The 288358-nt window shown below is 46.2% G+C and overlaps 2 protein-coding genes and 1 long non-coding RNA gene across 7 annotated transcripts; 1 reads left to right on the top strand and 2 right to left on the bottom strand.

Moving 5' to 3' along the window:
* Positions 1-85553: 85553 nt before the first annotated feature.
* On the bottom strand, positions 85554-166642 carry MAPKAPK3 (MAPK activated protein kinase 3). 4 transcript variants are annotated; one of them, XM_059715383.1, is made up of 12 exons: positions 166286-166366; positions 164970-165324; positions 102971-103110; positions 102139-102203; positions 99394-99473; positions 98200-98322; positions 97955-98081; positions 97055-97130; positions 96671-96795; positions 93532-93617; positions 89267-89347; positions 85554-87358 (listed from the first exon to the last, which is right to left on the bottom strand). In XM_059715383.1, the coding sequence occupies exons 2-12, from the start codon at positions 165192-165194 to the stop codon at positions 87200-87202; spliced, it is 1287 nt and encodes a 428-aa protein (XP_059571366.1). In that variant the 5' UTR covers positions 165195-165324; positions 166286-166366; the 3' UTR covers positions 85554-87199. The 4 variants fall into 4 exon arrangements, with proteins under 4 accessions (XP_059571366.1, XP_059571367.1, XP_059571368.1 ...); XM_059715384.1 differs by lacking the exon at positions 166286-166366 and adding an exon at positions 166010-166241; XM_059715385.1 differs by lacking the exon at positions 166286-166366 and adding an exon at positions 106996-107132 and having other exon boundaries at positions 164970-165068.
* On the top strand, positions 166333-215838 carry CISH (cytokine inducible SH2 containing protein). Of its 2 annotated transcripts, XM_059715386.1 has the most exons (4): positions 166333-166395; positions 169175-169372; positions 214135-214361; positions 214946-215838. In XM_059715386.1, exons 3-4 carry the CDS (start codon positions 214214-214216, stop codon positions 215446-215448), a joined length of 651 nt encoding a protein of 216 aa, XP_059571369.1. In that variant the 5' UTR covers positions 166333-166395; positions 169175-169372; positions 214135-214213; the 3' UTR covers positions 215449-215838. The 2 variants fall into 2 exon arrangements, with proteins under 2 accessions (XP_059571369.1, XP_014455607.1); XM_014600121.3 differs by lacking the exons at positions 166333-166395; positions 169175-169372 and adding an exon at positions 207806-208747.
* LOC132244457 (uncharacterized) lies at positions 187258-191850 on the bottom strand. Its single transcript, XR_009455870.1, has 3 exons — positions 191581-191850; positions 190759-190921; positions 187258-189434 (listed from the first exon to the last, which is right to left on the bottom strand). It is a non-coding gene; the product is annotated as an uncharacterized LOC132244457 (long non-coding RNA).
* Positions 215839-288358: the final 72520 nt, after the last annotated feature.

Below are 288358 nucleotides of genomic sequence, written 5' to 3'. Positions count from 1 at the left end.
ACTGATTTATTGAGCATAATTTACATAAATAACCAAATGTCACAGCATTTACAAGATAACCGTTACCAAGAAGCAGTACTCTTTAACTTTTTAAACTTCAGGCAATGAGCAACGAGTTTTATTGCAACAACTTTTATAACAGCAAGCAATAACCACAGGCCTTGCTTATGCTTAAAACAACAAACAAGCGATAATCAATAATCAGCAATAATAAGCAACTTTCACAGCACATAAGCAATACTGTTTTTCTACATTTCTGAGCTGGACTGCTCTTCTCTTACTCTCTCATGAATGCCTCCTGCTGCATTGCCCTTGATGAAACACAGCCACACAAGTGCCTATCTTGCTATCTCCTGCAACCACACTGCATAGGCACTGGTGGTGCAAATGATCCTATCTGTCTGGCCATCCTTAACAGGCTTCCTTCATGGTCTGAATTTTTTTGATGACAGTGGGGTAACATGTGAAGCTGAAAATCAAGGAAGGAATGTGGGGAATTATTCTGTGCTCAGTGAATCAGACGAGCAGATAAGAAGCAGTCAGGAAAAACCACTGAGAAGGCCTTGCTTGCCTGTCCAAGTTGGACTGCAGGCCTTGAACGGCTGCAAATAACCGACCAGTAGAGCCTCCCTGGTGCACGTTGCTCTGCACCTCCCTACACTGCCTAACTCGCCAAGTCTTTAAAAGAGTGTCCAATGCCAATACAACCCCCCCCGCATCAGTTTAGATGACAGTTGAATTAAATGCCAATGCCCCTTCATGTTACAGCCCAGCTAATCTCAGGTGTCAGTTCAGATGACAGTTGACTTCAATCTCCCCCCCGCCTTTACCTCACAGCCTAACCTAATTGCAGGCATCAGTGATGATGCCGCGGATTAACATACTGATTGTGGAAAATGATGTCTCCAGTCTCTCCTCTTTGGTGGACTCTTCAAGGGCCAGTACTAGTGAACTGCTGCTGTCTTCCTTGTTTGAAGCATCAGGACTTGCAGCTGGACCTGTGGTTGGTGAGCGCTCAGGAGTGGAGGATGGCCTGGATACCTCTACTCATCTCATTACTTGGCATTCGAATACCTTCAATAGCGGTTGGAGGTACTGACAATGCAGCATGTTATGCATGGGGGTGCCCTTCCACTGAGCTCTTGTGACTTCATGTTGGAATGCATCTCTCATATTATTGGCCTTTACCCTGCACTGTACCACTGTCTTGTTGTGCCCTCGCTCAACAAGACAGGTAGCAAGTTCACACTCAGGCTGTTGCCGATGTCAAACTGATTTAACATCTCAGGGTCCCCCAGCATTTGCACCAGGCTCTTAGTTTCTGCGTAGGACCAAGTGGTCCTAGTCTTATGCACCCAGGCTGGCTGTCTTCTCTCCCTAGTCTGCTTTCTTCTTTCCTCAGTGTAAGACATCTTGGATCAATAAGGAGTACCTGTACCCTGGCCCCTGTGCCCTCAATTTATAGGTCTCTTGTTGGGCAAGTCAAGAAAACTTCACCCCACCTCCAACCCTCATTTGCACAACAGACATGCTGGCAACTTTGTTTCTTTTGGTCATACCTGCTCCAGACAGGATTTTGCAATTGCTGGTGCCTAAAATCTGTGTGCAGTGTAGCTAACCAATGAGCCATGTACTGATTGGTATGCCAAGGAGGGTCATCCACAGGGTCCCTTTCAGGCCACGGCACAACAGAGGGATACCCACCAGTCACCCATATGTCCAGGCACTGGTCCTTGCTTACAGTCTCCATACCTGGTGAGGCAGTGAATGAATGAATGACTGAATGAATGCTGACAGACCTTATGAGAAAAGACTAAGGTATCTGAGACTGTTCAGCCTGGGAAAGAGAAGACTGAGGGGTGACTTGTTGGTTGTCTATAAGTACATAAGGGGTGAATATCTGGAGCTGGGAGAAAAACTGTTCACTATAGCATGCCCCAGGGGAGGACAAAGAACAATCCCCATAAACTGTTAGAGGATGGTTTCAGGTTGGATATAAGGAAGAGCTTCTTTACAGTAAGGGTGACCAGAATCTGGAATAGACTTCCCAAGGAGGTGATGCAGTCCCCAACCTTGGAGGTATTCAAGAGGAGACAGGACAGACACCTTCCTGGGATCACTGGATCTCAGTAGTACTCCTGCCCTGAGTAGTGGGGTTTGAGTCTATGATCTTTTGAGGTCTCTTCCAGCACTTAATTTCTATGAATATTTGATACATAACCCACTATTCATGAACTATGTCCACTGAACACTGAAGCAGGCTTGGTTTTACATTGTCTGCCACGGATGACAGCAGACCACCATGGATGTCAGCAGCTAGCATGCACGCCAGGTCTGTGCTGTCTCTTTCAGGTCCAGGCACATCATGATTAGCAAGGGAACCCCAGGTCCTGGCCCCCTTATGCCCATCCATTAACCCAACACTGGCATGAAATGAATAACTGCTTCTCTGCTTTGAGTGTTTTCATTTGCTGTTTAAACTATCATGCAGTTCATCGATTCCACAGCTGTACACATCGGAACTACTATGCCCTGTATTAACACCCCTCTCCTGCTTGGACTTTGACCGGGTCATACATAAGCCAGACTCAAGGCTTCTGCCTGTGTCAATGCCAGGGAAGATATGAGTAGTTTAAGGATTATTCTTAGGGTAGGATGGCATGGCAGCACTGCCCTGGCCCCTTGTTCCTACCAGGACAGCACAGCACATCACAGCATAGGCACAGGCATGATAAGGTTCACAACTTTATCAACCCCTTTCCTTTCTCCAGTACTGGGTTGGAGCATACTCCTCACATGCTGAAGAAGGTTTTGATTGCTGTGGCAATGTCATCCTTGGTATTGGGGGTCAGGGTCATGTAGTGCTGTTACAGGTATCTGTCCAGCCATTGGTGGAGATTGTGTGGCAGGCCTGGCTTGCACCCCATGCCATTGTAGGTAAGGGTCCCAAACCAGGAGCACATGTGTGCATGGGACATCAGCAGGATTAGCAACAGCAGGGTGTAGTAGCTTGGACAACTTTCAGCCTGCACAAATAGCTCATTGTGAACAGCCCAGGGCACACACAGCAGTGGCATGCTCTGTGCCCATTGGCATGGCAAGGAGTGGCTGTCTCTGGGTCACCTCCCCAGACAGCCCCCTAGAGGAGAAGGCAGCTTCATAGTAAGACCCTCACAACATTTATCCTGCAGTCCTGCATGACACAAACCCAGGCACCAATGGCTGTACAGCAGCAGAGCAGAGCTGTTCTCCTGCATGGGAAGACAGGGGGGTTGGGGAAGAGGGTTTGGAGTGGCAGCATCAGTTACCTGCAGCCATCATCAGGTAGAACACTGGCCATAGTGGACCAAGCTGGCAGGGGGGCCCGGTGGATCAGCCACTGGCCTACTGGCTGCCGGGTCTAACCATCTGACCAGTTGACTTAGCATTATCACTGCACATCACCTTGCATGGCCAAGCCACAACCTGAGGAAAGGCTGCAGGTGGCATTTAGTGCTGAGCATCTCATCTGTGAAATGATGCAAAGTTTCACAACAGGCTTCTGCCTTTTGGCTCTTCTGAGCCAACATCTTTCTGAGCGGGAGGGGGGAAGGGAGATTCCAGCTCAGGGTAGAGAACACCTCAAGGTCACATGCTTAATACATCAATTATGTTTAAATATGATAATCAATGTTTCTATGTACCTAACTTCAGGTTCCAAGTGTGTGCTGGCCAAAGGGAGCCACTTGCACAACCTTGATTGGCAGGCACTTTATTTTTCAATGAGGGGTATTATCCTGCTGCTTTACATGTCTGAGTGGGCTATTATCATATACAGGCAGTCTACAGACTTACAACACAATTGGTTCCTGAAAACCGTGTCTTAAATCAAAACATCATACCTTGGAACCAATTTTCCCATAGGAACAATGTTATAAATGGGTGATTGGTTCCTTTAAGATGCTCCATACAGCTGCATCCAGCTGGTAAGTCTGTTGTGGTGGAAGGGGAAGGGGGAGGCAGATCAACACCCCCACAGTAATGGAGAGATTGGGCGGAGTCTGGGACAGAGACTGAGGCAAGTGCTGCCCAGCCAGGGCCGAAGGGCAGAGGATGAAGGCGCGGCTCATTTGGGGGATGCAGGGAGGAGGAGTGGCTCCTGGTGCTGCATGCCACTGGTCTGAGAGCTGCTTGCATGGTGGCTCCCACCACTCATCCAGGATTGCATGGGGGGGGCATGTGCCCCCGGATGTGTGTGGGGCAGGTGGGGCCAGGGCTGCACTGTGCTGTGGGGTGCTCATCTGAGGGGTGATTTGGAGGCAGCACAGTGGCTCCATTGTGCGCCTGCCCTGCCCTGGCTGGGTGAGCGGCAGCAGGGCATAGCCTCTACTCCCAGCACTGCCATACCTGCCCAAGTGCAGCACGGTGCAGCCCCGGCCCCACCTGCCACACGCAGATCTGAGGACAGATGCCCGCCCCCCCACTGTGCCCTCCCGGACGAGTGGCAGGAGCAGCAGCAGGAGCCACTGGACAAGCCGCTAGATGAGCAGCTCCCAGACTAGCGGCATGCAACGGCAGGAGTTACCTTCCCCCCGCACCCTCCAAATGAGCCATACATTTGTCCCGTGACCCCTGACCCAGCTGGGTAGTGCTTGCTCCAGCCCCTGCCCCAATCCCTCCTTCGCTGAGGAGTGTTGATCTTCCCCCCCCAAGCCCGTTCCCTCTTCTCTCTGCTTCCACCACAACAGACTTACCAGCTGGATGCAGCTGTACTGAGCATCATAAAGTTGAGACCTGCATCAGAACCTCAAAACATGGTTTCGATTCATAAAGGTCGTAAGTGCCATTCATCATAACTTGAAAAGTCATAAGTCAGGGACTGCCTGTACTTAGGCCAGGCGCCCTGGCTTTTTTTTCCTGCTGCAGAAACAAGAGCCGTTGACAGAGGCACCCTTAGAGGGATTTGTTAAAAATTTTAAACAACAAAACCTCTTAAAAAGAAATGCCAATGGTGGGAGCACAGCAGAGGTTGGCACCCTGTCCATGCACATGTATGGCAGGTGTGGGTCTGGCAGGGCCACATTTGCTGTTAAGAGAAAATGAAGGCACCTCCAGATGCCTACATTAATGCACCCAAGCATTTATTATGTCACCTTGGCCATGGACATGCGGAGGTGTGTAGAGCGGCTGCAGGTCCCATGCTTGGACCTGCTATTGCCTGTGCCCTGCCATTTGCCTTCGGATGTCACTACCAGCATTGCTTTTGTAGTAGGGGGCAGGCAGCCCATGCGAGCAGCTGGTGTCAAACCTGGCCCAGTCCCCTCACCACTGGACTTCATCCCACCAGTCATCCACATTGGTCACTCACGATTGTGTGGCCTCCACCAAATCCTCCATCATGCTGTCTCTGGAGCATCACTGCCTGTGGCGGAATTCTTGCATTCACTCTGCTGCAGTGTGAGCTGGGATCCAAGGTTCAGAAGCATGTCCCTGGCTTCCATCTGTTTGCTAGCTGGTAACAGGAATATGAAAACAAAGTGTTCATGGTCAAATATCTCATCCCCAACTGGTAAAACAAAGGTTAACCACTGCCTAAGCTACTTGCAGAAACCCCCCAGCACATCCAATCCAATGGCAGTGAAACATTGCCTGCCATAGTGGCACAAATGGATATAATGCCCATTCCCTGATACTTACAAGTCCCTGGGCACAAGTCTTCTTACACCTCCAGAACAAAAACTGATCTTTGGGTCTCAGCAACTTCTGATGTGTCAAATGGATGTGGGGGGAAAGCACAGGTCCATCCAATGTGTTGTCCTCCTCATCTGTGCTCACCAGTGAAGCTATCACGACTGGGTGCAGGGTCAGGATCACGTCTTCTTGTTCATCCCCACACACCAGCAGCTGCAAGAAGTCATCCCATGCCTCAGACATGTTTCCTGTTGGAGTCTCAGGACAATCTGTGGTCTCATGATTAGGTATGCTCCCCAAAACACCAGTTCCAAATGACCGGAGACCTGCGTTGTCTGCATCGTTGCTGAGAATGATGGGCAGCTGGTCATAGAATGGAGCAATTGTGCTTGCTGTCCCAGAACAAGAGTTCTCATCCTTGGCCCAGTGAAAAGCACATTTCAGGGCCTTGATCTTGCTGGGGCATTCTGTCCAGTCCCAGTTGTGCTCTCATGCCTTAATTTCTTTGGCAATTGCCATATGCACTGGCTTATTCCATCTACTTTCCAGCTGCTCAATGATCTTTTCCTCTGACCAAATGTCAATCAAGTCTTTAAATTCTTCCTGGGTCCAGTTGGGGCCACCATTTACAGATGTATCAGGCTCCTGATCCATTGCCTTCATACTGGACCTGTTTTTCGGAGACATCAAGAACTTTTTCTTGGGCAAAAAGGAGTCAAGAGACAGCTAGTTAGTGTTAACAGGGTCGCAAAATGCTTTCTGGCAATGTTTTGGAGATGTTATATAACATGTATTTAAAGAACCTTTTTGAAAATTTCATGTACTCATACCTACCAAGGTGTGAACTGTATCTGAGTACTGACAGTCAGGGGAATCAGATCAAGTGACCATTCCAAACAGAACAACGGTGATATGCATGGCCTGGTTGAAATCATCCACCATTGTCTGGAAGATAGATCATAATGGCTCACTGCTGATCACACCCAAGCATCTGTGGTTGGCAGCATTTCTTTCATTCACAAATTCCCCTACCCTCACTGTCACCTATCAAGCGCTCAACTGCTCTGGGGTTCCATCTCATCTGAAGGGAAGGAAAATTCAGGGTTTATTCATTGAGTCTTTGGCTTCAAGAACCTCACTTGTCACCGATGATTGAATAATTTCAGGTTTTATGAGGGAAGGGTGCCCAAAACTCGAAGTACCAAGGTATGGAGAGTGGTCACATTACAGGAGCCTGCTATGTGACATGGGTGTTAATGATGTCCTATTCCAAAACCGGGTGTGAGTTAATTACAGACCATAGTGAGTGCTAGAGGACTTGATGGTTCTGGTGCCTCAATACTTGGCATAGGTGTTAATGTGCTAGTGGGAGCTATTGAAACATAGTGCTGACACCCACACAGTCATGTTTCAAACCTAGCTTATTCCTTATGAGGAAATACTTCTTGGGTGTACCTATTCATTGATCTTGTAACTGCCAATATCTTCACCCCAGAGTATATGGTGGGTTCCTGGGGTCATCAAAAGCCCCACAAGTTCTTAGTGAAGTTGTGGAACATGACTTGCCCCCCACCTCCCACATTATAGGCCAAAAGCTCTGCTGTGCCAACACCCAGAACACGGCCTCCTAAATTGGGTAATCATTGAAATGCAAATAGTGGATCAGTTATAATGCTAATAGATTGTATTCAGCAACCCTCTCTATTCAGATGAACACCCAAGTAAGCCTTGGTGTGGTGTGTGCTATACAGCCACACTTGCTGTGTGCTGCCAAACAACATGGCTTCATGGAATCCAGATGAAACGAGTGAGGAGGACCAATGGAGTGGGATGTCCTGCTGATGGTCTTTGATGCAACTAATACTATAGAAACACAGCTACTATCACAATGTATGGTATGCTGAACCTTCTACTAAGCTGCAGTGACATGGCAGCATATAATCATGGCTTGAGATTGAAGGCAATAGCCTGTACAGTTGGATTGGGAAAATGAAGAGGAAGCCGCAGAACTGGTGGCTGACAGGGCTTTGTGGATCAACCTAAGGTGCAGCAACCTCAGGATCTGGGCCCACGTGAGCACCTCTGACTGGTGGGAGCGAATCATACTGTGAACTTGGAATAATCAACAGTAGCTGGAGATGTTCCAAATGAGCAGGGAGAAATTTAATCACATAGTCTTAATTCTGAGGCTGCAAATAGTGAGGCAGGAGACTGTCATGCGTCAGCCCATCGTGCCAGATGAGATGGTGGCCATGACCATCATGAAACTGGCCACCCCCACCAGCCTACATAGAATCATAGAAAGTTAGGGTTAGAAGGGACCTCAGGAGGGTCCAGGCTGCGTGGCTGTGCCAGACTCCTCCCAAGGGAAGCGAGCCCCTGGATCTGTGTGTGGGATGACAGCAGGCTGCCGCTGCCAGCAAGTGATACTAGTTTTGTTCTGAACAGTTTGAGGTGCAGTTTCATACAAACCACTGCACCTACCTCCCTGAAACTTGGCAGGCTTCATACCCTCAGAAGGAGCTACCATCCCTGCAATCGCCATCCAAATCAGACAAGAAATGATAAAGTTATAGGCATTTTTGTGATTCCCCATTATAGCCTATGGGCGAAACGTTGAAACACGTTGAAACAGCATCAAAACAGTGAAACGGTTTTGACGAAATGAAATGGGACAGTGCTTTGAAACAGCAAAACAAACCACTGTCCCTTTGAAATGGTGAAACAGAAGTCAAAACAAAATGGTGCTGTTTTGCACCGCCCTACTTGCCAGGCTCTGTGTTTGTATTTGATATACAGAGGTTTTGCTGCAGAGGATGAATGAAGAAGACAGTTTTGCAGAAAGATAATGAAAACATCTGCCTGACAAAAAGCACTTGATCACAAACCTCTACTTCTATCATACTTCCTCTGCTTCCGCTTAAAAGTACTTCCAAAGACTCATCCAGATGCTAAACACTGCTGTATGCCTTTTACAGAGTCACTCCTGACCGCCGTTCCAGCTGCCAACACTGCTCACATTCCCATAATGAGTGGCCACATTCTGATTGAATTTAGCAATGTCCTTACTAGTTTTGGGTGAGATTACACGTTAGAGTTAGCAAGTGCTAAGCCTAGCAGGTGCTAGTGATTACAGGTACATTAAGGATTAATACCCTCTCTACCATGCATTGCTCAGACCTGCTGCTATAGGACTGGCAAGCAGGGGCATAGCTAGGAGTTGGCAAGTCTTACCTCTGCCTGCCCCATTCACCAGCTCTCCAGCTGCAGTATGGGCTGGGGGAAGGAAAAGCATAGGGGGCCTTTTGTGCTGCTTGGATTGCCCCCAATCACCCTTTCTGCTCTCCACTGGCTTCTTCATCCCTTAATCACCCCCTATCACCCCAATTGGCTCAACAGCAGTGGCAATGGGGGTTGGCTCCTCCTCCCTGCCTGCTCCCAGGCTACCCACATGCCCAGATTCAGCCCCTGCCAGACCCCACAGCTGCCTGAAGTTATTTGCCCTCCCCACTCCTCCCTTCAGCTGTGGGGCCAGGTGAGGCAGCACAAGCTTCAGGGAACCTGGGAGCAGGAAGGCAGGTGGAACCGCCACTGGTGGCAGTCTGGGGCAGTGGAGAGGGGGAAAGGAGGGCAGGATGGCTAGGCAGAGGTGGTGTGAGAATGGGAGAAGGGGGCAGGAGTGGAGGAGAAAAGGGAGAGGGCAAAGGGACCAGGTGATCAGGGCGCTGCCAACTTCCACAAGGGGGCAGGGGCAGCTCCCTGTGCCTAAGATCAAGGTTGTCCCTGCTGGGCCCTGCAACTGCCCAGCAGCTCCCCACGGAGAAGCAAGGGGACAGGGCAGCAGTGTGGGAGCTGCCTAACAGTTTCTTGCATGTCTGGAGCAGCCCTGTGCTGCCCCCACCGGGCCCTGCAGCTTCCAGCAGCTCCTCGCTTCCTCTTCCCTCACTCCCTCCCGCTTGCTCCACTACCCCTGTGAAGAGCTGTTGGGCAGACACAGGGCCCAGTGAGGGCTGGACAGGGGCACGCATGTGTGGTGCAGGCTGCAGGGAGTCAAGGAACAGGCAGGGAAGGGAAACTCTCCCTGCTGCTGCTGCTATTCATGGGCTGATTGGAGGAGTAGGATAGTGATTTGAAGGTGGGAGGCTGATAGGGGACTGGGAGGGTGATTTTAGGAGTGGGGAGGTGATTGGAGCAGCAAGGCAGTGAACTCGGCAGGGTGGCAGGGGAGCAATCCAGGGGTGGAGGGGGTGATCTGAGGGGCTGGGGGAGTAACTCAGGGTGGGCATCAGCCCAACAGCTTCCCACCCATCCACTCCATTCCTTCTTCTGCCCTACCCCCTTCTCTGCCTTCTACTCCTGGCCCCCACACTTCCCTATGGCCTCCTTCACCTCTTTCCCCTCCTTACTCCTGGCCCGCACACTTCCCTATGGTCTCCTCACCTCTTTCCCCTCCTGTCCAGGGCTTCACAGCTATTCCCAGCTGTCCAAGAGTCCTGGATGTTAGCTAATCCTCCTGGGAGCAGTGCCTCCTGGGATATTGGAGGTTTGCAAATTGGTGGTTTTATTTCAAGTAAGGATCCATATGTTATCTTAACTCAAGCTAGGTAGCACAGTTCAAAAATAGCCTCCACCCAAAGTGCCATAACGTTAAGATGCCTAGAGGACAGCTAGCACTTTTTAACAAGACTTAATGTGCAATCGTTTATGTTTTAAGTGATCTTAGCATGGTCTAACTGGAATATATAACTCACCCTTTGTGTGCTTACATGTGTGCACAAGTGGTATGATGCAAGGCTGGGTTAACCCTTTAGTGGGTCCTAGGCAACCAAACTCATGGGCCACAGGCCTGTTGAGGCCCTGCCTCCTCACTCCTGCGCTGCTGCCTGCAGGGAGCAGGGCTAGGAGCCGTGGCTAGGGTATGGCCACCATGGCAGCGAGGCCTGCAGAGGGGAGGGGAAGGGAAGCAGACAGGGCCATTTGCATTGCCACTGTAGAGGGAAAGACTGCCCCTGCTCCCCCCCCACACACACACAGCTCAGGGCCCTAGGAGTGTGCCTAGTTTGCCTGTTCATTAATCCAGCCCTGGTGTGATCTTAATCCTGCTGCAACTGTATTCACCTCGGTTTCATTTTTCACCAATCTGACCCATCCATTTAAAAGAGGACCTTAAACCAAAATAAGATTTACAATGGCAGAAACATCCCACTTCCCTGTAAAAGGAAGATCTCAGACTTAGACCAACACCAGAACAGAAGGAGAAGAGGCAGCCTTCTAGCTCAGATAAAATGGTGCCAGCAGAATGTCTTCAGATACAAACACAACTGAAGCAGAAGATGACAGCTTGGTAGCCAGAACTGTTAAAGAAATTACATAGGAACTTACCATAGTAACAAGAAAAGTGTTTGAAGGTTTCCAGTCCTCTCTGAATTCTCTGTAGAAGAGTTTCTGAATTATAAGTACAGTTCTGTGCATCAGAAAGGTCTAAACAAATTGTTACCATAAAAGATTAAAACAAGGAAGCATACCTCTGACACTGGAAAAGAAACTACAACAACATGAAGAATGAGCAGAACATAGGACAAGGGTTACAGAAAATATCTTAAAATCATAGGACTTCCCAAAGGCTTTCAACTGCCTAATTATATTTAGTTTTTCTTCTTATCATAGCTTTCAACTAGAAATTCAGAAACCCCCCCAACAATGTTAACTTAAAAATATATGGCCCATTTATTCCTAGGTTTATATTGGTCTGGACCCACAATTATAAAGGCAGGCAAGGTATTTTATATGATGATTTTTTTAATTGAAAAATTAATTGCTCACAACAGTAAGAAACATAACAAACAAAAAATCAAGATAGCAAAAACAAGAAAGCAGACACTTTTTAACCCAACAAGGAAGTTCTCAAACAACAGAGTCACAGATACAGCTCCATTTATACATGTGCTCCTGGAGGTGGGGGAGGGGAGGCACAGAGAGCTTCTCTAATTAAGCACCCATAGCATCATATGTATCAGTGCCCCCACACTGAAAAATGGCAGTGGGACCACTTTAACTAAAGCTCGTTGTTCCTATAGCCATTTTTCAGCGCAGGGATGATGATACATGTGATGCTGGAGTCTATTGGAGTGCAGTAATTACAATGCTCTGCACATTCAATTAATCAAGTCTGCTCCAATGCACTGCAATTACAGCCCTTCAGAACAGCCTTGATGCACGTGTATAGGCAACTCATATGTCTGTAGGTTTAAGAATGTTTATCAGTAAAGAACATAAGATCTTTAAAAAATTAAAGGTTTATGTATACTCTACAATAGTTTACAGAACTAGAATAGAGAAAGGCTCCTCAGATACATAGCTCAAGATATAAATGTTTATATCATTATATGGCCATTTAGCAGAATATATGTATTTTGCTGTTTACTTCTCAATTATTATAAATGGGAGAGAACTTAATTACTTGGGATCTAAGACTGCCAGATTCAAACTTATTGAGTTTTGAGCTTAGTTTCTAATTGTTGGGACAGGTTTAATTTTACTTGCAAAATTCTGATTTGGCAGCTTAAGAAAAGTGAAAATGCAAGACTATAACTTAGACATAACAGGCTAAGTACAGATATTCAGGGGGAGGGGGCTAGGGAATAGTTAGATTACATAAAAATGGGCACCTGATTTAACTTAGTTCACCCAGGTGTTGACCTTACACCTAGATCCCTAGTTAGCTCAATCTAAGAGCAAACTGTACAGAAGTTCAAGGAAAGTTAAATTAGTCTAAAAATGGCTGATTCATCTAAGTTAACCTTACTCTGAGGTAGTCTTAGATTGGGTTGCCCATTTTTAGACTGATTTAACTTTCCTTGAACTTCTGTACAGTTTCCAGAGCAGCCCCAAGGTTAAGAAAACTCAGCCGCTGGCCCGAGTCACAGGGCTGCACTTTTCCTACTTGACCCCCTGGCACTGGGCTATTTTTAACCCCCTGACTCCTTGCCACCCCAACAGACCAGCCATCCACCTTTCCCCCTGAACCTCACATTCTGCACCCCACAAGCCACTTCTGGTGCCAGTTTTAATTAGCATTCACTGATGCCAGGAGCCAAGAAAGTAAGTCCTGTTGGGTGGAGAGGTGGGAAAGATGAGATTGTATGTCTCCTGGGAGGCTAAAAAGATCTCCTGGTCCCACACAAGCCCCACCCCCCGATAAGCCTCTCTTGAAACTACCAAACTCTCCCAGACCCCAGCAACTCTCTGTGGACTAGGCCTGTGCAAATAGGGAAGTATTCAATTCAGATTTGGATTCAGCTGATTCGGAGGACAGTGATTTAATTCAGTGATTTGAATCGCTGTCCCCATTCAATTTGGCTAAATCAGAATCAGAGATTCGGTGCTGGTTCAGAGATTCGGATTGCCTGGGGAAAGGCAGGCACAGCCGGGCAGCTGCAGGTCCTCCCGTGGCTCCTCCAGCTGTGCCTGCCTCTTCCCCAGCAGAGAGAGCTGCAGGAGAAGCCCCCATGGCTGCCCTGCCTGGCCCTAGCCTCCCAGCACTTAAAAAAAAAAAAAAAAAGAACTCACTCATTGCCTGCAGCAGCGGCGGGTGCAGTGTGGCTCAGCAGGGCACTGCGTACTGTCTGGGAGCTGAGGCGGCTCCATCAGTCAGCCTGAGCCCAGCACTGCTCATCCCTAGTGGCCTCAGCATCCAGACAGCATGCAGCACCCATGCCATGATGCAGCTGCTGCGCAGGTGCCAGGTGGGAAGCCCTCAGAGGCCTTGATCCCTGCTCCTGCAGCTGGTGAGTGCCAGGCTTTTTTTTTTAAGTGCCAGGACTAGGTTGCAGGGGTGTAAGTTGTAGCCGTGTTGGTCTAAGGACATAGGCAGACAAAGTTCCTTGGGTGAATCTGATATCTTTTATTAGACCAACCCAAATAGTTGGAAAATAGTTATTAAGCAAGCTTTCTGGTTCAAAAACTCTTCGTCAGGCTAAGGAAGTTTCAGCAGTTGGTGTGTGCTCTTCCTGGATGGGATGAAAAGTAAAGAACCCAGAGGCTGGGCTGGTATGCATACAAGACAGGTAGTCAGTGAAAATGTAGATTGAGGAGTCAATGGGTAAGAGTCAGGCGGGGAAGGGGGGAAGAGAGAGAAGGGGGATGAAAGTGGAGAGATACCTGGGGAGTCAGATGTCAGGCAGGTTATAATGTGTCATAAATCCAATGTCTATATTTAGTCCATGATTTTTAGTATCCAGGAGGTTGATGAAGTGGAGTTCATAGGCTCGTCTCTGGGAAGCGTTTTGTAGGTTTCCTTTGAGGATCAGGACTGAGAGATTGGAGAGAGAGTGGTTTTCTTGTGAGAAATGTGACCCCACTGGTAACTGGGTATTTCTGTCTTTGACAGATTTCCGGTGTGCGTTCATTCTGGTGCGCAGTTGTTGTTTGGTCTCTCCTACATATTTTCCATCAGGGCATTTGGTGCATTGGATGAGGTATATTACATTTCTGGAGGTGCAGCTGTAAGATCCAGGAATGCTGATGGCTCTGTTGTGGGGCGTAGTAATAGCAGGGGTGGTGGAGATGTGTTGGCAGGTTTTGCATTTCTTGTCATGGCACAGTCTGGATCCTTTCAATGTGTTCTGGCATTGAGGAAGTTTGCTTCTGGTGATGAGGTTAGCGAGGTTCGGTGCTTGTTTGAAGGCTAGGATGAGTGGCTCTGAGAAGATCTTTTTAAGAATAGGGCCTCTTTCTAGTATGGGTTGCAATTGTTTGAGGATTTTCTGTACAGGTTCAAGGGAGGGGTGATATGTCATAACCAGCAGTGTGTGATTTGTGGGGGCTTGTCTTCTGTACTGCAGCAGTTCTTCACGTGGTATCTGGGTGGCTCTTTCAAACGTGTGATCTACCTCTCTGGAGGAGTGTCCTTGCTGGGTGAAAGCCTTTTTAAGATTGGTGAGGTGGCAATCCCGGGTGTTCTCTTCAGTGCAAATTCAGTGGTATCTGAGGGCTTGGCTGTATATCACAGCTTTTTTGGTGTGTTTAGGGTGATTGCCGGTTCTGTGCAGATACGTTCATTGGTCTGTGGGTTTCTTGTATAACGTGGTCTGTATTTTATCATTCTGGATACTGATCATCGTGTCTAAAAAGGAGATGCTGGTGCTGGAGTATTCTAGAGAAAGTTGGATGGAGGGATGGTGATTGCTGGGGCTGGCGTGGGATGGGGCCAGGCAGGGCAGCCATGGAGGCTTCTCCTGCAGCTCCCCCTGCCTAGGGAGAGGCAGGCACAGCTGGAGGAGCTTCAGGAGAACCTGCACCTGCCTGGCTGTGCCTGCCTCTCCCCAGCTGATCTGAATCTCCAAATCTTTTTGAAATTGATTTGGAGGCTTCAGATTTGATTTGGACCTTTTAAAGGGTCTTCCAATTTGATTTGGACTTGGAGATTCAGCTGTCAAATCGGGCCGAATCTCCTCTGAATCAAATCGGTGGCTGAAGCTTTGCATAGCCCTACTGCGAACGCAGCCTGCCCCCTGATCCTCCTGCAGATCCCACTTTCCCCCAATCCCTCCCATGGACTCTGCCTGCCCCCACAGCAGACCATCTGATTTCCCCTGAGCCTGCTTGTCACCCTGATCCTCCCAACCCCCCCTCCCACTAACCTCACCATCCTGATTTAGCCTAGGTGGCTATTTTTAGCATGATCTAACCTCTCCCTAAACTCCATGAATGTTTGTATTTAGCCATGCTTGTTTAGTGCAAAAGAATTGGGATTACATCTCCTTAAGATAACATTATATTTTATTATCATCAAAATACAGGGTTGTTTTTAACCTTTGGACTATCCAGAAGGTATAGAACCCAAACAAGCAAAAAATGAATTAACTAATCAAAATTAAAAAAAAAAAAAGAATAGAAAATTTTATCTAGCAAAAGCTACAGTTGAAAATAAATAAGAACAAAAACAGAACAACAGAAGAACTGAGCAGAACAGGCTCCTGCATTTCATTTTTATAGATTAAAAATTACCCATCATAAAGCTTCATGTGAAAGCTCATGGACTCTTTCACCAGCCCAGGAAGCAACCAATGTCACATCAAGCCTTTTTTAGATCCCAGCCTCAAAGAACAGTTGGGCATTCAAACAAACACAGAACAAAGTTATTCCTTCTGATCAAAGTAAGCTGCAAGAGACTAGAACATTTTTCCTTTACATTTTTCTCCAATTTTGTGTGAATCAGGTGATGGGCACACAGCCATCCTTAACTCTTCTCTGTCTGATCCACCCTATCATAGAATCATAGAAAATTAGAGTTGGAAGGGACCTCAGGAGGTCATCTAGTCCAACTCCCTGCTCAAAGCAGGAACCATGCCCAACTAGATCATCCCAGCCAAGGCTTTGTCTAGCCGAGTCTTAGAAACCTCCAAGGATAGAGATGTTACAGCCTCTCTGGGTAACCTGTTACAGTGTTTTACTACCCTTCTAGTGAGAAAATTGTTTCTAATATCTAACCTAAACTTCCCTTGCTGCAACTTGAGACCATTGCTTCTTGTTCCGTCATCTGCCACCACTGAGAACAATCTAGCTCCATCCTCTTTTGAACCTCCCTTCAGGTAGTTGAAGGCTGCTATTAAATCCCCTTGCAGTCTTCTCTCCTCTAGATTAAATAAGCCCAGATTCCTCAGGTTCTCCTCACAAGTCGCATCCAGCAGCCCCCTCACCATTTTTGTTGCCCTTTGCTGGCCTCTCTCCAATTTCTCCATGTCCTTTCTGTAGTGGGGGGCCCAAAACTGAACACAGTACTCCAGATGTGGCTTCATCAGTGCTGAATAGAGGAGAATAATCATTTCCCTTGACCTGCTGACAACACTATCCTACTGATACAGCCCAGTATGCCGTTAGCCTTCTCAGCAACAAGGCACACTGCTGACTCATATTCAGCTTATTGTCCACTGTAACCCCCAGGTCCTTTTCTGCAGAGTTGCTGCCCAGCCAGTTGGTCCCCACCCTGTACTGGTGTGTAGGATTGTTTTGTCCTAAGTGGAGAACTTCACATTTCTCCTTACTGAACCTCATGAGATTTCTTTTGGCCCAATCCTCCAATTTGTCTAGGTCACTCCAAATCCTAACCCTACCCTCCAGCATATCTACTTCTCCCCTCTGTTTAGTGTCTTTTGCAAACCTGCCGAGGGTGAACTCTATGCCATCTTCCAGCTCATTGATGAAGACATTGGATAAAGCCAGCCTCAGGACCAATCCCTCGGGCACTCTACTCAATACCAGCTGCCAACAAGACATCAAGTCATTGACTCCTACCCTCTGAACCTGATGCTCCAGCCAGTTTTCTATCCATCTTACAGTCCAGTCATCCAGCCCATACAACCTTAGCTTGCCTGTGAGAATGTTGTGGGAGACTGTATCAAAAGCCTTGTTAAAATCAAGGTAAACCACATCCACTGGTCTCCCCACATCCACAGAGCCATTCATCTCATCATAGAAGGCAATCAGGTTGGTTAGTCATGACTTGCCCTTGGTGAATCCATGCTGACTGTTCCTAATCACTTTCTCCTCCAAGTTTTTCAAAATGGATTCTTTGAGGACCTGCTTCATGATTTTTCCAGGGACTGAGGTGAGGCTGACTGGTCTGTAGTTCGCTGGATTCTCCTTTCCCCCTTTCTTAAGTATGGGCACACTGTTTGCCCTTTTCCAAGCATCTGGGACCTCTTCTGATTACCATGCGTTTTCAAAGATGATGGCTAGTGGCTCTGCAATCACATCAGCCAACTCTCTTAGCACTCTCAGGTGCATCCCATCTGGCCCCATGGACTTGTATACGTCCAGCTTTTCCAAACAGTCCTTAACGTGTTCTTTCACCACTGTTGGCTGCTCACTTCCTCCCCAAACTGTGTTACCCAGTGTAGTAGTCTGGGAGCTAACCTTGCATGTGAAGACTGAGGTGAAAAAGGCATTGAGCACTTCAGCATTATTTGCATCCTCTGTTACAAGGTTCCCTTCCCCATTCAGTAATGGACCTACACTTTCCCTGATTGTCCTCTTGCTACTGATATACTTGTAGAAACCCTTCTTGTTACCCTTTACATCCCTTGCTAGCTGCAACCCCCATTGTGCTTTGGGCTTCCTGACTTCATCCCTGCATACCCAAGCAATACTCTTATATTCTTCCCTAGTTTTTTGTTCAAGTTTCCGCTTCTTATAAGCTTCCTTTTTGTGATTTAGTTTATTGAAGAGTTCCCTGCTAAGACAAGCTGGTCTTCTGCCATACTTGCTGGTCTTCCTGTACAACAGGATGGTTTGTTCCTGCACCCTCAGTAAGGCTTCTTTAAAGTACATTCAGCTCTCCTGGATTCCTCTTTCCCTCAGGCTGGCTTCCCAGGGGATCCTGCCCATGAGTTCCCTAAGCAAATCAAAATCTGCTTTTCTGAAGTCCAGGGTCCTTACTTTGCTGCTCTCCTTCCTTCCCTTCCTCAGGATCCTGAACTTAATCATCTTGTGGTCACTGTTGCCCATGGTGCCATCTACTACTACATTTCCCACCATTTTTCCCTGTTTATGAGCAGTAGGCCAAGAAGAACATGGCCCCTAGATGGCCACTCCAGTACTTGCACCAGGAAGATGTGCCCAGCACTTTTCAAAAACTTCCTGGATTTCCAGTGCACTGCTTTATTGCCCTCCCAGCAGATGTCAGGGTGACTGAAGTCCCCCATGGGCCTATGAGCAGGACTTTTGCTAGCTGTTTGAAGAAAGCCTCATCCACCACTTCCTCCTGGCCTGGTGGTCTATACCAGACCCCCACCATGACATCACCCCTGTTGCTCTCCCCTCTGACCCTAACCCAGAGACTTTCAACTGGCCTATCTTCAGTTTCAAACTGGAGCTCTGAGCAATCATATGGTTCTTTTACATAAAGTGCAACTCCTCCTCCACTTCTCCGCTGCCTGCCTGTCCTTCCTGAACAGCTTATACCCATCCATGATAGTGCTCTAGCCATGCGAGCTTCCACCAAGTCTCTCTTATTTCAATCACATCATAATTCCATGATTATGCAAGGATTTCCGTTAGTTCCTGCTTGTTTCCCAGGCTCCTTGCATTCATGTACAGACACCTAAGGAAACTTGATTACCCTGATTTCTAATGAGAACACTTCCTCTGTTTCCCCCTCCTGCTTGCTCTTCCTCCAATTCACCCATTTCCCCACTTACCTCAGGGCTTTGGTTTCCATCCCCCAGTGAACCTAGTTTAAAGCCCTCCTCACTGGGTTAGCAAGCCTGGCTGTGAAGATGCTCTTCCCTCTCTTTGTCAGGTGGATCCCATCTCTTCCCAGCAATCCTTCTTCTTGGAAGAACATCCCATGGTCAAAAAAGGCAAGGCCCTGTGGTGACACCACCTGCACAGCCATGTATTCATCTGCAAGATGCACCCATTCCTGCCTGGGCCCTTTCCCTTGACCAGAAGGATCAAAGAGAACATGGCCTGAGCCCCAGTCCCCTTCACCCTTGCACCCAGAGCCCTGTAGTTACTTTTGATCCCTGGCAGTATCATTTGTGCCCACGTGGATGACCAGCATGGGGTAGTAGTCAGAAGGTTGGATGAGTCTTGGTAATCCATCCGTGACATCTTGCATCTGGGCTCTGGGAAAGCAGCAGGCCTCCCAAGACAACAGGTCAGGTTGGCAGATGGTTCCCTCCACAGAAGGGGGGAATTATGTATATATCATGCTTTTACAGTATATTTTAATATCAAGAATCTTATACACTAAGAGGATCAATGCATGTGCACCTCCAAAAAAATTATATATTTTTTTCATTCAAATGTGACTGAATTACTCATTTGTTGTGATGATCATACTAGCAACCTCAAATGCAAAAAATGGACATAGACCTTGGAAACATACACTATTATCCTCTGTCACCAGTAGAAATCCAGCTAGACCTCTACATGAAATAATTACCATTATTCTGATGTCTGAGACATTTTTCCCACGTAAAACTGCAGTTCTTACTCTAGTAGACATCAAATAAGCTGTGGTGTAGATCTAGGTCTTTTATCTCTGTTATATCCTGAGATGTGAAGTGTCCATAATAGGTGCTATATAGGGCGGTGCAAGTCTTCGGATCCCACTTCGGATCCGGACCCACTTTGGATGCTCCAGCGTCCGAAGCGGCACTTCTGGGTCATAGCAGGATACCAGCAATGGTGTCTGGAGTGGGTTGGGGGGCATCCAAAGTGCTTCGGACCTGCTTTGGATGCTTTGGAGCCGCTTCTGCCATTTTGAGGCAATTAGAAGAGGGAGGGGGAGTGAGGGAGGATGTGGGGGTGGGGGGGAAGACTGACGTCTGTAGGTAGCCAGTGAGAAGGATTTCTCCCTGGCTACCTTTCCAATGGCAGCGTCTGTGGAGTGGGACTAAAAAAAGTATAAAAGCCCCTGTTTCCAGCCCTTCTGTGCCTTTTGCAGCTCATTCCCTGTCAGCAGCTATGTGAGAGAGGAACGCTGTGACTGAGATCTGCCTGCTGCTTTTTCATGTTATAAAGGAGTGGTTAGGATTTAGCTTAGCTTAGCTTAGTTTAGCTTAGCTATTCCATTCAATTGTTAGTAGAATTACAATTCAATTTATTTCTTTGAATTATTTTTTTGGGAACTTGTTTTGGAAACTGCAAAAAGACAGTTGTGTTTTCCCAGCCAGTGTTATCTATCACTGTGCAGTGAGGCACAGATTGCTTGCTTGCACACACGCACACATGCATGCACACACACACGCACATACAGAGACCCAGAACATAGAAAAAAATCACAGCGGAAGAAGACAGACAGATATTTACAGAAGAGCAAGACACAGATAATATACTGAGACACAGGAACACAAATAATTTCATTCACACCACAAGATAGGCAATATTGTGAGAGCCAGAAAGAAGACACAAAAGAAAACACAAAAATGATTTCATCCACAGCACAAGACCAGATAGACAATATCATGAGAGCCAGAAAGAAGACACAAAAGAAGACAGACACAAAAATAATTTCACTCACAGCACAAGACCAGATAGACAATATCATGAGAGCCAGAAACAAGACACAAGAATAGACACAAAAATAATTTCACTCACAGCGCAAGATAGACACAGATATTCACAGGAGAACAAGACAGACAGATATACAAAAGGATTCACACACACACACACACACACACCTTTTGCAGCACAGGAAAGATCAATATGAAGCGTGCTGGAAAGGCAGATGCCAGGTCTTCTGGCAGGGGAGGGAGAGGGGGTAAGGAGAGAGCTAGAGCTGCAAGCCCCCCCTCCCCCCAAAACACAGATGCATTCTATTCCAGAGCAGCCATGACATCAGTGCTGCCAGTGGAAGCCAGGTGGTGGGAGCAGTGTCCGCACCTAATGTCCCTGCACCTGCACCACCTCGGCTCAGTCCTGAAGTGGGCACCACCAGTGGAATCACTGCCTCTTCCACCCCAATTTCAGCTCTCAGCATGAGCCTCACACTGCCAGAGGAGGAGCTGGAGCTGGAACCAGGGATGCTGAGCACGCTGGCTCAGGCAATTCTGGCGACTGAGGGGGAATCAGAGTTAGTGCTCCACACCCTTCACATTTCCCCTAGACCCAGGTCTCCTCCGGAAAGCAGCACCTCAGAGGAGGCCGAGGTTGTGGAGGCAAGTGGCCCAGCTGAGGCAGCTCCTTCTGCTGTTCAGCCTCAGCCTGCTGGCAAGGGGGAAAAGGCAGGATCCTCGCCCTCAACCCAGAAGCAGAGAGTAGTGTAGTGTGGGATCATTCTGAGGTGGCAGATGATCCCAGGTTTGCCATCTGCCAGGACTGCCAAAGGCACATGAGCTGTGGCAAGGACATGAGACACTTCTTCACCACAGCCATGCTGTTGCATCTGAGGAGGCATCAGCCCCTTGCCCTTCTTCCTGCTGCTAATCCTGGCACCAGCGTGAGTGTGCTGAAAGGGAAGTCCCTCACTCGCTCCAAAGCCCCCTTACCCCCAAAGCAGAGGCAGGCTACCCTGGACCAGTGGGGGAAAGGTGGACAGAAAGGGCGGGGTGCATTCCCAAGGCGTGCAAGATCATCCACAACATTGGGGAGATGCTTGCTCTGGATAGCCAGCCCTTCTCCCTAGTTGAGCGACCAGGGTTCAGGCAGTTCAAAGCACTTCTGGCCCCATTTTACAAAGTGCCCGCATGCACCACCTTTAGCAGGGTGGTGGTGCCCTCCCTGTATGAAGCATGCAGGGAGTACTTGAGGGAGGAGCTGCACAAGGCAGGGCTGCAGGTAGCCTTGCACTTCACCTCCGACATCTGGAGCAGCCGGGGTGGCAACCACGCCTACCTCTCCCTCACGGGGCACTGGTGTGGTCAGTTGGGCTGCTGGCGGGCTCTACTGCAAGCCGAGGTGTTGGATGAGTCCCATATGGCGAGGGAGATCATAAGGGCCATGAACCGCATGGTGCAGGGGTGGCTCATTGGGCAGGCTGAGCTCACCCATGGGTTCATGGTCACCGACAACAGGGCCAATATGGTGAAGGCTGTCCGTGATGCCGACTTTGGCATCTGCTGTGTGGCACACAGGCAGCACCTAATAGTGAGGGATGCCTTGGAGGAGGACAGGGCTGCCGGTAACAGTGCTGCCACAAGTACTGCTACAAGCCGGCTGATTTCAAAATGCAGGAAGGTGGTGGGCTACTTCCACTGCAGCATCAAGAGGGCAAGATGCTGCAGGAGAAACAGGCAGAGCTCAGCATCCCGCACCACAGAATCATGCAGGATGTGGAGACTCAGTGGAACTCCACATACCTGATGCTCGAGAGGCTGGTGGTGCAACAGCAGGCCATCCATGAGATGGCCTTGTTTGGGGAGATAGGGATCAGCGCCCCCCTGAACAGAGCTGAGTGGGGTACCATCTCCCAGATGTTGGTGGTCCTCAAGCCCTTCCTCGAGGCCACTGAGACCCTTAGCACTGGCGATGCCCTCCTCAGCCAGGTGATCCCCCTAATGAGGGAACTGCAGAACCAAATGGAGAAGCTCCAGGGGATCAGTGTTCCTGGCTGGGCCAAGCCGCTTTCACCAGATGTTCAGTAACTGGTGAGGCGGCTGAAGAAGGGCATCAGGAGACAGCTGGATCCCTTGCAGTCCAGTATGGTCCACATGATGGCAGGCATGGGTGACCTGAGGGTGAAGGGAAGAATATGCACTGGCAGCCCCAAAACCCTTGATCACTGGACACAGGTGCTGGTGAACAAAGTCAGGGAGGCTGAAGTGCAGAGGCGAGGGGATGTGGAAGAGGGGGATCCACTTTCCTATGCCAGCACTCCCAGCACTGGTGCTAGCACCAGCCAGTCTCTTCCATGCCAACCACTGCTAATGTGGGCCATGGGCATGGCTTCACTGCTGGGGTCCAAATGCACCAGACCCCAGCCTCGGGCAGGTAGCACTGAGGCTTCGGTGGCTACCTATCTTACTGAGGATGTGGAGCCACTGGAATGTGACCCATTGGCCTATTGGGTAAGCTGCAGCCAGATGTGGCAGGATCTGGCCACTTTTGCCCAGCAACACCTGTCCTGTCCACCGACTAGTGTTCCAAGCGAGAGGGTGTTCAGCATTGCTGGGGATGTTGTGACACCCCACCGCACCTGCTTGGATCCTACATTGTTGGAGCAGCTGGTGTTCCTAAAGGTGAACCTCCCACTTCTGGGGTTCCCCAGGCTCCCCCTGCAGATGGACTGAGTGCCACCCTCCTCACCCCGTCTGTACCAATTTCCTTTTAGGAGGTTTTGAAAAGCCAAGTAATGCCCCGCTCTCAGCTGGAGGGGGCACTAACTGCATCACCAGCCAGCAGGGGAAGAACATGTCCCTGCTGAACTCATTCCCCTGCCAGGACAAACTTGGAGGTATGGGATTGGGGCTATGGGGAAGGAGAAGGCCCCAGGTCTTGCGCATGACCACTAAAACTGCACCCTGCCAAGGTAGGGAGGCCTGGTGGGACTGCTGGCAGCGTGGCAGCCCCGTAAATGCCAGGACCAATGATCCCCTGGTGAAAGGCAGGGAGGAGGTGCCATAACTTCCAGCTAATTCACGCACGCACAAAGTCCTGGATGGGGAATGCCCAGACCTGTCACATCTTTGACAGGCCTGACGCTTGCTGGTTGCAGTGCAGTTGTGCGGCTCCTGGTGAGCTCAGCTTAGCTGCCCAGGATGCCAGCTTTAGGGCTGGAAACCCCTTTGTCAGGCTAAGGAAGCACCTGCAGTTGGTCCTGGATGGAACAAACAGTAAAGAAGCCAGAGGCTGGCCTGGCCCACAATGCAGGCAAGAAACCCGGTCAGTGAAAATGGAAATGGAGGTGTCAGGTGGGGAGGGACAGGCTGGGGTGGAGGGTGGGGGGGAAAGGGGATGTAGCAGCTCAGGTGAAAGTGCAGAGGTGCCTGGGGTGTCAGATGTCTGGCAGGTCGCAGCGTGCCAGAACTCCACTGTGTATATGGAGTTCATGAGTTTCTGTACCTACTACCTAGGAGACTGATGAAGTGCAGTTCATAGACCCAGCTCTGAAAAATGGTTTGCATTGTAATTTGTTCCCTCTCAGGATGAGGCCTGAGAGACTGGAGGCAGAATGTTTTTTTGGTGAGGAATGTCCCCCCACAGGTAGTTGGGTTTTGTTGTCTTTGATAGATTCTGGTGTGCAGTGTGTGGGGGTACTGGAGAGAGTTGGCAGGTTTTGTGTTTTCAACTGTAGGAAGCTGGCTTCAGTTCAGGTGATGAGGTTAGGTGCTTGTTTGAATGAACAAACCACTTAAAACCACTTAAAACACACACACACACACACACACACACACACACACACACACACACACACAGTGTCACCTCCCCACATCACTAGTTTTGCCTGTCAGCAGCTTGGGGTGCAGTTCCCCCCCAACCCCTTCACCGATCTTCTTGAAACAAGGCAGGCTTTTTGGCTTCTACAAGAGCTACCACCCCTGCAGTTTTGACCCCCCTGTGTTGTAACACATAGACGTGACAGGAGCTTTGCTTTCAAGCATTTGGGGTGCAGTTCCCCCCCACCCCCTGCACCGACCTTCTTGAAACTTGGCAGACTTTGTGGCCTCGGTAAGAGATACCAGCCCTGCAGTTTTCACCCCCCTGTGGTGTGATGCACAGCCGTGACATGAGTTTGGCTTTCAAGAATTTGGGGTACAGTTCCCCCCAAACCCCTGCACCGATTTTCTTGAAGCTTGGCAGGCTTCATTCCCTCAGAGGAGGCTACCATCCCTGCAAGTTTCATCCAAATCATACAAAACAACAACGAAGTTATAGATCTTCCATTGATTCCCCATTATACCCTATGGCCGGATCTCCGTGGTGGTGCCGAAGCTTTGGAGCCGCTTTGGCTGGATCGAGGTGGAGACCCAGTTCAGAGCTCCAGATTGGATCATGGCCATCTGAAGCGGCCGGATCCGAAGAACTAGCCAAATATCTAGTGATGTTGTCTGTCAGATGCCATCATAAATCTTTGTTTTCAGCTATTTATAATTTTGCCAATTTTTTTACCACGAGGACTGACATTTTCCATGACAACTGTCTGCCCTAGGCTGATTTTTTTAATTAAAAAAAATGTCCATCTGTTTCCAATAGGAGGCTCGAGAAATGCACATTGTTTTTTTCAAGTTAAAATATCCTGGCCATCTTTTCTTTGAGAAGTGCTTGAAGCCCCATGTTTTGGAGTAGGTGCTTAAAATACAATAGGGGAAGAATTTTGCAGCAAAAGCTTTGCATCTAAATTCCCCTGAAAGTTCATCAGCTTAGGGCAAGCTCCAGCCCAAGGGAGAGCAAGGCTTTTCCTAGAATTGCAGATTTGGGTCTGTAGCAGGAGCTGGTGGCAAACCCCTGCTATTGACAATAGAAGCCAGGTGCACTGGGTGAGAACTTGCCTGAGACAGCCCAGGAGAGTCATGTGGCTGCCAGTGCATCCAAAAAAAAAGAAAAAGCCACAGGGAGGGGATGGATGTCCAAGGGCACATGGTCACATGCTGGGGAGGATGGGGAGCTGCGCTCATTAGCCCAAGGGTTAGCAAGTTGACAAAAGGATGAGCTGGAAGATGGACTAGCATTTGGACCTCCCCCTGGAGAGGGGAAAGTACAGTGGAGCAAGGGAGCTGTATGACTCACAAGGAGTTCTGGAGGAGCATGACTGGAACTTGGCAAGGGGCAAGCAGGCTGCTGGGATGGCAAGGGCCAGAAATGAGAAACGGATGCATTCATGGATATTTGTTTCAAGGATCCAGAAGTGAACTAATTTGGGAATGTTTCAAATGAATTGATAGGCTTAAATAAGAAATAAGAAGGGAATTAATTTATGGATTTTTGAATGAATCTATTGGATTGATTAAGAAATAAGAAATATATTAATCCATTGACATTTTGAATGAATTTATAAGATTAGTTAAAGGAAAAGAAGTTAATTTTGTGACATTTTGAATGAATGTATATACCAGATTCAGAAGAAAGAAGTGAATTAATATGTTTATGAACGTTCAATAGGGCTGTGCGAGGCTTCGGACAGAGCTTTGGATCCGGAGAACCTTCAGACGCTTTAGGGTCTGAAGCAGCACATCCGGGTCGAAGCGCTGGCCTTGTTAGGCTTTCCAAAGCGGTTCGGAGCTTCTGAAACACTTCGGAGCCACCTTGGCGATCTGGCCATAGGGTATAATGGGGAAACAATAAAATATCCATACGTTTGTTGTTTTTTGCTCAATTTAGATGCAGATTTCAGGGGTGGTAGACTCCATAGAGAACATGAAGCCTGCCAAGTTTCAAGAAGCTGGGTGCAGGGGTTTGGGGGGAACTGCACCCCAAATTCTTGAAAGAAAAACATCTGTCACATCTATGTGTTACAGCACAGGGGAGTCAAAACTGCAGAGGTGGTAGCTCTAGCTGAGGTCACAAAGCCTGCCAAGTTTCAAGAAGATCAGTGCAGGGGTTTGGGGAGAACTGCCCCTCAAGCTGTGGACAGGCAGAACTCCTGACATGGGTGACACTGCGTATGTTAAGGCGCAGCTTGGTGACAACTGCAGGGATGGTGGCCCCTGCTGCAGCCACGATGCCTGCCAGCTGTCGAGAAGATCGGTGCAGGGGGGTTCTGGGGCCCTGCACCCCTAGCTGCTGACAGGGAAAACTCATGCCATGGGTGATTGTGGGACTGACTGTGTCTGCCTTGGGGCAGGGAGGGGAGACACTACTGCAGGCCTGGCTGCTGAGCTACTGTGTTACCAGTTACCAATCAGTCATGATTCCCTCAGGGAGCAGCTCAATACACAGGACCTAGCTAATGTAGCCAGTTAATTACCATCAATAAATACCTACAAAACCAGGCTAAGGAGAGGAAAGAATCAATACAGAGAATCAACTGCCCCAACACAGACAGTCAGTCCCACAAGCACCTACAAGCACCCATGGCACGAGTTTTGTCTGTCAGCAGCTAGGGGGTGCAGGGCTCCAGAACCCCCCTGCACCAATCTCCTGGACAGTTGTTAGGCATCATGGCCTCAGCAGAGGCCACCACCCCTGCAGCTGTCACCCCGCTGCACCTTAACACACACAGGGTCACCCATGTCATGAGTTTTGCTTGTCCACAGCTTGAGGTGCAGTTCCCCCAAACCCCTGCACCAATCTGCTTGAAACTTGGCAGGCTTTGTGGCCTCAGTAAGAGCTACCACTCCTGAAGTTTTGACCCCCTGTGGTGTAACATAGACAGGACAGGAGTTTTGCTTTCAAGAATTTGGGGTACAGTTTTCCCCAAACTCCTGCACTGATCTTCTTGAAACTTGGCAAGTTTCATGCTCTCAGCAGAGGCTACCATTTCTGCAAGTGTCATCCAAATTGGACAAAAACCAACAAAGTTATAGATATTTCATTGATTCCCCCATTATATCCTATGGCCGGATCTCCATGGTGGCTCCAAAGCTTCGGAGCTGCTTTGGCTGGATTGAGGCAGAAACCCAGTCCAGAGCTCTGGATCAGATCACTGCCATCTGAAGCAGCCGGATCTGAAGCCAGATCGGATCGCTGCTGACTCGCACAGGCCCAATGTTCAATCCAAGGACATGGTATGACTTAATGCCTAGATATTTGTTGCGTGGAATAAGAAACAAGAGGTGTGAAATGATGAATTGAGAATGTAAACTTGGGACCAGTGTGAGTTATCCACTGCAGACCCGAGAGGAAAGGGGCAGGATGTAGGGAAGGTGGAGCCCTGCAAAAGAACAGGTGGTTCAGCTAAACTGACCTTCAACCTGAGGGACCATCATACCTCCCAAAGAGAACCTGAACATCAAGACATGCCAGGAGAGTGAGAGGATGGGACAAAGGACAGGCAAGTTCCAACACAGAGGTAGTCTGAGAATTCTCACTTTCTCACAGTGTAAATGAGGGATGAGGACCAGATCTCAGAAAAGGGAGTCTCTCCTCTCTTCTTCATGTACAGTGCTCCTCCGCTGGCCCAGGCCATACAGGTAGGAGAAACTACTTGAATCAATTCCAGAAAAGAGAAGACCTGTACCTGCAGAAGGGACAGGGGATTACTTTTGAGATAAGAAGCTAAGAGTGGAAAAGGAAATTGGGACTGGTTGGATAGGGAGACTGTGACTGGGAATCAAAGGAGACATGGACTGGGATAAGAAGCTTGAGGACTGGAAACCAGAGCTAGATAGCTGAAGAGAACTGGGTGGAAATGAGGAGTCAGAGGTAATAAAGAGGAAGAACTGGGACAAGAACATGTTGGAGGGAACATGGTGGGAGATGTCAGGCTCTCAGAGAATGAGTAGATCAGTGGATTTCAACTGGGTTTCCCCAAGCCCCTTCCAAGGGTGCCATGGTGCAGGTGCCACTGCAGCCAGGTGGTACTACCAGGCACACTTGTGGAGGCAAATCAGGAAGCAGTTGCAGCTGGAGCCCCTGCTCTTCATGCAGCTCTTCCTAGTCTGACCTTACACTCTCATCTCAGAAACAGAGGCATGCTGGGCAGGGGAGATGTCCTGTGCCCCTCTGTTTCCATGAGAACATGCAGGGGCAGCCTGAGAAGAGCTGTGGCATGCACTACTGCTACAACCCTTTGCACTGCTCATCCAGAGGGGTCTGGCTGGGCTGGATCAAGCACTGCATGGCCTGGCTGGAGAAATTGAGTGCAGGGACACCCAGGGCAGGGAAGACCGCCCCCCTTACCCACACCTCCCCATGCCCCTCAGGGGCACAAAGGAGTTTTGCCCAGAGCACAAAACTCATTACTTACACCTTTGCTCTTGCCTTCTTTAGGTTTATTAGATAATCCTAATACAGGCAGGAGAGCATGGCAGTACCCTGGTTGAGAATTACTGAGGTAATCTGGGCAATACAATAGTGCTTCTCAACTGGAGATGTCACCAAATTCAGAAAAGTTTTGGAGGTGTGACCTGACTTGAAAAAGGTTGATAACAACTGAAGTAGAAGAATCTATACCCACTAGAATATGCTTTCCTAACATGGAATGGAACCCAAATGCCTGTATTTCACTATTCCTCAGCTGTAAGCATGTATGTGACAGGAGCATGTTTGAGGCCGGACCTCACGCTGGCCCGCCCACCTGTCTCTGGGCTAACCGCCCACCTCACTCACCTGCCATGCCTTGTTGTTTCTCAATTAGTTCTAATTAGGCGGGAGCCTGCCCACTCTCGCCCTGATGCCAGGGGCGTTATCTACAGCTCTGTTCCTCCCCTACACCACAGCTCTTGCCCATACCTCCTGTGTTGTTCCTGCTGCAGCTCAGCTAGGCAATGTTTCTGCCTGGGCTGGCAGCAGCAAACTGCAGCCTTTATATGTCTAGTGTTCAAAATGGTTGCCCTCATCAGGCACCTGGTAGCTGCCTGCCTCTGCCCTTAAAGTGACAGGCACCCAAAGGTGCCCTGCCACAAAGTATCTATGAAACTCAGTGTTCACATTTTCTATCTGCCTCTACTGCTGGCCCTTAATGTGTTCTCCCATGCACGTGCTTTACGATACTACTAGCCAATTACCCATCAAGAACGATAAGGGGGAGGGGGCTGGGATGGAGCATTGCTGGCCTCAGCTCTCCCACCCTCTGCCAGTCCTCGGCACGGTTTCAGAATCATGCTTGGAGCACGCTTGGAACACTCTGATTGCCTGTTTCTGTCAGCCAATCAGAGCACGAATAAAGCGTTACAGACAGGCAGACTTAAGCTTTTATAATATTAGAATCTTTAATTTCATGACCATGCACTATTTTTCCCATAGGATCTCATTAAGTACAGAGAGGTGGATTAGTTTTGGGGATGAATCAGGGTAGTTTAGTAAAGGAGATTTGTCTGTGAGACCTATTTCATTTGTTGCAGAAGTTGGGAGGTGTGAAGTGAAGAAGGAAAGGAATTGCAGGAAGACAAGGGAAGATCTAATGCTTAAAGCCAATGAATGCTGCTCTGGAGAACTGGATTCTATCCCTTCCTCTGCTACAATATTCCGGTGATATGGTGGGTAAACTGCTTCACCAAACTTTTTAGACAAGTTCACTAATTGTACGTGCTCTTTTTCTTACTTGAGACTCTGGGATATGATCTGAAGAAGTGTTGAGCAATGAGAGCCACAATTGACATTAATGGGAGCTGTGCTTGAACACAGAAATTGCCTTATAATGCTAAGTACTCTGACAAATCAGGTCCCACTTATCTCAAGTCAGACACCAAAATTAGTCTAAGTCTCTCTCTCTCTCTCTCTCTCTCTCTCTCTGTTCTTCATCTTTGAACTGGGATAACAATAGCCCCTCATTTCACAGAAGTTACATGAAAACAAATTCATTAATTTAGTGAAACATAGGCCAGATACATTAAAGGACTGAGGCACCTGAAATGCAAATTAGGTGGAATTTAGATGCCTAATTCCAAATAAGTGATCCACAACAGTCACACACAGCTACTTAAGCACCTGAGAAGCTTTAGAGGCTTAAGCTTTTGACAGGAGATTTATGTACGTGTCTAAAGTTCTACTGTGCAGGCCTGGGACTTCTTCCATGTTGGCTGAGCTGAGTTTCTTGGCACTCATCTCATGCCTAAGGCTGTTTGAGGTTCAAAGACAAGCCACCTTCTAAGCGGCTGGGGGCCACATGCTGCATGGAGTGCACCAATGGGGCCTGCACCACTGTGGCCACAGTCCCCCTGGATCACACGTTGCATGGATGACCTCCCTGCTGCTCTTGCCCCCACCTCCAACTCCCTGGCCACAGGTTCTCCTGCTGTGCTGCACTGTGCTGCAGGCTCCCCTGGACCGGTGGGCTGAGCTATGCTGTGCTGCTCCCACCCTACCTCCTGGGGCAGGGACAGGAAGTGGAAGCTGGAGGGAAAGAGGGAGGGGGAACCAAGAGGCCCTACAACTGCTCCAGCTGGAGAAATGAAGTGGAAGAACATCCAGGTGGGAGCCTGGGGGCTGAAAATTAACCCCTTGTGGGTTCAACTTCTATTTATTGCTCCATGCGGTATGTGGTTTCCTCCTGACTTTCCCTAACTTGGCAGCATTGAACTTTGAAGCCTTAATAGCATGTTCTAATGTGGTGTTTTGTGGAGCTGTCACAACCTTGGCCAAGCTCCCATCATTGGACCCTTACCAAGCTGCTATATGAGGACTCAAATGTGGATTTTAAACTTCTCTTTATCTGGGCAGCCTTCAGTCACCATTTCTAGTGGGTTCCAATTAATTGAAGAGATTGCTGTTAGCCAGGCTAGTCTCCTATTGCACTCCTGTTGCAACGGGATAGTTTGCTCTTGCATCCTCAAGAGGAGCTCTGTAAGGTATAGCCAGCTCTCCTGGACTCCTTTTCCTCTCAGAGTTGCCTCCAGAGGGATTCTGCCCATCAGTTCCATGAGTTTGGTAAAGTCTGCTTTACTGAAGTCCAGTGTCTCCTTATTCTGATGCTCTCATTTCTTCCCCTTAAGATCTTGAACTCTATCATTTCAAGGTCATCTGAATTGCCTTCCACCTTCACATTCTCAACTATTTTCCCCCTGTTTGTCGGCAGCAAGTTGAGAAAAGCTTCTCTCCTAGTTGGCATCTCTGCCATCCACATCAAGAAGGTATCCCCAACACATGCCAAAAATTTGCTGGACTGCTTGTGCACTGCTGTGTTTCCCAGGAGATGTCCTGATAAAGTCCCCCATAAGAACCAGGTCCTGTAGTTTGGAAGTTTCTGTCAATTGTTTAAAGAAGACCTCATCTACCTCTTCCTCCTGGTTTGGTGGCCTATAGCAGATGCCCCCCATGATATCCTCCCTGCTACTTTCCTCTCTGACCTTTACCCAGAGGCGTTCAAACATGCTTACCTTCTACTTCATATTGCACCTCAGAACACAAGTACATCTCCTTTATATATACACAGCAAAACCCTCCCTCTTTTTTCCCCCTGCTGGTCTTTCCAGAACAAAGAAGAATAATGGCTCATTGTTCTTCATTGCATAGATGTTAAAGAGCATCTCTCCTTTTTTTAATGGCATGGATGTTCTATTAATCAAGCTAATCTTCCTTAGAGCAATTTTGCTATCAGCTAGCTGCTCCTGGTCTCTCTCCTATTTTACAACCCTTAAAACTCTTTAGTTCTTTTCAAAATCATAGATCTATCCATGGAAACTGTTAGCATGTCCTCACAGGGTACCCCCTAGATCCCTTTGATTCTCATCTGCTACGACTTTGATCTTATAAAGAAATAGGGAGGGAAGAGATGTTGCCCTGGTTAGTACCCATGGAAGCACCATGCTTGGTCAAACTACAATTTAGGTGCTTTTATTACTTGGTCTCTTACAGGAAAGCCCGGAGAGGCAGCAGTTTGTCCGAGTCATCCCTGGGATCAACCCTGCACTCCCAAGAGGATCCCCACCAACTTAATTGTACCGGTAAGTGTTTGAGGAACGTCTTAACTTCCCACTGCTAATTATCTTATTAGCGGCTTATTACAGGCAGCGTCCGGTTTCTTCTGCCACACCCCATGCTGGCGTGTGGATCTGGGCGTTTATCCACCCTCTACCCCAACTCCCCTTTCTCTTTCAAGTTAGGGGTGCTGGGTCCCAGTTGCTTCAGGCTGGGTGGATGACCTTCACCCCCCCTTGGCTCCTTCTTTGCTTTGCCGCGTCCCGGCGCAAAGCCACGGCTTTTCCCTGCGCTGCGGCTCTGTTCCCCTCTGACTCACCGTTGCTGCCATGGACTCCAGGTATGTAGCGGGGATGAGTTACCAGTCCCGGGTTCTTCCATCTCTTTACCCATGTTGACCCTTATGCCTGGGATCCTCCCTCCGGATCCTTCTTAGCGGAGTGGTCCTTGGTGGTATCTCTTTCACTAGTGATGCCCAAAGGCACCCTTCCTCTGATCTCCTCCTCCTCATATCCCCCGGTGCCGAGTCCCATTGGCTCTTGGTGGGTGTGGGTCGTCTCCTCCTCCCACTGGGCAATAATCACTTACAGCTGCCAAAATCTCTCAAGTAACAGGGTTTCAGTTGGGACCCTGTTACAGAGACCAGTCATCAACAGAAGCCAGGGTTTAGTTAAGCAGGAAGTGGAGAGTGAGACAGCTGCAGATTAGACTCTGCCCCTGCTCTATGCAGCCATAACCCTGGAAAAATATATTTTTCTTTATTCTGTCTTGTGCATTATATTCCATGCCATGCTGTATGTGACAAATATGGTAAGACTCTAACCAAACATATATGACTCAGTCACAGATGCTGTATATACTTACAAGAGGAGAAACATCGCTATTAAACATGACCTTGATTATTTTGATTTTAAATTCCTAGAACCAAAATTTGAGTACAGATCTATAACATTCTAGAGCCAAATGTTTCATTTATTTTTAAAAGGGGTTCCTAGATGGCATATTAAATACTTGTTATTACTGTTGATACCTGTCAGAATGGTTACATATAAAACCTTGAAGTGAAGGAGGAATTTTATTGTTGTGGCTTCTGGCCTGCTGATGCACCACATTCTAAAAACAGTAATCAGTAAGTGGCTTAACTTGCAAAGGCACATTAACAAGAGCTGGAAGAAAAGCTGCTTGGGAGAAGACAATTCTGTCTTTTTGCTTGCTCCAGGACTTGTTCCAAAGTGCTGTAATTAAAAATGCATAACTGTTGCAGAATCTGCTACGCTGTTGCAGCTGCTGTTGCTTGAAAACAACATTTCTAGGCATTTCCTTCCTATGAAACATGCAGCACTCCAACTGATAGTTGTGCATATGCATTGAAAGAAGATTTGGTTTCTCTCATCACAGATAAGACCTTTATTTTAAAAAGTCCTGTTTTAGGAGATATAATAATTCCTTGAGATATTATAATACAAAACCCACCACAATTATCTAGTTCTCTGAATTAATTGTTCCTCTTGGCTTTAATTCTGTAATGGTATTGTCAATGTATTACTATATTTTAGATATTTAATCTGTCTCAGAATGAAGTGACTAAGTGTTAAACCTAAATCAGGGTGTTCTTGGGAAGAATGAGTAATTCTGGCCCGCAGCCACATGATCTTTCCTGTAATCTGATCAGCTCTTACAAGGAAAGCGAAGTCAGACCAGTCATTAATTGAATGGGATATAATCAAGGACTATCCAGATGCTGACAAGCAAGCAAGAAATGGAAAAAAGGTTTTGATCAGATAAGGAACCTGGGTCCAAATTTGAGTTGGGCTTGGGGCAACTCTAATAAGTAGAATTTATTCAGATAAAATATAAGAGCAGCTTGTTTTTTGGGTCAAAGATCAATAGATGTTTAGAATTTATTCTTTTTTCTTTATTCTCCAATTCTTTTTAGTAAAAAAAACACATTTTTTTTAAAGGAATTCTGAGAATAAAGAAGTAATTGCAGGAATAAAGTGTATGCATAGAGAGACTGTGCTAATTAGGTCTTTATATAACTTTAAATATGATTATATTTGCTGATTGTGGGTCTTGTAACCACTACCTCAGTCAAAAGAATGACTTCACAACCCTCCTGGCAAAGAACCTACTTAGATCCTATTATTTGTGCTTTAGGTATGACATCTAATCTTCAGTTAACCTTGATCAATTTGCAAAAACAAGAGCCATGTGATGAACCTTTCAGCCATGATTTAAGGTGTACAGATTGCTTACCATTAGGAGCAGATAATTTTGCCAATCTGGAGGACTTGGGTTTTTCCACCTAACCATGACTGTGGTCCCTGAGGCACAGCAACTGGAAAGTGACTCCTACAAAACTAAGAACCATGCTGAAGAAGAGTGATTCTTTTTCCACTGCCAAAAACAACACTTGAAGCTGTGGTAGTCCTTCCTTCTTTGGGCAGGCCAGCCAGAAGAAGAGGAGGTGAAAGACTTAGGACTAGCATGGCCATCTTGACCAGTCTATAATCTGACAAGCTTGACTGTGTACATTATATACTCTGACTAAGTCTTCACTGCTTGATGTAGGCCCCACTGTACTATGGATTAATACAGCCATGGATCAGTGCATTTACAAATCACACAAAGGCATGAACTGAAGTAGGCTCCAATGAATATGAAACCAGGTATACCATATATAGGTCACACAAAAAGAGCTGGAAAAGTAGCTTGCTAGTTTTAGAGATGCCTTCAAGGCCAACAGAGAATGAACTGATAACACTAGTACCCTTCCCCTTCCATGGAAGCTGGCCTGCCCCATCTGTCTCCTGCTCACAGAGTACAAGTCTCACAATGACCTACAGAAGCATCTGAGATGGATCTACCAGAATTGTCTCACCTTCTTCTGTGCCCTCTGCAAGATGTGTTTCATTGCGCTGAAACAGCTGAAGATGCATCAGAAGATGTGCCAAGATCAGGGAGCAGCGAGAAGGCCTACGTCAGTGAGGCCTGCCATCCTTGCTACAGTACGATGCAACACAGTCATAGTGAGGGGGTCTGCCAAGCCAGCAACACCACCAGCCTCCCCAGACCAGGCAACGAGGGGTCCCTCTGCAGTGAGGCTTTCCCCAGCAATGCTGCCATGCAGAACTCCACCCCAACCAGATGTGATCATGGTTTCTAGCAGCCCAGATTGTGGAGCCCCAGAGCCACCCAAAACCACTGACCAACCTCTCCGGGATGATCCCAAGCCACCAAAAGAGCCCACCCCTTCACAGATGTTGCCCAAACCCTGGCAGACCATCCAGATGGATGAGCTCACCAAGGCCACCACCTTCGAGACCTTTGAAGCCACAGGGGCCTGGTTCATTGAAGAGCTGTCAGCAGCTGCTCAACCCAAGCAACCCTCAGGAAGCAGTGTCCCAGCAGCCAGACTGGCCCAGCACCATTACCGCCCCAGAAGATGTCCCCAGCGCTATGACCTGGAGGCAGCTTCCAGTATCCAGAATCTTTACCAGGTTAACTGCCCCAAGGTGATGTGGAGATCCTGGAGGGACCCTCAGCATTCTGCCAGATCTCCCAGGAAACCCTGTTCAACTATTTTAACTGTATTCTTTAACCTCCAGCTGAAATCAGCTGCCTTGCACCCCACATCTGTCAGAGTCCTGAGCTCCATTGGACCCATGTGAACTTCATACTTTAGGTGGACTTCACATTGAAGGAGGCGGAAGCCAGCCTGAGCAGGACCAGGGACACTGTACCCAGCAAAGAACACATCAAGTACAGCAGGGGTGGGCAAAATATGGCCCACCAGGCCATTCTATCTGGTCTGCGGTACCCCTAAAAAATTTAGAAAATTAATATTTATCTGCCCCTGCCTGCCTGTCATGGGGCTCTTGATGGCTTGCCAAAACTCAGTAAGTGGCCCTCTGCCCAAAATAATTGCCCAGCCCTGAAGTACAGCTTACTGAAGAAAAAGGATACAGGCTGGCTCATCCTGATGCTGCTCGTCAGCTGGTGCAGGGAGTTCTACCACATGCCCAGACCCTGGAAAAAGGTGATGACAATGCTTAAACACAGGAAAGGTGAGCCACGTGACCCAGGCAACTGAAGGCCCTTTACCCTGTGCTTCACAGTATACAAACTCTATGCCAGCTGCTTGGTGACTCAAATCACCTGCTGGGTGGTGACCGGGCAGGCCATCAGGCTGAGCCAGAAGGGCTTCCTCTCCAATGAGGGCTGCTACAAACACAATTTCATGATTCAAATGACACCAGATGATGCTTGGATTGCCACAAGGCAGTGCATAGTGGTGTGGCTAAACATCTCTAATGTCATCAGCTCCATGCCCCATGACCACATCTTCAGCATCCTCTGGGAGCTTGGGATGCCAGTCAGCACCATCAACCTCATGCAGTAGCTTTATGACAGCTGCACCATCACCATCTGGTTTTGGGGTGTGAGATGCACAACATCTCTATCTAGTCTGGTGTGAGGTAAGGCTTCCCGCTTAGCCCCATCATCTTCAACCTCATGATGGTGCTGCTGCTCCGGACATCGGTGGGAGGCCTCCATCTCTGTGAGCAGAAGCGGAGCATCCTGGCCTATGCAGATGACCTGGTCCTTCTTGTCAGTGATGTCAAGCAGCTGCAGAGGATGCTGGACATCAGCTCCAAGGTGGCCCAGTGGATGAGGCTCTGTTTCAACACTGCCAAGTGTTTTAGATATATAGATTATTTTTTAGATATATAGGGAGTAAAAGGAAGGCCCAGGGAGGAATAGGACCCCTGCTAAATGGGCAGAAACAATTGGTGACGGACAGGGGGGACAAGGCTGAACTCCTCAACGAGTTCTTTGCCTCAGTGTTCCTAAGTGAAGGGCACGACAAGTCTCTCACTGGGATTGTAGAGAGGCAGCAGCAAGGCACCAGACTTCCATGCGTAGATCCTGAGTTGCTGCAGAGTCACTTGGAAGAACTGGATGCCTTTAAGTCGGCAGGCCCAGATGAGCTCCATCCGAGGGCGCTGAAGGCACTGGTCGAAATCATTGCAGAGCCACTGGCGGGAATATTCGAACGCTCGTGGCGCACGGGCCAAGTCCCGGAGGACTGGAAAAGGGCCAGTGTGGTCCCCGTTTTCAAGAAGGAGAGGAAGGAGAACCCGGGCAACTATAGGCCGGTCAGTCTCACCTCCATCCTTGGCAGTCTTTGAAAAAATTATCAAGGCTCACATATGCGAGAGCCCGGCAGGACAAACTATGCTGAGGGGAAACCAGCATGGGTTCGTGGCAGGCAGATCGTGCCTGACCAATCTAGTCTCTTTTTATGACCAGGTTATGAAACGCCTGGACACAGGAGGAGGGGTGGATGTCGTATACTTAAACTTCAGGAAGGCCTTTGATACGGTATCCCACCCCATACTGGTGAACAAGTTAAGAGACTGTGACTTGGATGACTACACAGTCCGGTGGGTGGCGAATTGGCTGGAGGGTCGCACCCAGAGAGTAGTGGTGGATGGGTCGGCTTCAACCTGGAAGGGTGTGGGCAGTGGGGTCCCGCAGGGCTCGGTCCTTGGACCAATACTCTTTAATGTCTTCATCAGTGACTTGGACGAGGGAGTGAAATGCACTCTGTCCAAGTTTGCAGATGACACAAAGCTATGGGGAGAAGTGGACACGCCAGAGGGAAGGGAACAGCTGCAAGCAGATTTGGACAGGTTGGACAAGTGGGCAGAAAACAACAGAATGCAATTCAACAAGGAGAAATGCAAAGTGCTGCACCTAGGGAGGAAAAATGTCCAGCACACCTACAGTCTAGGGAATGAGCTGCTGGGTGGCACGGAAGTGGAAAGGGATCTTGGAGTCCTAGTGGACTCCAAGATGAACATGAGTTGGCAGTGTGACGAAGCCATCAGAAAAGCCAATGGCACTTTATCGTGCATCAGCAGATGCATGACGAATAGGTCCAAGGAGGTGATACTTCCCCTCTATCGGGCGCTGGTCAGACCGCAGTTGGAGTACAGCGTGCAATTCTGGATGCCGCACTTCAAGAGGGATGCGGATAACCTGGAGAGAGTCCAGAGAAGGGCCACTCGTATGGTTAAGGGCTTGCAGACCAAGCCCTATGAGGAGAGACTAGAGAACCTGGACCTTTTCAGCCTCCGCAAGAGAAGGTTGAGAGGCGACCTTGTGGCTGCCTATAAGTTCATCACGGGGGCACGGAAGGGAATTGGTGAGGTTTCATTCACCAAGGCGCCCCCGGGGGTTACAAGAAATAATGGCCACAAGGTAGCAGAGAGCAGATTTAGACTGGACATTAGGAAGAACTTCTTCACAGTTAGAGTGGCCAAGGTCTGGAACAGGCTCCCAAGGGAGGTGGTGCTCTCCCCTACCTTGGGGGTCTTCAAGAGGAGGTTAGATAAGCATCTAGCTGGGGTCATCTAGACCCAGCACTCTTTCCTGCCTATGCAGGGGATCGGACTCGATGATCTATTGAGGTCCCTTCCGACCCTAACATCTATGAATCTATGAATCTATATAGAATAAACAAGTCATTTGACTGTACAAACTTCAGGTGATAAATTAATGAAACCCCCCCCCCAAAAACCCAAAGTCACTTTTTACATCTACAGTTTAGGAACATTTGAGTGGTGTATGGTATAGCCACTCAAGATGTTTTCGAAAGGAGATAAAGTGCCCAGAAGAATACAAGTGTTGCTATAAGGATAAACATACCTTTGAAAGGCATCATTTAATAGAAACTGTAAAAATGAAAAGGGTCTTTCTTACATCATTCAAAAGACATGTTGTTTCTTTCTAGAAGAATTTGAAGTGCTGTCCCATCTTACCTAAGTCTTCCTGATGACTAAAACAATGAGCTATTCACCATTATAATTGAAATTAGTAGGTCAAAAACAAAAGCAAAAAAACCCCACCCACCCCTCCCTGACGAGTTTTACTTAAATATCATGGTATGTATTAGGTCTGTGCAAAGCAGCTAGTATTTGCTTTGGATTCAGATTCAGCCACTTCGGGGGGCAGTGATTTGATTTGGTGATTCAAATCACTGTTCTGATTCAATTTGTCCGAATCTCTGAATCAGCCAGGCCGGGCCCATTCCTCACTCCAGTCCCAGCCCAGCAATGGCTGCCACACCCGCCCCAGCTCCCAGCACTTGGGAAAAAAAACCCCTGGCTCAGCAGGTGCTGCCAGGCAAGGGGCAATCCCTGCTCCTCCCACTGCCCCATGCTGCATGGGGGGGCTCTGCACAAGTCCCCCAACTCCCTCCCCTCACTCCCCCAGCCTCCTTACAGTACATAGAATCATAGAAGTAGGGTTGGAAGGGACCTTGTAGATCTTTAAGTCCGACCCCCTGCCTGGGCAGGAGAGAAACTGGGCTCAAATGACCCCAGCCAGCTAGGCATTGAGCCACTTCTTAAAGACCCCCAGGGTAGGAGCCAGCACCACTTCCCTTGGCAGTTGGTTCCAGATCCTAGCCGCCCTGACTGTGAAGTAGTTCCTACAGATGTCTAATCTAAACCTACTCTCCAAAAACTTGTGGCCATTATTCCTTGTTCTCCCGGGGAGCGCTAGGGGAAACAAGGTCTCCCCCAAACCCTTCTGGTCCCCCCCTAGTGAGTTTATAGATGGTCACAAGGTTCCCCCTCAGCCTTCTCTTGTGAAGGCTGAACAGGTTCAGGTCCCGTAGCCTCTCATTGTAGGGTCTGCCCTGCTGTCCCCGGATCGTGAGGGTGGCCCTCCTCTGGACCCTCTCAATGTTGTCCACATCCCTCTTGAAGTGGGGTGCCCAGAACTAGACACAGTACTCCAGCTGTGGCCTGACCAGTGTTGCGTAGAGGGGGAGGATTACCTCCTTGGCCCTACTTGAGATGCATCTATGGATGCACGATAGGGTCTGGTTAGCCCTGCCGACCGTGACCTCGCATTGTCAGCCCATGTTCATTTGGAGTCAATGATGACTCCAAGATCCCTTTCTGCCTCCGTGCTCTCAAGAAGGGAGTTTCCCATCTTATAAGTGTGCTGCCAGTTAGTACTGCCCAAATGCAGCACCCTGCACTTGTCCGTATTGAAACGCATCCTGTTTTTGTTAGCCCACCCCTGCAACCTATCCAGGTCTTTCTGCAGTCTTTCCCTCCCTACTAGCGTGCCCACCTCACCCCAAATTTTGGTATCATCAGCAAATATGAACAGGTTGCTTTTCACCCCTTCATCCAAATTGCTGATAAAGAAATTGAACAGTGTGGGCCCAAGGACCGAGCCCCTGGGGGACTCCGCTGCCCACTTCCCCCCAGGTCGAATATAACCCATCCACCACCACCCTCTGAGTACGACCCTTCAGCCAATTAGCAATCCATCTGACTCTGTAGGCATCGATGCCACAGTCGCCTAGTTTTTTAATGAGGATGGGGTGGTCGACAGTGTCAAAGGCCTTGCTGAAGTCCAGAAAGACTACATCCACGGCGACACCTGCATCCAATGCTTTTGTGACCTGATCGTAAAAGGCGGTTGCCCCCGCCCGGGACAGCTCTGGCTCTTTAAGAAAAAAAACAAAAACGAAAAAAACCCAGGACTCACCATTCCTGTTGGCGGGGGAGGGGGGAGGTGGTGGTGATCCCCACTGCCCCACACCACATGGGGGACTCTGCATGAGCCCCGAACCCCGAGGCCACACCAGGAGTGGTGAGTCCGGGTGCTTTTCTCCTTTTTCTTTTTCCCTAAAAGGCCGGAGCTGGCCTAGGCGGGGCACCCACGGAAAGGCTGGGGGAGTGAGGGGAGGGAGTGGGGGGTTCATGGCAGAGCCCCCTATGCAGCGTGGGGCAGCGGGGGGTAGCAGGGATCGTCCCCACGCCCGGCAGCAACTGGTGATCACCGGGGCTTTTTTTTAAAGTACCAGGAGCTGTGGTGGAGGGGCAACCATGGGGGGGCCTGGGGAGCAGGCAGGTGTCTGGGGGAGCGGGGAGCTCAGGGGGGCTGGCAGGTGTCCCCCCATGGTCCCCTCCCCCAGCCCCCTTTCCCCTGCCCCTAGTACTTACCAGTTCAGAGTGGCTGAAGCTCCCTGCTGCAGCTGCCGGGGACTACCCAAATTATCAAAGCTCTCCAAATCTTTTCTGAAGATTCGGAGAGCTTTGAATCAATTTAGGCCTTTAAATAGGTCCCCTGATTTGATTTAGATTTGGAGATTCGGCCGCCGTATCAGGCCGAATCTCCTCCGAATCAAATCACCAACCGAAGCTTCACACAGCCCTAGTATGAATGCTTGATCAAAGATCATTTTGGATGCTTCAACATAGATTATTATTATTAAAGCTGTGGCGTATATCAGGCATTTATATAGTATAAACTACAATCATAGTTTAGTTCTTGCAAAACTGCATCATTAATTGTTTTGCTGTAGCAGCCTGAAAGAAAACATATGGTTGGGAAGACTGAGACCAAAACCCTTCTCTGCATTCAGGTGCCTAAACTGTATCTCTGGTTCAAGAAGACTTGTTCACACTTGCCTTTTAAAATATGACTAATTGTGGTGGTGCCACTGACCCTCTTTACGCAGCACTCAAGGGGCACCTCCAGACAAGCATGCACATGGCTGTTGCAGCATCTCAAAGCAGTTTGAGATGCCACAAGAGGTATGCTGGGAACTCATATATGTTCCCTGCATTGCATATTTACAGCACAGACTCTAAATTTGTTACCAGGAAATCCCAGTATCAAAAAAAACCTGGTGAAAAAAAAAGTGGTGCAGGATATCTTCCTGGAGTGTGTCCTGAAGCAACCGGAAGCTTAATCCTCCAAGGAGACACTCTGGCACCTGGCCAGAGCATCTCTATGCGTGCCCCCTTCCCTTGCTGCCCCAGCATGCTGCCTCAGTGTACTGGGGCAAATAAGAGCAGGGCAAGGCTGCAGCAGTGACCTGGACCCAGGCTCCATCCCTGGTAAGTAGGGATGTGGGGGTGAGGAGGATTGTGTGTGGGGGGGACTGTGGGTATGGGGGTGGGGATGACTGTGTGGGTGGGGGGGACTGTGTGGGGGTGAGGGGGGCTGCTTAAGAGGGGTGGCTTTATAGGGAGGGGAAATATGTGTAAACAAGGCCCTTTTCAAATAAAGAATGTTCTTATTACAAAAGCAATTGGAAAGTTAATCTGTAAATGGGCTAAATACAAATAGGGTAGGTTCTTATTTAATTCATCCTTGTTTCTGGTGGCTGCTTCTGTGTGACTTCACTCAAACAAAATTTGAATGAAATACAAGGCAAGGTCATCCTTCAAAACAGATCAATGAAATTATAGCTGCTTTCTGAGCTAACTGCTCTGAGGCTTTTCTTTTCCAAGATTTCTTTTTACATAGTCTAGCTTCCCATTTGACAGGGACTCTCACTCCTTCTTCTGCTGGGTGAACCCTAACGAAATCAACCTGTTCTCAGTTCATGGGTGAATCAGCACACTTGCTATGCACTTGCACATCATTTTTAATGTTCCCTCTCCTTATGGTAGCACAGACAGAATGCTGAGCATTTGACAGTCTTTCTTTGAAGGACAGCCTCTCTTTTCTCTGAAAGAATATTAGGTTTAATCAAGTAGAATTTGGAATATGTATCTCTCACGAATGGCGAAGGTCGCCTGCATTAACTTTTTTCAAAGAAAGGAGAGAAAACTTTAATATTAGTGATGCACGTTGGGAGACATAACCCCATCACCATTAAGAGACGTGAAGACATAAATGATTCTATTGTACTTACAACTTTTTAAAAAGTTCTCTCTTTTCATCATACTTCACTATAGTGTATTAAGCAAAAAACCCCAGTATGAACTACTGAAATTCCTTTTTAACAGGAATCACCTTCTTAGGCAGTTAAACTAATTAATAAAGTCATCAAACACTAAGGAGTTCTATGCCTTGATGTAAATATTTAATTTGGAAAAGGGAGGCTGCCCAGAGGTTCCAGAGTGAGCCCTCACCCTCTAACAGGCTAAGTTTTAGCACACTAATTGTCTTAAGGGCTAATTTTGTGGCCTCCAACCTCCCCTGTAGCCATTCCCATGCCCATGCCTTGCAGATGTTACTGTCCAATCAATCTCCCTTGTAGGGTTCCGGCCTTCTTGGCCTTTGCCACTTTTCTCTCCATAGGCCTTCTAGTTTAGGCCCACTATATTGGACCTGGCATCTGGGTTCCAGATTTTGCCTCTGCCCTGTCCTGGGCATGTCTTGTCTGCTTTGGCCCTGGACTCACTGGCCAAGTTTCTGTCCTGCTCTGGGCACTGGGCTCGCTGGCCCTGTCTCTGCCCTGCTCACGGGCACTGAGCCTACTTTGGCTGTATCTCTGCCCTGCTCCCAGACACTGAGCCTACTTTGGCTCTGCCTTCACCCTGCTCACAGGCACTGCTGGGACCTCCACTACCCCTTTATAATACCAACCCAGACCACTGGTGTACACTGGTATAAACTACAACAAAACATAAGCCCACTGGTGATAACACAAACTAACTTGCATGGGGTTCAAACATAACCCCAAGCTGCTGGTTGTACCACCAGGCTTCCCCCTACCCTGTGCTGTATTCCTTGCCAGTGAACAGCATTCTACCTGCATTATTTCCAGGGTAGTCCAGCTATCAGCCAGGTGCTTCTCTGCAACTCTCCTGCCCTAGAACTCTTTCCTCAGCAGCCTCCAGGCCCGCCTGCTGGTGTAGGCTCAGACCTGCGCTTCTATGGTCTCTAAGCCCTGCTCCCTTCCAGCCAGGTGACTTCCCCAGACAGGCTGCAGGTGTGCCCTTTACCTTGATTTCATAAATTTTATACACATTAGGGATGGAAGGGATCTCCCAAGATCATCAGGTCCAGCCCCCTGCCAAAGGGGTAGGAAGTCAGCTGGGGTCAAATGATCCCAGCAAGATAGGCATCCTAGTGTTTCTTAAAAGTGTCCAGTGTAGGTGCTTGCACCACTTCTGGGGGGAGTCTATTCCAGGCTCTGGGGACTTGGACAGTAAAGAAGATTTTTCTTATGTCCAGCGTAAAATGGTCTTCCAAGAGTTTGTGACCATTGGACCTTGTCTTCCCTAGGGGTGCCCTGGTGAACAGATGCTCTCTCAGTTCCTGATGCACACCCCTTACGTACTTATAGGCAACCACCAAGTCACCCCTGATCCTTCTCTTCTTCAGGCTGAAGAGTCCCATGACTCAGCCTCTCCTCATAAGGCCTTTTTTCTTGTCCTCTAATCATGTGCATGGCTGTCCTCTGGACTCTTTCAAGCTTTTCCCTATTCTTTCCTAAATTGTGAATTGTGTATTCCAGCTGTGGCATCACCAAAGCCAAGTACAGTGGGAGGATGACTTCCTGGGTCTTGCTTGAGATGCATCAGTAGATGCAAGCCAGAGTTTTGTTTGCTTTTCCAGATGTGGCATCACATTGGTGGCTCATGTTTATCTTGTGGTCAATCATGACCCCCAAGTCTTTTTCAGTCATGATGCTAGCGAGAGTAGCACTGCTGAGCCTATAAGTATGATGTGGGTTTTTTCTCCCGAGGTAGAGCAGCTTGCATTTCTCTGTGTTGAATGCCATCAGACTTTTATTCACCTACCTTGCAAGCCTGTTGAGGTTGACCTGAATTGCCAGCCTATCCTCTAGTGTGACCACACTTCCCCATAATTGGGTGTCATCAGCAAATTTAGCCAGTCCACTTCTGACACCAGTATCCAAATAATTTATAAATATGTTAAAGAGTACTGGTCTGAGTACGGAGCCCTGAGAGGTGCCACTGGTCACCATGCACCATGTTGGTACCATCAATTATCACTCCCTGGGTCCAATCACGGAGCCAATTCTCCAGCCATCGGACAGTAGGTTTGTCGAAGCCACAGTTCCCCAATTTTTCATGAGGACACCAGGCCAAAGGCTTTTTTGAATTCCAAATATATGCTATCAACCTCTTCTCCTTTGTCCAGGTGATGTGTAACCTGGTCATAGAAGGAAATGAGGTTGGTCAGACAAGACCTACCCACAACGAAGCCATGTTGACTCTCTCTCACAACGTTGTCTTCCATTCTGAGAGACAGCCAACATGGCTGTTGTTAATGGTTTCTTTGATGATTTTTTCCAGGAACTTTGCAGGAACTGAGGTCAAACTGACTGGCCTGTAGTTCCCTGGATCTTGCTTCCTCCCTTTCTTGTACATTGGCACCACATTGGCCCTCTTCCAATCCTCAGGAACCTCTCCCAAGTGCCACAAGTTCTCAAATATCCTCACCATTGGCCATGCTATGGTATCAGCCAGTCCCTTTAGCATTCTTGGGTGCATTCTATCTGGGCCAGCTGATTTGTGGATGTCCAGCCTCTCAAGGTGTTCCCATATAAGATCTTAGCCAGTGATGGGTGTATGTTTACCCTTTCCCTGGTAATCCTGCACCTTGTCAGACAGGGTTATCCCCTTGGGCTGATGGATCATTGGGCCACTTACTGCCTAGGCAGCCGCACCTCCTTGCTGCCTTCCCTTACAGCTGACCCCTGTTTAGCTGCTTTGGCTCCAGTTGCTGCAGTTTCTCCCCTTAAAGTAACAGCAGCGCTAAGCTCCCTGTTAGACTGACAAGAGCTGAAAGAAACCTTTTGTAATAACTGAAAAAATAAATCCTAAGGCAAAAGTGGAACTCTCTATCCATTAACCTAATTTCTCATAGTGAAAAAGAGGTAACAGAGGCCAGCACTTACTTAAGTTCAATAGCTAATAGGATCATTAACTTTTACGTAAAAATGTTACCAGATGTAAGCAGAAGAATCTTTGTAGGAAAAAAATTTTCCATGCTGTGCACAGTGGGGTGACACTGTGCTTCAAGACCTGTCAGTTAGCACATGGCTGAACTGTAAGTTACCATGTCATCTAATCAGGCTCTTTAGTGCCTGGGATTCCTTCTGAGGACTCGTGACAGCTTGGATACAAAAACTGGCAATTTTGTGAACTTAGAGTCAAGCACAACAGCACACCACCAAGTACAGAAAAATGCCCTCTTTTAAGGGCAATGTCCTCATTACGTAAGGCTGCTGGAAAGAACCAGTAGTTTGATTAGAAACTGCAGTTGTGCAGTTACCGTGTTTTGTGATTTTCCAGTTCTAGCACATTTCCCATCAGTTTTAATTGAACAGTACCACTGCTATTAAACTACCTCTTTCCCACTGCACCAAATCAGCAGTTCCAGTACCTCTTTAGTATACGCAAGCACCTAGCAAAGCTCTTGCACAGAGTTGCTGTGTTTTCTGAATCAATAGAGCAGGAATACATAAAACTACTCAAATAGGAAAAGGAACCACAGGAACTAGTTCTGGGAAGGTGTAGAAGAAAAAAGAAAAGGAGAAACCAGGAAAGGAAAAAGGATGAATCTGTGGATCTGGTTGGTACTCTAGGCATCTGTCGCAGGGCACTGTGCCCCTGCTCCTACAGAGGAGAAACTGCCAGGGAGCGAGTGAGCGCGCCCTGGCCTGACATAACGAGCCCAGCTGAGGCTTGCTCAGGTAATGAGCGCAGCTGCGGGATGCCGGAGCAACCAAGCAGAGCCAGCTGCCTGTCGGGGGCAGGGCCTGGCCCTTATAAAGCTCAGGGCTGAGGCCAGGCTGGCAGTTCCCTGCCAGCAGTTGGAGAGGCAGGAGCTCTTTCGGCCGAGATATGGGAAGGAGCCTAAGTTACAAGTACAGCTCGTGATAGCCCTGGAGGCTTGAGCTATGATGAGGAGTTATGGCCAGGCGGCTTGCATTTGTGTTACAGCCTAGGGGCTTGTGGTTTTGCTTTGTGTTTGTGTTATTACACCCGGAGGCTTGGGTGAGGCTGTAGGGGTTGGAGGAGGCCTCAATTACTCGCACGCCAGTGCATGAGCAACTGGCGGCGAGGAGCGCGGCCAGTAGGTCGCGGGCACAACCTGTAGGTTGCAGACGGGGACCTAGACCCTGGATTGCGTGTGGGGGAACATAGACCCCAAAGGCGCAGCTCGCACGCCACTGCGCGAGCAGCTGGCGGCGAGGAGCGCGGCCAGTGGGTCGTGGGCGCAACCCGTAGGTTGTGGATGGGGACCGAGACCCCGGATTGCGTGAGGGGGGAATGTAGCCCCCGGCCCCAGCAAAGGGGCGGTATTACTGAGTAGCCCAGTGCGGGCACGGCGAGCCCCAGAGGAGCGGGGAGCGCCATACTGAGCAGCCTTAGAGAGCGGGGCCATACTGAGTAGCCCAGTGTGGGCGCGGCGAGCCACCAGAGAGGGGGAACGCCCTGGTACGTTATTGAGTAGCCCAGTGTGGGCACGGCGAGCCCCAGAAAGGGGGAACAGCATTGTGTTTTATTGAGTAGCCCAGTGCGGGCACGGCGAGCCCCAGAAAGGGGGAACGCCATTGTGTTTTATTGAGTAGCCCAGTGTGGGCGTGGTGAGCCCCAGAAAGGGGGAACGCCATTGTGCTTTGTTGAGTAGCCCAGTGTGGGCGCACGGGCATAGCGAGCCCGGCCGCAGGCTAGTGCGGTAATACCCCTCAGACCAAGGCAGGGCGCTGCGGTTGCCCCTGAGAAGACAGGGAGTAGCAGCGCGGGGAGCCAGAGTCAGGGAGGGTGTCCGTGCGGTTGGCCCATAGGACCGGAGGCCCGCTGGAGAGTCCCGGAGCGGAACCACACCGGCAGGGGAGGCCCAGAGTGGGCTAGACGGGAGTCCCAGCAAGAGGCTGGGCACGAGAGAGGGAGCCCAGAGTAGGCCACATGAGAGAGGAGGCCTGGGAAGCGGGCGTATAGACCAAACAACGTCCATTACATCTGCGAGGCTTGGGGCGTGGTATCAGGGGAGGTAGGAGCCACGCATAGCCCATAAGGCTAGGGCGCTTGGGTAGCGCCCATTATACGGGGAGACCCACGAGGGGTCCAGGAGCTGACAGGCCCGAGGAAACACAAGGCAGCCTCCCTATTATATATTCCATCAAGACGTGGCGGGCGAGAATGGAGGGTGCCCTCGGGCCGGAGTAGCGCGGTGAGAGGGCCTCAGGGAGATCACGGCCCTCCGCGAGGACCCCGCCGTGACAGCATCCCACAGTGCATTCCCTGCCTCCCTACCTCCATAAATAGACGTTCTGGTACGCAGCCAGAACTCTGCTGCTACATTTCCCCCCCACCCCACTTTTTCTTGGTACTTTTTATTAATGAACTCCCTTGTTAGAAAGCTATCTTTCTAAAAATCAGCTTTGTCCTTGCTCCCTACTACACTGTGACGCTTCACCATGCACCCACCAAGCTCCTGGTACCCCGAAGTATGGGTACAAGCACTCCACCCTACTTGCTCACAATGAAGCATGCTGGGCTGGGCATTCACTCACACCACTTGGTTTCAGAGACATGGCACTTCAGTACCTAAAAAGTGCCTGTTCTACCTTGAATGCTAGGACACTACATGTGGACACCTCTGACCTGTGACAGTTATGACCCATGAAAAGAGTAGCAACTGTTCCCAATTTGTGACATTTTGGAATGGTTCAATTGTTGCATGTATCTGCATACTGAGAGTTAGGAATTGAATTCTAATCCTGACTGAGACCGAAACTCTCTTGAGTAAATCACTTAAATTCTCTGATGTAGGTTTCCCATTTGGCATATAAACCTCCTTATAAGAACATTAAAAACAACTTCTTGTTTCTCGAAGTGCTTTGAAGAAACAAAGTACTTATTAGTAAAAATGAGACCAAGATACACGGCGAAAAAAGAGCAAGGGTAAAGGATGCATTGGAAAGAATAATTAATCCAGGGTAATGCAGGAAAAGATTCTCAGCTGACTGGAGCCACAGTGCAGCATAAGAGAAAACCAAAGTAAAAGCAATTAAAAATATGTCACAGCCAGATCCTTCTAGTCAAAACTGTCTAAAACAAGTGATTGGAAGGTCATGAAGTGAGTTGTTTAAATGTATATTGCTAAGAGATCCATAACTTGATTCTCATTACTTAAGGGAAAAAGTTATTCCCCTGATCTTAATTTAATTGTAAGAGCAGCACATTATCAAGAAGATATTATTATCGGGCTAAATCTTCATGTACTAATCTCCTGTGGCTCTGAATAATCATTTACCTGGGGGAGGAAAGAAAATTATAATCAACCTCCCTTTGATGGGTAAGATGTTGAATTTTGACCAAACAAAATAATATTTTACTTATAATGTAGTCTTTTTAATAACAAAAACAGGATGTATCTGTAATAGCATTAAACCCACTTTAAACCAAGTTTGTAGAATACGGTTGACAAAGGATCCCCTTTCAGGGTGTTGGGGATAGATTCAATAGTGGTATCCACCACAGTCGACTCACAGTTCAGGAGTGCCTCAAAGTACTCTTTCCACCTAGCTTGGATAGATTCATTGTCTTTGAGGAGCGTGAAGCCATTCTTTAATCACAGGAAAGTAAAGCCATGGGAGGTTGAGCTGTAGATGGCTTTTGTTGTTTGGAAAAAAACTCTGCATGATATCAGCATAGAGCCAGATATCCTTGGCTTTATCTTGCCACCACTGATTTTAGATTCCCTGGATCCTCCTTTGAGCTTCAGCTTTGAGGAACTGATACATCTCCTTCTTTTGTTGAGGTGAGATGTCATCATGCAAAGCGGAATAAGCCCTTCTCTTCTGGCTGAGGGCTGCTTGGATCTCTGTGTCATTCTCCCTGAAACAGTCTTGGTGTTGACAGGTGATATAGCCAATGGGTTCAGAACAGGCCATATGGACAGCAGTTTTAAAGCCATTCTAGGTTCCTCAATGTTGCCTTAATTTGTGGATAGAGCAGACAGCTGTTCATGGAACCACTGTTGGAGATCCTTACAGACCTTCAGGTCTTGAAAGATTTGGTGTTTCAGAGTTTCATATTGCTTTCGGCTGTTTTCAGTGTTTTGAAGCAAGCTATATGTTCAAAATGGATCTGACAAGATGGTGATCTGTCCAGCACTCATTGTTTCCTTGCATGGCTTGTGTGACGTGGACATCCATTCAATCATGGGCTCTGACAGTAACACAGTTGAAGAGGTAAGCACCAGTGCTTAGAGTGAGGGTATCTCCCGGTGGTCTTGTATTTGTCACTCTGTCTGAAGACAGTGTCCATAATGACAAGACCATGCTCCATGCATTTGCTCAGGAGGAGGATACTACTGGAGCTGGCTTTCCCTACTCCTTCCTTCCTAATGGGTCACTCCAGAGTTCCAGGTCATGTCCAACTCTGGCGCTGAAGTCACTAAGAAGAATGATGATGTCCTTCTTATGAGTATTAATTGGTACATGGTCAAGGTTGGAGTAGAATTGTTCCTTGACATCATCATCAGCATCAAGCATTAGGGCATAAACACTTACAATGGTGGTGTACTGGTAGTTGTTAAGACTGTTGTCTTAAGACTGAGGGTCATAAGACATTCATTAATGCCCACAGGGAGCTTCATAAGCTGACTGACAGGCTAATTCTTCATGGTGAAGCCAACATCATGTACAAATCTGTCCTGGGCCAGTTTTCCCTTCCAGAAGGTGTAGCCTCCATCCTCTTCCCTCAGCTGACCCTCATTCAGTCATCTCGTCTCACTCAGAGCTGCAATGCTGATGTTGTATCTCACTATTTCCCTGGAGATGATGGCAGTTCTCCTTTTCAGGTTGATGTTGTATCTTTCTAGTTCCTTGGAGACAGTGGCAGTTCTTCCTTTTGATTGCTCATTGTCTTAGTTATCCATCAAGGCGTGAACATTTCATGTTGCAAAAATCATTTTCTTCTTACGATGTGTTCGACCAGAGAGAGTGATCCTGCTTGATGCAGTTACCCAGCCAGGAGCAGATTTCATAGATTTCATAGACATTAGGGTTGGAAGGGACCTTGGAAGATCATCGAGTCCAGCCCCCCGCCCGAGGGGCAGGAAGTCAGCTGGGGTCATAGGATCCCAGCAAGATAAGCATCCAATTTTCTCTTGAAGGTGTTCATTGTAGGTGCTTGAACCATCTCCGATGGCAGGCTAGTTCAGACCTTGAGGGCTTGGACAGTAAACAAATTCTTCCTTATGTCCCGCCTGAAATGGTCTTGCAGTAGTTTATAACCATTCCACATCATCAACCCTTGGGGCACTCTGGTGAACAAACGTTCCCCCAGATACTGGTGGTCACCCCTGATAAACTTGTAGGTGGCCATCAGATCACCCCTGAGCCTGCGCTTTTCCAGGCTAAAGAGCCCCAGGGCTCTCAGCCTGTCATCGTAGGGTCTGCTTCCCTGACCTCTGATCATGTGTGTGGCTCTTCTCTGGACTCTCTCAAGCTTCTCCACATCCTTTTTGAATTGTGAGGCCCAAAACTGGATGAAGTACTCCAGCTGCGACCTCACCAAGGATGAATACAAGGGGAGAATGACGTCCTGGGATTTGCTTGAGAAGCATCTATGGATGCAAGCCAGCATTTTCCTCACTTTACTAGCTGCAGCATCACATTGCAGGGTCATGTTCATCTTGTGGTCAACCATGACCCCCAAGTCTCTTTCTTCCATAGTGCTAGCCAGTGTATCACTGCCGCACCTATAAGGATGCTGCAGGTTTTTCCTCCCAAGGTGGAGAACCTTGCATTTTTCAGTGTTAAACACCATCAGGTTCTCATCTGCCCACTTGCTGAGCCTCTCCAGGTCAGCCTGGATCACCCTCCTGTCCTCAGGTGTGGATGCTTTGCCCCAAAGTTTGGTGTCATCAGTGAACTTGGCCAGTCCGCTTCTGACACCAATGTCCACATCATTAATAAAGATGTTGAACAATATGGGTCCAAGGACAGAGCCTTGGGGGACCTCACTGGTCACAGGGCACCATGACGACTGACTTCCGTCAACTACCACCCTCTCGGTCTGACCACGGAGCCAATTTCCCAGCCAGTGGATTGTGGTGGACCCAAGGCCACAATTGTCCAGTTTCACCAAGAGGTGATCATGGGATACCAGATTGAAGGCTTTTTTGAAGTCAAGATATATGACATCAATCTCTTCTCCCTTGTCCAGGTGATAGGTCACCTGGTTGTAAAAGGAAATGAGATTGGTCAAGCAAGACCTACCTGCAACAAACCCATGCTGGCTATCCCTCAGGATGTTGGCATTGGCCAGTCCATTAAGGATGACCTCTTTAATAAACTTTTCTAAGATCTTCCCCGGGATAGAGGTCAGGCTGATGGGCCTGTAGTTTGCCAGATCTACTTTCCTCCCTTTCTTGAAGATAGGCACCACATTGTCTCTCTTTCAATCTTTGGGCACTTCACCAGAGCACCAGGAGCTCTCAAAGATCCGTGCCAGGGGCTGAGCTATGATGCTTGCCAGTTCCTTGAGTACCCTGGGGTGCATATTGCCAGGGCCAGCTGACTTGAAGGTATCCAGCCTCTCAAGGTGTTGCTTCATGAGGTCAGCATTGATGGAGGGCAGGGGATCTCCCTCACCTGGACCTTCCTGTCCCATAGTGGGCATGGGTGTCCCATGGGACCAACGCAAAGTACCCATTTATTAGGTTGGCTTTTTCCTGGGTGTCTGTTGTCAATTGCCCCATCTGGTTTAGCAGGGGTCCAATGTTGCCCTTGCTTTTCCTCTGGCTCCCCACATATCTGAAAAAGGACTTTTTATTTTCCTTGATACTCAAAGCTAGTTGGAGTTCAGTTGCAGCCTTGGTTTTCCTGGTTTGCTCCCTGCAGGACTGGACTAGTGCAGAATATTCCTCCTTGGAGGTGACTCCCATCCTCCATCCTTTGTAGGCCTTTCTTTTTAGCCTCAGGAGGTCTGCTAGATCCCTGGAGAGCCAGGGGGGAGCTGCTGTGCCCTCTTGCTGCCTTTCCTCTGAGATGGAATAGAATTAGCTTTTGCATTGAGGATCGCTCCCTTGAGGAGCAACCACTCTTCCTGAACTCCCCTCCCCCTGGGGTCATGGTTCCTTAGGGCCTCACTGACAAGCCTCCTGAGCTTGTCAAAGTTGGCTTTCCTGAAGTCAAGGACTTCAGTGTTACTGACTGAATTGCCAGCTTTACGGCAGATGGTGAAGGTGATCAGCTCATGGTCGCTGTCACCCAGCTTCCCATCGATCACTAGGTCACTGATTAGGTCATCCCCAGTTGCCAGTACCAGGTCGAGCAGTGCTTTACCTCTCGTTGGCCCGTAGACTTCTTGAGTCAGGTAGAGGTCATCCATGCATGATAGGAAGCTTTGCGACCGCTTGGATTTTACTGAGTCATCCTCCCACGAGATGTCTGGGTAGTTGAAATCACCCATGACAACCATGGTCCTGGAGCATTCAGCCTCAGCCAGTTCCCAGGTGAACTCCTGGTCAAGCTCTTGACTTTGGGTGGGAGGTCTGTAGTAGACTCCCACCACTGTGTCCCCTGTGCCATGTTCCCCACGGATTTTAATCCACAGGATCTCCAGTCGTCCACCCTGGTCACCAATATCAGCTTGCAGGGATGTGTAACTTTCCTTAACATAGAGAGCTACACCCCTGCCCTTTTTATCTACTCGATCTCTCCTGAGATAAGACAGCCTAGATTGAGGGCACATTTTCCCGCCCCTTCCCCATGTGGGGTAAGCAGAGGGGATCCTGAATAGGACTGATCAGTCATGTTAGCAGCTGCTGAATTGCACCCCCATCTCATCCCAGGTGCAAGACGACCATCAGGCTACTGCAGCCTGCATGCAGATTTGTGGCCAAAAACTGTTGGATTCACTAGTCCTGTCTCCATCGCCACTGGTCCACCGCTGCAGTGCTTATTGGAGATTGGTACAGGAGAGCATGCTGTTTCCTGTGGTAGAAGCCTTTGTGTGATTTTATTTAACATGAGGATGGTGGTGCATGAAGACAGCAACCACACAGTCTTTACAAGGTGGAGATCTGGGCCTAGGGGCAAGGAAGAACCCAAGGCGAAAGGAGACCACCATGTTGCTGCATCTTCTTCTGTCTTTACAGCTGTTGAAATCCTGACATCTTCCCCTGTCTGATCCACTGTTGAGGACTTGGAGTTGGACTGCGGTCTGTCTGTAACTTTCCTTCAGGTGTGTTCACCTTGAGTGACTGTCAGGTGTGTGAGACTCTGGGTGACATAGCTCTGAAGATCACTGGGACATGCAAGCGTCTCCACCACCACAAGGTCTTGGTCCACAGAGAAGTTCTTCTGTGCTAGAAGAAGTCTGGCATGCTATCAAGGAAACCAAGAACAACAAGGCTACTGGACCAGATGGAACACCTGTCAAAATCTACAAGGCTGGTGATGAAGAACTTGTATTGAGACTCCTTAAATTTATTCTTCAAATCTGGAACAATGAAGATATTCCTGGAGATCTGTGGAATGCCAACATAATGACCATCTTCAAGAAAGGAGATAAGTCTATATGTGAGAACTGTAAAGGTACTTCCCTCCCCTTGCCACAGCAGGGAAAATCCTTGCCTGCATCCTACTTCTTGCTGAGTTAGTCCTGCTGGAATATTAGTGTAGTTTTAGAACATCCTGTGGGGCAATCGTTGTCCACCAGATCCAAGAAAACTGTTGGGAATGACCACAGGACCTGTATATGGCCTTCACTGACCTTACTAAGGCCTTTGATTCCATTCATTTTGAAGCCTTGTGGAAAGTACTGGCTAGATTTGGATGTCCTGAAAAGTATATCAAGTCCCAAGGCTCCTCCACAACCAGATGTCTGCAACTGTTCTGTGTAGTGGATTGGAGACAGATCCATTTGTCATCTGAACTGGGATCAAGCAAGGATGCGTCATCATCCCAACTCCATTCTCCATTTCTCTAACGGTCATTCTGGCTCCCATTAAAGACCGCCTTTCTTCTGGAATTTACAATGAGTACTGAATGGAAGGAGAGCTCTTCAATCTGGGTAGTTTTCTCTCATGCACATTGAGGAAAATTTCTAGACCATGCTGGATCTTTTCAGAGAAGCCTACTAAACTTTGGACCTCTCTCTCAACATTGAGAAGACTAACATGCCCTATCAGATTGCTCCAGGCCATGAATGTGACACCCATTCCCAAATTATCATCAAGGGAAAGACACTGGAGGTAGTCAAGCACTTTTCCCTACCTCAGTAGCCAACCTCTTTGAGGGCGCATCCAGATTAGCCTGCACATGCTTCTTGCAGCATCTCAACCCCTTTGAGGCATGTGCAGGAATGAGAAAATGTTCCCCGTGCTGCGAGTTTGCAGTGCAGGGGCAAAATTAGACCCCTGGATATCCAGGGGTCAAAAAAACCTGCACAGAAAAAAAATGGGGCAGCAACCAGAGGCTGTGTCCTCCATAGAGATGCACTAGCTGCCAGAGCATCTCTATGGTTAGCCCTTGCCCTGGTGCTGAAGCATGCTGCCTGCCCATGAGGCAGAGCCCCCATGAGGGCAGGCAATGTGCCAGCACCAGGGAGCTGGACCCAGGCTCCACTGCCAGTAAGTAAGGGGTCAGGGAGCTGGAGGAGGGGGGAGGGGACCATGGGGGGGACCCCTGCTGGACCCACCCGCTACCCCAGCCCCACAATCCCATCCTTGTCTGGTCCCACCCCCCCTGCCCCAAGCCCCCCAATACCTTCCCTGCCTGGCCCCACCCCTGCCTGCCCCCTGAGCCCTCCTGATCCCTTCCCCACCTGGCCCCATCTCTCCTCATCCCTCCAATCACTTCCCTGCCTGCCCAATCCCCTGCCTGCCCCTGATCCCCTCCCCCCCAGCATCCTGACCCCCCACCTGACCCCCCACCCCAGCATCCTGGGGGGAAAAAAACCCACCCCCCAGCACTTATCGGCAGTTCCAGCTGCTGTTGGGGTCACTGGGGCCCCACCCACACAGAATGGGGCAGGGTGACAGCCCCAGTGGCCCCAGCCCAGGCCCTGCTGCCCCCTCCTGCCTTGTGCTGCTTGGCTGGGGGACTCTGCCAGGAGGCCCCAGAGCCCCAACAGACCCTGCTCCGAGGGTGAGTAGAAGCTTTTTTTTTTCTTTAAGTGCTGGAGCATGGGGAGGGGGCAGCCATCAGGGGATGGGGATGGGACCAGGTGGAGCAGCCATTGGGGGATCTGGGAGAGTGGGGGTGGGGCTAGGTGGGGCAGCCATTGTGGGGGTTGCAGGAACCAGCAGGGGATGGGGCCAGGCAGGGCAGCAATCCAGGGGGCTGGGGGAGCAAGCAGGGGTGAGGTGGGGCATGTGGGCCCTGCAGGGGGGCGTGGCCCCTGAGGGGTGAGTGGCCCCTTTTGGGGGTCTGTAGCCCATGGGAGGACCATGGCCCCTGTGGGGGACTGTAATCCCTGGGGGGACTGCCGTAGCCCCTGTGGGGGGTAGCAAAACATAGATTCATGTATTCATGAAACATGTATTTACAATTCACAGTGGGGCATGGTGTTCATGCTGTGACCACGCATTGGGGCCTCAAGCCCCATGCACCGCCTGGCTAGGCAGCATCCCAAGCCCCAGCTCCAGCCCCGTCCAACTCCCTCCCTCCCTCCCTCCCTCTCTATGGGCCTCAACACCCCCCCCCCAACCTACCGGAGCAGCTCTTAAGGCTGCCTGGTGGCCATGTGCTTATACATGCATGCATACATGCTTCAAGCCCTGCCAGCCTGCAGAGAGCTCTTTACAAAACTGCAGAAACCATGGGTTTCTCCGTTAAAATGAGAAATGTGTGTTTTCCTTGGGTAAAGGGGAAAATCCTTGTTTTTCCATGGGAAATGGAAACCTGGATCCCTGCTCATGATGATCTTTGGAAAGGTACCAAGATTCAGGTCTACAAAGCAGTTCTCATCCCCACTCTCCTCTACCAATGTGAAACATGGGTGACCTACCATTGTTATCTCAAGAGCCTGGAAACATATTCCAATGATGCCTCTGTAAAATCCTCCACGTCAAAAGGGACCATCACTGCACAAATGCCAACATCCTTGCTGAAGCCAACATTACCAGCATCAAGTTGTTGATTCTCAAACACCAGCTTTGCTGGACTGGACATTGTGTGCGGATGCCTGATGCTCGACTCACAAAACAAGTGCTCTACTCCCAGCTTAGTAATGGCCTGAGATCTTGTGGTGCCAGAGGAAATGCTACAAGGACACATTGAAGGCATACTTAAAAAAAATGGATGCTGACATCAAGAGTTGGGAGGAGTTGGCTGCTGACTGACTCCAATGGCACTGCAACCTCAACCAAGTGGCAGCCCATTTTGTGGTAAAGCATCTTGCCCTTGAAGCAGAAAAGAGAGTGTGGAGGAAGGAAAAGGAGAGGAGAGACTAACTTCTTTGGATGGATCTGTGGCTCAAAGATTGGACTCTTAAGTCACCTCAAGACCCATCAAAGAGCTTGGTAGAGATTATCCTTGAATCAAGAGATTGCTAATGCCTAAACCAAGTTTACAGTCAGAAACGTAACTAGGCAGTTCTGTGCCCTGAGCAGCAGTATTGGCTTGGGTGGCTGGGTCAGCAGCACAGTGGCAGCTATTTTTGTGCTCCTTGTTCCAACTGAGTTTCATCTGCTTGGAGATGAGATGACTGGAAATAGAAACAAGACACATCCTTATTCCACAATAAGACTATTGACACACAGAGTTATCCAGGAAAAACTATTATACTTCACAAAGTTAAGGGAAAGCCATAACTTTCCCTCTTAACCTCCATGCTACTGAACTCATACTTATGAGCTAGCCTGCGTAGACATGTTCATAGATTCATAGATGTTAGGGCCAGAAGGGACCTCAATAGATCATCGAGTCCGACCCCCTGCATAGGCAGGAAAGAGTGCTGGGTCTAGATGACCCCAGCTAGATGCTTATCTAACCTCCTCTTGAAGACCCCCAGGGTAGGGGAGAGCACCACCTCCCTTGGGAGCCCGTTCCAGACCTTGGCCACTCGAACTGTGAAGAAGTTCTTCCTAATGTCCAATCTAAATCTGCTCTCTGCTAGCTTGTGGCCACTGTTTCTTGTAACCCCCGGGGGCGCCTTGGTGAATAAATACTCACCAATTCCCTTCTGTGCCCCCGTGATGAACTTAACGTTCAAATGATCTGGAAGAATTCTCTCAGGTTTGTTTTCCCCATAGAAAAACCTACCTGGAGAGCTCTATATAGACATTCAAGCTGAGTAGTGGTGAGCCTGCAGTGCTGAGACTGGCTTGCTAGGGGGCCCTAGAGAACCACATGCTGCCATCTGTGCAGGGGGTATGAGTTCTTGTAGGTCAGTGGCAGGAGGGAGGGTTTGTGCTGGCTAAGTGACCGTGTTGGAGGGGTTTGCAGGGTCAGTGACAGTGGGGAGGGGGGTAGGTTTCAGGGTTTGTTATGGCAGCAGGGGGCTTGCAGGATTAATAACAGTAGTGGGGCTGTTTACAGGGTCAATGTGATGGTGGGGTTGGCTCATGCTGAAAAAGCTGGGAGCATAACATGCCCTCTAAGTGCTTCAGCACTGGGCTCTCCCAGCCCAAAGCATTTAGGGGACATGTTCTACTCCCTCATTAGTTGGGATTGACATACTGTGTCCCCAGACCCCTGGTAGGGGGGAAAGAAAGGGCAGGGAGCGAGTCTCCCTAGAATTCTGGAGGATGGTTCCATGGACAGATACTTTTACATATGTTCAGTGTCCTGGGATATATTCTCCTGGGAGCCATTTCACTCAGGTTGCTCCCAAGTTATTTTCTCCCAAAGTGGCCATATTTGCTCTGGGAGAAAAATTAATGAATGTCTGTACATGTGTAGATACTCCTAGGAGAGCAGCTACTCTCCTAGGAGAAACTAAACATCTGTACATAGACTTATACAAAGCTGCTGACTCAGGCCCCAGTCTTGCAAAAGTGCTTGAAGTACCTGGGTAGTCTTAATGAAGTCAATGTATAGTGCAGTCTCAGGTACATTATAATCTACCACACCAAATGTGTATTAAACCTTTCAACAGGTTGCATGAAGTAAATATAAGAATGATATTGAGAAGAGTATTATTTCCCAGTATTACAAAAGAGAATACTTTGAAATATGTGAAAAACATACCAATACACACTGATTGGTTCTCACTCAATCCAAACAATACACATCAGTGGGCGTATGTACATGTTCATTAATGTGCCGTAATTACAGCACATTAAGTTTAGTACCTGTAATAACAGGCACTAAATTTAATGTGCTTTAATCAGCACTACTAAGCATTAATGCTCTTTGTGATGCATCAGTGCAGATCAACACTCTTTGTGATGCTTAATTCATAGATTCATAGATTGTTAGGGGCTTGAAGGGACCTTGTAGATCATCTGATCCAGTACCCCTGCACTAGGCAGGAAAAGACAACTGGGGTCAAGTGACCTCAGCGAGGTGACTGTCCAGTTTCCTTTTAAAGATTTCCAGGGTAGATGACTACATCACCACTGGAAGGAGTTTATTTCACAGTCTGGACACCCTGATTGTGAAGGAGTTTTTCCTGAAATTAAAAATGAAGTGGCCTTCCAGGAGTTTGTATTCACTGTTCCTGGTCTTCCCCAGGGGTGCCCTGGTGAACAGCTATTCACCAAGTTTTTAATGTACACCCCTGATGTAAGCTGCTACCAAGTCCCTTCTTAGCCTTCTCTTCTATAGGCTGAAGAGGCCCAAGTTCCTCAGCCTCTCCTCATATGGCTTGTCTTGCAAGTCCCTGATCATACTGGTGGCTCTTTTCTGGACCCTCTCAAGTTTTTCCACGTCCTTGTTGAAGTGCAGCGCCCAAAACTGGACACAATACTCCAGCTGTGGTCTCACCAGTGTGGACTACAGTGGGAATATCACTTCCTTAGTTTTGCACAAGATGCAATGTTTAATGTTGTTTGCCCTGCTGGCCACACCATCGCACTGCCAGCTCATGTTCATGCAATGGTTGATCATTACCCCTAGGTCCCTTTCAGCTGTGATGCAAGTCAGATTGTCACCACTGAGTCTGTAGGTATGTTGGGGATTGTTTGCCCCCAGATAGAGCACCTTACACTTCTGAATGTTAAACTTCATCTGGTTCCAGTCCGCCCAACTCTCCAGCCTGTCCAGGTCCTCCTGTATCTGCAACCTATCTTCTGGCATGACCACACTCCCCCATAACTTGGTGTTGCCCGCAAACTTGGCCAGCGAGCTTTTCACCCCTACAGCCAAATCATTGATAAAGATGTTGAAGAGCACCGGCCCAAGCACGAACCCCTGAGGGACACCACTCAGCATTATTCCAATGCTCCCTGGAATAATCTGCTACACATTAGCACACTAGCATGTTTTTTGCCAGCGATGCTAATGCACCATAGAATTAGTCCAGTGGGCATAAAACATTGTGTGTAGACATGACTAGCAATAGTCACCCTACCTCTCAGTCTAACAGAAAGTTCTCCCAAGTGTGTCTGCAGAGATTCTCAGGATCTAAGGATTCAGCCTTCCACCTAGGTTAACTTAGATCTTGGAAAGTATTTTCTTTTTGGTTGCATTTCAGGAAGATTTGTACAATCCCTAGACACTTACAAGTACTCTACATGTTTCCGATATAAAATTCTTTTGCTGCTCCCACTGGTTGGAGAACACTTTCTATACTTAAAGCCAGGCTTCATCTGAACTATGGCAGCTATGCAACCTCATACAAAATGACTTTACAACTTGCATTCCTGGTTTCTAGAGCAGGCTGAAAGGTTACTGCACACTGTTCCCTGGAAGAGGCCAAAATGCTAGATCTTTTTACAAAGCCAGTACTGCCCATTTCATCAGTGACACACACACACAAAGTGACATGAAAAGCCTTACCCTTGATATTGATAGCCATCATTTACAAAGTTTTGGTCTTGGCCACAGTTCTTCTGAGACATTAGATTTTTTTTAAAGTCATATCTGAATGATTTATAAATAAGTTCTTCAGTCATTACAGAAAGTCAAGGAAGAAAAGAGTTAAGAGATGAACAGACAGATCAGCAGGTATCTTCTGGGACTGAATTTTTTTGTAGAGCTACTATCTGATTGTTCTATGGTTCCAAGCTACTACATATTCATAACTATTTTAAACCTTTCACATCATGAACTAATATACCAACAACAAGGGATTTACTACTTCCCTTGTCAACATATGCCTAAGAGATTTTTGGGGTTTTTTTTATTAGTATGTCCAATACAAAAACACCTAAACAACTGCATCACATCATTCAGTTGTGAGATGGGCATGATACTGGCCACTGATAGCAATACAGACAGACACAAAACACATTTTGGGTAGTGGCAAAAACTTGACATAAAGGTAATAGTCTAAAAGCTATAATTACTCTTTCCTCTTATAGAACTGGACTGCAAAACCCAGTAGAGAATCATAGAATCATAGAACCAAAGGACTGGAAGGGACCTGTAAGATCACCAAACCCAGTCCCCTGCCATGGGCAGGAGATTATTGGGCTCAAACAAGCTCAACAGTGTGTTTGTCCAGCCTCCTCTTGCACCTCCAAGAATGGTGACTACACTACCTCTGCTGGGAGTGTCTTCCAGATTCTAGATACCCTTACGGAAAAGAAGTTTTTGCTCATGTCCAACCTAATTTTTTCCTCAATTAGCTTGTGCCCATTAGTCCTTATCCTCCCTGGGGGTGCCTTTCTGAAGAGTTGCTCCCCTAGATCTTAGTGTTCATCCTTGACAAACTTGTAGGTGGCTGTCAAGTCATCTCTCAGTCTTCTCCTGCTCAGACAGAACAAAGCCAGTTCCCAGAGTCACTCCTCATAGGGCCTATCCTCCAGGCCCCTAATTATACGGGTGGCCCTTCTCTGTACCCTTTGAAGCTTATCCACATCCTTCCTGAAGTGTGGTGCCCAGAACTGGACACAGTATTCCAGCTGTGGCCTCACCAATGCTGAATACAGGGGGAGGAGCACCTCTCAGGATCTGTTGGCAATACATCGGCGGACGCACGCCAGAGTTTTGTTTGCCTTGCCGGTGACTTCATCGCACTGTTGGCTCATATTCATCTTCTGGTCAATTGTCACCCCCAGGTCTCTTTCAGATGCAGTGCCAGCCAGTGGACCACCACCCATCATATAGTTGAGGTTAAGGGTCTTCCTACCCAGATGAAGGCCCTGGCACTTGTCCCTATTGAACCTCATCTGATTGCATTCAGCCCGTAGGACCAGTCTGTCGAGGTCATCTCGGATTCTTGCCCTACCCTGTGATGTGCCCACATTTCCCCACAACTTGGTGTCATCCATAAACATAATCATTGTGCTTTCCACCCCCTCATCTAAGTAATTGATAAAGATGTTAAAGAGCACAGGCCTAAGCACTGATCCCTGGGGGACACCACTGGACATGGACCTGCAGGATGAGGCCATCCCATTGATTACAACTCTCTGGGATCAGCCTCTGAGCCAATTGCCAACCCAACTCACTGTAGACTGGTCTAAGCCAGTACCCTCCAGCTTAATTGAAAGAATCTCATGGGAAACAGTATCAAAGGCCTTGCTGAAGTCTAGGTAAATTATGTCAACCTCATGTCCCTTGTCCAGCTGAGTAGTTACATCTGATCATAAAAGGGTAACAGGTTTATTAGGCATGACCTACCCTTGACAAAGCCATGCTGTTTGTTTCTTAATACCCCAACAGTTACAAGCTTCTGGTTGTTGGACTCCTTGACAATTTTTTCAAAGATTTGTCCCAGGACTGAGGTTAGACTGACCGGTCTGTAGTTTGCAATGTCAGCCCTCTTCCCTTTCTTAAAAATGGGTACCACATTAGCCCTCTTCCAGTCATTTGGGACCACTGCTGAGTTCCACAACTCTTCAAACACCTTTGCCAGAGGTCCTCCTAGGAGCTCAGCAAGTTCTTTCAGGACTCTCGGATGCAGGTCATCAGGCCCAGCAGACTTGAACACGTCCAAATGTTCTAAGAGCACCCTCACCTGTTCGGAATTGATTTCATGTGGACAGTTGCCTTCCCCATATTCCCTGGGCCTCTGGACAGGTGAACAGCTCCCAACTGATATCAGGAATACCAATATGAAGTAATTATTTAGAAGCTCTGCCTTTTCACAGGGATCAACTCTGGGCTGCCCCCCTGAATTCAGTAGGGGCCCCACAGTGGAGCTTGATTTTTTTCTTCTTCCCTGTGTACTTATAGAAGGACTTTTTGTTGTCTTTTATTTTGTTTGCCAGCTTAATCTCCATGCCTGCCCTGGCTTTCTGCGTTTCATACCTGCAGATCCTGACCATATGATTGTACTCCTCTCTGGATGCTGAACTATTTTTCCATTGCTTATACACCTTTTTCTTTTTCAAAAATTCCTGATGTCCCTGTTGAGCCAAGCAGGTCTCTTGGACCCTTTCCTACTTTTTGACCATGTGGGGATGGCCTCTTTATGAGCAGTGAGAATTGCCCCTTTAAGGAAGCTCCACTGATCCTGAATTCCCAAATCATCCAGTTGCTGGTTGCAGAGGGCCTTTCTAACTGGACTCCTGAGTTTACCAAGGTCTGCCCTTCTGAAGTCTAGGATTTCTGTTCTACTGGCTGAATTCCCAGCCTTTTGGTGAATGGTGAACCTAATTAGGTTGTGGTTACTGTCGCCCAGAGTACCTCCAATCTTCAGGTTGCCTACCATTTCTTCCCCTTTAGTCAGCACTAAGTCCAGAGTAGCTTTACCCCTAGTCGGTCCTTCCACTGCCTGTGTTAAGAATAGATTGTCAATAGATGCCATGAAGTTGGTTGACCTGCTGGAGCTGCTGAATGGTGTTTCCAACAGATGTCAGGGTAGTTGAAGTCACTCATGACAATCAGGACTTCAGTGCTGGTTGCCTTAGGCAATTCTCTGAAGAATGCCTGATTGCTTTCCTCTTCTTGGTAGTGAGTCCTACAGTATACTCCTACCATCAGGTCCCCCTCTGCTGAGTCCCCTTGCATCTTGACCCAGAGGGTCCCAAGGGACCTGTCCCTGCAAACAAACATGACCTGCAGGGAGGGGCACTGTCTTTCACATAGAGGACCACACCTCCTTCCTTCTTCCCAAACCAATCCTTCCTGTAGAGCCTATAGCCCTCAATGTCCACTGCCCAGTCATATGCATGGTCCCACCAGGTCACCCCAATGAGGTCAAAATCCTCGTCTGCCAGTAGGAGTGCCAGTTCATCCTGTTTGTTGCCCATGCTTCTGGTGTTCCCATAAAGACACCTGAGTTCACCCCTAGTCGCCTCAGGTTTTCTGTCCAACTTTAAGTACCTCAGGGCATTGGTACTCATCTGGGTGTCCCCTACTTGAAAGTCCTCCCTTGGGTCATCTTGGCCAGAAGATTTGTGTATAGCAGTGGAATCTCCCCTCTCTCCCTCGGACATGCCTAGTTTAAAGCCCTCCTCAGCAATTCAGTGATTTCTGTAGAGAAGAGCTTCTTCCCTCTGCCCATGAGGTGAATACAGTCTCTAGCATATAGACTAGTGCTGTTGAACTGCATGCCAAGATCAAGGAATCCAAAACCAACAGGGCGACACCATCTCTGAAGACTTCGATGCACTCTGCCCTCCAATGACGATGGCCTCTAACTGATCAAGGAGAAGACCATTTGTGCTCCTTGGTCTTTGAGCTTTGCCCACATGGACTCATGATTCTCCTGGGGTTGTTTCTTGCCGTGTCATTGGTGCCCATGTGGACAAGGAGCAAGGGGTAGTGGTCCATAGGACAGACCAGTTTTGCAATCCTTGCTGTTACATCTCAGATCCTGGTTCCTGGAAGGCAGCAGACGTCTTGAGCGAAGGGGTCTGGATGACAAATAGCACCTTCTTAGATTCATAGATGTTAGGGTTGGAAGGGACCTCAACAGATCATCGAGTCCGACCCCCTGCATAAGCAGGAAAGAGTGCTGGGTCTAGATGACCCCAGCTAGATGCTTATCTAACCTCCTCTTGAAGACCCCCAGGGTAGGGGAGAGCACCACCTCCCTTGGGAGCCTGTTCCAGACCTTGGCCACTCGAACTGTGAAGAAGTTCTTCCTAATGTCCAATCTAAATCTGCTCTCTGCTACCTTGTGGCCATTATTTCTTGTAACCCCCGGGGGTGCCTCGGTGAATAAATACTCACCAATTCCCTTCTGTGCCCCCGTGATGAACTTATAGGCAGCCACAAGGTCACCTCTCAACCTTCTCTTGCGGAGGCTGAAAAGGTTCAGTTTCTCTAGTCTCTCCTCATAGGGCTTGGTCTGTAGGCCCTTAACCATACGAGTGGCCCTTCTCTGGACCCTCTCCAGGTTATCCGCATCCTTCTTGAAGTGTGGCGCCCAGAATTGCACGCAGTACTCCAACTGCGGTCTGACCAGCGCCCGATAGAGGGGAAGTATCACCTCCTTGGACCTATTCATCATGCATCTGCTGATGCACGATAAAGTGCCATTGGCTTTTTTGATGGCTTCGTCACACTGTCGACTCATGTTCATCATGGAGTCCACTAGGACTCCAAGATCCCTTTCCAATTCCGTGCCACCCAGCAGGTCATTCCCTAGGCTGTAGGTGTGCTGGACATTTTTCCTCCCTAGGTGCAGCACTTTGCATTTCTCCTTGTTGAACTGCATTCTGTTGTTTTCTACCCACTTGTCCAACCTGTCCAGATCTGCTTGCAGCTGTTCCCTGCCCTCCAGCTTGTCCACTTCTCCCCATAGCTTTGTGTCATCTGCAAACTTGGACAGAGTACATTTCACTCCCTCGTCCAAGACACTGATGAAAACATTAAAGAGTATCGGTCCAAGGACCGAAGCCTGCGGGACCCCACTGCCCACACCCTTCCAGGTCAAAACCGACCCATCCACCACGACTCTCTGGGTGCGACCCTCCAGCCAATTCGCCACCCACCGGACTGTGTAGTCATCCAAGTCACAGCCTTTTAACTTGTTCACCAGTATGGGGTGGGATACCGTATCGAAGGCCTTCCTGAAGTCTAAGTATACGACATCCACCCCTCCTCCTGTGTCCAGGCGTTTCGTAACATGGTCATAAAAAGAGACTAGATTGGTCAGGCACGATCTGCCTGCCACGAACCCATGCTGGTTTCCCCTCAGCATAATTTGTCCTGCCGGGCTCTCACAAATGTGAGCCTTGATAATTTTTTCAAAGACTTTGCCAAAGATGGAGGTGAGACTGACTGGCCTATAGTTGCCCGGGTCCTCCTTCCTCCCCTTTTTGAAAATGGGGACCACGTTGGCCCTTTTCCAGTCCTCCGGGACTTGGCCCGTGCTCCATGAGCTTTCAAATATTCCCGTCAGTGGCTCTGCAATGATGTCGGCCAGTGCCTTCAGCACCCTCGGATGGAGCTCATCCGGGCCTGCCGACTTAAAGGCATCCAGTTCTTCCAAGTGACTCTGCACCATCTCAGGGTCTACGTATGGAAGTCTGGCGCCTTGCTGCTGCCTCTCTACAACCCCAGTGAGAGACTTGTCGTGCCCCTCACTTAGGAACACTGAGGCAAAGAACTCGTTGAGGAGTTCAGCCTTGTCCCCCCTGTCCGTCACCAATTGTTTCTGCCCATTTAGCAGGGGTCCTATTCCTCCCTGGGCCTTCCTTTTACTCCCTATATATCTAAAAAACAATTTCTTGTTGTCTTTTACTTGGGTTGCCATCCTCAGCTCCATGGTAGCTTTGGCCTGTCTAACTGCCTCCCTACAAGCATGAGCAGAGGAGGTATATTTGTCTTTGGTGATCTCTCCCTGTTTCCACTTTTTATGTGCTCCCCTTTTGGCCCTTAGGCTGCCCTGGATTTCTCTGGTCAGCCAGGGAAGCCTCCTGGCCCCTTTCCCTCTTTTGCCTTGCTTGGGGATCATCTTGCTTTGTGCCCGAAGGATCGTTTCCTTATGGCACAGCCACCCTTCTTGGGCTCCCATCCCTTCAAAACTCCTACTCTGCAGTGCATCCTTGACTAATCGCCTGAGTTCATTGAGATCAGCTTTCCTAAAGTCTAGCACTTTCACCCTACTAGTTACCTTACCCACTCGACGTCTTCTGGTGAATTCTATTATTAGGTGATCACTGTCTCCCAGATGGCTACCGATCTGGAGGTCCCCTACCATGTCATCCCCCGTTGCCAATACCAGATCCAGTATGGCATTCCCCCTAATGGGACCGTGTACCTCCTGTGTCAGGTGGCGGTCCTGTACACAGGTTGGAAACCTGCATGAGCGGTGGGACTTTGCTGTCTGTGACTCCCAGCAGATGTCGGGGTAGTTTAGGTCCCCCATGACTACCGCCTCTTTAGCTTTTATGGTCTCTGAGAGCTGCCTCAGGAGCCCCGAATCTCTTTCTTCCCCTTGATGTGGGGGTCTGTAGCAGACCCCTACCACCAAATCCCTTTCTCCTTGCCCCCCGTGTAGCCTAACCCACAATCCTTCTACTTCCTCATCCTTGGATTCCATCTTGATGAGGGTTGATGTATATTGCTCACTGACATAGAGCGCAACCCCTCCCCCTTTCTTCCCCACCCTGTCCTTTCTGTACAATCTATAGCCCTCAATATGTACCGCCCAGTCATGGGATGAATCCCACCAGGTTTCCGTTAGCCCCACTAAGTCATAGGTATTTTGTGCAAGCAGGAGCGCTAGTTCATCCTGCTTGTTTCCCATGTTCCTAGCATTAGTATATAGGCACTTGAGCCCTGGGACTGGTGCCTTTGCTGCCCCCCCGCTCCGAATCCCAAGGGGCCCTTTGATACTTACCTTCTCATTTCTTACCTGTGCTGTAGTGCTGGCCTCCCCATGGCTTTCAGGTTCCCAATGCTCTCTTTCTTCAGGCTGGGCTGTCCTTGTGGGTGCCACATGGTTTGGTGGTCCACAGCTTCCCCCGCCCTCATCTTCCCCTCCCCCCGACGAGCCTAGTTTAAAGCCTGCCGGAGGAGATCAGCCAACCTAGAAGAAAACACACGCTTACCTTTGGGGGACAGGTGAAGCTCATCCCAGCTGAGCATGTCCCTCGTCGTGATGTGCGGGTCCTTGTCCAGGAAGCTGAAGCCTGCCTCGGACACCACTGCCGAAGCCGCCAGTTGGTCTCTCGGATGCAGTTCTCCTGCCGTCTTCCTCGTCCAGTCACTGGTAGGATGGAAGAGAATACCACCTGTGCACCGAACTCCTTCAGCACGCCACCCAGAGCACTGTAGTCTGCTATCAGGTGATCGGGGGTTCTCCTGGCTGCATCATTAGTACCCACATGGACTAGGACCATGGGGTAGTAATCGGTGGGCTTGATCCTGGCCTGGATTACCTCCATCACATCCCGAATCTTTGCTCCAGGGAGGCAGCATACCTCTCGTGCTGAGGGGTCCTGGCGACAGATGGGCCCTTCCATACCTCTCAGGATGGAGTCGCCTATGACGAGCACTCGTCGCCTCCTCCTCTGGGTCCTCTTGGATCTCTTGACCTGTTCGGAGTGTGAAGAATGTGGTGTTTCTTCCTGCCCAAGGGTTTCCTCTTCCCCTTCCATCTCCTGCAGGGTCGCCAGGGCCTCTTCTGCTCCCTGCAGCAAGGAGCCTCCCACAACAATCACTCTTTGTTGCTTCTTTGGTGGGGGCAGCTGTTCCTGTCCTGTTTTCGGTGCAGAGGATGCGGACACCTCATCTGTCGATGGTGCGAGGGCTGTATAGGTGTTGTGCAGGGCTATTGGTGAAGCAACTGATGCACATCATGGCTTTGGGTCTGATGTGACCAATTTCCATGAGCCATCAGTTGGGGCATCTTGCTCAAGCCTGCTCTTCTGCCTGGTCTCTGTGGCATCCTTCTCCAGGTATAGGGCCTGGCAGTAAGCATCGATATCCTTCTCGTGTTCCCTGTTGGTTTGCAGTCTGCTCACCTCCTCCAGGAGCTCTCTCACCCAGCCCTCCAGAGTCTTCATCAGTGAGCACATCCCACAAGTGGGAGTGCTTGAACCCCAGGTCCCAGCCTCCAGCAGATGTGCCATGCAGGCTCCACAGCCTGGAGACAAGGGTTTCATCTGTGTGAAGGCTGGGACTATAGGCTCTGTCTGGATAAAGACCTCTGAGGTACCAAGTGGGGATGGTCCATCCAGATCAGGGAGCCTAGGGGTGCGGCAAGTGCCCATCACCATGTTGCAGCGTGGGCCCCATTCACTCAGTTCGTTTGGTGCTTGTTTGAGTAAGAGACCAGGTGGGTGTAATTACCCCCACGTGGTCCTCACCAGCAGCTGTTGCTGCAGCCTGGTAGACAGGCTCAAGTAGTTGCCTGCAAGGGGATCCTCTGGCTTCCCGGCTTCCCGAGTTGCTGGGGGACTCCCTGGGTCTCTGAGTCTTGCCCTGGAGAGGGGAAAGGCTGGTCCCTTGTTCCCTTTACCTGAGATCCAGTGTTGGAGGCCTACCCCATGGTGTGGGGGGCTTCGACTGCCTGGGAGCGCAACAGGCATGGGGTGTGCTGTGTGTCTGTGCTGGGGGGCAACTCGGGACTGAGAATGCCCACTGGTGACCCCTCCCTGTACCTCCTTGTGCAAACTCCTGTGCTAACTCACGTGCTGGGCCCTGAACATGCCTGTTTTTGTGCTCTTTTTGCATGGCTCCCTGGGGGCTGGGCTGAGCTGTAGGGAGGGGCATGACCATCCTCATCTCTGCTCAGCTGCCCCCTCTAGATACTGCCCACCCACCATGAGCCTCACTTGCCTCCTAGCTCCATGCTAGGGGTGAGGTAAGGGTCTGCCAGGGGTCTTTGCTCTTAGGGGTGCAATGGGCTTGCACCCGTGCATCTCCCACCAATAGCTGGTCCCAACTGGAGGCAAGGGTTCCTTTATGAGAGACTCTTCATAAAGGATAAAGATAATTTAAAAGGTACTGGACTCACTTTTAAGATTTACAATTCCAATATGATGAAAGTGACCAAAATTTCTTTCTTTCTGATGGCAGTGACCCCTAATTGAATTAGGCTTAATTGTCTCAGTTCAGGACCCATTGGCTACTAATGTCCCTGGGACACACAGAACCTTATTGATAATGTTACCTAGCGGGCAAAATCTGGTTGTTTATGGATTCTAAACTACCCTCTTACTATTAGAATGGGTGTCTTTCCAAATCAGGCCTGAAAAGCTTTTTTGAAACAGGAGAGAAGAAAACTTGCATCTTTTTGTTGTTGAAAATGTGTCTACCCTGAAGCTAAGCCCCATGACTGTCAAATCTGCTCCCTTTACCAACAGCAAAATATGGTAAATATACAGAAATAGTTCTTGGAGTTTTTGCATTAATATAGATTGATAATATCTCAGTGGTGAAAGCACATCCAAGAGCATGACATGCAAAGGCCTTTTACTGGAGATGATGTCTTTGCAACTCTGGGAATAAATAGGTTTAAAAGAAAAATAAATTTTAGAACAATCAGCAATAATGTTTTAGCTTTATGATGCGACAGAGCTGAGTAAACATCTACCAGGAGAGGAATGCAAAGGAGGGAGGTTTTATTTCCCATATAGTATAGGGCTGGTCACTAGACAAGCAAGAATACAAAGCTCATCAGTCTTCATAGCACTTAAAACAGAAAGAACTCAACCAGGGACTCGCATACAAGGTAAATTTTGTGCTGATGAATTTATTTCGATCCTACTATGAGAAATAGTTTTTCCATGTTTTACTCACTCTTACATTTGGTCTGAACTTTGGAGGGGAGATGTGCTGCTACAAATATCCCATGCTAATCCTCTATTACTTGCTGTGATCCTGGAATGAAAAACATGGCTTAATTGAGCTCTTCAAACATGGAAGGGAGACAGTAGATTTTCTTTGGCTCTTCAGTGTAATGCATACAAATTCATTTCTTCAAACTCCTGTTATGATTCTGTAAACCCAATTTAGCACAAGGCAAAACGAGTAAGTTATTAAATTCCTGAGGACGATGCTGAATAATGGCCCAGCATTTGGGATAATTTGCTTCTTCCATGTCTAAAAAACACAAACTGCACATTCCCAGTTAACAGACAGCTAAAGAACTTAACACTTGATCTCTCTTGTAAAAGGCTGGCTTCTGCTTAGTGGAAAAGTAGTAATATGCTAATAAGCTGGATGCATTATACAACTGAAGATCATATTTTCCTTGTATGCAGGGATGAGGACACCTAGAGGACCATCGTAAACCCCTGCTAATGTATTTGTAACAATGATAAATAGTGCTATTATATATCAGTTACTAGACAGGGCCATTGACTTGGTTCAAAAATACACATTTTTCTCTAGTGGAGCCATTATAGAGTTTGTAGGTTGGCATCTTCAGGCAAAGGGAATGCACAATAGGTCCACTTCTCTGTGTATAACCCGTTTTAGAACTGTGATCACTATATCTTTGTGATGCTGCTCTTCTAATACCCATGGAATAGATTTAGATGCTGATTCAAATGGCTACTACCCATGAATTGGTTTCATTTGGTGGTTGCTGGCTGCTTCAGCCAGAGTTGTTATAACTAAGGCATTAGTTAGTGTTCTGCACATAGCTGGCTACGAGTTACAACTGCAGAAATAAGAATAGGTTTAGCTTTAGACCTAAGCACAGACACATGACCCCAGATGCATAAGTATACTGGGATCTGCATGGTTTGATTTGCATAGCTTAGCCATTCTCTCTCAAATCCTCACAAGTTCCTCTTCTATGTTTCCTTTCACCTTCTTCCACAGCACTCATCCAGCCTTATCATTCCCATTTTTTAGTAAGACCAATGACCTGACTTCTCTCCTCATCTTACTGCTCTCTCTTGGGGTGAAGTGACTTTCTCTGGCTGCTCTTCCCCTCCCAATCCTTCTGGCCTCAAGACAGCCAAAAATTGCAAAGTGAGGTAAGTATTCTCATCCCTGTGCATGCAGAAAGCACTCGTAAACTATGATAAAAGAACGACAGGTTCCCTAGCTGCTGTGCCTACATTTGCAAAGTGCCCTAAGCACTTAAGCTGCTAGGGAGTCCCAGAGAGATCTCTTTTCACGTTCCTCATGTTTAGAGGGTGCTTGATGATCCTATGTAAAACAGCAATAGATGGGGATATATTTCCATTGTTTATTTGCTGGAATTTTGACTTTGGCAGCTGACTTCCTGCTACTCAAAGACCCTTTGAAATTGATGATGGCATGGGCTTGGATCTAGATGTCATCATGGAGAGAAAAAATTAAGGCATCAGTCCCTAGACCCTCTGCTTCAATAGCAAAACTAGGCCACTCAGTTTCACTTCTGTATATAATCTAACTGCAGCCTATTTTATTCTGATTTCTCCTCAAGTAACTGAAATACTGTTACAGTATTTGATTTGAATTCCCTCCCCCAGCCAGTTTAATGTTTTCTATACATCTCTGCTTTTAATGGGCTCTGTTCATTTTTTTTTAATATGGCATATCATAATTATTTGCTCAAATTCTTCTGCTTTTGAAGGATTCTCTGCTAGTTTTAGAAACTGCCATTGCATCTATTCATTTGTACAGATAAATCTTACACCATTATATATTACAGCTGTGCGAAGCTTCGGGTGCTGATTCAATTCAGACGAGATTTGGCCCGATTTGGTGGCTGAATCTCCAAATCCAAATTGAATCAGGAGACCAATTCAAAGGTCGGAATCAATTTGAAGCTCTCTGAATTGATTCGGAAAAGATTTGGAGAGCTTAGGAGATTTGGGCAGTCCCTGCTTACTGCTGCAGGGGGCTGGACCTGGACTCTGTGTTGGTAAGTAGGGGGCGGGGGAGGGGGCTGGAGGAGGGGAAAGGGGACCATGGGGGGACCCCTGCCAGGCCCCATCCCTGCCTGTTCCCCCAGACCTCCCCAGACCCCCACCCGCTATCCCAGTCCCCTCCATGGCTACCCCGCCCAGCACAGCTCTTGGTGCTTTGAAAAAAAGCCCCCACTCACCAGCTGCTGCCCAGCGGTGCGGGGGGGGGCATCCCTGTTGCCCCCCTCTGCATGGGGGGCTCTGCCATGAGCCCCCCGACCACTCTCCCAGCCCCCGCCATGGCTGCCCCACCCACCCCAGCTCCTGCCTCTTTAAAAAAAAACCAAAAAAAACCCCCTGCACTCACCGGCCGCTGCAGCAGCCTTCGGGCTTCTGGCGGCTCGTGGCACAGTGCCCCCCACAGCACGGGGCAGTGGGGGGCAGCAGGGATCAACCTCCCCACCCCGGCCTGGCAGCATCTGGTGAGTTCAGAGCTTTTTTTTTTTTTTTAAAGAGCTGGAAGCTGGGACTGTGAAAGTGGGCTGGGGATGGGGGCTCATGACAGAGCCCCCCATGCAGCATGGGGTGGGGGGCAGCGGGGATCATGCCCCCACCTGGCAGCAGCTGGGGAGTGCTGGGATTTTTTTTTCCAAAGAGCTGGAAGCTGGGGTCAGGCAGGGCAGCCATTGACAGGGCTGGGAGAGCGGGTAGGGGATGGGGCTGATTTGGAGATGTGGCCGAATCTCCAAATCAGATTCGGCTGAATCAATTTGGGACAGTGATTCAAATCACTGAATTGAATCACTGTCCCCAGAATCAGCCAAATCTGAATCCGAAGCGAATACTAGTCGCTTCGCACAGGCCTATTATATATGCTGTTCTGTTTTTATTAAGCTCTTTATACAGTTAGGTGTTTAGGAATTACACTCTAGGCTTTTCCTTTCAGGATCACAGAGTTTCCTCACTGTTGTTCCTCATTTTTAAAAATCTTCAACTTACTTCACTCATTTTTATTACGTTACCTTCCTTTTCTGCTGTTTCTTCAGACCTACCTCACTTTGCACACCTGCTCTTCAGGTCTCTTTGAATGGTCTCTCCGTTTAGTTACCTCATGAATTGTCCTTCCTTTCTCCTCTTGACCTCTAATTAGCTCCCAGGTCCATCCTCCTTTCTTTTCATTCTCCAGTTGTCACCCCTCTTTGCCTTCTCCAATTTAAATCTTCTTAGGCACTGTGCATATAATTTGCTATTACAAAATTAAGAAACTGTAATTGTCAATACAAATAGTCTTCAAATAAAATAAGTATTAATAGATTTGGGATCTCTCTGACAAACCCTAATTTTCAGACTGGTCACAAATAAGGTTTTGTAGGAGTTAAATGAGCTGGTTTATTGATTGAGATTACATTGTGCAATGTACTTCTCCAATCTCTATGTATGGATAGTAATGTCTGCAGATGTGATTTACTGGCTGAAATTTGTATGTGATTGTGCTGCATGTATGTTTCCTTTTTGATAATACCTTTACAGTTTAACAAAATAAAATTTTTCACTCAGTATCATGCATTCTAATGCTGAGCAGGACATACTGGGCGCATCTATATGTTAATTAATGTGCTTTTACCACTTCACATTAAATTTGGTGTCTCTAAAGTGAGGTACTAAGTAAATGTGTATTAGGCTGCCCTAGTGTACAATAGCAAATGTGTATGCTTTTTTAATTATGCTTAATGTGCAGTAGCCTATTTTCACTGTGCATTAGCGTATTAGCACAATTTTTGACATGATGCTCAAATGCACAGTAAAATAGGCTACTGGGCGCATCTACACTAGACACTACATCACTGTAGTGATGAGCTACAGCAACGCAGCTCATCACTATGGTAACACAGCATTGGTGGGCACAAACTGACACCGATGCTACATTGCTGTAGTGATGAGCTACAGTGACATACCATTAAAAAATAACCTTGCGCTGCTGGGACTGTGCAGTATCAGTGGGTACTGCACAGTCATTCAGCACTTGCAAAAGCAAGTACTAAATGACTGCATAGTACCAAATGCAGTCAGGGGCATGTATAGACACGCCCACTGTGTCACAAATTATGTCCCATGGCTATTTCTGCTTTGATTATTTTCTCAATATTTAAGTCACCTAGTAAAGTATGCTATAATTAAGCTGCTATAATAATTTCCATGACAATCTTTTCTCTCTTGTCCTCCATTCTGTTTCCCATAGCTCACTGAAAAAATTCTGCTCAGCTGACATTTGTCAATGCTCCATCATCCAAAGATCTTTTTTATTGCGGAAAGTTTAAGGGAAACAATCTATTAATATACTTTTGAATTACACAGTTATGAAAAATCCACTTCAGTTGCAGAAGACACATTTTTATAGGTACTTTAAATAACACTGTTTCTTCATAATTAAACTGACATATCATTTATAGTATATAGATCCAAAAGTTTCCCTCTCACTTCTAAGGGGAAATCAAAAATAGCTGCCTGGTCTGCTTAATGGAGGCTCTGTATGTACACAGAAAGTAAGGATAGACCAAGGTTTCAGGTGTTTTCCTGGTATCCTTCAGACTTGGATTCAAGTACCTGTTTTATCACAAATTTTCTGTGTGATCTTCAGCAAGTCACTTGGTCCCAAATTTCAACTGCATTTGTATACCTAAATATCTTTAAAAATCAGGTCCAGGTCTTTCTATGCCTCAGATTCCCATTTGTAAAATATAACAGTAATATTACTTCAGAGGGGAGGTTATGACTAAGACTATATGAAAGACTACTGAAGTACTGTTACCAAAGTGACAAGGAAGAACTTGTAAGCAAGTAGAAAGATAGCATGACTGTCTATATCTCCCCAGCATACTCCACTAGCATTTCTCGTCCCCACTTCCCCCATTTTGGGGGCACAAAAGGGAAGTTCAGACATGACATTCCTCTAAAGCTTCTTTCTAATTAATTTGGCATAAAAAGACATTCATAGGAAACCACATATTCTTCACTTCTCCATATCCACCCATTTTTTCAAACATCCTCTTTTTCCCCCTCTCCCCCAATTAGGAGTCATTTGGGATCTAGTCCTCTCAGAAACAAATTATTTCATCCTGTAACCATTCTAAAAGGACCCATGTCATAAGTGTAGGCATGATAGAATGGGGGTGTTTTGGCAAAAGAACAGAGGCCTCAATACACATCCCACCTACAGGTTCCCCCTCCCCCCCCCAAGCATGTAATTGTATCTATGAGTCATTTCATTAATCCAAGAGAAGGCTAGAGAACAAGTGAATAAACACCTGTTTCACAACCTTCTGTCTGTGCTATTTACTTCTCTGCTAATGAATGAATGGCTAAAAACAGAATTATTCTAATTGGCAGCAGCTTCAAAGGTTCACTGTCTGCTCTTGGTCAATAACTGCTGCACGAATCCTGCCAAGGATTGCACTGCATTATCAGAGGATAATCTGTAACTTCTCCCTCCCAAAGGCAATGCACATCTGAAAAATATCCAAGGAAAAGACTATGAGGCAACAATTATATAAGTCAAGAATGGAGGGTAAATGCTGAGTCTCCCAGTGTAGTTGTACCTTTCAAACTTTCATTTAGAAACCTGCATAGGAAGAGTCTTCAGGCCAGATGTGAAGAAGATTTGGGCACCTCCAATGTAGGTGACAACAATAAATACCTCTATGCCTGGTCCTTAGACACCAGAATAATGTGCCTAAGGGTGATGTTAAAAACCCACACACTGAACAGGGAGCTGACTAGAGCTAGGCAACAGGACATACTAAGTACAGGGATGTGCCACAACTTCCCATCCCCTTTGGGGTCGAGTCAGGGTGGCAAAAGAGGAACCTCTGCTCATTCCGAGTCCAGAGTCCTCCCCGCGTGGTGGGAGCCTCAGTTACTCTGTGAAGGAGCTTGGCAGAGTTCACTCTTAAAAATGAGGGGGGAGGAGCTGCTTGTGCCTATCTTTTATAGGATAGCAGCCTACTAGTGCTTAAAGTTGTCCAGGAAGTGGAAGAGAGGGGTGCTGGGCTTTACTCAGCCTGCAGGGCTTCAAACTGTTATCTTCTACTTCCCAGGAGAATGCCCTAACCGTGAGGCTAAAGGCTAATTTGGGTTGTGGCATTCTCCCCACCTCTTAAAGCAGGGGTGGGCGATTAGTTTGGCCAGAGGGCAACTTACTGAGTTTCGGTAATGCATCGAGGGCTGCATGACAGGCAGCTCATGGCAGATTAATATTAATTTTCTAAATTTTTTAGGGGCCCTGTGGTCCAGATAGAATGGCCTGGCAGGCCGCATCCAGCCCCCGGGCTGCATTTTGCCCACCCCTGTCTTAAAGTCAGGTCTCTGGGCAGCAAAGAGTGCAAGAAGCATTGGGCCAGAAGGATAGCCAGCAAGAAAATCGTGCATTTGTAGCCTGATGGTTAGGGGAATCCTGGACTCTGGTCCCTGCTCCCAGGACTGTTTATGTATTTTCCATTAAATAATCACAGGGGGTGGGGGACAGAAACAGAAATATGATCTTTTGTTCTGAGGGACCCCATCTCATCAAAGACCCAAGATGAACACACAGGAGGGAAAATGAAATTTATAAACAGGCACACTCTTGCCCTCTAGCACGTAGGAGATAGTAGGACTGTGGAAATGGACACATACCATAGAATAAGTACTATGCTGTTAGTCTGCAACTTAGTTTTCCTCTTGATACTTTCTAATCAATTACTTTTGTGAAAGCAATAGGACTTCAGCAGCAACACTTGACGTAATTTTAAAGCAATGGGGCTGCAATAATGGCCTAGTTTACTTACCCTGCAAAACCTTTATTATTAAAGCTGAAGAGCTTAGGTAAACAGACAACCAAACAACCAAACAAAAACTGAGCATGATTCTGAGTCTGCATTCAGTGTTTTGAAACAACAACTAAACCTAAGTTTGAACTTCTAAGTTGAACACATTTGGGCTGCAGTCCTGGAAGATTTTTTTATGTGTGCTTTATGGCAAATGTTTAACTTAAAAGGCATTAGTCTATGAAATGAAGGTCTTGATGCCCAAACCTAGAACCCTAGGGGATCATTTTTAGAGAGTCATATTGTAGAGGTGAAAGGCACTGGTGGTCAATACAGACCTGTTTAAGAGTAAACCGTTTGTGAGGCAAGGTGTTTAGTCTAGCACACTGAAAGCATTCAGATACCAAAACAGGAAGAGGTGATTTAGCAACACATCTTTTTTAGCTTGTTTAATAAAATAGTATGTACAAACATCAGCTTTCCTTGTATTTTTCCATGTAGTGGGAGGGAGGAAACAGTTTTCTAAATTTGTGGGCAGAGTGTTCTGTGGCAAAATATGATATAGTTGGAGGAATCTGACAAAATATCCAGCTCTGGGATAGACAGTGCTTTAAATCCAATTATTTTTATCATAATAATAACAATTTAATGTCATTAAAGGCCAAAACAAAAGAATTATATATCACTGAGGAACTCCCGTCAGCTACATACTTAATTGTTTCATAATCTGAAAGGAAGGAGATCTCAAGTGCTATTGCCAGATGTCTTAGGACACAAAGAAATGTGTCTCCAGAGTCTGAAGATTGCTAACCAACTAGCTGTTCTTCGGCCCTTGACAAATGGCTCAGGAATTGATTGTGAGCAAGAAAGACAAATTAACTGAGAAAACATCTGATGTCTCTATCTAGATCCAAGGAAGAGTATGGGCCAGTAGACTATTATGCAATAAAGATGTAAGATCCAGCTAAATCACTGTAACTCAAGAATCCATCCCCTGCTTTCTGTTTCATTGGGCTTACATATTTTAAATTAGGGCGGGACTTAAATTCATCCTCAAAATTAGACTAAACTTTTGTAGGATTGCTGCTGTCCATTAGGAAAAAGAAAACCAAATGTGTCAACAAAAGAAATGCCAAATTGAGCAATATACTAACAATTTTTTTTACCCTAAGAAACCTTTTTTAACCACAAGAGCACAGGTGACTGATAGAAGTAAAAATGTTTTACTTAAAGTAGGAGTTAGAGGCCACCAGCCGGTCCTCCTTCATTGGTTAGACCTAGGAAGTATTTTACATGAGACTCAAAAACAGAGGACTCCAAGTAAATAATACAAGAGTATGGCAAAACTATATGGCAGAATAGACAACTAAACCTTTTGAAAAACAAACTTTATCTTGAGAAGCCCAAACACTGACTTATAGGGGCCAATCAAAAATAAAATGTCAATATTTCCCATGGCATGGAAATGAATCATTAGTCCAAATTAAAAAGGAAAGTGGAAATATTTTGATTCAGAAGCACTGGAACAGCATATCTGTTCAAATCATTTTGACCTGTTTGATCTGGTGTACTAAGTCTGTGAATAGCCATTCTGAATTAATGTCTACTGCCCCATACAGGACGGTATAAGGAGAGTGGGAGGAAGTGAGGCATACACAAATCAAACACATAGGGTGGGAGATGGAGGAGGGCAGCGGGGAATGGAAGACCAGTTTGAAAGAAGGTACTCACCATTTGGGAGCACTGGAAAGGTAAAAACAGAGATCCACCACACCATTCTGAAGACAGTCCCCATAGCTCCATGAGGTTGATGTCTGGGATGTCCTGAGGGATACCAGCAATGCTGGGGAATATACCAACAGTCCTTTCCGCAGCTGACAGCCCTGTAATATCTATCACTTTACCCACCCATCGTGTTGGTTCCCAAGCTCCAGCATCCTCAGGGGTAACCCCCCAACACCTCACATAAGACTTGCCCTGGGGGAATGGGACTAGGTATATGAGATCATAGAAAGAGACAAGTTCTCATAGTTGCTGCTCCCTTTAATAAAGATGCAAATTCTCAGTCACAGTCCCATCTAAACACTGTGGCACTAACCCGGAGCTACTGCTTACACTGTGGCATAGTTAAGCTGAAACAAGGTGCATTCAAACAATGAAATACAGCGCTGGGCAACATGCGACAAGACAATCACTGCACACAATACACTGAAAAGAAATATTGCCACAGTAAGCTGAAACAAAATGAGAAAGCTGCAAGAAACTAAAATGGTAAGAAAGTTGGAATGAAATGATAATCAGAACAAAATACTCCTTTGAAATGTTTCCATCAAAATGGAAGTTCCTTTAGAACGCTGATGAAACAAACATTTTCCAACAGAAAAGAAAGTTCATTAAAAATGTTTACCACCAGCTCTACTGAGATATATGTCACAACCACTACTCATCCTCTCACTGAATGGGATCCAACCACTTAAATCCATGGGTCTGAGATCCACATAAGTGGCTGAAACTTCCATAAAAGAAGCTGAATTGGTTGCATTCAGCTGTGTTTGAGAATCCCACTATTCTGTTTCCTACCTGATTTTTATAGGATAAGGAAGCTGCCACAGAGGAAACAGCTCTCATTTTCTCTAATACCCCAAAGCCTAATTTTTGGGAGTGAATGTGCAGTTTAGCACGATGCAAGGATGCTGTTGGTCCTGTTCCTAGGTATTTGGGGTTGTCTTCACTGCTTTGCATACAACATATTATCTTATTTTGTAAGCTTCCTGTCAGACAGTGACCCCTTGAAAATTTCAAGAAGTAAAAGAATGGATGGAACAACATCATCTGCATCAAAACGAAGATGCACATATACCACAAAATGTCTGAGTCTTGAGATGCTCTATACAAATCTTTAAACTACACAAATTTTCAAGCAGGCTAAAAATCCACAGTAAGTAGCATTCCTTCCAAAAAGGAAGTCCACTCCACCTGCACAAGTATATTTATTTAAAAAACAAATATGGAGATGGCCCAAATATTTTGAGACAAAGGGATGCTATCAGAAAACATGGACTATGCATGTGTTCAGTTATCAGCTGCTTTAAAACTGAGCCAATTATCATTAGGTAACTAAGGTATTGCCTCAGAAGACTCATTAATATGCACAGACCAGAGCATTAGAGTACTCCAGAAATAGGAGTATATTTTGTGTATCTGCCTTTAGGGAGACTTAATTACTTGTAAATTCAGGAATTGCTTGGGATTGGGACAGTGGCTAATATCCTAGCCAGAATTTTCCTGGTTCATTACTCAGGCAGCAACACTTCAGGAAAATTCTCCCCTCCTCACCCATCAGTGTTTCTCTGCTAACACATTCAATTCTAATTTTAGTCTTTTGATAAGTTTCTCTTCCAGATCTACCCACCCATTTTCACATTTAAATAATTTTCAGTTTTAAAGAGCTTAGCTTTAGCAGGTGTTTCAGTAACTAAGCAATAAGAAATGTCTCCTGAGAACAGTCTTCCAAGCTTCCCAAATGGGTTATCAGAGAAATCTCAGTACAATAATTATATGCCAAATAACCATCAAATTAATTGCAAAAACCTGAATAGCACTGATGAGACAGAACAGGTAAGGGCATCTATGACCCCTCCTAATGAACTGAGAGGGCATAGTAAGAAATGGTTTCAATGCTAGTAATATTTCCAATGAATATCAACCACCAGCATTCAGGAAAAATTAATTCTAGAATAATCTAAAGAGAAAACCAGAACTCTCACATTTTGCATTCTTCAGACCCCATTTGACCCATGGGGCTTGCAACCAGGGGCCATAACTGCATTCCATAAAGTAACAACCAAAGTAATACCTAGTCTACCTCATGGATGCATTATCAATATTGCAAGTCCCAGTTCCCAGGTACAGTTGAGCTCTGCTTGGCACCAGACTTTGGAGACGGAGTGGGGCAGGGCAGAGATTCCTGTACGCCATCTTTTGTGTCCCACTACTCCAAAAAATACTCACACTGCAAATTCCTCAGGGGAACACAACTTCTTATCAATGTAGTTAATAGCTAGTACTGACTGACCTTACAACGCATCATCACCAAATACTAGCCATGTTTTAGTACACACTCGTTAGCTAATAGAAACTTTAAGTGTACTTCTGTCTGGGAAGAATACAGGTTATGGGCGTCTCGTGCATTCTTGAGTTTTTTCCCTGTGTCCAGAACTCCCACTTAAGTGGTTCATTCCCCTGCAACGGGAATACAGATGATAGCCATACAGGGTAAAGAGGGAAAGCACAGACATTTCAGAGAAACTGGACCTAACAACGCTGGACTCTGGTATCTCGAAAGAAAGAGGTAATTTTTTTCAGGAAGTCAGCTCCACTTTCTTTTAAGTGCATGTTTATTCTTTTTCCTTCTATCTTTGTCCTGCTTTGTAGGCTCAGTCTGGAAGAACACCGGTGAAACAAGTGGAGTGCTGGAGGTGGGCTATTATCCAGGAAGGCAGAAAAGGCATAGTTATTATCACAAAAGGGAGCAATTTTGAACTAATTCTTGGAATAAACTGGGAACTCCAGGAGTTGGGTAAGGAAGAGGTAATGTAGTCATGTTTCTTCCACATTTATTAAGGTGAATAGATACATTCAGTATATGGCAGTGTCTAGAGAACTGTGACTGAAGCCATAGAAGATTAAGCTGCAGTAGTCAAAGTAACAGAAGATAAACGTATTAAAATGATTATTAAAAAAATTAAGAAAACACTAAGATTACTAAGAAGAGAAACAGACTGCAGATCTGAGTCAAACAAGAAGGCAGAAAAGGTGGTGCTCTTTTTTAACATAATTTTCTTGGTTCGAAGTAGGAATTCTTCCATCAATAAGTGCAGCGAATTTCTTGGGGCTAGCGTCATAGGTTAGACCGATGCATACATGAAACCCTTAAGGGTAAACCAGCCCCACTTAAACTTGTTCAAAAACACTAATCTAGGTACCAAATATACTTCCAATGCTGTTTGTTTCCTATTCCACTAAGCACTCCTCTTCCAAAAAGCATTAGTCAAAGCCTGGTCATTCACTGGACTGAAATCAGGACAGAAATCCAATCAAACCATGTATGCAACATGCTCGTTATCCCTGATTTCAAGGCAAGTCAGGAGCTGTTGTATAATTGGGCATCTAGACCCTAGGCAATGAAGAGTTAAGATGCAAATGCAGTCCCAAGACTTCATGCTGTGTTTTCTCAATTAGAAAACACAGAAGTGGGACAAGGGCTTAGAATTAAAATTAGTTTTCAAGTGTGGTATGTCAAAAAAGGTTCATCACATTGTACAGTTGATCAGAGATGAGGGGGTAGTTGAACATTCAGTACAGGAAGAAGAAAAGTGGTGGAGGGAATTACTGTGTGTGTGTGTGAGAAACCATATGAAAGAGGGAAATGGGTTGGAGGGACACAAAAGAAACAATCATTATTGAAAGTAATGGGGGAAGGGAGACATTGTGTATGCAGCTCTTATTTCACTTCTGCTGCAAAAAGTAGACTTTTAAAATGACATTTTCTTCATAGTCTGCTTTTCATTGACCATTTACTTCTGTCACCACGTTTGTTTAGATAATATGGAAATTAATCATTAGTTTTATAACAGTTTATCTTTAAAAAAAAAAGGGTCGTCAATTTGGACCCCAAGCAGTGTGTTCTAAAGGAGCTGTTATACTAAGTAGGAGGACTGTAAAGGGATAGGGGAAGGGTTGGCAATGCAAAATCTACAGTACCATATCTAATGGATCAGGAGTTCTTTGGTGGGTGTGAATGTTTTAAGGAGATGGACATTTTATATAATTGAGCTAACAACCAGAAGGGAAAAGTCTTCTATGGCATACTCATTATGGGAATTCAGTGAACACAGGATACACCTCATATTTTGTTTTGAAAACCTATTTATTTGATATTAAGGGAAAAAGCACTACTTTTTCATCAAAACTTAAAAAAAAAATGCAATAACTGGTAACAGAGAGAATTAAAACCTATGGGCTTTTCCCCCAGAATCAATGTCCATTTTAGCATCCATGCAAAAATCTTTAGAGGACACAGCTCTCTGGAAAAAAAAAATCTTGTTTGTTCGTATTAATTTCATTCTTGCTTCTAAGGTCGAGTCTTCATATACGCTATTCTTTTGGCTGCAACCGGTGCAATGAAACTGATGAACCAGCAGGTGGCTCCACATCCATAAAGAACTCCAAAGGAAAAAGCTTTTGCTTTTCAATAGGGCTTTGTCTGCCATGCATTGTGGGCCATGCCAAGAGAATGGGGAACATCATGATTGGACCTGGACTTTTCAGTGATGGTAGGACATCAACAAGACCCTGAAACCATGCTGAAGGCTGTGATGCATCTGAGACCTTAGCAGGGCTCAGAGACAAGGCTAAAAGGAGACTAGTCCTTGTCCATCTTATAACTGGAACAAGGTCTACCACTACAGGTTAGGCTGTACATCAGTTGAACTTTAAGGTTTGAAATACTGTGTGTCAATGACCTTGCACATATTTCTCTCTCTCTTTAAAGGAACTCAAGCATGAAATGGCCTACAAACATTTTCACATGGAGTTTTGGAGACCTTCTTTGGCCTCTCACAATTTTTCTCCTTCAGTGGACTCCTAGATGTTGCCACTATAGATCAGAGTGAGATGGACTAGTTGAAATGTTAACAAGGTGTCAAATCTTCTACGGTCCAGGGACCGGAATCTGAATACTGTTGGGCCCCATTCACTCCTGTGTCACTCCACTGTTACACTAGCATAACATTTTCAATTTCCATAGAATTACAGAACACATACTAGAGCCATGGAGTGATGAATCAGGCCGTTAAGTACTTTACAGTACGTCCAAGGAAGGCAACTAATGCTTAAACATGTATCTTACAGGGCTCCAGACTGCTTGAACTGAAAGATTAAGAGATAGAACAAGCTAATATTTTAAAAGTCTCATACTTTTAACCAGAGGCTAATGGGAGGCTAGTTGCAGAGTGTGAAGAATACTTGGATGGGGGTGGCTGTTGTTACTTCTGCATCATAGGTGGCAAATTACTGGACGTACAATTGCCCTGCCAGCTGGCAGACTGCAGACCAAATCCTTGCCTGAAGAGGTACGCAACTCGGGGGCTGAAATGTTGTAGTACTTACCCTCTGACAAAGGAAGAAGGATGGTCTTGTGCTTAAGGTGCTGGATTAGGACTCAAGTCTCAGTTTGGCACAGGCCCCTACTTGTGTCATCCTGAATCAATCATTTAAATATCTCTGTTTTGTTATTTCTGTTTGATAAATGGGGAGTAATATTTAACTCTCCCAGGAAGATAAATAATCATTTGAGGGATGCACTATGGCACACAGCAGCATTGGAGGAGATAAACCTAAAAATACCCAAGTAACATTTAGTATTTGTATTTGTACAAACGATAAGATGCCAGAATGATGCTCAGATAATGTAAATTGGACAGTCTTTGAGCATGAATGGGATATGAAACCTCTTCCCCCTTTCCTTCAACAAATCCACAAAGAAAATTCTACCTGGTTGTAAACAAAAAAGCCCTTCAACCTCTCAGTGAAAACAAGGCAGGACAGCAGAAAGAAATGGTGAAACATGATTTATTAAAACCATTTTGTAAAAGCCCAGGAATATTTCACAAAGAAAGGTAGATAGCTTGTAATTGTGTCTAATTTGTTGTGCGTGAGACCAGAGCCCATGTGTTGGGTCCAAAGCATCAAGCAGATCTTTGGTAAAGAGGCTGCAAGTTCAGTGTGGCTATCAGGTACAGAAACTGGATTAGAAGATTAGAACTCTCTTTGGCACATCTGTTACATTTACTGCATCATGTCAGTCTTCTGCTTGAGTCTTTTAGCCCTCCATCTCCCATGTGTTACACCATGAATATTTATTTGCACCGCTGGAAGCATTTCAATTCACCCAAAATCTTGTAATATTGTCAACAATGTTTTCTTCACCTAAGTTAGAATCCATAATACAAGAAAGAGGAAATATGGCAATCATAGAATAGGACAAATGAACAAACCACAGCAAGAACACCATTAAATAGGAGGAAAAAAGTCAAAAGACATACATCCATGTGGGTTATTGCTCAGGAATGCTGTCATGTTAACAGGTTTACATTTTGCACTGTCAGAATGGGTCAATGTATTTGTCAAAACACTGCATGTAAAATGGCAAAAATAATTTGGCAGAAATGAGCATTGTACATGGGACACAAGTCCCGAATGTAACAATCATCCTGGATATTGTCAGCCAATAGGATTCCCTGAAGAGAACACCACTCTTGCCATTGTTTTCTGGATTTAAGAAGGTTTTTGGTTTTTTTTCAAAGCAGAGTATTATATGCAACAGTTATAGGGTGTGTGCACAGGAAAGGAACAAACCCAAAAAGAACAGAGATATTTTTCTCAGGCTGCTACATAGTTTTAGGTAAGATATTGATGTAGACTAAGAGTCTACAGGGAAGGGATCTGCCAATGGTGCAGACATGACATCAAGGAGAGAGTTTAGAAAATGAACAATCTATTAAACTAGAAAGTGCGACAAAACCTGAGTTGCATAGAATACCAAATGCCTTCATGGATATGGTAGTTCAAGGAGAAGCCCATAGTCTATCCCTTAGCTACACAGGACATTTCCCGCCCCACCTCTAAATCATGGACAATGCTCCCCTGTTCAGAAGATTATAGGAATTAAATCTAGAAATAATCACTCTTCTTACCAATGCTAGGAAGAACTGCCATTCAGGTGCACCAGCAAAAACAAGACCTGAGACTACAGTTTGGATTAAAAAAAAATAAAAATGGTGCCATTTTTCTCCTTTCTCCCTGCTCATGCTTCAATTTCTGAAATCTTCTGGCAGCACATGTTTGATGTTTCTATTTGCAGAAGCTTGAAACCACAATAGAAGTCACTCTTGCAGGCTGTGGTAAAAGCCCTCATGCACTAGAACTCAAAGACTGCCTCCTTTTCCTCCCCCAAAACAAGTGAAGCTGCATCAAAATTCAAGAATTTTTGCAGAATTGTTCTCTGGAAAATATAACAGACAAAAATCCCCTTTAAAAGCAAAACCCAGAAAAAAGTTCTAGTATGATGTAATCTTTTCACTGTTGCATCTTTGAGCACCATCTTCCTTGTCAAGCCAGTAGAGCGAGCTGATCCTCCTCATTTTAATTTGTTCCTATAAATTTAGCTTTCCAACCTCAAATCCCTCATCTTCTCTTCTTTACTGGTTGTTGCATCCTGGGGCTGCGGAGGAGGTGCCTGCCTGTTTCAGTTTCTTGCGGCGTTTGTTGAGGAGGCGGTTGCTGGACACTTTCAAGTCTTTGATTTTCACTTGATCATAGTCCACTCTCATGGTAGCCAAAGCACTAGTCATCTCCTCCTGAAATCAAAGGCGAGAACGGTGAATCCCCTAGAGCAGCAGTTCCCAATCTGTGGTACATGTACCACCAGTGGTATACAGACAACCTGTCGTGGTATGCGTTAACAGATTTATTATAATTACAGGACAAAAATTTACTGGTGGTACTGAAGGTTGAACTGAAAAATGTGCTGGTGGTACTTAAGGTTGTATCATTTTAAATTGGTGGTGCGCAATCTCTCAGAGTTTGGAAACTGCTGCCCTAGAAGCATAAGCAAAACAGACAGTCCATACCACCTTCAAGAGACAATTTTACAAAACGGAAGACTTGGTTGTACTGCAGCCAGTAACAGCTTAGGCCAGGGGTGGGCAATTATTTGGGCTGAAAGGCCACTTAGGAAGTTTGGACAAACTGTTGCAGGCCAAGTCAGCAGCCCCCTTCTCAACAACTCACCAAAACTTCCCTAAGTGCTGCCCCCCCCCCCCCGCAGGCAGGGCGTGCTCAGCCAGGTGGATGGGAAGGGGCTGTGGGCAGGTGGGGAGTGGCACCCAGGAGTGAAATGGCCAGGCAGGCTTAGGGCTGGAGCTGGGATCAAGATTGCAGACCAGTGCCGGCATGCAGCCAGGGCTGGGGCACAGGCTGTGATCTGCTCCCCACACGATGGATCCTGACTGGCCCGAACCGGGAGGGGGACTGAGTATATGTCCATGACCTGAACCCCAGTCCTCTGCCCCTGCACAGGCATGCGTGGGCAGCCCCAGTACAGTGCAGCTGTGGAGCAGCGTGGCCCAGCCCCACTGGATTGTGACCAGCTTAGGCTGCTCTAAGCTGCTGGGAGCTGCTGTTCTGCAGTTGCGTTGTATTGGGTTGCCACTGCGCACCTGGTATTGGGGCACAGGAAGCAGGGGCCTGGTCATAAGTGTATGCTCTGCCCCCCTCGCAGGTCAGACTGGGCCAGTCATGATCTGTTGTGAAGGGAGTGGATTGCGGCTCTGTCCTGGGCCCCAACCCCGCACTATCACTGCTCTGTGATCCTGATCTCCTGGTCCAGTCTCCATGCAGACCCTTCCTGCCCACTCCATTAGGCGCCCCAAGCTGTGGGTGCCCAACAGACAGGCTGGGGTGCCTGGGCAGCAAGGCCACGTCCAACAGCAGCAGTAACACTGGCAGTGGAAGCTGGAAGGAGCCACCGGTGCTGGGGCTGCTGGGAAGCGGAGTCCACTACCTAATCCCAGGGAGCATCGGGACTGGCTGCACGCATCATGGCCAGGGCTGCCTCCCAAGTCTGGGCCAGGTGGGGCCGATTTACCTGCCATGGGCCAAATAAAATTTGTTGGTTGGCCGAATCCAGCCCACAGGCCATATTTTTCCAACCCTAGTTTAGGCCTTTCTGTTGCCTAGGCTGACACTAATGCTTGGTCTATAAAGTGGAATTATGCAGGAGCAACCACTTGAAAACAACTCCATGCACTGACAATCTTATCCAGAATAAAAATGTTTTACCCCAGTTTAGTTCAATCCCCCTTTAAAGTAGATTAAATTAAACTGGATGCACAACTCATTGGCATCATCTGACCTCATCAGTCTTTCCTGCCTTAGAGCAGGGAGGCTGGACCTGATGATCTCATGAGGTCTGTTCCAGCCCCTAACATCTATGAACCTATGAACAGGAATGTCAGGCTAGTAGGCAATAAATTAGAGCCTATCCAAGGAGTCTGAATGAAGTATGCAAAAACAAATGTAAGAGATATGAAACTGACAACTTGTAAATGAAAACTTATCCAATCCTTTTACTCTTGATAGATGAAGCAACATGACTTACTCTAAATAGGAGCAGAAGTGTCAAAGAAGAGAAAGGTATCTACATTACCCTCTCAAATCCCATTTGGTAAAGAAACCCTTATTATAACAATGGTTCATTCACTGACCTTCACTTCATCCCAGTGGTCTTTATCCTCTTGCAGAACTCGTGCAGTATGAAGAGGGGTTGGTGGTACCATCATTGATTGCTAAGAAAGCAGAAGAAAAGAAGCATTCGACAGAATTTCTCTTACCCCTTATCCTACCACCTCATCATTTGTTCTTATTAAGCACATTATGGTTTTGAGTGCTTTGTGTGTTTAACAACTATCATTCAGTAAGTGTCCTGCTTAATTTTTCTTCTAGCATCTGTGCTGGAGGTAGTCTCTTGCACATACATTACCTTAGATTACAATCTTATCATATCTTTAAGAAAAGAAAGGTATAGCAAAGTTGGTCTACTTGGGAAAACTATTGTTAAATAAGTTATGGTCGGAGTTTAGAGCACAATAGCTGTTCTGCACTACCTTTTCATGTGGACACTCCCAGAGTGCTTTTTGTGGTTTAGCTTGAACATCTTCCAAAATAAATTAAAAAACATACTCTGATTGCAGCATAAGACAATCTGTAGAGGGGAGCTACTGCAGAATATCTATTATGAGCTGTAAAGACTGTCCCTAGTACTCAAACAGGGAGAACTGCCAGGAAACTTAGGGCATTTTTACACGTGCCAGGTACTGTAATTAGTGAGTTGCAGTAATTAAAAGTGCCCATGTGTCATGTGAATCAGCATCACCATGCATCTCCATGCGGAAAAAATGTCGGTGGGGCACTTTGAAATAAAATATGTTCCAAGAGAGTCAATTTTCATGCTCCAGCAGGCTTGATTAATCGAATCTATGCCGACACACTGGATTTCCAGTGCATTGGAGCAGACTCCATGCACATGTGTAGGAGCCCTTACGTATGGGTAAACTGGTAATGGAAATGTCCATTCTGGACACAGGACTACAGTTGGATTAAATTATATTCCCAGCTCTGCCTATTACTTGGAGTGTGATGCTTGGCAAATCACTAGCATCCTTTGCATACTTCTACTTATCTAAAAGTATAACAGGAACCTGACGAAGAAAAAAGTTTTAAGACTAATTAACATCCAAAAAACCCCCAATTTGAGATCCTCGGGTGAAGCAGGCTACAAAGGGTAATGTGCAATATTATTCAGAGCAAGTACAGATTCTGTACCCTGGAATTGTTCAGAAAATCTATGTTGCTAGAAATGATATTTAAGCTAAGACATGAAACTTAGGTCCACAATTACTAGTCATTAAAAGTCTAATAGATCTTTTTGGTAAAGCAGGATCTTTGACTCAATTTTCTGGATAAATTCTACTGGAGTAATGATATTCTCTGCCTGACTGCCACCTAAACTGCAGCCTCAGTTGGATTTTGTATCCTTTGCTTCCTGTCCAAAACTGCTGTGTGGCACTATTGCATTCCCTTCCAAAGAGAGCTGCATTCCAAAAAAGAGTGAAGAGACCCTTTTGTTTGTAGGTGTTACTTTTTACTAATTATAATATGGTAGTGCCAGCTAAAAGCATTATTACTCATGGTGCTGTGACACATGGAAAAGGCAGAAACTACAGAGAGGGTATCTTCTGGACAAGGACTGCAGCTGATCAAGGCATGATTTGTCAAGGGTGGGAGAATGGAAAAATGGCACTTTTTGTAGCTCCCCTGAGCAGGTGTCAAGGATGTGTGCCCTTTCTTCTGTGAGCTACTACTTGCCTACTGCAGCTTGCCTGACAACTGACTGAGGTACTACATGTTCCTCTATCCAAGGACTACAATGACAGTGCCATCATTGATACTCTCAACTCAGAGGGACTCTAGGGGTATGTATTTCTGACTTGAAAGCCTGAGCAAGATGCTAGGGCATGTGTTCAGGGTTGGGACAAGCCATCTTCATCACAAATTTGTGAGCCCATGTGTGAGAGGTTCATTTCTTAGTGGTATACCTGTACTCTGAATGGCTACTTCATGTTATTTTCTATTTTAGCCTTCACAGAATCAAAAGAAAGTAGGGCTGGATCAGGGCCATCTAATCAAATCCCCTGCTCAGAGCAAGATTATCGCTATCTAAACCGTCCTAGACAAGTGTTTGTCTAACTTGCTCTTAAAGGACTTCCAAGGATGGAAATTCCACAGCTTCTCTCAGTAAACTTTCCAAAGCTTAACCACCCTTGTAGTTAGAAAATTCTTCATAATATTCTACCTAAATTTACCTTGTTGCAGCTAAGGCTCATTACTTCTTGTCCCATCCACTGCGGCAACAGATGGTTTACCACTACCTTCTTTATAACCACTTTTCAGGTATCTGAAGGCTGTTATCAAATCCCTCCCCCTCAGTCTTTTCATCATATTAAGTAATCCTAGTTTTTGGAAGGCATGTTTCCAAGAGCTATAATAATTTTTGTTGGTCCCTAATGAACTCTTTCATATTTGTCCATGTCTTCTTTTGAAATTAAGTGCCAAAACTGGACATAATACTTCAGGTGAAGCATTGCTAGTGCTGAATAGTGGAAATATCATTTCCCTTACCTTGCAAGCAACACTCATTAATGCAATCCAGTATATGCAGTTAACTTTATTTTATTTTTTGCAACAAAAGCAGACTGTTGACTCATATTCAAGTTGAGTCTGCTTTAATACTCAGGTCCCTTTCTTCAGTACTACAGCCTAAATAGTCATTTCCCAATTTGTATTTGTACATCTGATTGTTCTGTCTTAAGTATGGGACTTTGAACTTGTCTTAACTGAATTTCATTTGATTAATGTCTCCCCCTTGTAGAGAGGGAAAAATGTATTTTTAAGTGTTATCCCTGGAATTACTAACTCTTTTTCTTTCCTTCCTCATCCTTCTTAGAACAATTGGTTAACAACATACATGCCAATTAGCAAATGCTGGAGAGAGTGCTTGAGAGTGACATCCCAGCTTGGCTCTTTGGTGCAACAGGGGTCTTTGGAACATAGCAGCACAAGGACTTTGCTTCTAACCTCTTACTTTTTAATTGGTTATCTGCATATTTAAAGTTTAATGCACCACTAAAGGTGGTAACCCTTTTAGCTATTTATCAGGCATTTCTTCTGCGCAATTTAGTGCTTGCTTACACCAAGGACACCTCTTTTACTTTTTGTTAAGATTTAAACTTAAGCTGTGTATATTTATCACTGTTTTAAACTAATTTTAATTTATTTTGCATGAGGAATAATATTTGTATTTGAAGAAAAGCATTAAAGACAACTTTCTACGGTTCCAGAATTCTGAGTGCTACTGCTGTCATGATTCAGTGCGTCCTTAGGGAATACATTTAGCTTCTTTATACCTCAGTTTCCACAGCTGTAAACTGGGGGCACCTGTCTACTTCAAAGTTGTTCTAAGAAGCTACATTCCTTCATATCTGTAAGGGCTCTGAGCTCTTCAAATAAAATGCACTACAGAAAATGAGGATTATTAGTTATGCTGCTGTTCGTGTTTCTTCCTTCTAAGATGAAAATGGACAGGAAATCCCTGAGGAAGAGTATATTCTGTAGGGTATGCGCTCTTTTGGATTTGTCTTCAGGGGAGTAAGAAAGAAGATACGCTCCATGTTAGGCGTGAATGTGGAAAATTCAAGGTACTATTTCCAGTAACACCTACAGAGCAGAGATGATATCCTGAAGCTCTAGTCAGATAGCTAGTACCTTGGACCCCTAGTAGGAGCGTTTTCCTGCTTGAGATAGTAAATGAAAAAGGGATATTCTCAAAAAACTGAGAGAAAAAAAACCGCAAGTCACAAAGCAAGTCTCAAAATGGATCTATCAATAGCATCATATACAGCAGCCTCTGGTGTTCCTTCCACTGGACACTGCATAAATCCTTGTCTCTGCCTCCCTGGGCATTTTCAGATCTATGCAAGGGTGAGAATTTCCTCAAAGCATGCCTCTGTATTCAAATAATGCAGCTAAGCATGATGATGCCTGGCACTTCTAATAATAGCTCTCCATAAACCTTACAATGATGAAAAAGCATGGCTTCTTTTTTTGTGTGAGATGGGAGGAGGGTGTGTGCATGCTCTAGTCAGCAGCAATTTCTAGCTGAGAGTAGGTAGGGATATTCTTGGCTCTTGCTCACAAGAACAGCAAATTGTGTCTCACAGTTTGTCCTCCAGTATCACAATGAGGAACTCTTTGCAGTAGGTATCATTTTACAAAGTGAACACCAGCAGAACCTTTGCTAATTAGTAACTAAAAACAATCCCACAATGCTCTGCCTTGCTGCCTTAGGCAGAGCAGCAATGCATGTAAGAACCCACCCTTCTCTTTTGAAAAAAAAAAATCAAGTGGGACTCACATTAATCCACGGATGGTTTGTAAACTGAGAAATTGTCATCCTCTCAGTTGGGTCTGTTTTCAGCAAGAGACGGATCATCTGCTTGGCTGAAAAATAAGGACCGAGATGACATGCTGTAATCAACTATTGAGTTTCAATATTGCTTGAGAGCAAGAAACATGCCTTAAGAGAAGTTCAGTACTCAAAACACCTACTTGTGGCTGTTCTCACATTGAGAAGCTGTGTACATGCAATTGTGTGGGAAGGTATGGTGTATATACACAGGGTCCTATTTAAAGATGTAGAAACTAAGAAAAAAATAAGGGAAAGAAAGAAGTAGTATGAAAGGGAGGCAAAAAGGTTTGGGATTTTATCTATCAGTCTACACTGTGAAACTGGCCTGTGGCTGACAAAGGGTACCAGCAGCCAGCTGCTGAAAAAAGTGCATCTTCATTACTGTCCAATGCAATGTTTTCCATAGCACTCCATCACTCCAGTATCTAAATCCCTAACTATGTGACACATACCAGACAAAAGTGTTTTTAGCACTGTTGGAATCTCAGCCACATTTTTGGTAATGGGGATACAATCAGTTCTGTCCCATCCTTACTATTTTTTATTTTCATTTGTAGTATTGTAGCCCCTGGGAGTTCCCCCTCAAGGAGCAGGTCTCTATTCTGCTACATGTTGGAGAAACAGAACAAAAGGAAAGCCCCTGACCCAAGGATTTTATAATCCAAGAGGAAGACAAGATACAGAAAAAGGATACAGAAAATGGATACTGGGGAGTTAGAAAAGAACAGTGAGCATGTTGTTAGTAGTTGCTGTACCTCAATAGCTTAACTGTTGTCAAGATTTTTGCAGGCATCATGGCAAAGAAGTTTTAAGAAGACGTTGAAGGAGGATTAAGAGGTAACTCTGTGTACATTTAAAAGGAGGGTCTCCTAAGCATGAAGAAAAACATAAGAGGAAAACAGAGGAACTTTTCAAAAACCGTTCAAGGAGGCAAGAAAGGTTGGTATCCTGGGCTGACTGAAGATAGGATTCAAACTCTAGCTACTGAATGAGGCATGATAGAGGAGGAGAAGTAAAACAGGGACAGAACGCAAAGGTGAAGACAAACTGCTTTTCTTTGATATGATACAAGATGGATAAGCCAGTGGACACAGGTATGGAAACACGCTTAGAGCAATGGACTAGGAAAATTGTTTTCTACAGTGACATTTTGGATAGTTATTAGCAGGGAATTTGTTACAACCAAAGGAAAGAATGATGCAGTAATTGAGCTGCAACGTGATGACAGCCTGGATAGGAAGAGCTAATTGTGTGGGTGATTGGAAATGCCATATCTTAGGCATACTCTGCTGAAAGAAATTTAAAGGCTCAGATGCAAGAACTGAGAGAAGGTTCCAAGCCAAAGATGATGCCCAGGTTATGGGTTTGTGTGTTAGGCAAGCTAGGGATACTGAATGCACTGATTAAGAAAAGAGGTAGGAGAAAGGGCTGTGGTAGTGATGGAGGAGGGTAAGGGAAGATAAAGAGGTCTGTTTTATTCATGCTGAGATGGAAGCAATGGCCAGACATCTGCAAGAAGATGTTGAGAGAGACAGGCTGAGATTTTAGTTTGAACAAAATGATGCAGATCTTCAGTGGAGAGGTCTGCGAGCCTGTGAGTTGTTATAGAAATGGCAGCTGAATCTGCAGATGAAATTATCTAGAGATAAGACATAAAAAGGATTATATATAACAAAACGTAAAGACAGTAAACCAAAGACAGAGCCCTAGAGAACCCCCACGGAAAGATGAAGGAGTAAAAGGAGGATCTGCCAAAGGACACATTGCAGGAACAGAGGGAAGAGGAGAATCAAGAGAGAATGGAGCTATGGGAGAGAAGAATGGATAAGACTTCAAGAAGAGATAGCTAACTGTGTCAAAGACAGCTGATGGATCAAGGAGGATATAGTTAAACTGCATTCAACATTCTGTCACTGGGACTTTCTTACTGTAGATAAGCAGAATAGGTTCAAATTCATCTTCAGTCACATCCACAAAAATGGTAGGGAGACCACAGAGTGGGGCATGTGCCCTCCCTTGAGACTGGCCCCCAACTCAGCACTGCTCAGGATGGGGCAATTTTTTTGCTGTGCAGGCCGGCGGCGTGTTGTGGGGACGGGGGGCACTAAGCCACAGCACAGAAGTATAGGAGTGGATATGGGGCTTTTGGCCCGCTCCCAGGCCTTCCCACAAATTCTGCCCCCACAGACTCAGGAGGCACCAGTCACCCCTGGTCACATCCATATGAAAAACAAAAGTGCTATAAATAAATTCTCCCTCTCCACCTTTCCTTAGATTTTAATAACTGCTGTGCTGGGAGAGAATTTGAACAAGTCTCAAGGGAGAATGAACATTCACCCAAGAACACACACTACAAGGTCATATGCAGTGGTCATCTTTACAAGCTGACCCATGAAATTATATAAAGTATAGCAATACTGCATATTCCAGTGCAGTGATGATACCCTCCTATCACTCAGTAAGAGAAACTTTTAAAGGATGTTAAAACTCTGTAACTGCTTTCTACTAATAAAAGACCTATTAAAAAAAGAGCTACAATCAAGAAGTGACCAAACTTTCTTTGTGATATTTTGGCAAGTGAGACTAGATGAATAAGACATTGTCACATTCATGGGAAATAGGAAGCTGTTTCTTCTAGGCCACTGGTTTGAATTCATCCAGATCACCACTGAACAGTAGTGAATGCTGGTATTAGCTGATGGAAAATAAACTGCTGATTCAGCTTAATTCCCGCATAACAAAATCAATCAGATAAATTTGGCGGCCTGTTCAGAAGTTTCAACAAGGAGACCAACACCACCCATTCATGGGCAACACCTGCTCTGCAGAGTAAGGGCTTTTGTTTCTAGGGCTGTTAACTTAGCACTTTCATCAGCACTAACTGCATTTTGAATAAATGTTTCCTGTGATTAATTATCTTCCATGTGCTCAAGAAATGGGTCAGTTTGTGACTATCATGGTATTGTTTCAACAAAAGCTTGGTTAAAAAAAGCCACACAGAAAAAAAAATGAAAGACTCTTCAGAAACAACCTAATGAGGTCACTTCTCCTCAGTACCCATTGCACGTATGCTTCAGGTTCTTACCTTCTTCCGATACTTCAGACCACTCTGGATTGGGAAATCCATACTGCCCCATCCGAATTCTCTGCTTCATCCCTGGGGAAATGGCCTGTCCAGTGTTAGAGTAGAAGGGAGGAAACCCACACAAGCTACAAGAGAAATGTATTGAACAGCTTTTGTTAAGTGGGACATCCTCTCATTCTTCTGCCTCTAAAATCACATACAGCCTTTTATTCTTCTGATGAAGGAACATGTAAAGCTCCAGCAGCTAATCCATTATACAACGCAAATTTCATGAGAGTTCCCCATGCACTTGTGGAATCTGGGATAGAAATAGGGTAGGACATAAGAGAAGAATCTAACAGTTGGTCCCTTCTCTGTTCAACCACTCCTCTCTCTCATACTTACAGAATGTATGTGATGACACCAAGAGACCACATGTCACATGATTTGTCATATTTCTCAGGGCCAAGAACTTCTGGGGCTGCAGGAGAAAAACAGAAACCAATAAGTGCAATAGATTTCCCTTACTATCACCACACAGCAAGAAACTCAATTCTAAAGTCACAACAAATATTTAATACATAAAAAAATTAAGCAACTGCTCTCACTGGGTGACTCCTATAAACAAACTGCTCAGTCTTCTCTACATAGTCCTAATGCCTGGGAGTAAGGTTGACAGACTACAATCTCCACTGGCTCAGCAGAGATCCAGCTCTAGAAAGGCAAAAGATGTTGCAGCTGATGACTTTATGGTCCTCTCTACACATTACAGCAGGGGTGGGAGAAATACAGCCTGAGGGTGGAATCACCAGGTGATTTCATTTCATTAAATCATTTTGTTCTTGGATTACCAATTCCTCCATTTCCCTACCTTAAACAACAAACAAAAAAACAAACTTTAATTCTTAGGGGAACAATCTCTGTGATCTTCTCATCATCCTGTTATGCTAAGAAAAGCTTTGCAAGAAATTACCCTGAGGGTTATGAAGACAGGATTCAGATTATGGAGCTGAACCTATCAGCCACAGTGAAAATCGTTGTAACCATGTACAATTTACCTTTTCCCCATCCTCCTCACACTCATGCACTAGGAAGTCTGTGCAGCTAGAACAGCAGATAGAAGGACTGGAGTGTGTTGGAGTCAAGCTAGTTTTTGGGCTGGACCCCCAGTGATAACTCTAATTTCATCCCTGCCCTATTCAGGCAGAAGAAGAAAGGCAATCTATAGAAAATGGAGATTTTCCAAGGTCCTCAGGCCCACTCCCAGGATTATGTGTGTGGACAGGGGCAATTCAGAAGACTTACCAACATAATATGGAGTGTAACAGGGGGTCTGCAGTGTATTCTGTATGGTAGTTTCTTTGGCAAACCCAAAGTCTGTGAGCTTGAGTACTGCGTCTTTTTCTTTGGATGTGTAAAGCAGGTTTTCAGGCTGCAGCAACACCAAGAGAAAAGGATGAGGGAAACATTAGAGAAGGTTTTCCAGAATAAATACTATTGAACTGTAGCTCTAACTTATCCATGCTGCCACCCACTTCAACACTACCCACCATTGCCAAGTCTCTCCTGTTCGATCTGCCGGTAAATATTAGCTTGTACCAGAATTCAGTTCTGCATGGCAGTGTAAAAGGAGCTCTCCATCCTCCTCCTGACTGAATACTGAAAGCACAAAACTGTAGACATTTGAACAGTTGCATTTACAACCTGACCCTCTTAGAGCTGAGCCTGCAATACCTCCAAGTAATGCCACTACTGCAAATAGATATAGTAGGGGCTACATAGACTCCACACCATAAGTACATGACAGCCTAATGAAGAAATGGTTTAAGTGTCTCAAATGTTTATTTCAGATCAAGCTGTATGTTCACTACTGAATGGGGCTGAGACATTATCAGTGTTGCTGATGGAGGCTAAATGGTCATTGATGTCCTAAACAGCCTAAAAGATTTCTTGATCTAGTGCAATGATAACTGATCTTGCAGGCATATACTCCATGCAGGCCAGACATTTTTGCTTCTCTGGACTGGCCTGAGGTTCTCACCAGCATGTTAAGTCAGGGTCTCAAATTCAAACTTCCTTTCTAGAATGACTTTCTTTAGTTTTGTGCCACAAGTCACCAGGTACTAGCAATACCTAAGAATCAAATACACTCCAATCCTTCAAGATAATCCTGGTTTTAAATAGTGGTTCTATATAACACACTTACAAGGACACAATCAGCTTTAAAACTATTCAGAAAGAAGTACAATTTCATTTTGTTTATGGTACAACACCAAAGTCTTTGTGAAGGAAGGAGCAAATAAATCTTTCTCTCCCCTAGTTTATTCTATGCATTTCATAACATTTTGTAGAACTCACTTCACTTTCCCTGGCCAACAGAGAGAAAGCTGCTTATTTCTCTTTGGATTCTTTTATTTTTTTAAAGAAATATATTATTCTGAAACAACAAAAAGTGGCAGAGACTATAGAAACTTAATGTAATATGATTGCACATTGATACTGTACCTTTAATAAGTGTCTTATTATCTAGGGGGGTTTATTCATATGGAAACTGATAAACCATTAACTTTGGTACAGGTGGATATTTCTGACCTTAAACCAAGTTGGCATGAACCCTTCCCACACAGACAGTGAAACAGAATGCTCTGATCACCTTACTGTACTCATAATTTCTATAAAATTATCATTGCTTGTTTATTTTTAGTTTAATCTCTCTTCTCTGCCCAGGCACTTTCAGGCCTCACCTTGACATCTCTATGGGCAATGTTCATTGCATGTAGATACTGGATGGCTGTTCCGATGTCTTTCATTATTTCAGAGGCCTCTATAAATATAATTTTAGAGAAAGGTCACATTAACATTCCCACTGTAGCTCAGAGACATGCTTAGGAATGCTTCTGACTTATAAACAGCTTGTCTGTATACAAGGTTAGCGTCAAGGCTGGAAGGGCTAATTTTAGGTTTAACAGCTGTGTTTTGGTTTTGCAGGCAACCATACCCCACAATTCCCCAGCTGCTCAACCCTTCTTGTGAGCAGGCACAGTACCCAAACAGTTGAGACTCCTGCTGCTTACGTACTTCTAAATTAGTGCTTTGCTTTGCTCAACAGAACAGAGTAGCACAGGCAGAGCACGAGGATGGAGCAATGCGTAAGACTATGGGTAAGGAGAACCTCAATAAGCAACCTGGAGTAGTTTTGGATTGTCCAGCAGAGTTTAACAAGCAATGCAGTGCTAGTTCTGGAGGCGAGAGAAATGTTTCATGGTGGGTTATATCTTCATTTCTCATCTGCCTTAACAGCATTTCCTCACATATAAATCAACAACAATTAGCAATTTCACTCTTCAAAGCTATTCTACTGTCTTTTTTTTGGAATATTTGGAATTTTAGTTTCTGCACTTGATGCACACTCCAGAAGGAAATTTTAGTGGTCAGTGTATTGTCCCCTAGCACCAGCATTTCTGAAGGGGAACACTGTACAGTTCATCTAATTGCAACAATCAGAGGGCTTTTATATAGGAGTTCATTTCAGAGAAAAGGACTGGTGTCTTTTCCCTTTGATTTATCTGAAGGTTTACAGTAGTGGAAGTAGTGAGTGGTGATTTCACAGGTGCTGGTTTTGGCAGCAGCCTCCTTTTACTAAGGGTTTTTTTTACTGGAATGGCCTAAAGGAACGCATCTTTTGAGTGTTCCCATTTTAATAGGTCCACATAGTCTTAAAATCATAAACCTACAGAAATACCAGCAAGCCAGAAAAATTTGCATTCTCCAGAGACCAGAGTTAGTATGTTTAACTTGGTTCCTTTTCCTTGCACAGATGACAGAATCAGTGAAATGATGCACTTAGCTTTGGTGGGTGTGGGAGAACACAAAGCTCATCCTACTATTACCGGGAGAGCCTAGCTTTTATACACCAACTTGGTAATAAAGGAGAGCGGGCAAGAGCTTTTGTCTGGAGGAGATACATATGTGGCCCGATACAGATTTGGTTTACCTGAGGGCTAAAACTGCTCTGGCAGGCAGCAACATTAGAGGGAGGAAACGTACACCTTGTTGGAAAGTTGAGATTGAAAAAAAATCCACTGCGCAAGGCTTTACTCTCTCTAAGGCCCTAAGCACTAGTTCGAGAGCTTTCTTCTAGCCGGGGCCAGATTCTACTTTACTACTAGGCAGGCAAGTGGACTTAAGGGTCCAAGTGAAGTTCCATTCCACCCTGCCCCAGTCTCTGAAAACTGTTTATACAGAAGGTGGATGCATCCTCCTCCCCCTTGCTGCTTTTTTGTGATTCAATCTTAAAAAGGTAAGATTGCAGGATGCTACAAATAGAAATTTTAATGGATTTTCAGGGACTTGAACAGAGTGGAAGTCACACTTAGGCATCTAACTCTCCTTAGATGCCCACTAGTGGAATAGGATCTGGATTTTGGTTGATCTTGGACTGTCCCTCTACAGCAAGAGCATTACTACTAATACCAGAGTGCCTAAATGATTTTGAGAACTGGAAGTATCTGGGAGATTACACACTATGTATATGATGCATAAAATGACACAGCTACCAAGAGAGGGCTATCTATAACCAAAGCATGAGTCTTTCCCTCTGGAGTATTGTGTCTGATCCTGCAGTATGGACTGCATCCAGTTCAGGTGCCCCACATGAATTTTCATGCCTCTTAATTGAGTACGGAACTGTGATTTTGGAAACCTGGTCCCTATACCAGCCTCATAAATTATAATGATGTTTTGCAAATCTGGATAGAAATTCCACCAACCAACTGATTTTGTGAGGATGGCAATGAAAAACACTAATATTTCACTCTCCAATAAAAATAAGCTCTTTCCAGTTCTGACTGGGCAAGCAGAATTTTTCAGTCAAGTACATTTGTGGCATTGTACAAATAAACAACATTAATGATGCTAAATAGTGACAAGGATGTTCTATTCCAAGCTCTCTCTCTGACTCATTGTGGGATTTTACATGTGACAGTCTCTCTTGCTACCTTAGGTATGCCTGTCTATAGAATGTAGATATTAACACCTACCTTCCAACAGTGCATTAAGGTCTTTATGTAAGAGGGACTATATGAAATGCAGTATGTTTGTTATAATCGTTTACTCACAACATAGTTGAGTACAACTGACATTACTCAAGAGAGGTCTGGGAACTGAAGTCACAGGCAAATACCAGGGTAAAGATGTTTGGCAGAGGGCCAGAGACTAGAACATCAGAGATGGCTGCAGGATCTTGGTTAAGAAGTTTTCATATAGACTTACCATCTTATACCTGAATCTAGCCAATTCTGGTAGTTCCTCATTCTCATCCCATTTCCTTTAATGCTAATTGTTTCAAAGAGAGGCAAATAGAAATTTAAAACAGTAGGAAACACAAGAAAATTCCTTCTGCAACTAAGCACACATTTCCCATTTGTTTTGAGTGGGAAGGGAGAGGAAAAAAAACCTTGCAACTTTGACTTACACTCAGGGCATCCTACCTCTCTCTGTGAAAGCTTGGTCTCCTCGTTCCTGGATCCTATTGAACAGCTCCCCTCCCTCCATGCTGAAACAGAGAAGGCATATAGAACAAACTCAGATGAGCAGGAGAGACTAAATCAGCACCAGAATGGGTATCCTTGTATTTGAATGGGTCTGTGGCTGCCAAGGAACAAGTGAGTGAGGGAATGGCCCTCTCTGTGAACCTTATATGTGCTCCAGTTGGATAGAGGCAGACTAACATCTGTCTTTAAATTAAATAGAATACAGGGTCAAAAGGAGGAGTTTGGAGGCCTGTGGTTTAGGAGACAGCAAGGACCTTCCAAGAAAGCAGAATCACAGACACTAGAGACCTGTCCTATGTTACTATTGGGAGGGCAGCAGTGGCAAGTCAGCTGATGATGCAGGAAGACTGGTAGCAATCCTCGTGGTCCTACCCTGGTGTAAAAATCCTGTTTAAGGTTTGGAGTTGAAGTACACAGAAAAAAATTAATGCAAGGAACTCACGCTTTCCCTGGAGAGAAAACATCACATGTGTGGCACCTAGGAGATAGGGATGATGGGAAAAAATAGGGTAAAAAATGGTGGCTCTATCAGGACCCTGTCAGGACTACACTAGCCTCAGTGTGGGAGCCAGTATCATATTCCAACAGACAGACATTTGGGGAAAAAATGTCACCAATTGTACCCATATGTCTATAATGATACTTGTCTCTGACTGCAGAGGAAGCATAGTTTTATGGTTGCTCTCCTTGCTCTTCCTTCAAACAAGGCTGGCTACAGAAGTTGTAGGTTTTCCTACAAGTCTTACAGAGAGAGAACAAGGCTCTATACCATTCCATTATGATGAGGAGGCATCTTTTCCCATGATGTATGTTCTCATAAACGTCTAGAATGTGGACAATGTGCAGGCACCCTGAAGCTCGCCAGTGATACTCCACCTCCTGTCGGGCTTTTGGGCTGTCATACAGGAGCTGTAAGGAGATAGGAGAATGCAACACAATCAGTCTAAGCTGTTCTGGCTAAATTTTCTGTAATTAACTGCAACTACTTGTTAATTCCTAGGACAGAGATGAGAGCGGTGACCCTCCTTGGTTGCCTTCTGTGGCTCAACTCTCCTTAGCTACTGGCACATACAAAGAGGATACTGTTTTACTATTAGATAATTATGATTAGATCTAATACTATTAGATCTAATCAGCTTCCTGGAAATACAGAGTGGTGCACTGTTCGTTGGGTTTGGAGAGGGGTCATGGAAGGTGGGCGCAAGGACTCTTGGGCGAAGAGTCTTAAACTGTCTGCTCTGCTAGGGACTAACTGTTCTTCACTGCTGTGTAACACATATTGAGAAGCAGTAGTAACAGCTGTTGTGGGAAGAGATTTCTTAGTATAGCACATAGTGGAGCTGGTCAGGTGAGGAGATAATGTGATGCTGCTCACCTGTTGGAGTAAACAAGAACAGAGGGAGGGAGTCTCATTGTGCAGCTGGTACAGCAAGTGAAAGAAGTGAGAGATGGAACAGAGATAACTTGGTTCCCATCCCTCACCTTATACCTCTAATTAAGAATACACACCGTTTTGGGGATCTAAGAGTTAAGCATCAGCAGCTAACAACAGTGATCAAAAAGCACTGCTCTACAGTTTATCTATAACGGAGATAATGGATAGTGTGAATTATGAAGGAGGGTCCAGGTAACCCTGAAGGAGTTAACCTTCACCTCCCCACCCCCTGATTCCAGCTGTCACAGGTGTACTGCAGGGCCTTAATGCATAGTGAAATTTAAAAATAAAAAGGTACAGCGACTTTGAGTGTGCTCTCTAAATATTATTCAAACCTCAGACATTCCCCGGGTTGCTGTCTAGATGGTTATGCTTCATTCTCTACTGCATGCAGTGGCAGTTTATTTTAAGGCACTAACCCCTTTAGAATGTAGGTTAGAGATTAGCTTCCCAGACCGTCAGGAGCTCTGCACAACAAGAAATACATCTCCTAATAGCAACAGCAACAACAACAATTCCAAGATGTGCAGGCATTTTCTTATATTATCTTTCTACTCATTCATCCACAAATGCACACCTTGACTAAAAAAATGCATGGTGGGAGCCAAATCTAATGTCAGTTATTTGCAAGAAATAACTGTATGCACTGGATACTGGGAGTTCAAGGGCACTTTACTTGTTCCCTTCCTCCTTGCAAGCAACCTTTCTGTCCATTTTATCTATTTAGGAATCATGAACTCAGGGACAAGGACTGTCTGGATTGAGTATCTACAGAGCGTCTTGCAAAATGAAGATCTGATCTTGGTTGGGCTTCCTATGTTCCTAAGTATTAATTATAATTGAAAAACAATGCAATTCAATCTACATACAATGCTACCCAGTTCATGGAAAAAACGGTGGAAAAAATGACCAATCACAATGTCCACTCAGATTAACTATGATAATGTCAAATTAAACATTGTCAATAAACAAGAAAATACCAATTCATTCAAAGGGAAAAATCTAGAAGACTCTGATAAAACCCAGTATAACTGTCTGTATTAGAGCAGGGGTGTCAAGGATATGGCCTACAGGCTGCATATGGCCCACATAGCACATGAAAGGGGTGAAAATTTAAGGGTGGGTCTCACTGCCAAAACTGGGAGCACAGAGACCCCCAAGGATGCATTTCAGTAGGAGAAGGGCAAGCAACAGCTGCAAAAACTCCAGCACTGCTGCTGGTTCATTCGTCCCCCAGAGGTGGGTTCAAATGTGGCCTATCAGGCTACTCAGAATCCAGATCCAGTGTGGGGGCTCCCAGGCAAGTTTTGACACTTCTGGCTTAGAGTGTTGAACTGTGAAGAAACAAATGTTGTCCATGATGAGGGTGATGAAGGCAAGGAGGCTGAGGTGGATTTACAGAACCAGCAAAAAGGACCATTACAAAAAAACAAACAAAGTGGTGCAGCAAGAAGCAAAGGTGATCTCAATCGAAGAAAATGGAGCAAGAGCTGACTGGAGCAGCTTGGATATGTAACCAGAAAGTTTGAAGAGTGTGTTGGAAATGAAAATTCAGGCCATGAGATTGCAGGCAGGAGAAAGAAAGGAAGACCCAAGAAGATGGAGTGAGAATGACTAATGCAAGACCTGAGGACTTGCAGTGATTCAGAAGAGATGGCGATGTACAGAAACTTGTGGACAATGACGACTTGAAAAGTAGATTCCACGGAGTGGGAGAGAACCCCAGAAAAAAAAGTTTTCAAATAAATAGGCAACAACATCATTGCTACACTATTAGTCCACAGACAACAACATCTCACGCACTCAGTGGGCACATGTGTGCTTCCATGTGCAGAGTTGAACCATAAACTGTGCATGCAGCCAAAAGCTGCAGCTACTTGGCTGTGTGTCATATAAGCAAAACAAGTGAAATAGCTTTTCTTTTCACTTTTTTCTTCCTTAAAATGGGGATGTTGATAGTTAACTGCCTCAAAAAGACAGCATTGTGCCTAATCACTTAAGTACCTGACAGTGCTTTGAGACTGCTACATGAACAGTGCCATGTCCCTTTTTCTTCTGGCTATACCTGCTGTCTTGGGTGCAGGGAGATGGCTGGAAAACAAGTGGATATTGCATCTCTGCATTACTTAGGGATTCCTTTAGACCAGTGATTCTCAACAAGGGTGCTGTAGCACCCTGGTGTATCATGAAATTGGTGATATGGGGCGATGCACAATATTAATATTGTTAGGTGTGCAGACACCAACACACGATTCACACGATAAACCCAGAGATTTCAAGTAGGAATCCAAAGTGTCGAAAACATTCTGATTGAGTTCTCTGCAACAGAAGATTTGCTCTATTATTTTTTAGTGAAAAATAATGAAAATGAAGAGTTAGCATTTTTCAAGAGTTGCCTCAAATCTTACAAGGGATGCTTGCTGTTTAAAAAGGTTGATAACCACTAACCCAGACACAAGGGAACCTCCATTGACTAATCAGCTTTCAGGAAGGTTTGTGCAACTAGAGCGGGTAGAAAGCTGCCTCAGAGCAGCTAAGAGTGGGCTCAGTGTCTTCTAAGGATGCAACTTTTTAGTTAAATGGCTAGGGATCCTACTGAGCACAGCGGTCTCTAAGGCTCCCCAGCTTTGTTTTAAAGATTCAAAGCCTTCACACGATGCCAGATTCAGTAGCTCAAGAAGACACGAACTGCAACATTCTTTCTGAATTCAGTCTCCCTACACCAGTCCACAATGGACAAAACCATTTATTCTGTGACCTGAGCTCACCCTTTAAATCCATCTACCCACCACCCTCAATATAGCTTGGTTTCCATCACCAACAGTTTTCTGAAAGATGAGACTGATTCAATTTGGATAGAAAGCCCATGAGGAAGTCCAAATGCAGTGGGTTTACTTCTTTCAGTCATCAGTCCATTCAGCCTATTTTTTCTTAACTACCACTATGCTGTAGCTCACTGGGCCTGTCTATGTGCATTTTCCCCCCTGCCTTTCCCAGTCTGGGCTGTTGCCTAAAAGATCTAATTAAAATCTCATTGAACCACATGTGAAATAACAAAGCTGAAACAGCCTCAAGGCTGGCCCACTTTAACTACAACACTTTGTACAGTTTTATAGGATTTACTCTGCTTTATTGCATAGATATTACTAGATTAGCACCATTATATGGGCCATTTCTGACAACACTACCTCAAGTCAATCTCACCTTTTCTATGCCTCTACTCAAAGGTAACCGCATTACTAAGATTAGCTGTATAAGCCATTACGTATCTTTGTGTTCATATATAGTATGCAGAAGGCTTATTTTTTTATCTCTGTACTAAATAAGTAAGAAACTATTAAATAGAATCCAACCCTCACCTTCTCACAAAGCCTTTGCAAGGTATCTTGACACAAAATGATTGATATACCTTCTCCTTTCCCCACTTCTGGCCAGCAGCCCAGCCCAGTTGTATTCTCTAGTGCCAAACTTGACCATGTAAGTGACGATATGACAACTAGAGGGAGAAGGAGAGAAAGGGGGTACAAAATCAAGATTAGAAGCATGGAGATTTAATTCACATTTCAGGGGGCACTTGATTTACATTTGCTTTTATTGTTTCTGGTAGAAGTGCTATAATTTTTGCTGTTAAACCTAACATGAAAAAAGTCATAATTTTACCTTAGGAGAAGGCCTGAAAAAGCCACTCAATTGTGCCAGGATGGAAGTCTTTGGCAAGTGCAGGGGGCAGAGACAACTTGTTCAGCATCTAGCTCATGTTTTTAAACAATGAGTAAAATGAAGATGCTCATGGGTGCAAAGAAAATGTTCCATATTAGCACATGCTCTAAACAGGGATTGTGTTGTCTGAGTCTGCAGAGACACAGCTCTGAGCACTTCCCGCTGCCAAATAAGACCAGACTGAAATGCAGAAAGGGAGCGGTTTCACAGTTTCTGTTTGGAACTTTGCAGACATCAGTGAAACGGAAGTTTCATGCTGCCATTGGCTCAGAGAAGGAAAGATCACAACCCCCCCCCCCCCCAAAAAAAAACAAACAAAAAACCCAGAGGCTGGGGGAAGCATAACACTCAAATAGAAGTTAAATCTATTGCATGATCAGCCCCTGAAAGAGCTCTACAGTCATGCCATGACATGTGCATGGCTGTAGAGTGCTATTAAAGTGCTGGTCACGCAACAAATTAACCCTCATCAAATGAGGGATCAGATGAAGGCGCTCCACTTTGGTGTCTCTTAGGCAACTTATGTTCTCTAGGCTTAATCTGTCATGCGACTGGGGCTGTCTGCAGGAAGGGATGGAGGATGGGGGAGGGGGAGCAAACTGTGGCTAGGCTTTGCCCAGCCCAAGCTGGATAGGGTTGAGTGGATTGATGCCCCCCTGCCTCACAACCCCCCTGCCTAACCCCTCTCCTCCAGCTCAGACTGGTCAAATCACAGCTGGCAGCTTGCTCCCCCTCCTCCATCATCTTCCCTACTTTCCTGCAGACAGCCATGGAGCTGGGGGGGGGGAGGGGGGGGTTGGTGGTTAGGGGAGAGAGGCTGCAGACAGACTCCTCAGGCTCAATCAGCTGAAAAGTGGAGCTTGAGTCCCACCCTTACCCTCTCAACTCAGCAGGGTCTGTTGGGTTGGGGGGGGGGGGGGGACTCTAACTCATGGCACTTTATGTAAAGTGCCATGAGTTAGAGCAGGAGCCTGCACATCTCTCAATACTCATAGAGTAGTAATGGCCTTATGATCTGTCCTTTCCACATGTTTTTGCAGCAGCCAGGATGGCTCAGGGGAAGGAGAAGGAGAAATTCAGTGTGTGTGAAATGAACAAGGACAGTTCATTGGGTAGGCATTTTTGCACAGACTCCTCTTGTAGTTACTGGAGGTGGAGAAAAAACTAAACATTTCCCTGAGGCATTCTGTGTAAGTCCGCCTGGCCATCCCTCTGGCTAGCAAGCCCTTCTCTGAAAGCCTGCTCAAAGGAGGTTCTTTTGGTAAATTTCTGATTATAAAAAGGAGTCATAAAAGTTGTACAGTATCTATACCTGGTAATTGCTCTTGCATTGATCAAACATTGTGTAAAAAGGGTGGATGGCAGGAGCTTTAACAGGCCGATCTATCAGGAAATAGCTTTTAAAGATCTACGCTGAGATACAAGTGACTTTCTGGGTTCCTCTGAAATTGATATTTTCCTCTAAGTTACCACAGTGGAAACAGATGAAAAGAGTGTTTAGAACAACAAGCAATGACTTCCCCATGATTTTCTCATCCTTGAATGTTAAGAGTGACCATGACAAGGGTTTGACTATTTCATTTGATTCCTACATCCTGATCTGCTCCAGAAGGTCAGCCTTTTAAGAAAAACCTTTTTTCTAATGGTCTTATGTCTCCAAAGAGCTACAGAAGGTCTCTGAGACCTCTAACAGGCTCATAGCTGGTTATGTTAAGCACTCTGCCACAGTAGCTTCACTGGACCTTTCTAGATTCACTTATTCACTTCCATCCCCATCATCTAATTTCTCCTGTAACAGAAGCTGGCATCATCCTCAACTTCTATGTTTTTCATTGGAGCCAGGAGAGGGCTCTAGGACTAGCAGACAATGTGGAATAAGGCAAACTCTGTATCATGACTAGGCTTATGTGTTTTAACTACCATGATTCATTCCAGAGCAGCACCTCACTCAGTCTTTATTCAGAAGTAGCTGATGACCCCAAAATTCCTGCATAATTCTGTGTGACTAATACAGCTTCTGTTAATGTTTCACCCCCTCCTGCAACTGCACCTTTCTTTGCCCCTTCTCCCACCATCTACCACCATGCCCTTGTCATGTTGTCTTATAGCCATTCCCCTTTTTCCATTGTTACACTTGTAAACTCATGCATGGCTGTTCTAACATATAATGAATGTGAACAAACTGGCAAGGCCACTTGTGTGCTATGAAAGTGGAAAAATTATAAATCATGCAGTTTTTAAAATAAAAGATGGCTGCACATATATGTCAGTGAAGGCACATGGAATTCCACATTGTCAGCCACCGTGTTAAATTATATTTGTATGAATTCAAGAGACAAATGTCAAGGTCTGGGCAAAGACTGCAAATTCTGATGACTAAAAGGTGCAGCATGGAAAATAATGGAAACAAGGCCATTGATTAATACCATTCAATAAGAGAAACAGCACTGTCTTTCTCGGAATGCTATTAATTCCCCAAAGAGGATCCCATTTTGCATTTTGCTTTACTGCTCGCTCTTAACATTAACAGCTGTTTGACCTTGAAAACAGAAAACTCTATGGGGAAGCTCAGGTGTCAGTGAGATTCCATTTCACTCACTATGTCATATTTTAAATGGAAGGTGGGGGAAGGAACAGAATGATAGATGGATGAAGGGAAGACAGGGCATCTGCTTGTTTTTCCTACAGAGAACTTCAGTGGGTGCAGAAGTGTCTATACTTTCCCTTAAAAGGTGGGCAAAAGGAAAAATAAATCCAGCTCTTGAATACTTTTTTTCCAAAGAGGCTCTGTGCATCTGCCCAAGCGAAATAGAAAAAAAAGGGATCTTAATGTGGTTTCCAGCATTCCACTACAGGGTGAAAGCAGCCCTTTGGGCTACATTTCTGATGGAGCTGAACTAAGCAAGATGTTTACTTCTGGTTGGCATCAACTCTCCCAGTAAATGGAGCTCCAGCAGACACACACGTGAATCAGCTGTAGCAGCTAACCAGCAGGATATGTGTACAAGGGCTCTTCCCACTGAAAGTACTTTTTTTTCTTTTAAGAAATCTTTGAGTGAATGCAAACTATTTAAAAATTAACCTGTGGACTAGATGGAGGAGGGGGGAACTGCTGATGGATTAGAGAGACTTTTGCGTTTAGATTTCTACTTCAAATCCAGTGCAGGGTGTTTGTGATCAAAGGTATCTGGTAGTCTTATGTGAAATAAATCATTAGTCCCATTCCTAGTGGTGTTGTCCATCTATGTTTCTAAAGTTACCAACAGCAGTCAGCACTAATTGGTGCCCTTGTTTGAACTCCTCAGAATGGCTGGCCCCACAGGTAGTCAGTCCAGACCAGCAACAAAACACAACAGAGCAGCAAAGCTTGCACGGCTTCTTTCTGTGCTACACTTGTACACAAAGTTCAGTCTCAAGAGTGGCCTTACACCTTTCATCAGCACTAGACAGGAACAAAGCCATTAAAAAGCTAAACATTGTCTAGGAGGCTATAATGAGTTTTAAAAGACAAGTCTTATTTTGTACTTAACCTACTCAGCACTTCAGCACGAAATCAGGTTTTTTTCTTTGCCTAAGGTAGCCTGCATCCTCCCTCCTCTGCTTCATTCATTTGATTCTTGCTCAGCTAATCACTTGAAAGAACAAAAACTCAGGACTGTGATTTTTGGTGTCCTGCCAGTATGAGCTAGAGTGAAAGGGACAAAGAGGAACTTTTGCATATGACGTCAGAATAAGACTCTGAGCTTGCTTTCATGCTGATACTCAAAGCCTTAGACACAGTCTGCCACAAGAAAGTTTTAAAGCACACATTTAAAGAAAAGAAATTGAAAGTTGATAATGAGTAATGCAGGGAGACGAGAGACAAGCAGAGAAACACAATAATTTTTTAATACGCTTGTTTTCAGCCGAAGGTCAGATGTAGTCCAGTTAAAGAAGAGGTGGGCAAAATACAGCCCACAGGCTGGATTTGGCTTGCCAGATCATTCTATTCAGCCCACAGGGCCCCTAAAAAAATTTAGAAAATGAACATTTATTTGCCCGTGGCTGCCTGTCAAAGATGACAGGAACCAGGGGCAGTAGGACCTAGGGGAAGCCATGGCAGAACCAAGCAGCTGCAGAAGCAAGGCCTGCCCAGCCCAGCCCCGTCCAAACCCCCCCGCCACCAGAAGCCTCTCCCTAGCAGAGGGTTCTGGCCTGGGACCGTGGAGCTGTTCCTGCTTCCTTCCACTGGAGGGAAATTCATATAAGAAGGGCTGGGGGGAGAGACAGGGGAGGACCATGGGCAATCACCTCAGTCCTCAGGGTTGGGCTGAGCCAGCTGCTGCAGTCTCAGCACTGCAGCTGGGAACCATGTGGTGCTGGAACGGCTGGCTGGTGGGGCAAGGGGCAGTGAGCGGGCATGTGGGAGTGCAGTGACAGCTGGGCAGGAGTGCAGGGCCTGAGCTGGTGCCCTAGGGCCAGGGCCAGCGGGGGCCCAGAGTTGGGGGGCAGGAGTGTGGGCTGGCGGGGGCTCTGGAGCTGAGCCAGCTCCCCATCTCCCTGCTGGCATGGACTGGCCTGGCTCCAGAGCCCTGTGCAGCCCTGCACTTCCGCCCAGCTATCGCTGAGCTCCACCCACCCACTCACTCCCACTCGCCCCCTGCCTGCCATAGCCATTTGCCCCCCATTGCCACCACTCCCCTCTACCTCTCCACTGGTGGCTCCAGCACCACGTGGTTCCCAACTGCAGTACTGGGACTGCAGGATGCAGCAGAAGTCAGCCTGGCCCCTGCAATTCTCAGCTGGCTCCATACGGTGCTGGCTGGGCCAGTCCAGCTCCTTCTGTGTCCTGTGGTCTTGGCTGTGCAGCTAGGATGTGGTGCCAGAGCGATGAGCTGGGGAGGGGGACAGGGAAGCAGCAGAAGGGCAGAAGTGGCAGATGGAGGGGGAAGTGGCTGTGAGTGGGAGCATGGGACCGCACTGGTATCCTGGGCCAGGAGCGGCAGGAATGTGGAGCCCAGGCTTAGAGGAGCACTGGGGCAGGGGGGAGCTCTTCTTACCACGGAGGGCTGTGGGCAAATCCTCCTGCTCCACACATGCTATAACTCTTACCAGCCACCCTCCACCCACACACTCATAACCCCCCACAAACCCCGTACCCACCCATACACCATATCCACACACACACCCACATGCTCCCCCCACCCCACATACACCCTCCGCACCTATCCATCCCCCCATAAATCCCACCCCCACATATCCACACATCCACAAAACTATACCCACCTCCCCAATATACAAGAGTAAGACTTTGTTTTAAACTATTGTGCAATCAGCTGTATGTGCACTACACAAATGCATGTAAATCAGGACAAAAATATTTTTTGAAATGAAATTAATGCATGTTATAGTAAATGTTGGAATTTTAGAATATAATTTATTATTTTTCTGGTTCTGAGATGGCAAACCCTTGCTGAAAGGTGTACTTCTGTGGGGGCAAGGGGATGGACTTCCAGTAGCAAAGGTCAGGGGTTAGGAGGTGAGACTTCCGGTCCCAAGATGGCAACCAGGGGGCGGGACACCTGTCAAGTGGCAGGGCTACCCTTGCGGCCCTCGATGGCTTGCCAAAACTCAGTAAGCGGCCCTCTGCCCAAAATAATTGCCCGCCCCTGAGTTAAAGGATATATATCTTAGTAGACAGAAACCACCAAATTAAATCACCAGCTCTAAAGGCAATAGTGGCATACTGACAAGGGGGGAGGTAGGGGGCCATGGCATTTTGTGTGTGGCTATGGCATTTCCCACATTTTGTGAGTGGCCCACCCACCCACCTGGCTCGTTGTTGGCTTCTTTTGCCATTCCAGCCGCCGCCTCTCGCCCCATGGCCAGTGTGCCATGCTGCTAATTCTCCCACAGAAGTGCCATGGGGTGGAAGACAGGGCCCTGCACAGGTTGATTTGCCTTGGGACCCACACACTGCTCGGACTGTCTTGTGGGGGGGGTGTGCAAATGCAGGCATTGGCCCCTGGGTGCTGGAGACCCATGGGATGCCACTGGGAGGCAGGGAGGAAGACACCAAGAGGAACAGAAATTATGTCATTATTTTCCCATTTTTAGCACAACAGAAGGATCTCTTTACATTTAAACAAGAGATGATTTGCTAACTTTCTGGACATATTGCAAAGTCCTTCTATAACTGATCTCCCTGGTGGCTAATATTGAACACTGGATGTATTTTATACTATGTTTTACTGAAAAGGTTCCTAGAACATGATGTGGTTGCCCAGTAGTATGACTGTACAAACTGAAGTAAATAAATGGGACACACTACTATTAACTCTCTAATTACACATGCAACTAGCCATTCATTCTGCAAAGGTCAACTGTCTCTTCTTATATATCACCAAAGATGGGACAAGGGCAACTGAAATGGCAAAACAGCAGCACCATATACATTTTAGAAGTATCCTCTACACACATGAGGTTAGTGCAGAGCAGGTTCTCATAAAAATAATATTGAACTACACTGAACAAATCACTCATTTTGTTTACTAGTGCAAATTCCATAACTCATACTGACACAAACAAGTGGGCTAATATATGATATTTAGTATGAAAAGATCATTTTCTGTATTTGAAGTACAGCACCACAACTATTCAGGTTTACATTTTATGTCAAACATATATACTATTCAAAAGCCTTATCTACTTTCATTTTTTGTTAGTACTATGTATTACTTAGTGTTTAATACTTGCTTTGCAAAGTGGCTAAATAAATGTATCTGATAGCTTTCATAAGAATATAAATTACATTAATGTGAGGTGGAAGATAAGCTACCCACTAATGGTTTCTGTATTATATGAATGACTGTAAATGTATTTATTTTAAAAAAATCATAAATAACCACTGACATTTTGTTTCCTTTTTCCTAACTTTCAAGAACTCCTTACCCAAGCAGTTGTTATTGCCTATTCCTTTACCTCTCCTCCTACCCACCAGCAGACCGGATGCCGAATTCCTAGGCAATTAACAAATTTTCTCTTGCAGCTCTCCTGCTTTATGTTTGATCGTTGGCCATTGGGGAATTTTGGTCTTCTCCAGTTCTTTGGTGATGTGCATTAATTAGATTGTCTCAATCACTAAACAAATTTCCACATGACCAAAGCCAGGATTCAAACTTTATCAGCTAAGGGAAATGAATAGTGAACTAGACAGCTGTACCACCTAAATCCAGGACACTTGGCCTGACAGACCTCTGTTGTTCTGACTATAGCATATCCGAGTTAACCTCATGCGATAAGCTATCCAAGGATATTTACTGCAGGAGAGAAACAAAAGAGCCTGAATTCAGCAATCTGGGATTCTGAACAAAATGATCTCAAAGGTAACTCCATACCCACTCTTCTCCCCCATCACAGATTACTGATTTGGGAAAAGGAAGTTGAATATTACTGCTAAAGAAGTTACCCTTTTCACTGTTGATTTTTCACTTACTGTTCCACTCTGGAATCTGAAGTAAATTTTGTCATGGGGAGAAAAAAAACCACGCTACTGACAGCTTATAAAACCTGATAATAAAGATTTCAATGACAGGGGCTTAGCTATTCACTTCCTTATCATCCTTCCACAGGAATAGAGCAATACAGTAGGGCTGTGTGAAGCTTCGGGTGATGATTCAATTGGGAGGAGATTCAGCCCAATTCGGTGGCTGAATCTCTGAATCGAATCAGGGGACCAATTTAAAGGTCCGAATCGATTCAAAGCTTTCCGAATCTTTGGAAAAAATTCAGAGAGCTTTGATGATTTGGGCAGTCCCTGGTGGCTGCAACAGGGACCTGCAGCCAACTCCCAGCTGGTAAGTACTAGTGGCAGGGTAGGGAGGGCTGGGGGAGGGGACCATGGGGGGACCCATGCCAACCCCCCCCAACCCCTCCAGCCCTCCCTCCGCTCCCTGAGCGCCCCCACATGGTGGCCCCCGCCCACCCCAGCTCCTGGTACTTTAAAAAAAGCCCCAGTGGTCACTGGGTCCTACGAGGCGGGGGGTGCAATCCCCACTGCCCCCTACTGCATGGGGGGCTCTGCATGAGCTTGAGAAGGGGAGGAGACTTGCTCCTCCCCTCCTCCCGCTGCTACCACATTGGGCCAGGCCCACTGCTCTCCCCCACTGCCGCAGTGAGCCAGCTGCTACCCCCCCGCCACCTGAAGCCAGGGCCCACTCCTCCCCTCCCTCCACTGGGCCAATGTGGGGGAGGGAGGGTGGGGGAGCAGAGGGCCTGGGCCTCAGAGGGGGAGGAGGCCCGCTCCTCCCCTCCCCAAGCTGCTGCTACATTGGGCCATGTCAGGCCAGGCCTGCTGCTCCCCCCCGCACCGCCACATTGGGCCTGCTCCCCCCCGACCTCCCCCACATCAGGCCTGCGCCCACTCCTCCCCTACCCCCACCATTATTGCTATGGTGCACCCACTCCTCCCCCCCCACATCAGGCCTGCTCCTCCCCACCCCCACACTGGGTCAGCCCTGCAGGCAGTGATAACAGAAGGGGGGAGGGGCGGGTCAAGGCCAGTGCCAGTGGCCTCGTACTCCTCTCATGTTGTCCTGACCCTGCTCTCCCCCCCCCCCCCGCATTGCCATCATCACCTCCAGGGAGCAAGGGGCGTGGGCAATGCCAGCTCTGGTGGCCTTGCCCCTCACCCTCTGCTCCATCATCACCACCTGCAGGAAGCAGGGCAGGGGGAATGAGGCCAGTGCTCATGGCCTTGCCCCCCCCCCTTCATTCCACCCACTCCATTCCTGTCACCTCCAGGGAGCAGGGCAGGGGGGTGAAGCCAGCTGTGCTGGCCTCGTCCCCCTGCTCTGTCCCCTGTGTCCCCACCATCATGGCAGTGCATTGGCACCTGTCAGAACACTTCTTTGCACTCTGATTGGCTGTTTGTCAGCCAATCAGAGCAAGAATAAAACATTATGGACAGACAGGCAGACAGACAAAGGCTTTTATAATATTAGAATAGATACATACACACCTGTGCACACACATACACAATAAACACACAAGCAAAAAATCTATCTATCCGTCTATCTATCTATCATTTAAAAATAAGGAATTGCATACACATCTCCCTTGGGAAAGGATAAGAACAAACATGACAGATATAAGCCACATGGCTTAATGCACAGATATGTTGGGTCTGAGTGTTGTAAAGGAACCATATAGGATAGACTATGACAGTGATGCTGACAGACAGACAGTGACCATGATACAGCTCATTAAAAAAGGGTATTAAAAGGAGGTATAATCAAAAGAAAGCACTGAAAAGACAGATGAGAAATTTCCTTCTTTAGACTCTCCTCTAACAAAACCTGTCAGGATTAATATAGAGGTGATAATACTAAATAGGGGACGGTAGAAACAGAAATTAGCAACATGTCTAATCTTATTAACCACGAACATAAGTGGCTCAAGTAGAGTATTTGTTGCCCCTGGGAGTTCAATGGGTCTTGCAAGTGTGTCTACAATCAGGAAGATTAAGTTATTTGAGTTCTGTAGGGCAGAACCTGACATCATTCCTCAATACACTGAAGCTTTTTGGGGCATCTGTGGACACATGTTCTTGATACATTTTACTGTCCCTTGCTCTTTCCAGCCATTCTCAATGGTAGTACTCCTAGCCATCTCTTGTTTTTTTAATTATAACAATAATCTCTTCCACAGCCTGCTTACTGGCCTATTCAAAATTCTCTTGACAAAGTCACTGTCCTTTCCTATTACTCAAATCATGTCTCCCCACTTCAGCTCTTTTTTTTTGGGCAACACCTCCTCATCTTACAAACTAGATCAGGTTTTTGATACATGAGCCAAAAACTTTGCACAACACCACGGATTGTATCCATTCTCATTTATTGTTGCTTATGCTCTTCACTAGGGCTGTGCGAAGCTTCGGTCCCTGATTAGATTCAGCAGAGATTTGGTCTGATTTGGTGGCCGAATCTCCAAATCCAAATACTATCTGGAGACCCTTTAATCTCTCCGAATCGAATCGGAACCCTCTGAATCAATTTGGAGAGATTCAGAAAGATTTGCACATAGAAGCAGCTTAAAGATTTTTTCTACATACCTCTAGGTAGCAGGGGCTCATGATTGCTGTCCCCTTGAAGTGTCCATAATACTGGGGCAGCTGCAGTGTCCCACAGAAGCACAGGGGGCTTCCCAGTGCACTTGGCAGCAGATCTAGAAGTGGACCAGAAGCACTTCCAGTCCACTTCCAAGTCCACTGGGAAGTGCACAGGGGGGCCCCCCCATATCCCGTTGGCTCAGTGACTGGTGCCTCATTGCTGAACTGGGGAGCTGCGCGGGGGAGGTGGTGGTGGTGGGGGGACCCAGTGTACTCCTGGCAGACTTCCGGTTTGCTTCTGGGGTTGCCGCAGAGCATGTGGAGGGCCCCCAATGCTGCTTTGGGACACTCCATGTGCCCCAGCATTGCAGCTATCACAAGCCGCGCCTGCTACCTCAAGGTATGCAGAAAAAACTTTTATAGCTGTGTCTACGGCTGAATCGCTGATTTTCTGAATCAGCATCAAATCTTCAGTTTCAGATTCGGACGAATTGAATCAGGGACAGTGATCCAAATCAACAAGTCAAATCACTGTCCCCGATTCGGGCCGAATCCAAATCCGAATCAAATAGGGCCCACTTCGCACACCCCTACTCTTCACTCCTAGATTGGTGTGTTTTATTTGTCTATTTATTCCATTTATTTTGCTAACCTTTCCAACAAAGACTTAGGGCAGCTTATAGTAAGAAAGCATAACTGCAAAACAGGAGAGCAACAAGAGAACAAAAACAAATAAAAGGCAACAAGAATATCAAGATAAAACAGAGGTTCCCTAAACAACATGCCATTTTAGCTTTGTTTGGTAAATGCCTGCCTAAATAATAAGGTCTTACAGTGTTTCTGAAAGTGCCTAGGCTCAGGCTCTGACATTCTCAAGAGGGACAGAGCACTCCAGAGCTGAGGAGCAACTGCAAAGAACAACCTCCCAGATATTTTTGCCAAGTGGACTTGATGTACTGATGTGATTTGCACTAACCTTAGGCATCACAAAGCATAAGGGAGAAGGCAGTCCTTTAGTACATAGGGCTCAGACCATTTAGGACCTCATAGGTCAAAATCAGCTCCTTGAATTGTACCTAGACAGCTATTGAGAGGCAGTGTAAACTCTAGAGCAGAGGTTTGCAAACTGTGGTCCACGAGCTCCATTGAGGTGGTCCACAGAAAAGTGACCCAAGGCTAAAGTTGACAAACATTACACCCAACTTCCCAGGACTATGCTAAAAAAACCAGGCACATCCATCGCATTAGAGAGGTAAGACTACTGATATTAAAATATGAGTTGTGTGCTTTGATTTGTAGAACAAAAGAAAGTTTATTAAGTGGTCCGCCGAGACCCTCAGCAATTTTCAAGTGGTCCGTGATAAAAAAAGTTTGAGAACCACTGCTTTAGAGCACTGGAGTTGTGTGTTCGTGGCAACCCCTTTCCACCACACCTCTGCCCCTCCCCAGCAGATGCTGCTGCATTTTCTTAACCAATGCTCTTCTTTGTACTCTCTGACATATTATCCAGCATGCTAGGGACAGTTGTCATCTCCCTGCACACTAACTCACTTAGTAATTTCTAACCTACCAAACAAAAAAAGAATCATGAAAATATAAATAAGACTTGATTTTTTTCCCCTTTTTCTGCACAATGCAGCTTTCAAACTGTGGCCTTTGTGTCGCAATTATGTTCATGCATGGCGACAGATCTCTGAGTAGAAAGAAAACAGTTTATTGGATAGCTGAAGAAGCCATTACTCCTTCCTACAAGGACAATCCATTCCAGGAACAGCAAGTAACCTAGCATGACCCTACGACTTGGCACTGTTTTGATCATCTGCGATCTGAAGCTCCCATTCAATAGCAACTATAGATTATCAGCCACTTCCTTGAAACAGCTCCTCTTTCCTGCTAACACCACATCATTTTATCCTTGGTTACACTTGAACCAAGTGCTCTTCACCCATCTGCTTTTCCTTTGAGGCACTGGGAAATCGATGCCAGGAGATACACAGCGAAATGTTGTCCATGACTTGGTGGCACTGGAATCCATCGCATCTCACAAACTGACAGGAGGGGTGTTCAGTTGTTCAGTACTCCACATAATAGGAATTCAGTTAACATGGAGCAGCTGCCCCTTGTGAGTCTCTGGCTTTTATTCAATTGCAACACCCACATTTGGGATAGCGCTAACCCACTTACTCCTGCAAGATGTCACATGTGTTAATTCGGTCTCTTGTTTCACTCTCTTTCACAAAATATTTCAACAGTGGCACCTGTAAGGTTCCTCTAACACTTTGAACCCATACTGTCATCTGATGCACTGCAAATATTTGAAAAGTTTTGTGTGAGTGTGTTAGATTGTACTTATTTCAAATGGAGTTCACATGTATCTGTGTCACAGTTCTGCTCACCATAGGCACAAGACATTAGAGTAACAGGACAGGATGATCTGGATGTGTGTGTCTTGAGCAAAGCAGATATGACAAAAATAGGTGTAAAGAGTAGAATGGCACCAAATGCATGTGGCACATAGCAGTCATACAAAAATTGCCTGTTACTAACTGTAGAAATAATTTTGGTGAAAACAAATAATTCGCTCCAAACTCTTCCTGTACTTGCTTTTCCACATCATCTGGATCCAAGGAAGCTAATACACATGAAAGGAACAAAACAAAATCTTGAAAGGAACAAAATAATCTCAAAGCTAGAGTTAAAAAAAAGCGGGGAAAAAAAAGCATTTAGTTTCATATAGGTAATTGTACAGTAAATTCCAATACTTACAGCCATAAGTGTTTTTTGAAATAGGTGGTCACAAGAATATAATTTAAATGAGGATTTTCTTGTGAGGGGTAAGATTTTGCTATCAGGATAGGATACCAGCTGTCTCATGTCTACAGCATCCAGTATTCACAAGAGGTCTCCCATTCAAGGACTAACCAGGTCCAATCCTGCTTACTTTCTGAGATAAGAGAAGATCAAGTGTGTCCTGGGTGGTATGGCTGTAGACACAGGACCGCTTGTGGTGGGTAGCACGTCAATATTAACACGGATTTCACTGTATAGTCCTATCCCCATACCTCATTCTGGCTCAACGTTGACTTTCTAATTAGCTACTGGAAAAAAAAGTCATGCTTAAGCCTAGAAAGTATGGTATTTAGAAAGTCAATAAGAACCTATACTAACTTGTAGCATCAAGATAAGAAAGAAGAAACTGCAAAAATTGGAAATAAGCTCAGATTTCCAAGACAATTTGCAAATATTTACTTTAAAAGATGGTGTGCACCAAGCAGTATCAAAATAATATGTACAAGCATGTACAGTAAAAGCTTTGCTATCCAGCATGAGTGGGGTAAGGAGGGTGTCGGTTATCTAAAAATTCTGGTTATCAGAATTAATGTGGTGGCGGTGGCGCGGGGTGGTGGTGGCGGCCGTGTGCAAACCCCTCCCCCGACCCCATGGCCAGCCAGCTGGCCGGCCGGCACCTGTGCAGCCTGCAGAGGGGAGCCACTGCCCTGCCCCCCTGCCCTCCCCCGGGCCCTGCTCAAGAAATAGTTCATGCACATGCCAGATAAAAGAGTATTCCAGTTAGTAAAATGCTGGTTAACACTGCTTTTGCTGTAGCATGATTCCAAATAATTTCTACTCATGATATTTTCATTCATTGAGGCAGGCATCTGGCTTCTAACATAAGCTTAACATGGTATTTGGTGTCAAATATACTGCAATATAGTTCTAATAATAGATTAGTATTATCTTTAAGTAGCTTTAGGACTCTTCTCCCCCTTACCTAATTTTTTTAGGTTTAAAGCCTTCTAAGACTTTTGCAGCACTGCCTCTGAGGATAGCACAGCCTGGAAAACAACTCAGATAATTCAAACAACTCTTCAACTCAAATATATTATCTACAAAATATGTGGAACTAAGGATCAAAACAAGATTGAAGAATTCTGCTTCCCTTATAAACTCTGTTGCAACTGCCCTTGTCAGCAAAGTCAACTTACTACACACCTCTAAAGGGAACTCTTTCCTAACTCATCTGACAGTAAAGAGATTTCTCAAGCACCCTTCGCATGCCTATCCCCAGTTTGGAATCTAAATCCACATTCAAATCAGTTTAGATAATCCACTGAACCACTGCTGTAGTCCTCACTGTTCCATCTCACTTATTAAGCCTATACTCTTCATTGCAATAAAGTGGGGTTGGTGACTTTGTGCTTGAACATAATTGCCACACAAAGGGCAGGGTTTCAAAGCTACTGCATTCACTGTATTCCATAAAGTTAGGGTGGTTGTAAGCCACACAGCATTTGTTTCTAAGTGGTCTCAGATTCTAACCAACCTAAGCAAATATTGGCCATTATTCTTATCCCAAACCCCAGTCTCAATCGGGCTCACAAACTTTCTCCTGACACCATCCTTGTTATGAGTGCTCTTACACTATTGCTCAGACAAGCACTGCAAGTATCTTATCTGTTAGGGCTAAAAGGCTCTAGCTGTTGGCAGCTTTCAAAGAGCACTCCCCTGCAGGAACACTGTAATCCTGCACGAACATCTAGACATCCTGCCTCTGTGACCTAATTCTCACCACTGGCCATGGGGATCCCTTTCTGCCAGCGTACATCCTCTTGAGCAGGTGCAACAACGGGGTGGCAGACTTATAACAGTGCCCCCCCCCCCATTAAACACATTCAGTAAGTCTGTGCATTAGAATGCAGGCCATTACTTGCAGCTAATGAGTTCCACAGAGAATGAAACCATTTGAAATTGGTCCCTGAAGTACTGGCCTAGAAAACTTCCCCTTTCGAGAAAGACTGGAGGGATCCAGAAGCAGGGAAGCTGGTTCCTTTTTCTGGTTAGGTTATGACTTTCCAGGTTTGCTCTGATCCAGGACTCCTTCATTGCTTGGCCTCCTGCTCTAGTTGCTTAGTCCACCCCAGCGCTCTCTTCTATCGTACACTCTCTGCTCCCCCCCTCCTGATTATCTGCTTTTTGCTGCCGACTCTGCTTCTCTGCTCTCTCACACTTTAAGTCACTTAGTGGGGCAGGGATGAGAAGAAGCAGAAGCAATTGAGAAGCACCATCTGGCACTTTGACTGTGAATTACAACATATGCTCTTCAAGCCCCTACATCAGTAGTTCTTAACCTTTTCAGACTCAAGGCACCCCTCAGAAAATCCCAACACTCGGTTTTTTGACTGCAAAAAAATAAAAGAGTAATTCTTCTGTTGTGAAGATCTAAAAAGACCACAACAGGTCAGAATGTTTTGACGCTATGCAGTCCTATTTGAAATCTCTTGGTTTATTTTCTGAATTGTGTAGGTGTTTCCATACCTAACTGCTAATATTGTATGGCACCTTGCAGCACACCCTTAGAAGGGTCTCAGCAGACTGGGTCAAGAGACAATGCACTACACTACAGATATACAGCATGACTTTCAGCCCTCCGTCCTCATTTTCTATATTTTTTGTCTAGCTCCAGGGGAAGGTTACTATTTTAGCGCTGCCTCTCACATTATTCCAGTTTCTACTCTTCTGACATTCTTCAGAAACCTCTCCTAGCTAAGGTTATGCTATGGAGCAGGAAATGGAAAGCAGAGTTTTCACCATCTGTTCCAACATCCATGATCCAAATGTTCAGGTATTAGTCAGAAAGGTATTGCTATGGATGACTCCTTGTGTCCCTATGATCCAATATCAGGGAGTGTGACGGAAAGGATGAAAGCCCAAATAGAAGAAAGTAGGTTGCTATAATCAAGGGAGCCTCCTTAATGTCCCTAAATGGATTTTCTGACTATTCCTCTGTAGTGTTGTAGCTTGGATGCCTGCTTCACGACCACAAACACAAGGGGAGGAAGAGGAAAATCCCAAGGATATTTGGAAGTGTAAGGGTATGTCTCCATTAAACTGATGTTACAGTGGAGACAAAAGAGCAGGAAGAAAAAGAAGACATCAGAAACATGGCAGAACAAGAAGTTGAAACAATAAAGCCAATATGGGTTTCAGTCCTTTCCATTTTTTTCTAAGCAAACTATGAAATATATCGACTGCCTCTCACCGGGCACTGCCTTTTTCCTTTCCTCCCTGCAGCGATGATTGCCTGTCAGACTGAACAGCTGGCTCTATTTCCACAAGTTTATATGTCTGGAAGAACTCACATTTAGGAGAAGATGGGGAGAAGAGAGGGAAAGCTGATAATTGCAGGAAGGGAGAAATAAGTAGATTTCTACTCAGACGGCGCATGTGCAGTTTGCAGCTCTGCAAACCCATCTGCGATGCCACAAACTGCACACACTACACATGCATGTATTCACTTGCAGTGTGGCATTTTTTTTTTTTACATTAGATCCCAGTGTAAAAAAGCCCCAACACACATCAGAAATCAGTGGGGCACATGTGGCTGCAGCCTGCACTGCCCAAAACCAGAGCCTGGCCAGCCAAAGTCACACACTGGTTTGTGGTCAGGCTCTGCACACCCAGTTCACCCCCACTGCAGCCCTGGGAGGCCCCAGTTTGCCCCAGCCTCTCCTACCCCCTGGGATAAACTGTCATGTGCCAGAGCACACGTGCAGGGGTGGTCCCGGGGATAACTAGCAGAAGCACAAATATGTGCCACTACTATTTGTCCCCAGGGAAATGCACATTCCCGTTCGTGAGGACACACCAGATTGTCTACCTAGAAAGCCTTTCTGGTCACCTGCCCAGCCCAATTCTAAAGCTAATGATGGGAGACACAGAAGCAGCTGATGTTTCATGAAATTATTAATTACTTTTTGAAGTGATGATTCCATGGGAATGATGTGCCATCCAGTGTCATTCCCCTGAATACAGTGTACCAAGAGAATCAGGGAAACACAATCACACTCAAACCATGTTAAGAGGCAGATTGTCCAAGTGGTGCAGCTGTGAGTCTCTCTACAGAGCTGAGCTAACATTTCACACTAGGTAGTGGCTGGGGGAGGAGGTCAGCAGTGAAGTTCTTTCCATCTGAGACAGAAAGAGAAGGATCAAAGTGGAGACAAGATGGGCAAGGGGAAAAAGGTGCTGATTAAAGCAGCACTCCACAGGACTAATTAGTGTACCTACACACTGCCTCATTTCTGCCAGGATCTCAAGGATGGTGGCAAGTATAATCACTTCTCAACTCTCATGTATTCTCCATCCTATAAAAATCCTCTTTATTTTATACTGGCAACACTTATGTACACCCACACATTCACACACACCTTTTCCAAATTTTTGCCATTTTTAAACAGACTAAGAGCATATGCTGCTTTATTCTCACCCTGTCAGAAAACTGCTTCTGTGTGAAAAGGAAAAATGTATTTTTCTCCTAAACTTAGGTACACTGACAACTGGCTGGTTATTACTATCAGAAAATAACTAGGGATGTTCATGGACAACACTGGACTAGCATTAGCTAGCAAACCACAGTTCCTGCCACTGAATGCTTCCCTACCACTGATGCTCTCATCTGGGAGTAAATGAAGAGGGGAAAGGCAAGACAGCCAAGTCCTTCCAGGAAGACCCTTTGCAATGGTAAATTATACACATGCCCTGAAGTCCTAGTGTCCCTGGCTAGGGACAGGCATTCAAAAGTTGGAGCCTGAATTGGTTCAATCTTTGCAGGTTAGCAAGTGAATATACTTGCAAATCAGTTCCTGAAATGGAGGTACATGCCTGCAGTGGCTCAGGCTAGAAGCTGGGGGTGCTAGAGCAGCCCTCCCTTCACTTCAGGGCAGAGGGAAGCTGAACTGAGGGGAGCATGGTCAGGCCCCAACAGGCTGAACATGACTGGGGAGGGGTTTAAACCCCCACCCTGGCCTGCAGGGACCCAAGCCAGGATGTGCCTGGCCTTTCCCCCCTGCTTGTGGCTCAGGACCACCAGAGCCCCTCTCCCATCCAGTGGGTGATCCTGCTGTGCCTTCCCAACTGCAGGGGCTGGGTTTTGCTTGGGGCAGCCCAAGAGCAAAGGCCTGATTTGGGGGTGGGGGGAGAGGCCCAGGAGCGAAGTTCCATAAAGAAAAGCTTCTGCCCAGTGGCCTCCTCTCCCTGCTGGAGAGTGGCACCCAGGATGGCCCTGGCCCTCGCAGTGGCCCGCATGGTGCAGGCTCACCCCCTCAGCCCTGAGACCTATTATCTGTATCCTCCAGGCTGCCAGGTGCTGAGCTGGGTGCACCCGGCTCACTGGTCCCCTGCCTGGCAGTGGTACAGCATGGCCCCATGTGCCAGGCACCAGGCGTTACCCCTGCAACTTCTCCACCGATGTTGCTGTTGGTGGGGCCTGCCCTGCCTTGCCTGTACTCATAGGCACCACCCATGCCGCTGAACTGTGGTCAGCCGCCAGGCTAGCAGATGGCAGTAGGGAAGCTGTAGGGGTAGTGCCCTGCACCTGGCAGGAGCCATGCTGCACCTATGGCTTCCCCACCACCACTGCCTGGGCTGTGGCCAGACACTGGCCAGCATGGCCCACTTAAGGCAAAGGAGGCAGGGAGGGGGTTTATTCCTCCCTCTGTTCTCTCTCCCACTGGGGGACCCCAGCTACAGTCTGACAGGTTCGGCTCCTGCCTCTGCTGTTTGCCCCTGGCCAGGCAGGCCCGGGATTCCCGGGGAGGGAAGGGGAATAAATCCCCTTCCCTACCCCCTTTGCCTCAGGGGACCATGATGGTTGGGCCAGCATCTGGCCACACCCCCACCCCTGCCACTGAAGCAGCGAGGGGGGAAGGACCCTGACAGGGAAGTAGCCCGTCATGGTGTCCCGGGGAGCGCAAACCACTTCCTGCTGGGGGGGCAGGAGGGGGCTGCACTGCAGACAGGAGCCATGTGGGCAGAGCTGCCACAGCCTGGCAGGGAGGTGGGGGGGCAAGTGGCAGCAGTGGTGGCTCTAGGGGAAGCTTGGGGAGGTAGGGCTTAGCCTCTGTAGCCTCAAAATTCAGCTTAGCCCCCGTAGCCACCCCTCCAAGCCCTGCCACTGCTGCTGCTGGCTGCCCTGCACAGACTGCAGCAGCACAGCCTCCCTGCTGAAAAGAGGCCAGGGGACCCCAGCCAGGGTCTGCCTGCAGGGAGAGGGGAGGGAAGCGGCAACAAACGCCCCCTCAGGCAGCCATGCCGGTTGATGTCTGGCCGTGCCCCGGCTCTTGTCACCATACTGGTGAGGGGGGAGGGTGTCCTGGGGAGTGTAAGCCTTTTCCCGGCAGGGGGGCTGCATTGCAGGCTAGAGCAGAGTGGGGAGAGCTACTGCAGCCTCCATGGGGCATGGGGCAGCGGGGCTCGGAGGGGTGGCTGTGGGGGCTAAGCCAAATTTTGCGGGGGCTGTAGCCCCCCAGGTGCCACTTCTGCTGCTTGTCCCACAGTCTGTGGCAGCACAGCACCCCCCTCCCCGCCAAGAAAAGGCTTGCAGTTCCCAGGACCCCATGACAGGGGCTGCTGCCCCATCAGGGTCCCTCCACCCTCCCTCTCCAGTGGCAGGGGTAGGGGCCGGAGGCCAGCCAAAATATCCCCCTGAGGTGAAAGGGGCAGGGAGGGGGTTTATTCCCCGCTCCCTCTGGCATCTGGTGAAGGGGGCAGGGAGGACCAGAGATTCTGCCCCTCACCCTGTGGAGGGAGCAAGCAGTGGAGGTGGCAGTCAGGGCTGGCAGACCCAGCTGTGGTCCCCCAGTGGGGAATAAATCAGCCCCTCAGGGGGCTATGCAGGCTGGCATCTGGCCATTGCTCCACCCCTGCCGCTGCAGCAGCGAGGGGGGAGTGACCCCAACACGGCCTGCTGTGCCCTGGCCATGCAGACCCCAGCTCAGATCTGTGCCAGTGGGACAGGGAGGGGGAAACCCCCTCCCTGGCCAGTTTGCTTTAGGCTACTGCCAGGGCTAGCCATGTCCTCCAGTCTTCCAGCAGCTATGGGGGAGGAAATGCCTGACAGGTCTTTGCCCCAGCCAGGCAGACTCTGGCTGGGGTCCCAGGGTGAAAGGGTGGGGAATAAGTCCCCTTGCTGCCCGCTTCGCCTCAGGGGGCCATGCTAGGTCAGCGCCTGGCCATGCCCCCACCCCTGCCCTGCAGCAGCGATGTGGGCGGCAGTGGACCCTGACATGGGCTGCTCCGCCCTGGCCAGGCAGACCTTGGCTGGGGTCTGTGCCGCTGGGACAGGGTACAGTGCAGGGAATTAACTCCCCGCTCCCCCCATCTCCATTCGCTTCACGCTCTCACTACACCCCCCCTGCCAATGGAGCAGCGAGCAAGGCGAAATGTCTGGCAGGGACTGCTGCACCCCTGCCTGGCAGACCCCAGCTGGGGTCCATGCTGGTGGGATGGGGCAGGGAGAGGGGAATAAACCTCTTCCCTGTCTCCTCTGCCTTCGGGGAGCCGGCATCTGGCCACACTGCTGCCCCTGCTCCAGCTAGAAATCAGAGCAACAGGGCTAGCCCTGCTCCACTGGAGCAGATAGCACAGCCCAGCCCAGGGCTGCAGAGCATGCTGGGGGACCTGGATTTAATTTAAACCAGGAAGGGGTCTGGGACAGAAGTTTCATAAACCTGTTTGACCTCAATCAGTTAAGTTTGATACTACATTCAATCAGGCTTATCTTAAACTGGTTTTGGCCTTTTTGAAACTGGTTTGTGCACACTGAACTTTTGTTCTGTTACAGGTTGAAACCAGTTTCTGCTCACTTAAACCAGTTTGTGTGTAACTTCTGTCCCTAGCCCCTGAGCGCAGTGGTCACTAGGCCAAGGAGTTTGGGGATGTCAAAGAAAAAAGCCATTAGGCAGTGATCATCATCTAAACCTGGAAGACCAGGCCAGAGCCAACGCTTTCCCTATCAACCCTCTTGGTATTGTCCAGCAGAAAATGCTGTTGCAGTAATTTAGTAATACTCCTATGCATTAGTGCAGTGGTTGGATACCACTCATTCAAGAATCTGAAAGCTTTTTAAAGCAGAAATTAATTAACCCTCACATTCTCCTAAAACCTGGCTCTTCTAAATATGAAAATGGGTCTTTTCTTCTGCCACAATTCACAGATGTCCAAAACTAGGCTCATCTTTGCCTGCAAAACTAAGGTTAGATAAACCAAAACAAAATGTCACACAGGGGTATACCTACCAGTTTTGACAGAAAAGAATTTTCAGGTTCAGGATGGACGTCCTGGTAAAAACCAGAGAGAGGAATACCATGATCCACAGACAGCCAATAGTGCCCGGTGGTTTGGGCACCAATGTAGAATGTGGATACCACCTTCAAATTCAGGTTCTACCTAATTCAGCCCAGGGCTTTGATCTCACTCTCCCATACCCTAGGAGGGCACTAGGCTGTTGGTGATTCTGGCATGTGTTCTGTTTCAGTCTCTTCTGCTGGGACCATTCTGTTTTCTATAAGTAATTACTCATTGCAACAGGGACTTGGAGCTTGGTCTTGCAGCTGAATGCACTAACTCCCAGTTTATTTGGGTATTCTGTGGGGGAGGAGCAAGGTCCCCTCTTTCATTTTTCATGAAAAGCTTCTAAAGAATCTGGTTTTGTTTGAAGGCAGAAAGGGAACATTTTGGAAATTGTGAAAACTTTTGTGATCTAAAAACCATTCCTTATCCAGGTCTAAGAGAGATATTTTTAGAAGCAATTTATCACAAAAGGAACCTATATGTGGAATGCAGAAGACCAAACTCTCTTCTTAACAGTAGTCTATTTCTGCCAAGAATGGGACTTCATAAAATTCATAAATTGACATTCCTTGCCATAATCCATACTCACGTTACAGAGCACAAATAACACTGGTCTACCTACAGCACAGAAATCTTTAAACAATACCAAAAACATGCTTGCTGCACAAGAAAGCACAACTGTACACAGGCAATGTTATGGATAATACACACTCTCCTGAACCCAAAAGCTACCTGTGAAGTTACCTCCTTTCACTGAGGAAGTTTGTCATCAGCCCAGGATGGAAAAGCTAGATGTCATAGGAATTGTCAGGAGCTTAACAGGAGGAAGTACTGCATCTAGTTTTCAAGAAACACATATGACTCCACTGCTAGGAAAGCATTGCTTTCCAAAACAAGTATGTTTGTTTCTCTTATTTGCTTCTCAAGTTATTTAAGTAGGCTGTGAGAACCAAGGGTTCTTTCTGAAAGACTTTGCTTTCATGTTTGCTCTTTGAAAAGAATATCCTGTGGCCTCTTTCTAATAAAAAGTATTTCCCCTTCTTCAGCAAAAATGTGATCCCCTTGTTTTTGTTTTTGGTTTTTTGGGGGGGAGGGGAGGGATCATAATCAGGCTCAGTTCCACTGAACATGACCAGAGTCTGATTTTTGCTCAAATTAGCTCTTGCAACTAACTCTTATGACCTTATGTCTAACCACAGCTCTAGAGCTCCAAAAATCAAAAAGCAAACAAGCCTCCTAATGTATATGGTACAAGGCAGAGATCAAGCCTCACACACCAGTTGCATCAAATGCCCATGCCAAAATGCGAAGTCAAGCAATATGCATAATATCATTTAGGCAAATGATCAGCAACACTTTTGACTATTCAGATCTCTTACTGCCACTGTCTATCCCATGTCTCATGGCACCTGGGCAACAGTTACCATCCTGGTCTGATTCTATGCCCCTTTCCATGCTACTGCTAGCCACCAGATTGTTGTCCCTAAAAGACCACTGTATTCAGCCTATGCATAATTTTCACTGCCACTTCTTCCCAGAATCTCCTGTATATCAATCTTTCCTGTTTATAGACTAATAGTTCTGCCAACAAATTGGCCATAGAAAATTACCCTCAATAATGAATATACCTACTTAGTTTCAACCCTGAGGTTAAATATTTGGGATAGTTTGAAGTGCCTGCTCAGGTAAGGTATCTAATCCAAAAGTAAAAGTAACAAAACAAAAACAAACAACTTCCTCTCCCCATGCAACAAGAATGACTGTGCTAATCTCTCAGGTCTATTCCAGGTTGTTTTACCTCCTTGCCCCATATGCACAGTTAAACAGTATCTTTTCTTTTTGAAGGTTCATAGTGAGACCATCCGTTCCCACATTACTAGCATAATACCCGTTTTCACTTCATTCAGAGTCTATGTGCTTTTGGTGCAAATGCTGTAAGAGCTATTCTGGTATTTTTCAGATACTAGGGGTGCCTGGATGCAGGCCATAATTACAGCATGTTGGAGCAGACCCAATTAATCGAATCTGTTGGAGTGTGGTAATTACTGTGCTCCAGCCAGCCTCTGCATCTCATGTATCAGCATTCCTGCACATCAAAATGGCGGCACAGGTGCTTTAACTAAAGCTCATTTGATGAGCTTTAGATAAAGCTCCTCTGCTGCCATTTTGACATGCAGGGACGCTTGATACACGAGACACTCTAGTCGCTTAAATTAAAGCGGCTTTCAGAGCCACTCTAATTAAAGCACCCCTTCCCTCCCATCCCACGAGCCTGTATGAAAATGCCCTAGGTTGTTAATGCCACAACAGTGACCTTTTTAATGAAAACACAGCCATTAACCAATACTCTTCTAGCTGCATGTAGTATGTTTCGTACATCCATCTCACACACCTCCAGAAACCCAAAGGTGTCAAAGTTCACTTGCAACAGCTGCAGATCATTGGAATGTTGTGACCTATTAAAGTCAGCGTGTGTTAGAACAGGGGTGGGCAATTATTTCAGGCAGAGGGCCACTTTCCAAGTTTTGGCAAGCTGTCGAGGGCTGCATGGGTAGCTCCACCCCTTGACAAGAGCACATCCCCAGTTAACCATCTTGGGAACAGAAGTCCCACCCTCTAACCCCTGACCTTTGCCACCAGAAGTCCCTCCACTTACCCACAGAAGTACTCCTTTCAGTAAGGCGTTTTGCCATCTCAGAACCAGAAAAATACCAAATTACATTCTAAAAATCAAACATCTACAACAGTCATTAATTTGATGTAAAAAAATATTTTTGTCCTGAGTTACATGTCTTTGTGCAGTGTAGAGGTGATTGTATAATAGCTCACATTGAAGTCTTACTGTTGTACATTGTGGGGGGTGGGGGGTATAGATTTGTAGGGGACTGTATGGGTGGGTAGCTGGGGGTGTATTGGGTTGGGGGTGGGGTGTATATGTGCGGTAAGGGAGCATGTGCATGTATGTGTGGATATGCGGGATGTTGGTGGGTATGGGGTTCATAGAATCAAAGGATCAGAAGTGGCCTGTAAGATCAAGTCCAGTCCCCTGCCGTGGGCAGCAGGTTATTGGGCTCAAATTTGCTCAATCAGGTGCTTGTCCAGCCTCCTCTTGAACACCTCCAAGGATAGCGACTGCACCACCTTGACTGGGAGTGTGTTCCAGATTCTAGATACCCTTACGGAAAAGAAGTTTTTTCTATGTCCAACCTAATTTTTCCTCAAACTGATCTCAGCCAGTTTGTGCCCGTTTGTCCTCGTCCTCCCTGGGGGTGCCTTTCTGAAGAGCTGCTCCCCTAGATCTTAATGTTCATCCTTGACATACTTGTAGGTGGCTATCAAGTCACCTCTCAGTCTTCTCCTGCTCAGACAGAACAAAGCCAGTTCCCAGAGTCACTCCTCATAGGGCCTATCCTCCAGACCCCTAATCATATGGGTGGCCCTTCTCTGTACCCTTTGGAGCTTATCCACATCTTTCCTGAAGTGCAGTGCCCAGAACTGGACACAGTACACCAGCTGTGGCCTCACCAACACCGAATAGAGGGGGAGGAGCAACTCTCTGGATCTGTTGGCAACACATCGGCTGATGCACGCCAGAGTTCTATTTGCCCTGCTGGTGACTTCATTGCACTGTTGGCTCATATTCATCTTCTGGTCGATTGTCACCCCCAGGTTCCTTTCAGATGCAGTGCCAGCCAGTGGACCACCACCCATCATATAGTTGTGGTGAAGTTTCTTCCTACCCAGATGAAGGACCTGGCACTTGTCCCTATTGAACCTCATCTGACTGCATTCAGCCCATAGGACCAGTCTGTCGAGGTCATCTCGGATCCTTGCCCTATCCTCTGGTGTGCCTGCATTTTCCCATAGCTTGGTGTCATCTGCAAACTTAATCATTGCGCTTTCCACCCCCTCATCCAAGTCATTGATAAAGATGTTAAAGAGCATGGGCCCAAGTATTGGTCCCTGCGGGACACCACGGGACACAGCCCTCCAGGATGAGGCCATCTCATTGATTACAACACTCTGGGATTGGCCTCTGAGCCAATTGCCAATCCACCTCACTGTAGACTGGTCTAGGCCACTACCCTCCAGCTTAACTGAAAGGATCTCATGGGAAACAGTATCAAAGGCCTTGCTGAAGTCTAGGTAAATGATTTCAAATGTGTCCGTTGTCCAGCTGGTTAGTTACTTAGTCATAAAAGGACACCAGGTTTGTTAGGCATTACCTACCCTTGAAAAAGCTGTGGTGGTTGTTTCTTAATACCCCACCAGTTACAAACTTATGGTCAATGGTCTCCTTAACAATCTTTTCAAAGATTTTTCCCTGGACTAATGTCAGACTGACAGGTCTGTAGTTTGCAGGATCGTCCCTCTTCGCTTTCTTAAAAAAGGGTACCATGTTAGCCCTCTTCCAGTTATTTGGGACCACTCCCAAGTTCCACGACTTTTCAAACAGCTTTGCCAGAGACCCTGCCATGATCTCAGCCAGTTCTTTCGGGACTCTCAGATGTAGGGCATCTGGCCCAGCAGACTTGAACACATCTAAATGTTCTAAAAGTACCCTCACCTGTTTGGGACGAATGTGGACTGTTTTTTTCCACATTAGAATACCCTCACCTGTTTCATGTGGACTGTTGTTTTCCCCATATTCCCTGGGCCTCTGGACAGACGAACAGCTCCCATCTGATTTCAGGAACACCAACATGAAGTAAGCATTCAATAGGGCTGTGTGAAACAGCACCATTTAATTTCAACTTCTGTTTCACCATTTCCAAGGGACAGTGTTTCATTTAGTCATTTAGTTTTGTTTAATTTCAAAGCACTGTTCTTTTTTGTTTCGTTGAAACTGTTTCTCTGTTTTGATGGGTTTCAACGTTTTGCCCATAGGCTATCACGGGAAATCATGAAAATGCCTAAAATGTTGTCATTTCTTGCCTGATTCGGATACAAAATGTAGGGATGGTAGCCCCTTCTGAGGGCATGAAGCCTGCCATGTTTCAAGGAGATAGGTGCAGGGGTTTCTGGGAAACTACACCTCAAACTGCAAAAAGCAAAACTCGTGTCACTTGCCAGCAGCAGCAGCCTCCTGTCATCCCACATGCAGATCTAGGGGCCCAAACCTCCAGGGAGGGCTATGGGGCTGTGCTAGACTCCTTCCGGGGGCTTGGGCCCTAGGATCTGTGCTCAGGATGACAGGAGATTGCTGCTGATGCCTGGGATTGGCACTGGGTGCAGCCCGTGCCCAGTGCTGGGAAGACTGGTGCTGCGGCTGGCCCTAGGCAGCAGCGGCAGCCTCCTATCATCCCACGCACAGATCTGGGAGCCCATGCCCCAGGGAGGAGTCTGGCAGCACTGGGAGGGCAGGTTGAGCTCCGTGGGGCTGGCGGAGCCACTTGGAGTGCAGCCCTGGCTCTCTGTGCCTCCCACCACTGGGCTGAACTCCAAGCAGCTTCACCAGCTCCATGAACCTCAGCCCGGTGGCAGGAAGTGGAGGGAGAGCCAGTGGCAGACCCAATCAGAGCGCAGCCCTGGTCAGTGGCTCTCCCCTGCCTCCCGCCATCAGGCTCAGCTCTGTGGAGCTGGCAGAGCTGCTCAGAGTGCAGCCCAGTGGTGGTTGGGGAGAGCCAGGGCTGTGTCCTGAGTGCAGCCCTGGCCAGTGGCTCTCCCCTGCCTCCTGCCTCCAGGCTCAGTTCTGTGGGGCTGCGGAGCCTCCAGCCACCCAGCTGTGCTTGCCAGGGCTGTGCTCCAAGCAGCTCCACCACTGGCTCTCCTGCTGCCTCCTGCTGCTGGGCTGAGCTCTGTGGGGCTGGCAGAGCCACTCAGAGCACAGCCCTAGCTCTCCACCCCCTCCTGCCACTGGGCTGCTTCAAAACTCAAAACATTTTGAAACTTTGTTTCAAAGCCTTTTGTTTCATTTCAATTTCACTGTTTCAAGCTCGAAATGCATCGAAACAGCTTTGAAACAAAACACTAGTCGAAATTTCGCACAGCCCTAGTATCTAGGAACTCTGTCTTTTCACAGGGATCAACTGAGAGCTGCCCCACGAAATCCAGTAGGGGTCCCACAGTGGGGCTTGATTTTTTCTTGTGCCGTATCTACCCATAGGAGGACTTTTTGTTGTCTTTTATTTTGGTTGCCAGCCTGATCTCCATGCCTACCTTGGCTTTCCACGTCTCATACCTGCAGACCCTGGCCATATGATTGTACTCCTCTCTGGAAGCTGAACCATTTTTCCATTGCTTATATGCTTCTTTTTTCTTATTCAAAAGTTCCCTGATGTCTTTGTTGAGCCCAGCAGGTCTCTTGGTCCCTTTCCTGCTTTTTGAGTGCGTGAGGATGGCCTCTTTTTGAGCAGTGAGAATTGTCCCCTTAAGGAAGCTCCACTGATCCTGAACTCCCAAATCATCCAGTTGCTGGTTGCAGAGGGCCTTTCTAACTAGACTCCTGAGTTTACCAAAGTCTGCCCTTCTGAAGTCTAGGATTTCTGTTCTACTGGCTGAATTCCCAGCCTTTTGGTGGATGGTGAACCTAATCAGGTTGTGGTTACTGTCACCCAGAGTACCTCCAATTTTCAGGTTGCCTACCATGTCTTCCCCATTTCTCAGCACTAAATCCAGAGTGGCTTTACCCCTAGTCAGTCCTTCTACAGCCTGTGTCAAGAAGAGGTTGTCAATAGCTGCTAGTAAGTTGGCTGACCTGATGGAGCTGGCTAAATGGTCTTCCCAACAGATGTCAGGGTAGTTGAAGTCACTCATGACAATCAGGTCTTTAGTGCTGGTTGCCTTAGGCAATTCCCTGGAGAATGCCTGATTGCTCTCCTCTTCTTGGTAGTGAGTCCTACAGTATACTCTTACCATCAGGTCCCCCTCTGCTGACACCCCTTGTATCTTGACCCAGAAGGTCTCAAGGGACCTCTCCTTGTGATCAAACATGACCTGCAGGGAAGGGTACCACTCTTCCACATAGAGGGCCGCACCTCCTCCCTTCTTTCCAACCCAATCCTTCCTAGAGAGCCTACAGCCCTCAATGTCCACTGCCCAGCCATATGCATGGTCCCACCAGGTTTCTTACCCCAGTGAGGTCAAATTCTTCGTCTGCCAGAAGGGGTGCCAGTTTGTCCTGTTTGTTGCCCATGCTTCTGGCATTCCCATAAAGACACCTGAATTCACCCCTGGTCACCTTAGGTTTACTGTCCTACTTCAAGTACCTCAGGGTGTTGGTACTCATCTGAGTGTCTCCTACTTGAAAGTCCTCCCTTGAGTCATCATGGCCAGAGGATTTGTTTACAGCAGTGGAATCTACCCTCTCAGCCTCTGACATGCCTAGTTTAAAGCCCTCCTCAGTAAGTCGACAATTCTTGTAGAGAAGAGCTTCTTCCCTCTGCCCGTGAAGTTAATACAGTCTCTAGCATGTAGATCAGTGCCGTTGAACTGTATGCCAAGGTCGAGGAATCCAAAACCAACATGGCGACAACATCTCTGAAGCCTTCAGTTGAGTTCCTCGATGCACTCTTCCGTCCAATGACCACAGCCTCTAACTGGGAGGATCGAGGAGAAGACCACTTGTGCTCCTAGTTCCTTGAGCTTTGCCCCCATGGACTTGTAGTTGCTCATGATTCTCTCTGGATTGTTTCTTGAGATGTGTGTGGAGGGGAGGGTGGCCGGGGAGGGTTGTGGCATGTGTGGAGAGGAAGGGTGGCTCTTTCTTTCTTTCTCTCCCCTTCATTGCCCACAGCCTCCACTGCAGCAGATGGACCCCTCCCAACACTTCTCCTGGGCTCCAGCCAGCTTACCTTGGGTCCTACTGCCACTAGTGCCTTGTCATCTTTGACAGGCAGCCAGGGACAGATAAAAATTAATTTTTTAAATTTTAGGGGCCCCACAGGCTAGATAGAATGGCCTGGCAGGCCAGATTTGGCTCTCAGACCGTATTTTGCCCACCCCTGTGTTAGATGATAACCTGAAAGGAAACAACTCTCAAGGGCCAGGAGGGTACTTAACCTGTTCTAACCTACTTAAATAGCATCTGCTCAAGTTTTAATTGAACTTATTAAGTGTTAAGTTCAACTTGAGACACCATCCTAAGCAAAAGAATCTGCAAGCAACTGAAACAAGTTATCTGAAGTTCTGATTTAGTTGGGACATCCAAAACATTATTTAAATCTCACTGTAAGTAAGAAAGAGAGAGTGAAAACTGAAACCTCTTCCCTGCATACTTCCAATACAAGACAATTAGCACTTCATGCATTAGTGGAGAAAGAGCTGTCTGACTGGCAATTGTTACTGGACAGTTTATCTACAACAGCAGCAGGAACAGAGGAAGGAAGCATCAGCTTTATTGGAAGTCACTGGATGGCACAGGTACAGGCAACTATACAAGCACTTAGACCTTCAAGAAATATTTATCATCCAATTTGACTCCAGATTTTGAGAACAGTGGGCACATCTACACTTGTGATTAATGCATACAAATAAACTCCAGAGCTTATTGCTCCAGAGTTTTTTGCTCCTGGGCATGCTGTTTGAATGTGAGCCTGGGAGCAAAAAACTCCAGAGCATATTGCCCTGGAGTTTATTGGTGCACAGTGTGTGAAGCCCTGTCAGAGCAGCCTGGGCTGGCAGGGAACCTGGGGGGGGTTAGCCTACCAGGCTGCTCCAACAGGACTCCATGTGCTCCGGAGTGGCTAGCTGGGGCACGAGGGTGCTTCAACACAAGGACTGACTGTTGGCTAGCCCTGCACTGAAGCACCCTATGCCACAGCCAGCCAGGAAAATGTCTACGTGTGCGCTGCTGTGCATGAAAGAACTCTGCAGCAGGTTAGGACTTGTATTTACAAGTTCTAACTTGCTACAGCGTAGTAGTTTCATGTGCCCTCATAAATGTGCATGTGTAGATGCTGAGACATTTACAGTTGAATGCTGAGACATTCACAGTTAATTAGATGACTGTAGTAAACATCCTGTGTAGATGTGCTCAGTTTACTATTTTAGAAACATAAGAAGTACCATACTTGGTCAGACCAATGTTCAATCTAGAACCCTAGCCTCCTGGTATGGCAACTGATCCATGCCCTTGATCATTTTGGTTGCCCTTCTCTGTACCTTATATAATTCTACTACATCTTTTTTGAGATGTGGAGGATAGAACTGTACACAGAAGTCAAGAAGTGGGTGCACCATGGATCTGTATAACAGCATGATGAAGTTTTCTTTTGTTTTCAATTTCCTTCTTTATGATCCCCAACATTTTTTTGGTCTTTGGTTGCTGCTGCACATTAACTTGACATTTTTAGAGAACTATCTACAATGACTCCAAGGTCTCTTTCCAGAGAAAGTATTGTATACATGCAGTTGAGATTATTTTTCCCCATATGCATTATCTTACATTTGTCAACACTGAAGTTCATCTGCCATTTTTTTGCCCGCTCACTTAGCTTGGTGGGATCTTTCTGCAGCTTCTCTTAATCAGCTTGGGACTTGACTACCTGAAATACTTTGGTATCATCTACAAAAGTGGAGATTTCACTATGCATGCCTAATAGGTGCACATATTTTAGGAAAGCCTTCCCTGAATCACACCCCTAGTGTCTCTGACAGTTGCTTAAGACACACCTACTGGCAACAAGAAGTATGAGAATAAGCCAACAAAACTCAGTAATATTTTGACTCCAAGTGAAGATGGTCTTGCTGTTAAGATACTATATTACAACTCAGATCTGGGTTATTACTCACTCTGTTGGGGAATTCCAGTATGACTTGGAGCAAATAACCACCTCTGTGCTTCAGTTTCTCCTTCTGTAAAACAGGAATAATATTCACTTCTCCTTAGAGGGGTATTATCTGGGGTAGTTCACCATGCGAAGTACTCCAATATGGTAGTGAAAGCAGCTACTAATGCATACAGATCTACTCTATGCACAGCATTTGGAGTTAATTTAGTCATTTAGGGCACAGACAGAAGTGACAATTTTTGCCTGATCTGGCCACAAAGTGGTCTATAGCAGTGACCAAACACAAGTGCACAGCTGCAGATAGCTTAAAAAATGGCCGATCAGGCAAAAATCTGAACCCTCATTGCATGAGGGGTGAGATGAAGATATTTCAAAGTACAGTGTTTTCTGTAACAGCATCTTTTGTAACTTCTGTCTGTCTGCCTGCCAGCCTTGAGCTGTTTTCAGAATGGGAAGGGGAAAGGGAATGGTGGGAGTTCAGTCTGGGATTTTTTCAGCCCCGCTAGAGGGTGAGGCTGGTGTATTGTAGACCCCCCCCCTTTCCCCCTTCCCATTCTGAAACAGGGACAAGCTGGGAGAGAGCAGGGGCCATTGCTAGGGGAAACCAGCTGCAGGCTCCAGCCAGCAGCTAGGCTCCCCTCTCCCCTGGAACCAAAAGTGAACTTCTGTTTGGTTTGGGAGATCACTGTAACTCAGAACACTTCCTGCTAAGCATTCCCACTTACAGCAGGGAGCTGCACTTCTGTCTGTGGTTTCTGTCAAGGTTTTCCTACATGGATTACCTTTTCTCTGGACCAGTAAAAAACACAAATGAATAAAATATTAGTACTGGAAAAGACCTCTTAGGACAGGGGTGTGGAACCCCCAGTTCACTGGCCAAATTCAGCCTGCAGAGCCATGGCATCCAGCCAGTTGGGCTCCCCATGGGTCAGGAAATTTGGCAGCAGAGGAGCAGTGGCAATGACCACTGTCACTCCTCCCCAACTATCAAATTTCCATGACCTTTGTGGCCAGATTGGGCATAGGCTGAGCCCCTCCCCCACAGCATGGTTGAACTTGGCACTTCCCATCCAGCCTGTGGGATGCAAAGTTCGGGCACTGCTGTCTTAAGACATTGTGTCCCCATTCTATTGCTATGGACTGGTCTTCGTTGCATAGTGTGTGTAAACATGTGCACACATGCACATGCAAATGCACATGCACAGACTTGGGTTCCATTGGGCTCTGAGGCTCCATTCCAGACTCGAGTGGAATGGGCTCTGGCAAGCAGACACTTCTACCCATTTCCTATGCCTGGCCCCCCTCTTATCTGCCCCACCTAGTTCCATTTTCCCCATCTAGTCAGTCCCAGTCTTTTTGACCAGTAAGTCCTAGTTTCACTCCTCACAACATAGTTCGAGTGTCCTTGCTAACCAATCTCACCTCCTTAATCAGTCCTCTGATCTGTCATTTTGTCCCTAAACCCACAGAGTTCAATCATTTCCCTTGCTCCAAAAAGTTATTCTTGCCACTGGCTCCTTGTCTCTACTTCCCTCTTCAGACACCTTACCCAATTCCAGCATATTTCCCATCCCCATACTCAGCTACTTAAATCTCAGTCTTTACTCAATCCATCTCAGCCACCCTCTTTGCACTATGCTCCTCCTCAGATCTTTTCCTCCTCATGACTCTTCTCCTTCCCCCATGCCCCACCTTGTTCATTCCTTGTCTTCTTGTTCAACCACTTTTCAGTCACCGTCACTAATCTCATCTGATATCAATCCCCAATACTGTTCCTCCCACCTCGCCTCCCAACCTTACTTCCCAGTCCCAGTTTCCCTCTTTTCCTGCATCCTGCCAATCTCTAGTCCCAGGTTCCATGCACCTCCAAGCTCCCTGCTCCAGTCTACTTCCCCAACAAAACTAGCTCATCTCTTCTGCATTCAAATCAGCCAACTTCTTTCTCCCTACTGAATGGACACAGAAGGGACACAGAGCAGAGACTGCCTGCCCAGACTCTACTCTAACAATGCAGAGATTGCCGGAGAAGCCCTTCTCAGTCCCAGACTGGAGCATGCCCAGTGAAAACAGAATCTAAAATGCAAGACACCTCTACTACTTGTGTGTGAACTGTGACTATTCAAAGGCTTATAATTTGATATGGACAAAGGTATCTTCTCAAAACACAAACAAAACACAGTATGAGGCAGCCATGCCACATGTTCAATATTGGCACTCAAGTTTGGCAGGGTCTAATAATGAGAAATGTCAGGCTGCCTAAATAAGTGAGGCTAGCACCTCCCTTGCAATTATCAAGTGCTATCTTGCTTAATTCTTAATTGTTCAACACATATATCAATATTCCTGGAAAAGAGCACTCATAGTATTGATCCCATTGTATCATCTATTTTCCCTGATGTCTCACTTATTTTTTTCCCCTTTACACAAGATTTGTCACATTAGTCCTGGCCCTGAAGTTTTTACTGCTGGCAATCACTGCTGACTTCAACAGACATTTTGCCTGAACAAGACAATGACTTAGCCTGTTATTTTTTTATTAGTATAATTAAGAATACTTATGCTACTTAGCAGAGGGACTGAGGATATAAAAAATGTGTCAATATTGCACCAGCTCTGACCCAGCTATCAAATTACAGTATGTGCATTTAGTTTTCTTTGTAGGTCATTATTGGTAGTACCTATCATTGCAGATTATTTTCTCTTAGTAAAATTTGGTTTACATATGTCTATCTTGGGGTGGGGGAGGGAAGAAATTAATGTTCACTAAGCCCAAAATTTACAACATGTGAATGAAACCATGTACCACACAGAGCCCTACCAACTCATATTTGTAATGGGCCTGGGATAGTGATTTAAACCCAATGCTGAGGTACATAAAAAAAGAACTTTTAGTTCTTTGACTTTTGATATGAGGCTGCCCCATCTCTCTCAATATTATCACGTCTGTGATTGGGGATCAACAGGAATTATCCTACACATAGATATTAATTAATGGCTTCTTAAATTAAAGTTTTTGATTCTGTCCATTTCCCATACCTTCTGTAGAGCTACTTGTATTTTTTCTTTCCACTTTATTCCACAATGTAATGTTTATTATTTTACTGTGTTATGATTTTGTGCATTTCCTTATTCTTGCAGAGCACTTACAAAGATGTAGGATAGAGGACACCACACAGATCTCAGTTACATTTTATTATATCTAATTATCAGTCCCTTAGCTACTGCAAACAACTCCAGTCTAATTTCTCTAACAAAAACTGTATGATACAGAAATTCTTGACTAAAACAATTATTTCCCTTAAGGATTATCCTATTCTAGTAATCAAAGAGATCAGACAATATCTTTATCACAGTATTCTTTTACATGATCTTCACAAAACAATTTTCCTGATGTATAGATTGGTCCTTCTTAATTTTCTACTCCTCTACTATTGGTGAAAATGAATTTGAAGCATCAAATTAATGATTCCTAGATTCATTTAGCTTATTCCCCTCTTCATTTAGCAATGGCCAATACTGTCTTAATGTTTTATTTTAATGCTGCTGTATTTATTAAAAGTTTTTATCTTCAGTTCCTGTCGTGAAAGATGGATCATTTTGTCTTTTAACTGCTTATATCTTTTTTCTAGAAAGCTCATGAAAAGGTATTTGTGACCTCTACAGTTTTAATTTCAAATATACTTTAAAATGTGTACAGTATTTATTGAACTTCCTTACTTACTAACAGCATTTTATTTAAATAATAGTATCATAGTGCTTAGGGTTGGAAGGGACCTAAACAGATCATCAGGTCCGACCCCCTGCCCCAGGCAGGAATGGGTGCCAGGGTCATATTACCCCAGCCAAATATCTGTCCAGCCTCCTCTTGAAGACCCCCAAGCTAGCAGAGTACCACCTCACTTTGGAGCCCAGTCCAGAGCCTGGCAGCCAGCCCTAACTGTAAAGTAATGTCTCCTGATGTCCAGCCTGAACCTTCTCTCTAACAATTTGTGGCCATTATTCCTAGTAAACCTGGGTGGTGCCCAGGGGAACAGAGCCTCCCCCAATTCCCACTGGTCCCCTCGGTGAGTTTGTAAACGGCTACCAGATCCCCTCTCAGCCTTCTCTTGTGGAGGCTGAATAGGTTCTACGAAACCTGTGAAGTTGTAGGAGAGCTGCTCAAGTAACATTTGAGCATATCTGTAAAATGTGTGAAGCCTCAAATCTTGTCCCCTTCTTAGATGTAACCATAATGCAATGGAAGAGGTGCAAGTCTGTTATACAATAACCTGAGGAGGAGGGATGGTTTACAGGACTTTGGAGCACATGAGGAGCTCATCTCTTTCAAGTTGAGCCTAGCTCCATGGGAGTTACCTGATAATGGTTTGCCCTTGCTTTCAACTAGTTGTTAAGCTCTTGAAATGTTGCCTTGCACATTGCTTTTGCTACTGAAAAATGAGCCTTTGTAATATTGTATCCTTACAAAAAATGAAATGAAGACTTAACAGAACTAGCCACAATTATTCCTTTAAAAATGTAGAAGCTCTCTAACACTAATTCTCCTGGACAGCTTAGTATACTAAAATTCAAATGGTTAGATTTCATAATTGCAGTGCCAGTTCTACATCTGACAAATCCATGAGGTAGCCAGCAGGAGTGATAAAAAAGAATAAACCACCACATAGCGATAGTCACTACTTCATACAAGGGATGTGAATGGTTAAACATTTACACATTTAACCATTCACATATTGATAACTGGTAATACCTTACCCATTATCATTTAGTATGGAGCAGGGAGCTGTCTGGTGGGCCAAGGAAGCAGCACAGTGCCCCTGAAGGTGGCAGGGCAGGCGGGAGGAAGGGAGGGAGAAACCAGAAGGAGGGGAAAAGGAAGGGGAGGGGGGGACTAGTACCTCGTACTGTGGGGAAATCGTGGGGGAGCCACGAGGGGACGGATCCTGTTTGCAGCAATGTAGCCCCAGCCCCTTCCCTACTATCCTCCCCAAGGCGTGTGTGCACCTGCTGCTGGCCACGAGTTGGGCTGGGGCTCCAAAGACCCCAGTGCAGCTGCTTGTAGCCTCCCAATTGCCTGCCACAGCCAGCCTAGGCTCTAGGCAGGCCCCTGCCACCTGCTATGAAGCCCAGGCCACTTGTGGCAGGAAGGCTGCAAGCAGGTGCACTGGGGTTCACAGAGTCCTGGCCCAGGTCATTGCTGGTGGTGAGTGCACGTGCACCTTAAGGCAGATGCCGGGAAGGAGCTGGGGCAGTGCTTCCCCCAAGAAGGATTGGGTCCCTCACGGCTCCCCTGCCATCCACCACAAGACATGCATATACCCACTACTAGCAATGAGCCGGGTTGGGGTTCCATGGACCCTGGTGCAGCTGCTTACTGGCTCGGATCCCAAGTAGCCATCTACTGGTGGCAGCAACAGGGAAGGGGCTTTCCTAGCCCACTGCTGCTGCCTGGAATAGCTATTGCTGAATAACTTCATAGATAAAGAAGAACCTAGAACAGTGTAGCGTGCACATACACGCACAACATGCACCAGGCAGATTCCATGGGGAAATTAAACCTAAGGAGGTATAAGCCCTCAAACATCTTTAGGCTATATTCCCAATGCCCCTTGCTGCAAAGAAAGAAAACTATTGTTGCTATCAAAAGGTTGAATGTCTGTGTCAGCAGAGCTGAAAACATGGAGGGAGAAGGTTGCAGTTTTAAACATTGAATTACACAAAAACAAAACAAAAAAGGTTGGTATCCATCAAATTACAAACTCCACATGAAAATTAACTGAAATCAAACAGTAAAGAGGCTGGATGGATAATATCAATAGCTTATCCTAAACTCCAGTAGAAATGTTTGATTCAGTTTTGATTTGGAATCAAAACTAAAAATTCCTATGTAAATGTTTGGTACTTTCTAACAAAAATCTTACATAAAACAAACATTTCCTCTGTACATTTTTGCATGTTTAAATTATTAATAAAATACTGTGTATATACTGAAAAAAAAAAAAAGAAGTTTAAATTGGGCTAGATGCCTCTAAGGCACCTGATATTAAATAACACAAGCTCAGGTAATTGTAAAGGCATCAGGGCTAGGGGTAGAAGTTACACATAAGGCAGTTTTAGTGATCAGAAACTGGTTTAAACCTGTAACAGAACAAAGGTTCAGTGCACATAAACTAAACTAGTTTCAAAATGGCTGAAACTGGCTTAAGATAAACCTGCTTGAATGTAGTATCAGACTTAACTGATTTAGGTCAAACTGGTTGGTGAAACTTCTGTTCCAGCCCCTTTTCTGGTTCAAGTTAAACCAGAGTTCCCCAGCATCCTGGCATGCTCTGCAGCCCTGAGCTGGGCTGGCTGTCTGCTCCAGAGAACAGGGCAGTGAGGGCTGGCTCATTGCACCCCTCAGGCAAACTCTGGCTTGGGTCTGGGACCAGGGAGGGGGTTAAATTTACCTTCCCCTGAGTTTAGAACTGCCCTGCCCTGCTGGCCTATTTAGTGCTGGCTGTGACTGTGGACTACAAATCCCAGAGCCACCTGGAAGCATGAAGAGGAAGTGATGAACAACCCTGGAGAGACCTGCTTCTGTGATTGTGGACTGCAAATGCAAGAGACTTCAGGGGCAGCAGGAAGAGAAAGCAAACACATAGCCCATGCTACCTACTTGCTAGAGAGCTGAGTTCCAGTGTCCCCTGGCTTTTGGCTTGAGCCATTGCAGGCATGTGGCTGCATTTCCTGAATCACAAATGAATCTCTGTTCATTTGCTTATTGGTTCAATCTTTGCAGCTTAGACTAATCTACAAAAACTGAATCAATTCAGCCTCAGGCTTTTTGAGTTAGCCCAGAAGCCCAAACAGAGAACATTTGTGTCAGGCTACAGAAATACCAGCCCTTCTATTTCATGGTTACCTATACAGTCTCCTTGATCTACACATGACTATTTCCTGGGGACTCTAATGCTTACTGCCCTCTGTTTTTCCATTAGTCACAACCAGTTCAAAACCAAATAAGGTCAAAATTGTATTCCTATTTCAAGCAAAGCTCCAACTGACCTAGGAAGGTGGCAGAAACATAGCAGTGTAATTTTTTTTATATGTTGCACACATATATTCATCAGTTACTATTTTGAAGAAATAGAATATTAGTGGTGATAGATTAGTCTCTCAGGCAATACAGATTTTCAGAAAAAGAAAGCAAGCATGATCATGAGGAAAAAGTATACATTTGAGTTCTCTCTTGGTCTCACTCATGAACGCATATTAAGCAGGAGCGACAAACCACATCTTAATCTGAGCTAATAAACTTAATGATTTCTGAAATATTTTGGCAAAGCAAATTTTTTTCCATACATACTAATAGAAAGTTAGAATCCTTAAAATATCTCACTGGTGGTAGAAGGAAATGATTTGAGAACATTAATTCCACATAATTGTAAAAAGAAAGTGGGAGGGTAGGAAGGGATGAAAACAGGACACTATTCCTTAGCTTCAGAAGAAATCTAACAAAAAATTCATACATATCCAAGAAAAGTTTTGCTCTTATATTTACTTGCTTAAATATTTGCCTTAGCATTAAAATGGGGGGGGGAGAACCTAGCAGATATTGAATATTACAAAATGTAATGACTATGGAAGAAGAGATTAATAAGAGACTCTGAAACTATCACTTTTCACAAGACTAGTTCTTCATTTAGTAATTGCTAAATAGACCCAGGGGGGTGGGAATGGAATTCAGAAAGTTTTCTACAATATCTCATCGCTTACTTTTTCTCTGTGATTTTTCATAACGAAAAGGGAAGTTTTGGGGTGGAAGGAAAAAAATTGACATTTACTGACATTTAAAGTTAAAATATAAAATTAATGGAAGGCAATAAAAATCACCTTCTTGACTGAATGAACAGGAGAAAGAAGCTGGGAAGCACGGAATTACTGCATGAAGGAACACAGCCACAATAGGGAGCACTGGCCATGAATCCCTACCCATTAATTCTGTGAGAAAAATTCTTTCAAGCATGGAGGAAGATGATAAAGTTGCAGGGAGTACCAACATAGGATAGGGGCTCCTAAGACATAAGTGTTATAAATAATCACTCTGCCAGCAACAATTACTGATGATCACTGAAATGGGATCCAACGAGGCAGTGAGTGCAGACAGAAGTTACATTTCTCTCATGATCTGCCCCTTGAACGTGCTCTACAGCCATACCCTAATACAAGAGCATGGCTGCAGAGCACTTTAAAAATCCCCAATCACATGACAAATTAACCCTCGTTATATGAAGGTTCAAATGAAGGTGCTGTAAAGCAGAGTGCCTTCATTAACTTCTGTCTGATTGGGCAGCTGGGCTGACGCAGCCCAGCTCCACCCTCAATCCTGTCTGCATGAAAGGGAACTTGGGCTGGGGTCTGCTCAGCTTGCAGTAGAGGAAGGTTGGGTGGATTGGAGCTCCCAGCTCAGGGTGGGAGGGAGCAGGGGTTCAAACCATCCACCCCACTGCAGCACAAGGTGGACAAAACCCAGCCTGAGATCCCTCCCCTCCCTTCTCCCCACCACTTCCATCGTGAAGATAGCACTGGAGCTGGAAGGGAGGAGGTGGGGCAAAGGGAGAGAAGCTGCAAACACAGCAACTTCTCAGCTGGATCAGTTCCAAACTGAAGCTCAATCCCACACCCTCCTGACCCAATAGTGAACGTCTGTTGGGTCAGGAAGGTTGGTTTAACTCATGGCACTTTCTGTAAAGTGCCATGAGTTGGACTGGGGGAGCTGCATGTCTGTCAGTACCCAATATCTCTTAACCTTCCAACAAAACATACAATCAAGGAAGCTAGTCTGGAAGCTAGATCACCTGCATTTTGTTTCAGATAATGTCAGATATACTGATTATTAAGAAACACAGTTAAGGGTTTTTCCCCCCTACTGATTTGAATGGAATAAATAGGTTTTTAAAAAGAAGTATGGAGAAAGAAAACTTAAACCGTAACCCTCCTGCCTCCTCTTCACATGAAATGAGGACTGAACCTTGAAGTCAACAGCACAGGTGTATGCGGTTATATTCAGCTGTGAGATCATATAATCTATTGTAACAAAGGTGCAAGATGTTTACAGGGAGGTATGCTGTCTTGGCAGCATTTGTAACAGTGACCATTAATTTCGGGATTTTGATGCCTACTTTAAGACACTTCAGTGGAGCCTGATTTTCAGAGACTGGGTGGGTATTCAGCATTTTTTGAAAACCAGGCCTTGTTTGAGCCAACTCAGTGTACGTACCCAAAAACTGAGGATGCCTCGTAGCTAAAATATGAGATGTTGTCCCAGGGGGACACAAACGGAGGTCCCGGAACACCCTCCCATGGCAGGGTCCAAGGCTGGGGTGAGATCCCGGAAGGACAAAACCCAAAGCCCTAAAAAGGGGGCTTACCTACCTCTGACAGGAAAAGCCATGCCATGCCGAGAAGAGCTGCCAGCGTGGTTCATCAGCCACTTTTATTTGCAGCTGGGAGCGGTGCCGGTGGATGGCATCATCAAAAACTGCTGCCCGGCAGATTTAAAAACCAGCGGTGGGGAAACAGTGCGAGCAGCAGCTAAGCCAGGGACAGGAGGCGAAGTGGCTCCCCAGGCACTACAGGACTGCAGAAGCAGTGGATGTGAGGGGGGCCGGATGGGGACCCACCAGAAGGGTCCTGGCTCCCTTAAAAGGGTTAACACTTGGCTCAGCAGGACAGCCAGGCCAAGGAGAACAGCATCAAGGGATTCCAATGACCACAGACGCTGGAACCATGAGTGGGGTGGGTTGAGGCCTAAACCCCTACTATTCCTTTTCTCCTTTTTTTTTTTTGTTTTGTTTATGTTAGCATCTTGAAGGGCACTCAGAGCCCGAACTCGGGAGGCATCTCCAATTGACCCAAAGGGTCAAGAAGAGGAGTGGATGCAGCCTTGTCGAATGCAATGGCTCAAAAATAGGGCCAAAGCAGAGATTGAGGCAGGACTGGTCCCACACCCCGTAGACACTCAGGGCGAAGAAAAACACTGAGGAACGGGCAAGAGGGGACAAAAGCAGGAGGGAACATCAAAGAGACAAGCTGGCGATCCATCACCTGGTCATTCTGAAGGCTGGTGTATGGCTGAGGTGTAGGGGAGGTGGAGCCCCAAGAATGCCCGTGAGGTCCCCTGAGGGAGAACGCCACTACTGAAAGGAAGACAAGTCATGGCAGGTGAGTTTTGGGGCCTCCCATGGGGTTGAACACAGCCCAGTGCAGATGTCTTTTCCCGAACAGTGAGGAATTTGGAAGAAAATGTTACTTGAAAGAAGAGAGTCTTTCAGTGACAAGAAGCAACGTTAAAACAGAAAATTATCTCTCATCTTAATAAGGCAGAACATTGCTAATGTCAACAAAATTAGTAAAAATTTAATGTATGAAAATGACAAAATAAAGATATCTCTACCCATGAATAGTTTCCAGCAAAACAGGACAGGGAAAATCCAAATGTTGTCTAACAGTGGGTATTGCTACTGACTTGGCAAGAGTTAAGGACTATGTTTCTTTTGCATAAAATGGAACAGATTACATCAACCCATCTTTAATATACACTGCAGTTTATGGAAACTATTGGTCCAAACATGCAATGCTCCATCTCAGCTGATGCCAACAAAGATTGTGACTGTGGACCTAATTGTTGAACCCCACACTTGTTGTAAAGCTGTTCAAATATAGGACATTGGACTAACCCTAAAAGGCAGAAATGTGTCTTAATCCACTAAATCAATTTGTCACTGAGAGGTCACGGCAGGTTGATGTAATCATATGCATATATATATAAAACAAAACATGACACAAGCAGCAATTCTTTCCAGTTCCCCAACGCTAAAAGTAGTTGTATTTTGAGAGCAAGGGCACTCACTATCTCTGTACATAAACTGATTTATGGAAGAAACTACATACTCAGCAGCTGTCAACATTGCTTTCACATCCTGTTGTTAGCAAACTTCCACCAAATCTGTTCCCACTTTATACTTCCACTCTCCTCCTGAACCCTAAGCTTGGATCGTGTAGAGAAAAGGGGCGGGGGTGTAGCTCTCCATGTTAAGGAAAGCTACACGTCCCTGCAAGCCGATATTGGCGACCAGGGTGGACGGCTGGAGACCCTCTGGGTTAAAATCCGTGGGGAACACAGCACAGGGGACACAACGGTGGGAGTCTACTACAGACCTCCCACCCAAAGTCCTGAGCTTGACCAGGAGTTTGCCCGGGAACTGGCTGAGGCCGCATGCTCCAGGACCATGGTTGTCATGGGTGACTTCAATTACCCGGACATCTCGTGGGAGGATTGCTCAGCAAAATCTGAGTGGTCGAAAAGCTTCCTCTCGTGCGTGGATGACCTCTACCTGACTCAAGAAGTCTATGGGCCAACGAGAGGCAAAGCGCTGCTCGACCTGGTACTGGCTACTGGGGATGACCTAGTTGGCGACCCAGTGATCAATGGGAAGCTGGGTGACAGCAACCACGAGCTGATCACCTTCACCATCCGCCGAAAAGCTGGCAAGTCGGTCAGCAACACGGAAGTCCTTGACTTCAGGAAAGCCAACTTCGACAAGCTCAAGAGGCTTGTCAGTGAGGCCCTAAGGGACCATGACCACAGGGAGAGGGGAGTTCAAGAAGAGTGGTTGCTCCTCAAGGGAGCGATCCTCAATGCACAAGCTAAGTCTATCCCATCTCGGAGGAAAGGCAGCAAGAGGGCACAGCAGCCCCCCCGGCTCTCCAGGGACCTAGCAGACCTCCTGAGGCTAAAAAGAAAGGCCTACAAAGGATGGAAGTCACCTCCAAGGAGGATTATTCTGCACTGGTCCGCTCCTGTAGGGAGCTGACCAGGAAAGCCAAGGCTGCAACTGAACTCCAACTAGCTTTGAGCATCAAGGACAATAAAAAGTCCTTTTTCAGATATGTGGGGAGACGGAGGAAAAGCAGGGGCAACATTGGACCCCTGCTGAACCAGATGGGGCAACTGACAACTGACGCCCAGGAAAAAGCCAACCTATTAAATAGGCACTTTATGTCGGTCTTTCATCAGTCCCATGGGACGCCCATGCCCGCTACGGGACAGGGAAGTCCGGGTGAGGGTGATCCCCTGCCCTCCATTAATGCTGACTTCGTGAAGGAACATCTTGAGAAGTTGGATACCTTCAAGTCAGCCGGCCCTGACAATCTTCACCCCAGGGTACTCAAGGAGCTGGTGAGCATCATAGCCCAGCCTCTAGCGCGGATCTTTGAAAACTTTTGGTGCTCTGGTGTAGTGCCCGAAGACTAGAAGAAGGCCAATGTGGTGCCTATCTTCAAGAAAGGGAGGAAAGTGGATCCAGCTAACTATAGGCCCATTAGCCTGACTTCTATCCCAGGGAAGATCTTAGAAAAGTTTATTAAAGAGGTCATCCTTAATGGACTGGCCGACGCCAACATCTTAAGGGATAGCCAGCACGGGTTTGTTGCGGGTAGGTCTTGCTTGACCAATCTCATTTCCTTCTACAACCAGGTAACCTATCACCTGGACAAGGGAAAAGAGATTGATGTCATATATCTTGACTTCAAAAAAGCCTTCGATCTGGTATCCCATGATCACCTCTTGGTGAAACTGGCCAATTGTCGCCTTGGGTCCTCCATGATCCACTGGCTGGAAAATTGGCTCCGCGGTCGGACCCAGAGGGTAGTAATTGATGGAAGTCACTCATCGTGGAGTCCTGTGACCAGTGGGGTCCCCCAAGGCTGTCCAAGTTCATAGATTCATAGATGTTAGGGTCGGAAGGGACCTCAATAGATCATCAAGTCCGACCCCCTGCATAAGCAGGAAAGAGTGCTGGGTCTAAATGACCCCAGCTAGATACTTGTCTAACCTCCTCTTGAAGACCCCCAGGGTAGGGGAGAGCACCACCTCCCTTGGGAGCCCGTTCCAGACCTTGGCCACTCGAACTGTGAAGAAGTTCTTCCTAATGTCCAGTCTAAATCTGCTCTCTGCTAGCTTGTGGCCATTGTTTCTTGTAACCCCCGGGGGCGCCTTGGTGAATAAATCCTCACCAATTCCCTTCTGTGCCCCCGTGATGAACTTATAGGCAGCCACAAGGTCGCCTCTCAACCTTCTCTTGCGGAGGCTGAAAAGGTCCAGTTTCACTAGTCTCTCCTCGTAGGGCTTGGTCTGAAGGCCCTTGACCATACGAGTTGCCCTTCGCTGTACCCTCTCCAGCTTATCCGCATCCTTCTTGAAGTGCGGCGCCCAGAATTGCACGCAGTACTCCAACTGCGGTCTGACCAGCGCCCGATAGAGGGGAAGTATCACCTCCCTGGACCTATTTGTCATGCATCTGCTGATGCATGATAAAGTGCCATTGGCTTTTCTGATGGCACTTTATCATGCAAGTTCGCCGATGACACCAAACTTTGGGGCACAGCATCCACACCAGAAGACAGGCGGGTGATCCAGGCTGACCTGGACAGGCTCAGCAAGTGGGCCGACGAGAATCTGATGGTGTTCAACGCCAATAAATGCAAGGTTCTCCACCTTGGGAAGAAAAACGCGCAGCATCCTTATAGGCTTGGCAGTGCTATGTTGGCTAGCGCTATGGAAGAAAGAGACTTGGGGGTCATCATTGACCACAAGATGAACATGAGCCTGCAATGCGATGCTGCGGCTAGTAAAGCGACCAAAACGCTGAATTGCATCCACAGATGCTTCTCAAGCAAATCCCGGGACGTCATTCTCCCCTTGTACTCAACTTTGGTGAGGCCGCAGCTGGAGTACTGCGTCCAGTTTTGGGCTCCACAATTCAAAAATGATGTGGAGAAGCTTGAGTCCAGAGAAGAGCCAAGCGCATGATCAGAGGTCAGGGAAGCAGACCCTACGATGACAGGCTGAGAGCCCTGGGGCTCTTTAGCCTGGAAAAGCGCAGGCTCAGGGGTGATCTGATGGCCACCTATCAGTTTATCGGGGGTGACCACCAGTATCTGGGGGAACGTTTGTTCACCAAAGCGCCCCAAGGGATGACGAGGTCGAATGGTCACAAACTACTACAAGATCATTTCAGGCTGGACATAAGGAAGAATTTCTTTACTGTCCGAGCCCCCAAGGTCTGGAACAGCCTGCCACCGGAGGTGGTTCAAGCGCCTACATTGAACACCTTCAAGAGCAAACTGGATGCTTATCTTGCTGGGATCCTATGACCCCAGCTGACTTCCTGCCCTTTGGGCAGGGGGCTGGACTCGATGATCTTCCATGGTCCCTTCCAGCCCTAATGTCTATGAAATCTATGAAAACTGCTACGCCAGGTTATCAATACGCCTGTGTGAAGTGGCTAGTATTTGCTTTGGATTCAGATTCGGGGGACAGCAATTTGATTTGGTGATTTGAATCACTGTCCTGATTGGATTCGGCCGAATCTCCAAATCAGCCAGGTCAGGCCCATCCCCCGCCCCTCTCCCAGCCCAGCAATGGCCACCCTGCCTGCCCCAGCTGCTAGCACTTGGGGAAAAAAAGCCCCAGTTCAACAGGTGCTGTTGGGCGGGGGGGTGATCCCCGCTGCATCGGGGGCTATGCATGAGACCCTGAACTGCCCCCAGCCCCCTCACAGGTGCCCTGCACAGGCGAGCTCCAGCCCTTTAAGAAAAAAAATCCAGAAGAAAACCTGGGACCCACCGCTCCTGCTGGTGGGGGGCAATCCCCACTGCCTCATGCCATGTGCACCAGGAGCAGAAAGTCCCGGGGCTTTTCTTGGCTTTTTTTTTTCTTAAAGGGCCGGAGCCCCGGCAGTTGGGGAAGCCGTGAGAGGGATTGGGGTGCAGGGGAGGGTCCAGGGGGCTCGTGCACAGCCCCCCATGCAGCATGGGGTAGTCAGGGGCAGCAGGGATTCCCACCCGCGCCTGGCAGCCCCTGGTGAGCACCAGGGTTTTTTTTTAAAGTACCAGGAGCTGGGGCAGGCGGGGGCAGCCATGGCAAGGCTGGGGGAGTGAGCAGGGGTTGAGGGGGCTGGCAGGGGTCCCCCTATGGTCTCCTTCCTTCAGCCTTAGTACTTACCAGCTCAGAATGGCTGCAGCTCCCTGCTGTAGCCACCAGGGACTGCCCGAATCATCAAAGCTCTCCGAATCTTTGCCAAAGATTTGGAGAGCATTGAATCGATTCGGACCTTTAAATTGATCCCGATTCGATTCAGATTTGGAGATTCGGCCACCAAATCGAGCCAAATCTCCTCCGAATCGAATCACCACCTGAAGGTTTGCACAGCCCTAGTTACCAAATATATAGCTCTCACATATCCCAAAAAATGAACCAGTTTGGTGCATTTTAGTTAAAAGATAGGATTATTACAGTGTTGGAAGTTTTATTGAACCAACACCTGAATATTTTCTCCTTGGTTTCCCCATAAGACTTGGCTTTTATGTACCAGCATATAACACTGCAGTCATTCCCCCTCCTTTACACCCCCACATCAATGATTCAGACAGCTAAGAGGTGGGAAAGGCTCAGAGTTAATCGGTCTTTTATGAAGTCTTTTATCAATAATGTATATTGCTGTTTTCTTCTCCTGCCCTATTACAGCAAGGGGTTAGTGTTTTCAGATCTTGAGTTTAATGTCCCATTTTTAATAGTAATAGGCATGCAGCTTCAGTACAAGTCAAGGCAGTTACACCCATCTGCCAAAATAAAGGTGTGTCTGACAATCAGAGTTTCTCAAGTGCAGCTAACAAGCAACTCCAAGTCACTCTCTCTATCTTTCTCTCCACCCTCGAAAGGCCTTTAATCACAGCATCTTAGCAACAAGAAAAAGTTGCAACGGAGCTGAGAGACTAGAGGAAAATTCCACTTAATGTCAATCCATCATAGCTGTGAGAGTTTCTAAATTAACTGATCTTTCCCCATCGACCTCTCTCTCAACTTCTGTCCAGCTCTCTGTACTCCGGCATTGCAAATCCTGTGGGATGCCATTTTGTCAGGTTCCAAATATAGTGAAGACCTACTGTAACCCAACCCAGTTAATCCTACAACAGGTTTACCTAGTTAAACAACAAATTCCTGTATAGCTGATGCAGATAATCCTGAGATTGCCCCCCTCTACAACAAAGGTTACTTGCATATCATAAATGAAGATTCCTACAGTGAAGAAGCTACTCTGAAAGCGGCACAAATGTAAAACTACATACAAGCACAAAATGGCTGCAATTCTTTTCTGAATTCTAGTTATAAAGTTTTAGTATTTTAATTATTAATACTTAAATTGGAATTACAACCATGTATGCATTTGTGTATAGTCCATGATTTTAGCATAAATAATTAATTTCCTGTGTTATTTTCCCATGTTGCCCTAGTTTCAACTGTTGTTACATGCAACTAATAGTCTTTCCCTTGATAGTGGTATTTTATTTTGTATCAGAATTTGAAAATCAGTAGCAGAGAGTGCACCTAAAACTAAGAAAAAATTAGAACAGCATAATGTTTCAGTGGTAGCATTGTGCTGCCCCTGGAAACATGCTACTTTCCCTATGCCAGATCTGATAGAATGACTCCAGGACCTTGATCACACATGTGGAAATGTATTTGAACAGCTATTGTGAGATAAACACTTGCACTTTAAATTGCACCTTACCTCTTTCCAAAATGATCTGTGTGTGTGAAGAAACCCATCTATGAGCTCTGTGCAAATGAATGAGGTAAGTCATATCTGCAAACATCTGTAGTGAGGGTTTAGGTCCACCTGTTTCTCCCTAGCTAGTGGCACGCCATGTTTGCCGAGGCAACTGGTTTAGTACATGCAGACAGGGAAGAGTTGGCTACATCTGTGAAGTACAATTATCTATTGCATCATATTACAGTGTTATCACTGCAAGCTAACACAGAGCATGTCACATTTTACATAGTGTTTTGAACTATAATTTTCTTGAAGAAATGGAGATTTTATTAATGTACATTTTATTAATCTACATGAAAGTGTACCAGTCTTTCTTAAGATCTTGGTAGTCTTGCTCTCACAGGTTGAGTTATAAGATTGCCAGCTAACCCAAGGTAACCAGCATACTTGTAAATGTGGGTGCTCTGCAAATGTTATTCCAGAATACAAATGTTTATGCTTCACCATAGGGAAAATTAACTTAAGGTTAAATGATCTAGTGCAGACGTATCCATGCAATTTTTCACACAATGAATTCCACAGGTTAACTGAATACTAATAAACATGTTTTATAGCACTGAGAATTCCAAGTGGCCTGAAGGAATTAGGTGTTCAATTCTCAACCTTGGGCTCCTTCATAAAATCTGATGTCCTTTAACCCAGCTCTCAGATTACAAGACAGGATGGAAAGATAGATCATTTTCCACACTACCCTTCCTAAAGGAAGCTGTGAACTTGAGTGAAAATGATGCTTCCATTTGTTACTCTAGCTTGTCATAAACTGATTGCATCAGATCTTGCATGCAGGCAAGTGCTTTATTTTCACAGATACTTCTTTAAAAAGGATACAGAAGACAACAGCAGTCTCCTTGAGAGTATAGGGCCTGAAAGAACAGGAAGCTTCAGAGTATCAAGCCAGTGTCAAGCCCATCACCCTCCCAAGCGTCATAGTTTGACTGTAAATTGATTGGAAAGAAACAAGAACAAAATAAAAGGCTTTTACTCCTTACCAAGACAATGGAGACCTTGTACTGTAGTGTGGCTGCAGCAGGGGCTTCTACTGTGGAGGCAGCTGAGCTAGAGAAACCCATCCCCCCCCCACCTTCAAGCAATGACATCTTTGGTGTTAACAACTCTGTTGCTGTGGCAACCAGACTGCTTTTGACAAAGCCACTTTGACTGAAAGCAACATGTGGGAAACCAGAATCTTTATAAAGCACTGTGTAAGAAATGAATTCTTAACATGAAAAAATTTGAATTTTTAGTTTTTGGTAGAGATAAAATATTTCTAGTCCACAGATATGCAAATCAGGAGAACATTTTGGTAACTGACAATATATTATGCATTGCCTGTAAGCAAAACCCCACATAAGCAAAGTATGAAGTAGAATGAATATTAAAGAGTTCTTACTCTCAGGATACATGTGTGCTACACAGGTGTACAGGACTCAGTGTAAAACTAATGTCTCCGAGTCACTTTACCTACTCACCTTTTTGTATGAATGGCTCACAGGTTGTGGTGCACCATTGCTAATTCACACTAAGACAAGTTACTAACGATAGCCAAAATTTAAGGGAAGGTAAGAGAAGAGCACACCAACTACTCTCTGCCTCTCTGAAAGATATCATCCCAGTTTGTATATTTTATCAGTACTCTCCAAGAGACATCCCATTTCCAAACATCATCCTTAGAATAAGGCGTAATTCTGTCCACAACACTAGCTGACTCAAATCCCAAATGCAGCCTGAGGGCCTGTTACATAAATACTAACATATTCAAAACAGGAATCAGGAAAAAAAATATTTTTGGGAAAAGTCTTAAGTGGTGTCTATTCTAACTAGGCCTAGAGAACAGTGCAGCTTTGATAAGCTTTGGTTCCTGGACCGCTTCACCAGAGCGGATGAAATGACATTTAAAGGTGATGCATTCAGTTTATTTTGCAAAGAGTCTGGCACAATTAAACATTTTAGGAATGTATCGATTTTATGTATTTTTTTATTTGCTACTTCTCTCAAAACAGTTTTCATAAATCTTGGTGTGTAATACCATATTGTAAAGATTCATGAATATGAAGCTCTAGCCTGATTTGCATGTAAAGCTAGGATGCTCTCCCCCTTTGGTTTCAAGTATTAAAATGCAAGAGTTATAGCTTAATCTCATTTAGAGAGCTTTGAATAATTTTAAATATTTAGGAAGTCTGTGTAAAGTACCACATACCAGACAATGTATATGTTCTTGTCTAGAAAGACCTGCACCACCAGCTTCCATTGGCTAGCAAGTAAAGAAGGTCTCCCAGTTCTCCAATTAAACAAATAGGTCATGCACTCTCCAGTTCCATGACTGGCCACATCTATGACACTTGCTTTTCACGAACACTGCCATGGACATTCCTGCAGTATTAGAACCTTTACACTGACAGCTCAGCACAATTTTACTGTGACAAAAGGAATAAGGACAGCTGAAGAACAATCATTTGTCTTCCAAATATTTCACGTGGTCCTAATGTTTGGCTTTTTTTAATTAGAAATTTCTTTAAGCTGTAAAAATCAGCAAAAATGGGAACATAGTTATCATCCCATAACACAAAACAATATATACAACACATTAGAAGTGACAGTTTTCCGGTGGTGAGTGGTCCTACAAAACATTTTGTGGTATGGAAGGTGCTACCTACATTTGAATGTATTTAATACACAATGGTTAACTTTCATTTCTCTTTAAATGATTCACTTTATATATATTAAAAGATTTAATATTAAATATTCTATATAGGTAAACCATTTTTATCATCTGAGTGCCTCAGGTGCACATTGGCATTCAGTACCAATTACAGCAACACTTTTATAACCCGTGCTCCTTACCAATTTAACACAACAATGGTGGTCTTGCCCCACTTTTCTGCAGAGGTGTAGTTTTTAGTGCACTGTCAGGAAGACTCATTTTTCTTTCACACTGTTATCAATTATACTACACCATACCTCTGAGTGCGCTTTGAAGAAAAAATGGGCCTAAGCTTAGACATTCATGTGTGAATCCTATTTTCTTCAGTTTGTTGAAGGCTAGATCCCAGTTTGGGTGCCTCTACATGTGGTGTTAGCTTAAGTAATTAAAAGAAAAGTGCATTTGTGTAATAAATTAACATTTTTAAATTCTTGCTTGTAGTTTACTTGCACTGAAACTGATTTGCAAAATCCAGTTATCTGTAATGAGACTCCCAGCCAGCGTGAATTAGTGAAGTCATGCTGGATATGATGGACATACACACTTATACACATTGACATTGGCACTAATATATATCTGTAACACTTTCTCAGAACTTCCAATCTGCATGAAGCCCCAGGAACACACCTTGATCTTCCTGAGCTGTATAAGTACATGAGTCTGGGTACAACTTGTTTCAGCTTGTTGACACGCTAGGGAAGTATATAAAAGACACAGAAGGAGTAGCATCACAGCTAACTCGTTTTCCAAAGTATCTTCTCATTTTACAACATCCCTTTCCTGCCTATGGCTCCACTTCATAGTACAGATAAGTTGCATCCACCTGTAACAGCTCGAATATACAACTCCTCTATTCTTACAAAATCAAGGAAACCCATCAATTAGTTTTCAGTATTTAAAATAAGCAGCAGAGACCACTAGACTAACAAACTGATTCTAAGATGCAGAATGCCAGTTGACTGACAAAGTCCACTTTAGTTTAGTTAATCAAGCCAAAACAATTGGTCTGGGAATCCCCTGAGAATGCAGCAGTTCCAGCACAACTGAAAACAGCTAGGTGCTGAAGAATTCAGTCTCACAGTGACTCACTGATTTAAAAGAGATTCTTGTAGTGACCCACTTTCCATCTACTGGATGTTTATTTTAAGTATTTCATACTTGTTTAGTAATCCTCCCGGGGCACAGCATTTAAAAATAAAGTCAAATATTGTCCATATTGTAGGTGCTTCTCTATATACTGATGACAACCACTTAGCTGGAACATTTCTGAAGCATACTTGTTTCATTCAGTCTGTCTTATCCCATCATTGTGTTATTTTTTTTTAGTGCTGGAGTTTGTTACATGTCACCATTTGTGATGCTGATTCTGGGTGTCCTGTGGCAATGAGACAAACTGGCAAGAAGAGAACACAAGCCTGAAAAAACAGGTAGATGAGATTAGACAGGACATTTCATTTTAAAGTCCTGAATTCCACTTGCAATACACAGTCCTTCAGAAGAAAAGGTGTAAACCTGTACACATTTCAATTCTGGTCATTATATTTTGCCTTCTTGATCATTCTACTAGCAGTTAACTCAGTACTGTTGTGCAGTTGGAACATTTCACTGGAAGTGGCTATACTTCATTGGTAATAGTAGTACTACTAGTTTTTACCATATCAAAAAACATGTTTGTGTTCTGTAACAAATGATCACATTAAAATAATTTTCACATTCTACAAGAAGGAAAGTTATTGACCTTTGATAGAGAAATACCAGCCTAAACATCCCAAGAAAATGGCAGAGAACCACTAGTAGGAGACTAAGTTTACATAATGCAATCACCTGAACAAATTCAGGGCTCTGTACTTCGTAACACTGATTCAGTGCTTTGTTCTCAGGGGTGTAAACTACATGTTCTGTGCAATCTGTAAATGCTGTCCTTATACATACTTCATTTGTACTTTGTACTCTTTTTATGAACCTTATCAACCTTTAGAAAATAAACAAAAGATAATTTTTTTTAAAGCACAAGTTATCTGCAACATAGATAATTTGATAGTTTAATTTTACATTGCGAAACTGTTCTGATATGAATTAAGGGCCTGCTATTGAAGGACAGGCTATATTGCCATTTTCTTATTGGACAATGTAATCTCAGTTTGACAAGAACAGAAAAAAATAAGCAAGAAAAATAAGAAGCGCAGGAAAAACTGTATTTAACTTTATAGCCCCATGCTTTGGAGCATGGCAGTTCCAGGTGGGCAAGCTGGAGTATATTAAACGTCTATTAACCTGTATTGTCAAATCGGGTTGATAATTTCAGAGGCAGAAGTTTTGGAAAAGAAACTTGCTAAAGCTGTGTTGTACCCTTTCTCTCCCTCCAAGCCCTGTGGAATTTTCAACTCATTTCTGTCTTGTCTCTTCAAACATTTATAAATCAAGTTTTAAACCTAAGACACAGGAACACATAAAGTGTGCTCATTTTTGTGTTTTTCTGTTGCTTTTTTACTCTCATTCCACATATCTGTCTTGATATCAGTAACCAAAGTGCACTGCATTGCTAACACTAAGAAGTATTGGCCCTGGTCTGTCAGCTAGAAGGTGACAGCCTAACAATTTGTCATTGCCCGTTCCAGGCTAAAGACTACCTGTGAGAGAGCAAATCAATTCATATAACTGATTTATGTTGCCTTGACCTAGAACAGGGTTGGCTGACCAGAAAGATAAATGCAGCATGGCTTATGTGTGTGTATGCATGTGCTCAGAGAATAGTTTATATACAGCCACACAGATATTTAAACATTTTTCCCTAGTGTATCAGTACACTCACAAACCAGTGTCCTTTACCTTTTGGGAAATGCCAAGACTGCCACCAGGCTCAAACTAATCCTGTCTCTCCAGTTCCTGCACCTCTTGGGATGCATGTTTTCACCCTCCTCACAGCACTAAGTCACAAGATATCATTTCCAGTCTGTAATGCAAACTTCACATCCACTTCCTGGAACATCCACACCAGCCCAGGAACTTAACACTGCAGGCACAGAGAACTTCCTTCCTCCCATTTTTTTTTTCTTTTGATGCACAGACTCCAGTCTGTGACCCAATCCCACCATTCGGGGGGGGGGGGGGGGGGCGCGCTGGTAGAACATGGAATGATTTTTATATTGACCATTCTCAGTGAAGTGCAGGGTTGAGGGAGCCCTACAATGGCCATCTACTTCAACCTCCTGCTCTGCAGCAGAAGAAAGCATACCTTGGATCTGTATGCACCATAGCTTGTCACAAGATCCTTCTGACTCCTATCATGAGAATCCCACTGGCCCAAAAGTAGTGTGTGTCAGAAACACAAGGTATGTTCAAGCTGACTGCAGTGCTAAGAATGGGAATGGAGGGCCAGATCCTAGTCCATCCATTAGGTGCCTGGGTGTAACCTTATTCCACTTTGAGTCTGAAAATTCATCAATGTACCCATTTTTGTAATGTGCTGTGATCTTAGCCTTAAAACTAAGTATAAAAAAGCAGAGGAAGAGGGTAACCGACACACCTTCTGAAGTAACAATTTTTAGGGGCCTGAGCAGGGTGGAAAAGGCACTTAATAGGCAGAGAAGGATTCGGTCCAAAATACAACCATTTTTTCCCCAAAACAGCCTCAACAAAGAAACTATAAATGGGGGACAAGCCGAGGAGAAAAACACAAAAATGCAAGAATGCTTATGACATTTCTTTACAGTTGTGTTTGGGTCAGTTATCAAAAGGAATTTGGGTTGATTCTACCTGGAAGAGTGGGGAAGGGGGAGGGAGGGGAAAGACCAATGTCCAGCAGATCAGTTGTTTATCCCTCCACCTTCTAATCCAACCATTCTTACTGTTTGGAAACACTGCTGTACAGCCAAAATGTCATTGTACTTATAAGCAAGCGGCCAGAAAAGAGATTTTCTGGACTATGGCAGCAGTGTGTGTGGCATTTCAATCTAATGGAAACAAAGCTGAAAGCATTTTTTAAAAGCGTGTAACAAATCACAATGCCAAGCAAAGTAAATCAAGCCACATAATACTTCAGAAAAATAACCAAAACCACTGCTAGAGCCCTGCAGTATCTTAGAGAGGCTGCCTTGTGTTTTCCCAATCCAAAATGATTAGTGAAATTCTAACTAGTGCCAATTACAAGCATGGACTAAAGGAGACAGCAGGGACCTCCCAATTACTATATGTAGTGCTTGACTGACACATGACTCTGTAGATGAATGTTTCTGCCTGTTCAATCCCTTTCCTCTTGAGTGCCTCAGTTAAAATTCCTTCCACTGAATAATTTTTGGCCAGATCTAGGCTGTGCTGGCTTTGTTCCCCCATGAAAGAGAACCTGCCATCAGAAAGCAAAGCCATCTGCCAAGTTAGAGACAGCTTTGATGGGCAAGTTTGGTGGCAGACAGAATTCACTGTTGATCAAGCTCCACCTTCGGCACTAAGAGGATTTTTGTTTTTGTTCAGAAGGACTTGGTTCCAGGAACAAGACAGCTTAATGCTGGAAGCCTGTAGGTTAGTGTACACAGATATTTAGGTATAAAGTGTGTACACAAGTAAACCCCTGAAAAATTCCCATCTTCTCCCTCCCTTGCCAGTTTTTGGCTCCTTACACAACAAGCAGTTCATTTACATATAATTTAATATTTACATTTCTCTTTACCTTAGATGATTACCTGTCAAAAACATGTTTACTTTTTTAATAGTACATCTGCACCTACAGCTTATTTCTACCAGTGTGACAGTTACATCAACAAGTCATGACAACAGGGGTTTTAAAACTGCAGACGGAGGAGAAAGCATGCAACAGCAAAGTGAGAGTGCTTCCTACTAAAGAGAACAAACCACCTGCTGCCTAAAAGTTGAGCTTCTAACCAAAACAAGTTTCCAAATGTCCTCTAGCTTCTCCACAGCTGGTTTGTTCAGATCAGTTTTTCTGAAGTCCAAACTCAAGCAAATGAAGGATCTGCATTGCATATACAGGATTCTCATCTAATAATGACAGCAACCTCCATTAACTCATTTCTACTTTTGTAAGTCTCTTACAAAGATGTAGGTAAAGATCTTTCCACTCAGGTTAACTAAATTAGTACCTCTGTTGCAGTGTTTTCTTCTTCAACTGCCTTTTGCAAGTGTGGCTGCTTCTCTCTGAGCCATTAGCAGATTTAACTGCACATTTTTTTTATTCAGCACAGAGAGCCATAACAATAAAAACAATATGCATCCAATAAAGCATCATCTGCTATTTACAGTCTCCAGGAATTTAGATATCTTAACACCTTTCTGGCCATTCTAACAGACATTTCACTGGAACATCACAACAGGACTTCAGCAATATATCACATACATAGGATAGGACTAAAGGATCTGATGCCCTACGTATCTTGTTACTGTAAGGATTAAGAGGTTTTTTTCAGCATCATTTTTGAGGTTATGGAACATCCAGGCCTGATGTTTCAGCTCCTTCCTCCATCATTAGTTCATTAGGCAAAGGCCAGTCTGTGGAAGCACAGAACCTTTAACTTATTGAATTTCTGCTCTGAAAACTCAGTATTTTAAAGAAGTATCTATATACCCAAGGACAGGGTATTATATAATTGCACAGCTACAAGAATTGGCATTGGAATTTATCTGTTGATGAAGAACTATACTTTACAATAGAGGAAATTTTAAATACAAGTCTTTCTCATGACTGCATAGAAAACCTTGAGACTATTAACCAAGTGTAAAGCAATTCAGTTAGGCCTGCTGCAGAATGCAGACACACTGAAACAGCTCTGAAAGTTAAATGTTCATTTTAATGGACAAAGTCTAAAAATTAGATTGACATGTTATTACCATGGACTGACTCACTGCTGACTGGATATTTCTCTCTCAGTCCCAAACTGCTTCCCACACCTATCTGCACGTCAGAAGTCCCAATACTCCCACATCAACTTGCCAATATCTCTAGCCCCATCCTTTCAAACTTCCGGAAGTCAGCTATGCATTATCGGTATAGAAATTGGTGTGATAAAAACAACTGAAGACGTGGGACTGTGCAAATTTGTTTCCATGTTATTTTACCGTCACATTTCAGCACTGATTGTATTATGTCTTTTCACATTTAATCCATTAAGCCACCTTTTCAATAAATCAAGCTGCTGAATACTTCTAGTCTGCCATATCAGAGGACTGAAGAATGCATGAAACCTGATGTAGAATTCTGGTCCAGCTGGCTACAGATGAGACCTTGTCTATACTTTGACAGGTCATGCAGTCAATTACTAACAGATTTTTCTTACTTTGCCAATACATGCAGGATATAGGGCTGGGGAAGGAAAAGTGTGGTTGACATTTTCTAGACATTCTAGTTATACTTCAGGTAGGAGTATAGTAGTACTGAGCCCCAAGGCAGTTCACATGACTAGTGTTTCAAACTGCTTACAGACTCAGCAAGACAGGTCTGTACTGGCTCACATTTGAAAGATTAACTTTGCCACTGTTAGACCTAAAACCTTAATTTGAAAAGCTTAAATAATGCAGAAACTGGTTGATCAGCCCAATGGTTGCAAGCAAGTTTTTCCTTGTTCATTTAAAGGCTTCTTGTCACCAAACTGTGCTCACCTTGGGCAAGGGGGTAAATGCATTTGTTGTGATCTGATACATGGAACCTGTTTTAATAGGTTCTACCCTTATGGAAGTACAGGAGGATTCACTCCTATACCCTGAAGTTCCTATTAACTGCCAGAAAAACTACCTAAACTAATAGTTGAAAGAAAAAAGGGGGAAAAAAACCCCAAAAACCTCTCTTAAGCATTTGTTAAGACCTACCTTTCGTCATCTTTTCAACTCCCCAAACCCAGGATCCAGATTGCCTTTAGGTGCTCTTTTTTTGGTATGCTTTTAAAAAAAAAAGCAATTTGAGACATATCCCAATACATTAAAAACTTCCTGATGAGACTATTATACTGCATACAATTCTGAAATAGTTTCATGTTTGCCCACTGTAGAGTATCCATATTTGAAATGCTGGCTAACTTACAGAGGAAGGTTTTTTTTAGTCCAGGCAAAAAAAAAAGCAGAACAATTTTACAATTGAAAGTGGTTATAGAACTTCACTCAGGAACAGTCTGAAAAAAAGCTCTTGGGATTGAACCAAAATGCAGCTAATGAGCTCTGCTCTCACTAACAGTAAACATTCACATGTTCAAGAATTCCAGTACACCTGGGGAATGCATCAATAGACAAGATGGCTTTTATAGGACTTTAAAAAAAGGAACTTTGGCCTCAAAATCATCTAAAAGGTAAAAAATAGCCCACATACCTTTAAAGCACATTTCTGCCCTGTCACCTTGTTAAAACACTCCATTACTTTGCCATTAATGCCCAAGCCTAGCACCCGTTTGGAGAGTTTGTAGTCATCCGTAACTGCGTGTTTTTTTATTTCTAGCCTGACATGGGCAGCTCCCCCAGGCATGGGTTTCACATTGCTTTTGCTGTCCACATGACCTTCTGGCTGGGGCTCCTGCTTGCCCTCACTTTGTTCCATGTCAGGGAGAAAGTGGAGGTAATGGAAGTAGTCACCAGATCCCCAGTTTATCTTCAATAAGGTCCTCCCTGTTCAGCAGATCAAGGCAAGTGCAAAGAGTCCATTTGTTGGAAATTCACTCAAAACTGCCCTGAATAAAAATGTAAATGAATCTTAGAAACATACTTGGGGCAATTAAATTCTACTGTCACAAGCATCCCCCTCCCCACCTTCTCATATTTCATGTGTGGCAAGACCAGCTTCAGAAAGACAAAAAAGTGGGTCCTACCTACTAAAGTATGTGAACAATTTGCCTTGAATCTGTACGCAAGTGACAGTCTGTTGTTATTACCCAGTGTCTGTGCTCCAGTACTGCCTGGAAGACTGTGTGGGCCACGACCCCTAGGTGTTGTGAACTATACAAACACAGAAAATAATAGTCCTTGCTTCAAAGTGCTTGCAGTCACTATTATTGAACATTGCTCTGAATATCAGGCTTGCAGTGACTCCAAAGCCTGATGTTGCTCAATGAAGTCTAGGCCTTAACAAGCCCTGGACTGAAAGAAGTACCTGGTGCACAGACTCAGCACTGGGGCCAGGGACAGGAGGAGGACCTAACCCCAGGGAAGAGGTTACCTAGCCTGCCTGATGCACGGGCTGGAGGAAGAGCGGCTCCACTAATAAGGGCTACCTGCCCATCCAGGGCACAGCAGAAAGTCCCCTGCTCTGGTGCCAGGTGCTGTCCTGAGGGACAACCTGCTGGGACGAGGAAGGCCCCAGGTGATGGGTCGCCCACCCGTGGCAGGGGAGGCACGCCCTGACGTTTAATCACCCACCTTAGGGGTCTGCCTGGGCACTTCCGCAGCGGGTGGGAGAAGCTGAAGGAAACCCCTGGGTGCAGTTCCCTGCCGGCCCGGTGCGAGGGAGGGGCAGGGGCCTCGCGGCCCCGGGGCTGCGCAGCCACCAGACGGCAGCTCGGCCCGCGGCAAGGCGGCTGTGGCCAGTCCAGCGCCGGGCCGGGCCGGGCCGGGCCGAGGGGCAGGCTTCGAGAAGCAGAGCGGGAGGCCGCGGGTGTCCCGGGGCAGGAAGGGGCCGTGGGCGGGCGGGGTTACCTGGCTGCGCCGCGCTGTGCCGAGCCGAGCCGAGCCGAGCCGTCCCGCGCGGAGGCCCCGGCTCAGGCGGGAGGTGCCCGGGAGCCGCCCCGCTGCCCGCCCGCCCCCAGGTGAGTCCCGCGGCCGCCTCCCGCGCTGGGCCCGGGGCTCCGCTCATGTGACTGCCCGGCCCGGGCCCGCGGCGGAGGCACGTGGCCCTCGCGGCTGCCCGGGACGGGGACGGGGCGTGGGGAAGGGCTTTTTTCCCCCGAGCCGCTGGGTGGGCGTTCAGCGGCGACCCCGCGGGGCACGAGCGAGCGGGTGGGTGAGGGGGGCTCCCGAGAGCCGGGCTGACCCGGGCACGAGTGCCGCCCGGCGCCGCGCTACACAAAGCGGCAGCCGCAGACGGCGGCGGGCTCCGCGCTGAGCCGCGGGCGGCCTCTAGTGGCAGGACCGAGCTGCAGCCGCACAACGAGGACCGCAGCCGGGCCGGGCACTTCAGCCTCCTCCAGGGCCGTGTCCTGTTTAAGTCGTCCCGGGATTTTAAACTCGTGAAAGGATTGGTGCTGCAGTCTAGAGAACAAGCTCTTCATTTCTACCGAGGGAAGTTGAGGCCGTTTTGCGAGCGCTCCCTCTGACAGCTCAGCGGCTACTGGACTACCCGAGGTTGATAGTACCTGCGGTCGGTCCTTCCCGCCCTCCCCCGGAATAGGCAGTTAAGGCCTGGGTGCACATCTGACTGCTCAGCCGGGATATTAGAAGCGATGGTTCCCACAGCGCCTGTCACTCGGCGCCGGTGCACAGAGGGCTGTTGCGCAGATGTGAAATGCTGAGTTTTTCGTATGGCAAGATTAGTCACATACTGAAACAGCTGTATCTGTTTCCATGCTAGGTTCCCCAGGTATACGTGTTTGAAGGCTTAAAAATAGATCTGACATTTTACAGAAGTAATGCCATCTGCAGTGCTGGGAGTTAGGAAAACAATTACTAGGACTAATGAGTCCTCTTTTATCAGGAATTAAAATGGGGTTAGCAGAGCAGGGTGAAAGCCTGGAGCATGCCTTCATATGTATGGCACTACAGCCATCCCAGCCTTGAGTTATCTTACTTTTTCAGCGAGTCTGGTGGCCTTCAGCACAGTTCAGTTACTCAGACTACTTGGTCTCTGATTAAGCCGGTCCCTTCTGGGATTGTCAGACTCCAGAGGAAAACACCAATTTTGGACCACAGCTGGGCACAAAACTGTCTTTATCTTTCTCTTCCCAGGATCAACTTCCTTCTAGGCCTAGTAGCCTGTGGTTGGTCTCTTCTTTCTCAACAGCAGATGTCTTTGCAGCATTTCCCAGGGTAGTGACATAAGAGAAGCCTACCCCTACCCATTTTCATAAACCCATAATAATAGGTCTGTCTGCCCTTCTGTAGTCACAGGGTGCCCTACTTCTCCTTAGGGCTTTTTCCTGCCCTTGGACTCCCTTCTGTCCAAAATGGGACAACCAGTAGTAATGGGAGACATCAAGTATCCTCATGCAGACTGGGTAAACACCTCATTGGGGGAAGGTATAGAAATAAAATTTCTGGATGTTCTTCCTAGAACAACTCATCTTGGACCCCACAGGAAGAGAAGCAATTCTAGACCTAATCCTAACTAACAGCCATGGTCTGGTTCAAGAGGTGGTGAAACACTGTAATAGTAACTACAGCATAATTACATTCAACATTCTGGCGAGAGGAAGTAAGCCAAAAAGTCCACCAAGGTAATATACAACTTCAGAAAGAGAAATTACACAAAAATGAGGAAGTTAGAAAGAAGTTTCAAGGAGCAGTCAAAAATGTAAAAAGCCTGCAGGTAGCTTGGAAGCTGTTTAAAAATACCATATTAGACACGCAGGAAAAGTGTATACCACAAATCTAAAAGGGTACGGAGCAGACCAGTAAAACTGCTGCCTGGTTTAACAGTAAAGGACATTCAAGGCAAAAAAAAAAATCCTAAAAAAAATGGAAGGTATGCCCAAATGAGAAAAACAGTAAAGTTCACAAACTCTGGCAAGTTAAAGTGTAAAACCAAAATAAGGCAGGGCAAAAAAAGAATTCGAGGAGCACTGAGTAAAAGATACTGAAGTTAATAATGAAAAACTATCCTCCAGGAATGTATCTAGTCCTCTTTTTAACCTGGCTATGCCATCTACCACCTCCTGTGACAATTTTTTATGCAATGTGTTGCATAAAAAAATATTTTCTCTTGTTTGTTTTAAACCTGTCTCCTAATTTAAGCAGGTTCCTCCTACTTGTAATATTCTGGGACTTGGTGAATAAACAGCTCCCTGTTCACTTGTTTGTCACCCTTCATTATTTTATAGCTATCATATCCCTCTTAGCCTTCTCCTTTCCAAAATGAAAGGTCCTAGCTTTTTTAGTCTCTCCTGGTATGGCAACTGTTCCAGGCTCCTGATCATTTTGGCTGCCCTTCTCTGTACCTACCCAGAATAATATAGTATAATCTGCAAACTTGGATATTGCATCGCCATTATCAGGTCACTAATGGAAATATTGAATAAAATTGGGCCTGGCAGAGATCCTTGTAGGGCTCCACTTTTGACCTTCCTCCATTCTGAAAGTGACCATTTAGCCCTATCCTTTGCTTCCTACCTGGTACCCAGCTCTCACTCCACAAAAGAACCTTTTCTCCAATCCCATGTCAACACAGTTTTTTCAAAAGCCTTTGAGGGACCTTGTCAAATGCTCTTTGAATGTCCAAAGGTATTGTATCAACTGGATCCCCCTTGTCCACATGCTTGTTAACATCCTCAAAGAACTCCGGCAGGTTTATGAGGCAGGATTTCCCTTTTTCAAAACCATGTCTCTTCCCCAACAGATCATATTTGTGACTGCTGATTTTATTTTTAATTACAGATTCTACCAACTTGACAGAGAAGGAAGCGAGACTCATTGGTCTGTAGTTTCCAGTATCAGCTCAGGAGCCTACTTTGAAGATGGATGTTATACTAGCAGCCTACCAGTCCTCTGGCACAGAGGCTGTTTGTAATGATAGATCACAGACTATTGCCAGCAGTTCTGCAATTTCACCTTGGATTCCTTCAGAACTCACAGGTGAATGCCATCCGGTCCTGGGGACTTATTAGTATTTAGTTTATTGGTTCATTCTAAAGCTTCCTCTGTTGTTACTTTAATATGGTCCAGCTCTTCAGACCCATCTACTAGAAAGGATAGATGTGGCACATGGGGATTTCCACAGGGTCTTCTTTGTAAAACACTAATGCAAAGCATTTGTTTCGTTTCTCTGCTATGGCTTTGCTATCCACAAATGCATCTTTTACATCTTAATCATCTAATAGTCCCACCAATTCTCGTTTCAGTGTTACATTGATGTCAGTGGTGTTGGAGGAAAAGCAGGCTGCACTTACTGGTAATCTGGCAGAACCTGCAACAAACACTTCCTTTATGGATCCCACAGAGGGAGAGGAAGTGCCTTGCTCGCAGTCACATAGAATGTCACTGGCAGGGCAGAGCACAGAACCTGGATCTCCCAGATTCCAAGCTAGCACCTGTCATGCTGGGCTATGTTTTCTCCCCCTACTGAACATTACAATGACCTGACTATAATATCAGGCTTCCACTTCCAGCTTGACTGCTGATTCTCCTGTGGAACACTTATGTTTGAAGGGCTCGGGGGTATTTCCAACTGCTAGCTCCAGTGTCCTGAGAGACTACAAACTACCCTGTTAGTTAGTAAGAATTCTTTACAAATGACTGTAGCAACACTGGATGCATGCATGGTAGTGTTTATATATCTTCCTGAAGCACTGACAATTGTTTGGATAGTCAGAAGGATTAGGCCCATGTCTGTTCCAACATGTCTTCCTCTTGCTGTCTATCTAACATGCTTATATGATCTCCTTTACTGGAGCACTGAGCACCTTATCTTTAAGAGTAGTACTATTATCCCTATTATATAAAAAGGGGAAAAGGAAGAGAAAATTAGTAACACCCTACCTATCTGACAGCTTTTCCTCTAAGAAAATGTTTGGCTAATGTTGATGCGTAGGTTATTTACCATTTCAAAGGTGTGCTTGTCATTGTGTGCAGAGTCCCTTCTTATGGAGGCCTAAATTATTTACTTCCAGCTGGTCAAATTCAGGCCCTCCTATATAAATTCTATTCCACCTATTAAGCATGTAAGTAGACTCAGGCACCTAAGTGCAATTTTATTCCACTGTTTTCAAGTCCATGCAAATTCATCTTGCATCTACTTTTGTAATATATCCCCACCTGGCCCTTAAGATTAAGTTAAAAAAAAACCGTGAGGAGGAGGACCCACTGACCTTTCATATGAACTGTTTTTCAGGGACTCAAACAGTTACACTTAAGCTCCTAAATCCAGTTATGTGCCTAGCAGGTGGAAGAGAATGTGCTTCATGGAGTTTACTATAAAGCAAATAAAATGTTCTGTTAAAACAATTATTTTCTATGTATGAACCTCCTCTCCACATCAGAAAAAAACCCCCAAACCAAACCAAACTAAACTAAACTCCAAAACACTCAGAGCAAACCAAAGAATTTCCCCATCCCCAAACTACACAGAAGAACTTTTGTACCTGGAGAGAAGGTTGTGTTGCTCATGAAAATGGTTAAAATAATCACTGCAGTCAGCATCACTTGAAAAGATTTAAAATATAACCCTGAGTCAAGCCATATGACTGGAATCAGGAAATAAGTAACAGTGGCTTTGTCTACATGAGACGCTGACTGCACAGTCATTACTGCGCAGTCATTTAGTACTTGCATATACAATTACTAAATGACTATGCAGTAACCAGAGTTACTGCACAATAGCATCACTGAATGGCTTTTAGGTGATGCTGACTGTGCAGTAGCTCATTAGTACTGTGCAGTAGTGTTGCATGGCACAAAGCATGATGTGATGCTACTGCGCAATAGTAACAAGCTACTGTAGATGTGGCCAGTGTCTTGCAGCACTGTCACATTTATTACAGATGTTTCTTTCTCTGTGTCAGAAGTCTAACTTGAGTGGCTCCTTTCTAGCATTCTAATTGTGCACACAAGAAATGTACAAGTTTGTTGTTTAAAAAAAAAGTGATCTTCAGGATCAAAATACAAGTTAAGTTAAAAAAGAAAAATTGTAGTCCTCTACTCAAAAGTTTCCTCATTCTAAAATAAAATTGGCCACAGACATATGTATAATTTAAAACAGTGGTTCTCAGCCTTTTTAGATGCATGGCACCTAAACTTGACGCACCCCTCCATGACTTTTGTGAATTGAGTGGCACTCCATTTCAAATCAAATGTATTACAGTGCTTACTTCCTTGCAGAGGGGCCATGCAGTGGGGGTGGAGGAGTGGCCAGGAAGGAAGGAACCTGAGCTTATGCTTATCCACTTATCTCCACACAACTCAAGGAACCCTTCAGAGGATCTCATGGCACTCCAGGGTGCCACAACAACCTGGTTGAGAATCACTGGTTTAAACTGTGCAAAGTGAAGCAGTCACAATCTCCAAAAGCAGTGAACATATGAGGTCCTCTCTAAAAGTGCTTTGTCCCAAAAGAAGCAAATCTGTTCCTAGAGGAGCCAAGGACAAATTTGTCATGTTTTCAAATGTGTTGCTTTAGGTTTTATTTCTACACTGTCCTTCCCAATTCATTTAGTTGATCTGAATGGCCTTACTGCAAGCGCTCTATGCCCTCTCAATGAACTGCTTTGTTCATGTTTCTGACCTCTACTGCTCTAGGGTCAAGTAACCAGCAATGACCATGGTGACCTCTAACATAAAATTGTGATGCATAGTCAGATTCTCCCCTTTTTTGGTTGGATGAGACAGGTATTGCACCTTCCTCTCTCTCCATGCCAGGGCTGCTACGTGTTATCAGTAGGGACTACTGTAATTCAGGCCCTGGTTGGGAGAAAAGTAGGTTCACCAGAGCCAATTTCAGGTGTTTTTCAGGGCAGGCTCTTCCATGCCTTTGGCTGAGGGAGCCCATCATGGGACTAATTACCACTGAACAGAAGCACACAGGCTGTTTTTCAGCTGCTTTGCTACCATCTGTATGAAGAGTACCTGCAGGAAACTGCTTTACTCAATATGTGGCAGAAATTTTCTTTGCTACACGGGGTGTCTTCACATTGCTCGTCCTTATCTTTTCAGCTTGCACTGTGCAAAATTCATAGATTTCATAGATATTAGAGGCTGCAAGGGACCTTGTGAAGTCATCTAGTCCAGCTCCCCTGCCAGAGGCAAGAAGTCCGCAGGGATCAAATGATCCCAGAAAGATAAGCATCCTGATGCACCTTTTGAATGAGTCTAGAGTAGGTGCTTGCACCACCTCTGGGAGGAGTCTATTCCAGACCTTGGACACTCGGACTGCAAAGAAGTTTTTTCTTATATTGAGTCCGAATCTGCCTTCTAGAAGTTTGTGGCCGTTAGACATAGTTATCCCTTGGGTAGCCATTGTGGACAACTGTTCTCCCAGATCCTGATGCACTCCCCACTTATATACTTATAGATTCATAGATGTTAGGGTCGGAAGGGACCTCAATAGATCATTGAGTCCGACCCCCTGCATACGCAGGAAAGAGTGCTGGGTCTAGATGACCCCAGCTAGATGCTTATCTAACCTCCTCTTGAAGACCCCCAGGGTAGGGGAGAGCACCACCTCCCTTGGGAGCCCGTTCCAGACCTTGGCCACTAACTGTGAAGAAGTTCTTCCTAATGTCCAATCTAAATCTGCTCTCTGCTAGCTTGTGGCCATTATTTCTTGTAACCCCCGAGGGCGCCTTGGTGAATAAAACCTCACCAATTCCCTTCTGTGCCCCCGTGATGAACTTATAGGCAGCCACAAGGTCGCCTCTCAACCTTCTCTTGCGGAGGCTGAAAAGGTCCAATTTCTCTAGTCTCTCCTTGTAGGGCTTGGTCTGCAGGTCCTTAACCATACGAGTGGCCCTTCTCTGGACCCTCTTCAGGTTATCCGCATCCCTCTTGAATTGCGGCGCCCAGAATTGCACGCAGTACTCCAACTGCGGTCTGACCAGCGCCCGATAGAGGGGAAGTATCACCTCCTTAGACCTGTTCGTCATGCATCTGCTGATGCACGATAAAGTGCCATTGGCTTTTCTGATGGCTTCGTCACACTGCCGACTCATGTTCATCTTAGAGTCCACTAGGACTCCAAGATCCCTTTCCACTTCCGTGCCACCCAGCAGGTCATTCCCTAGGCTGTAGGTGTGCTGGACATTTTTCCTCCCTAGGTGCAGCACCTTGCATTTCTCCTTGTTGAACTGCATTCTGTTGTTTTCTGCCCACTTGTCTAACCTGTCCAGGTCTGCTTGCAGCTGTTCCCTGCCCTCCGGCGTGTCCACTTCTCCCCATAGCTTTGTGTCATCTGCAAACTTGGACAGAGTACATTTCACTCCCTCGTCCAAGTCGCTGATGAAGACATTAAAGAGTATTGGTCCAAGGACCGGGCCCTGCGGGACCCCACTGCCCACACCCTTCCAGGTCGAAACCGACGCATCCACCACGACTCTCTGGGTGCGACCCTCTAGCCAATTCTCCACCCACCGGACTGTGTAGTCATCCAAGTCACAGTCTCTTAACTTGTTCACCAGTATGGGGTGGGATACCATATCGAAGGCCTTCCTGAAGTCTAAGTATACGACATCCACCCCTCCTCCTGTGTCCAGGCGTTTCGTAACCTGGTCATAAAAAGAGACTAGATTGGTCAGGCACGATCTGCCTGCCACAAACCCATGCTGGTTTCCCCTCAGCATAATTTGTCCTGCCGGGCTCTCGCAAATGTAAGCCTTGATAATTTTTTCAAAGACTTTACCAAGGATGGAGGTGAGACTGACTGGCCTATAGTTGCCCGGGTCCTCCTTCCTCCCCTTCTTGAAAATGGGGACCACATTGGCCCTTTTCCACTCCTCTGGGACTTGCCCCGTGCGCCACAAGCGTTCAAATATTCCCGCCAGTGGCTCTGCAATGATGTCGGCCAGTGCCTTCAGCGCCCTCGGATGGAGCTCATCCGGGCCTGCCGACTTAAAGGCATCCAGTTCCTCCAAGTGACTCTGCACCATCTCAGGGTCTACGCATGGAAGTCTGGCGCCTTGCTGCTGCCTCTCTAATAGGTAGTAGAGCTGTACAAAACAGCACCATTTTGTTTTGACTTCCATTTTGCTGTTTTGATGGAACAGTGTTTTGTTTTGTTTCAAAAGCACTGTTCTGTTTAGTTTTGTTGAAACTGTTTTGCTGTTTCGACGCTATTTCGATGTTTCGCCCATAGGCCATAATGGGGAAGCACAAAAATGCCTATAACTTTTGTCATTTTTGGCAGGTTTAGATGAAGACAGCAGGGACAGTAGGCCCTTCTGAGTACATGAAGCCTGCCAAGTTTCAAGGAGATAGGTGCAAGGGTTTCTGGGAAGCTGCACCTCAAGCTGCCAACAAACAAAACTCATGTCACATGTATGTGTTAAGGCACAGCAGGGTGAAAACTGCATGCGTGGTAGCTCCTGCTGAGGCCATGAAGCCTGTCAGCTTTCAAGGAGATAGGTGCAGGGATTTCTGGGAAACTGCACCTCAAGCTGCTGCAACCAAAACTCATGACATGTGTGACTGTGTGTGTGTGTTAAGGCACGCCCTCACTGTTGCTGGGGCCTCTACACGACACAGTAGTGTGCCCCATTGAGGTCTCCTCCACCCCTACATCCTCAGTCCAGTCCACCACTTTAAATGACAACAGGTAAAATAATAACTTAGTGAGGAGTAGCATCAGCAGCATCTCAGGCAACCAAACTGTCATAGACCCTTACTTTCCTCTCCTGCAGGAGCTTCTTCTCCAGTGTGTGTTAAGGCACACCCTCATTGTGTCCTTCCCTCATCTCTCCCCTCCCTCTCTTTAATTTTTGTTTTCCTGCAGGCAAGCCCAGCTTTAGCTTCGAAACTTGAAACATTTCGAAACTTTTGATATGTTTCGACTGCCCTTGTTTAGTTTTGAGGCTGTTTTGAAGCCCTTCGTTTAGTTTCAATTTCGCTGTTTCGAGCTCGAAACAAGTCGAAACAGTGTCAAAATGAAACAGCCCGCAAAATTTCACACAGCCCTAATAGGCAGCCAGCAAGTCCCCCCTGAGCCTTCTCTTCGCCAGCCGGAACAGTTTCATGTCCCTCAGCCTCTCTTTGTAAAGCTTGCTCTCTTGGCCTTTAATCATACGGGTGGCACTCCTCTGGACTCTCTTGAGCATATCACATCCCTCCTGAAGTGAGGGGCCCAAAACTGGACACAGTAATCCAGCTGTGGCCTCACTAAGGCCAAATAAAGCGGGAGGATGACATCCCTGGTTTTGCTTGAGATGCATCGGTGGATGCATGCCAGAGTTTGGTTTGCTTTGCCAGCCACAGCATTGCATTGGTGACTCATGTTCATCTTGTGGTCAGTCAAGACCCCCAAGTCTCTTGGTTGTGGTGCTAGCAAGCATAGCACCGCTGAGCCTATAAGTATGATGCTGTTTTTTTTCTCCCAAGGTGGAGTACCCTGCATTTCTCTATGTTGAATGCCATCAGGTTTTGATCTGCCCACTTTGCAAGCATGTCCAGGTCGGCCTGTACCCCCAGCCTGTCCTCCAGTGTGACCGTTTTCCCTCATAGATTAGCATCGTCCATGAACTTTGCCAGTCTGCATCTGATGCCCGAATTCAGACCATTAATGAAGATAATGAAGAGTACCGGCCCGAGCACTGAGCCCTGGAGGACTCCAGTTCCCCAGCCATCGGACCATGAGATGGTCAAGGCCACAGTTCCCCAGCTTGGTCATGAGGACATCATGGGAGACCAAGTCAAAGGCTTTCTTGAAATCCAGATAAATGACATCAACCTTGTCTTCCTTGTCTAGGCAATGCATCACCTGGTCATAGAAGAAGATGAAGCTGGTCAGGCAAGACCTTCCAGTAATAAAACCATGTTGGCTGGTATGTAGTAGGTTGCCTTCTGTTAGCCTGTTGCAGATAGATCCCTTGATAATTGTCTCCAAGATCTTTCAGGGATGGATGTGAGACTGATAGGTCTGTAATTCCCTGGATCTTCCTTCCTCCCTTTCTTGAAGATTGGGACCACGTTGGCTCTTTCCTACTCTTCTGGTACATCACTCCAGCACCACAAGCTTTCATATATCTTGGCCATAGGGCATGCTATGATGTCTGCCAGCTCTTTTAAGACTCTTGTGTGCAATCTGTCTGGGTCCGCAGACTTATGGATGTCAGGCCTCTCAAGGTGTTGTCTCACTTGATCTACATCAATTGTGGGCCCATCTCCCTAGCCCTGGATGCTTGTCATCCTGTCTGACAGTGTGACCCCGTTGGGCAGGTGGAAAATTGATGCAAAGTAATCGTTTAGGAGATTGGCCTTTTCTTGGGTGTCAGATGTCAGCTGCCCCATTTGATCTTGCGAGGGGCCAGTGTTGCTTTTGTTCTTCCTCTGACTTCCCACATATCTGAAGAACAGCTTTTTGTTATCCTTGATTCTGGTGGCTAGCCTGAGTTCAGTTACTGCTTTCGCTTTTCTGACTGCTCCCTACAGGTATGGGCTAGTGCTGAATAGCCCTCCTTGGTGATAATTCCAGTTTTCCATCTGGTGTAGGCTTCTCTTTTAAGTTTCAGGAGACCCAGAAGTTCCTTCCTGAGCCAAGGAGGCTTTCCTGCCCTCTGACTAAAGTCATAGAAATTTAAGATTGGAAAGGACCTCAGGAGGTCATCTAATCCAACCCCCTGCTCAAAGCAGGACCAAACTAAGGTTTTGCTTGGCTGGTTGGATGTGGGGTGAGTGGGGTGATGCTGAGAGGGAGGGAGGGGGGTGGGTTCTCCCCTGCCGGGTGACTGCCTCACAGCTGGGTGCACAGCGGGGCAGGGCACAGAGTCTCCTGAGCCCTACTTTGCTCTGATGCCATATGGGAGAGCAGGGGAATTTTCCCCTCCCCTTCTTTGCGCAGTGAGGCAGAGTGGGGCTTAGAAGACCCATGCTAGGTACCTTCCCCCACAGCCAGGTGTGGGGTGCAAGATGCCCCCACCTCAGGGGTTTCCCCCCACCCAGCATGGGTCCCCTGAACCCCACTCTGCCCCAGTGAGCAGAGAAAGGATCGGGGAAATTCCCCTTTGCTTCTGCAGTCCAGCCTTCAGAGAATGGGACATAGCAGGTGTGAAGCTTGAGCACCCCCTCCCCGCACTGGGACCATCTCTTACTCTTCACGAGCTGATCACCTTCACCATCCGCCGAAAAGCTGGCAAGTCAGCCAGCAACACGGAAGTCCTTGACTTCAGGAAAGCCGACTTTGACAAGCTCAGGAGGCTTGTCAGTGAGGCCCTAAGGGACTGTGACCACAGGGAGAGGGGAGTTCAAGAAGAGTGGTTGCTCCTCAAGGGAGCGATCCTCAATGCACAAACTAAGTCTATTCCATCTCGGAGGAAAGGCAGCAAGAGGGCACAGCAGCCCTCCTGGCTCTCCAGGGACCTAGCAGACCTCCTGAGGCTAAAAAGAAAGGCCTACAAAGGATGGAGGATGGGAGTCACCTCCAAGGAGGATTATTCTGCACTGGTCCGGTCCTATAGGGAGCAGACCAGGAAAGCCAAGGCTGCAACTGAACTCCAGCTAGCTTTGAGCATCAAGGACAATACAAAGTCCTTTTTCAGATATGTGGGGAGCCGGAGGAAAAGCAGGGGCAACGTTGGACCCCTGCTGAACCAGATGGGGCAACTGACAACTGACGCCCAGGAAAAAGCCAACCTATTAAATAGGTACTTTGCGTCGGTCTTTCATCAGCCCCATGGGACGCCCATGCCCGCTACTGGGCCGGGAAGTCCGGGTGAGGGTGATCCCCTGCCCTCCATTAATGCTGACTTTGTGAAGGAACATCTTGAGAAGCTGGATACCTTCAAGTCAGCCGGCCCTGACAATCTTCACCCCAGGGTACTCAAGGAGCTGGTGAGCATCATAGCCCAGCCTCTAGTGCGGATCTTTGAAAACTCTTGGCGCTCTGGTGTAGTGCCCGAAGACTGGAAGAAGGCCAACGTGGTGCCTATCTTCAAGAAAGGGAGGAAAGTGGATCCAGCTAACTATAGGCCCATCAGCCTGACTTCTATCCCGGGGAAGATCTTAGAAAAGTTTATTAAAGAGGCCATCCTTAATGGACTGGCCGACGCCAACATCTTAAGGGATAGCCAGCACGGGTTTGTTGCGGGTAGGTCTTGCTTGACCAATCTCATTTCATTCTACGACCAGGTGACCTATCACCTGGACAAGGGAGATGAGATTGATGTCATATATCTTGACTTCAAAAAAGCCTTCGATCTGGTGTCCCATGATCGTCTCTTGGAGAAACTGGCCAATTGTCGCCTTGGGTCCTCCACGATCCACTGGCTGGAAAATTGGCTCCGTGGTCGGACCCAGAGGGTAGTAATTGATGGAAGTCACTCGTCGTGGTGTCCTGTGACCAGTGGGGTCCCCCAGGGCTCTGTCCTTGGACCCATACTGTTCAACATCTTCATTAATGATGTGGACACTGGAGTCAGAAGCGGACTGGCCAAGTTCGCAGATGACACCAAACTTTGGGGCAAAGCATCCACACCAGAAGACAGGCGGATGATCCAGGCTGACCTGGACAGGCTCAGCAAGTGGGCGGATGAGAATCTGATGGTGTTCAACGCCGATAAATGCAAGGTTCTCCACCTTGGGAAAAAAAACCTGCAGCATCCTTATAGGCTCGGCAGTGCTATGTTGGCTAGCACTATGGAAGAAAGAGACTTGGGGGTCATCATTGACCACAAGATGAACATGAGCCTGCAATGCGATGCTGCGGCTAGTAAAGCGACCAAAACGCTGGCTTGCATCCATAGATGCTTCTCAAGCAAATCCCGGGACGTCATTCTCCCCCTGTACTCGGCCTTAGTGAGGCCACTGCTGGAGTACTGTGTCCAGTTTTGGGCTCCACAATTCAAAAATGATGTGGAGAAGCTTGAGAGAGTCCAGAGAAGAGCCACGCGCATGATCAGAGGTCAGGGAAGCAGACCCTACGATGACAGGCTGAGAGCCCTGGGGCTCTTTAGCCTGGAAAAGCGCAGGCTCAGGGGTGATCTGATGGCCACCTACAAGTTTATCAGGGGTGACCACCAGTATCTGGGGGAACGTTTGTTCACCAAAGCGCCCCAAGGGATGACGAGGTCGAATGGTCACAAACTACTACAAGATCGTTTCAGGCTGGACATAAGGAAGAATTTCTTTACTGTCCGAGCCCCCAAGGTCTGGAACAGCCTGCCACCGGAGGTTGTTCAAGCGCCTTCATTGAACACCTTCAAGATGAAACTGGATGCTTATCTTGCTGGGATCCTATGACCCCAGCTGACTTCCTGCCCTTTGGGCGGGGGGCTGGACTCGATGATCTTCCGTGGTCCTTTCCAGCCCTAATGTCTATGAAATCTATAAAAAGTCCAGCCCAGCTTCCCCAGGAGACAGACAAGTTTGCCTGTCCCAGAAGAGAAATAACGGCTTTATAAACTGGCCCAGGAGCCTGGATGCCTCTCTGCCCAAAGCTCCTCCCCATGCAGCAGGACACTCCAGGGACTCACTGGACTGTGGGTGCAAAGACAGTGAAAAGAGCCTCCTGCCAGTCCCTCCAGTGTTTCAGCAGATACAAATACGGTGCTGCACTACCCTGCTCTCAAAGCCATTACCTTGTGTTGAGGCAGTTCAAGTGGGGGTGTATGCAGACTGTAACACATCAGGGTCCCAGGGGTGGCCGTGATGCCCCATGGTGGCTCTGCAACTGTGCCCAGCTCCGCCCCTAGGGAGACCTCCTGTTTTTCTGCCACACCTTGATGGAAATATAAATGAATGGGAGGCTGCCCACAGACTTCTGCGTAGCTCTGGTTCCACCGAACCCCTGCTAGAGTGCCCGTCACCCTACTAGTCCTCGCTGGTCCCAAGCCCCTGCCTGGGCCTCTGTAGTCGCAGGCTGGGCCTCTGTAGTCAACTGTGCCCAGCCAGGCACCCAAAGCCTTACGGGCTAATTGTATGGCTCCAAATCCTCCCCTTTACCACACCCCATGCCTCGCGGGTCTTATGGTAATGTTGTTTCTTCTGTGGGGCTTTGGCCTCCTCAGCCTCTGCCCCTTTAATCTAGCTAGGCCTTCTAGCCTGGGCCCACTGAATTGGATCTGGCATTAAGGCTCTAGGTCTCGCTTTTCCCTCCTGTCACTGGGCCCCTGTCCCCTGTCTGGCGGGCCTCAGGCCCCTATGTGGATGCACCCTCTCTCTCTCTGCCCGTTCTAGGCTCAATAACTGCTTGAGCCTTCCCCTGGCAGGGCTCAAGTCAGTCAAGTGCCCCCTGGGCACTAATGAGGCCTCTTTGCCTCCCCTTCCAGCCTCATCCCAAACCACCAGTATAGTATGCCTCCCTGCCAGGGTACCTCACAAGTTCCCTGAGCCTCCCTGTTGCTGCAGGCAGCAAAACAGTCAGCCCAGCATCCCTGGGTGGCTCCCCCGGGCAGGAGCTCCTTTCCCTGTGCCAGCCAGGGAGAGACTCCCCTGAGTCAGCCTCAGCCTTGGGCTTATAAGCTCCCAGAGCCCTGCCTACATCCAGTCAGCTGACTGCCTCAATTTGCCCTGTTGCCCTGGCAGCTGCTGCACCCTGTCTGCTCTGCAGTTCTCCCTGGCTGGGCTGCCTTTATCTTAAAGTAACAGAGAGCCCAGGGCTCTCTTTTTACATAGGCAAACTGCCCAGCTCTGGCAGCTCAGCTGCCCCAGGCTCACCCACACATGCCCAGCCCAGGGTCAGGGACCTCAGGCGCGTGACAGTGCCTCACATCTCACTGTGCCTGCATGTCTAATGCAGCCATGGCTCCTCGCACAGGCATGGAGTGACCAGCCTCTGGACTCTTCCATCTCCCTCCCTCCCTGGCTGGCTCAGAACCCTGCTCCTCGTGGCTGTTCACTGCCCTACCTCTGGGCACATCCCGTAGAATCACGAGGACAAATGACTGACATGACTTTTCACAAGCGAACAGAGAAATAGGACTTTTTGTAGTCTGATTCTCATTCAGGAATGGACGGTACAAAGCGTTTAAAAATAAAATGGGGCCAATGGCCACTCTAACCTAGGACCTGCCACACTTCACATACTCCCTTTTGCCCTAGGCATGCCAGACTCAAAAGACAGAGCGTTCTATGCTAAAGACTCAAAAGACAGAGCAGTCATTGTGGTGGTCCTCCTCCAGGATTATGGGAAGAATTAAAAACAATAAGAAACTGCATTCTCCTCTACAACAGCAAACCTCACAGATGAAGAGATGTAGAGCTGCACTTGTGCACACTTTAATATTACTGACTTCTCACCTGGACAAGCCTAAATTAACTTCTTTTAAAGAAAATAAAAGTTCGTAGCGAGTCACTGCAGATACATGTTTATATCCCAGAAGGCTTGGATCAAGTCAACTCAGAAGATAAACTGGAATTTGAAGTACAGGAAGTGCTTTTACAACATTCTAATATTGCCAAGAATGGTAGGCTTTCAAATAGCTGGTCACCTCCATTCATTCTTGCATATCATCTGGAGATACCATCATGAATAGCCACAAGGCATACCTAGCAGGGTTCCCTTGCCACTTGCAAAAAGGTGCTTTCCCTCCCATTCTGTTACTCTAACCAGTGCTGCATCCTCCAAGGCCAGCAATACCCCTGGAATGGCAAAAGCAGACATTAACAGTGTGATCCCACGCTGTCTGCTGACAAGTCAGCCCCTAGTGGAGACATGTATCCAAGGGAGTGGGAAGTGCAGTACTTCTGCTTCCCCCTGCATTGTGACCAGCCACTTACTGAGGGTACCTGGAGACAGAGGACTTAGCACCACCAGGATCTTAGGACTGGGAAGTGGGTCTGGAGAAGGCTGGACATTAGAAGGCACTACTTCACAGTTAGGGCAGCTAGGATCTGGAACCAACTTCCAAGGGAAATGGTGCTGGCTCCTACCTTGGGGGTCTTTAAGAGGAGGCTTGATAATTACCTAGCTGGGGTCATATGAGCCCAGTAGTCACTCCTGCCTAGGGCAGGGGGTTGGACTTGATGATCTACTTAGGTCCCTTCCAACTCTACATCTCTGGAACTATGAGATGGCATTCCAGAAATTACAGGGAGACTGAGGCTTTCTTTCTGAGACTGTAGAAACAGAGATAGGAACCATGGCCATTCACTTCATATTTCCCCTTTCAGGATCACCACCTGCAGCTTCTAGACCGGGGTGGGCAATTATTTCGGCTGGAGGGCTGCTTAACAAGTTTTGGTGAGCTATTGAGGGCCACAAGTATAGCCCCACCACTTGACAGGTGCCCCACCCCCTGTTTGTCATCTTGGGATTGGAAGTCCTGCTCCTAACCCCTGACCTTTGACACCTGAAGTCCTTCCCCTTGCCCCCAGAAGTACTCCTTTTTTTGGGGGGGGGGGAGGGGGGTTACCATCTTGGAACTAGAAAAAAAACAAATCATATACTAAAAATCAAACATCTACTATAGCATTTTAATTTTATTTAAAAAAAAAATGTTGCCCTGATTTATGTGTGTTTGCATAGTGTATATAGAGGCCATTGCATAATAGCTCAAAATACAAACTTACTCTTGTACACTGTGTGTGTCAGGGATAAAGGGGTGTACATTGGGGGGTGTGGGTATGGGGTGTGGGAGGGGTGTGTATGTTGGTATGGTGGGGGGTGGATTGTGTGGGAGTGTATGTGGGGGCTGTGGGAGGGTATGGGTGTGTGCTTGCTGTGTGTGTGTAAGGGGACAGGTTCCTTGGAGTCCCTGGAGTGTGCGAGTCCCCACAGCTGGATGTGGTGGCAGTAAGTGGGCCAGCCCCACCTGGCCCCATAGCACTTAGCTCCCATGCTCCCACCAGTGTCCCCGAAGCCGCACGTGGTGGCAGCATGCAAGACTAGGGTGGCCATTAAGGTACCTCAAGAGTAGAGGACAGTACCCAGTGCCGGGCGAGCTCCCGCAGGTGGTGGCAGTGGGAGCGTGGTGGCAGTGAGCAGGGAGCTCCCACAGGGAGCCGTGGTGGTGTCAGCGGTGGGAGTGGGCCCAGCAGGGAGCTCCTGCGGGCAGCCCCAGCAGTTAGTGGCGGGGGAGGAGGAGGGTGCTGAACACTGAAAAATAAAGGACATAAAGGCGTCTGGTAGAGGACAGAAGTTTTCTAAGGACCAGAAAACCAGACTGTCCTCTATAAAACTAGACAAATGGCTACCCTATGCGGGACCAGCCCCACCTGACCCCATAGCACACGGCTCCCACCTGAGTCCCCAGCCATATGTGGCAGCAGTGAGCCGAACCAGCTCACGAGGCCCTATAGCACTCCAGCTGCATGTGAAACCAGCCCACCTGACCGTATAGCGCTCCCTCCAGATTCCCCAGCCACACAAGCCAGCAGGTTGCAGGACCAGCTGAACCCAGCCCCACAGAATGTGGGTCTCCTGCTCCTGCAGCATGCAGGGCCAGCCTGGCCAGGCCCCACAGCATGTGGCTCTCCATGCTCCCGGCTCCCTTTCCCACAGTGGGAGTAGCCTGGTGGGGCCCTTACCTGAATTTCCACTCTCCTGGGAGGGTGGGCTGGGAGACAGCCCCTGGGTCATCAGGCAAAAGCCTTCGCCAGGCAGAAGCTTCTTGTCTCCAGTGCTGGAGTGGGTCAGGCCAAGCTGGGGTGGGGGTTGGTTGCTTAGCAACCAGAGCTGCATCTCCTGCATGGAGGCACCAGCTTGGAGAGGGGCAGCCAAGGGCTAGGGCCCATGATAATTCTTTCAGCTTATGGAGGGGCTCTGTGGGCCAGATGGAATTGCCTGGCGGGCTGGATCCAGCCTGTGAGCCATATTTTGCCCACCCCTGTTCCAGACCCTTAGAGAATGGGGTGATGGCAGCCACAAAGTATGTTGCTGATCTGATGATCTGAAAGAAGCAGAGCAAAAAAGGAATGCCAGGGGAGCATGCCAACTCTGCTACAAACTGAACTGGAGCTGTGGATGCCTAAAGGGATCCTATGGAGTTTCACTGAAACTGCTGCCTGGAAGTGATAGGTTTGCAAAGAGAACCCAGAGGCAAAGAACCTCACCCAACCCCAGCAGAGGTTCACTCATTGCCCTTACTGCTGCTACTCAAGAAATCTTGAATACAAGATGTGGCATCTTGTGCCCTTCTGGCCGCCTGGCCTGTCAGGGTGTGGCCCCTCCCCTCAACTCGCCTGCCACAACTTTGATGTCAAACTTACTATAAGAGGGGTCTTCAGTGGAGATCTTTTTCGGGTGGGCCTTCCTGATGGACAGCAGTACTCACAATTGTCGGACACAATGTTCCACGGGCTCCGCCTCCCCTACACCCTGTCCACTCACCAACCGGTTGGTGATGTATTAATGATGTTCTCTGGCCCTGTAGGATGGCTGAGGGCCTGTTTATTGGGTTCCAATCACTCTTTCTCCCCTTTTGGCGTCGTTTCACTTAAAAAAAATATTCCTCATACGCAGGGAGCTCCCCTGCCTCCTTGGTCTCAGCTTCTTCTGAGGGCTGTGTGGGTGCCCCTGCTTTGCCTCACGCAGACTGGGTTTCCTCCTCCCCATGCTGGAGCTCGCCTCACGAGCGGCCAGCCTGCTCTCTCTCTCTCCGGCTCTCTCTCTGCCTCAGATCCAGTGGGGCTTTAAAACTTTCCCGCAGCAGCTGGTACGGCCGCTGGGATTGGCTCAGCTGTTTCCCACACTGGAAACAGCTGATTAAACAGCCGATGTAATGCCGGTTCGTGCAGCTGCGGCCGCGGGCGCGGCTCCTGCTCCAGCTGCCCTGCGGGAGGTAAGTTAGCTCCGCCGGGAGTCTGTTCTCGGGGTATGGGACTCGCAGGGTTCACTCTCTCCCCGTCAAGAGCATGTGGTGGTGCCTCACCACCACACAAGAACACCTGAGATGCCATGCCATGACTTCTCTATGGGGAACAACACTGTGCCTTCTGGGAACAAAGCTGTTTCAACCCTCATTCCAGCTCTGCTGCATTTGTGCTTAGTTTGTTTCCTCTATTTGCATTTGCTGCTAGCACTTGGCTTTCTTTATAATCCAGTTTTAATGCCCTACCCAAGTCTACACTGTTTAATTTTGCACTTGCTTTGAAAAATAAAATGCTTTGTTTTGACTTAATAGCTTTATTGTTCATTTCATCCAGCACATACAAAAATCAGTTGAATGAATTTCCCTATCAGTGACCCAGCACACATGAGAATGGCAGGCCAAACGCATTAATGCTAGGTATTAAAAGGCCCAGCTTCATAGCTGACAAGTTTCACAGGGAAGGAAAAGATTCATAAATATAAATCATGTCTCTAAAGAGAGGAAGAGACCTTTAAGCCATTCTTCCCACTAGAGAGCCCAAGGGCCTCCACCTAAACAGGAGTACAGAAAAAAAAGGATGAAAAGCACATAGGGTCAGAATGGTGCTTAATAAGAGGAATTTATACCAACCCATAGCACACTGACAACTTCCTTCTAGCATCAGGGCATATTTATAAGCCTCATCAAGCAGGACTACAGCAGCCAGATTTGTCCTGGAAAGCAAAAAAGAAACTTTCTCTTGCTCTGCACAGAAGTTTCTCCTCTTAGGAAGTTTTCCCTAAGACAGACAGCTGATCTTTGCACTCCAGACAAGCACCAAACAGTTATGTGCACACAGCCTTTTAAAAAAAGATTGCAACAATATTTCTTAGGATCAGCAGATCAAAGGTCTCTCTAATTTATTTCCTCAACAGTTTGTTTTTAAATGTTTACTGAGCAATCTAAAAGAGATGCAAACATCTGTTGCTCACCAGATGTAACTTTTACTATTGTGGCGGGCTTGCTGGGCTTTGCCTGGCTCTCCGGGCTTAGGAGACCATGAATGCAGAGAGAGGCAGGGAAGGAGCCAGGAGGAGAGCCTGCTCCCCCTCTACTCCAAAGCCAGGGGTGGGGGGGAGGAGGGGGAAGGGGCAGGAGTAGACTTAATTGGGAACTGCAGTTGCAGCCCCCCTAACTGGTTGATTTTCAATCTGGGGGGCAGAGCCTCAGAAGGGGATATAACGCTGTGCAGTTGGCAAGGGGTGAAGAAGAAGGGGTCCTGGGGCTGAGAAGAGCTGGGAGAGCTGCCCAGCGGGTGTATCTGGCTGCCCAAAAGAGCCCAAAAGACTCCGCTGCTGACTGGAAGCAGTAGGTAGTGCAGGCGTTGCTGCACGGAGGGTCCGTAAGGGACTGGGACCCTGGGAAATGCAGCAAAGCAGCTTGGGTCTCCAGCCCCAGCATGCATTTGGGCTGCAGTGCAGGCATCACTGCATGGAGGGTCCACAAGGGACCAGGACCCTGGGAGCTGCAGTGAGGTAGCTTGGGTCTCCAATCCCGGCATGAGGCTGGGCTGCAATGTAGGCATCACTGCACAGAGGGTCTGCAAGGGACCAGGACCATGGGAGCGGCAGCGAGGCAGCTCAGGACTCCAACCCTAGCACAAGGCTGGGCTGCGGTGCAGGTGTTGCTGCACAGAGGGTCCATGAGGGACCTGGGACCCTGGGAGCTGCAGCGAGGTGGCTCAAGTTTTCAACCACATTGTGAGGCTGGGCATGGGAGCCAGCGCTACCGTGGGGCGAGTCATTGAAAGGTGTAAGACCCAGGAGAAGGAGGGGCTGGGTGGTTTGGGACCCATTTCCTGCAGTGGGCCCACAAGGGCCCCGGGAACGAAGTGGTTCCCGAGCATGGGGAAGCAGCATTCAAAGCAGCACAGCCCTGGGTATGCATGAGGCAGCCCAGGCCTGCAACTCCCCCTAAGAAGGATTGAGCCACTGAGACACGTAATCGAGCCACACCACTCCCCTGGGGCCTGGACTGAGCCCTCTCTGGAGAAACATTAGCCAGGTCAGGGAGTTTATGAACACTGCCCCACCCAGCTCCTTGGGACACATGGGTCAGTACAGAAACGGGTCTCCCCCTGGGGAGTGACCCTTGAGGAAGGTAGCCTCAATCAAGAGACAGAAGGAAGAGATCCCCTAGAGGAGGGGAACCACTAGAGAACTCTTGCATCTTATATTTTAGAGTGTTTATTGATTGTTTGATATACACTGTGCATTTTGGAGTCTTTATTAACTGTTAACTGTACGCCTTGTATTTTAGAGTGCTATTTATTGTTGTATTTATCTGTTCATATCGTTTGGGACCATTATGCTTACTGTTTGTATTTGGGTGTCTATATAGTTATAGTTATATGTATTTATAATCTGTAAATACTCACTTTAGTTCACTACCTTTTATATAGATATACTACATTTGTACCTGTGTATGACATCGCTTTCTGTTCCTCCTCTATTGAGACACGATAGGTAAGAGGGAACTGCGAGTTTCCACACCCAGTACGTGTGCCCTGCTGGCTTCCCTCTTCTATTGGTGAGGGGGGACGCTCACTTCGGGGACACCCACGTTACACTATAAAAATCCTTACATATCTGTTTCATCCAGAAGAGGGGCTTATTCCTCCTTATTTCTGTTCCCCCTTCCAATTACTGGTTTTTATTTTATGTTATTTTGACCAAAATGAAGTAGGACTAATATCAGCCTGTTTGTTTTAGGTATAAAAGTATTGCAATGACTCTGCCATACTGTGTAATTCATGTTGTTTGATGAATGCATATAGGTTTCTGTGCTGGAATAGGCATTTTGAGGTTTCTTTGGTCATAGAATTCCAGTTTCTTTAATCTAAATGCAGTTTGTACAGACACGTGAATCTTCATCTTTATCCTGCTCTTCAGCCAATTAAAGTGTTATAATTTCTCTTAGAAGCATTTTGCAAGGAGCAAGCATGCTGGGGCATGACATTTCTTTGAGTTGGAAATTTACCTCCCTACCCTTGGGGAGAGAGAAGAGAATGGAACCTCGGTGCTGTATTTCTCCTCAGGTTAAGCTAGCAGAGCACTCCCACAATGCTAAATCTTGCCCTTCTCTACTCCCAATTTTAGATCTCCCAGGGAACAAGGGTATTAAATATGATAGAAAATTACACTGTATATCCTGCAGCTTCCCTTTGTGCTTGTGGCAGCATGAGTGGCTTAGAATCCTTTTGAGATACTAATGGAAGAGATACTAACAGGACCACTGTAACTGATTGTGCCATGGGGCATTTTTCATTTGAGCAGCGTTTTTATTGATGCTTGCTTTTTGAAGTTTTGAAAAGCTTTATTATTACTGGGTAAGAGCCCGCCAGGGGAAAATTTTTTCATCTTTATTAAAAAAAAAAACCTATAAGATTCTAAATTAAATATAACCCTGTTTTTTGTTTGTTTGTTTGTTTTCGACATAAAAGAAACACGTGACTGTCACAGAATTTAGACATTAGCCCATTCCCGCTGTGACCCCACAACATTTCAGGGGTTGAGGAAAACAACCAACCAACCAAGTAAAAGCTCCAATTCTGCAATGTCCTGTGTGTCATTGGACCCCTGAGTCTTTATGTAAGCACAATGAGGCTGTAAATTTTAGCCAACTTTCTGTCTAGTGGTGCCATTTTCATACAGGTATTTCTTGTGTCTAAAATATTTTGTTTCTTTCATTAGACCAACTAAAAAAACAAAATACGCCTGATTTTAGAACAAAAGGGAAAACACTTATCACTTACGAGTCAATGTTCTAATGGCCGACATAGAACGCAGAATACGCTAATGCATCTCAGTTCCCTACCTTAAAGCAGGCGCAGCCAACCTGCAGCATGGGTGCCAAAAGTGGCACAGACAGTCTCTGTGGCACATGGAGAAGGGACGCAGCATAATAGCAGACAGAGCAGGAGGCAGAAAGCAAAGCAGCAAATGGAGTAGGGAGCACAGGGAAGGAAGCAGAAAGCTGAGAGGCAGCTGAAGCAGGGGAAGAGAATTGGAGTGGCACTTGGGGAGGGTGCAGGGCAAACTGGTGGCACACCTGCCAAAAAGTTTGGCCCCTATTGCTTTAAAGGTGGGAGTCCATGTCACAAAAACCTCCCTCACAAGTGGTAATAGCTTGTCAGTTATCCTCAGTGAGAGTCTTAGCAGAGATGTCATGTGGCATGAGATTGGTTGGTCATGGAGATCCAGCTTCCTGTGTATCTGTCAAGTTAGACGTTTCAAAAAAGATTAAGACATTTGCATGGGATGACCAGAAAAGGAACTTCCACTGACCCTTGCTCTGTAAACAGAGCGGGCTTTAGTGTGTAGGATACATTAGACCAGCACCAAGCTTATTAAAACTTACATAGAAAAACTTTGGGCTTAGGAATCTTATTCTTCTCCATGACCAATGCAATGGTTCAGTCAGTCAGTTTTCATCTACAAAATGTATGACATTTTCTGAAGCCGGCTGGAAGTCTATGCTGGAATAAAGTAGGCGAGGTTCTTTGAGTGATATCTTTTATTAGACCAACTGAGTAGCTGGGAAAAAAGTTTTAGGCAAGCTTTCAGGCACAGTCACCCTTCTTCAGGCATAGGGAGTCTCTGCTGGTCTGAGACTCCAAAGAAGGAGAGAAGTTACAAATGCAGACTTTAGAAGTACACTTTTAGCTTCTCTCATTCCTTGGAGTCTCAGACCAGCAGAGACTCCCTATGCCTGAAGAAGGATGACTGTGCCCGAAAGCTTGCCTAAAATTTTTTTTCCAGCTACTCAGTTGGTCTAATAAAAGATATCACTCAAAGAACCTTGCCTGCCTATGTCTTTAGCCCAATACGGCTACAACCAAAAACCTATGCTGGAATAACATATTTCAGCCCAGGTAAACCTCATTCCCCATGTGCACACTCACTGCCTCACCACACGCTTTACAACAGTGAACATGCCCCTCTAGGCTCTCTTATAGCTAGCAGCTTATACAAAGCTTATTTATACTTGGAGTTACAGTGATTTAAAAGTTAGGTGTAAATCTATTAGTCAAATGTATTAGTAGCTCTTTACAAAAATGTGCTTCACAGGAGGTTGACAAAGTGTCCCAGTGGAAGGGCAGGCACATCATCATTTGACAATCCAAAAAGTACCTTAAATCTATACCGGTAAAGAAGAAACAGAATTTTCGAGCTATAGTATTTATAAATTCAGCCTCTTCCATATTGCTTGCTAAATGTTTAGCCAGTAAGAAGCCACGTGGTTATTAAGAACAGAGGAACAGTATTGCAACATCCATTCTCAGAACCATCAAAAATGAATTAATCATAATAAAAAAAAAAAAATCAGTCACCCTTGTAAAGGTGAGACTTTAAGAACATGACAAACAGATTTTTGATAGATGTCACAGGTATACATCAGAGTGATCTCAGAAGAGATGATTTTATCTATAAATAAAGTGCTTACCTGCACGTATCAACATATTCCACTGTACTTTTTATCATAATCCAGACTTTAAACCATCATGTGGAGGAAAAGGAAAGACTCCATGTTGCTTACCATCCTCTCCAGCTGTAATGTCTTTGGATATCAAACTCTCTTCAGCTTGTCTTCAGGGGACCAGAGAATGGGCCTGTTGTCCTCCATTCAGGGCAATAAAGATTTTCTTAAAGAGAGATTTTTGTGGGGCTTTTTGACAGAGACCAGGGATGCTAGAGGTGAGCTGGGAAAAAGGAAAAATATGTTTGTGGATTTTAAAGGACCTTCCTAAGAGTCTTTATTTCAGCCTATCAAGCACATGATAGGCTAAAATAAAATTGCATATTTATTTATATATACACAGTCTCCCAGACCCCCTTCAGAGCTGCCTGTCTCAAAACAATCACGATGAAAAGGAAAACAAAACAGAACAATAAAAAGTGAAGCAAATAGTTTCCCTTATCCAATCTTCTAGGCAGAGATGACCATAGCAGGGTGCGGGACCCAAGAGGGAGAGTGGCAAGCCGCCAGACACAAAGCTGGCCCATCTCTGTGGCCCCCCCTAAAGCGCGGTGCCCTGGGCAGTCATCCTGATTCCCCCACCACCACCCCAGGGACAGCCCTGCTTCTAGGAAGGGCTATCAGCACAGCTTGACTCCTTCCCTTCTATCCTCTGCATGAGGATAGCACAGCTGTATCATAATCAAAGAGGCAATTCTGAGGTATAATTGGAACTTCCCCCCTTATTTCTCAGAATGCCTTGCCCTAAACCTGGAGCAGTAAGATATGAAAAAACAAAAAACCACAACATTTCCTAGTATGTCAGGGAAAAGCTATCTGGGAACTAGCCAGTATTGGAAGAGAGGAAAGTCCCAAGCTCACCTTACTAAGCTCCAAGCTCACCTTATTTATGGAATTTTCTATTTATGTCCTACAACCAGAGTATCTGCATGAGCTTCTTTACCAGCTCCAAACTGCATCCTCAAGACCAGTTCCTCCTTTCAGGAAGCATAGGTGGAGTACCAGGAAAACTGAAACCAGAATAGTATTGGCCTATATACCATTATTTCATGAACCTGGGTCTGTACACTCTATTACAGTCATCATACAGTATTGCACAGTAGTCATTAAGACTTAGACTATGCCACTCCTGCTGCTCCTCTAACATTCACTGTACTCTGAGGTCTGAGATGTCTCTCTTAGTATATTGCAACATCTGTTGAGAAACTATGTGACATGCTTGGGCTGTGGGACTACTGTGCTGATATGACTTGGATTTGTGAGTGGTACTCTCAATTTGGCCACAAGATTATGTGACCTGGAAAGGCACCTGTAGAGTGGCAGTGGTACATCTGGCTAGCAGCACTCGCTATGGGCATGCCAGTATTATATGAGGCCCAAGGATTTGATTCAGAAACATGTGCAGGTGGGACAGGTTACTGGGACATCAATGAAGAAAAATGAGGATTGCATTTGAAGGTTAATTGTCACAGCCTTCTATTGTTTGGTTATCTTAAATCAGAAAAGGTTGAGTGATCTAGGGGTCAATTCAGGTAAATCATGCACTCCACTAAAGGTTCAGGTCCTAAATATTCCATCACACATGTTTTGACTCCAAATGCCAGTGCCAGGTACAGCTCAAGCAACAGGATATGTCCAGAAGCATGGTCTAGTGAAGGTGGGGGGCAACACAAGGAACACAGGCAACCTGCGCATGTGGCACATCGCAGACTGGGGACAGGGCAGGCAGCACAAAGGTAGAAGAAGAAAGGAGACCAACAGATTAGGCAGGAGAGGGGATCTGAGCAGCAATTTTGGGTGGGGGGGGGGAGTTGGGTGTATGGCTAATTTGTGGTACATCTGTTAAAAAGGTTGGTGCCCACAAGTCTGGGGAAAGGGCACAAAGTTATCAATCAGGAGATCTGGGTTCACAGTTTGTGGCTCTGTGCAGTTTGGTGTACACCCTTGGGCAGGTCATTTTACCTCAAGGTCCACTTTCACTTCCTCCTCCTTTGTCTTTTCAATTTATATTCTAACCCTCTCAGGGCTGAGATCATTTTTCTTACTATGTGGTACTGAGTGCCTAGCCTGGTGCCTAGCACCCTGGGGTTCTGAGTGGACTGGTGTAATAATGTGAATTTACAGAGAGTTTGGGGGACTGTAGCTGGAAATTTCCACTTGACTAGGAAGAGTACCTGTGAAACCACCTAAAGGGGAACTGTTTTCCCAGGCTTCCAAGCAATCACTACAGGGTTCTCAGTTAAACTGCAACAGATGGTGCTCTTTATCACATAGTAGCAGAGTGAGAGTAGCCTGCTCTTGGCCTGTCCCTGATGGAATAAGGCAAAGTGACTCAAAGGAACATTACCACTTCAGGTCTGACAGTCTCAGGCCTAGCATGTTATTATGTGTCACTGTTTCTTTGGAAACCATGCTTGTTTTGTTAATCCCATATAAGAAAATGGTCTGGCATGATGCAGTCTACTGTTTTACATGTCACTACAGTCATCTTGCCTGATTTTGGTCTCTTTGGATTTTACTGTACTTCCAACCTATATTTCTCCATCCATCTCCTTCCCCCTCACATCACTTCTATACATTTCTTCTGTGCAACACTTAGCAACATTCTCAACACCCTGCAGTAGCAGCATCCCACTCTCTCAAGTCACATTCTGTGCCCAGCTACCCCAGAAGAATGCAATGTCATGCTTGTGCAGCACAGCCATAGAAGACTATGCAGCCTAAAATGATCCCTGTTTTTGCACTTGCACACTTGTAAACTGAGCGATGCTCTGAGTCACATTTGTGAGGTGCTTGCCAAATTCACTGATCTGAAATGCTGCTGCTCAGAAGTCCAGGGCTATGCTAACACTGAAAGCCCTCCATGTCTTTGCCACCTCATGCTGCTAGTCTACACAGCTGCTGTGCTGACCTAGGCAGGCATCTGTGAATTCACCATCTGCCATATTTGCCCTACAGACCTTTTGTGCTAGCTCTAGGTAGTCTCAGCATAGCAGATGCATCACATCCTCATCTACTGATCCATGATACAGCCGAGAACTCAAAGATACATGTAATGAGAGGTAATTAGTTGGACCAGCCAGCATTGTTTAGTCATCAAACCCAGCTGGGAAGGGGCCCATATAGCTCTGTCACGTGACATATTAAGGGGAAACAGCCTTAATTTGCAAGTTTTTGTATCTCCTGACTAAAACAAATGGCAGAAGCCCCAAGGCATTTCCCTTTGTGTTGATGTACGTCCTGCCACAAACTCTTCCTCCTCACCCTGCTCCCACAGCCACTAACCAGAGAGGGCTGGCAGCCCCAAGATCTCTGAGAGGGTGGAGCACCTTTTTAAGTATAGAATCTTATTCTGATGTGACAGGGGCCAGCCCTATTTGCTTATGTTTGGGAGGGAGCCCCACTTACCCACAGACTTATGTTTTGGGGTGGAAGGAGTCTACAACCGATATTTGACTCATGGTCAATATGCGCAACAGTTTCAGGACCACCTGCATCAGGCATATCAGCAGGCAGCCGAAACCGCTGGAAGAAACCAGCAATGCCACAAGTCGCATTAGGATGCCCGAGTCCATGAGCAAGGGTTGCAAGAAGGGGACCAGGTGCTATTACGAAACCTGGGGCTAACTGGGAGATGCAAGAACACTGATCATTGGTGGCTCAAACCCTATACTGTGGTGCACCAGCTGGGAAACCTCCCAGTATATGAGATTGTCCCCAAGTCTGGAGCCAGTCAGAGTCATGTGGTCCATCTGAACCTCCTGCTACCCATTGGCGAATTAGTGGGGCCATCCTTGTCCAAGGTAGAGCTGTGAGAAGAGAGGTCCCAACTGCCACAGAGTGAGGCCTTCTGCTGACAACCCTGCACTGGTGATTCCTCCAGAGGAGTCGGACTCTGACCATGACTGATGGTACCCTACCATATTTCACCCAAGCTTAGGGGCCCCCACTCCCAAAGTTGAGAGAGACTTGGGGGGAGACAGTCTGTGGGGCCTCACTTTGCAGGGTTGAAGAAGGGAATGACCCACTGGCAGGCTCCAAACAGGGAACTGTCCCTATGCCTTCACCTGCGAGTGGAGAAGACTCCTTGAGTGAGAGGGAACCCGAGTCACCAAGACCCTCATAGAGTCCTGCCCTGGACTACACCCCATGGCCGGGGCATGAGCAACAACTGGTCCACCGCTTCACCTACAACGCCCTGGGACTGTCAGAGGAGGTACCCATCTCTGCCCCTTGGGCCAAATAGTCTCCAAGCTTGGGGTCTGTGCTTTACCAGGGATGGTGAAGGGTTCCATGGAGGAGGATGTGACGGGCTAGGTGGTGGCAGCCTGGCCTGGAGGGTTTGAAAAGTTAAAAAGATTGGTGGGGGAGATTCCCTTTTCCTCTTCCCTCCCCCAGGGGCCAGGTAGGGAAACCAGACCTGAGTGAAGACTCACCTCTGATGTCTCCCGATTATCCCTGTCCAGGTGGCTGGTGGGAGTAAAAGGGGCAGTGCACCTGGCTCCGTGCAGAAGATAACAAGGGATGAAGGAAATTAGTCCTGAAGAGCTGCTGAGAGCTGGCCAGTGGGGTGGAACAGTTGCCCCAGAAGGCGGTGGCTTGGCTCGGCCACTAGGCACATGAGGCAGTGTGTGGTGAGTCTCCGGTGGGGACATCGAGGTGCAGGAGCCACAGAAAGCAGATTGGCTCAGCTGCTTGGTGAACAAGATGGTGTGCGGTGAGTCCTGGCAGGAATCCTGAGCCTGGAGCTGCAGGAGGCAGCTTGGCTCAGCTACAGCAGCACATAGGGGAGTGTGCGCAAGGGTCCAGGTGGGGCCGAAGCCCTTGGAGCTGGGGGCAGCTTGGCTCAGCACACAGGGTGGCGTGCAGCGGGTCCAGGAGGGGCCCAAGCCCTGAGCTGCACTTGGCAGCTTGGGCCCCTTTTTTCCATTTCTGCCGATCCCCGACGTGAAGCTGGGTGGCTGGCTCAGCATGCAGGCAGCACGTGGAGGATCCTAGAGGGACTAGAGTCCTGGAGCTGAAGGTAGCAGCCCAGGCATTGATGGCTCAGTGGTAGAGTTCTTCTTGTCTGCCATGTGGGAGACCTGGGTTTCATCTGCAGCCGAAGTGCCAGAGGGGTGAGTTGCTGGGAAGAGAGAATCCCCACTGGGGAGAAGGGTTCTCTTCACCTTTCTTCCCTGGCCCCTCCGGGGTGCCTGCACTTCATATTTTGTGAAACCCTGTCTCTCAGGCTTTGTTGTTGATTCGCCTCTGCTAGATGTATGTGCGTACCTAATCTTTACTGAATACCCTCTTGCTCCCCTGCACATGTCATAGCCCAACCCAGTTATTCCCTTAAGTTGTACGTGGTTAAGTTCCAACTGGTGTCTTGGCTCTACTCTATAGGGAATAGGAGGAGAGCTGCTCCCCATAAGCAGTTACACCTCCCATAGTGCACTAGTACCCACTAAATCCCTTCAACTGGAGAGGGGGTACTTTGTCCAAGTACCATCCACGTTACATTTATCCTCCCAGTGTGCGTCTACATGTTGCCATATGATGATGTTGCTATGGTACCATGCTTTAGTACTTCCTTTTGAAAGTATTAAAGCATGGTGCAGTATGGTGATCACATACCTGGTGATCATGTGTAGACACACGTCACTATAGGGCAATGTGTAGAGATGCCCTGATAGAACAGATATGAAGTGGCTGCTACTCATTCTATATTTAAGGTTGCAGACTAGTTTCTTTTTAAACATGAATTTCACATCCTCTCTATAATCCATCAGAAAATTCAGAATGAGCCTTGAAATGGGTAGGCTATGTTTAGGGAAAAGGAGAATAAGAAGCCATTTGATCAAGAAATTTCTAAAATAAGGCAGTCTAAAAGTGAGCTGTTCTTAAAGGACAGAATTCTAACATTATGTATGTGTGCGGCTACAGAAAGAATGAATAGGATACAAAGTAAGATTTTCTCACTAGACTCTCCCTTTGATACAAGGGCATGTATCAAGAGCAGTGTTGATAATTATTTAGGAACTAAACTTTAGACTAGGGTGCTTGACAAAGTGCTGGCAGTTGCTGAGGTCCCTCACTCTCCCTGCTTCCTCCAGACCTAACAGAACAAGAAATGAGATAGTGGGGAGTGGGCCTGAAGAAGTTCCTACTGGACAAAGCTGGCAGAAGAGAAGGGTTGCTAATTCAAGTCAAGCAGATGTGGGGACTTACCTCAGAGCCTATCACAGAAGCAGTGGCCCAGTCTAGCTCTTCACATAGCTGGCAATCCTTCTGTGGGAATGATGGTCTAATAAGCCAAATGAAGGCTCATTAGAAAAGTGGCATGACTTGAGCGTGACCTGTCCCCTGAAGTCACATTCGCTGACGCCCAGTAACATTTTGTACAAATGGAGGAAGAATGTCTGGTGGTAGCTGCATGAGGTGTAAAAAGGTATTTGAGGACAGGAACGGAGACCTGATTACTTCTAAGCTATCGAACGATGACGGAGGGTAGGAGTGCTGGGGAAAAAGGGAAAATCTACAGGAATATGGAAGGTAAAGGGGAGCAAGGGAACACATGAGGGTATAGATAACTTGCTTTTACAGGGTCAGAAGCAGGAAATAGAGACGAAGCCCTCACCTGCAGGAGTACTGGACATTTTGCTGCTCCGAAGTCCATGAAAGTGTCATGAAAAGTCTCTCCAACCATTATTTCACTCTTTGCCTAGTCCTTGTACTTCTCTTTATTTGTAATACAAATAAGTGGACAGTGCCTAGAAAAATGTAACAAGCTTAGGCCATGCATATTAAATTCGGCACAAGTAATGATGATTTAGTCATGGTTACCAACACTTTCTATTACAAGATTTTGTTTTCAGTTGCTTACAAAAATGTTAACCTCAAACCTTTCAGGCTCAAATTTTCTGTGCCAGGCTTCTGCTTCATGTATTTTAATTCAAAGTAAAATGGTTCATCACAGTGGAAGCAACAGAGGTAGACTTACCTACTGTGGAAACCCCAGTATAAATTTCCTTCTCTTTGCAAGTATTTTTTTTTTTTTTTAATTAAAGGCAGTTTAAACCTTTCCTTCAGATGTACATGTAGAACTTCTAAACGTTACATTAATGGATCTTTATGCCTGAAAATATATTTCAGATTCTCATTTTATACAGAAGCCACTTTCATGTCATGCCATGTCCTTAGACTAACACCCCTAGCACCTGTCCCTGGTCAGAGACCAATTTTCCTGTAACCTAAGGACACTTCATAGCATTCAATTTGTTCAACTGGGCATTACAGTAAGTTTAATATATTCTGTGCCCACTTTACCACCATTACCTGAGTGTACACTACACAAACACGTGTAAATCAGGACAAAAATATTTTTTGAAATCAAATTAATGAATACTGTAGATGTTTGCTTTTTAGAATATAATTGGTATTTTTCTAGTTCTGAGATGGCAAAACCCCTTGCTGAAAGGAGTACTTCCAGGGGATGTGGAGGGACTCACTGCATCTGCAGGTGGAGCTTGGGGAACCCCAGCAGCAGGAGGTTCACCTTGAGGAACACCAGCTGCTCCACTAAACCAGGATCCAAAGAGGTGTGGTGGGGTGTCACTACATCCCCAGCAAGCCTGAACATCCTCTTGCTTGGAACATTGGTTGGTGGACAGGCCAGGTGTTTCTGGGCAACTGTGGCCAGATCTGCCCACATCTGGCTGTGGGTTGCCTAGTAGGCCAAGAGGTTGCACAGCAGTGGCTCCATGTCCTCAGCAAGATAGGCAGCCACCAAGGCCTGAGCACTACCTGCCTAATGGTGGTGTCTAGTACCTCTGGACCCCACCATAGAAACCATGCCCTTGGCCCAAATTGGCAGTGCCTGTGGTCAACCAGACTGGCTGCTGGATGGTATACTGGCACAGGACAGTGGATCCCCCTCTTCCACGTCCCCCCACCTCCGCCCTTCTGCCTCCTTGACTCTTCGTCAGCACCTCTTTCCACTGATCCAGGGTTTTTCTGCTGCCTATGCAGAGTCAGGGAACTCATGGCAGAATCCCCCATGTGCATGAAGGTGCACTGGGGATCACCCCCCACCCCCCAACCTGGCAGCAGCTAGTGAGTGGGTGCTTTTTTTTTTTTTTTTTTTTTTTTTTTTTTTAGAAGAGCCAGGAGCTGGGGCCAGGTGGGGCAGACATGGGGGGGCTGGGAGAGTGGGTGTGGGGGTCACTTAGGGGATCTGGGAGAGCAGGCAGGGGATGGGGCCTGGCAGGAGTCCCCCCATGGTTCCCTCCCCACTCTTTCAGCCCCCCCTCCCCTGCCCCCCACTTACCATCATGGAGTCCAGGTCCAGTTCCCTGATGCAGCCAGCAGGACTGCCTGAATTGCCAGAGTTCTCCAAATCTTTTCTGAATCAATTGAGAGAGCTTTGAATCGATTTAGACCTTTTAAAAAATGGTCTCCTGATTTGATTAGGATTTGGAGATTCGGCCACCAAATCAGGCCGAATCTCCTCCAATTAGAATTAGCACCCAAAGCTTCTTACAGCCCTCATGTACACATTCCAGTAGGCTATATTGTAAATCTCTTGAGTGATGGGGGGGGAATGAGTTCTACTGAATCTCTCATTTCTACTTAAAGCATCTGTTTGTAACTTTTTTTTTTTTTTTTAAATAGCTGTCACTGAGATATGAAAAGGAAAAAAAAAAACCAAAAAAACCCCACATTTTAGTAAAAGATGCACTCTATCTTGGCTATATTTAATTCACAGATGTTGGGCCATGTCACGGCAGGGTCCTGCAAGAGGGCCGTGATCTCCTTGAGGCCCCCTCTCCTTGTCAAGTCGGCCCAAGGGCACCCTCTATTCTCGCCCGCCATGTCTTTGATCTTAAGTTAAGTTGGGAGACTGCCTTATGCCCTCTTGGACATGTAGACTCCTGGACCCCTCGTGGATCTTGTCCGGCACAAACGGGTGCTTCGGGGCACCCTAGCCTTATGGGCTACGCATGGCTCCAACCACCCCTGACACCACATCCCAAGCCTCGCAGATGGGATAGACATTGGTTTGTCTCTCTACATACACTGACGCCCCCTCCTGGGGCTCTCCTTGCTCACTCTGGGCCTTCTCTAAGCTGTTGCCCCCCCATCTGGGCCTTTTCAATAGTGCCCCCTCCTGGGGCCTGCTATGCCCTTACTGGGGCTTCTCGATAATGCCCCCCCTTTCTGGGGCTCTCTCTGCGCCCACACTCAGGCTTCTAAAAGTGCCGCCCCCTTCCTTGGGGCTTTCCGCACCCACACCTGGGCTTCTAAAGTATTGCCCCTTCCTGGGGTTCGTCACGCCCGCATTGGGGCTTCTCAGTAGTTGCCCTGCTCTGGGGCTTGCTACACCCACACAGGGCTTCTTAAAAAGGCTGCCCCTTCCTGGGGTTCATTGTGCCCAACTTGGGCTTCTCAAAGTTGCCCCTCTCTAGGGCTCGCTACGTCTGCACTGGGGCTTCTCAAACGCCCCCTCTAGGGCCGGGGTCTAAGCACCCTGTAAGCTGCGCCCTCACAGGCGCCGGGGTCCACACATCGCTGTAGGTTCCTCCTGAGTACACTGTGCCCTCACTGGCACTAGGGCCCCCACGAGTATGCTGTGCCCACTCGGGCGCCAGGGTCCTCACCCTCTGTTGCGAGTCCCCAATGAGGCCTCCTCCAACCCCTATAGCCTCACCCAAACCACCAGTCTAATAAATAACAACGCCAAAGCAAAACCACAAGCCCTTAGGCTGTAACACAGATTGAAGCCGCCTGGCTATAACTTAACACCACAGCTCAAGCCTCCCGAGCTGCCTTCTGTAACTCTACTCAAGCAGTACTTGTGGTTCTCACTGCTTCTTGTGTCATGGCTGAGAGAGCTCCTGCCTCTCTGGCTGCTGGCAGGGAACTGCCTCAGGCCTCTGCTTCTGGGCTTTATAAGAGCCAGGCCCTGCCCCTTCCAGCCAGCTGACTCTCATTATTTGCCCCGGCAACTCATAGCTGTGCTCCCTACTCACCGCTAGGGCTCCTTATGCACTGCCAGAGCTTTTCCTCCGGCAGTTTCTGCCCCTCTAAGAGCAGGGCACCTCGGTGCTCTGCGACAGGCCAAATCTGCAATTTGGGTTAATTTGCATAATCCAGTTGTCTTCAAAAGACCTACAGCTGTTTGCATCAACTGAGAATCTTGCCTACTGATGATATCCCTTAAATTCATGCCAAGGCAATGAACAAAACAAAGGGCCTGGTTCTTTGTGTCCTGTATCTTTTGTAGTTATCTACACCAGTATGAAGTTGGTAAAAATGAGTACTGTTCTCAGTGGCCACATCTACACAAGACACCAACTGCACGGTAGCCCATGATTATTGTGCAATAGCATCACGTGGCAGGAAGCATGACATGATGCTACTGTGTAGTAATCATGAGCTACTGCACAGTCAGTGTCACAAAAAAGCTGTTCCTTGGCTTGACTGCAAGTAACTCTACACAGTAGCATCTAAAAATAACTGTACAGTAATGGGACTGCGCAGTAACACTGGTTACTGCACAGTCATTTAATACTTGGTTGAGCAAGTATTAAATGCCTGTGCAGTAACAACTGCTCAGTCTGCCGCACATGCAGATGTGCCCACTTTGCACTTACGTTATACTGATGTAAATAACTTCCTTAGGTGTAGAGCAGTGAAGAATTGGGACTATAGACTGGTGACAGCAGTATTGTTGGACAAATAAAAGTTGCTGTTAAAGAGAAGAATTTTATTCTTAAGGTTCTGAGAAGGTTTGTGATACAAGTTAATGGGAAGTAAATAATATAGAAACTCTGAGTCACACTTGTGTCCCTTGGGAAACTTCACCACCTCAGTGGTACCATCTGCTGGTTAAAAGACATCTACAGGAAAAGACAAAAGGAAGGCAGGGTAGACTTCAGACTAACATGGCTAGCTACATCACTCTGTTCCAGGGGCAGACAATTATTTCAGCTGGAGAGACGCTTACTGAGTTTTGGCAAGCTGTCAAAGGTCACATAGGTAGCTTCACCCCCTAACCCCTGACCTTTGCCACCAGAAGTCCCTGTCTATGTATACAGATGAGCCTATGAACTGCACTTCATCAGTCTCCTAGGTACAGAAACTCATGGACTCAATATAGACAGTGGAATTCTGATACGCTACAACCTGCCGGACATCTGACTCCCCAGGTACCCCTCCACTTTTACCTGCACTGCTACATCCCCCTTCCCCCTGACCCCAATCTGTCCCTCACCCCCTGACACCTCCATTTCCATTTTCACTGACTGTCTTTCTTGCCTGCATTATATGCCAGCCTCTGCCTTCTTTACTATTCCTTCCATCCAGGAAGAGCACACACACTAAATGTAGGTGCTTCCTCAGCCTGACAAGGGGGGTTTCAACCCAAAAGCTTGCTAAGATATATTTCTGTAACTATTTAGTTAGTCTACTAAAAGATACCAGATTAGATTGACCCAAAGAATCTTGTCTGCCAGTGCCATGTCCTTAGATCAACACCCCTAGCACCTGTCTCCAGTCAGCTGACTTGAAGGATGCAGGGCCCTGGGCACATCTAAGCCCCAGGGCTGGGGCTGACAGGGTGTGTTATTTGGCAGCTGCTGGAGAAGAAGCTCCTGCAGGAAAGGAAAGAAAGGCTCTAGTCTGTGACAGTTTGGCTGCATGAGATGCTGCTGATGCTACTGTGCTGCTTACTTACGTGTTGTTATTTAAAGTGGTGGACTGAGCTAAGGCTGTAGGGGAGGAGGAGACCTCATTGGGGCACACTACCGTGTCATGTAGAGGCCCCAGCACCAGTGAGGGTGTGCCTGAACACACACAAAGTCACACATCACAAGTTTTGCTTGTCAGCAGCTTGAGGTGCAGTTTCCCAGAAACCCATGTGCCTGTCTTCTTGAAACCTGGCAGGCTTTGTGGCCTCAGCAGGGGCTACCATGCCTGCTGTTCTTACACACCACCCCCCCCCCCCCCCCCCCCGTGCCTTCACATTTACAAGTTATATGAGTTTTGCTTTCAAGACTTTGAGGTGGAGTTTCCCAGAAACCCCTGCATCTATCTTCTTGAAACTTGACAGGCCTTTTGACCTCAGCAGGGGCTATCCTCCCTGCTGTTTTTGTTTGAATCAGGCAAGAAATTACAAAGTTATAGGCAGTTTCATGATTCTCCATTATAGCCTATGGGCGAAACGTTGAAACGCGTTGATTTAGCAAAACAGTTTCGGTGAAACAAAATGGAACAGTGCTTCGAAACAAAATGAAACATCGAAATGAAGCACTGTCCCTTCAAAATGGCAAAATGGAAGTTGAAATTAAAAGGTGCTGTTTTGCACAGCCCTAACAGACATACACGCATTTTTTAGATCATGGTCACTAGATGGAGCCTGAATACAAATCTAAGAAACTTGTGAAATGCCTTTTTCTGTGCCCACACTCAGCTGCAGTGCTCCTGACTTCATTATAAGAAACCCCTAATCTTAGTGAGTCCCCTTCAGAGCTTAAGAAAATGCATAATAAATGTAAACATTAACTCAGGGCTGCAGGAAACAGCCACCATTGCTTATATTTATTCTAGCTCTATTTAAATCCACTGGCAAACAGCTGATTTATATAACTTAAATAACATTTTAAATAATATATATGAAAGACCAATACCTATATAAGGCTTATTTGAACTTGTAGATGCACATATTTTACACACCTATGTACATATCCCACCCAAAACCTGCTGAGTCGAGTCCTTTGAAAATGTATCTGAGCACATTCTTGATGAGGTATAGAATGATTTAGAATTGCAACTCCTCTTTTTGCTACTATAATCTTGACTCTCTCTTTGTCTTATTTCCAGTCTGAGGCACACAGATGTCATGACAGTCTGGTCTGTCTAGGTCAGCAGTGCCCAAACCTTTTTCCCCACATGCTAGATGGGCAGTGCCAGGTGTGTCCGTGGGCTGGATCTGGGTGGTAGGCCATATCTGGCATGTGGGGTGGGTGCAGCAGAGGAGTACTGGCAGTGTTAACTGTTATTGCTTCACCACTGCTAAATTTCCTGACCTATGGGGAGCCCTGCAGGCTGGATGGCATTGTTTGTGGCCTGGATTTGGCCCACTGGCCAGGGGTTGAGCACCCCAGGTCTAGATACTTCTAGGGACTTCATCACCACATTCTCTGAACAATTCAAAATCATTAATAGAGTTTATCTTTACAACATCCCTGGGGCAGAGGGAAGCACCTTCACCATTTCACAGTCAGGAGACTGAAGCACTTGGGAGGTTAAATGACTTGCCCTGGGTCACCTAGGAAGTTAGTAGCTGAGTAAGGAGATGACTACAGTACGGCTGTGCAAAGCTTTGGTCCCTGATTCAAATCAGCGGAGATTCGGCCCAATTTGGTGCCTGAATCTCCAAATCTGAATTGAATCAGAGGACCCTTTAATCTCTCTGAATTGAATCAAAACCCTCTGAATGGATTCAGACAGTTTCAGAAAGATTCAGAGATTTGTACATAATCACAGCTTTAAATGTTTTTTCTATGTACCTCTAGGCAGCAGGTGGCTTGTGAATGCTGCAATGCTGGGGCGCATGGAGCAAACCAGAGGAATATGGGGGGATCCCCAGTGCATTCGGCAGCAGACCCAGAAGTGGACTAGAAGCACTTCTAGTCCGCTTCTGGGTCCGCCAGAGAGCGCAGAGGGCCCCCCTCCCCCAGCTCAGCAACTGGTGCCTCCTGCATCTCGGGGGGCACCTGGGGTCCCCCTCTGGCTGATCGCTGAGCCGGGAGGGTGTGGGGGGCCCCCCAGCATACTCCCTGGCAGACCCGGAAGTGGATCGGAAGTACTTCTGGTCCACTTCCGGGTTCTCGGCCAAGCACATGGGGGGGCCCCTGCGCTCCTGTGGGACACTCCATCCACCCCAGCATTGCAGCGTTCAAGAGCCATACTGGTACTTCGAGGTATGTAGAAAAAACATTTAAAGCTGTGTCTACGTCTGAATTGCTGATACTCTGAACCAGCATCGAATCTTCAGATTCAGATTCAACCTAATCGAATCAGGAACAATGATCCGAATCAACAATCACTGCCCCTGATTCAGGCTGAATCTGAATCAAATAGGGCCCACTTCACACACCCCTAGAATACAGGCCTCCTGACTCTCAGTCCAGTGCCTTAGCCACTAGAACCTCTTTCCAACCCCATTCCTAAAGAAATTTAAAAAATGAACTACTCATTTTGTTCAGAATTTGATACCAACAATTCATATAGTAATTGGAGAGTTGCCTAACACGGATGCAACCTACCTGACCCTGGGCGCATCTACACATTCATTAATGCGCCATAATTACAGCACATTCAGTTTAGTACCTGTACAGGTACTAACTTAATGCACTGTAATCAGCGCTATTGAGCATTAGTGCAAATGAACTTTTTTTTTTGTGATGCTACTGCACATTAGACTAAAGTAACTGTGCATTAGCACATTAGCATGGGCTTTGCCCACTGCGCTGTGCAGTACAATTAGTTTTCTGTGCATTAAACAACTTGTGTAGTTGCACCCGGTGTTAGTCTATAATATCCCACCCTCATATCCTCTAATAACTCTGACACACCTAGGAACAGAGTTCAGATTTTCAAAAGCAATTACGGGGCTATATTCTGGATGGCAGAACGCACCTCCCCACCAACAAAAGTAGCAGTGCCAACTGTACTTAAGCCTGATTTAGTGCACGAGGGGAAATAATTAAAAGGCAACAACAAAAGGCTGGGATAAGTGTGACCCAAATTATTGGGAGGTTTTTGAATTAAAACCAAAACCTGAATACTAAAACATATAACTAACTGACCCTCTCTGTACTGCGCACATATCCACGCAGCACTGACTAGACTCCCAAAATCCAAATTCATTTGATATCAGAGCCAGTATAAATCCCTGAAGACATTTTCTTGTTAGGTTGTTCTGAAGTCTTGGTTAGGAGGACAGGGAGGACCTTCTAAAAAGTCAGTACAGGTCAGACCCAAGTAAACATTATTTTTTAATGTATTATCAACTTGAATGATACATCAAAAGAACAAGCCCCTACCTGACTGACAGGTGTCCACACTAGCAGTGACAATTACAAGAAGTTGACACGCCTCTGAGATTTCTGATCTCTGAAGCTGAGGATCAGACAGGTACAGATAAGCGACATCATTATTCCCACAGCAAGGTTACTTAAAAACAGAAGAATACAAAGCCTTGTGTTACACGACCCCGAAATGGCTGTGGGTACAGAATCAGGCTCCCAGTCTCCATTCACAGTGGGATTTCCAAACCACAGTATTTCAGTGGATCCAAGAGGAATGATATACACAAAGAGCTCAGGTTGGGAAGAGGCTGAAGTAATTCACCTATGGGTTGCCAATATGCTCATTCCGTTTTCTTTCTCTCCATCTGTAACCGTATAGCTAAGGTAGGGGAGAGAGAGTCTGAAGCTGAGCCAGGTAACTTTTTTTGTGACAAACAGTAGATTTGCCGAAAAAATGAATTTAAGGGCAGCTGAGAATATTCATGAATGTGGGTCAAATTTAGTGAAAACCTTCAGGTGAAAAAAACCCCAAAACTTGAGTAGAATCTGTAGAATGTCAGAATATTTTGCATGGATATTTTTGAAATCACAGAATCGTAGAAAAGTAGATCTAGAAGGGACCTAAAGAGGTCATTTAGTCAACTCCCTGCTGAAGGCAGGATCATCCCTGATTAAGCCATTTCAGCCAGTGAACTATTTCATTTAATTTGAAAATGACAAATGTTCAATTTTGATGTTTTAAAAATAAAACTTTTGACTTTTCATTTGAAATTGGTATTTTTCATTTAAGTTAACTTTTTATGAAAAATGTTAAAAAGAGCTAAGTAACTAAAACAAAAAGAAAAAAACATTTTGATTAGAATCAAATAAAATGTTGGGTTGACTCTAAATACAATATTTTGTTTTGCAAAAATTTTTTTAAAAATCCTGAAATATTTCTGTTTCAGTTCAACCCAATCTAAAAAATTCCATTATTCACCCAGCTCTTGATTCAGAGTGCTCTACCCAAGCCAGAGGGAGCATTGTCATTGTAATCTCAACCAGGAGGCTGGGATGGCTTTCAAATTCCTATGAGATTCCCAGATGACTGGGGCACTGGGCCACCTTACTTAGGCCAGTGCCCAGTGTTCAGCTGTCCTTCTGTCTAAAAGCAACTCCTCGCTACAGCAGGCAGTCAAGAGGAGTTCCAAGGATTACATTTCAATGGATCTTGGCCTACATATCATCTTCTCCCCCAGGTTGCTCCTGCAGGTCAGTGACTGACACACATTGGCTCAGGAGGAGGTAGAAAGAGCTTGCTCAGCTCTTGCTCTTTCTATACTTATCTTGTGCATGATAAAAGACTTCTTTCTCCATCTGTCAGGCTCAGCCCAGCACCTTTCACCCATTCTTAAGCTATTTGTAAACAATGGATCACAGTGTTGAAATCTCAGCTTGTCTGGCCAGATGCTGGAAGGTTGGGGAAGAAATGAAAAATGTTTGATTTTAAGAAATATCAGGAGGAATATGCAAGTCTCATGTTGCAAATTGATGGTACAGTAGGGGAAATTCCTTGACCGCAACCTCAGCCTTGTAGTACCTATCAGCATATATTAGGCTTATTAAGGAGGCTATTTGCTGGTACGTGAAGGTGTGGGACACTTAGGGGGGGAAAGGAGGGGGAATACATTACAACTGCTGTCTAGTTTCACACAGCCCTCTGGGAATTGTCAGCAAGGTTTTACATTTCTCTAGTTCCTATCTCGCCACATAGCTAATAGGGCCCCAAAGAGCCTCTGCAGATTGCAGCTGCTGCCTGCAACTCCCTCCCTCCTTTCTGCTTGCCTGCGTGTGTATATGTGTGTGCGCACGCACGTTTCTCTGTGTGTCTATGGGATGGGCCTCATTGCAGCATCCAGCGTCAGCCCAACCTCATCCACTTCTGATAGGCAAGACTCTGAGGTCCAGCCCAGCCCTGGTTAGCTTTGATTGGCAGAGCTCTGTAGTCCTGCCCAGTTTTCCTGGAAAGTTCTTGGAAATCTATCAAAGGTATTTCTTTGAACAGAGAGAGCGACAGCAGCCAACTGCTTTATAAAACAGAAAACAACTTACAACTTTTCAGTTAGGTCCCTGGAAGAAGCTGACAGCTCTGACCTGACCTTTAAACATTCTGCCTTTCCCTTTGGGGATTTTGCTATACTCTGGAGGCTATTTTAGCCCCCCGTCCCCTGCAGTGCAGTGCTGACATCAAGACATCCATTATGGACACATCTATTTATACTTTTTTTTGGTTAATGTCGGGGCAGTGATGTGAATACAATACAATTCCAGGAATCCGTCACTTCCTGGAACAGATTAAAAGGGGCAAACAAAAGATTACTTAGTGGTTTTTTCACAGGGCTTCATAACTCCCAGAGCTAGTGTTAGAGCAGGTTGCTGCTCTCCCAGCTCCCTTCTCCCTTGGATTCAGGGAGGTCTTATTTATTAATAGCTATTTATTATTGTTGTTTCAGAGGGTGCTTTGAATCCTGTGTTGAGGATTTTAAAGATCGTTCGGAAGGAGGTTTTTTTCCTCCTCTAACAATATTTTCTTTTTTTTTTCCTGTGGTTATTTTTTTTTAAGTTTTCTTTTTTTTCTCTTTCTTTGTAAAGAAGAGTAAAAAATATTTTTTCTTATCTTCAAAAGCACTGGGATTGACTACATTTTTCTAGCTAAAGTTGCTGAACAATCAGTAAAGTATTTCTTGGGGCAGCCTGCTTTGCTTTCTGCCTGCCTTTTCCCAGTATATAAACTCCAGAGAGCTGTGGAAGGGGTTTAGCAGGAGCAGTTTAGCCTTCCTTTTTGTGAAGTCGTAACCAAAGGCTTGTTCTATCTTCTGTACTATCTTCTGAAGCAACGAAGAAGGAGCAAGAAAAAAGACGAAACCAGTTTTCCACCCTGAAGACTTAATGCTTTTTCCTTGGTTCAGGAGTGACATGATCCTCTGTGTTCAGGGGTAAGAATCCTTGTATGTTAAATTGTTAAAAACAGGCTTAATGATTGTAATAAACTCTCTGGACTGGATTCTTAGCTGATGTAAGCTGTTGTAAGCCTATTCAAGGGGATAGGTTGATTCACACCAGTTGAGAATCTGTCTCTCTTGCCTGATTTTTTAAATATATTATGTCCAGAGGGATGTGATCAGATGAGATTCCCTATTTCTACATTGTCCATACTTTAGAAATCACATAGTGTTCAAGGTCCTCTCGGGGTAAAAAAATCACTGAAGAGAAAATGGTAAATGTGCTGTACAATGAACCATATGTACAACTAGAGAGGACAGAAGCAGGGGATAATAGGACTATCTAGTGTCTCCAGAGAAGCAAACTACCAAACAAAAGAAGAGCTTTTTAGGTGTTTCAGTTTTGTTCTGTTCCTAATTAAAATGGATATATAGAATGAATTTTAATTTGTACATAGCTTGTATATATATATAGGTGTACATGTGTGTGCAGATAGCAAATAGTAGCTTGTATGTACAAATATACCTGAGCATACAGTACATTTTAGAAATTTTAAAAAATTACAAAAAGTCAGTGTGCCCAATCTCCACTTAGGTACCCACAAATATTTGTGGATGGCTAATTTTATCATGTAAACACCTATTGCTTCTGTGCATACAATAGCACTTGTCCAATAAAAGATACTATCTTCAAAAATCCATGCCCTCCCCTCAACATTTGTGGGTTATCTGAGTATGTAAATATATAAACTGCATGATTAATTAGACACTTTTGCACATTGCTCATGTTAGTCAGACCATGATGTCATTTTAACCATTCCTTCTGCCACTAGAGGATTTTCCCAACACTGTTATACTATTGACCTGTCTACTGTTAAGTGACTCAAGTATGGGGATTTCCATCAGTTCCCCTAAGAGTTTATTCATATCTAATAGTGTTCACTGTTACCAATATTTTCCTGCTATTCAACCTCAATTTTCCTTTGTTCAGTTTCAACCTTGTTTTCAGCCCTTTTTGACAGTAGCTAGAGCCAAACCAAATGAAACTGTTTTTATAGGTTAGGTTTTGTGAGATGTGAATATTATATGCTTTACCAAAATGCTGTCACATAATTCCTTTCATCCACTAAACATCTGTTATTCAATGGGGAAATTCCAAATTTGTCATTCAAATGGGGAAACGTTTGTGCATAGTTTGGTCTTTATAAATTTTATTATTGCTCAAGTTTTCATTATCTTGTAGGACTTAAAATATTTTGGATTAAATTCTGCTCTTCTTACTCAGACAAGACTCCTGAAGGAATTCAGGGGGGAAATGTTCCTATGTACTGTGTATGAATTCTTGTTGCTACAATGTTTGACTTATCAGAAAGGCATCCAGAAAGCTAACTCTGGGACCATAAAAGCCTTTTCTCTTGTACCTTCTTGGTTCTCCAGATCTTTTAAAAAAGTTAACTGGGTTAGTCTGAAATCAGCCATAAGGCAGGGTAGATGGTAAGTGTAGTTAGTCTATAAAGATGCATGTCTTTCCTGCCTTCAAAAAGTTAACGGTCAGAAAGTTTGTGTGATCTTTTTCTTAGGACCCAAGATGCATATCAACCAGATCTACTGCTGCTCGTAAATTCATTTTTTTCCACATCATCCCATATTTGCTTCATAGCAGCAGCTCGGTTGACAAGCCGTTTTGTTTTTGATCTTCTAAACTGCTTTCTCCTGCTTAGTAGCTCAGCCATTTTTAATGAACATTAATTAGCCACTAATATTGGGCCCACTTTCTTTCCATTATTTCTTTAGCTGCAAGACCCATTCTTATCCCCCTTGTTGAGGTCAGAACAAGGTGACCCTATCTATCTTCCCCAGGAAAACTTAACTGTGTATAGCTCTCTCTGATCCCCCAACAGTCTCCTTTCTTTAAGTTTTCCCCCCTGTGGAACCACATTGGCTACATCTTTTCCTTTGCCTTAATTATGTTGTTATTTAGGAGTCTTATGACCTCCTGTCATCCATAGATTTTAATACTTCCTCCCATTTCATAGCGTTCACTAAAGACCCTATCAAATCCAGGCCCTTTCTGCAGGGAGGATGACAGCAAGCTCACACACAAAGAATAGGACAAGGTCCAATGAGCATAACCCTTCCTTGTACCCTTTCCTAACCCTTCCCTTTATACAAAAGAAGGAATCCACAGGAACCACATGAGGTTTGGGCTCCATTGACTATGGATTACAGGACTGGAAAAGAATGTGAGCCAGAAAGATGATGAGCATTGTAGGTGAACCCTTCTGCCCCAAACTATGTTGGCTTCTTTTCACCTGAGCTAACTGAGGCTGTGGAGAAGAGACTGTATATATACTTTAAAGACTTAAGGTCTAAGGACTTTCTTTATCTCAAGAATGGGGTGAAAATGTGAAAGGATGTGAAGTCAGAGGTTACATGGCTTCCTTTAGTGAAGGGGAAACAGCTTGTCCTGATGGCTTCAAGATGAGTCCTGAAGTTTCAGAGGCAGAATTCCAGGAAGCAATGGAAGAGACAGGGCAGCCAAACACACACAGAAGCAAGACTGGCTAAAAAGTGCTCAGTTAATGTAATTAGTGATGGGGTAAGATTTTCATTCATAACTGCTTCTTCCTTCTGTCCAGTCTGCCTCATATAATTCCTAATCTTCTTTTCAAGTCAGGTGTCTGAAAGACAAAGCAGTTCTCCAGCTAGCAATGAGAAAATATTTCTTTAAATTAAAGACTGTGTTCAAGGGTGTGTCAGGAAATTTTCCAGGAGGAAACAAGATCAGGCAGGGTTGGAATCTGAGCTGCACCATCCTTATTTTTGAGGAACAAATGAGGGCTCTACAGTGTTGGCCCAAATCCCCCCTACCTATCAGTGTGTGAAGTCATTGTCACCTCTGCAAAATGTGGCTGTAGAATGCTGCCAGAACAGAATATGCCCCCATAGCTACATTTTTACACCCTCTTTACACTGTTCAATAATTATACAGCTTACAACATAGGGAAAACAATCAGACCTATCATTCTCTTTCCCATGAGAGAGCAGTCAAGGCCAGATTTATAGAGGCATTTATGTAGGAGTTAGGTGCTGAAATACCTTTAAAAACAATATGACTTTCAGTTCCCAGAAAAGCTACTGAATTTAAGCCAGGTGACACTTTACTTGTAGAAAGTCAGGGCTTCCCTATAGCAGCAAATACAGAAATGAATATTACCCAGAGCCACTGTTTTCAAGAGCCACAGAGAAATGCTTTGGACACCAGTTCTTAGAGATCATAGGTGAAGATTTCAGTTAAGCACAGAGTTTTTCTAGGTTTGGTCTTAAAGAAATAGACAGAATTTACTAAAATAATTCAAAATCCAAATGGGTCAGATTCTGCTACTAGGAAGTGCTAAGGCCAGGACCAACTGTGAAGACAAGGCTCATATAAAACTCACACTGCTTTCTGAATGTGGAACATTTCATTTTATGGGGCCAGGATGCCCCCTTCAATGTGACAGAAGAACAGGCATATTTTATTGGTGGCCTAAATTTACTTAGGAGCCAATAAAACTTTCACCTACCCACTCTTCTGTAGTCATATTAAAAAACCCCCACCACCATGGAACTCTGATTGCAGCACTTTTCCTTAAAGGAAAATTTCCCTATCATCTTCCAGTTGCTTGTGTTTTTCTATTTTCCTTGTATCCCTCCTTTTGTGTTACATCTGGGTTTCAGCATGTTGAAGAGAATGGAGTCTGCCCTGGTGGGATAACAAAGATTAATTTATAACCTCAGTCCCCACCTCATCTACACTGACGTATGCCTGTTAAGCACCACTCGATATAGCTGGTACAGGGCAGGTCTACATGTGCATTTGTGCCATCTTAAATTTACTGCACAATAAGTTACTGCACAATAAGCAGGAATAGGTTGGCCTCTACATGTGCAGGCATTAAAGTACATTAACGCTGTGTGTGGACTGACTTGGGACTAAACTTAGTCTTAAATTAGCCCACATACACACACTGTTACTGCACAATAAGGTGTTTACATGTGTGTTACTGTGCAGTAACTAATTGGGCATGATGCAGGTATCAAAATATGCTCATGTTGGCGTAGGTCACCATATTTACTGCACAGTACGGGTGTGCACATGTAAACGTGTATCCATATTGCGCAGTAATTTTGGTTAGTCCCATCCTTTTTCTTAAATGGGGAGAATACTGCAGTTCCCTTTTAAATCTCTATTAGTTCCAGGCAGACCTTACCTTAATGAGATTGCTTTCAAATTGGAGATGTTATTGCATTACCCTCAAAACTCATTAATATTATATTTTCTGGTTGCAGAGTATTCATCCTAGTGTTAGATGAGGTGGGGATAACATTGGAATATGTTGCAGCATTAGGCAGTGCCACAGCACAGAGTGCAAGGAGATGCAAGGCATGAGTCTGACACAAAAGGAACTCTTTTATTGGCTTGATGCACAACTTGGGACACTGCCCACTGCAGTGAAACTGGCTAAACCCTCATCCTGGCTAAATACTGATTGAAAGGACAACTCCTATCCTCCCATCCCCAACTACTTAAAATGTCACTGAAGATCATGGCTTCCTTTAGCAACCCCTATGGTACAGAGTTAGACTTGCCACTGTTTATATTATGTAAGATCACAAAGGCACTTTACTGCTAGTTGTTAGAAGGCTACAGTACTGCTCCCTAGAAATATTTGTAAACCTGCTGAAGAATGCTCCTCACAGCACTGCTATATGTCAGAATCCATCTAATACTGTAAACCCACCAAGCACTGAGTAATAAACTTTACATTAAGTTTCCTTTATGCTATTTGAACGCTATAGTTTGTACTGTGCCAGAGCTGGCTAAAACTTTGAACAGGATTAGTCTACTAGTATGACATTTCAAAAATCAGCCCACACTCACTTTTAGTTTCTAACAGGCACAGTAAAATCAAATCACCCTGCAATGAGAGGGCAAGAGAAGAAAAAAAACACGCTGGGCTTGGTTTTTCTCTTATATTATCATAAATCAAGAATAATTCCACCAAAGTAAATGGAGGCGTTTACACCAGCATAAGCGAAACTCAGATCACTGGGTGTCATTAGGTACCTTATCTCCTCCCCACCCCCATATTCAAATGTAACATCCTATGGTTAGACTTTGCATCTGGCATCACAAGGTACAGTTTGAACTACTGCCCCTCCCAAGATACAGTAGTTCTGTGATATATTTTTCTGCACCTATCTCCATTTGAAATATAGGCTTAGCAAGGATCTGTTGAATGAACGCAATGTGCTGTAGCATGACACAGCATGTGCTGAGCTGATGATGCAACATCATGCAAAGCAAGGTAAAATAATATGACTTTCCCTTGTTTCAGACCTCATCCTTTGCTGGCAGAGGAGAAGAGCAGGAGACTCTCTCTCAGAGGCATTGCAGCAGATTTGTCAGAGCCAGTCATGCAACCTCTCTCTGTCACAGCCTTCCAAGAAGAGTCTGCCCCTGCTTTTGTGGCACCTGCTCTGGAGATCAACTCGCCTCGGATGCGAGACCCTGAGGAGGATCTGATGTGCATTGCCAAAACCTTCTCTTACCTGCGGGAATCTGGTAAGACCCTTTCTATCTCATAGCAGCACCTTACCGACATATGCAGGAGCTTTGCCTTTAATAGCTCAATCCAAAGAAACAGGAACAAGCTCCTCTTTCTCACTGGCCACATCTACATGAGCAGCACACTGCACAGTTGTTACCAAGCAGTCATTTAGTATTTGCATAAGCAAGTACTAAATGACTGCGCAGTAGCTATCATTACTGAGCAGTACTGTCGCTGCACAATTTTCTCCAGATGCTATTGCACAGTAGCAACATGCTATAGCGCAGTAGCTCGTTACTACTGTGTAGTAATGTTGCCGCACAGTTAGTGCCTGACAATGCTACTGCACAATAGTGTCTCGTGTAGATGCACCTATTTAGTCCCAAACCTGCAGCAACAACCTCCCCTTCTCCAGCCTGAGCACAACAATGAAAACCTAAGGTTGTGGGTGATGCTTGACTGCCATCACTCTAGGCAAGATGCCTGTTCTTACATTTTCCCAAACCTTGCTTTGAATGGGCTTCAAAGCCTCCAGGATAAAAGTAGCCTGTTAGCAGTAATAGTTTTCTAATTAACTCTTTCTGGGATTCCTTTCCAGGCTGGTACTGGGGGTCTATCACTGCCAGTGAGGCCAAGCAGCACCTCCAGAAGATGCCTGAGGGCACGTTCCTGGTACGAGACAGTACCCACCCTAGCTACCTGTTCACGCTCTCTGTCAAGACCAACCGGGGGCCAACCAATGTGCGCATTGAATACGCAGACAGCAAGTTCCGGCTTGATTCAAACTGCCTGTCCAAACCCCGCATTCTGGCCTTTCCTGATGTGGTCAGCCTTATCCAGCATTATGTCATGTCCTGTACAATGGAGAGCAAGAATGATGTTCCTTATCCACCTCCCTCGCCCTTGCCCCCCATACAGAAGGAGATGGCAGCAGCAGCAGTACACTTGAAACTGATCCGACCACTCAGTCGCAAAGACAATGCCCCCAGCCTACAGCACCTGTGCCGGCTACGGATCAACAAGTCAACAGCTGAAGTGGACCAGCTGCCTCTGCCCAGGCGGATGGGGGACTATTTGAAACAATACCCCTTCCAGCTATGAGGTGCTGCTGATGTTTCACAGATGGACAAAAAGTCTAATAAACCCAAATAGAACCTCGATCTGCTTTTGTCCCACTGAAGTGTGGCATCAAGTGGGCACAGTAAAGACCTGGTCATCAGCAGAGACTGCATCCATCTTTCCTTCACCTTGCCCTCTAATTTCATTCCTACACCACGGAGGAGCTGGTTGTACCAATGAACCATGCGGCACAATCCAACCTCTGAACCTCCAAGCACCACTGACAGTGGCTCGGAGGAAATGTTTGTGGCATGTGCACACTACTTGAATTTCAGAGTGCTGTGACACCAGGAATGTTTAACATTGTTTTTTCACTATTTATTTCCATGGTAGATTCTCTTTTCACAATATTTTAAAGCACCTTCTAGTTCATTGTTTCTGTTTCTTTTTCTTTCAAGAACTTAGGGATGGACCTGAAATGGAATAAAATATCCCAGCCTATAGGACCCCCAATAGTTTAGAGGTGTTTGGATCTAAATTCCTATCTGGATTTGAATATCACCTACTTGTGCTTGTCCTTGTAACAGGCCATGCCAAGGTCCACATCCAAACACCCCCAGAATTAAGGAGAAGTTCAGATTCAAATCAGAGCTTGGGTCCAAACTCTGGCATCTAGGCTCCTTCTCCACAGCATGTGGAATATTTCCCTTCTTCCTAAACTAAGGGGCTGGAAAGTGTAATCTCAGAGACTGCACATGCCAGTCTGTGCACCCTACAGAGATGCTTCACTGAGCCAGCAGTGACAGAGACAAGAGCTAGAAGGCTTCTTGGGAGAAAGTACCTCTCCCTTGGAAGTCTGTATAAAAAATTCTACATGCCAAGCTTGGAACAATAAGTCCCCTCCTTCCCTATTTCAAAAGGAAATTTTCAAATATTTAAATAAACTAATTAGGAAGAGATGCCTCACAATGATTATTTGCAGGCAGAGGGATGCCTGTGGCACATGCTCTCTTTTTATCAGGGCTGTTCTCCTGTCATTGCCCTTATCTCAGAGAATCAAAAAGGGGGCGGTGGCATCATCGCCCTGGCTCAGAGCTGGCTCTGCTAAGCTGCACTGATAACACACAATTTTATGGTATTTATTTATTGTTTTGAAGAACAGTTTGATGAACCCACCCAACAGAAAGAACTCCCCCTTCTTCCTCTACCATCGCCACCAGACTGCCAGTTATCAGCCCCTTTGCACTGGTTGGCCACCATCATCCACCTTCAATACGAAATGTGTGCTTTATTATGTTCTAGTTAATTTGTTCATGGAGTTTTCCCTGCTGAATAACATTTAAGTTAATGAAGGTAGTGTTGATTCTGCATCCCATGTTGGAAATGCCAGCATCCAGACCCTCCAGGGCTCCCTTCTTTCTCTGACAACTCATATTTGAATTGCTTCACAAAAAATATCCTGTCCAAAATCCTGGGCTTCAAGATGAAGCTTAAACATTACTCTTTGCCCCTCCCCATGCCCCAGCACCATAGCAAATAAATCACAATGGATCATATCAGCCCCTGAGGCTCTGCTAGATAGGACAAAAAAACAAATGGATTCAGCCAGGCAATGACATGGAAGGTGAGGCTGCCTCCTGAGCACTATCATTATATCCCACTACCTCCCCAATTCTTGGCGCTCTGTGGGGACAGATAATGTCTGCTATCTATAGCATCTTCTTTTACCTCGGAGTTCTTATGCTATAGCAGGCAGGTTACTCTTAACCTGGTGCATACTTTCCCAGCTCTCCATACAAGCCAGTGCTGGGTTTCCAGGATTTTGTGTGCTTGGAGAGAGATGTCAGGGTTGTGAGAGGAGATGAGACAATGACCCAAGGGATGACCTTAAGATAACTGGTGGATTTTCCTTTCTCCTTGTAGGGGCTGCTCATCTGAGGCACAAGTACAACCTGATGTATTTAGCCAATGTCCTTTTTTATGTTTTTACAAGTTGTTTTATGCTTGTACAAGTTTTACAAGGCAGAATCACTGCCTTGTTTTTGATACTTTGATGATTGGCAGTGTGTGTGTGTGTGTGTGTGTGTGTGTGTATGATGTCAGGTTTGCCTATCACTGTATCCTCCCCCCCAGTTTGCACAATGTGGCAGGGGCTAAGGGAAGGCAGCCTACTGAGAAAGAACATTTAAAAACAAATAAAAAATACATTAAAAAACATGAAACCACTCAAAAGGCTTCCTTTGATACAAGCTCATCTGCCTGTCTGAGGACAACAGAGATACTGGGAACCAGGAAACCCCAGGGCACTTGTACATGTGATGATGGATTTCAAAAAGAGCAATAATTATCTCAGGAAGCCTACAAACATAGCAAGTCTGTGGAGAAGGTCCAAGATCAGTCACTACAACTAATGTGTTCAGTAGGGAGATGGGGAAAATTATTTGGTCTCCTGAATTTTCCTTTGTACCTATACAGCCACATTTCTGTTGGGGTGCTGCTAGAATAAAGCCTGTAAGGTTCTGACCTCCTGCCCTATGAGAACCCAGTTAGGAAAGGTGGCTGGTTGGAAAGAAGAAGAGGGTAACCTCACTGCATGCCTGGTCAACTGGGAAGTGAAATGATGAACACAGAGGGGAGGCTAGAGGCTGTAAGCTCTTAGGCACCAAGACCATTTCAGTTATATATGTTTGTACAGTGCTTAGTACAATGGATCCTCTAGGTGCTACCATGGTCCAAAGAATAAAACAATAATATCCATAGACTCCAGAAAGTCAGTTTCTTTTACCTGGAGACAATTTGTTAAAACATAATTTAATCTGGATTTTAAGTGAAAAAGTTAAATGCAGTTTAAATCTTAAAAAATGTCTGGTAATATCCAAATGGGCCCATCCACAGTGAGTCTTCGTTTGCTTTTTTTCAGCAGCCCAATCAGAGCAGAAGGCATAACCTTGTTACCTGCTCCCAAACCTGCCAAACAAACTCAAAACACCATTTTTATCATGCAGTGATTTGAAGAGGACAGAGTTTAAACTAATTCTAAACTGAACATCCAAGGCTTGGTCAAGAAATAGCTATCTGATTTCTGCTCCATGCACAGGAGCTGCAGGCAATGACAGCAGAGATTCCAAACTGCCTGGATGTGAAGGAATGCTCTCAAAACCTTCTGGAGTGTAGGGTTGAGGTGTAAGTAGATGCAATTTAAGGGTATTTCCAGGCACTGCTGAAAGTGTTACTGAGGATCATGTCCATAGCCTATGTGCTCACACTGCACATGCTCCAAACCCAGAAATAAGACAGCAAAGCGGTCCGGGGAATACTTTTCACCACCATTCTCAAGATCCCTGTCTCCATTGTGCCTGAGAAAGGTAGGGGGAGCCAAGTCCAAGTGGGCTTCATCACCTCATTTCTGGCTTGGTTCATACAGAGCAAAAGCAAGTAGACAGGATGTAGTAGTCTCATGAGCACCATGGAAACAGGATAGTCAGACCTAAAACGCTGTTTACACCAGGTTTGAATGTGACCTCAGGTCCAATATTTTCATGGGACCTCCAAAACCTACACTTCTTCCTCTTCCCCTTGTCCTAGAATTGGCTTTCCCTAAGAACCCTTATTGCCAGATCCACACTCACATTAGCTGATGATGAGATTTCCACTGCACACAGGAGATACTTTGGCAGTGCAATCACTGCTACTCAGATTGAAATGTTGGTCAAACCAAAACCAAAACCAAACCAACACTTGAGTCCTTGTAGATGGCATTAGAAACATGAAGAGATGCAGGATTGGGGAAAAGATGAGTAAAACAGAAAAATAAAATTGGGAAGGGAAGCAAAGTTGTGTTTACCTTTGGAAGAAAGTTTTACAAACAATAAGGAGCATTTAAAAAAACAGCAGCACTTTAAGAAATTTAAAAAGGATTTTCAATACTTTGAACCAAATTTGTCTCTCTTACACATATGCAACCCAATTAAAGATGGAAGTAGGAACACTGAGTATAAATGTGACATTCTGAAATATAAAGACAAATCAGAAGTAAATACTTATATCTGATGTTATCTTATGCTGTTACTGATGTTATCTTAATGATTACTTTGATTCCTGCATTTTCAGGACATTTTGCTAATGGAAATGCACTTGTGCTCTGGGAGACCAGGTGCCACATTTCTATCCCGAATGATTTTATTTTTGCAGTTGAAAACAGGGGTGTGCACAGAAATGCAGACACACCTTTAATTATAATGTTGCAATATCTCTTTCTGGGATGCCTTGGCTCTTTCGCCAGTACCATTGTCATTGAGCCAATGTGGGGCAAACAGATCAGATTCACACATTCTTTCCGCATTAATATAATTTGTGCATAGGCACAGGCACATATACCCACAACCATAGGCAACACGTAAATTCTGACAGTGGGGGAGCACAACTCTGCACCACTGCCGCTGCAGCTGCCACCACCACCTCTGCCCTGACTGTAGCTGGGCCTCAGGTCTAGCCAGGCTGCAGCCCTGCTATTGGCGCAGAAACTGTGTCACTGCCATTGCCATCTCCACTGCTGCTGGGCCCTGGCTCTGGCCAGGCTGCAGCCCCATGCCCCGCTGCCGGCACAGAAATTTGGGGGACACGTCCCCAACCCCCATATATTCCTGATGCATTGCTTACACCCAGAGCCCACACAGACCATACAAAGTAGTCTTTCAAGAAGGGTGGAGGACTAGAGAAAAAAACCTTCTCTCTATGTCTGAAAATATGCTATTAAGGGCTCACCATCCTGACAGATGAATTGCTTCATGATAAATTTAGAATACACAGTGGGCACATCTACACGAGATGCTAGAAGAGCAGTAGACTAATTCTACTGCCCATTAGCACGTCACGGCAAAAGCCATGCTAATGAACTAATGTGCAGTAGAATTAGTCTACTGCGCATTAGTGTCACCTAAAAGACATGCACAGTACTACTGCACAGCAGCACCAATTACAGTGCATTAAGTTGGTACCTGTTATTACAGGTAAAAAACTTCACGCATCATAGTTACAGCACATCAGTGCATGTGTAGACATACCCAGTATGTTTCAAACTAGGTCATATAGCTTCTTTTGTGTCTTCAGGAATCATCGTTCTGACATGGTAGTAGATACGTCTGAAGCAAGTAATTTTTCTGGACTGCTCTCAAACACAGTGAAAATTACCTCCTTTTGCTGAGCTTTAGCATATTAACTAAGTTATGATGAACTAGCTCAAACCTCCTCCCCAGGCTTAGCTGCTCCACTGGCTCCTTGCTCTCGACAGCACAGCATATAACCTTGATCCTCTCTCTCTAAAAAGCCTCTCCCATTTCCCTACTGTTCAGGTGGACTAACAAGTCAAATATTAGGACTGTGCAAAGCTTCGGGTGATGATTCGATCTGGAGGAAATTTGGCCTGATTCGGTGGCCGAATCTCCAAATCCGAATCAAATCTGGGACCAATTTAAAGGTCCAAATCAGTTCAAAGCTCTCTCAATCTTTGGCAGATTTGGAGAGCTTTGATGATTGGGGCAGTCCCCAGTGGTTGCAGGAGGGAGCCGCAGCCACTGGGAGCTGGTAAGTAGGAGAGGAGTGGGGGCTGGGGCCATGGGGGGACCCCTGCCACCCCCCGACCCCCCCCGCTCCCCGGACCCCCACCTTCTCCCCCAGCCCCCCCATGGCTGCCCCTGCCCACCCCAGCTCCCGGTACTTTAAAAAAAGCCCCAGTGCTCAGCAGGTGCAGCCGGGTGGGGGGCGATTCCCAATGCCCCCCACTGCCCCACGCTGCATGGGGGGCTCTGCACAAACCCCCTTGACCCCCCCCTTCTCCCCCAGCCCCCCCACGGCTGCCCCCCTGCTGGGGCTCTGGTCCTTTAAGAAAAAAAACAAAGCTGAGAAAAGCCGGGGACTCACCACTCCTTCTGCAGCCTCGTGGCTTCGGGGGTTGTGCGGAGCCCCCACGTGGTGCGGGGCAGTGGGGATCGTGGGCAGAAGCGGTGAGTCCCGGGGTTTCTTCAGGTTTTTTTCTTTTTCTTAAAGGGCCGGAGCTGGCCTGTGCAGAGGCTGGGGGAGGGGGGAATCGGGGGCTTGTGCAGAGTCCCCCATGTAGCATGGGGCGGTGGGGGGCAGCCGGGAGCGCCCCCCACCCAGCAGCACCTGCTGAGCTGGGGCTTTTTTTCCCCCAAGTGCCGGGAGCTGGGGGGGATGGCCATTGCTGGTCTGGGAGAGGGGTGGGGGATGGGCCTGGTCCATTTGGAGATTCGGCTGAATCGAATCAGGACAGTGATATGAATCACTGCATCAAATTACTGTCCCCCAAATTGGCCGAATCTGAATCCGAAGTGAATACTAGCTGCTTTGCACAGGCCTATCAAATATCTTACTGAATCAACAGAATCCACTTAACTCTTTCCCAGTAAAACAAGCGTGAGCAGACATGGTGGAGTATTACAAGCAACACTACCAGCCTCTCAGGCTGCATTTCCAAGGAATGTGAGGAGGGGAGCAGAAAGCTGAAGCGGGCCAGAACAAACCTCAGCTTTGGATAAAGATCCAAATGTTGCAGTTTAGTCCATTCCCGATAAGAAGGTATTAATATTTTATGCATCAGCTGTAATGAACCTTGCCTCACCTATTCTCTAGGTAGAAATGTTAAGACCATTAAAGTTGGCAGCCAAAGGAACTAGAGGAACCAGCCAAATATAAAAAATGAGGGCTTATTTGAAAAAACAAAGATAAAACCCTCCTGCAGGTTTAATTATCTGGGGAGTGGAGACTAGTATCCTGCTCAGAGCATCTTTCCCAGGGCCAACTTCCAAGTGCACGCCTTGCCCTTGGGCAGAACTGTTCATTTAGGCACTTTATTTGGTCGGCAGCCTCATGGTGTTTCACATGTGCTTGGGAGTTGTTCAGCAGCACAGGAAACGTAAGGGAACCCAATCTTGCCATTCTTGTCTAGTGGGAGGTTACCAAAAAGGGGGCCCATGTAGATAGGTGTCCAGATAACAAGTTGAGACTCATGCTCCTATCTATTCCTTCTGAGATAAGCCCAACCTCCACCCATATCCAGCCTTACCTCTTTTTTTTTACCACATGCACTAAAGTGCATAAAGGAGGAGGAAAGGGAGGCTTGAAATAGAATTATCCTCCTGACTGAATGGAAGTATAAGCCATGTATACATCTGCCAATCACACCAGCACTGGAACACAACCACCTTGGGTTTCTTGCTGCATACTGGGCAGATCTTGCATTTTCTACTGCTGGGACCAGGTGCAGAGCTGCAAATGAAACTGGAACCTGTGGCATAAGTAAAAAAAAAAAGCTTGAAGAAAACTCACAAGCTGGGAATGGAAAGAAAATCAGATTGAAGTCATCTACTACTGGCAGGGCGTGGGTAGTTATGTAGGAGGATGGGGCTTATTCCAAACATTAGCAATAACTGTAATGGTAAAAATGGGTTACATTATTAATCAGAAAGGGCCACTGGAGGAGGAAAATTTAAAGTGGGTGGAAAAAAAATCTTTCTAATGGAGTTATCCATTAGCTTATGGAATAATCTCCAAAAGAAAACCACGAAAGGGATTCAGACAAGGGTGATACACATATAACTTCAACAGCAGAGTCACTTTAGTTAGTGCTGAAGTTTTTGAAAGAGGCCTTAAACCTAATGCTTTGGGACTTAAGCCAATCTCTTTTAAGAGATTAGAATGAGATCTAGAACATGGACAGACAAAATATTTATACCAGAGTCAAATGCATTATACTGTTATAAAAATATATCAGATAGATATGTACCCTTACTGTGGTAAGTAAAGAATTATTCCTGGAAAAAAAATCAGGGGTTAAAACTCCACCAATATATATTACTGGTTGTGTCTGTCTGCATCCATCCCAGGGTAGCTATTTATTAAAAGCAAAGAGGCACCATAAGAGCCACCTTCTGCAGGAGCTACCCTTGGATAGCTGTACATTTGTCTTTTCCTGTTACAACGCTATCCAAAATTGATATGAATTACATCAGTGTATGTATTCATCTGCCCATGTTCCTAATGTAAAGACCAGATTATTGCAGGAGTGCCTGCCCTGGGATCCTTGCAACCATTCTCTGAAGCAACCAGTGTGCTGTTGGAGCCAGAATACAGAGCTACAAGAACCAGAGGTCAGGACCAGTTTGGCAGTTCCCTGTGAAAGTCTCATCACCTGAATCATTTATATATAGTTAGGACAAAGAAGTGAAGCAAGGCCTCCCACAGGATTTGGGGTGGCCTACAATTACATGCCTCAACTCCCATACTCAGGGTATTTGTTTTCAGCACTGTAAGCTACCCCTCCAGCTCTTCCTGAAATGCCATTACTGACTAGACCAAGGCACACTGTCTCAGTAGACAAGTTCCATATTAGAATGGGCAAAAATGGATAGGACTCAGAGGCTCTGGCTTCAGAGCATCTTCCGCATCACTTGTATCTGTGGATTGCATTGTTTATAACATGGCATTGTAAAGAGAGGATTTGTGTGTGTAGTTAACTGATTTGTCCCACCACTCTTCTTCTACAAGCATCATTATTAACAACACAGCAGCACAAATAAGCTCAGGGCACCATTGTACTAGGAGTTATACTAGCAGTTATTACCCTCCCCCAAAAACTCACAATCTGAATAGAGCAGGCAGACATCAGGGAATGACAGGAAAAATTATTTGTGTAAGATCATCCACCAGCTCAATGGTATGGCTATGAATAGAACAGATAGTGGGGTGGCACACGTGGCAGCAGCGTGCGCTGCCCAAAACCGGAGCCTGACCAGCAGGAGCCACACTCTAGCTGTTGGCAGGCTCCCAGCTGGAACAACATGACTGCAGCTTGGGACGTGGCTGCAGCTTGCAATGTGGCTGCAGAGCTATTGTTACCCAGAAACCCAGGTAAGGCTACTGGGGTTAGCACAGTTGCTGGCCCCAGCCTTCTCTAGCCACCTGGGGTAAACCTCCACTCACCAGAGGGTGTGTGGCCCAGGCTTTCCCCAGGGACAATGAGCAGAGGCACAAGGTGTCCTGCTGCTAGTTGTCCCTGCGGAACCAAATGTCTGCACTCGTCTGGACACAGCCTCTCTGAGCATGTTCAGCAATTAATGCCACCTTTGATGCCAGGTTTTTTATGGATATTTGTCCACTGGGAATGAAACTAGTGGGGCTGAGTACTGGGTTGACTCAAACACATTCCATCAGGCCAATATATAAACTTTCAATGATGACAACTTCTATACAGAATTGACCTGCACTGTATTTTGGCCCGTGACCTGGAGACATCAAGCATAATATTAAGATCTGGGACCATTCAGTCTGTCCCATTTTTATTTGTTGGTACCCTGTTGCTAGTTCTCTGTACAGCCATTTAGGGGACCCAGCTGAGGATAGCTGATCAGGGAGATTTAACATTCTCAAGTATCAAGATAGCTTCTTCCCCCAGAACAGCAGTATAACTCAAAATCCATTTTAGAGCAAGCAGTGCCCTGTGGATTGGAGGATACTTGTAAAAAATTATTCAACTTGGTCATGATCCTTCCTGTCATGTGAGCCTCTTAACATTTACTGCCAGACACTAAACACTGCAGAGACAGAGATCAGAGTTCTGCATTGAAACCCATAAATACACTGAAAAAACCCCTTGTTTTCTTTCACCGCATGCACAGTGCATTAGACAGCACAGATTTGAAATAGTTAGTGGCAAGAGCATTTTTATAGTAAATAACAGTCCAGGGTAGCCTAAAATGTGACCTACATCTATTATACTTTATGTCTTTCTAAAAAATCTATGCAACTCTGTGTATGAATGACACCCAGGGCTGGGGAAAAGTTTCCAAGCAAAAAACAAAACAACTTGCCTTTAGGAGGTTCCTTCCATGCCTCCCAGACCCTCAAGAATCCATTTGCCCTTCCCCTGCCATCCCGTGTCTTAGTTTACTGTCTCTGGCCCTATGCCCTATTTCACTGGGGGGGCTGGACAGTGTTCTCCTAAAGACATGTAAGTGTTCCTTTACTTGAGGATTGCTGAAGAAAGCCATGAAGCATTCCATGAACTGGGGCTGAACACATTACCTCCATACTACCACAATCGTTTTCAAGTGGCTGAGGAAAGAGTTCAAAGATTCACTTAAGTCTTTCTTTGGTACACACTATTCTATCTTATGGATGCACTCTTTGCTAGTGAAGAGGCATATTCGAGTGACCTGATAGGTTACTGAATGGGGGAGGAAAGAGGTTACTTACATGCAGTGGTTCCAAGCTAGGGAGTGCAAATGTCATAATAACCTCAGGGCATTGTGAACTAGCTGGATAGAATAGATTGATCAATAAATTAATCCTAAAAGCAGGAAGGGACCTGCCTGTAGAAGGCGGTGATCCTATTGTAAAATGTACACCCGTCGATTTCACTTTTCACATTCAATGTAGATTTCTCTGGAAACACAAACCACACCCAACATGTTGCTCCCACACATCTTTTTGGATCTACTTATCCACACAATCTGCTTGGTACTCACCCTTGCACTGTGATATGAATCCTTCAAACACCTCCAGATGCAATTTACATGTAGTCTCCTAGTTTGGCTTTAGTTTTAGGTAAGAGGTTTTCTATGCATTTCATATTTGCATTACAGATAATTAGCAATCTGCACAGACAGCACCATCCTGGACCCCTCTTTTTGACATGCCACCAGCAAAAGGCATTTGGAGGATATTACTGGTATATATGTTTCTAAAGTGTTGATTTCTGTGCTACCTTGGCACTCCGTTACTTACTTTATTATAAAAATAGATACCACCCAAAGTCAAGTATTGAAAAGCAACACAAAAAACAGAAGCACTAAAATGGATGACCCAGCCTGTGCTCACATGCAATGCTTTCATGGTCACAGGGTACTTTCCCTTGTCTTAAAAATACATTGAAAATCCCTTGCCATATACTTTTCACTGTCAGCAATAACTGTAGTTACTACAGAGTTGTCCTGTTGTAAGTAACAGATTAGGAAATACCTCACATTATCCCAAATAGGAAGAAAGGTGAGGTCTAGAAGTCATGTTCTACGTTAGGACAGTATCAGAGAACCTCTGACACTGGCTGTCCACCTTGGCTTGCTAGACCCACAGAGTAAATGAACACCATCATCTTGCTTTGGTATCAAGAACCTCCCCCTCCTTCCTTTGCTGTAATAAGCACACTGAAATTAAAATCACTTAAGCTAAATGCTACACATAAGCCACAAAGAACCCTGTGTTCAGCTCTTGGGAGAGGCAGCTCAGACTATGGAATAAATTAGCAAATGAGAAAGAGAAGTCATCCTGTGCCCAAAATGAAGAGCAGTTCTAGAGCACCTTTCTGCTGAAGTCCTCAAAGAGCTTCACAACCAGTAGTTAAGCCTCACTCCCCCTTCCTCACCAAATGAGTAAGTACATGTAACGCCCACTTTACAGACATATATGTGGTGGACAGAGACACGTCATTTGAGCCCCAGCCCATGCTTCCCACACACTCTAAGTGGAACTTCACACATGGCCTGCAACTCCAGTGAACACACAGCTACTCAGCAAAGAGTTTCCTATGCAGCCTAAGAAATGCTGAAGGGACACATTCAGACTATATCTTCACTGCTAAGTGAGGTGTGTCTTTTACATCAGGCTATGTAAATCAAGATGTAAAATCCTAGCACAGACAAGGCACAGAGAGTTGATGAAGCTAGTTAGGGTCAACACTATGCGTCCCCTTCCAGAGTTTACCTTGGCTCAGTAGCATAACTAGGGGTGGGTGAGTGGGCAGCCCCAGGCACTGATTAAAACAGGGCACCAGAATGGCAGTCCCTGGAAGCCCATGAAGGCAGAAGCCAATGTGTATGGAGTCGATGCTGTGGCATCTCTTCCCCACTTTTCAGTACTCAGCACTCCTTTCTCCCCAAAGTGCTGAGAGCGCTAGTTATGCCTCTGCCTTGGCTATATTAATAGATTCATAGATGCTAGGGTCAGAAGGGACCTTAATAGATCATCGAGTCTGACCCCCTGCATAGGCAGGAAAGAGTGCTGGGTTCAGATGACCCCAGCTAGATGCTTATCTAACCTCCTCTTGAAGACCCCCAGGGTAGGGAAGAGCTCCACCTCCCTTGGGAGCCCGTTCCAGACCTGGGCCACTCGAACTGTGAAGAAGTTCTTCCTAATGTCTAGTCTAAATCTGCTCTCTGCTAGCTTGTGGCCATTATTTCTTGTAACCCCCGGGGGCGCCTTGGTGAATAAAACCTCACCAATTCCCTTCTGTGCCCCATGATGAACTTATAGGCAGCCACAAGGTCACCTCTCAACCTTCTCTTGCGGAGGCTGAAGAGGTCCAGGCGCCCCAGTCTCTCCTCATAGGGCTTGGCCTGCAAGCCCTTAACCATAGGAGTGGCTCTTCTCTGGACCCTCTCCAAGTTATTCACATCCCTCTTGAAGTGTGGCACCCAAAATTGCATGCAGTATTCCAACTGCGGTCTGACCAGCGCCCGATAGAGGGGAAGTATCACCTCCTTGGTTCTATTCGTCATGCATCTGCTGATACACGATAAAGTGCCATTAGCTTTTCTGATGGCTTCGTCACACTGCCGACTCATGTTCACCTTGGAGTCCACTAGGACTCCAAGATCCCTTTCTAGCTAGCTACAGAGAGATACAAAAATTCCGTGTGCCTTGTCTTCTTTTGGCTTTCACCTTGAGACTGCTATCTAAAAGCAGCTGGACTGATGTAAAAAACATGTTATTTTTCTTTTTCAGTTAAAAGGACTGGAAGGGATCTGGATCAGAGTCCCATCCCCTGAACACTATGAGCTGTTTAAATGCAACATCCAGTTCTAGATGTAGTCCTTAGCAAAGCACTGCCTTATTCACAGATTCACATGTTTAGGGCTGGAAGGGCTATTCATCCAGTATTTTTGCTTTCTAGGACAGGGACTTCAAAAGGATTGAGGGAAAAGCTCAGTGAAGCCAAAGAATCAGTGCATTATTTATTTAAGCTTGTTCCCAAACCCTGCTACAGATCTGATGTCTTCAAAAATGGAAGCATTGTTTGGGATGCAGTTAACAGTTACGCCCTGCAAAACCTACAAATTAAGTTTGTTCCCAGAAGATGTCTTTGGCTTGAATAGATTTTCAAGTCCAGGTCCTACTATGTCTCTTGTATCCTTTACAGCAGAATATCTACTGATAATCTCACCTAACCTGTGGGAAAGCAAATAAGCGTCTGATATCTTGAGACAAGAAGGCCGTACTTTACTAACCAACCCATCAGGATTATGGTTGTCATGTTTTAACACCAGCAAAAGGGAGAGAGGAAAGCAGGGTGCTGCCTGATCTATGCTTTTAAAGGGGGATTATGCAGCAAATGCAAATGCCAGCATAAACTACTTCCCCCACCACCAGCACCTGATGTAGAAGTGCAGTGCAGGGACAATTTCACATTGTACACCCTGCAGTCCTCTTCACGCTCTTGAAATGTCAGGAAAAGTGGCAGATTATGAAAACTTGCGCCTAATCTATCAGAGTGAAGCAGAGGCTTGGTGCTTTGCTTCCTCAGAGCCCTAAGCTTCGGCTCTTACTTGAAAAATTAAGTTCAAAGACCAAACACGCTTCTTCCTCTAAGGACCTGGAAGAAGTGTAGGAGTGGGGGGAGTTCCCTGCCATTCACCTTGTCTGTTCTCTGCCCCAGTAATCTATATCATCAGGAAATGACAGAAAATCATCAGCTAGTGGCCTGCTTCCTTCTGGCCTGACCCTAAGAGGACTGAAGGCAGCTACACAATTTAATAATTGAGGAGAAAGCAGGAATATTAAGATGCTTTATTCCTGATACCAAGTAACAATTTTATCAACATGTTTGCTTTAGAATGGCAGCTTTCTGCAGAAAGTAGGTCATTTTTTCAACATCAAATTCCAAGCATGCAGGCTATAGCTGGATTCATTTTAACCAGTTATTCCAGTTAGCAAACAGCTCCTGTTCTGTCCCTGTTATGTAATCCTTTGTAATGAACAATTTTGGAGCAAAGGGTGGGGTTACATTATTCCTTTATCTAAATGGGTAACATAGACCTAAGTGGGCTTTTCACATTGGGTTCATCCATTTAATGCAATAGGCCAGAGCTGCCTATGAGACTCATCCTACACCAATGCCATCCTCCTGCAGAGGCCAGGAGGCTCCAGATCCTTGATATACTATATTTATCACCTACCAGCCAAACAAATGGAGAGCGACGATTGTCACTGTCATGCTAGAAGCCTTCGCCAGTCTCTGAAGTAATCTAGGCCAGGTAGGGTGCAAAAGTGGTTTGAAGTCACCTTATGTCTTCCTATCTCACTTTCTGGGGCTGTGTGGTCTGTTTTTCACCTCAAAAAGACTCAACACAGAATCTCACCTAGGGTCATGGGCTGGCAGGAGAGGAGAATAAAGTAGTTGGAAGGGTTTTTGAACATAATGGACTAGACCCCTGGCTGATAAAAATCAGTGTAGCTCTACAGAAGTCAGTTAAACCATACGGCTCTACACACCAAGTGCATGGCCTTAAGTAATGTAAAAACAACCCTCAGATGCAACTTTCAGGTAAGATTCATATTTAGCAGGAAAAAAGCACATTGAGTGCCTGATTTTCTGCCACATTATACCTGTTTATGTCAGTACAACTCTACTGAGATCAAACTGGCATAAGACAGGATGGCAGGGAAAAGTCCAAGGCAGAGCACTCCATATCAAGGTGAGCATCTTTTGGACACTCCACAAAACCACACACTTAGAGCTACTGCTTTCAGCCCTACATAGAACTGATTTTAGTAGGGGTCCTTGGAGAACTCTCTCATGTAACATTTGGTGCAAGCCCATTGAAGGGGAACAAAGGAAACAGTGCACAAACACTTTTTCATAATCCTCTCTCCCCGTCCTTGCTACATACCATCGCATGGAGAAAAAGTCAGTTCTCTCTATAGATGGCTCTGTAATGTTGTGAAAGTAAAGCTATGCCTTGGGCTTCCTAAGACATAGGATTCACTCACTCTAATTCCTTCCCTCTAGACAGATGAGGAAAAAAAATCAATCTGTGCCACCCTTCTTACCAGGCACTGTACCATGAATTGCCAAAACTCCATCATGATCTAAAGCATTCTCTTGCTTCAGTTGTCAAGCCAGACCAAAATTACCCAACCTTTTTGAAGTGCAGATGATAGACCATAATTGGTGTTTGGAAATAATTTATTAAACAGCAGCTGGAACATCACTCCCTGATTGCAACATTACAATTCCTGAACAGGTCTAACTCCTTTTGCCCGCTAATGAGCTTTTCATGGAAAGCTGGATGCTGTTGATAATTAAACCTAGCTACACCCTCTGATTTGACAAAGAGAACACCTATTCAACTATATGTCTGTTTAACTAAGATGGTTTTCTTGGAAGGCACCCAGTTATGCAAGAGAGTCTTGCTACTGCTGCCTTACATAACAAAGCTGATTAGTTTAATTTCTCTGGGTTGCTAAACATCAAATCCTTTAATAGGTATTCATTTATGTTTTTAGAATCTCTAATACTTGCTGCAACAAACTATAATGGGGCTTGGAATGAGAATTTCTCTATTTGGGAAATGTTGTGTCCTCTTTCTGATGAAGTAGAAACCAACTGTAACTCCCGTTGTTAAGAACATAGGGCTCAAAGGAAGCTCCTAAGCCTGAATCTCTTCTGTTTTTCACCATTGTAAATCAAGAGTTGTTCCATGGAATTCAGTCGTACAAATGCCAGTGTGAAACTAGTGATGGAGAAAATACAGCCTTGGCTGCATGCACCAGATTGGCAATAACTGGAGACAGCTCAGAGACCGTTGCCAATTTGGGAACGGGAGAACCATTGGGAGAACTCAGGCATTACTGAGTTGTTAGTATAACTGAAGAAAAGAAACAAAAAAGGTATTTTTTACAGACTTCTTACTGGCTATGTGGCAGAGTAAGATTTGTAACTGAAACTGGTGCTAGTGAAAATGCTGGCTTAACACCTGGGAATCCCTTCAGGCATTGATCAAGCATAAATGATGATAATTTCCTCTTTACCTTCATTTGGAGGGACTGCCTTTGAGGTTAAGAAGATAATTTAACTTCACATAGCCCTGCCATATGGGGATACTGACACTGGACCACCAGAAATGGGAAAGAGCTCATAAACTGATTTCTCAAACAGTACTCAGTAACAAGCCTGTGTGAAGCGGCCAGTAGTCACTTGGATTCAGCCTACTAAGGGGACAGTGATTCGATTCGGTAATTTGAATCACTGTCCTGAACCGATTTGGGCGAATCGGATTTGGAGATTTGGCTGCTGCCAAATCAGCCAAATCTCCAAATCATGCAGGCCCACCCCCCACCCGCTCTCCCAGCCCATCAATGACTGCCCCGCCCGCCCCAGCTCTTTGAAAACAAAAAAGCCCCAACTCACTGAGTGCTGCCAGGAAGGGGGTGATCCCCACTGCCCTGTGCCATGTGGGGGGCTCTGCCATGATCCCTCTGACCCCCACCCACTGTCCCCGGTCCCCTATGGCTGCCCCACCTGGCCCAGCTCCCGACCCTTTAAAAAAAAATTCAACAAAACCCTGAACTCACTGGTTCCACCCTGACAGGGCTGGGGGATGATCCCTGCTGCCCTCCACTGCCCAGTGCTGCATGGGGGGCTTGCATGAGCCCTCAGAAGCCCCAAGGCCGCTGCAGCAGCTGGTGAGTTTGGGGGTTGTTTTTTTTTTAAAGGGCCAGAGCTGGGGTGGGCGGGACAGCCATGGGGGACTGGGAGAGCAGGAGGGGGTCGGGAGGCTCATGGCAGAACCCCCATGCAGTGTGAGGCAGTGAGGGGCAGCAGGGATTGCTCCCCCACCTGGCAGCAGCTGGTGAGTTGGGGCTTTTTTTTTGAAAAACTGGAAGCTAGGGCGGGCAGCCATACGGGGCTGGGAGAGCGGGCAAGGGTCAGGGGGTGCTCGGGGGCGGCTGGGGGAGCAGGCAGGGGATGAGGCCTGTCAGGAGTCCCCTTGTGCCCCCCCGCCCCCTCCCCCCCCACTTACCAGCATGGAGTCCGGGTCCACCTCCCTGCTGCAGCAGGCGGGGATGCCTAAATTGCCAAAGCTCTCCGAATCTTTTCTGAATCAATTTGGAGAGCTTTGAATCAATTCAGGCCTTTTAATTGGTCCCCTGATTCGATTAGGATTCAGAGAGTTGGCCACCGAATCGGGCCAAATCTCCTCCAAATCGAATCAGCACCTGAAGCTTTGCACAGCCCTACTTAGTAACATAGGCTGCTTACAGGCTTAAAAAAAACCAAAAACCCCAAACAAAAAACCTGGTGCTTTACTTTAAGCTTGGTGCACCCCCAAGCCAAGCCCAGCACATGCCCAGAAGAGACCTCACGTTAGTTTGACTTAGCTCACCCAACATCTTTATAGATTGCATGCTTTAGAGGGGCTTTTTTGGCATTTTTATCTAATAGCTGATTGAATCAGCTATTAGATAAAAGGGCTAAAAAGCCCTGCTGAAGTGCACAATCTATACAAACATTGTGTAGCTGGATTGAACTAACATGCTGCCTCTTCTGGTAAAGCATGTGGGGGGCAGGGGTTCACATTTGTCAGCAGCTTGAAAGATGTTACCATGCATCAGCCTAGCAATGTTCTATGGCTAAAAGGCATAATGTGATATTATCAGGGGTGAAAGCCAGAGAACTGCTCATAGTTTGTTTTGAAATACACGCAGCAGGTCAAATCAGTCTCAGAAACAACTCCACTGGCATCAGTCGAGTTACACCAGGGACCAACATGACTTGCTGTAGTTAGACTTCAGAAGCATTCCTAAAATGAACAAAGGGCGGTCCACATGAAGTCAGGTTGGAGTAACCTATATTGTGAATTTACAGTGCACTCCTTCCTGCATACTAATTTTCATTGTGGACACTCTTGATACTCATTAAAAGCCACTCTGGGCATGTGGTGGTGGAATAAGCTGCAATGCAGTCCTATTCAGGTAGCACAATGAGAATTCAGACAGAAAGTTAGCACACAGGAGCTAATTCACTGTAAAATTTACTCCATAGGTTATTGTTAGGGACCTACTTAACTTGCTGTTTTGTGAAATCTGGGATTGTCTACAAAATCTGCAAATCAGCAACAAAAACTTAAAAATAAAATGCTGGCTCCCCAATGGGAACCAGTGGTCCTTACTGCTGGGAGGGGAAGCTAGTGGCTGGTGGGGTGACAGGAAGACAAGATGGCTGCTGTCCCCTCCTCCCCATCCCCAGGGTGCCTATCCACCAATCAGAGCTGAGGGGCAGGGCTGCTGTGAAATGACTGTGGCATAAGAACTTTATGCCACGCTCAACCTGTGAAAATTGGTAAGTACTTCGGTGATTTAGGTAGACCCCTAGTTATTCTGTACTGACTTTCACATGTTGTCATCATCATCATTAGTGATACCTCATGATAGAGGACAATTACTCCCACTGGTCAAGTAAAGGGTTGCAGATGAGTCCATTGATGGCTAAGAAGGCTGATTCTACAGCCATAGCCTCTGGCAGGTGTCTCAGGTGGTGGTTAAAGGGAGGACTGAACTGTAGATTTCTTGGTCTTGTTTCCTTTCCTTTCATTTCTGTCACTTTTCTGCCTCCAGAGTGAGGCAGTTTTCCACAAAGTAAGGTGTATCTTCTCTTACAAGGCATCACTACGTAGCCCTGTCTTGGGCTAGTTTTTCACAATTTGTGATGTCAATGCCATGCTTCTTAATGTTCACCTTGAGGGTGTCCTGAAGTGTCTCCTCTGGCCCTCGTGTGTCCTATGTCCTTTTCTGAGCTGGGAGTATACCAGTTGTTTTGGTAAATGTACATCAGGCATATACACACAATGCCCTGCCCACAGCAGTTGATGTTGAATGCTTCTGTCTTCATGGTGTTAGCATCAGTAAGGACACTGGCATTTGTGTAATGATCCTCTCACTTTATGCCAAGGATCTTCCAGAGGTACTGCTGATGAAGGCATTCAAGGTTCTTCAGGTGGTCCCTGTAGGTCACCCAAGCTTCACAGACATAAAGAAGAGTTAGGATTACCACAGCCTTATGTAGTAGGAGCTTTGTTCAAGTCCTGATGTTGTAATCATTGAACTCATGATGATACAGTCTTCCAAAGGCACAGCCAGTATGTCAGAACCTATACTGGATCTTCTCAATGTTGGCCTTCTTTGAGAGATGGCTGCCAATGTATGCAAAGTGTTCAACGTTCTCCAGCTCCTGTCCATCAATGAGGATCTTTGCCAGGGGAGTTAATTGGCCTGGAACAGGCTGATGAAAGATCTTTGTTTTTCCAATGTTAAGGGTCGGTCCCAGGTACTACTATGCTTGAGAGAAGCAGTTAAGGGCCATTTATAGGTCCTCCTCAGTATATACAATGACAGTGCAATCATCAGCAAACTGAAGTTCCAAAATTGAGGGTGATGTAACTTAGGTTTTAGCCTGGAGGCGGGAAACACTGAAAAGGTTCCTATTCATCCTGTGCTTGATACTGATGCAAGGTAGTAGATGGTCATGGATGAGCATCTTCATGGCCAAAGAAAGATGGAAAACAGAATTGGTGAAATCATGTAGCCCTGCTTGATGCCAGTTCAAATGGCAAAGAGCTCCATAGCAGAGCCATTGCATAGGATGGAGGCAGTTGTCTGGCCATGAAGGAGTCTTAGGATAGTGATAAATTTCCCTGGGCATCCAAACTTCAATAAGATCTTCCACAGAGACTCAAGGTCAACAGAGCTGAAGGCTTTGGTCAAATTGATAAAGGCCACATACAATTCTTGGTGTTATTTCCACCATTTTTTCTGAATCTGCTGGGCTACAATACTCATGTCTGTGATGCCTCTTTATGGTCTGAATCTACACTGAGGTTCAGGAAAGATTTTTTCAGCAAGAGGAAGCAGTCAGTTCAGCAGAATTTGGGCAAGAATCTTCCCAGAGATGGAGAGGAGGGTGATACCTCACTAGTTTTCACAGTCAGACTTATCTCCCTTTTTAAAAATGGTGACAATTTTACCATTCCTTAAGTCAGTGGGAATTTCCTCAGTGTTCCAGATTTTAAGAAACAGTGTGTGGAGCTTGTTGGTCATAATTTCCCCACCAGTTTTGAAGATCTCAACTGGCGTGCCATCAGAGCACTTGCTTTATTGTTCTTCATCTGTCTTATCACCTGGTGGATTTCTTCAGAGGTTGGTGAGCTGTCAAGTGCTTCCCTTACTAGATGCTGTGGGATGGATTCGATAGTTTGATCTGTCACAGTCAATTCTTGGTTCAGGAGCTTTTGGTAGTGCTTCTTCCTGTGGTTTATGATGGACTCATTGTCTTTGAGAAGTATACTGTTATCTTCAAATCTAAGCAGGGTGAGTCCACAAGAGCTTGGTCTGTACATAGCCTTTATTACACTGAAGAAGCTCCAAATGTCATGATTGTCAACAAATCATTGGAATTCTTTTGCATTGTCTTACCACCAGCTGTTCTTGATTTCTCAAATCTTCATCTGGGCTTCAGCTTTAACCCATCAAAAAGTTCCCTACTTCTGACTGTATGTAGGGTGTTTTTTCCAGTCACAGAAAGCTTTTCTCTTCCAATAAAAAAGGGCTTTGATCTCACTGTTTTTTTCATCAAACCAGTCCTGATGGCATTGGGTGATAAAGCCAATTGATTCCATGCAAGCCTCAGGGATGGTCTGTTTTAGAGGCTAAGCATGAGAAGTTCTTATGGCATATTGCTAAAAAAATTAAATCACAAGTTAACCTTATGCATAAACTGGCCAGACCCACATGGGAAGCAAATGCAACCATGCTTCGAACGGCCACTCTAGCACTTGTTTTTTCTGCAGCAGAATATTCCTTCCCAGTCTGGAACAAAAGCATACACAGTTAAATGCAGCTATGTGGATTATATCAGGAATGCTTAAAAGTACACCACTGCCATGGCTTCCTGTCCTAGTAAATATTGCTTCCCCAGAGCTCTGCTGCAATGCTGCATGCATGAGGGAATACCATAAGGCCATCAGCAACCCAAACTTCCCAGTCAATAAGGGCATCACTATGCCACCACCAGATAGGCTCAAATCTAGAAAACCCTTCTGGAAATATGTCAAGAAGCTCTATGATGATAACAAAAGCATCGAAGAACAATGGAGGGAAGCCTGTGCAAATACCAACCTGCCGCAGGAATACATTATTAGCGATCCTACGAGCCCCCAGCTGAGATTTGACCTACCGAGAAAGATTTGGTTCTCCCTGAATTGCATCTGGATGCTTCATGGAAAATGTGGATACCTACTCCATAAATGAAGAATCAAAGAGAGTCGAGGTTGCGATAATGGTGTGATTTTTCAGACGTTCACAATGTGTTGCACTGATTGCCCAATTGGATGATTTGATGGCGATTTAAAATCAATCCATGCAGCTACCCCTGAAGCAGTCAAGTGGCTATCAAATTTAGATATTAATCTATGAATGTTGTATGAATGTTGTAATCCTAAAATGTAATATGAAAAAGAAAGAAAAAGAGCTTACCAATCTTCCTCAACACAAGTGTTACCATTTTCAATTCTAAGATTGGTAAGTTTCTTACTGAACTGTGTTTGGAAGGCTTTGCAGTGTCTAGGGTTCTGAAGGTAGTTGATGTTGTACCTGACTGATTTGAGTTACTTTCGATGTTTTAACACAACCCTGATGGACATGATTGATCTCACTAACTAAGCGATGATTGGTCCAGCAGTCATCAGCCCCTCTCATATTGTGTGTTTGTCTTTTAGATCATGTGCTCTTTTGATGATGTAGTTAAGGAGGTGCCATTGTTTTAAGCAGGAGTGTTGCCAGGTTGTTTTGTACCAATCATGTTGCATGAAGACAGTGTTAATAATGACAAAGTCAAGCTCTGCAAATTTACTGAATAAAAGGAGGCCGTTGGAATTGGCCTTGCCCACTCCTTCCTTCCCAGTGGTGCCCCTCCACATGTTAAAGTGCCAGACAAATCTTACACTGAAGTCTTCAAGGAGGATGATCTTGTCCTCTTTTGGGATGATAGGATTTCATCAAGGTCAGCATAAAACTATTTTTTTTTGTTTTTCCTCAGCATCGAGTGTTGGGGCATATGCACTGGTGATGGCACCCAATAAATTGTTGGTCATTTGGAGGCAGGGAGTCATGAGGTGCTTGTTAATGCCAACAGGGAATTCAGTCATTTGTCTGATAGTCTGGTTCTTAATGGCAAAACCAATGCCATATATTGGGCTGTTGTTTGCAGGTTTCCCATTCCAGATGTTCCCTTTCCCTTGTCCACATGTGGACAATCTCCAAAAGCAAGGGAGCTCAAACTCCAAGTGTCAATTGCTTGCTGGTCTCTTAGTGTGCAATTAGGAATCATAAACTCTTTTTATGCCATGTGGATAGATTACTTATTTATTTTTTATCACACCAGTTTCCTTTTGATGTTGGATAAAACAAAATGACTTCTAGCCTTTCCTCTGGTTTTGAAATGGCACAGATAGAATACTGCTTCAGCAAAGGGACTAGATCTTTGCATTGGAAAAAAGACAGCATGCCAGACTGCAGAGAATTTTTCAGCTCCCCTTTGCCTGCAATTCCAAACTACAGCAGACACTGCTTTTTCATTTTACATCTTGTTACATCTTGTATACTTTTTCAGCCTTCAAATTAGAGGTAATTGTCCTTTTTTCTCCTCAGGGAAACTACAGTTAGGATTGTTCTCTCCAACTAGAGAAAAGTGGTTGGATTTTAGGTTCAAGAAACTTGATATAAGCCTGAATTGACCCTCATACTCTACCACCTTTGAATTTTTTTTTAGAGAGGAAGCGGACAGAATTAACAAAAGAGCTCTTTCCATGACACACCAAACCCAGTGATTGGAACACCCTGAAAATCTCGAGTAGAGAGAAGCTAAGCTGAGGTTATGGAAATTGCAATTGAAATGTACCAGTATGAATCAGAAGGGAAAAAAGGTGAAGAAAACAAACACTGTCAGACACTCAAACCCATAGTGTAGATAGAAGGCATGCAGGATGAAACAACAGGGATGTGACTGGGAGGATTTTAAAATGCTCAGATTGCATGCAGGTACCTTCTGGGTGTCCTGTGTAAGGATACCCCTCACACAGAGAAATATGGAGCGATGGGCTGTTGTGTTTGGCGAACAAAGCTGTAGGGAAATCTGAGACCCTGATAATAAGAGATCTAGCACAAGATGCTTGTAGTGCTCTTTTTCACCCCTTTGTCTGTCAGACTCTAGAAAGCAAACTAAATGAGAACTGTCCCATCTCACTTGGCCCTCCCCCATACTATCGGATTTCTACAGAACAGCCCTGCATTCCTTGGAGTCATTTTTCCTGGCACCAGAGCTTTTCCCAGGAACTCAGACAAGATGAAGGCAGAGTCCCTCCTCTGCCAGCTGCCCAATCAGATGGCAGATGGAGGTTTTCAAAGAAAGCTAATTAAAGATGCCTTATTAAAAATCCCTTTGCTCAGAGTGAATTTTGTGAAGCATGAAAAACACACAATAAAGGGAGACACCTGAGCACAAGGTTAGCTGAGGCTGTTGTTCTGAGAACCAAACAAGGCTAATAATGAACTTGTTCTGTGATTTGGAAAGGGAAGATCCACCAGCTCTTGGCATGTATTCTCTAGCTTTTCACCTACCTGGTTCTCACTTGAAGATCAAAACTGGTGGCGATACAGTTTTACTTGTAGATTCAATTATGAGCTTTGGGGGGAAAGAATAGTTCTCGTAGGGACAGGGTTTGCTATCAGTAAATTCAGGCATACAGAGGATGGCCTGTATGCTCTTTACCCATAGACTCCAGCTGTTGGCCCTACATTTGAACAGCTAATACATTAACTTAACTTCCCAAGCTTCTGCAATTGCTGATGGACACATCCCTGTAGGTGTGGACAAGTTACATGTTGGTTATCTAGAAGGAGAAACATACGTCAGATGTAATCCTCATCCCAGTTCTAGCTCCTTTACAACAAATAAAGAGGGAGGGAGCAAGGAAAAGGGACCCCAAGAACTTCAATTTTGAACGGAGAAATGTTTTCCTCAATGTAGGTACCACAGAAGACTGCCATAAGATTGCCTATCAAAGACCACTGCAAACCTGTCAGAGGCATGTCAGCCATGGGTCTGTAGCACAAACCACCACAAAACAGGGGCCCTAAATTGAAGTGGTGGGTTTTTAAAAATACCACTTCAATTTAGGGCCCTTTAAACCCCCGTGTTGTACATACACCTGCCACACTTACCTGCCTCTCTGGCAGCGAGGAGAGGGTGAGCTGCTGATGGGCGGAGCGGTCCCTGGGCTGGGGCTTGTGCTTCCCATGGCAGTGGCCCCCTCCCTGCCTCCCGGGCAGCATCCACTCAGAGGCACCTGGCTTGGGCGGTCCCAGGAGGCACCACAGCCACGGAGAGAAGCCTGGCACACCTCAGGCAGGTAGGCAGGCTCCGGTGGGGGGACACCCAAGATCAGGCTCACCGCTTTTCTTGAGCAGAGCCTGCCTTCCTGGGCTGCTGCCAGGCTGCCTGCAGGGCTTCCTGCAGAGTCCCTGAGCTACACAGAGCCTAGTGCTTTGCTCCGCAGCTGTAGGGGCAGCAATCTAAAACTCCTCCAAGGAGTGCTGTGCCCCAAGTCATTTAAGGTGCATTACACTGCCGAATTTGCTACAGCAGCTGTAATTAATGCACAATATGCCGCCATTGCATGCAAACACCAACACCATTAAAGCAGTGCAAAAGCATCTGGCCCGCTTTAAAGTGTCATGCACACATGCCCCTCATTTTGTCTACACACAGCCTTAAAGAAGAGACTGAAAGAAAACATGCTTGTTAGTTTAAATTAAACTGTACCTTACTTCACCTACCCCTGTATTAAGACACAAAGCAGCTACACATTACCAAATAGCACCTAAGGACAATAGTTTAGAACAGGAAGTGAAAAAATATGTAGAGGGAATTTAGGGAGGTGACATATAATTGAAAGGATGTATAACAGTGGACCATGCCCCATGGGCCAGTCCTGACTTGAGAGGCCCCCAGGAAGGGTAATAGACCACCGGCGGACCACCAGGTAATAGTTCAGCCAGCTACCCGGGAAGGGCGGGAAATGGCCAGTCCTTACATGTAGGTGTGCAACAAATAGAAGCAGTGCGGCAAGCAGCATCACTGTGGTGATTTAAAAGCTCCTGCTCTCTGTGGCTAGGTGGGCACTCGGGATGTGATGTCAAAAGCCTGCACCCAAAGCCAGAAGAGCAAGTGGGGACATCTGGCGGTAGAGCACAGAGCCCAGTGGCTGCTTTGTATCCAGCAGCCCTGAAGATGGTAAGGGAGTGAGCCAGTTCCCCAGTCTGAAAACACAGAGGGGTATTCAGCTATCTGATGGCCCGAGACCTGGACATGGCAGACACTGCTATTTCTCTTGTTTTGGTTTATTTAAAGAGTCCGTCAGTACTGAGACAGCTGCTCACTCCTTGAGGAGGGCAATGAACTCAATGCCCTGAATTGACCAAGGGCTACCCCTTTGATTTATCCCAGAGGATTAATTCGCGCATGGATTATTATAGTCCAAGGATTAATTAGGGCTGGACTTGATTGTGGCTGATTAGAAAGTTATTACAAATTTAATTAATTTTAAAAGACACACAAATTAATTTATCATGGCTGGTCATCAGTTAATGGATTGTGACCAGTCATAAATTAGATATGGACTTTGTTAACTTAAGGACAAATCATGCCAGTTAATTGATTAAGTAAACCTGATTCGTACCATAACAAGTTGAACCAGAGTCCTTGTGAGTTCTGAGTCCCAAAATTAATTAGGGAACAGGCATCACTGGAGCATAGGTGCAGTCTGTAGGCACCAGGCTTTGACAATTTGAGAGCAGGACTGCTGACTCCATCACGATCTTGGTTGGTATGTGGATGGGATGTAGAGGAGGAGGAGCCCCAGGAACCTACATGGCACGTGTGTGTCCATAAGCATGGGCGACTAAGGGGACATCAGCTGCCGATTGCCAACGAGGGAGTGGGAGGTCCCCTAGTGGCTGATCGCTGCTGCTGGCAGAAGTGCCAATGGAAAACCAGAAGCACTGGTGGCAAACTAGAAGTGCTGCCAGTGTTTCTCAGGGGGACACCAGCTGGTGCTCCCCATTCCTTGGCCAGTGAGGGGCAATTTTAGGCAAGGCATGTGCACACACCCCTGTGCCCTCCTACATGTTGCCTATGTTCACGAGGGTGCTGATAACATCCCAGGACCCTTCTTTTTTTTTTCCTTAAGATCAAGGTGTGGCAGGTGAGCTGAGGGAGGTACTCCAGGGCACAAACCACATTTCCACTCTCCTGTAAGGGTGCTGTGGAATTGACTAATTAGCTCTGCAGTAAAGTGTCACCATCTACATGTGCACCCATATGAGGGCACAGTAAATTAATCAACTTCACCGTAGGATAATACTGTCCAGGACAAGAACTATCCTACAATGGAGTAATTTATGCCACTGCAATGCATGTGTAGACAGTGATCGGTGTCTGCAAATTGCACTGAAATTTATTTCTTCATCCTAATTGCATTTGTAGATGCACCCAGGAGGAAGAAAACAACTGAATCTCTTAGAGCACTAGGATGGGAAATATTCAAGAAATGCCTAGGTATCAAACCAACATATTAAAGCTGAGTATATGAAATTGAGTAATTCTGAACTCAAGCTAGTACAGCTGTGGAGTTAACAGAATTCTATCTAAAATTTCAAAGAGTTTCAATTAGATACAGTAGCTTTCCAGACTGAACAATCAATGCCTCATTAAACAACTCAACCCAAAGGTTGCTGCATTTCCCAGTGACTCATGAATACTGAATGGCAATTGCATAACATGTAAACTGCTTCAACATTCTTTGAGCTGAAGGACACTATATACATATATTTATTAACACATTATTCCAACATCTACTGCCATTTCTGAACTACATCCCCATCTTAAGTCTCTGCTCTCTTTACCCTCTTCCCAAACAGCTGCATGCAGCTGGAAGAGAAAGAAAGGGAAAGGTGTGAGTGAGAGGGTAAAACAAAGGAGTGGAATACAAGATTAAAAAGAAATGAAGACATAGGACTTCGAAGGTGTTGCAATTGCAAGCTATGAACATCCTAGATGGCTTTCCAGCTACCACCAAACAAGACAACTACAAAATCATTTAAAATGTGTTTGCAAGGTAAACGCTTCTTCCTTACTTTGTGCTATTTTTAAATTGAATAGAAGCTGCATCTGACTGAACTGATGGGGACACTCACATTGTCTGACTCATACTAAGGTCAAAACAAAAGGCCATGAGGATTTTTCAGCTTTATTATGCTGCCAATATATTCACTTCTTTCTAGTGACTCCAAATTCTGTCCTGGGCTACTACTGTTCTCACGGGAACCTACTGCCAGTGCAGGCAAGTGCCATTACCCATTTGCTGGGTAAAACCAAGTTGCACCTCTTAGACTGAAGATATACAGCACAGCTCTCAGTCCAGGAGGAAAACAGAAAAAAAGTTACTTTATGTCATCTTTGCACCTTCCTGCTTCCAGGCTGCTCTGGTAGCCAAAATGGCATATGGCATAAGATAGACAGCCCAGGGGCCTCCTCTCAGGAACCTACAGAGGAACACAAGACTGGAAGGGGCTTCCAGGGCCACAGAGTCCAGGCACCTGCAGTGGCAAGCAACAATTTGTTCAAAAGGACCCACAAGATTGTTTGTTCCAGTACCATCTCCACACTACAGCCAGGTGAAGAGGAAAGAAGACAAGGAAACTACCAGTGCAGTGGAAGAAAAACAGTTAGGCTGTACTATGCGCAGAAGAGCATATGAAGTTGTGTGGTCCAACCCAAGCTACTTATGGGATGTTGCTTACTTCCTCCAGTCCTCAGCCCTGCCCCCCTCAGCTTCAGCCTGCATGGTTAGCTCACTACAGCAGCACAGATATATGCAATGCAATGAAATGCCTGTGAAGAATTCTCCCTTGATCATCCAAGGGGCTTTTACATAAGTGTATCAGGGTTATAGTGGTGGACAGAATCCTTCATGTTGGAACATTAGTTCTTCTAGGGAAGGAAAGAACCTGTCCCGTTCCTTCTGTTAGATTAAGCCAAAGATTATTTATAAGAGATTAACTCTGAAGTAGGTACTCCCAGGAGTCATAGTACATCTTATTATAAAACCATGTACAGGAAAAACTGAGTCTTGCTTAGTGGTCTGAACAGCAGTATCTCTCAAAGATAGAATGAAGTAGGCTACAGGTGACTCCCATACTGTATCTTACCTAAAAAGAACAAATGCATGGGGTAATAGATGGTAAGTATAAATATGACTAATGATCAACCTGTCAAGTGCTTAACACAGGATAAAATATTCACAATCATGCCTGTTACCATGTAACTTCCATCTTTGCTTGTTTTGTAAGAAGAGAAAGAAATTTTGCTTGTAAAAAAAATTAAAAATCACTTTTGGTGACTTCCTGATCTGTAAGAAGTACCTGAAATCCCTGCAGGTTCTTCATCAATATGAGCATTATCTGCAAATAACGTGGCATACTACTGAGCAGATTGGCAGCATGAAACAACTTTAGCTGCATACACCAATAAGAGTAACTGAAAGAGAATCACTTGATTTATTTTTTGCCTTTTAAATGCAAATATAGAATTTCTTGTCTCCTTGCACTCTATCCTATTTGTTGCTCTAAAGAAAAGAGACAAATAGAAAAATAAGTGAAAACTCAGAGATATTTTAAACACATATATGCCCCTGAGAAAGAAAAAGAACAAAAAGTAAAAAAGGAGAGGGGAATGGAAAGGAAAAGAAATGAAATGGAGGTAGGAAAGAAAAATAAAGGAAGATGAAGCCACACAAGAAAATAAAATGAAATAGGGAAGAAGTAAGAGATCAACAAACGAAGAGAAAAGCTTTCTGCTGAAGTTCTTTCTTCTATTTTAACTCACATTCATACACAAACTGTTCCAGCAGTGCTCAGGCACACTAAAGGTAGTCTGTGTAGCCAAAGGAGAACTCCGCTAGTCTATAGACACCTGTAACCTGCCCTGTCTCAGGGGTGGGTACTTTTTTGCACTCCTGTGCCGAGCCCAGGACATGCCCAGAAGAGACAGTATGTAACTTCAACCCAGTCCACCTGATGTGGTTCATGGGTGCTGAGTACCTGCTAGTTTTTTTCATTGTGTGCTTGAGCCCTGGAGCACCCATGGAGTCAGCACTTATGCTCACAAGCCCTTGCACGGGATTCATCATAGAGAGGTAGCAGGTATATCTGGGGAGTTCTGAAAAAACTAGGCTAACAGTCCCAAGGCAACAGCTGGGAGAGGATGTAGGTGAGAATATCCAGTGGTTGCTCTAACTTACAGGAGGGACTGCAACAAGAACAGCAATGAAGACCCCAGAGAGAGGGCACAGATGAAGTGGTCATAGAATTGCCATCTATCAAGGATTTGCTACTGTGATAACTGTGCACCTTAAGATAAAGAACAAACGGGAAACCATGAACCCCTGTAACATAAAATCTGCATCAAGCTGCTTCTACTGAGAGTAGGTCTGTATTCTCCTACCAACTTTGCCAGTGAGAACAGCCTTTTTTGTTCATGTTGTAAAACCATGGCCAGGCTTCATAAGAAGCCCTGCTTCTCATTCACATGCAGTGACATACAAGCCCAGTCTGCCCTCATGTTACAGAGCAGTTTCTGTGAATGAGTACATTATAGTATACAGCTCCAAAGTCAGCAAGACTGTCAGAGGGGAAACAAGAGTGGGATGGCACTGCCACCGTTTTGCAGAACTGTGTAGAATGAACCAGTAAGGGAAGCCAGAACTTAAACTAATCTGAAGGGTATGATAATAAGTTAAATAAAGGTCTCTTCACTTTTATTTCAATGAACTGATCATCTGTCACTGGGTTGCTCAACCCCCAGGCCATGGACCAGATCCAGCCCCTAGCATTAGGTCATCTGGCCTGCAGAGTTCCCCACAAGTATGTGGGGAGCTCCATAGGCTCTGGCCTGGTGCACTAGACCAGCCCCATGCCATTTATCTGGCTCACAGAGTCAAAATGTTGAGCATCACCAATGTAACAGATTTTGCACAGTCACATAATGAAATGGAAGAAAGGAGATGTTCTAGGTTGGATGCAATGGTTCCCTTAAATTAAGATCACCATTAAGCTTCTTTATACAACCACATAGTTGAAGAAATACAGGTTTCCCTCACTTTATGGGGGTTCTGTATGTGCGAATTGGCTCTTATGCGATGACCCTTTTTATACCAAAAAATCATTATATGCGAGGTAAATTCACTCATGTGATTCCTGTGGTGGAAGTCCACAGTCAACTGCATTGTGCGATGCATGGTGGGAGTGACACTCACCAAAATACAGTCACCTGCATGCATCTGTGCTCTTTGCTCATTGTCTGAAACATGTGTTTCTGTAGTTGTCATCCCTGTTATGATAGTGTCCTGTGCTTGTCTGTACTGTCTGCTGTTGGTGAGTACCAAAATTGTCTTGTAAAAGTGGTAGAAATGGGTCTGGGGGTCAGTACAGTTGAGGTCTTGGAACATATCCCTATTGGTTACATTGTAAAGTGGGTTCCCTTAATGTGAATTTGAGTTCATAGATTTCATAGACATTAGGGCTGGAAGAGACCTCGGAAGATCATCGAGTCCAGCCCCCTGCCCAAAGGGCAGGAAGTCAGCTGGGGTCATAGGATCCCAGCAAGATAAGCATCCAGTTTGCTCTTGAAGGTGTTCAATGTAGGTGCTTGAACCACCTCCGGTGGCAGGCTGTTCCAGACCTTGGGGGCTCAGACAGTAAAGAAATTCTTCCTTATGTCCAGCCTGAAACGGTCTTGTAGTAGTTTATGACCATTCGACCTAGTCGTCATCCTTTGGGGCGCTCTGGTGAACAAACGTTCCCCCAGATACTGGTGGTCACCCCTGATAAAGTTATAGGTGGCCATCAGGTCCCCCCTGAGCCTGCGCTTTTCCAGGCTAAAGAGCCCCAGGGCTCTCAGCCTGTCATCGTAGGGTCTGCTTCCCTGACCTCTGATCATGTGTGTGGCTCTTCTCTGGACTCTCTCAAGCTTCTCCTCATCCTTTTTGAATTGTGGAGCCCAAAACTGGACACAATACTCCAGCTGCGGCCTCACCAAGGCCGAGTACAAGGGGAGAATGACGTCCCGGGATTTGCTTGAGAAGCATCTATGGATGTGTGACAGGGGGCCTCCCGGGGCCGAGCTCTGTGGCCCGCCCGCCTGTCACCGTGACAGCAGGCCTACTCAGGGCCGAGCTCTTCACGGCCCGCCCACCTGTCTCTGGGCAACCGCCCGCTCATCTCGCCCACCACGCCTTTGATGATAATGAGTTCAGTTATGATGATAATTAAGCGGAAGGCTGCCCTTCGACTGCCCCGATGCCCAGGGGCGCTCTGCGGCTCCGACCTCCCCTAATACCGCAGCCCAAGCCTCGCAGATGGCATCATGGTGTTCAACATCTCACCGGCCCCACACTGGGCCCCAGAATCTTCCACGCGATCCCACTATGGTCTTCTCTCCTCAGGCGGCCACTCCACCGCCAACTGGGCTACCTCACCCCCCCCAAAGCTATTTTCCCCTCTCGGGTGTGGTTCCCCCGGAACCGTCAGCTACCTGGCCCTGGCCCACCTCCAGGCCAGTCGGGACCCCAGGCCCCCGGCTCTTGGGCGTCCCTCGCGGTGGGCCCCCGGCCCTTTTGACCCTCACTGGTCCTGGCCCCAGCATGGGCCAGTCGAGGGGACTCTCCCCTTCAGGCTGGGTCTCTCTAGCCACTCTCTACTCCTCGGGCCTCACCGTGCTGCTACTCCCTTCCTCCTAGGAGCAACCGCAGCACCTTGCCCACATCACTGCCACTCTCGGGGTCCGCCCTCTCTGGGCCCCTCACAAACACTGGCCCTCTCGGCCCTCATAACCCTGGCCCTCTCGGCCCTCCTCCAACTCAAGGGTCACCCACCCGGTGGTGGTGGGAGCTAGGGGTTAAGGTGCCCCGACCCGCCTTTCACCGGGGTGATCACTGGCCTGGCATTTCCTGGGGGCTCCCGCACCACTGAGAGCCCCACCAGGCCACCCACTCCCGGCAGGGTGCAGTTTCATGTCATGCCCAGGACCAGGAGCCTCCTGCCAACCCCTTGCAGCTCCCCCTTACCTCCGGGTCGTACACAGCAGCCCTAAGGCCAGGCGATGTTGCTGCCTGACCTCCTGCAGCCCAACTGCCTGGTTTATATAGGCCTCAAAATGGCTGCCCTAATCAGGCACCTGGAGGCTGCCAGCTCCAGGCCCTTAAAGTGGCAGGAGCACCCTGTGCTCCGCCATAGGATGCAAGCCAGCGTTTTGGTCGCTTTACTAGCTGCAGCATCGCACTGCAGGCTCATGTTCATCTTGTGGCCAATGATGACCCAAAAGTCTCTTTCTTCCGTAGTGCTAGCCAACATAGCACTGCTGAGCCTATAAGGATGCTGCGCGTTTTTCTTCCCAAGGTGGAGAACCTTGCATTTATCGGCGTTGAACACCATCAGATTCTCGTCCGCCCATTTCCTGAGCCTGTCCAGGTCAGCCTGGATCACCTGCCTGTCTTCTGGTGTGGATGCTTTGCCCCAAAGTTTGGTGTCATCAGCGAACTTGGTCAGTCCACTTCTGACTCCAGTGTCCACATCATTAATGAAGATGTTGAACAGTATGGGTCCAAGGACAGAGCCTTGGGGGACCCCACTGGTCACAGGACACCATGATGAGTGACTTCCATCAATTACTACCCTCTGGGTCCGACCCCGGAGCCAATTTTCCAGCCAGTGGATCGTGGAGGACCCAAGACGACAATTGGCCAGTTTTTCCAAGAGGTGATCATGGAACACCAGGTCGAAAGCTTTTTTGAAGTCAAGATATCAATCTCTTCTCCCTTGTCCAGGTGATAGGTCACCTGGTCGTAGAAGGAAATGAGATTGGTCAAGCAAGACCTACCCGCAACAAACCCATGCTGGCTATCCCTTAAGATGTTGGCGTCAGCCAGTCCATTAAGGATGGCCTCTTTAATAAACTTTTCTAAGATCTTCCCTGGGATAGAAGTCAGGCTAATGGGCCTATAGTTAGCTGGATCCACTTTCCTCCCTTTCTTGAAGATAGGCACCACATTGGCCTTCTTCTGTCTTCGGGCACTACACCAGAGCGCCAAGAGTTTTCAAAGATCCGTGCTAGAGGCTGGGCTATGATGCTCGCCAGCTCCTTGAGTACCTTGGGGTGAAGATTGTCAGGGCCGGCTGACTTGAAGGTATCCAGCTTCTCAAGATGTTCCTTCACGAAGTCAGCATTAATGGAGGGCAGGGGATCACCCTCACCCGGACTTCCCTGTCCTGTAGTGGGCATGGGCGTCCCATGGGACTGATGAAAGACCGACGCAAAGTACCTATTTAATATGTTGGCTTTTGTAGTGAAAGTGAACATCTCTTTCAGATTCTGGTAAAATGGGCTTGTTACACATTTTTAACTTGCACAGAAAAAATGGCACTAAATTACAAGAGTACTGTAAGTAACTACAGGATTCAGTACGTTAGAACTGAATCCCTACCTGCCAAGATTATTTTGCCTCAAACCCCTTTTCCTGATTTTAACTCCCTCCTCTGTGTAGCTGAACATAGAAGACAGTCTAAATATTAAAACTCTGTAATACTGGAAAGCTGTGGGACCACATGCAGAGTTATGCGCCATTTTCCAGGAATGCATGTACAACATAAAAGCGAGGGAAACTGTAGTGGTCTCCACACCAAACACAGGCACATGTCACCACCCAAAACAAAGGCATGTGAGAGAAGATTCTGCTGACTATCATTTTTATGAAGGTTTGTGTGCCTACTCCAGAAAAAGCAAAGAGAAAAAAGTAATTGAGTAATTGAGAGAAAAAGTAATAGGAAAGCACCAGACACCTGAAAAAAGCCTAGACCAAATGCTTTTTGTGATGATAAGTGCTAGCTGAAAGAGGCGTGGAGGTACAAGCAAAGATACCATCTTCTACCGCTTGATGCCTGCTGAATTCAGGGAAGCATATCTTTGTACAGTCATTGTAAATAAACAGCATTGCATCATGGAGACCCTTGACAACATCACCAATTTCACCTTCTACCAGGAACAATCCACACAATTTCGATTATTTGTCCAATTGCATGGCTCAAAAAGGGATAACAAGAGTTAAGGTCGCAACCTTAATGTAAAGTCCACAAAAGCTGTCATATTATCCTCAAAGGATGACTACAGTAAATTCTAAGCTCAAGAGCTTTTACTCAGATGTATCATCCCTGTTAAATTCATAGTTCTTGTTCATGTCAAAACTAAATGCCATTTTGATTACCTATAACCAAACCTCCCACATAACACAGGCCAGAGAATATTACCAAGTAATTTCTGACACAAGCTCAGTAATTTGTAGTGAAAGTGAACATCTCTTTCAGATTCTGGTAAAATGGGCTTGTTACACATTTTTAACTTGCACAGAAAAAATGGCACTAAAATTACAAGAGTACTGTAAGTAACTACAGGATTCAGTGCGTTAGAACTGAATCCCTACCTGCCAAGATTATTTTGCCTCAAACCCCTTTTCCTGATTTTAACTCCCTCCTCCGTGTAACTAAGTGTAGCTGAACATAGAATAAATATTAAAACTCTGTAGTACTGGAAAGCTATGGGACCACATGCAGAGTTAATTTGCAAGCAGGCAGTAAAGATAAGGTTAACTTGTAAGAGCCATGCTGAGTGTATTTCCTTAATTGCTTTGCAGGGTTTCTGGAGAAATCTTCACATCATTTCCTGTTTTGAAGGGAGGGAACAAGCAGCAGATCTGTGACTGGGCCAGGAATGGGTGAACAATTAACAGAGGTAAACAGCACGAGGAGACAGCATAGCAAAGGGCAGCACACACCACCCTGAAATGCCGTTCAAAAAAGTAATCATAATGGTGACATTTTCTCATGTTCCTTCTATTCGAGGACATGCTTTCCTGAGGTTTTAGGATTTGGAAAACTTGGCCAAATAGGTCTGACACCCTCTCCAACCCTTCACAAAGAGGCTGTGACTGATGGTGGAAAACTCTGACCTTTTAACCCCATATCCCCTTTTCAAATTCCTGTGGTCACTAGTGGTATCTTTTCCTGTGTAGTGAGTCTGGCTTTCCCTCTCCTTCCTCAAAGCAAATAAACCAAACAACCTAACTGTAAAACTGACCTGACAGCAGCTGAAAAAAAAATCTATTTAAGACCTTTCCCTGCTGCCTGCTTTCCCTTCCTCCAGATTCTCGTCCCTAAATTCCCGGGGGCTGAAGGTCAGGGCGATAGCTCTTTCACTCTCCTTGGAAGGGCAGAGAGAATTCCAGGAAGCTTCCTCCAGGACCCGCAGCCACAGTTCCTAGAACTGGAACTCGCAGCTGCTGACTCTGCTTGAACCCTTCCTAGAACAGCTGGGCTTTTAATCGCCATCCACGACTGGGGAGGAAAACAAGAAAAAACAATTCAAGAAGTGGCAGCGGAGAGCTTGTGCGGGGTGAAATCAAAGAGGGAATAATCCTAAAGAACAGGCAATGAGGCGCTCGTTGGTTCATGGGGTGCGTTTCAATACCCTGTGTTGCAAGAATTCTAGGCCTTCCTCCTCCTCTGTCAGCCAAGTCCCAGGCAAGATTATTTTCACATTATTTTTAACTGTTGGAGAGCACACTGATCTGAGCTCTGAGCACAGGGGCAGGCTGTCTGAACTGTCAGCTGATGCTGAATGAATCCCATCTCCCTATGCTGACTCTCTCCCTCCATTGCTGGCATACCACAGGGTTTGCTTTCAATAATCAATCACATCCCTTAAGCTTGACAGCAACTCAGTGACACTAGGCAGCAACATTGAGGTGTTGATGGGCTCTTGATTTCACTGCAGGATTCAGTGTATGTTACACGTTTAGATGTCTTTGATATGAAACATTCAGGATGGAATTTACTCCAATGCCATCTTGAGTCCTGTGCGAGCAACTGGCCTTGGAGTGTTTCCCACAAAAGGATCAACCACTGTTGATTTCCCCATGCTAGTTTTTGTGGTTAAATACCTGTGCTGTGTGTTAAAGGAATTATGTAACTAAGATACTGAAAAGAATCAGTTGTATACAAAGCATCCTTTTAACATTTTTTAAACCACAGCTTTTGTGCATACTCAAATGGGAGCTGCCTCCTCTGCGTACCACTCTAAACAGTTTCATGTACATCTTATCACACATTTGGCTGTAAAATGCAGTTTTAGGGAATGAATGCGTCTAATTTTAGCTAGTCATTTGGTGGGTCAAATTCCTTTCTTAAGCACTTGTGTGCAGCCCATTGAATTCACGTAAGTTGCACCAACTTATGTACCACAGAAGTTGAAACTGAGTAGAGAATTTGGCCCACATCCAGTTATTAACACCTGTGGCTTCTGATTGACTGCAGGTTAGTCTAGGGTTTTCAGAGGCCAGACTTGGAAGGAAACTGTTCTTAAAATAACAGTGACTGAAAATAATAGCGAAAAAAAAAAGAGAAAGAAAGAGAGAACGTTAGAAGGTAAAAAAAAAGGTAGTAATGAGGAAAATGAATTTCCTTGGTCCTCCAGCATCACGGTCTCTTTCAGTCATGTGAATTGTGGTGGAAGGTAATGATCCTGCTCCATTTAGTGTTTCCTGGCCTGCCCCCAAGGCCACAATACAGTTTATTTAGTTTCCAAAGATTAAAAGAGGATGTTTGGATACCAGAGAGAGTTTATTATGGACTTTCACCCTTGGCATCTTCAACTGACTGGCAATGTCCACAAAAAATATTTATTGTTACTAAAGTACATTGGAAGGGAGCTTTGAAAAGGAAGGAACTCATTCTCCTCTAATCCACATCATAAACCCACCTCTATCCTTTTGGTTTCTTCAGGGCAGGTGACAAGAGGAGTTGGGGAAGAGGGGGAAAGGAATATATTGAGGCCTAGAGCTTTAAATGAATTTTAATCCAGAAGCAGGTATTACCCTGCCACTGGTGCTACAGATGAATTAGTTATTATTATTTTAGACTCATAAAATGCAAAGTCGTCACTTTGCGACAAGCCTTAGCAAAGGGGCAGTTCACTATTGTGTTACCCTGGGCACAGATCTGGAACCTACCTGTGAACCAGATAGTCGCATTCTGGTTCCCAATTGCTCTGCCCACTGATAACCCTACCAATCTCCTCCCTGTGAAAGAGGTGAAGTAAGAGGCTTTCTCGATAGGCATGTCACAAAGCGTGCAATCTGACCCAAAGTCATGGGCCTCGTATAATCTGTGTGGGTTTCATAACATTGTATGAATTCTTTCCTGATTAATCTTTGTAAGAGGGTTTGACATCCTGTGCAGGAAGGCATTCTAAGTAAAGAGTTTTACAAGGGTGTTATTTCACAGTGGTCAATACTCTGGTCTACTAGCTCAACCATGAGTAGCATCCCCAAGCCAGGTGTTACCCACTGATAGCGGTCATATCTGTCAAATGCTCCAGACAAGGCCAGACTGTGGGGAACATGTAGTGTCCAAACAGTTTATTTCAGAATCCAAGCCCCAGAGTTCTGTCTCAGGAGTGGACCCAAAAAACTTCCAAAATTTTGCTACAACACATATAATTTGTAAATTCTTGGTAACACATCAGAAAGATCATATGTTTCAAACATATATGCTCATGCTCTTCTATTCTGTCCCGATTCACTGCCTTCCAGGTATTTTTACTCATACACCTAAGCAATACTATGGTGGGAATCTGATTGTTTACCTCAAATTACCTCAACCTCTTGAGCCTCTTCAGATATTCTTTGCCAATAGCCACAAATACTGTAACCTTCCACACATATTTTAGACTAAAAAGAAATACATTTCCAACCTAAAGGCAGGAATCTTTTCTCAAGAGGCTGTGAAAGTATTGTATACCAATCACTAACAAAAGCAAAAGGTGCTTTATGAGTAGGGGTTTCCCCAACTCAAGGAGATGGCAAGCCAGTTTTATGGGCAGACTGCAAGGTTAGCCACCATTTTTGTAGGCTTACCATGGTGCCCCACTACACCGCTGATTGGCCAATAGGCCCCCATGCCCCATCCTGCACCACTGATTGGTTGAGGGCTGGCCATCATATGGCCATGCCCCTCACTGCTAATTGGCTGAGAAAGCTGTCCATCATGCCACCCCACTTCTCACCACTGATTGGTGGGGAGCGGTGGGGCCACATGACAGACAGCCCTCTCAGCCAATCAGTGGTGAGGGGTGTAGGCAGCAGCCACCTTACCTACTTGTCTTGGTGCCAGGACTCCCTCTCCCCACTTCCCCCAGTGGGCTATGCAGCTGGGAGGAGCACTGGTTCCCAATGGGGAGCCAGCATTATATTTTTAGTAAGTTTTTTCCCCTGCAGTTTTCACAGAGATCACCTGATTTTGTGATTTCCACGAAATCTGTAAAATCATGATTTGGGTAGGTCCCTATTTATAAAACTTTGTACCAAGGAGTTTCTACTCTATATAGGCAATAAAGGAATGTAGGGAATGACATAAAGCAGCATGAATACACAAGAGTTAAATGAGCAGCTCAATAGTATCACAACTTTTGTTTAAACATTTCAGCTTCCCCTGTTATTTTTTTAAGTTATGGTTTCCAGTTCCCTGAGGTTGGATTTTCCACTGCTCAGCACTACTGTCATGTCTTGCATTCTGTATCTTTGTCACATATCACACCTCTGGGGCTGGGACATTCACACAGTGTTTTAAGTGGGTGGGCAGAGATAGGAGCAAGTGAGCTGTGTGGGCATGATGCTTTCTCATGGGAACCATAAAAATCCTGTCACAGCTTGTCAACTCAGGACAGGTATAGACATTATACTTTTACTGGTATAAATGATTAGAAACTGGTCTACACCTGTAACAGAACAGAAGTTCAGCACACATAGACTGGTTTAAAAATGGCAGAACCTGGTATAAGATTTACCCCACCACAAAAGGACAAATATATGGTCTATTCACACATTTATTTGGAAACTTCCACATATTGAATCTTAGCCTATTCCTGGTGAAGAATTTTATAAAAACAGCCACCAGCAACAAAGATGTCTGTCTGCAAATAAAACATCCAAAAGAAAGGGTCCTTGTCTCTTCCCCACTCCAAAGCCCCACTGCAAAGATGGTTATTCTCTTTTGCTTGTTAGGAGGAGCACTGGGGCAGTCAGCAATAACATGAGGATTAGAAGGCCTGGCACTGTCTCACATCTAGTGCCCACTCTTCTTACAGGAAAAATGTGAAGTGAACTTAAACCAGAAGATGGAGAAACCTCAGTGAAAAAGTCCTGTAGCCATAAACTAGCCACACAGTCCAGATTGGGCAGGAAGCAAAAAGCAGTGCAGCAAATTAGGCAGAAGGGGATTGCAGTGGCATTTGGTGAGGGTACAGGGCAAATTTGTGTTGCACCTGCCAAAAAGGTTGGCCCCACTGGACTAGAATGTGCACTTTCACTAATAGATAGGGACCTACCAAAATCGTGATTGCAGATATTTCACAAAAACTGCAATTTTGGGCAGACTCTGTGAAAAGCATGCACTTTGCACTTTTGGTGAGCTTGCTGCGAAATAAATAATAAACTTACCAGCAAGCAGGGAAAAGCATGTGGAAAGTCCTGCAGTCTTGGAGCATGGCAGGGAAGGCAGAGGGGGGACGTTGGAGGTGGGGGCTGGGGCGGGATGGGGAGGACTGCTCACAGAAGACAGCTACAAGCAGCCCTGCCGAGCCCCCACTCCTCCCTATCCTGCCCCTGCCCTCTCTGCCATGCTTCAAGACTGCAGGGGAAGGCTCTCCCCCCTCCACCTTCCCTTCATGCTCCAGGATTGCAGGGTTTCCTGCACTTTTCTCTGCATGCCAGTAATTTTGGAGGGTTTTTTGCAGTGAGCCCACCAAAAGCATGGGTTGGAGATGGCCTGAGACTGCTTGTTTAATAACATGTTTAAAACATGGATTAATGGCTTCCCCAGGTTTAATCAGGGTAATTAAGCTATGGTTTGGCCATGTGGCAATATGCAGGGAGGGGTGGGATGGCTGAGGTCCCGTGACCAATCAGAGGCTTGGGGAGGCCCCACTGCACTCAGCCCATGAAAATGGCAGCTGTCTCCAGGATCTGCCCATGAAATTGGCCAGCCACCTCCTCAAGTTCAGTAGACGCCTATTAAAAGGCCATGGATCTTGAACAGGTTGTGAGGCATATAAAACAGCTGGAGATCAGAGTCCATTTGTATGGCAGTAACCAAATCCCTCTCTTAGCCTGAAATGGAAACAGTGCAAAAAAGGGATGCATAGGGTATAGTAAAAAAGAAAGACTATGTGGAGGCCTGACACATCCAAAATTATGTATATCTTCATGCTTAAATGGTGGACTCCAAGCAGTGGTGGAGGGTGAGGCACTGGGTTGTAATTGGCCATGAGGGTCTTTAGCCAACCTCTTGTCCTTCTCTGGTTGACTAGTCACTTCTGTACACTTCCAGAGTGACTGTTTGGCTTCCTATGCTGGTTAACAAAGGTGCTGACTGTTTTCACCTGACAGGACTTTGATGTTAAAACTTTGTTAAGGGAGGGAGTTCTTATACCGTACAACTTCAGCTCCCATAAGCCACGCAGGCTTGTCAATTGGGGTTCCACCTTCCCTACACCCCACCTAGCGTCAACATGGTGTCTGCGTCTCTTTTGGAATGTGTAAGCAAAATAGCTCCAATCAAAGTCCTTAACAACTCAAAATTACAATTACCAGCACAATGTTTCTGTTGTCCACAGATGCTGGGCTGTAGCCCTCCTTGATAATTAAGTCCGGTAGCCCAGACATGGGCACAGCTATTCAGGGCTGTCCCAAAAGGGTGTTAGATCATGCAGTGAGTAGCATTCGTTGCCCCCCTTACTCACAGTTTTGCCATCCTCTATTTCCCTCTCTCTTACAGGGCTCTCCACATTCTAGCTCCAGTCATCTGGCTCTGGCTGCCACATCAGTTCTCTGGGTAAATGTTCCGGCTCCTCTGAGCCAACTTCAGTAGGAAGCCTTCTCAGCGCTGGCTCCTACCAATTGGTCCTGTCAGGGCCAGCCTTCACTGGGTGCTGCTCTTCATAGCATGGGGAACTTACTTCCAGTTCCCCAGTTGATTCCCTCTGAGCCGTTTTGATGCCGGTGCCATTCCACCCACTGACTCGGCACTGGCACACACTCATAAAGCACCCCCATACCAATGCCATTTGTTCTTTTTCCAGCCTCACTGCTGAGGACGCCAGATGGCTGCTCCATCATTCTCGGTAAGCTTCTACTCATGGTGGGTGCTTTCTCCCTGCCACATATCCCCCCACCTTAGTTACCCTGTGGCACTTTGGGAGTTATCTTACACTGTTACTGCTTTTGCAGAGTCTGGTCTTCCTTACATCAATTGGGTCTGCATATTCCTTTGATGTCTCTGCACATTGTGATAGAAAATTGGTGACCTTGTTGGATGTGCCCAGCCTGTAGTTGATAAAAAAATGTAATGGGATGTAAAGATAAGGTCCATCTCATAATGTGAGCATTATCATTCTTTGCTCAGTATAGCTACTGTAGCAGTGGATGATCCATTATGTGCCTAAATTCCCACCCGATCAAATAATATCTAAAATATTCTACTGCCCATTTAATCACAAAACACTCTTATTCTATGGTCGCATACTTTCTTTCTGCAGCATTCAGTTTTCTCCTTGCATATGCCACCAGACTTTCTGTACCATCCCTCTCCTGACACAGGACAGCTCCTACTGCTGTTTCAGGGGGATCTGTCTGGAGAATAAAGGGTTTAGAGAAGTCTGGTGTTATTAATAAAACTTCACTACACAAAGCTCTCTTGATTTTGTCAAACACTTCTTCCATCTGCGGAGTCCAATTTATTGATCCTCTCACTTTTCCCGGTATCGTGTCTGTGAGGGGAGTAGTCTTTTCAGCAAAGTGAGGAATAAACCTCCAGTAATAATTAGCCAGTCCCAGGAATGACTGCACATGCTTCTTGGTCTGCAGAGGGGCGTATTTCTTGATAATCTGTACCTTGCTCACTAAGAGATGGATAGTGCCTTGTCCCACACAGAACCCCAAATAATTAGTCTCATTCATTCCCAACGCAATTTTTGGGGGGTTCACTGTCATCCCTACACTTCTCAATTCTCTGAGGACGGCTTTCAAATGCTGAACATGCTGGGCCCATGCTGCGAATAGATCACAATATCATCATAGATCACCATATGATCTATGCCGCTGTATAGATCATATGGGGTGCCAAGAGGTGGTCCATTAATGGTTGAAAAGTGGCCGCGGCACCATGTAAACCAAACAGCAGTCTTGTGAACTCATATAACCCCCACGGTGTGCCGAATACTGTTCTGGCCTGGTCTTTTTCTGACATAGGTATCTGCTAATATCCCTTTGACAAGTTGATAGTAGAAATATTCTTTGACTGGACTATACGCTCTAAAAGTTCTTCAATATGGGGCATCAGAAAAGTGTTGGAATGTGCTATAACTCACCTGAACTGCAGACAAATCCTAAGTGTACCATCAGTCTTGGCCACAATAATCATAGAGCTATGCCATGGGCTTCATGACAGGACTATAATCCCCTGCTCTAACATCTTCTGTATTTCTTTATGTACAGCTTGCTGTAAATTATGAGGTACTGGGCACCATCTTTTGTGCACAATCACTCCTTTTGGTGTTGAGATCTCATGTGTAATACCCCGAGCCAATCCTGGTCTCTCGTTAAGTACATCTTTAAAACTATGAATCACCCTCAGCAATTCTTTCTGTTGCTCTCTTGTCAAACTTTCCCTTGCTGAATTAAATCTTTTATTGTTGTTTCTCTTTGTCCCTCACCAACCTCAGGCTCAAGCTCCTCTTGTACACCCCCAGGGCTGAGCATCCAGCCTTCAGGTTCCCTCCAGGCTTTCAACAAATTGACATGATAAAGCTGTCACTCCCTAATATGCCCTGGCCTATAGACCTCAGAGTCAACAGGTCCTGCTTTCCTAATTATTTTGAAGGGCCCTTGCCACTTTGTTAGTAACTTGTTGGCAGAAGTGGGAAGGAGTATTAGCACTTTGTCACCTACTTGAAAGTCCCTTTCTCTAGCCTTCTGATCACAGTGTGCCTTCTGGCACTGCTGTGCCATCTCAATATTCTCCTGTGCCACTTTTCTAGCACAATTAAGCCATTCTATCATGACCTGCCTGTGATGGCGCACACCTATTCCCCTGTGCCCAGAACTCTCCCAATCCTCTCACACAACTTGTAATAAACCTCTAAGCTTATGACCAAATATCAACTCAAAGGGAGAAAATTGTGTGGACACTTGAGGGGTATCCCTCAAGGTGAACAACAAAGGTGTAAGTAGTAAGTTCCATTTTCTCGGGTCTCTTTAGGCACAATGTCACAGCATGTGTTTTATCATACCATTTAATCACTCTACCAGGCCATTAGTCTGGGGGTGATAGATTGATGTTCTGAGCTGCTTCATCCCCTATACTTGGCATGTAGCATTTATCACCTGACATAAAGTTTGTTCCTTAGTCAGTTATCTCTCGTGGTACTCCTGCCCAGGAAATCCACTTTAGCAACTCTTCCGCAATCTGCGATGCAGTGGCAGCCCTCAAAGGGATCGCTTCTGGGTAACGTGTCACGTAACTAATAATAACTAAAATATAGTGGTACTTGGCACTGCTTTTAGTATGAGGTCCCACAACATTGAGAGCCTCTCTGTCAAATGGCGTATCTATGATAGGTGTCACTTGAAGAGGGGCCCTGGGGGGCCGCCTTTCATCAACCCTTTGGCACTCCCTACATGACTTGCACCTGCGAGTTAGTTCTTTCTGCATGTTGGGCCAGAAAAACCATTGATCTATTTTAGCCAGGGTCTTATCACGTCCAAAGTAGCCCCCTATTGGCATTGCATGGGCCAAATCCCACAACATTTTCCTAAATGATCAGGATACCAGCAAGTGCCATGTGTTCTCATTTCTCATCCTCCCCTTCTTCATCCGGTATAACAAGCCCCTTTTAACCTCAAAATAGGGGTCTCTTACATGTAAGTCTGGACGTACCACCTGGCCTTCTATGCTGAATACTTCATGTTCATGTATCCTTGCAAATTCTGTCTCTTCATCTTGTGCAATCTTGAATTGAGGTCCCATGGTACCATGCCCCAGGTTCACAAATGGTTACTCATCTGAGGATGTGACCAGCCCTTAAGCTCGAGCTCTGCCTGCTTCCCATCCTCAAGAACATCATATAGGGGCAGCCAGTCCTGGCCTATTATCATTTCCCTATCTAATTCTGGGGCAAAATCTACTCTCATCTGCCCCTTTCTATTGGCCACCCTCATGTTCACATAGCCTAGTTCATAGTGGTCTGTGTGAATACACCATTCAGTCAGATTGTGGGGTATCAGGTCAGCCCTCAACAGCATTTGCGAACACCCTATATCCAAAGTTGCTTGTACCTTTCTACCAGCCACCCAAGCAGTGACCATGGGCCTATCCCACACAGTTATCTCATCCCCACAGCCAAAACTACAGTCCATATCTTCAACTGCATTGGCATCCCCTTGCTTTTTTCTAACCATCTGGCCCCCACTGCCCTGTTTCCATGTCTAATGAGACCCCTGCTGACACTCCCAGGATACATGGGCAAAGTGGCTGCACCTGTAACACAACACCCCTTCCCATTGTACTTTGGTATATTCTGACAGCATTCCTCCTCATGGCAGGCATTACTCCCTGTACTTCTATTTACTCATTCCTTCCCTATCTCACTTTCAGAGGCTGCAAATGTTTCCACAATCCTTAGGGCCTCTTTAGAGGATCTGGGCAGATGCCTCTTAACCCACAGCTGAGTGTCATTTTCTGAGTCTCTTACAAATTGTTCTAGTAGTATTTGATCAGCTAAAGCTTCCCTGTTAAACATGGTCAGTGGCACCCACTTATTAAGGAGGTCTTTCAGCAACTACATGAATACTCTAGGTTGCCTCTTCTCCCTTCCCTTTCTGGCCCTAAAGCATCTTCTGTAATGTTTGGGCATGATTTCTAGCTGGTAAAGTATCATGGTTTTAACTTTATCATAATCATAGGCTTCCTTACTTGGCAATGACCTATAGATCGCCTGAGCTTTGTCTATTAATAATGACCCTAATTGACTGGCCCACAATGCCTTATCTAAACCAGCTTGTAAAGCTTTCCTCTCAAAAGATTTGATGTAGGCATCAACATCATCCTCTTTAGTCATTTTGTGCATCTTGAAAGATGTCCAGTTGTGTCTGATTCATTCCTGTTGCTGTAGGGCTTGCTGCTGCTGCACTTCTAATACTTTAATGACAGCGTGCAGCGTTTGTCCTAAGATATCCACTTGGGACATCATGCTTACATCCATTTCGGTGTCTGCCTCCAGGGTCAGGATATCCCCCTCATTCCCGGCCAATGCACCAAGTTGTAATTGGATGTGTCAGTCTTTAGCCGACCTCTTGCCCTTTTCTGGTCAACTAGCCACTTCTGTACACTTCCAAAATGGCAGTTTGGCTTCCTATGCTGGCTTACAAAGGTGCCGACTGTTTTTGTCTGGCACAACTTTGATGTTAAAACTTTGTTAAGGGAGGGAGTTCTTATACCGTACAACTTTGGCTCCCGTCAGCCACACAGGTTTGTCAATTGAGGTTCCGCCTTCCCTACACCCCACCTAGCGCCAACCCGGTGTCCGCGTCTCTTTCGGAATGTGTAAGCAAAATAGCTCCAATCAAAGTCCTTAACAACTCAAAATTACAATTACCAGCACAATGTCTCTGTTGTCCACAGATGCTGGGCTGTAGCCTTCCTTGATAATTAAGTCCAGTAGCCCAGACATGGGCACAGCTATTCAGGGCTGTCCCAAAAGGGTGTTGGAGCACGCACTGAGTAGTGCTTGTTGCCCCCCTTACTCACGGTTTTGCCATCCTCCTTTTTCCCTTTCTCTTACAGGGCTCTCCATGTTCCAGCTCTAATTGTCTGGCTCCAGCTGCCACGTCAGTTCTCTGGGTAAGTGTTCTGGCTCCTCCGAGCCAGCTCCACTGGCTCCCACCCATTGCTCTGTCAGGGCCAGCTTTCGCTGGGTGCTGCTCTTCACAACATGGGGAACTCAGTTCTGGTTCCCCAGCTGATTTCCTCTAGACAATTTTTATGCTGGCATGCCTGTTCCACCCACTTAATTGGTGCCGGTATGCGCCCCCACAGTGCTCCCACACTGATGTTTGTTCTTTTTCCAGCCTCGCTGCCAAGGACGCCAACTGGATCTTTGACTGCTCCATCGTTCTCGGTAAGCTGCTACTTGTGGCAAGTGCTTCCTCCATGCCACAGTTGGCCTGTGGGTTGTATGTTGCCAACCACTGCTCTATAGATTATGCAGTTGGCAGCTATCAGGTCCACCTACATTTGTCATTCTCGTCTTGTTCCCATGATAGCAGTAGGAACTGCATGCTCTGCTCTTCTCTGACAGACCCAGTTTGATGCTTCCGCTTTAAGGCAATATCCCTGAGTCTGCCTCCTTACATGTTCTACTGATGGTTATACCTCTATAGACTGGGTACAAATTATGAATGCTACAGCAAAATGAACCACATTGCAGCAAAATGGTTTCTCTGGGTTGACTGACTGAAGAGAAAAGGGATAGAGGGAGCAGGCCAAAACAACTGTTCACCTCTTATTGAGGAACTTGTAGTCCTTCCCTTAGTCTTTACTCAGATTTGGCCCAAGCACCAAAGCTCTAAGTCTCAGAAGTAGAATACAAAACAATTTTCACCCCTTATAACGTAAGTCACAAAAAGTCCTTCTTTGTGTGAGGAATTTCTGATATGAACTATATGGCCTGCTGCCATTGGCCATTTTCTAAAATAATTCAGTTTTTTCAGGAGATGGAGTCCTATAAGATATCTTAGCTCTGTCCTTTACTGCTTCACATAGCTAGGGACCTACTGAAATTGTGATTTTGCAGATTTAATGAAAATCACAAAATCTGGCATTGTCCACGAGAAAAAAGAAAACTTACTGAAAATAAAATGCTGGCTCCACAGAGGGAACCAGTAGTCCTTATGGCACTGCAGCCCAGCTGCGCTGCCTAGCAGGGTGGGAAGGGAGGAAGGGGAGGCAGCCTACACAAGGATAGCTCAAGATGGCTGCCACTCCCATGCCTTGCTGCTTACTGGCTGAGAGGGCAGCCTGTCATGTGGCCCCGTCCCTCATCACCAATTGGTGGCAAGGGCTGGAGCCATATGATGGACAGCCATTGAGGCCAATCAGCAGCAAGGGGTGGGGCCACCTGGGCCCCTTAGCCAATCAGAAGCATGGGGGGCCCTGCTACGATCAGCCCATAAATATGGTAGCTGGCCCTGTGATCTCCCTGCAAAATCAGTCGACAGTATCCTCAAGTTAGGTAGACCCCTACTTGTAACCCTGATTGTGGTTCATCTACGCTGTAGCACAAGACAACAGAAAAGGACTTCTATGGTTAGTTTGGAGATGGAATCTGGCTCTTGCTCTTGTATTCTACTTAAGTGGCAATTCTATTCCACTCATTTCAAGTCCTGAGAATCCACTAATGATCTACTGTATTTACTTGACTATAAGATGACCCCCCCCCCGCCCCAATAATCAGATTCCATATATGGAAAATTTATAAATTTGTTATAGTTTTCCAGGTATAGAACATGATTATTGGAATTTGCTTTGAATTTTTACTCCTTCCACTGCTACAGCAGGAAAATAAGTCTGGGGGGTAAGGTAGCCCCCCTGCCCTCTGCTCCCAACTTCTTCTCCCTGAAGTCCCTTATTACCCCACCCCCTTACTGTCAGACCCTGCTCTCCCTGAGCACATGAAAGTGAGGGACAAATTTGAAAACACTAACTTTATATTATGGGTATCCATAGACTTAGTTCACCCAGAATTGATGCATTTTACCTTTTTTTGAAACTGCTGCAAGTTTTAGTACAGGTACTCCATAAACACAATTTTAAGCATTACTTCTGTACCTATTTATATAGAGTACAAACTGTGCATGATATTAGACCAAAGCCAAAAACCTCATGATTTACCATATAGTTCATTGGGCTGGGATCCAGCAGAATCAACAGCATTTCATTGCATAGTAACCCCATAGCTCAGCACTGCTCAGTATGTGTGTGCAGTTCAGATACACCCCCACAAAGCTTCCATGTGCTAATTAGTAGGGCTGTCTGAAGCTTTGGTCCCTGATTTGATTCGGTGGAGATTAGGCTAAATTCGGTGGCCAAATCTTCGAATCTGAATTGAATTAGAGGACCCTTTAATCTCTCTGAATCAAATCAGAACCCTCCAAATTGATTCGGAGAGATTCAGAAAGATTTGGCGATTTGGACATAGACACAGCTTTAAATGTTTTTTCTATATACCTCGGGGTACCAGGCGGCTCATGAATGCTGCGATGCTGGGGCGCATGGAGTGTCCCACAGGAGCACTGGGGGCTCCTCAATATGCTCGGCAGCAGACCCGGAACTGGAAAAAAAGACTTTCAGTCCACTTTTGGGTCTGCTCTGGAGAGCATGGGGGGGGGGGCTGTGCCCACCCTGCTCAGCAACTGGTGTCACCTCAGTCTGGGGGGGCTCCTGGGGTCCCCCCACAGCTAATTGCCAAGCTGGAGGGCATGGGGGCCCCCGTAGCACACTCCCCGGAGGACCCGGAAGTGGACCGGAAGTACTTCTGGTCCACTTCCAGGTTTGCCACCGAGCACATGGGGGCCCCCACACACTCCTGTGGGACTCTCCATCTCCCCCAGCATCACAGCATTCATGAACTGTGCTGATACCTTGAGGTATGTAGAAAAAGCATTTAAAATTGTGTCTATGTCCGAATCGCTGATTCTCTGAATCAGCATCAAATCTTCAGATTCGGATTTGGCCAAATTGAATCAGGGCCAGTGATCCAAATCAATAAATCAAATCACTGTCCCTGATTTGGGCTGAATCTGAATTGAATAGGGCCCGTTTCACACACCCCTACTAAGTAGCCCCCTACTCATGACTAGAACCAGGTGTTCCTGCCATGAATCTGGGGATCCTGCAAAATTTTATACCCAGATGAGGTGCAGGGCAACCTGGTCTGGCTCCACCTCTTGGAGGGTGGGGCCATACTAAACATATGCAATAGGCTGAGAGAGGGGCCAGCAGAGGGATTCTGGGTAAACTGTTTCAGGTCCTAGTTGGTGATATTTGCCAGACATTTAAGGCTAGTAAAGAAAGAAGAATCACTAGAAATGGGAAAAAAATACTCAGCTCAGCTGTGGAACTGAAGCAGAAGTTGAAATGTATTCAATTTAGTGGCTCACTATGACTCTTAAAGGAGCTGGTGTGGAGAGGGATGGAGCACATAGGGCACTACCATATATCTTACTCAGGTGAGCTATACTAACCTAGCATTGTGGTAGGTTGTTTTGTGGCTAAGAACAAATAAGACAAGGGGTATCTGAACCCTAAGAACTCCAGGCCTGGGGCTTGCATGTAGGATATTTTGCTCAACTGAATTTGGAACTGATTTGGCCTTGATATCAATTTTTTTAAATGTGGTAAGTTCATATCAGCAGAGATCCTGGTTTTTCTCAATAAAAAAATACCAAATTCTCTGCTAAAAATTGAATCACAAATTCTTTGCTAAACCCCCCCAAATCCATGATTAAAATGAAAGCCCCCCCCTCCCCAAACCTCCCCAGCCCTGCTGGTGTCCCTCACTCCCCATCAACAGCCCCCACAGCCTTACTGGTGCCCCTTACCCCCCCACACACACAGCCCCTGCTCCCCCAGACCTGCTGGAGGGGGCCCCCAACTGCCACGGTTATGGACCCAGGTCTGCATCCCCTTGGCCCTATTCACCCCTGCTGCGGGCTCAGGTGGGGCAGCTCCTTGCTGCTACATGCACTCCCAGGTGGCAGGGGGGACCCGTGCCCCACAGATCTGTACCTGGGGCAGGCACAGGCTGAAGCTGCTGCCCAGCAGGGTGGGGCCTGGGGCCACAATGTGCATCTGCAGAGCCCCAGCAGGGAGCAGGACAGGACCATGGGTGGCTTTGTCTGGTGCAGGGGGAGGGCCAGCTCCCCACTGCTGCGTGCACTCCTGGGAGGCAGGGAGGACCTGCGCCCCCCAGATCTGTACCCAGGGCAGGCACAGGCTGCAGGCTCAAGCTCCCACCTTGCTTCCCTCCCCTGGGCACAACCTGGCGCAGCTGGGGACATTGGGGCCATGTGGGGAATCCTAGCTGCTGCAAGCTCATGCCCTCCCTCCCTCACCACTGCCCTGGCAATATGCCTCCATCACCTGCCACTGCTTCGAGGGGTGCAGCCCCATGCCACTGCCTTCACTGCAGCCCTGCATGCAGGAGGCACATCGCCAGGGCAGCGGGGCAGTGAGCGGTGGTGAGGAGGATTTCTGTGTGGCTCCTCCGCTCCCTGCTGCAACGGGTCACAGGGGTTGCGGGGGGAGCAGGGCAGCAGGGAACAGCACACCACTGGTCCCTGCTGCCCTGCTTCCCCCCCTCCCCCATGATCCAGCATGGCAGGGAGTGAAAGAGCCACAAAGAAAGCCTCCTCATCACCACTCACCCCCTGCTGCGCAAGCGACGCACCTCCTGCATGCGGGGCAGCAGTGAGGGCAGCGGCATGGGGATGAGCCCCTCAGAGCAGTAGAAGGTCCTGGAGGTGTGTCGTTAAGGCAGCGGGAGGGGAGCTCACAGCAGTAAGAAATCCCTGCTTGGCCCCAGCATCCCCAGCCACGCTGGGTCATGCCCACTGGGCTGGGGAGGCCCCGCGGAAGGGAAGCAGGATGGGAGCTCGAGCCCACAGCCTGCACCTGTGCCTGAGCCTGTGCCTGCCCTGGGTAGAGATCTGGGGGGCGTGGGTCCCCCTTGCCCCTCGGGAGTGCGCGTGGCAGTAGGGAGCCAGATCTCTCCCGATGAGCCACCCGTGGCCCCATCCTGCTCCCTGCTGGGGCCCTACAGCCACACATTGAGGCTCCAGGCCCCAAGCCCCCACCCAGCTGGGCAGTAGCTCCCTCCCTACAGGGGCATCAATCCCCCTCTACCCCCACACTTACCTGCTGGAGCTGCAGGCTGCTTGGGGTCACGTGCATGTCTAATCACGTGGAGCCCCCTGTTTTCCACCTTCTTCCTTCTCCCCCCCAGCTCCCTGCAGGCTGGAACTCTGCAAGCCTGCAGGGACCTTATTGAAAAATGGCAAAATCCATGTATTTATCCGGTAAAATGAGAAATCCGCATTTGCCTCTGGTAAAAGGCAAAATCCGCAGTTTAGTCCGTTTTCCTGTGGGAAATGGAAAACCCAGATCCCTGCCCATCAGTGTGGTTGTCCAATCTGGGCCATGTGTTTTATAGTAACGCTGAATGTGGGCAGCATTTAATAAACTTCATAGTTGAAAAAAAAAAGTAGTGCAGAGCAGGAGGACCATCAACCTGTGGCATTAACTGCTTTTCAGGCATAGGCCACATGTAGGGAGTGCACAGGGGTGCATGTGCACGCCCTGAGAGCACTGGTGGCCTCCCAAGAGTGAGCGCTCTCAGCTTAGGTGACAGGCAGGGAGGACAGGCAGAGCACTGGTGCTCTGCCTGAGAAGTGCCTCCTGTACTTCCAGGCTCTGTGTCCAGGCTCAACTCCCCCACTCCCCACCCCCGCCACTAACATTACCATGGCTACCTGCGGACAGTCCCCACTTGGCCCGCTCTCACCGCTGATGCCTGCTGTGCTGCCTCTGGGCAGTCGCTGTGCCCTCACCAGCCTCAGGAGGTACGCATTGCCTATGTTTTCAGGGACTCAAATTGGGGAACAGCATTATATTCAGGCATTTCAGTCTATTTATACATGTTCAGTAAGTGCAACAGAATCTGCCCCCCAAGTGTCTAGGGAAAGAGGTCTGGTTTACATTAGACTTGAAAAGTCAGGTCATGAATTCCTGAAAGGAGACCAAGGACTGAACCGTCCAAAGAGAGAGCGAGAGTGCTCAAATCCTTACCCAGCATTCCAAAGGTCTGCCAAGCATCAGCCAAACAGTGGCAGGAAATTTTAAGCATGCTTTTAGATTGAAGTGACCTAGAATATGTTGCACAATCTTCAGTTTTCAAGAAAGCTCTAGTACATTTACAAAGAATGTGCTTCAGAGAAAGAGGGAAGTTGTTAGTCTGACGTTAGTGGGTGCCATGGGAATGCACTAAAAAACACAAACACAAATGAAATCCATTGAATAAATGTTAATAATCCATGAGTATTTGCTTGCTTTTCCTTTCCCTATTTCTTTCAATCTGTCCCCCATTTTTATTTTCTTCTTTCACAGTTTATTTTTCCTTTCTCTTTATCAGCCTCTGTACTACCTACTTTTTTTTTCTTTTCAAGGCAGCATGTCATTCATTGTTATTCTTGCCAGGTCTCTGCTATCAGTGCCTACAATCTGAATTCTTCCCTGCCCATGTCTCCTCATTTGCCTCTGCTTTGACACACTCACCATCTTTTATTTCCTCCCCTCCTAACCCATCTTTCTGCTAGGCCTCAGCCATTTGTGGCACCTAGCTCACATATTTTAAATTCAATTCAGATTGGGGAGACAGACACTTTCTAGACTCTAGGTAGACCTAGAAGAAGATAAAGTGTCTATGGCTGTAAAAAAAGCCTTCACTCTTTCTTGCTGCTCTTTGTTTCTCTACCTTCATCCTTTCTGAAGGGCTCTTTTCTCTGCAACAAAGTCACAGGACTGTACAACATGATATGTGTTTAAACCAGCTACAGATTATTATTCCTCAAGTCACTTCATCCACTATACAAACCACTGCCATATCTTTTCATGGTCCACATGGGTCACATTTTCACCTCATAGCAGTCAGTGGGCACATCTACACAAGACGCTGACTGCACAGTAGCCAAAAACTACTGTGCAGTAGTGTGTCACAGCACCAACAGTGCTAATATACTACTGCACTGCATTATTAGGCTACTGTGCAATAGCATTACCTAAAAGGTATTTGCTGGTGCTACTGTGCAGTAACTTCAGTTACTGCACACTTATTTAGTACTTCCTAATACAAGTACTAAATAATAGGGGTGTGCAAAGTGGGCCCTATTCAATTTGGATTCAGCCTGAATCAGGGACAGTGATTCAATTTGTTGATTCGGATCACTGCCCCAATTCGATTCAGCTGAATCTGAAGATTCAATGCTAATTTGGAGAATCAAAGTTTCAGAGATAGACACAGCTTTAAATGTTTTTTCTGATTGCCTCAAGGTACCAGCATGGCTTGTGAATGCTGCAATGCTGGGGCAGATGAAGTGTCCCATAGGATCATCCCGGGGGGGGGGGGGGGGGTGAACCCAGAAGTGGACCTGAAATACTTCTGGTCCACTTCCAGGTCTGCTGGGGAGTGCGCCAGGGGGCCCCTCTGCAACCTCCCTGCCTTGGCAATCAGCCACGGGGGGACCCCGGGTACACTCCCTAGACCCAGGAGGCACCAGCTGCCAAGCTGGGAGGGTATGGGGGGGCCCCCCTGCATGCTCCCCAGCAGACCCAGAAGTGGAGCAGAAGTGCTTCTGGTTCACTTCCGGGGCTGCTGCCAAGCGCACTGGGGAGCCTCCCGCATTTCTGTGGGACACTCCGTGCACCCCAGAATCACAGTGTTCATGAGCATACCTCTAGGTATGTTCTTTCTACATACCTAGAGGTATGTAGAAAGAACATTTAAAGCTGTGTCTATGTCTGAATTGCCGAATCTTTCCGAATTGATTCGGAACCCTCCAAATCTATTCGGAGAAATCAAAGGGTCTCCTGATTCAATTCAGATTCAGAGATTTGGCCACCATATCGAGCCGAATCTCAGCTGAATCCAATCAGGGACCGAAGCTTCACACAGCCCTACTGTATACCTCATGATTCTGCAGCTCCATATTTTGCCATAGAATCTGCCCCTGAAAGCATGTTCCAGATTTTAAGCATCCAGCAAAGCAATACAGTTTTTAGCCTTGAGGACTGGGCAGCAAACCTTGAAAACATGAACCAAGTGTCACATGACAACGTTGCCCACGTGGGTCCACAGATGGCCTGAAACATCACTGGTGTGATCGTGCTCACACCAATACTCGATGACAAAAACACCAGTACCAATGCTGACTTCCTTATTCATGATGGAACCTTCCACCTAATGTGTTCTTCTCACTGGCCTCGTTCACTGCAAAGCTTTGCCAATTCTACCAGCAGAACTTCCAGTGGGTCTGTACTCAGAGCTCCTCGGCAGCAACATAACCATTCTTTCTGCCAGCAGATTCACATCACCTCTGCCCAGCAGAGCAAGGCTTCCTGCTACCATCTGGCAGAAGGTGTGCATAAAATATAATTTAGATGTGATGAACTGGTATCTGTTTAGGGAAGTTGCAGGGAGCTTTGACTGCAGATGCTATGTGCAGCATGCTCATTCTTTCCCTCTTCTCAGCAAGCTTGGGGGAATGAAACAAAACAAGCTCTAAGAATGAGGATGTCTTGGCTGGCACTGTTCTGCCATCCGCCTTCTGCAGAACATCCACCCAGCCAGTCCCTCCCCTCTCTTCCATGTAGTCATTTTAGCTGGCAGCTGGTGTCTTCCAGGAAATCAGACAAGACAAGAGCTGAGTCACTCTTCTTCTAGCCGCCCAATCAGGTGGCAAGGATCAGTGACTGTAGGAGGAAACTCATTTAAAAAAAGCAGCTCTTTACTGCTTCTCAGGATCTGGCTTCTATGTAGAATGACACTCAAGAATGAGATCAAGATCTTGGATGGCACCACCCAAAAATAAACCAGAAGGAAGTAAGACTGGGGGAGGGCTGGGAGAAGGGGAGAACAAGTATTAGATCAGGCATGAAACACCCAGGCATGTGCAACCCCAAGTACATGTCAGGACAAGAGCAAAAAGTTTGTACTAAGAACAAGAGACTAAATCTAATCCCCTCTGCTTAGCTTGCCTGCTTGAAGAGTTGTAGATCTCCCAGTTGTTAGCCCGAGAGTCATGCTTTTAACACACATGTCTCATGATCTTAAATTAAGCTCTGTTTTGGTACCAGAAAACTTTGCCAGTGTGTAGGGGAAAGAGAGGCTGCCCCTGAACAAAACATGGCAGATTTGGGATGAATACAGGATTCTCAGATCCTGCCAGGGTGAATATGGTGTAAGTGAAGGTGTGAAAGCTGTTATGGTGCAAGATGACAAACAGACTCGATATTTTTAAAGGCAGCATTTGCACATGAGCATTGGAACCAAATGATCTAGGGCCACAAATATACCACCTGCTCCTGACAGGCTCCAGGGATTTCTGCACCACTGCAGTTCATGCTGCATTAAAAGGCAAAGCCTATTTTTAGGATTTTATATGCACTTATATACCACCAGTGAGGAAATAAATATAGAGAACTATTATGAACTTTTGATGTCAAGGAAGTTAGAGAAGAACTGGCAAGAAAGTCCTCAATGATAGAAGTACAAGCAGCACTAGTGCTATATATGCATTGTTAGACCCAGTGTTATCCACTGCTGAGAATCAGGGCTCCTGAAAACACCAACACATGCATATGCACACACTTGATTCACTCAGTAAAATTCCCCTGAAGTGTTCTCTAAACTGAGGGTCTACAACTTTGATCCTACGTAAATTAAAACAGTAATTCTAGATTACTCATCTACACACCCACATGAAGCAGGACAGGTGACTTCAGAGAAATATCATGACTGAAATGTACCAAGTGAAATGCATGGCAGGATAAGATATTCAATGCCATTTCAGTGAGACAGAAAGCGGGCCAAATTAACATCTGGTGTAATTATGCTAATTTCAAATACATGAATTTAGCCAAGGGCAATGTTCCGCCTGGAACATTTACCTCATCAAATATGTCAAACAACATCAATCCAGGATGCATGTCTAATGAAAAATGAGGCAGACACTTGCCAATGCCCTGCAGTTTTGCTCTGTGCTGGAACACTGGGTATGAAACTAGGATGCTTCAACAGCTCCACAGTGTATGCACTTTTAACAGTGCATTCTTCATCAAGTGTTTTGAAAATTAAAGTATCTCTTTTTAGAAAGCCACATTTTCCTTTACCCAAGCTACGGTTATACACATATTTCTAACTGAGACCACAACATGGACTAAACACTACTACTTGGAGGCCTAAAACTGTTTAAATAAACATGAAAATTCAGCCATGGTCTGGGTACTAGCTCCTTTAAAAAAAAAAAGCAGATGAAAAACATTCAGAAAACGGATTAAATTGTTATTTTTTCTATGTCCTAAAAGATAATTGATTAAGGGTGAGTACTAAATAATAGGCTTGTGCAAAGCGGCTAGTATTCACTTTGGATTCAGATTCGGCCGATTTGGGGGACAATGATTCGATTCAGTGATTTGAACCACTGTCCTGAATCAATCTGGCTGAATCACACAGTCCCTTGCCCTACCTGTTGTCCCAGCCCAGCAATGTCCGCCCACCCCAGCACCTGGCACTTTGAAAAAAAAAAAGTTCTGACTCACCAGCTGCTGCTGGGCGGGGGGGTGATCCCCACTGCCATCCACTGCCCCCCACTGCATGGGGGGTCTGCACGAGCTTTCTGACCTCCCCACCCCTTCCCCCAGCCCCCCCATGGCTGCCCCACTCGCCCCAGCTCCGGCCCTTTAAGGAAAAAAAAACAACCTCCAACTCACTGGTTCCTGCCCGGGGGGTGGGGGGGTGATCCCCACTGCAGACACTTGCCCCTCACTTCCCCACACCACATGGGGGGCACTGCACGAGCCACCTGAAGCCCTGAGGCTGCTGCAGGAGCCAGTGAACCCAGGTCTTTTTTGTTTTTTGTTTTTCTTAAAGGGCCAGAGCTGGGGGGGGGTGGGGCAGCCATGGTGGGGCTGGGGGAGTGGGGGGTGTTGAGGGGCTTGTGGATGATCCCCCCATGCAGCAGGGGGAAATGGGGGGCAGTGGGGATCACACCCCAGCCAGGCAGCACCTGGTGAGTTGGGGCTTTTCTTTAAAGCACCGGGAGCTGGGGCAGGCAGGGCAGCCATGGGGGGCTGGGGGAGCAGACAGGGGACGGAGCCTGGCAGGGATCCCCCCCAAGGTCCTCTGCCCCCTCCTTCAGCCCCTCCTCCCCCGCCCCCTAAGTACCAGCTCAGAGTCCGGCTCCAGCTCCCTGCTGCAGCGGGTGGGGACTGCCTGAATTGTCGAACCTCTCCAAATCTTTTCCGAATCAATTCAGAGAGCTTTGAATCAATTCAGACCTTTTTATTGCCCCCCTGATTCAATTCTGATTTGGAGATTCAGCCACCAAATCAGGCTGAATCTCCTCCAAATCATGTCAGCACTCGAAGCTTTGCACAGCCCTACTAAATAAATAAAATACATACTTTTTTCCCATGGCCCATATTGAAAAGGCAAAAGAACCCCAAGCAAGAATACCCCAAGTTTGTTCTACTGCAAGCACATGCAGTAACTGACTCATGTCAAGGTGTGAAATAAGTCTTCACACTTTAGAATTTCTTCTACAGACAACAGTTAACAAGGCAAAGTAGGGAGAGAGTCACACTGACTGAGCCAGCAGCTGGACTTTGAACCTTCAATTTCTTGGCTTCTATACAGCCAAACACAACTGCATCTGAAGGTGTCTTTGCCATTCACTAAGTAGATTTGAATATGCAATGCACCTGCCCCATGAAATTAAAGTACAGATTTTTCCAAGGGGCACCATTATGCAGTGCAGGGATGGGAAACAAAACAAAATAACTAGAAGCTTTAATGAGGGTCTGTATTATCAGTTTTTAATTTTTTTTCCCCAAGAGACATAATCAACTGACACTCATACAAAGTAGTGCATTTATAACAAATCAGGATCCACCCAGAACTTCAGGGCTGTCACTATGACGTGTTGTGACTTTTTGGAGCTCCCCTGAGACAGAATGTTTTTGTCCCCGGAGTTACTGGAGTTAAAAAACAATCCCCTTTAGCCTTATGGGCTGTTCACATACAGGCACTATCCTGAACAGTTCTGATTCTTTACAGCAGAGAGCAATGCTACACTTGTGTACACGCTTGTGCCTGCAAGCACCTATTCATAATGTATGTTCCCAACAAAAGCTGAGTTACAAAACTATTATGATCACACAAAATCAACTGATCAAACCAAAGAAATGAACCAGGAAAAGCATGGTAGTGTCCCTCCTATGCTTAGAGGCAAAGGGTGGTATGAGCTAGGGCTTACCACCATGAGTGACTTTGTAGTGGAGGCAGGTGAACTGAAACCTGATTCATGTAACTTGAGCCATGGAGAGTAAACCAGAAATAAACAATATTATTCCTGGAAAGAAGGGGTAGTAGCTGTCCCTCTGCCAATGTACACTCTAGTCCAGAGCTTATTAGCTACAGATTCATTTCCCTGCTCCACCTCCCATTGTCAGGGCAACGCTCCCAGGCTTTGACGTCAAAGCTGCCTTTTGCCACACAGACATTCCCCTTTTGCAAGTCTGCTAGACTTATTCATGGAGCTGGCTGTGCAGAGGAGTCTATCCTGACCATACATCCAAACTCACACACATTCTTTGAAAAACACCTCCCACCCATCCCCAACAACATCAAGATTTCCAGTTGAAAAAAGATAGCACAAAATGTCTAATCTCTTGGCTAACTGATAGGGCTGTGCAAAGCTTTGGTCCCTGATTTGAGTTGGCGGAGATTCGGCCCAATTTGGTGGCCAAATCTCCAAATCCGAATCGAATAAGAGGACCCTTTAATATCTCTGAATCAAATCGGAACCCTCCAAGTCGATCTGGAGAGATTCAGAAAGATTCAGCAATTTGGACATTGACACAGCTTTAAATGTTTTTTCTACATACTTTAAGGTACCAGGTGGCTCATGAACGCTGTGATGCTGGGGTGCATGAAGTGTCCCACAGGAGCATGGGGGGCTCCCCAGCACGCTCGGCATCAGACCTGAAAGTGGACCAGCAGCACTTCCTGTCCACTTCTGGGTCCATCGGAGAGCTCACAGGGGCCCCCCTGTGCCCTGCGGCTTGGCGACTGGTGCCTCCTGGGTCTGGGGGGGCACCCGGGGTCCCCCTGTGGCTGATCACTGAGCTGGGGGACATGGGGGGGAGGGCATGTGCTCAGCAGCAAACCCGGAAATGGACTGGAAGTACACTCCTGTGGGATGCTCCATCTGCTCCAGCATCACAGCATTCACAAGCTGAACTGGTACCTTGAGGTATTTAGAAAAAACATTTAAAACTGTGCCTATGGTTTGCCCACTCTCTGAATCAGCATCGAATCTTCAGATTTGGATTTGGCCAAATCAAATCAGGGACAGTGAGCTGAATCAACTAACTGAATCACTGTCCCCAATTTGGGCTGAGTCTAAATCTGAATCAAATATGGCCCACTTCGCATACCCCTACTAACTGATGGCCTCACTTCTGCTCTCTTGAATTCTTGCCCTGTATATCACTCAGTGTTGATTTGTCTTGATTTACTTAGTTTGCAAGATCTGGTGGCCAAGGACTTGGTCTGTCCTTTCTCTGTGCGCATGACAGATGGTGTCAACCTACTATATTGTTGTACCCGGCACTTTAGGAGAACCTAAGTGTAGGGATAATTTTACACGTGGAGATAGACCTTCAATTCACCAGTTCCAGTGACTGACTTCAGCTAAATATTGATTAAGAGACTGCTTTGCCAAACATGATCACCTGAGAACACTGTGCACCACTCCAGCTCCTTGTATGTTCCTTACCCCCAGTACATTCTTGCATACCAGCTATATCAGGGGATTACAAAGGTGGGAAGGACTGTTGTAGAACTCGCTATGCCAGCTTCGGATTCTCCTACTGCTAGGAGCCCCCAGAGTTGCTGACTTAAAGGAGCCACCCTGCCACCTTTAAATAGAGGCACAAAGGCTACTTAGGTAGAGGCCAAGTACCTGGCCCCAGGCACGTCTACACATGCAAATAATCTGGAAGCTGTTTACTCTTGAGTCTACACATGCAGGGACATGGGAGCAGATTTGCTGCTGCTAGGGGCAGACTGCTCTTGCTTCCTGTTTTCCTGCAATGGGCTCCTGCAACAACCAGGGGAGCTCTAGTCTCCCCCTGGGTGCTAGCCCAGGGGCCAGGAGAGAGCTGTTTCCTGGCAGGGGATAGGACATTGCTCCATGCCCTCAGGAGCTGCCTGCTACTGGGGCAGGCTCCGTCACTGGAGCTCAGGCAGCAACAACGTCCCCTGCTCTTGCAGCAGGGAGCTCCCAGCCCCCGCTCTGTGATCACAGGGCCGGGAGATCCTTATCACACAGCCTGCACCCCACAGTCATGGGACCCAGGCTGGGAGATCCTTCTCTCAGGGACCTGCATTGTTCTCAAACAAGTATGTACTGAATATACTCACTTGTTTATTAAATTATACAATGTGGGGGATGGGGATGCTCTCTTTTAATGAATTCCTATGCAGAAAGATACAAACTACTCTGCATCACAATGAAAACTTTACAGGAACACTTGCGATGTACCTGCAGTGACAACTCCCAAGTAGCCTCTGACTGCTACAATTCAGACAACAATGTCAATGGTCATGCTGTTTTTACAGATTCAGCTCAAAAGTTTATACCGTCACAGTATCAAAGCGTGTGTGGACAACACAATAGCAAAACCACCAGCAGACTGTCTGTACTGGTGCTCTTAACAGCTGGAGTTTTCCACTAAACTACCAGCATAAATGGTACCTTTCAGGTCTTGTCCAGGTTTTCTGATAGTAAAAGACCTTCCAAAATTGTGTTAACCAATGGGTGACATCCAATCCACCCTCTAAAACTATGCTGAGCTTATAGGAAAAGTAATACCAGTATCTTCAGGGACTAAATAGAAACACTATATTCGACTCCCACTCCTTCAAGTTAGGCAAAAGAACACGATGAGAATCATTCCTAGGTTATAATAAGCAGAACTGCATGCGTGACTCAGACCTCAAGATGTAGATTTAAAAATGTTGGCAGTGAGGTATATACTGTGATAACTGAACTACTAGGAAACTATATTTTCCATTTCCAGCTGCAAACATGATGATTAGAAATGTCCTTTTATAAAAACATAAAAAAGCTGAGAGTCTCACCTAATCATGTAGCTCTGGAAGGATGGTCTAGGTCCTAGACTCTAGGATAACACTAAGTATTTGCAGACCCCATATGTAAAGAGACTTACAGAAAATCTTTTCTGAGCGTTCATAGGAATAATTTCTGCTTGTTGAGAAATCTGGTAGCAGCTTGACTCAACTCACATGCCTAAGCCCTTGGTCCACCTGAAACCTGGTCCCTCTTGGAACCAGACCCTCTTTTCTACAGTGCCACTGGTCATCTACATACCAATTTTGTAGATCAATACCTCTGTTAATAAACTGCATCACAAAGTGCCTTCATTTATGTACACTTTCATTTTGGAATATGTGAAGGGGGATTGTGCAAGTAAAGGTACAGCTGCAATTTTTCAATCAATTCTTATGAATTTCAAAATGTCAAGATACAATCTTATTGCCTCCCACATCATTAGAGAAATGAGGGGTTTCCATTATGTGTTGGCTCCCTGGGGGTATTGCTTCTCCATCATAAACCAATGGGATTCCAGTGGAGCTTCCTGGAATTTCCTCTCTGGTTTGAAGCCAATGTGGCATTTACTTCATTGTCAGTGTTTTGTTTGCAGTAGCGATTTTGCTGTAGTGATATAAGGGAACAGCAGTCCTGAGAGGAAGTGAGTCAGGGAACCTGTACTGTTTCAAAGAGACATGTGATTCAGAGCATATGGTGCTCAACTTTTTCTCCAGAGCCCTGTAGGAGGTGATAAGATTGTGTAATCCACAAACCAGCTCACTTAACATCCTAATTCTGCTGATCCAAGGGAGGGGTGCCCTTTCTGCGTACTGCACGTTAGCTGATTTCTTAGAATAAAACCACCACAGCTCCTGGTGAGCTCGCTAAGTAAGAAGCAGGATGCTGGGCTCCCTGCCTGTGCTGACAGATGAACAAGGAGTCACAGAAGTACTGAATTTATTAAGAACTCAACAAAAATTTGGCAGAAGCCTCTTGTTTAGCGTGCTTGCTTCTCCTTCACAGAGCAAGAGTGTGGAGATATGAGAGCTGAAGGACACAGACAGAGCAGCTCTGGGGGGACTTAGAGTGCCAGGGTCCTAAGGAGAGGGGAAGAGAAGGAAAGAGAAGGAGACAATGAGAATAGCAAAGTGAAAACAATGAAGATGAAAGTCAGGAAGCAGGAGATCTCTTGAGCAGTTTTGCATGTATGTGGAGACAAGAGGCTGACAACAAAGGATAACTAAGAGGATGGTTGCAGAGAGGACAGAGACAGTGGCTGCAAAAATTCAAAACTTGGAGAAATCCTAGAATAAAGATAAGAAGGGGAAAGTAATGGCAAGAAGTGTGGGGGTAGAGCAGGAAGAAGGTAAGCTAAGTGAATTTTAAGGCAAAGGGATAATAGTGGTAGGAACTCTTTGCAAAGGGCAGGCAAGAGAATCCAGACAGTAAGAAGGAGTCTAAGAGATGGCCTCTTTTCATTCTCAGCGTAGACCCAACACCAGGGAGCTTGTGTTTCTAGCTTCTTCCTGCTTGTTCACAACAAGGGCAGGCCCCAGGAAGCTTGCACATGAGTGTGCCAAAACAGCAAGATCTCCCACCAGATGCAAAGGCCAGTTCAGTGTTTATATATTTCCCTACACAATGGGGTCCTGGGCTATGGTTGGTACTCCTATGTACAATTACAAATAATGAATTGCAATACCTTAACACTCTTAGATATTTCCATAAACTCAAAACTGTTAGAAAGTCCTTTTTTTTTTTTTAAAGCTCCAAGCTGTTCTGTCTGGAACAAGACCATGCCTGCAAAGTTTCCACCCCCCCCCAAAATGTGGAACATTTCAAAATGATTGAGAAGAAAGATTAATTGTGGAAACAACCAAGTGCTCACTGCCTCCAAACAGAACAATTTTCCTGTGCTGATTAGAAGGCAGAAATGTTACTACTAAAAACAGGTGTTTTCCCCAGCAACTGCACAAAACCTGTCTCTACCATGTCTCACAAGGCATCTTTTTCTCTCACTTTTGAAGTTCATTTATCTTAAAACTTTCAAGAAAACCTATGATATAGTCTGGGGTAGGAAAATCCAGACCTTGCTGCATGGAAAGTTATCTTTTATAGGTACATTTTCCAAAAATAATCATTTTGCTCTTTCCACAGAGCTTATCTTTCAGAATCTCAAATTTCGGTGCACGTTCTACTGCTTTTTAGCTCAAGCCATAGAAAGCCTGTGTTTTTTGGAACTGGAGGGCATGTGCTATAACCCTTATTTTGCTATGGCATTTTGAACAGCAGTCAGAAGACTGATTAGAACTCAAGACTTGGATTTAAGTCCCATTTCTGGCCCGAGGGCTCCTGTGTGAGCTTAGTGAAGTCACTATTTGTGCTTCTATCTTCTTTCCTACTGTTTGTCTTTCTCACTTGTTTAGAATGTAAGCTCTTTGGGTCTATGTCACTGCATATTAGGGTTGTGCAAAGCTTCAGGTGGTGATTCAGTTTGGAGGAGATTTGGCCCAATTCGGTGGACGAATCTCCAAATCCAAATCAAATCAAGGGACCAATTAAAAGGTCCAAATGAATTTGAAGCTCTCCAAATAGATTCAGAACAGATTCGGAGAGCTTCGGTGATTTGAACAGTCTCCGCCCGCTGCAGCAGGGAGCTGGACCTGGACTCCGAGCTGGCAAGTAGGGGCAGGAGGAGGAGGGCTAGAAGAGGGGGGAGGGGAGCATGGGGGGACCCCTACCAGGCCCTACCCCCTGCCTGCTCTCCCAGCTTCCTCTGACCCCCACCCGCTCTCCCAATCCCCCCCATGGCTGCCCTGCCCATCTCAGCTGCCGGACCTTTAAAAAAAAAGCCCCTACTCACTGTCTGCTGCCGCGTGGGGGGGGTGATCCCCGCTACCCATCGCTGCCCCCACTGCTCCATGCTGTGTGGGGGGCTCTGTCATGAGCCCCCAACCCTCCCTGCTCTCCCAGCCCCCCCATGGCTGTCCCCCCACCCCAGCTCTGGCCCTTTTAAAAATAAAACACCCCCCCCGCCCCCCGGACTCACTGGCTCCTGCAGCAGCCTTGGGGCTTCTGGGGGCTCATACAGAGCCCCCTACATGGTGTGGGGCAGAGGGGGGCAGTGCGGATCACCCCCCTCCCCCATTGGGCAGCAGCCGGTGAGTGCAGGGGGGTTTGGGGGTTTTTTTTTTAAAGGGTCAGAGCTGGGGAGGGTGGGGCAGCCATGAGTGGACTGGGGGAGTGGGTGAGGGTTGTGGGGGCTCATGTCAGAGCCCCCCATGCAGCGTGGGACAGTGGGGATTGCCCCCCCAAGCAGCAGCCAGTGAGTGGGGCTTTTTTTTTTCAAACCAGCCAGGAGCTGCGGCAGGCGGGGCAGCTGCGGGGGGCTGGGAGAGAGGGCGAGGGATGGGATCTGTGTGATTTGGAGATTCGGCTGATTTGGCAGCAGCCTAATCTCTGAATCAGATTCAGCCAAATTGATTCGGGACAGTGATTCAAATCACTGAATTGAATCTCTGTTCCCGCAAATCGGCTGAATCTGAAGCGAATACTAGCCATTTCAGACAGGCCTACTGCATATGTCTACAGAGTACAAGAAAACACAAATCTCTTTTGGGACTTCAAGACTAGAAGGTTTGGCTCCTCTGCTCAGGGTCAAACTGATCACTATATTTGGGATCAAAAAGGACTTTTACCTCATGGGCTGTGGGTTTTTTGCCTTTCTCAGTAGCAGGGGGCATAGATTTCTTCCTGGGATTTCTCAAGGGTATTTTAACAGGCTATGGAATGGCAGGACATTGGCAGTGTCCACATCCCCCTGCTTTATCTGTGGTAAGTTAGGGTGTTACTGGTGTTTACAGGTATGGTGCCTGGTGAGGGTTGCAGTTTTAAGAGTAAGTCAAGCAAACACTTCTGTAAAATGGCTTAGATCAGGGTGTGTATAGACTCCACCAGAAGTGCAGGGGAGCCCTGCCCCCTGCTTCCTGGCAGAGTCCCGGGACCTGCATGGCAGGGGGCAGGTAAGGCAGCCAGCTCTATCACATAGGACTTCCCTGAGTGTGCACAAGTGCGGGGAGCTGCATGTGCACCACGGGGAACCCCACATGATAGAGGCGGGCTGGTCACCTGCCACCATTTGCCATGCTGGCTGGAGTCATGCACTGTTGGGCAGCAGCACCTGAGCGCACCATGAATGCCGCAAATGCCTGCCAGCAGTTGCTGCTGCTGCTGCCACTGGCATCAGAAGCTGTGCCCCATGAGGGGAAATGTGTTGGGGGGAGTGTGTGGGCTGGGTCCCCACTCCCCTGCACCCTCCCTCACACCCCACAAATCCTATACATCCACATCCTGCCCCCACAACCTCCCCACATATACACCCCACAACATACCCTATGCCCTCCTACACACACAGCCACACCCCCTCACAACTCCCCCTACACACATACCTCAACATACACACATACCCACCCAATGACTACACCTCACCCCCCACACCTACAATATAAAAGAGTAAGACTATTTCTGAGTTATTATGAAATCCTCTCTATATACAGTACACAAACACACATCACAACAGAAATATTTTTTTAATAAAACGAAAATGTGTTATAGTAAGTGTTTGACTTTTATTATATGATTTGGTATTTTTCTGGTTCCAAGATGGCAACCTTCCCCTCCCAAAAGGACTACTTTTGGGGGCAAGGGGAGGGACTTCTGTTGGAAAAAGTCAGGGGTTAGGGGGCAGGACTTCCAATCCCAAGATGGTGACCAGGGGACAGGGCACTTGTCAAAGGGTGGGGCTACCCTTGCAGTCCTCAACAGCTCATCAAAACTCATTAAGCAGCCCTCCAGATGAAATAATTTCCCATTCCTAAATTAGATAGAGATGAACCTGCCTTAAGCAGAGGATTTGACTAGATTAGGGTATCAATGATACCCAGATCCAGCCTGTGGAGCTGGCTCATGGGTCTTGGACTGACCTCATGTGCTGCATGAGGCATGTGCTGGCTCCAGCCCTGACCACTGCATGCAGTATATGGAGCTGATGTGGTATGTGCTGCATGCAGCATCTGTCCCAAACTGGCCCTGCATGCTAGCTCTGGAGTGGATCAGGCCCATGGACTATCCCTGTGTACCAGAGCCAGTACACAGGGTCTGTCTGGTACAGACACCATGTGCCCCATGCCAGCTTCATGCACTGCATGCAGTGCATGGGGATGGACCTGGCGTATGCTGTGTGCAACACAGGGACTCAATCCAGGGTGTGTGCTGTGTGGATGCCTTTAACAGGAATACGTATAAGTTGGTACATTTGCCCAGGGATTGCAGGAGGGAAGAGCACAACTGTAGGCAAGGTACTGCTTTCTGAATAAACAAGCTTTATCATTCTATAAGCTTAACTCGTTAATCTTTTGAGAACACATGATACTAGGATTGGGGTACAAAGAAAGGCTAAAAAAATGGAGCATCTTAGAATTCCAGAAGAATTAAAGTTGTCTAGCAGTGGAGAAGAAAACTGGAATAAATTTAACCAGAGCTTCACCATATATATGATTGCCAGTGGAGCTACAGAGAAGGAAGCTTCACACAAAGTAGCTATTTTTGTTAAATATAGCAGGCCCAGAAGCTCTGTCTCTTTATAATAGCCTATAACTGTCAGAAGCAGGAAAAAAAGCTATGGCACAGTAATAAAAAAAGTTTGAGGAATATTGTATACCCAAACAAAATGAAACCTTTGAACGGTATAATTTCCACATGAGACAGCAGAAAGAATGTGAGAAAATGGGAACGTTTGTCAAAGACCTCAGATTGCTGAGCCAGACATGCAACTTTGAAGACCTAAAAGAGTCCATGATCAGAGACCAAATAGTATTGGGTATAAGGGATACAAGCCTCAGGAAAAGACTATTAGAACAGTGTTTCTCAACCTGTGGGTTACAACCCAAAAGTGGGTCACAAGAATATATGAAAGGGTTGAAAACAAACTTTAATAAATGGATTCTCCTTTAAAGGCAAAAAAGGGGGAAACTGTGGCTTTTCCCTTGGAGGCTGGCAGAGTTCCATCCTGCAAGGGGCTGCTTGGGGCCCCCATGCCCCCCCCCCCCAAACTACACACTGGGGTGCTGGGGCGTGGGGGCAGGGACCAGTGGTTCAGGAGTGAGGGGCACTGGGTCAGAACTGGCTTTGATGTTTACAAACGGGTCCTGGTACAAAAAAGGTTGAGAACCACTGTGCTCAAGAATCCTGAGCTTAATTTGGAAAAGGCAGTTAGAGATAACAAATGCCAGGCTGCAGAAGTTGGAGGAAAGAACAGAACAAGCTGAACTAGATAGGATTAAAAGACTGCAAAAACCTAAGGCAACACATAAACAATACAGAAAGGAGGACTGTGGCAGGCTCACAACCCACTCACCACAGCATTGGGATCCCGGTGGCCGGTCAGCAGGTGAGTGAGCTGGCACCACACAACCAGAAGAAGCCCCCCTGGTTGGTCAGGCACCTAGAGCCCAGGAGCCAAACCTGGGGGGAGAGAAGAGGCAGTACTGGTGCTGGAAGTGGTTGCTTTCCCCATGTCTGCAGCAGAGCTGGCAGATCCATACCAGGGGATTCCACCCAGTGAAGCCACACCTCCATGTCTGTCCTTTGGAACAGCCAGGGAGAGCCTGAGCACGTACCCATCTGCCATTCCGAATCAGGAGACTCTCCCTGGGGAAGAAACCTCTGCTAAGCTGGAGGATGCCAAGAACAAGCTGGTACACAAGGGACACGGCCCAGGTAACAGGGCGGGAGCAGCAGCTACCAGGTCTGGTTCCACCCATACCCACTCACCATGAGATATGCAAGAAGGAACTGCATATCTTTGGAAGAGGACAACCCAGTGGTCACTGCCAGGGCCCATAGAGAGGAAGGCCCCACTCAAGATCCCTTCAAGCCCATTCATCCCACCTGAATGATCGCAGAGCCAGAGCCTCCCAGTGGGGAGTTATCAGGGCTGTAAATGTTACATAGGCATTAAGAAATGCTCCACAGGACACTATGCCACATGGCCAGGTGCTAGCCAGCCCTAGGTTCAGGCCCAAGCCAGGGGGGTACCTGCAACGAGAGGGTCCAGAGAAGGGCCACTCGTATGGTTAAGGGCCTGCAGACCAAGCCCTACGAGGAGAGACTAGAGAAACTGGACCTTTTCAGCCTCTGCAAGAGAAGGTTGAAAGGCGATCTTGTGGCTGCCTATAAGTTCATCACAGGGGCACAGAAGGGAATTGGTGAGTATTTATTCACCAAGGCACCCCCAGGGGTTACAAGAAACAATGGCCACAAGCTAGCAGAGAGCAGATTTAGGTTGGACATTAGGAAGAACTTCTTCACAGTTCGAGTGGCCAAGGTCTGGAACGGGCTCCCAAGGGAGGTGGTGCTCTCCCCTACCCTGGGGGTCTTCAAGAGGAGGTTAGATGAGTATCTAGTTGGGGTCATCTAGACCCAGCACTCTTTCCTGCTTATGCAGGGGGTCGGACTCGATGATCTATTGAGGTCCCTTCCGACCCTAACATCTATGAATCTATGAATCTATGAAACGTGGGATCACGTGGGAAATGGGTGAATCTGCACCTTAAGAATTTTCAGGCACTGAGACAAGAGCGCTAGGCACAATAGGCATCAAAGCACTGCCTGTTGCATAATCCCAACTGTTTGAGTTAAAGTATTGTTCAGTTATCATTTTGTTAGCCTGCAAAGCTGTGGCCATACTCCTTCTGGCATCTACCAGACTAGGCCGTAATGTGGGAACGGACAGCACCCTCATTGTACCAGGACACCACTGAAGCCAATCTGTACCACTTGAGTGGAAAGGGGTAGGGTGTAGGGGAGGAGGAGCCTCACAGAAGAAGCACCAACAGAGTAGCCCAAGTTCTGAAGGGAGCCATTGAATTACACCTCCAGGTAAAATCTACTTCAACAACAAGTCATGGTGGGTGAGTAGAACCCAGAATGACAAAGCTAAACAGGCAGGGCCTGACATTAGCACTGCTTTAATCATGAGCCTGTCACAAGGACCTCACTATGAAGCAGGTATGAAGCAGATCATTGCACTGGGGAGGGGAACTCAGCTCAGCCGGGCTGAGTTGCCTTCCTCAGCCCAATCGTAGGCTGAGGAGGGGAACTGAGCAATCAGTTTTCTTCCCCAGCCAGACTGCAGTGCTATGATTGGCTTCCCATAGCTCGGCTGTGGGTGGCGGGGAGAGCCAGGGCTGTGTTCCCCACCTCGCTGAGCCTGGAGCCACTGGGAGCGCAGCCCTGGTTCTCCCTGTCTCCCACCACCTGGCTGCTTTGCAACTTGAAACGTTTTGAAACTTTTGAAACTTTTTGACTAGCCTCGTTTTGTTTCGAGGCTGTTTCAAAGCCCTTCGTTTCATGTTGATTTCGCTGTTTTGAGCTCAAAATGAGTCAAAACAGTGTTGAAATGAAACAACTGATGAAATTTTGCACAGCCCTAATAGGAACATGATTACAACCAAGGGTGTTTGTGCACTGTGTGTTAGACCTAAGGGTAATATAGTAAAAAATCAGTTTGTAACTGTCTCAGGAAAGCTAGTGCCAATTATTGGGTTGCAAACAAGTAAAACTCTAGGCTTGATTAAGAGAATGGATGTCATTGAGGGACTAGAAATCAAGAACATAGAAGAGTTTTATAATGTGTTTCAAGGCATAGGGAAACTGTCAACTGAGTAAAAGATAGAATTAAGAGAAACAAATACTCCCACCATACAAGCTCCAAGAAATAGTCCCTTTGTACTAAGGGAAAAACTGAAGAAGGAATTAGATAGATTAGCTAACATGGACAGAATAGGAAAAGTAGAACAACCAACTGCTTGAGTTCATTCACTGGTCATAACAGAAAAAAGAAAGATGGATCCTTCAAATTGTTCCTGGATTCTAAGCAAATGAAAAGGTACACCAAAAGGGAGCGTTTCCCCATTGCCACCAGAGAAGAAGTTTTTGGCAATATGGCAGAAGCTAAATATATCTCCACTTTGGATGCCTCTTCTGGGTTTTGGCAAGTTCCCCTAGAATAGAATAGCACTAGATTTATGTACCTTCAATATGTCTTTCAGAAGGTATTACTTTTGTAGACTTCCTTTTGGACTGTGTTCTGCATCTGAAGTATTTCACAGAAAGGTGCAACAAATGTTTGAAGGTCTTGATGAAACTATGGTTTATATTGATGATGTATTAGTTTGGGGAAATACTATGGAATAACATGACCCGAGCCTAAGAAAGGCACTAGAAAGGGCTTGCAGAGCAGGTTTGAAACTGAACAAACAAAAATACAAATTCAGGGTCAAAGAAATAGTATATGTAGGAGAAAAGTTCTCTGAGAAAGGGGTGCAAATTGATCCTGCAAGGGTTAAAGTCATTACAAACATGCCATCCCCTACAGATAAGAAAGGAGTGCAAAGATTACTGGGAATGATCAATTTTGTAGGGAAATACCTACCAAACTTAGCAAAACAGACCAAAAACCTACAAAAGAATGCTCAGTAGATATGGGAACATGAACACAAAGCTTAATTTAAAAACTTGAAGGAAAAAATAACGAAAGCTCTGGTACTAAAACACCATGATCCTAAAAGATCCATTAAATTGTCAACAGATGTTTCTAAAGAAGGCATTGGAGCAGCTCTGCTTCAAGAACATGGGGATAGCTTGGAGACCAGAAGCATATGCATCTAGGGCACTCTCTAAATCAGAGTGTCTATATGCACAAATTGAGAGAGAAAGTTTAGCTCTGGTAGTTGACTGTAAGACATTTCATATATTCATCTATGGGAAGTCTGTGATAGCTGAAACTGATCATAAACATTTGGTAACTACAGCAAAGAAAAAGTTATCAGACATGCCACCCAGATTACAGAGACCTTTCTTTCAACTGCAAATGTATGATCTAGACATACAGTACACACCAGGAAAACATCTACTTATTGCAGATACGTTGTCCAGAGCATATGACACAACGGAAAATGAAAGAATTCCAGACTCAGATATAGTACATGTTAATCTAATTAAAAGAGTGATTCCTGTCACAGATAAAATGTGGGCACTTTGCCAAAGCTACTTCTCAGGACACCACATTGCAAAAAGTGATAGCAGCTATTTGTGCTAGTTGGCCTGGAAAACATATACCTAGCCCCTACTCTCAGTTCAAAGAACTGGATGGCATTTTGTTCAAAGGTTCACAACTTGTTGTTCCAGCAGTGCTAAAGAAAGACACGTTAAATAGAATACGTGAAGGACCTCTAAGCATTGAAAAATGCAACAGGAGAGCAAGGGGTGCTCTATAATGGCCCAACATCAATAATGACATAGAAGATGATGTAAAGGCTTGGACAGTATGCCTAAAGTACAGATCAACACAAAGAAAAGAGCCCATAATGGTCGTGGAGGAGTCCATTGCTCCATGGCATTAAGTGGGCATTGACATATTCATACATGCAAGAAAAAATTATGTATTAGTGCTGGATTATCAGTATCACTATCTTAAAATTGCATTGCTCAAAAGCACAACAGCAAACTATGCCATAACTCATATCAAATCAATTTTTGCTAGACATGGGATTCCACAAATTGTGAGAATAGACAACGGACCTCAATTCAACTGTCTTGAGTTTAAAGACTTTGCAAACAAATATGGATTCTGCCACAACACTTCAGTTCCTAAATACAAACAATCCAATGGTCTAGTGGAAAATGGAGTAGAAATAGTGAAAAAAATTGTTGGAAAATGTTACAGATTCACACGCTGTTGTTTACCCATCACTGTTAAATTACAGGGCAACACCCATGAAACATGGATTGTCCACAGTAGAAATGCAGTTTAACAGAAAACTCAAAACCAGTCTCCCAAATCTGGTGGAAGATGCTCATCAGAATGAAAAGCAAGACATGAAAACACTTAAAAAATTGACAAACTCAAACAAAAATCATACTATGACAGGGATCTAGGAAGTTACCACAACTGCACAACAAAGATATGGTGCTTATTTTCGATGGATGAACACGGAAACAAAAAATATTAGTTTCCCATCAAGTAGCTCCCAGATCCTATAAAGTAGTCACATTGGAAGGACAGGTGTTAAGAAGGAACAGGTGACATTTGCAGCTCCTAAAAGGGGAGAAAAGAAGCAGCATCAAGAGATTCACCAAAGGAAACAGAGCTAACATCAAAGCAACAAGAAACAACAGAGGAGACTGCAAATGACACAGAAGTAGAGACATCTGAATTAGGAAACCAAACAACAACTGAATCAATAAGGTTTGAGAATTCAGAGAAACTATGAAGATCACTTAGACCTAAAAAGCCAACACAAAGACTAATACAGACCTGTTAAAATGTGCTTCAATCATAGGTTGAACTAAACTGCCAGTGTTAGTATTATATGGGGATATGCTACATGTAAAGGGGGAAGATGTGTGGATACCTTTAAGAGTGTTATATATAAGTTGCTACATTTGCCCTGAGATTGCAGGAGATAAGAGCAGAACAGCAGCAGAACTGCTCTCTGAATAAACAAGTTTTATTGTTCTATGAGCTTAACTCCTTTATCTTT

The sequence above is a fragment of the Alligator mississippiensis genome, chromosome 12, assembly GCF_030867095.1.
Source record: "Alligator mississippiensis isolate rAllMis1 chromosome 12, rAllMis1, whole genome shotgun sequence".
In the NCBI taxonomy this organism is placed as follows: Eukaryota; Metazoa; Chordata; order Crocodylia; family Alligatoridae; genus Alligator; species Alligator mississippiensis.
The sequence above is the reverse complement of the archived record's forward strand: the minus strand, read 5'-3'. Positions and strand labels throughout refer to the sequence as shown.

Excerpts from the sequence above, each read along its gene's own strand:
- MAPKAPK3 (XM_059715382.1), bottom strand. The coding sequence starts at position 166,442 with ATGAGCGGAGCCCCGGGCCCAGCGCGGGAGGCGGCCGCGGGACTCACC. Across the intron at positions 97,131-97,954 it reads TTACACTCCATATTATGTTG|CCCCAGAAGTTCTTGGCCCT; the intron begins GTAAGTCTTCTG and ends TTTCTCCTGCAG. Across the intron at positions 96,796-97,054 it reads GGTGTCATCACATACATTCT|CTTGTGTGGGTTTCCTCCCT; the intron begins GTAAGTATGAGA and ends TTTCTCTTGTAG.
- CISH (XM_014600121.3), top strand. The coding sequence starts at position 208,701 with ATGCTTTTTCCTTGGTTCAGGAGTGACATGATCCTCTGTGTTCAGGG. Across the intron at positions 208,748-214,134 it reads ATGATCCTCTGTGTTCAGGG|ACCTCATCCTTTGCTGGCAG; the intron begins GTAAGAATCCTT and ends CCCTTGTTTCAG. Across the intron at positions 214,362-214,945 it reads CTCTTACCTGCGGGAATCTG|GCTGGTACTGGGGGTCTATC; the intron begins GTAAGACCCTTT and ends ATTCCTTTCCAG.